Source organism: Salmo salar, chromosome ssa25 (genome assembly GCF_905237065.1).
Source record: "Salmo salar chromosome ssa25, Ssal_v3.1, whole genome shotgun sequence".
Lineage (NCBI taxonomy): Eukaryota > Metazoa > Chordata > Actinopteri > Salmoniformes > Salmonidae > Salmo > Salmo salar.
Window position 1 is genome coordinate 13,567,002 of NC_059466.1, and position 288,358 is coordinate 13,855,359.

At 41.3% G+C, this 288,358-nt stretch overlaps 6 protein-coding genes and 1 pseudogene across 24 annotated transcripts; 3 read left to right on the top strand and 4 right to left on the bottom strand.

The window, feature by feature from the left end:
* Window positions 1-2,691: 2,691 nt before the first annotated feature.
* On the bottom strand, window positions 2,692-54,673 carry LOC106586192 (growth factor receptor-bound protein 14). Of its 10 annotated transcripts, XM_014173170.2 has the most exons (16): window positions 54,575-54,660; window positions 54,370-54,423; window positions 46,141-46,355; window positions 44,614-44,746; window positions 26,807-26,963; window positions 16,662-16,783; window positions 16,436-16,510; window positions 16,145-16,282; window positions 14,601-14,711; window positions 14,333-14,428; window positions 13,963-14,025; window positions 9,847-9,963; window positions 9,548-9,617; window positions 8,212-8,299; window positions 4,909-5,002; window positions 2,692-4,815 (listed from the first exon to the last, which is right to left on the bottom strand). In XM_014173170.2, exons 3-16 carry the CDS (start codon window positions 46,326-46,328, stop codon window positions 4,669-4,671), a joined length of 1,599 nt encoding a protein of 532 aa, XP_014028645.2. In that variant the 5' UTR covers window positions 46,329-46,355; window positions 54,370-54,423; window positions 54,575-54,660; the 3' UTR covers window positions 2,692-4,668. The 10 variants fall into 10 exon arrangements, with proteins under 10 accessions (XP_014028645.2, XP_014028647.2, XP_014028646.2 ...); XM_014173172.2 differs by lacking the exon at window positions 54,370-54,423 and having other exon boundaries at window positions 54,575-54,673; XM_014173171.2 differs by having other exon boundaries at window positions 54,370-54,620.
* Window positions 54,674-55,063: 390 nt separating this feature from the next.
* Window positions 55,064-81,052, bottom strand: LOC106586194 (cordon-bleu protein-like 1). Of its 3 annotated transcripts, none has more exons than XM_014173183.2 (13): window positions 80,902-81,052; window positions 72,137-72,334; window positions 69,488-69,695; window positions 64,690-64,915; window positions 64,396-64,461; window positions 64,154-64,248; window positions 63,698-63,940; window positions 63,435-63,549; window positions 59,271-59,544; window positions 58,879-58,961; window positions 56,780-58,230; window positions 55,770-55,954; window positions 55,064-55,633 (listed from the first exon to the last, which is right to left on the bottom strand). In XM_014173183.2, exons 1-12 carry the CDS (start codon window positions 80,970-80,972, stop codon window positions 55,799-55,801), a joined length of 3,186 nt encoding a protein of 1,061 aa, XP_014028658.1. In that variant the 5' UTR covers window positions 80,973-81,052; the 3' UTR covers window positions 55,064-55,633; window positions 55,770-55,798. The 3 variants fall into 3 exon arrangements, with proteins under 3 accessions (XP_014028658.1, XP_014028661.1, XP_014028660.1); XM_014173186.2 differs by lacking the exon at window positions 80,902-81,052 and adding an exon at window positions 80,657-80,783; XM_014173185.2 differs by lacking the exon at window positions 80,902-81,052 and adding an exon at window positions 80,516-80,733.
* Window positions 81,053-96,942: 15,890 nt separating this feature from the next.
* Window positions 96,943-112,924, bottom strand: slc38a11 (solute carrier family 38 member 11). The gene is made up of 15 exons (XM_014173187.2): window positions 112,759-112,924; window positions 112,520-112,643; window positions 110,842-110,916; window positions 110,604-110,738; window positions 110,391-110,456; window positions 110,099-110,205; window positions 109,926-110,005; window positions 109,662-109,732; window positions 109,289-109,450; window positions 109,064-109,176; window positions 108,803-108,934; window positions 107,437-108,709; window positions 107,121-107,207; window positions 106,014-106,086; window positions 96,943-97,002 (listed from the first exon to the last, which is right to left on the bottom strand). Exons 1-12 carry the CDS (start codon window positions 112,801-112,803, stop codon window positions 108,431-108,433), a joined length of 1,389 nt encoding a protein of 462 aa, XP_014028662.1. The 5' UTR covers window positions 112,804-112,924; the 3' UTR covers window positions 96,943-97,002; window positions 106,014-106,086; window positions 107,121-107,207; window positions 107,437-108,430.
* A 2,153-nt stretch (window positions 112,925-115,077) lies between these two features.
* On the top strand, window positions 115,078-169,417 carry LOC106586196 (sodium channel protein type 2 subunit alpha). 4 transcript variants are annotated; one of them, XM_014173189.2, is made up of 27 exons: window positions 115,078-115,336; window positions 126,836-127,149; window positions 127,710-127,828; window positions 130,940-131,029; window positions 131,124-131,252; window positions 132,281-132,372; window positions 136,135-136,383; window positions 136,895-136,958; window positions 137,174-137,315; window positions 137,971-138,165; window positions 138,615-138,893; window positions 139,462-139,833; window positions 140,346-140,478; window positions 140,603-140,841; window positions 140,952-141,125; window positions 141,257-141,613; window positions 141,717-142,196; window positions 145,997-146,129; window positions 146,329-146,483; window positions 146,782-146,955; window positions 150,063-150,185; window positions 164,391-164,660; window positions 164,846-164,899; window positions 165,038-165,175; window positions 165,328-165,432; window positions 165,544-165,814; window positions 165,909-169,417. In XM_014173189.2, exons 2-27 carry the CDS (start codon window positions 126,889-126,891, stop codon window positions 167,108-167,110), a joined length of 6,000 nt encoding a protein of 1,999 aa, XP_014028664.1. In that variant the 5' UTR covers window positions 115,078-115,336; window positions 126,836-126,888; the 3' UTR covers window positions 167,111-169,417. The 4 variants fall into 4 exon arrangements, 3 of the variants coding, with proteins under 3 accessions (XP_014028664.1, XP_014028663.1, XP_045563418.1); XM_014173188.2 differs by lacking the exon at window positions 132,281-132,372 and adding an exon at window positions 132,487-132,578; XR_006761942.1 differs by lacking the exon at window positions 165,909-169,417 and having other exon boundaries at window positions 165,038-165,091; window positions 165,335-165,432; window positions 165,544-165,802.
* Window positions 169,418-183,062: 13,645 nt separating this feature from the next.
* Window positions 183,063-222,760, top strand: LOC106586078 (tetratricopeptide repeat protein 21B-like; annotated as a pseudogene).
* A 2,190-nt stretch (window positions 222,761-224,950) lies between these two features.
* LOC106586200 (polypeptide N-acetylgalactosaminyltransferase 3) lies at window positions 224,951-244,655 on the top strand. 2 transcript variants are annotated; one of them, XM_014173206.2, is made up of 12 exons: window positions 224,951-225,325; window positions 226,080-226,352; window positions 226,707-227,282; window positions 228,086-228,258; window positions 230,399-230,548; window positions 230,999-231,233; window positions 231,379-231,496; window positions 231,693-231,893; window positions 242,943-243,074; window positions 243,302-243,403; window positions 243,516-243,668; window positions 243,882-244,655. In XM_014173206.2, exons 3-12 carry the CDS (start codon window positions 226,783-226,785, stop codon window positions 243,993-243,995), a joined length of 1,878 nt encoding a protein of 625 aa, XP_014028681.1. In that variant the 5' UTR covers window positions 224,951-225,325; window positions 226,080-226,352; window positions 226,707-226,782; the 3' UTR covers window positions 243,996-244,655. The 2 variants fall into 2 exon arrangements, with proteins under 2 accessions (XP_014028681.1, XP_014028680.1); XM_014173205.2 differs by lacking the exon at window positions 224,951-225,325 and having other exon boundaries at window positions 225,369-226,352.
* Window positions 244,656-246,326: 1,671 nt separating this feature from the next.
* Window positions 246,327-277,817, bottom strand: LOC106586199 (cysteine/serine-rich nuclear protein 3). 4 transcript variants are annotated; one of them, XM_014173201.2, is made up of 7 exons: window positions 277,746-277,775; window positions 277,571-277,648; window positions 276,739-276,782; window positions 253,441-253,620; window positions 250,669-250,928; window positions 249,776-250,072; window positions 246,327-249,470 (listed from the first exon to the last, which is right to left on the bottom strand). In XM_014173201.2, exons 4-7 carry the CDS (start codon window positions 253,589-253,591, stop codon window positions 248,364-248,366), a joined length of 1,815 nt encoding a protein of 604 aa, XP_014028676.2. In that variant the 5' UTR covers window positions 253,592-253,620; window positions 276,739-276,782; window positions 277,571-277,648; window positions 277,746-277,775; the 3' UTR covers window positions 246,327-248,363. The 4 variants fall into 4 exon arrangements, with proteins under 4 accessions (XP_014028676.2, XP_014028679.2, XP_014028675.2 ...); XM_014173204.2 differs by lacking the exon at window positions 277,571-277,648 and having other exon boundaries at window positions 277,746-277,817; XM_014173200.2 differs by having other exon boundaries at window positions 277,571-277,809.
* Between the last annotated feature and the right edge of the window lie 10,541 nt (window positions 277,818-288,358).

Here is a 288,358-nt window from a genome sequence, read left to right on the forward strand (position 1 = left end):
TTGTCCTGTTGAAAAACAAATGATAGTCCCACTAAGCGCAAACCAGATGAGATGGCGTATCGCTGCAGAATGCTGTGGTAGCCATGCTGGTTAAATGTGCCTTGAATACTAAATGAATCACAGACAGTGTCACCAGCAAAGCACCCCCACACCATCACATCACCTCCTCCGTGCTTCATGGTGGGAACCACACACGTGGAGATCATCTGTTCACCTACTCTGCGTCTCACAAAGACACGGCGGTTGGTACCAAAAATCTCAAATTTGGACTCATCAGACCAAGGATAGATTTCCACTGTTTTAATTTCCATTGCTCGTGATCCTTTGCTCAAGCAAGTCTCTTATTATTATTGGTGTCCTTTAGTAGTGGTTTCTTTGCAGCAATTTGACCATGAAGGTCTGGTTCACGCAGTCTCCTCTGAACAGTTGCTGTTGAGAAGTGTCTGTTACTTGAACTCTGTGAAGCATTTATTTGCGCTGCAATTTCTGAGGTGCAGTTAACTAGAATGAACTTATCCTCTGCAGAGGTAACTCTGGATCTTCCTTTCCTGTGGCGTTCCTCATGAGAGCCAGTTTCATCATAGTGCTTGATGGTTTTTGCGACTGCACTTGAAGAAACTTTCAAAGTTCTTGCCATTTTCGAGATTGACTGACTTTCGTGTCGCAAAGTAATGATGGACTGTTGTTTCTCTTTGCTTATTTGAGCTGTTCTTGCCATAGTATGGACTTGGTCTTTTACCAAATAGGGCTATCTTCTGTATACCACCCCTACCTTGTCACAACACAACTGATTGGCTCAAACGCACTACTTTTAACAAGGTACACCTGTTAAATGAAATACATTCCAGGTGACTACGTCATGAAGCTGGTTGAGAGAATGCTAAGAGTGTGCAAAGCTATCAAGGCAAAGGGTGGCTACTTTGAAGAACCTCAAATATAAAATATAACACATTTTTGGTTGCTACGTGATTCCATATATGTTATTTCATAGTTTTGATTTCTTCACTATTATTCTACAATGTAGAAAATAGTAAAAGTATAGAAAAACCCTGAAATGAGTAGGTGTGTACAAACTTTTGACTGATACTGTGTCAGTCACTCAGTCAAAACAGAAAAAACGGAAGGGTGGTGACGAAGAAGTTAGAGGCCAAAAAAGGGCACTTGAGGTCGACGCTGCTAAATATTTGAAATTAACCGATTTATTTGCTAAAACTTTGGTTCTGCTGGTCTGAGTGCTCTGTCTGTGTCTGTAGGAAATGACAGATCATCATCTACATTGGTGCAGTCTAGGTAGGAATAAAACAGAGAAAGACACTCAGGCACACTGACACAGATCATGTAGCCAGTAAGGCCTAATATGTTCCTGTCTATTTCATACCCTACCACAGTAGGCTAATTAGGGAAGGGGGATTCGGGGGACCATTTAAACACTAGGCTAGTAACAATATAGCCTAACAAGTCAGATTGGCTTTTATAACACATAGGTAAGGCAATAGTCATCTACTAGACCTTTATACAATGCTTTTTACTAAACACAAGTCACCATGTATATCAATAAAGGTCCATTTGGGTCTGTCTGTGTATTTTAATTGTTTTAACAATGTTTATTAACTTCTGAATCACAGTCTCTTCAGCTCAGCAAGTGAGTTTATAAGGTGCTGTTAAGTCCTGCCTATCTCTCGTTCATTTCATTCGATGGATGGGTGATAACTTGTTGGCAGAAAGATACGCATACGCGCTGTCAAATGCGTATCACAAAGCACAAGCACAACACTGGAAATCTATCCTCATCCACATAAACTAATCCCGGCATCGTTCTTTGACTTACACAGAAGGTTGTATATTGAATTCAACAGAAGAAAACAAAGGGAGAGAGAAACTGCCAGTTCCTTAATGTAGCCATTGGCTACAGCCAAAACATTAAGGAACTTGCAGTCTTTCTCTCTCTCCTTCTCTTCTCTCTCTCTCCGTTTTCTTCTTGTGAATTATACACCCATATGCTCTTTTGCCTCCAGAACAGCCCGAATTCTTCGGGGCGTGGAAACGTTGCTCAATTGGTATCACGGGACCTAACGTGTACCAGGAAAACATTCCCCACACCATCACACCACCAGCCTGTACTGTTGACAGCAGGCAGGATTGGGCCATTAACTAATGTTGCTTACGACAAATCCTGACTCTGCCATCAGCATGACGCACCAGGAATCGGGATTCGTCGGACCAGGCGATGTTTTTCCACTCCTCAATTGTCCAGTGCTGGTGATCACGTGCCCACTGGACGAGATGCCGTTCTGCACACCACTGTTGCACTGCGCAGTTATTTGCCTGTTTGAGGCCAGTCTGATAGCTTGAACGATCTCTCATCAACAAGCGGATTTCGCCCATAGGACTGCCGCTGACTGGATGTTTTTTGTTTGTTGCACCATTCTCGGTAAATGAGTGAAAAGCCCAGGAGGCCGGCCATTTCTGAGATACTGGAACTGGCGGGCTTGGCACCGACGATAATACCACTCTCAAAGTCTCTTTAGGTCACTACTATCAAAAATGTGTGTTACCAGTGTTTCAACTACAGTGCAACTAGCATGTCATCTACAACAATATAAATGCAATATTTTCATGAATGTATATATATTTGTGTTTATCTTGTGGCTAATTCTCAATACGTAACAATTATACAACTGAAATCAGACACTTGTTTGCTTCCTTTATTTAGCTTCCTTTATAAAACATGACAGTTCATGACATGCATTACTATTTAAATGCACTGTTCTCCCTCTATGTTAAAAGAAACATTGTATGAAATGCATTGTTAACATATCTTGGTTATTTAACTTGTTTCAAAGCACAGTACATCTTGTTTCATTATATCGTACTGGTGAAACCTGTCTGTACAAATTGCTGCATGATTACAGTACCATTTCCAAAACGAAGCAACAAACAGTACATGATGTATATCATAGTTTTGTTGTTTACATCAATATTCAACCATTCCAGGTGCTGCACATGGTTTACCTGAATCTTAAAAAAAAACTATAAAACATTAAAATGTCAATGTACAACAATTCAGATTTTGATCAATAAAAATCACAATATTATACTGTATTTCTATCTTACACTTTGTGGTTTCAATCTAAAATTAGGTCTGGATTCAATCCGTAGTGCTGAAGTTCAGCGCTGCAGTGTGCTTGAAATGTAAAGGTCATTTCCGATTGAGCTGGCATATGCAGCGTTTGCCGTGAATGAAGTCTCCACTAAAACGGGAACATTCCCTTTAAATGTCAATCGGGCAACAAAGTGGAACTTCGGCAATAAGATTTGAATCCGGCCCTTAGTCAAATATATCTTCTGTGGCTCTTGCTATAACAGAGAGCAGTTTTACATGTATTGATTCAAATGCAATCAATACAATTCAAAGTAATGTACAGTGCAGGCTAGTGAAGCGCGTTGTTGTGCATGCTCTCTCCTTACAGAGGTCACAGTACAGCTTAAACAACACGCAACCTTTTTGCATTCTCCTCTGTTACTCATACCTCTAAGATATATTTTTTTATCATAATTTGTTTTAGAAAAATACCTGAATTCCTTGAGATGTGAAAAAAAAACAACGAGCAACAGCTTAGTTTACCCAGGAGATGACCAAGGCCAGAGGACCACTTTAGCCTACATACTACATTTCCCATCATGCCTTGACTACAACCTGATAGTAGTGATCCCCTTCTACTGACAAATGACCAGGTTCAGCTTAACTGTGCCAATAATGCACAAATATTATGGCTATACCACACTGGTCATTCTATTCACATGGTGTGAACTGAGTCAAATATCCACTCTTGCTCTACGGATCCAAGTTGGCTACGGTAGAAGAAGATGTTCATTCCCATAGAAAGTTGTAATGAGCAAGTAAGCCGATACACAATGCAAACATGATCAGCTCCACATTATATACAGTACATTAACTGAAGTTTGGACTCAACACGTGTCACAGTGGTGTTTGTGATTCGTCTCCACATCCGGGCTAACATACAGGGTCAACCAATGGGCTCGCAGTAGAGCCCTCTCGGTCACATCAAGTCTACAGTAGATGCACTTTATCCAACACCAGATTTCTCAACACCTGTGGTCACTTCCCACTAAAGTCATTTTAACATCTTGATTTACATTTGGTTGAATTGTCAACTAATGTGAATTCAACAAAAAAAAACACCAATGGATTTAGGTAAAAAGTTGGGTGAAAAAAACTATGAAATTCCTTTACGTTGATGACTTTTTGCAAATCCAATCAGTATTCCACAATGATTCAACGTCGTCACACAGATATTTTTGCTGTTGAAATGACATGGAAACAATGTTGATTCAAACTAGTTTTGCCCAGTGGGTTGTGACACAGAATCTTCATCCATTTCACATCCTAACACCTCTAATTCATATTTTATTGAAAAACAAAGTCATTACAATGACCGATTACCACATTTGTCTCCAAGAGGATGGGTTCTAGTGGGTGATTATAACAGTGGTTTCAGCTGGCTTGTGTCTGGCCGTGTTCTCTGTGTCTCCTGTCCAAGGCACGGTAGGGAGGGAGGGATGTGCGGGTGGTTGGTTCTCCGGAGAGGCCCTGGCTCTGATTAAGGTGCCTCTGTATGTATTGGGCCCTGGGAGACCCCTGGCCCCTCAAAGGGTGATCCTGGCACAGTGGTGTTTGAGTTTGCAGGGCAGCACTCCCCGGTTGAGCTGGTAGAACTCCACTAGCTGGATCAGATCAGTGAAGCGGGTGTGACCGTCGTCCAGACTGTAGAACAGATCGCCCTCGTCATCCACCTAACACACACACACACACACACACACACCGCTTGAGCATGTCATCTAAAAGATAAGAGAAGTGCATATACCAAAACAAGGGGTTATACTCACCGGTAAGATCTGAAAGTGTTTGATTCTCTGTGTGTGGCACAGTGACAGTACAAATGTCTTGGGGTTGCTTTGGCTGTCCCTTAGAAGAAATACTCTGAAAACAAAAGAAAAATCTCAGTTTCTTCAGGAACACCCTGGGACATTTTTTTTAACGGCATTTCTGTCCGTTTGAAAAATAAAAAAGTGTAGGGAGGAAAATACAAAAGCTATACTGAACAAAAATATAAAACGAAACATGTAAAGTGTTGGTCCCATGTCTCATGAGCTGAAATATAAAGATCCCCGAAATGTTCCATACGCACAAAAATGTTATGCACACATTTTTTACATTCCAGTTAGTGAGCATTTCTCCTTTGCCAAGACAATCCATCTGCCTGACAGGTGTGGCATATCGAGAAGCTGATTAAACAGCATGATCATTACACAGGTGCACCTTGTGCTGGGGGCAACAAAAGGCCACTCTAAAATGCGCAGTTTTATCACACAACACAATGCCACAGATGCATCATGTTTTGAGGGAGCGTGCAATTGGCATGCTGACTGCAGGACATTTCTCTACCATAAGCCGTCCTCAACGTCATTTTAGAGAATTTGGCAGTACGTCCAACTGGACTCCTAACCGCAGACCACGTGTATGGTGTTGTGTGGGCAAATGGTTTGCTGATGTCAACGTTGTGAACAGAGAGGCGGTGCGGTTGGGTTAAGGTATGGGCAAGCATAAGTTACGGACAATGAACACAATTACATTTTATCGATGGCAATTTGAATGCACAGAGATACCGTGACGAGATCATGAGGCCCATTGTCGTGCCATTCATCCGCCGCCATCATCTCATGTTTCAGCATGATAATGCACAGCCCCATGTCACAAGGATCTGTACACAATTCCTGGAAGCTGAAAATGTCTCAGATCATCTATGACCTGCATACTCAACAGACATGTCACCCAGTGAGCATGTTTGGGATGCTCTGGATTGACGCGTACGACAGCGTGTTCCAGTTCCCGCCAATACCCAGCCACTGAAGAGGACTGGGACAACATTCCACAGGCCACAATCAACAGCCTGCTCAATACTATGCAAAGGAGATGAGTCGCATGTAAATTTCGGTGTTCCTCAAGGTTCCGTTTTAGGACCACTATTGCTTTCACTATATATTTTACCTCTTGGGGATGTCATTCGAAAACATAATGTTAACTTTCACTGCTATGCGGATGACACGCAGCTGTACATTTCAATGAAAAATGGTGAAGCCCCAAAATTGCCCTCGCTGGAAGCCTGTGTTTCAGACATAAGGAAGTGGATGGCTGCAAACGTTCTACTTTTAAACTCGGACAAAACAGAGATGCTTGTTCTAGGTCCCAAGAAACAAAGAGATCTTCTGTTGAATCTGACAATTAACCTTGATGGTTGTACAGTCGTCTCAAATAAAACTGAAGGACCTCGGCGTTACTCTGGACCCTGATCTCTCTTTTGACGGACATATCAATACTGTTTCAAGGACAGCTTTTTTCCATTTACATAACATAGCAAAAATCAGAAACTTTCTGTCCAAAAATGATGCAGAAAAATGAATCCATGCTTTTGTTACTTCTAGGTTAGACAACTGCAATGCTCTACTTCCCGGCTACCCGGATAAAGCACTAAATAAACTTCAGTTAGTGCTAAATACGGCTGCTAGAATCCTGACTAGAACCCAGAAATGTGATATTACTCCAGTGCTAGCCTCCCTACACTGGCTTCCTGTTAAGGCAAGGGCTGATTTCAAGGTTTTACTGCTAACCTACAAAGCATTACATGGGCTTGGTCCTGCCGTACATACACGTCCTGCCGTACATACACGTACGCTACGGTCACAAGACGCAGGCCTCCTAATTGTCCCTAGAATTTCTAAGCAAACAGCTGGAGGCAGGGCTTTCTCTTATAGAGCTCAATTTTTATGGAATGGTCTGCCTACCCATGTGAGAGACGCAGACTCGGTCTCAACCTTTAAGTCTTTATTGAAGACTCATCTCTTCAGTAGGTCCTATGATTGAGTGTACTGGCCCAGGAGTGTGAAGGTGAACGGAAAGGCACTGGAGCAACAAACCGCCCTTGCTGTCTCTGCCTGGCCGGTTCCCCACTCTCCACTGGGATTCTCTGCCTCTAACCCTATTACAGAGGCTGAGTCACTGGCTTACTGGTGCTCTTCCATTCCGTCCCTAGGAGGGATGCGTCACTTGAGTGGGTTGAGTCACTTACATGGTCTTCCAGTCTGGGTTGGTGCCCCCCCTTGGGTTGTGCAGTGGTGGAGATCTTTGTGGGCTATACTCAGCCTTGTCTCAGGATGGTAAGTTGGTGGTTGAAGATATCCCTCTAGTGGTGTGGGGGCTGTGCTTTGGCAAAGTGGGTGGGGTTATATCCTGCCTGTTTGGCCCTGTCCGGGGGTATCATCAGATGGGGCCACAGTGTCTCCTGACCCCTCCCGTCTCAGCCTCCAGTATTTATGCTGCAGTAGTTTGTGTCGGGGGGCTAGGGTCAGTCTGTTATATCTGGAGTATTTCTCCTGTCTTATCCGGTGTCCTGTGTGAATTTAAGTATGCTCTCTCGAATTCTCTCTTTCTCTCTCTCGGAGGACCTGAGCCCTAGGACTATGCCACAGGACTACCTGGCATGATGACTCCTTGTTGTCCCCAGTCCACCTGGCCGTGCTGCTGCTCCAGTTTCAATTGTTCTGCCTGCGGCTATGGAACCCTGACCTGTTCACTGTGATTACTATTATTTGACCATGCTGGTCATTTATGAACATTTGAACATCTTGACCATGTTCTGTTATAATCTCCACCCGGCACAGCCCTCATAGCCTGGTTCCTCTCTAGGTTTCTTCCTAGGTTTTGGCCTTTCTAGGAGTTTTTCCTAGCCAGCGTACTTCTACACCAGCATTGCTTGCTGTTTGGGGTTTTAGGCTGGGTTTCTGTACAGCACTTTGATATATCAGCTGATGTAAGGAGGGCTATATAAATACATCTGATTTAATTTAGTCGCGCTGCATGAGGCAAATGGTGGTCACACCAGATACTGGCTGGTTTTCTGATCAACGCTGCTACATTTGTTTAAGTATCTGTGACCAACAGATACATATCTGTATTCCCTCATGTGAAATCCATAGATTAGGGCCTTCATTTATTTAAATTGACTGATTTCCTTATATGAACTGTAACTCAGTAAAATCTTGAAATTGTTGCATGTTGCATTTATATATTTGTTCAGTATATTTAGAGTTCTTTGTGACAAAACGCACAGAAAAGTGTCTGATGCTGCTTACCCATCAATCAGACCTTGTTGCGTGATTAAGCGGTGTGCCTCATCTCTGGACAGTTTGCTGTGGAACCAGGGCTGGGCCATATGGAGGGCTGCAAAACACAGTGCGACCATGGTGAATTTCATTATGCACCAAAAGGAGGAAAACATAGCACCTTTTTTTTTTTTCTAAGAGTGTGTATCTAAAAGCTAAAAGGGTTCTTCAGTTGTCCCCATAGGCGAAACCTTTGAAGACCCCTTTTTAGTTCCAGGTAGAACCCTTTACACAAACGATTCTACATGGAACCAAAAAGGCTTCTCCAATGGAGCCAGCCGAAGAACCCTTTTGGAACCCTTTTTTCTAAGTGTGCAGAAACTGGGTCATTGTGTGTGCAGACGTGTGCAGAAACTGGCTGTCCTGAAATTGTCCAATAAGAAATTATTGTTTTTGTTTTCTGTTGTAAAATGGATGAATACCACCCACGAATATGACCCCACCCCAAAATTCTGCACTGTTGGTTAAGTAAGCATTTCACGGTATGTTGTTTTCGGTGCATGTGGCAGATAGAATTTGATTTGATGCCGGAAGGGAGTAGAAACTGGTGGCTGAGTCATTAAATTAGCTATTTGTAGAATCTTTGCATTGTAATTTCAGAAAATCTCCATAATATATCTCCAGTTATAGTGGAATGATAGTGTTTCACAATAATTTTTCACCCCAAAGTTATTTTTGGCCAATATAAAATCGTATTCTAAAATACAGACTTTCTATTTGACAACAAAAGCCAGACTGGCTTCTGGGAAAACTGCACCCTCCCTCTCATCGGCATCACTAAGAGACATGGTCATCTCCTCCTCGATCACATTGAACAAAAGCAGACTGGGGAAAGCGGGCAATGTGGAAGTCGCGCTGTTATTTTGTGGTTGCTAAAATTCTACACTCTTCGCTGATTTTCAGTTTGTGAGAAAACAATCCCTGAATGGTGTAGGGAATCATTGTACCATCTAAATGGCTGTGAAATATCTTCTCAATAACAAAAAATATTGTTTTTACAGCTGTTTGGTCCATGCTATCCGTTACCCCATTGAAATTTTAATTAGGGTTAGGGTTTGGGATAGGGACATCCCAAGGATTCTGGACTGCACTAACCTCTTCACCATGTTACAGGAAAATGGGATGCGGGGGAGGGGGGGGTTGTTTGGAATACAGCATAGGAGTTGTTACAATTCCCCTAGCTTCCACATGGTTGATACATTTTACATGTAGCACCTTTAAGTCCAGTGTATCTGGTCAGGAGGGATGTGACTGCATTCCTGGGAGTTGCTGCATGCATGGTAAAAAAAAAGGACCTTCTACTAACCTATGTTTGACATGGGACTCTGGGAGGTGGATGGGCTTCCATGGGAGCTCAGACGGTGGCAGCTTTTCCTCTGAAGGGAAGGAGAGGAGGAGTTCAAGTATCACACGCTTGGACTATTTTCACATGGATACATCATTTCACACCTTATACACATTTTGGGCATTGACAAAGCATCTGTTGTCAGGTATTCAGTCATGGTAAAAAATTATCCTTTAAGCATTATTGCAGGACCAGTGTGTCACTGGTGTGTCATGCTGAGTAGAGAGAAATGATGTCAGAGAGAGAACCAAATGGCCTACCCTCCATGAGAGCCCCTCCTCCACGGCTACGGACAGCGCCTCCGATGGGTTCTCAATCACCCGGCTCTTGTGTCCTGAGAAGTCCATGGCCACCAAGGAGTTCTCGGAGATACTTCTCTGGAAATATTCATCATGTTTGAGGTAGTATATATTATTACGAGTATACAGTGTAGCAGTGTTTGAAATGTTGAAAATAAGTGTACAGATGGTGAGTGAAAGGTTATAGGAGAAGCACATTCATGCTTTCTGTGTGTGGTATTGTGCTGCCATCTAGTGTCTGAGAAGTGTGACTTGAGTATAATTTCTAGATGATTCCGAGCAGAATGTGCTCAAGTGACTGGAGATTAGAGCGGATGTGAATAGAATGACACATGGGCACATAGCATTGATTGTAGTCCCTTAAACTCTCAGTCACTGGTTCTAAATAAATCACACACAAAATAAAATACTTATCAGGATTGCTATGTTGTTGCTTTGATGTGTTGTTGTCTTAGGTCTCTCTTTATGTAGTATTGTGTTGTCTCTCTTGTGATGTGTGTTTTGTCCTATATTTATTTATTTATTTATTTAATCCCAGGCCCCCATCCCCACAGGAGGCCTTTTGCCTTTTGGTAGGCCGTCATTGTAAATAAGAATTTGTTCTTAACTGACTTACCTAGTTAAATAAAAGGTTAAATATAAATAAATAAAACAATTAGTGAGTGAGAAGCATTTAAAAAATAAATAAAAATTAAATAAAAAAAATAATAAAATACAAAAATAAAAAAATCGCCATGATTTGCCCCTGTATCACTTCAGTTGTACAACTGAATGCATTAAACCGAAATGTGTCTGAATCAGCGAGGTGGGGGGGGGGGGGGGGGGCTGCCATAATCGACATCCACATTTTCGGCACCCGGGGAACAGTGGGTTAGTTGTAACAAAGTGACTAGTGTTTACTTTAAGGTAGAAACATTTTAATCCTTCTTAGACTCTTCTCCGGTCCATTCAGACGATGTAAACATAATTCTGGAGCTCCCGGACATCACTGTGCAAACAAACTGATTGCTCCTTTCCTTGACATGTCTCAATTTTCTGTTTGGTTTCGTTAAGATCTAATTCTTTGTCCAGTGGTCTAGTCTAGCGGCGTGCTGTGCTCTAGGCCAGGGGTACTCAACTACTATTTGAGAAGGTGCCCACTGCAAAATGTGCACTGTGAACCATTGTACATGGGCCTTGAATAAAAATAAATAAAGTGCATGTTGTTTTCTGGAGAATAAAGGAGAGTTTAACAAAAATAAAAATCTGAAAGCACATAATGTCTCTGTGGGCCGTGCAATAGTCATGTAGAAGTCCCTCTGGGCCTTGCATCAACGAGAGAAATTACACTTTCTGTCTCCTGACAATGTTTTGAACTTTGGCACAAAATGGTGTGAGAGCAACTCTTGAGACACTGGTGCCGTTGTTCATTGGTGAGCCTGGAGCAGTATTTGTTTTTAATAAAGTTCATTGTGGAGAAAGCTGATTCACAGCTGTATGCGGAGCCAAACATTGTCAGGATGTATGGTGCCAGCTTCTTGAGAACAGGGACATCAGCTGCAGGCACCATCTTTCCCCAGAAAGTAACAGGGTCACAGTCACCAGTCTGCTCCTTCAAAGACACATTTTCTTGCAGCTCAATTTGCAGTGAGGCAACATCTACCCATCTGAAGATCGGTTTTGCTTCTTTGGACAACTTTGTCACACTTATGACCAAGAAGGGGTTCTGAATGAGCAGCAGCAGTTCTCTTCCAACAGTGATGTCATCAAAGCGAGCCTTGAAGTTTTCCATCAGCTTCTGGATGAAATCAACATGGTTTGGGAACATCTTTGTCTCCCTGCGTTTGCACCAGAAGATTGGGGAAGTGGACAAGTTCTCCCTAGAGATCATTCTTGAAAAGCTCCAATTTCTTCTGGAAAGCCCAGACTGCTGTTATCATATCACACACTGTGTTGTGCCATCCCTGCAGCTTAACATTCAGTTGATTAAGGTGTGATGTAATGTCTGTCAAAAATGCAACTGTTTCCATCTTCTCCTCATCTTCCAAAAACTGAGTTGCCTTGTCACTCTTTTGCTCTGATAACAAAGCTTTGATTTATTCCCAAATGGCCCAAAAGCGTTCTAAAACCCTGCCTTTGCTGAGTCATCTGATATCGTTGTGCAGTAGTAAGTCATCAAAACTGGCATTGGCCTCTGTCAGAAAGCCTCATAGCAAGTGGTGTTGCAGGGATGATGTTGCTCTCAACAAAAAAAATCAGTTTCATCATCATTGTCATGACCTCAGAATGCTCTTTCCCCAGACTGGCACACAGAACAGATTGATGGATGATGTCAGGTCAGGGTGGTTCTCTTTCAAACGTCCAACCGGTCCCCTCCCTCTTCGTATCATGGCTGGAGCTCCATCTGTGATGATGGAGACCTCCGACTTCAGATCTATCCTGCTTTTTGTCAGCATCCCTTTGATGGCCTCATGGGATATCCTCTCCCTGTGTGTGTGCGCTTCTAGATGTGTTATGCCCTAACTGCTCCCCACAGAATTATAAAACCTGACAAACACCAGAAGCTGGGCATTATCAGTGTTATCTGTTGATTCTTCCACAGCTAATGGAAAGCATGGTGCATTCTGAATGGGCTCATCAAGTTGTGAAGTCAAATCTTCAGCTAATATTTCAGTTGTCCTCATTGCTGTGGAATCTGACAGTAGAATCCGTTTGATCTTTTCTCTGAGCTCATCTTCTTGTTTACCTTCGAGCAAGGTGTCAGCAACTTCACACATGCATTATTTTACCAACTCAGTGACTGAAAAAGTTTGTTGTGTTTTCCCAAAACCCAAGCTTTCCTCAATGAACACTCCATTGCATGTTGTTGGGCTGTCTGGGAATTGGCAAGGGCTTTGGCGGACCTCTCAAATTGGGATTTTAGTTGGTTCATCTTGTTTGTTCTCACCTCTGTGTTCAGAGGATACGTTTGATCTAAATTACAATGCCTGGTGTCATAATGGCGCTTAACATTGGCACTTTTCACGAGGGCTACGGACTCACTGCATATCAAGCACATTGGTTTTGTGCTAGTTGCGGGGAGAATAAATACATACTGTTCCGTCCACTTGTCTTTGATTATATGGTTTTCAGCGCCAGCTTTTCTTTTTTTAACAAGCCATATTAACAAAGATACTGGTAACTAAGCTCCTATCTGTGATATTAACAGTTGAACCGCGGTCAAATCTTTCAAATCTTTCTGCCTGCTCGTCCCAAGGTTCCGTAGAGGATATTTGGATTGATGTTATTGGGTAAGACGCGGCCTCTTGTATTTGCATATAACCACGCCATTGGATTAGACAGGGCACTAGTTGAGGTGGGCGTTGTTTTTGAGAGAAAGAGAGGTTGCTGAGTTAGAGGCCGCTGCGCCCGGTAGATTTTTAAAAAAGCTGTCAAAAAGAATTGATTTACTTTTATATAACAAAATGCGACGTTGTCCGGTCCGTATTGACCCTTCTCTGGGTCCGGACCCAGACTGCGATCCGCCAGTTGAGTTTGGCTGCTCTAGGCTGTAGCGGCTGTATGGCAGGGTAAAGGAGATTAAGCAGCGCCATGACCCCTCTCTACAGTATATCCTGTACCCTAACCTAATGTACTCCCCAAGCATGTTCCCAGAAGCTGGGTTAGTCCAGGTGTGCATCCCAAATGGCACCCTTTTCCCAATTATAGTACGCTACTTTTGACCAGTACTGTACATAGAGAATCGGGTGCCATTTGAGACGCATCCTAGCCCTTCCCTTTGCAGCGCTGAGCTCAGGGTCCCAGACCCATGCCTGGACACTCTGTGCATTCCTCTGACAGCAAAGTAGAAGTGACGAGGTGTTAAGTCTGAGAGCAGCTGATCTCGGGTTATTTTTAGAGGAGCCAGGCTCCTCGAACATGTTCCAGTGCCCAAAATAGAACACGTGTTTACTCATACAGAATACTGGAATTTGAGGGGGAAACGCTCTCATTTTAGACTATTCTAGAAGATCACTCCGGTATGAACACTAAACTGTGTGTCCTGGGTCATGTGCTTTGAACAGTGTACCGGCACATTGGTATTTACACACCACTTACCATAGGTGAAGCTTTCTGTTTCTGGTGTGGTTGAATGAAGTTTTGGTACAGCTGTAACCCATACTGCAACACAAAACAGTAGGTGATAATGTTGTTCAGTAGGCACCGATCAGACATGATGAGGCATGGATGGATGGCATACAGTAAGTAGTCAGTTGGGGGTCAGGAAAGACCACACTACTAGAGTTGTGCTGACTTTGGAGATCTGTAGACACTTGACAGAGGTTGCATTCCCAATGGCACCCTGTTCCCTACATAGTGCACCACTATGACCCCTGGTCAAAGGTGGTGCACTATATAGGGAATAGGGTGTACATTTGGGATGCACCCAGACAGAGGATGTGATAAGGGGGTAGCATGGTGACTGTACCTTAAAGAGGCGCATGGCAGTGACCCAACAGGTTCTGGTCTGCTCATCATCTGCACACAACAGCTTGAGGTCTCGGGGAGAACCACGCTTAGTAGACTGGGGTGGAGGATCATCATGAAGAGAAAGCATGAGTTTATCAAACAGAACGCGGAAATTACTTGCCTTAATTGCGCCTGACGGGATAGACCCAGTTCCATTGAATAACTTAACATTGTAAAACCCCAAAGTATAGGTTTATAGATAGAAAAAGCAAAAACGCAAAACGTACCTTGACACAGAAGCCGTAGTCCGTTGGCGCTCCGTGTATCTTTTTCGCCGATAGTAACGTGTAGACGTCGCCGTCACTGAACTCGGCAATAAACTGGAGATGCCTTGGTTCCTGTGAATAGAGAACAAGAAACGTCTCAAATCTCCACATGCTTTTCAGTGTTCATTATTGTGTTTATATTACATCACCCCCCAACACACAATGCTCCATTGCAACCAGGGGTTCTTCCTGCATTCCACTGTAGAGTAGCCTCAAGTTCTATTACAAATCCAACTATGTGAGGGATCGGGGTAGAAATGTGAACAATGCAGGGGTGCGCAGTGTGAGGAGAGATGCTAAGCAAGTGCCCTGGTCCATTGTGATCACAGACTAAAAGTGATCGTTGTTTTAGCTGCAGACTCCTTCGAGCTGAGAGGTGGGACAAGGTTGGCACACTTTAACATAGTTAAGCAAATAGTATTGCCCTATCCATTACACTGTAGGTGTGGCTAGTATGTATATTTAGTGTTAAAGATAGGACCAAATATGTGACAAAAGTGATAGGAGCTTTATTAATACTATAAACATACCTGTCAGGGTGCCAAAGCAAAGGAGCACAAAGCAAACCATTGTTGAAACTTCATGTGTTTACGACACAACATTCTCACTTCCCTGTTGCACAGTGTCAAGCACAGGTACAGTCAGGTCCATAATTATTGGCACCCTTGATAAAGATTAGCAAAAAAATACTGTAACAAATAAATACAAATCTATTTCTCGAGCAATTGTATTATAAAAATATATAATTTTAACCCAAAATGTTTTTGCATACAATTTAGCTCAGTATTTGTATAATTTATTTTATAGAGTATTTTTTTGCCCATCTTTATCAAGGTTAGAATAATGATGGACTTGACTGTAGGTATAGTTGTCTGTGTATGTGTTGACTGACTGGCAATGTGTGTGACTCCAACCAAAATTGTAGCCAAAACCACATCATATCAAACTAAAGGAATTAAATCAAATCTAACTTCTGTTACTAATTGGATTGCCTATATTGGAGACGGCAAACCCGGGTCATTTTGTGCTCTAGTCTAAAGAACAGCTCTTCTGTAGTTGGGAGAGGGGGTAGTGGTTGGCTTGGCACAGCGCTGTGCAGGCCTAAGATTCACCTGTCATCCGTGGGTGTTGAGGGCTCAGTCCTTGGCAGTGGCATGCCATCTGACCTGAGGGAAAGCTAGCTCAACCAGTTCCACAGAGCAGCCAGGGAACAATAGAGCTAGCTACTCCCCTACTGTACACCACACCACGCTGGCAAATTGACACAGGCTTCTCACATGAACCCATAAAGCAGCAGGTAAAACAAGTTCAGTTCTCTCCTTAAACCTACTTGCTTTTTGCAAAAACACTACTTTAACACTTTTTTGAAGGAAATCTTTGTAATTCATATTGTAATTCATTAAAGGCCATGTTTCATTGAAATCTGGAAAAACGTGACGACAGTTACTTTAATATTGAAATATTTATAGACTACACACTTATATAACAAAATGTTATTGACTGACCTTTGATGTCCCCTTGTTTGAGAAGTAGAGACCTGACCTCCTCAAGACAAAGTAGAACTTCTTCCAAGACTTCCTGCCTTGTTCTTTGGCATGGAGGTACCCATGGATCTCTGGACAAGTGCTTGAGTTGAGAAATGTCTGTCGGACAGAAAATAGTCCTTAAATACTGTAGCAGCAACACTGAGGGGCGGTTTCACGGACACAGATTAAGCCTGGTCTTGGAGAACAGAGAATCTGGATCGAGTCTCTTCGAAAAGTGCTTTTTCTTTTTACCCGTTGCTTAATAGATACCTGTATTAGCTGAGAATGGTTCATAATCCCGTTGGTCTCACTTGATAAGGACACCATGTGATCTGGGAAGAAATCCTATCAATATGAAAACAACATCAGTCATAACACACAGGATCTTTACAACAGCTATCCATTACTGGTCCAGCTGAGTGCATTTAGAAAACAGGCGGTATAAATATACTAATTAGTTCACAATTGTTTTTGCTAAATCACACCCTGGTCTTACCAGCGGTTTATTGAAGAATTCATATTTGGCATAGTTCTTCCGGAAATATAGGCGACTGTCTGTGTCCACGCCCCAACCGGACAGCACCTCCATCACAGATTCATGGTCTTCTATGGTTCTTTCTGGTCAAAACAAGAGAAAGAAAATGTCAACATAGAGACCACAAAAGGCAAAAGAAAGAGAGAGAGATGAAAGTGAGAAAGATAAATTTTAGTAAAATCTACAGTATCCAACCATGTTCCTCATCACACTACCATGTAGTCAAACATTAAGGTTTAGAATAAAGTTATCAGAAGATCAAACATATAATCGTGATCATACAGTACACATTACAGTGGTTAGATCTGTTCAGATTCATAACAGTAATATAAACTGGTGCCCAGGGCCCACATACAGTACAATAAGGCCTGTGTCAGAGCAGGGCATGTGCTTTGCTACCTCTAAAACCGTACAGATTGATTATTAACCCTTTAATTAGAGATGGATTAATACATAGCTTAAGGTGGGAGTTACAGTACGTGCCCTGGTTCTGTGGGTATTATTATTTAGATATAATATAAAGATTGAACATTACTGAAATTAATATTAACTGTTACAATGGAAAGCAGTCATTTCGAGGCAGCGGACTCTGGAACACTGCACAGCCGTTTGAGGCCAAGTCATTCCCATAGTATGACCACAGTCAAGGCAAGGTGGTGGGGTGCTGGTTATGCTGGTCAGGATGGTTTGTGCTGTTTGTACCGTTTCCAAACTTTGCATCTGCACTGTTCAAGTAAATGTGATTTTGTAAAAAAATTGGAGGAAATAGTTAAAAGTCGTCCTTGTGCATAGAGTTGTATGGTTTAACTTTGTGATCATTGGTTTTTGTTTTGGCATAATATACATCTCAGCAGCATTCTGTTACCGTGGAATTGCCCAGCAATGTCTATCTTTAGTGGCCTACTTTTACAAATGTATTCATTAGGAATCCCATTTCATGTCTGAAAAGCAGCATTTCATCTCAACACAAGCACCGAATTAAGCGCTGAGAGGCTTTACAAAAAATATTACATCTACAGTACCAGTCAAAAGTTTGGACACACCTTTATTTTGACTATTTTCTACATTGTAGAATAATAGTGAAGACATCAAAACTATGAAATAACATATGGAATCATGTAGAGAATTTAAAAAGGGTGTTAAACGAATCAAAATATATTTTACATTTGTGATTCATCAAAGTAGGTGTCCAAACTTTTGACTGGTACTGTAATTTGAGCAGCACTTCATTACAAACTTAGTGAAAGCAGATGCACTTCAACTAAATTGTACAAGAGGAGCACAAGCTTTATTTGGCTTGACCAAGATTATGAGTGAATCAGGCCACGTATTGTTATAGGAGGTTCTAAGGGCTCTAAAATGGTTAAGAGGAACTGATGTGTGGGTGTCCCAAATGGCAACCTATTCCCTATATAGTACACTACCTTTAACCAGAGCCCTATGGGCCTTAGTCAAAAGCAGTGCACTATAAAGAGAATATGGTGCCATTTGGGACACATCCTGTATACGTCCCGTGTAGCTCAGCTGGTTGAGCATGGCGCTTGCAACGCCGGGATTGTGGGTTCAATTCCACGGGGGACCAGTACGGAGAAGAAGAAAAAAAAGTATGAAAATGTATTCAGTCACTGCTTACTGTAAATTGCTCTGGAATAGAGCATCTAATAAAGGACTAAAATGTCAAATGTATCTGCACAGAAGCACTGGAAAAACAGTATTTTGTGTCAGTATGATAACATTGCAAAACAGATGCTGAGGGTTGTACAATACTGGTTCCCAGGTTTTCCAGAAATCCCAGTTACGAGAATATTTCCGGAATTAGGAGTGAAAAAGCAGGACATCCAGGAATCACCCAACCTGGGAATTTTGGAACCCTAGTTCTTTATAGTTTAACTTTCTTGGTCTCTTTATAATGCCAACAGATACAGTGCATTTGGAAAGTATTCAGACCCCTTGACCTTTTCCACATTTTGTTACGTTACAGCCTTCAATCTACACATAATACCCCATAATGATAAAGCAAAAACAGGTTTAGACATTTTTCATTCAGACCCGTTACTCAACTACGCCAGGTCACAGTTGCAAATGAGAACTTGTTCTCAACTATCCTACCTGGTTAAATAAAAAGGTGGAAAAAAAATAATAAAATAACATTGTTGAAGCACCTTTGGCAGCAATTACAGCCTCGAGTCTTCTTGGGTATGACGCTACAAGCTTGGCACACCTGTATTTTGGGAATTTCCCTGAATTCTTCTCAGCAAATCCTCTCAAGCTCTGTCAGGTTGGACGCACAGCTATTTTTAGGTCTCTCCAGAGATGTTCGACCGGGATCAAGTCCGGGCTCTGGCTGGGCCACTCAAGGATATTCAGAGATGACCCGAAGCCAGCCCTGCATTGTCTTGGCTGTGTGCTTAGGGTGGTTGTCCTGTTGGAAGGTGAACCTTCACCCTATTCTGAGGTCCTGAGCGCTCTGGAGCAGGTTTTCATCAAGGAGCTCTATACTTTGCTCCGTTAATCATTCCCTCGATCCTGACTAGTCTCCCAGTCCCTGCTGCTGAAAAACATCCCCACAGCATGATGCTGCCACCACCATGCTTCACCCTAGGGATGGTGCCAGTTTTCATCGGACCAGATAATCTTGTTTATCATGGGCTGAGAGTCCTTTAGGTGCCTTTTTGGCAAACTCCAAGCGGGCTGTCATGTGCCTTTTACTGAGGAGTGACTACTGTCTGGCCACTCTACCATTAAGGCCTGATTGGTAGAGTGCTGCAGAAATGGTTGTCCTTCTGGAAGGTTCTTCCATCTCCACAGAGGAACTCTGGAGCACGGACAGAGTGACCATTGAATTCTTGGTCACCTCCCTGACCAAGGCCCTTCTCCCATGATTGCTCAGTTTGGCTGGGCGGCCAGCTCTAGGAAGAGTCTTGATGGTTCCAAACTTCTTTCATTTAAGAATTATGGAGGACACTGTGTTCTTGGGGACCTTCAAATGCTGCAGAATTTTTTTGGTACCCTTCCCCAGATCTGTGCCTCAACAGAATCCTGTCTCTGAGTTCTATGGAAAATTCCTTTGACGTTATGGCTTAGTTGTTGCTCTGACATGCAGTGTCAACTGTGGGACCTTATATAAACAGGTGTGTGCCTTTTCAATTGAATTTACGACAGGTGGACTCCAGTTGTAGAAACATCTCAAGAATGATCAATGGAAACAGGTTGCACCTGAGCTCAGTTGAGTCTCATAGCAAAGGGTCTTAATACTTATGTAAATAAGATATATATATATATTTTTAATACATTTGCAAAAAAAATTCTAAAAACCTGTTTTCGCTTTGTTATTATGGGGTATTGTGTGTAGATTGATGAGGATTTAAATGTAATCCATTTTAGAATAAGGCTGTATGTAACAAAATGTAGAAAAAGGGAACGGGTCTAAATACTTTCCGAATGCAATGATTCATCATCAGGAAACAATTGACTCTACAAGAACAGAAGAGAAGTCACGTTTAGCTGACATTTTGACACATTTAATTTCCAAAGTACTACAATAACTTTGACTGGTTAACTTAAGTTTTCATTCATCTAAAGCAAAAGAGAAGAGACTCAGATGAACACAGCAAACTTTAAGACACACTTTACTAAACTGGTTGAATGTGAACAGCACATTTCCAGCTAAATCAATGCTTAAAGACTCCGTTAAATAATGAAAAGAACAGATGGGTAAGTTATGCAATCTAAGTGTGAAGAATGCTGCTGAGAAATGGTTAGAAGATAAGAGTCACTTTTGCTGCACAATTCAGTGTTTGCTGACCAACTTGTGGTATCAAAAGAGCAGAATCACACTGGTGTGCCACAGAAAGAGTAACTTCTTTTTTTGTCAACAATCTACACACAATACTCTGCAATATCGAAGTGTTAATGTTTTTTTAATTAGAAATGAAATAACTTAAATATATTCGTGGCATAAGTCCTCAGCTCCATGAGTCAACACATGTTAGAAACACATTCGACATCAATTACAGCTGTAAGTCTTCTTGGTTAAATCTATAAGAGCTTTGCACACCTGGACTGTGCAATATTTGCCCATTATTCTTTTCTGAATTCTTCAAGCTCTGTCAAGATGTTGGGGATTATGGCTAGACAGCCTTAGATTTTCCAGCACATTCAAAACTGGGTATCACTTTATTGTAAGGTATACATATTGGTCACTAATTAGTAGTTTATAAGTGTGTATATGAGCAGCTAAGACGGTATTTATTCCGTGTTATTAGTCATGTATTAGGCCTTAAGTATTTTCTTATTAAAACATTACAAGTCATAATACTGGTCAATCATTGACAACTTCATTGTTAGCCATAATAAATACACATTTGTCGTTAATTAAGAGCAAGACACAAGAAACAGGCTTTTAGTAAGCCGTCTCAATATGGGACTAATTACTGTACCTTAAAATGTGTTCCCTGCTCTGAATTGTGGCCACATTTTTACTTGAAAAATCTTCTTTACAGAAATGACCTCATTGGACAGAAAGGGGCACACATACCAACATAATGTATATGCCATACAGAAAACATTCCAGTCAACATTTGATGTAAACACAACAAAACTTGCATATATTTGAGTGTTGGCTGTATGGCGTATATTATGTATTACGAAACGCAAAGGAGCACACCTCCCCACACCCATGAGCAACACCATATATTGTTGGCCTGAAACTGAGAATTTCTGTAGTTTCATTAGATAAGAAATTGATTCATTAATGCCACACATTCAAGGTCGGGATTCAATCTGATCGCACAATGTTGACAATGCGCCTTTTAAAGGGATAGTTAGAGATTTTGGCAAGGAAGCCCTTTATCTACTCCCCCAGAGTCAGATGAACACAGGGGTTGGAACCAAAATTGTTTTCCAATCATTTCGTTCTGAACAGAACAACTATTTTTTTAGTTCCATTCCACTGTTTCGACCAGCAAAACAAAGTTCTGAACCGGTTCGAACTCAAAAGTTAAAGGTTTATATTGTTCCTTTCTGTTCCTTTTTTAACCTGTGAAATCAAATATTTGAATTTTTTTTACATTGAGCTCATTAAATTCACCAGTCAGTGCCGACAGAGCAGGCAAGCTAGTTGTTTAAATGCATAATGGACCAACAAGTGTAGCCTATGGCGCAAGATGCGACTGACATTTTGCTGGTGGGGAGAGAGCGAGAGAGGGTTGAGGAGAAGGCTTGAAGCGCTGGGCATCTTGTTATGACATGCATTATTTGAATTAGGTCCACATAATTATACCTAGGTGTGGCTTCTATGGAGGAACTTTGAATGTCCTTGAAGCTAGCTAGCTAACAAACTTGAGCTAGCTAGATAACAAGCTTGTGTGTGCAGAGCTGCACCAGATATCGAAGACACCTCTTACCTTTTTGTAGTTAATAAATCCAACGTGAAACTTGATAACTAGGACTATATTATCCTAAACTAGCATTGAAAAAGTGAATCCATTCTTCTCTAGCTAATAGACCGAGTGGGTCTTGCGACGGGTATACAGAGATGACCAGTAGTATAGAGTGCAGTGATGTGTCTATAAGGAACAGTGGTGGCAAATCTGATGGCTGAATGGTAAAGACCATCAAGCCGCTCGAGAGCACCCTTACCTGCCAATCTATAAATTACATCTCCGTAGTCTTTATGTAGGCCATAATTGTAAATAACAATTTGTTCTTAACTGACTTGCCTAGTTAAATAAAGGTTAAATCAAATAAATAAAAGTCTAGCATGGGTAGGATGGTCATCTGAATCAGGGTTAGTTTAGCAGCCGGGGGTGAAAGAGGAGCGATTATGATAGAGGAAACCAAGTCCAGATTTAACTTTAGCCTGCAGCTTTGGTAAGTGCTGAGAGAAGGACAGCGTACCATCTAGCCATACTCCCAAGTACTTGTATGAGGTGACTACCTCAAGCTCTAAACCCTCAGATGTAGAAATCACACTGGTGGGGAGAGGGGCATTCTTTTTACCAAACCACATGACCTTTGTTTTGGAGGTGTTCAGAACAAGGTTAAGGGCAGAGAAAGGTTTATTGTAGAGCGTTTAACAAAATCCGGGGAGGGGCCAGCTAAGTATAAGACTATCATCTGCATATAAATGGATGAGAGCGCTTCCTACTGATTGAGCTATGTTGTTGATGTAAATTTAGAAGAGCATGGGGCCTAGGATCAAGCCTTGGGGTACTCCCTCGGTGACAGGCAATGGCTAAGACAGCAGATGTTCTGACTTTATACACTGCACTCTTTGAGAGAGGTAGTCAGCAAACCAGGCCAAAGACCCCTCAGAGACACCAATACTCCTTAGCCGGCCCACAAGAAAGGAATGGTCTACCGTATCAAAGGCATTGGCCAAGTCAATAAAAATAGCAGCACAACATTGCTTAGAATCAAGGGCAATGGTGACATAATTTAGGACTTTTAAGGTTGCAGTGACACATCCATAACCTGGGCGGAAACCAGATTGCATACCCAAGCGAATACTATAGACGTCAATAATCAACTGACTGGCTTTCTTGACAAGTTATTCCAACACATTTGATAAACAGGGCAAAATAGAAATTGGCCTATAACAGTTAGGATCAGCTTGTTTTCCCCCTTTAAATAAAGGACGCACCATGGCTGCCTTCCAAGCAATGGGAACCTCCCCAGAGAGGAGAGAAAGGTTAAAAAGGTCAGAGATAGGGGCAGCAACCTTAAAGAAGGGTCTAAACCATCTGACCCCTCAGCAGCCTCCACTGCCCTGAACCAGTTCCAACCCCTGGTGTCCAGTATGAAGGAAGTTAGCTTTAGTAACTAGCATTAGCACAATGACTGGAAGTCTACAGGAACAGCTAGCATTAAATTACCTGTAAAAGTCAAGCATGCTGTAACGCACGATCAGATTGAATCCCAGCACAAGTCAACATTTTACGTAAATAATTAGCCACCAAACATCCATACATATACATGCCACGAGTGCAATATTATGGTAATTCTGATTTAAAAGACACACTATGGAAGTTTAGATGCTAATTGTTTATGTAAATGTTTCACTTGATTTGTTGGCTAAATTACATAATTTATGTGGGGAGGTGTGCCTCCTGTCCAAGGAGGTAATTTCTGTTTAAAAAATTATGCAACTAAAAATGTGGCCACACTTCAGAATAGGGAACACATTGTAAGGTACGATGTCCTTATTAGTCCCATATTGAGACAGCTTACTAAGAATATGTTTCTGGTGTAACTTTCTATTAATTAACAACTAATATGTCTTTATTATGGTTAACAATTAAGTTATTAATGATTGACCAGTAATTTATGACTTGTGTTAGAATAAGAAAATACTTAAGGTATAATACATGAGTAATAACAAGGAAATACCTTATTAGTTGCTTATATACACAATTATAAACTACTAGTGTAACATATGTGTAACTTAAAATAAAGTGTTACACAAAATGGTAACTTGGCCTCTTAGGAACAGTCACGGTCTTCTTTGTAAGCAACTTCAGTGTTGATTTGGCCTTGTGTTGTAGATTATTGTCCTGCTGAAAGGGGAACTCCTCTTCCAGTCTCTGGTGTAAAGCAGACAAGCAGGTTTTTCTCAAAGATTTTGCCTGTGCTTAGCTCTATCCTGTTTCTTTTTATCCTGAAAAGCTCCACAGTATTTGCCAATGTCAAGCATACCCATACCATGATGCAGCCACCACCATGCTTGAAAATCAGGAGGCAGTTACTCAGTGATGTGTTGTGTTGGATTTGCCCCAAACATTCAGCTCTGCATTTAGGCAAAAAGTGTATTTCTTTGCTGTACTTTTCTTCTTCAGTATTACTTAACCTGTTATGGCTAGGGGGCAGTATTTTCACAGCCGGATAAAAAACGTACCCGATTTAATCTGATTATTACTCCTACCCAGAAACTAGAATATGCATATAATTATTAGCTTTGGATAGAAAACACTCCAAAGTTTCTAAAACTGTTTGAATGGTGTCTGTGAGTATAACAGAACTCATTTGGCAGGCCAAAACCTGAGAAGATTCCATGCAGGAAGTGCCCTGTCTGACAATTTCTTGCCCTTCTTGATTATCTCTATCCATTACAGAGGATCTCTGCTGTTACGTGACACTTCCTACGGCTCCCATAGGCTCTCAGAAGGCGGCAAAAAGCTGAATCGTGGCTTTGCAGGCTGAAAAAAAGTAGCGCGTTTGGATAGTGGCTGGTTACAGTACTGTGAGACTCAGGCGCGTTCCCGCGTCGACCCCATGCTTTGTTTTCTTTCGTCTGTTTACCTAAACGCAGATTCCCGGTCGGAATATTATCGCTTTTTTATGAGAAAAATTGCATAAAAATTGATTTTAAACAGCGGTTGACATGCTTCGAAGTACGGTAATGGAATATTTAGAAATCTTTTGTCACGAAATGCGCCATGCTCGTGACCCTTATTTACACTTCGGATAGTGTCTTGAACGCACGAACAAAACGCCGCTGTTTGGATATAACTATGGATTATTTTGAACCAAACCAACATTTGTTATTGAAGTAGCAGTCCTGGGAGTGCATTCTGACGAAGAACACCAAAGGTAATCAAACTTTTCTAATAGTAAATCTGACTTAGGTCAGGGCTAAACTTGGTGGGTGTCTAAATAGCTAGCCGTGATGGCTTGGCTACCTACTCAGAATATTGCAAAATGTGCTTTCACCGAAAAGCTATTTTAAAATCGGACACCTCGATTGCACAAAGGAGTTCTGTATCTATAATTCTTAAAATAATTGTTATGTTTTTTGTGAACGTTTATCATGAGTAATTTAGTAAATTCACCGGAGGTTTGCGGGGGGTATGCTAGTTCTGAACGTCACATGCTAATGTAAAAAGCTGGTTTTTGATATAAATATGAACTTGATTGAACAAAACATGCATGTATTGTATAACATAATGTCCTAGGTGTGTCATCTGATGAAGATCATCAAAGTAACCTTTGTGCTGCATTTAGCTGTGGTTTTGTTTTTTGTGACATTATATGCTAGCTTGAAAAATGGGTGTCTGATTATTTCTGGCTGGGTACTCTGCTGACATAATCTAATGTTTTGCTTTCGCTGTAAAGCCTTTTTGAAATCGGACAGTGTGGTTAGATAAAGGAGAGTCTTGTCTTTAAAATGCTGTGAAATAGTCATACGTTTGAAAAATTGAAGTTTTCGGATTTTAGAGGAGTTTGTATTTCGCGCCACGCCTATCATTGGATATTGGAGCAGGTGTTCCGCTAGCGGAACGTCTAGATGTAAGAGGTTTTAAGTGCCTTTTTGAATACAAGATGCATGTTCTGCATATTTGTATTCTTCTTTTCACTCTGTCATTTAGGTCACTACAATGTTGTTAATCCATCCTCAGTTTTCTAGCATCACAGACATTGAACTCTGTAGCTCTTTTAAAATCACCAATGGCCTCATGGTAACATCCCTGAGCAGTTTCATTCCTGTCCTGCAGCTCAGTTCAGAAAGGCGACTGTATCTGTGATGTGTCTGGGTGGTTTCATTTATAAAATCGACAGCATAATTGTTAACTTGACCATGCATAAAGAGATATTCAATGTCTGATTTGTTCTTGTTAGCCATGTACCCATCACTGCCCTCCTTTATGAGGATTTCAAAAAGCTCCCTGGTCTTTGTAGTTGAATCGGTGCTCGAAATTCAATACTTGACTGAGGGATCTTACAGATTTTAAATTTAAATTTAAAATCATGTCAACCCCTATTATTTCACACAGAGTCCATGTAATTTATGTGATTTTTTAAGGCCACATTTTCCTCCTGAACTAATTTAGGTTTGCCTAAATACTTATGCAAACGTACACTTTAACATTAGAGTATTGTGTGTAGATTGTTGACGAATCATCCATTTTAATCCCACTTTGTAACACAATAAAGCGTCAAGAAATCCAAGGAGTCTGAATACTTTTGCAAGGCACTGCAAATCACTGTAATCAGGTATACTGTATTTTTATATGTGGAGGATTGTGTCGATTAAATACTTGGAAAACCGACTTGACTTTCTCAATTGCCTCTGATAGGATAAATAAAGATGTATGCAATAGAATTTTTACCTATGCCTAGATGAGATAGATGCTCAAACAGAGTCCAGCTGTGGTCGTCAATGCAATGATTCTTCATGACAAACAACTGGCAAATGTCCCGGGCTGTGATGTCAGTGGGAACCTCTACTGCGCGACTGGTATTGTCCTCATTATACACTTTGATTACCTGCAGTGAAGAAGAAAAAAAAAACACATTGACACGAACTACATCTGTATGATATAAAATATATACATACCTAACATTTACATATATCAAAATGTACATCAAAACATTAAAAATAACCAACAAGGCAGGAAATAGGGGTAGGGAGGCGTAATTTCTAATGCATAGGATTTTCAAATGTTCTCCAAGCCTAAGATATTAGGTAGGTGAAATCACATCAGTAACAAAGCCCATGATAATTCTACACCACAATCATTCAACCCACACACACACAACAGCACCAAATTCACCCAAAAGTTGGTGAATGTGTCCATAACAAAGTACTGTACTATTGCTCCAATTATCTTTCTCCATTCACAACAGTTATGTTACAGTTCTGCATTAAAAATTATCACAGAGAAACTCAACAGTCATGAAATATTAACACAAAACACCAAATAAGTTACTAACAAATCCATCTAACATCACAACTTACCCCTCTGTTGGGAGACAAGCAAACGTGTGAATTTGAGCCAACTCTGCAGCCTATGTAGGGCTGAGTGCACAGCATTGTAAACCAGGCTTTTAGTGAGGAACATGGAAACATGCACCAGACAGGCAGACAGCGCAGAGCTGAGCAGAACAAAAAAAGCAGAGCAGCGAGTCAGTGTCAGCTGGGAAGCGAAAAGCAGAGCCCTCTCTCTCTCTCTATTTACTGCAGTGGAGCTGAAATGAGCTAATTAGAAAGAGCTGCCTCTGATCACAGTGTTTTCCTGACTCCACAGATATATGTCACCGAGGCTCTGGCCCAATCACCTGCCACCTTTTCCTCAAGTAAAAAGAGACCAGGATCAGCCTGCTCTGCTCCACACACCCCAGGAGGAGGAGGAGGAGGAGAAAAGAGTCACAAGGCTCGCTCCCCCCTCCCTATTCACACAGCCATGGCAAGTCGAGTTCTTAGCATAAAGCCCTGCATGAGCTCAAAAGCAATTACAAAAGGTGCTAGTTAAATGTAATGCTAGTTGGGTCAACCTTGTCTAAAGTTGACAGGGGTGGGCGGGGAGAGGGGGAGGGAGAGAGGCACAGTAAAGATCAGCTGGCTGCCTCTGTGTGCTTGGGTCTTGGTTTAAGGCGGATCGGTTGGGCAGGACGCTCCAGCCCTCTTTTGTGGAGAGAAAGGAGGTCACAGTGCTCCAGCAGGGCTGGGGTTAGTGCCCTTAAGGAGCCCGCAGCGAATCAAACTTCAGCTATGACATCACCCCACAATGAAGTAGACGATCTAGTGATTCAAAATCAGTCAGTGCCGAGATTTCCAAGACAAAAAAATAAAAATAAATAAAAATAAGATTTCCCTTTGTAGGTACCTAACAAAAACAAAAAGGGACTGCATTACTGGGATTACTTTAACAGCCAATGTCCCCTTGGTGGGTTGCCTGTACAGTACAGACAGACAAGCTAATGATAATGAGACACTGTAATCATCTTGTACATTGCAGCAATGACTTATCCGCACAAATTCTTTTTTTTTTTAAGGTAATGAAGGTTATTTTATTTTCATGACAATCTTCACCCATAACCGTCGGTTACACGGTAATTGTGCCAGCCTTATCCTCAACACAAATACACTGGAATGAACGCTCTAGCACACTAGGTTTAACATTTTTGTGCCAAGAGGATATTTTAATACATTGAAGCCCTTTATAGATGAACTGTGCTGAAAGAACATTGTGTTCATTTAAAGTGAATTGCTTTACTTGAATGCTACATATGCATTGTAAATGACTGTAGTGTTACGCATACGGCATGCAGCACCCGGCCTCTGTATTCTTAACAAGAGAAACAATATGGCCTGTATGTCCTTATACCTGGGGTGATCTGCAGAGCTTCATATAGACTGCATATCTCTTTATGAATATCAATGTCTGCCATCCTTCAGAGAGCGTTGGACAAATATTTGATGAGGTACTTAAAAAAAAAAAAATGACATTCAACACTCCGCAACAAAATCCTCTGGTTCTGTCCTCATTTGGTGAACTACTCTCTTAATTGGAGATACAAGATCACAGACAGCAAAAGTTCACAACTCACTAACAGCAAAAATAAAGTGCTTAGTTCAATCTAATGAATCCTTCCAACAGTCTGAACCCACACTAGTCTAAGACTGCTCCTATATGGGTTTGATCATAGCATGTTTCAACTAGGGTTGAAGTGACTGGCTACAGTATCCATGATAAATCACTTGTTCCAGGGAGTAAAATGAACGGCGAGGCCAGATAAAATGCTGCTGTGAACGGCTGCTTTCTGTGTCAACGAGGACAAAGAGATGCATTCATCAGGTAGCCATGCTGCTCCATGTGCAGACCTACACTTGTTTTTATTTCGACAGACCACAACTCCAACTCCCAAACTCACTCCTCTAAAGTGTCATACTACTAATATACAGGTAGTTATTGCGGTTCCTTTACAAAACCTTCCCTAGAAAGATTGATAAAGTCCGCTATTTTCTACCCGACTTTATGACGACTTAAGTCCTTTATATTGTCTTCAAGCTACAACAAAGAGGATTGAATATATAACGACTGCTTAATGCTGCAGTTTAAGTGAAAAGTAGTGCCGAGTGCAATCACAGTGATTCTGGAACTGTGAAACTAAATACCAAAGTGCATTTCGGTCCAAAGTAAATGTGAAGTGTGCCCATGGTTAACTTCAGATAATTACAGTCGTTCTGGAACTGAGGAAACTTAAAACAATGACATAGCCCTTTTCCCTGTCAGCCCCTGCACAGGGTGAGGGAAATAAGATAGGAGTTGGGCAACAGTGATAACGATAATGGTGATGACAAAGCTAAGCAGTGCTACGAGCTATGAAGCAGTACTAACTGCAACCCAAATTCTACTCCCGTCCTTCCCCGTCGACGGCCGCATTGTTGGACATCCAAAATGTACAGAACTCCGGGAAGAAAGGAACACGATGTGCTGAGTCTCAATGAACTTCTATTGAGAAAGGAAAGACATTTGCGCCGGCCTAAATATAGCGTTGTTAAGCAAAGCATAGACAGTTCTATAAGTCCTCTTTATCTCAAGGACAAGATTGCAGACACCGGTTTACCAATTAGTGTGTACTGGTTTTACCTTGAACTCCACGCCCACAGCTCGATTCAGTGTGTTTCCACTGTACATCCACAGTGCCCTTCACTACGGCAAAGCACTGGATAAGCTCAGTTAACCAGGCTACTCCTCCACAAGCTTCAACTCCCTGTCTGTCTGGGCACAGCAGGTCTAGCTGCTACTCATGGCCCTCTTTGCCCTTCTGCTCTTATTTTGAGGTATTTTAGTTCAACATTGTGCAGCTGTATATTCTGTTTCTGCCATGTAAAATGTCAAACCTTTCATTTCATGGGTCTGATTAATGCTTAACTTATTTTAACCATACATGTTCAGGTACTCAGGACACCAAACCAAGAATATGTTGAAAGACCATAAATAATGCTAGGGCAAACCTTTTACACATTTAACAGTGGTGCTTCTCAAGAGTGGTTCAACAGGCTCACATAGAACCTTGAAATGGCTCACTCTAGTGTCATTTTTGTCACACAGGTTTATAGACAATTATAGACACATATCTCAAGCTGTCAGATGTTTTGCATTCCAAATCACTTCTTGGTTCATTCATCGTTCGAGTGATGTCATCACAATTTGTTAGTCTGAGTTCATTGTGTCTTCTGAAATACGTGGACACAACTGTGTTTTAACGTCAACCATTGTTTTGGAATAAGTGCTCTGACTGCAACAGCTCGTCACATTATTTTGCCGCTACTATAAACCCGCTAGATCTACGGAAGCTTCTGGTGCAAAATGTAGGCCAGCTAGTAACACACACACACACACACACAACAGAGGAGACAACTGTAGCTAACCTCAGAAGACACATGGGCCCTGTAATGACTGCCATATACTGTACTTCAGAAATAAAAGGGGAATATGTACTGAAGACAAATACATGAATTGAATGTAAAGAAAATGTGATGACTGATAGAAAAGACTGAAGCACATCCCAAAGGATCAAGCGAAACTACCCGGATATCTGGATTTGAGGTCCGTTTTTTTTTTTTTTTTTTTTTCCACCAAGTCAAACTGGTTCAGAAATGTCGATGAATAAACATATTTCACACACACAGTTTTTCACTTCTATGTTTAGTTGAATCCAAATGTTACTATTTAACACTGACACAATTAGGATAGTTCAAGAATGCAGAAGTCATGCACAAGGTGGCAAAGAGAGGAAGGTACAGGCTCAATTCCTACCCGCTTCTGAAGACAAAGTGGAGTAATGGCAGGCAAGGTGACTCTTCTCGTATTGAAATTCATGTTTCGTTCTTCAGTACACAACAACTAAGGTGAAATGTATCCATATATCTCTTAATTGTAAATACTGGTATTCTATTAATTATTTTAGAAAAACCAAACAATATCACAATGTTAATATCTAAAATATTCAGAAGCCTCTCTACTGAAAGTGATTCTACTGTATGCTACAGAATGCACTTTGCACAGTATATCTCTACAGTGAGATCGTGCACACTGAATGTGTGAGACAGAGAAGTAGTCTCTGAACAATAAACTCCTCCTTTGTCCTTGGAAAACTAAAACTTTTTTTTTTCTCTCTTAAAGAAAGCCACTTTATCAAGCCACAAACAACTCTTGATAAAAATAGTTCCAAGGAGGACTATAGTTACAATGCAGAAGGTCAGAGAAAGCCAGAAAGCAAAAATTACTTTATATCAAGATTACAAATGGTACACAAAAGTTAATAGGTGTACTGTATTATTTATAGTAATGTAGTTGCTCATTTCTAGCAGCTCAGGGACTGTATTTCCATTGGTACAAATGCAACATGAGGTTTATTTTTTTGTTGTTGCTGAAAATGAAAACTTTGAGGGTAATCAATGCCTAGTTCTTTAGTAGCACTGACACCCCTTTCTTCTTTACCATAACAATATATATATATATATATATATGATAACAATATATATATGATCATGTTGGTATATTCAATGATATCATTGTACTATAAAATGGTGTAGAAATGTTGCCAACTTTAGAATAATGTAATTTGCAAATACGTCCACAATATTACCCATCAAATCACATTTGAAACGCATTTCCATATTTCATTTCTCCTAATTTCGTATCGTAAAAAAATAGTAAGTTAAGTGCAAATATAGGGAATGGATAATAGTGCATGGCTGATTTAATATCTACACAACACTACAGCAAGGAAAAGATGTGCATGAAAGAAATCTCAGCAGGCAAATAGAGAGGATTGGGGGAGAGGTGGTTGGCAGGCTGTGAATTGGGGGGGGGGGGGGGGGGGGGTTCGCAATAGATCTGCACCAAGTTGTTCCCACAGCCACAATCGCCACAATTCATTATCCACATCTGTTTTACTGTAAGGATGAACAAAGAAGTCTTTATGAAGTTGGAGCAGGCTGCTACAGTATGCATTAGAGTTAATGATGTAATAATTAAAGTCACTCTCAATGGTCTGATAAAGGAGTTACACAGTGTTAGTAATGCTGACAAAGTTTTATAAATGTTTCCACTTAATATTACATGACGTAATCCCAAATGTGATCAGCTGTATTTAAGAATGTAACTGTAATCCAAATTACACATTTTTAAAAGAAAAAGTAATCCGGATTGATTACAGTTACTTCATATTTGTAATCGGATTACGTATTCCCCACTACATGTAATCCGTTACTAACCAACCCTGGTTACACATTAAATAAATATGTCTTCAATGAAATCTTCGAAGGGGAAAAGGGGATTTGGCCCTGACAAACATCCATTTTAATTCCTACATTGCAAAACAATTATACCTAGCTCCCTTAACTATTCTGCCAAACGCTAACTGCTGATAAACCTTTAAAAAGTTTGAGGTAAAAGGGGAATTTGATAATGATGATAAGTTATGCTTTTGTTGGAAAAGTTCAAGCGTTTAAGTCTTATTAAAAAGGGCAGGAGAAACATGTCCTTGAACACAGGACACTAGAAACATCCAAGAGTGCTAGATCTCTTTTCATAAAACCCAGTAATGCATTGAGCTAGGACCTATAATGGGTCACAGCCGAAAAGTGCCCAGAAATGCATTGTTAGATACGGACCACACATGCACAGGCCAGTTCGGCTCTGCTACATATTTCTTTCTGCAGGGCAAAGCTCAGCGTTCGAGCCAAAACTCTCCTATCAATCTTAAAATGTCAAGCAGAGAAGGCAACTTCAGTGAGAAGATAATACACTGACTATATTATGAGAAATAAAAAGAGACTAGAAAAAAACATTTTTATTATTTTAAAAGGGCTTATTATTTAAATCAACCACATTCTATACGGAAACGGATATAATTTGACATTTTAGTCATTTAGCAGACGCCCTTACAGTAGTTAGTGCACTTGTCCCACGTAGGAATCAAACCCACAACCCTGTCGTTGCAAGCGCCATGCTCTACCAACTGAGCCACACAGGGCCCCATTGGGATACATTTGAATAAATTCAACAAGAAATGTTTTTATAAAAACTTGTGTTTAATTTTCAATACATTATCCGGCTTCATGTACTAATTGAAAGAGCATGAAATGTACAACGCAGTAAACAGGTCAGAATCAGACCATGCACCATAGTTTAGACTAAATCTGGACACATTGTAGAAGTGGGAGGATTCCTTGCACACTCCTTCCTTCCTGGGGGGGGTGACAGGCAGCAGTGAATTTCATACATTTCCCCTCATGAGAACGGACGAGGAGTCCTTCCCAAGCTCACTGTTTATCTGGAACCGCAGCACATGGTCTTGAGGACACAGACAAGCAGACGCTGCTAGTTATCCTAGAGTGCAAAAATGAATCTGAATTAATGGAGCCAAATTGATAACGGCGTCTCCGCAGCTCTCACAACAAAGTCGGCTCCAGACACTCTGTTCTTGACCAGGGCTTGATTCAAACAAGAACCCTCCACAGGCCCTCCCAGAGAGCTGAGCAGCAGGCCTGAGTCTCGCCAGTCTGCAGCCATCACACACACACACACACACACAAGGGCTGGATGTGGAGGAGGAACTGTATCTGACCCCACATGACTGCCTGCAAATAAAACTAACTCCCTAGAAAATGCAGGTCAATAATTACGCACAAATACCTTTGTTGCGAGGTATCGCAACAGAAACACTGCTATCCTACTTCTTTCTTTTCAACTGTACATTCCGTAAACTGAACATTCAAATTGATATTTTCATCCATATTACAGCATTATTTCTTATGTGCTCTTAATATTATTTTATAACACAAAAACAAATGGTCATTCTTACATCGTGCTATCCGGTTTGACTTGACTGTGCCGGACCTGAAATCATAAGAGCATAAATCGTCCACCTAGACATGTGTACACAAGGTATAGGTTCCTTGTGATATGACACAGTGATAGCTCCAGACTGGTAGCAGACATTCTCATTGAGTCAGAAGGCAGAACTGAACACCAACACTGTCTGGAAGCAGGGGGGGGTATGTCTGCCTTTCTGTCTGCCTGGTGAGGGGCCAAGCAGAGTGTCATTCCACTCTACCAGTTCTGTAAACCTAAAAGTCTCTCACCAGAATACATGTGGACATATGCCCTTGTTATATGACATTTATGTCGCCTCTGAGAAGTACTGACATCAATATTATGCACTTTCTACTATGGATGTCTATAAAATGATATGGATGTTATTAAAATCGTTATGCAATTATTAATAATGAACAATTGGATTGCAACGTAACCATCAATAACTTACAAATAAAGGTGTTACAAATGACAAAAATACGACCGGTACGCAAGAAGCTGTGTCATGGAACAATTTGCTTTCCGTAAAGAGTTTTATTTACCAATAGGAGTCTCTTCACAACCACGTTCCTTACCACACAAACATAGGGTCTACCTTGCACACCTTGCCAAGCATGGTATGGATTGAAGGTCTTTGTGCTAGCCTTTTGAGGGCTTTTGGTGCTGCAAAGACATGGTAGGAGCCATGTCCCCCGGCATTGCCAATGGGATCTGACTTGAGGTCATGCTCCAAAGTGCATACGTATTCTATTTCACAAGGTAGTCACAGAAGTGGCTGTGATATGGCTGAGGGAGCAGGAGTACTATAGGACCGATACTGATAAAACTTACTCTCCTTATCACCACATCTGCCCTCTTAATCCACTGGCTGCCGTTAGCCCACGTAGCACCCTCTTTCTTTATAAGTGACATTCCATGCGATCCAACATGAAATATTCTATTCCGTGTCAGTCACTACACGGTATGCAACGTACCCAAACATCAGAAAGGGTTGAAGAAGGTAATGATCAGTGACCAAAGTGTCTACACCCCAATAACAACTGGATGTAAAATTGCATTTTTTTTAAAACAACTTCACATCCCCAAAGACATTCGGTATTTGAATAATATTCTATACGACATTAATGAATTGGCTTGAATACCATTTGAATAGTTTAACGAATGATAAACACAATAGAAACGGATAACAAATGAACTCAACCGTGTGTTAGAGATGCACAACAGAGCATGGGGCTTTTCTTGGATGAGTGCTGGTTGAAGTTGATGTGAGAGTCGACTCGCCCATAGCAGTCACGACTTGCCGCTTGGTTATGCAAATGCACCATGACATTGCAAATGCACGGCTGACAGTAGCTCAGGCAAACTGCTTTCTCACGACTGGAATAGCGTTTAAAACCCATGTTAAAACAATGGCATATCAAGCAAGGGGCCTTCGTACAATTCCGAATGGGCATTCAGTCCAATCACAGTAAACTAAAACCTGGTCAATCACGTATAAGCACACTGGCTACTCTGATTGTCACGGCAACTAGCACCACTGCACACACCACCGATACTAGTTCGATCCCTATATCTTTAATAATTTAACACACTACTCTCTCCTTTTTGTGGGACAATGTGTTTAAAAAAAATTCAAAAAGAAATAGGGAAGTAAAGCAATTCTATTTGTTATTCATGACTTTATCATTAATCTGATGATATTTAGAAACTATAATTCACGACAAAGAGTAAATAGGATAATAAAAACAGAGATTTGAGAGATAAAATTCTATGTCACAGAATGAAGGGTAGCTAGCGTAACAGTTTTCATTGGGTTGGGTTTATTTCAATCCTGCCCATATGCCCTCAGCAGGCAGCACCCAAGTAATCATTCATTCTGAGAGCAGCTACACGCTCCCCGATCGTAATTCCCATTCCATGGTCAATTTGGTTTGACATTCGATGTCCCCATCTAGCCCCATAGGGATAATCAGTTAATTACACAATGTACACGAGACATGTCAAGTAGTAGAGCCCGACCGATATATCGGTGGACCTTTTACGGATGTATTTGTATCAGCGTTTAATCCACCAAAAACGACCGATATACACTGCATTCGGAAAGTATTCAGACCCCGTGACTTTTTCCACATTTTGTTACATTACAGCCTTATTTTCCTCAATCTACACACAATACCCCATAATGACAAAGCAAAAACAGATTTTCATAAATGTTAGCAAATGTATAAAAAAAAAAAAATGATATTCACATAAGTATTCAGACCCTTTACTCAGTACTTTATTGAAACACCATCGGCAGCGATTACAGCCTTGAGACTACTTGGGTATGACACTAAAAGCTAGGCACAAGTACAAGTATGACACCTGCATTGGAGCGTTTCTCCCATTCTTCTCTGTAGATCCTCTCAAGCTCTGTCAGGTTGGATGGGGAGCATCGTTGCACAGGTATTTTCAAGTCTCTCCAGAGATGTTCGATTGGGTTCAAGTCCGGGCTCTGGCTTGGCTACTCAAGGACATTCAGAGACTTGTCCCGAAGCCACTCCTGCATTGTCTTGGCTGTGTGCTTAGGGTCGTTGTCCTGTTGGAAGGTGAACATTCACCCCAGTCTGAGGTCCTGAGCACACTGGAGAAGGTTTTCATAAAAGGACCTCTGTACTTTGCTCCGTTCATCTTCCCCTAGATCTTGATTAGTCTCCTAGTCCCTGCCGCTGAAAAACGTCCCCACAGCCTGATGCTGCCACCACCATGCTTCACCGTAGGGATGGTGTCTGGTTTCCTTCATTTTTTTACATTTAAGTCATTTAGCAGACGCTCTTATCCAGAGCGACTTACAGTAGTGAATGCATACATTTCATAAAAAAATGTTTTCTCCGTACTGGTCCCCCATGGGAATCGAACCCACAACCCTGGCGTTGCAAACACCATGCTCTAACAACTGAGCCACACTAACCCTAACCCTAACCCTTGTACTGAGGAGAGGCTTCTGTCTGGCCACTACCATAAAGGCCTGATTGGTGGAGTGCTGCAGAGATGGTTGTCCTTCTGGAAGGTTCTCCCATCTCCACAGAGGAACTCTGGAGCTCTGTCAGAGTGACCATCGAGTTCTTGGTCACCTCCCTGATGAAGGCCCTTCTCCCCCGATTGCCCTTCTCCCCCAATTGCTCAAGGATGATCAATAGAAACAGGATGCACTGGAGGTCAATTTCAAGTCTCATATTTAACGGTCTGAAAACTTATGTAAATAACTTATTTCTGTTTTTTTTTTTACGTGTTTTTCGCTTTGTCATTATGGGGTATTGTGTGTAGATGGATAAAAAAAAATGTTTGTCCTCATCAATTTTATCCAAAGTCAAACCAACTTTGCCACGGTCGCACACTGGCCAACTGAAGATAATTAGTGAAAGAAGTTGGCTAGCTTGCTAGCTAGTCTAGGCTACTTCCAGACAAGATCAGAGCCCTATACTACAGTGTTAGAAAAGTATTCATACTCCTTGACTTACACATTTTGTTGGTTACAGCCTGAATTCAAAATAGATATATAAAAAAAAAATCTCACCCATTTACATACAATACCCCATAATGACAAAGTGAAAACATGTTTTTAGAAATTGTAACAAATGTACTGAAAATTACATACAGAAGTATGTAATTTACATAGGTATTCACACCCCTAAGTTAACACGTTAGAATGTGAGTCTTTCTTGGTAAATCTCTTAAGAACTTTGTACAATATTTGCACATTATTATTTTTTTAATTCTTCAAGCTCTGACAAGATGGTTTTCAAGTCTTGCCATAGATTTTCAAGCCAATCTAAGTCAAAACTAACTTGGCCACTCAGGAACATTCAAGGTTGTCTTGGTATGCAACTCCTATGTATATTTAGCCTTGTGTTTTAGGTTATTGACCTGCTGAATGTTGAATTCATCTCCCAGTGTCTGGTGGAAAGCAGACAACCGGGTTTTCCTTTAGGATTTTGCCTGTGCTTAGCTCCATTCCGTTTCTTTTTTTTTAATCCTGAAAAACTCCCCAGTCCTTAACGATTACAAGCATACCCATAACATGATGCAGCCACATATATGCTTGCAAATATGGAGAGTGGACTCAGTAATGTGTTGTATTGCCACATTTTCTGCAGTATTACTTTAGTGCCTTGTTGCAAACAGGATTCAATGTTTTGGAATAGTTTGATTATCTACAGACCTCCTTTTCACACTGTCATTTAGGTTAGTATTGTGGACCAAGTACAATGTTGTGGATCCATCCTCCGTTTTCTCCTACCATAACTCTAACAGTTGTAGTTACAATTGGCCTTATGGTGAAATCCCTGAGTGGTTTCCACCCTCTCCAGCAACTGAGTTAGGAAGGACGCCTGTAACTTTGTAGTGACTAGGTGTATTAATACGCCATCCAAAGTGTAATTAATAACTCATCATGCTCAAAGGAATATTCAATGTCAGATTCTTTTTTTTACCCATCTACCAATAGGTGCCCTTCTTTGTAAGGCATTGGAAAACCTCCTTTGTCTTTGTGGATGAATCTGTGTTTGAAATGCACTGCTCGACTGAAGGACCTTACAGATAATTGTATGTGTGGGGTACAGAGATGAGGTAGTCATTCAAAAATAAATGTTAAACACTATTATTGCACACAGAGTGAATCCATGCAATTTATTATGTGATTTGTTAAGCAAGTGTTTACTCCTGAACTTATTTAGGCTTGCCATAACAAAGGGGTTGAATACTTATTGACTCAAACTATTTCAGCTTTCATTTTTTATTAATTTCAATAAAATTCTAAAAAGACAATTCCACTTTCACATTATGGAATATTGTGTGTATGCCAGTGACAAAAAAAATCTCATTTTAAATTCAGGCTGTAAGAACATAATTTGGAAAAAGTCAAAGGGGGTGTGAATACTTTCTGATGGTCAACTCAGTACAACTCGGGATAACCGGTACTACGATAGCGGCTCAGCTTTTAGCTAGATAAATCTATATGGCAAAGAACCCTTTAGTACTAATCTGTCCCCGGGCAGGCTAACTCAGGGCAGGCTAACTCAGGGCAGGCTAACTCAGGGCAGGCTAACTCAGGGCAGGCTAACTCAGGGCAGGCTAACTCAGGGCAGGCTAACTCAGGGCAGGCTAACTCAGGGCAGGCTAACTCATGGGTGAGGACCAATGAAATCAGACACCTTCCCTCTCGCAAAGATTGAGTCATCATCCCTTTCATTTGAGTTAGAAGACTGATTACATATTTTATGAACCTTTTACTGCAGTGTGCTAAATCAAGGTGACACAGAGTGTTTCTTGGTAGTCAAACAAATCTACTTTGAAACAAAAGTATACACCTCACACACAGTTATTGTTTTTTGTGTGTTAATTCTAATGTTAAAATACATATCACATTACACATTTAGTAATGACAGAATGCATTTGAAACTTCACGCACAGTAAAACTTGTGTATGACTAAATACAACTTTTATCGATAGGAGTGAGAAAAAAGTTGCTTGTGCATTGATAAGCACACCAAAGACGGCATTAACGATAACTAATAAATTAAAAACGACACTTCAAAACACCTATTTTACACCATGGCCTGCTGAATTTGCAAGATAACTTTTCTTTCATTTTGATTTCGGCACAAATGAAAATGTGGCACCGACTTGGCCCTTGGGTCATTCCACCTCATAGAGCACAAAAAACACCCACCATCTCAGATTGTTCTGAAATAGTTTCTGTTAGAAACCGATAGGGTTAGCATTGATGCAACATTATTTTGTTGAAATATAATTTGATCTCTGAGAAATTAATCTAGCTCATTGTACCCTAATTGGACATTTGAATTCATAGGATTAATATAATATTCAATAAATATAAACTCAGCAAAAAAAAGAAACGTCCCTTTTTCAGGACCCTGCCTTTCAAAGATAATTCGTAAAAATCCAAAAAACTTCACAGATCTTCATTGTAAAGGGTTTAAACACTGTTTCCCATGCTTGTTCAATGAACCATAAACAATTAATGAACATGCACCTGTGGAACGGTCATTAAGACACTAACAGCTTATAGACAGTAGGCAATTAAGGTCACAGTTATGAAAACTTAGGACACTAAAGAGGCCTTTCTACTGACTCTGAAAAACACCAAAAGAAAGATGCCCAGGTTCCCTGCTCATCTGCGTGAACGTGCCTTAGGCATGCTGCAAGGAGGCATGAGGACTGCAGATGTGGCCAGGGCATTAAATTGCAATGTCCATACTGTGAGACGCCTAAGTCAGCGCTACAGGGAGACAGGATGGACAGCTGATCGTCCTCGCAGTGGCAGACCATGTGTAACAACACCTGCACAGGATCGGTACATCCGAACATCACACCTGCGGGACAGGTACAGGATGGCAACAACTGCCCAAGTTACACCAGGAACGCACAATCCTTCCATCAGTGCTCAGGCTGTCCGCAATAGGCTGAGAGAGACTGGAATAAGGATTTGTAGGCCTATTGTAAGCCAGGTCCTCACCAGACATCACCGGCAACAACGTCACCTATGGGTACAAACCCACCATCGCTGGACCATACAGGACTGGCAAAAAGTACTCTTCACTGACGAGTCGCGGTTTTGTCGGATTGGGATTCGCGTTTATTGTCGAAGGAATGAACGTTACACTGAGGCCTGTACACTAGGGCGCGATCAATTTGGAGGTGGAAGGTCCATCATGGTCTGGGGCAGTGTGTCACAGCATCATCGGACTGAGCTTGTCATTGCAGGCAATCTCAACGCTGTGCGTTACAAGGAAGACATCCTCCTCCCTCATGTGCTACCCTTCCTGCAGGCTCATCCTTACATGTCCCTCCAGCATGACAATGCCACCAGCCATACTGCTCGTTCTGTGCGTGATTTCCTGCAAGACAGGAATGTCAGTGTTCTGCCATGGCCAGTGAAGAGCCCGGATATCAATCCCATTGAGCACGTCTGGGACCTGTTGGATCGGAGGGTGAGGGCTAGGGCCATTCCCCCCAGAAATGTCCGGGAATTTGCAGGTGCCTTGGTGGAAGAGTGGGGTAACATCTCACAGCAAGAACTGGCAAATCTGCTGCAGTCCATGAGGAGGAGATGCACTGCAGTACTTAATGCAGCTGGTGGCCACACCAGATACTGACTGTTACTTTTGATTTTGACCCCCCCTTTGTTCAGGGACACATTATTCAATTTCTGTTAGTTACATGTCTGTGGAACTTGTTCAGTTTATGTCTCAATTGTTGAATCTTGTTGTGTTCATACAAATAAACGCAGTTGACAGCGAGAGGACTTTTCTTTTTTGCTGAGTTTAGTACCTAACATCCGATTTGGACCAAATTTGTTTCTAACAATGAGTTAGCGATGAAGAATGCAAATACATTTTCAAAATCCACCCACGGACCCCCCACGTCAATCACACCCCAATAACTAATATAAGTTCTCTATGTCAGATGGTGGGTGGCATGGTTTGCTGAAATGACATCGAACGACCCCCATGGATTGATGTTTTAGTACTGTCTCAATGAAGAATTCGGCATTCGACTAGCAACGTGCGACATGCACGCACAGTTACAAGCCCGTTGGAGTTAGCAGCAAGCGGATGAGCAATATCCACCATCGTAGTACGGATGAAGCCTGACTGGAATGTGAAGCTAACTGAAGCTGGCTAGCTTTAGAAAACCCTGAATAGATCTAGCTTCAAATCCAATTTTATTTGCCACATACACATGTTAGCAGATGTTAATGCGAGTGTAGCGAAATGCTTGTGTATTCCTGGTCGTAATGTTGGTGAGTTGACGTTGCTCTCATATCCAATAGTATACCCCTCTGATTTGACTTTCAAGTTATCTAGAAGGTTGACTCTAGCTATGTACTGTTTTGGCAGAGTGAAAGTGCAAACGCTTCCCCCATTCAAACACACCAAAGCACGCCTCCAAGACCCAAATCTCATTCTCAGTCACATTACCTAATGAGGAGAATTGAAACCGAGGCAAAATCAGGAAGTTCAGCCCCACTTTAAAATGTTGAGAGTAAATAATTTTGCCTAGAGACAGACTACCCTCAAAAGACAGCCTGGGGGATTCAATAGACAGACTTGTCACACCCATTTATGGGGCTAGGGCAGTGATTTCACTGGTTTCTCAAGTGCTGCTGAGGATGGGTTATGACCCTGCGACTGGGGGATTGTGACACATAAACAGCTGGTCAGTCTGACATATTCCCTTTGTCTCGACAATGGAACAGCTCAAAAGGCTGAGTGAAAGCCTGTCAGCCTAATCAGGTGAGAATGCAGCTCTCATCATTGTGTTACATAAGGAGCACATTGAGACAGGCTAACAAGGAGCCACACTGTTCCAGCCCGGAGGTCACCAAGGTGTCATTCTGCATACTTCTTCAATGCTGAGAAATCCAAGTATTTCACACTTGACAATCAAAAGAGAAAGCCAAATCCATGCTAATCCCTTGGACTTTTTTTTTAAACAATAGAGCGAGGGGATCATTAGAGAAATGCAACCACTAATTTTTCTGTGTGAATCCTGGGTCAAGTGGAAAGGGGATCGGGCATAACGAGCTCATTTGAGACTGCTGTATCAAGTGAAGACTGACACTTTAGTTTCTTTGGGAAGATAATCGAGCTCTGCAATCATCTTATCAGACTACATACAGAAGAACAAACAACAATCTGATTACCTCCCTTTAGCAAATCACTAAGTATTCTAAATCGCATGGGCGCCGGAGACAACTGGAGAACGACAAATACATTCTGAAAGCAACTCATTATTAAAAGCTGAGGAGCGAGGTCTAACGCTGCTGATATTCTTTGGTTAGCACTGAGCTCTGTAATTTCAGGCTTTACCATGACTCAGAGGTCTGAGTTGGACTAACCCCCCTTGCCTCATCCCCTCCCCTCCCTCAGCCAGAGATACCCAGTGAGTGTAATTAACACCTGCAGGGAACCAATCGCCTCCAGGGAATGGGTGGTGTGGTCATCGAACGAGCCACAGCCAGCCTGACTTGACAGTTTTGGGGATAATGTATAGCAGGCTTTCCGTTTTGACGTTCAGTCATTTCTGAAAGCATAACCATAATTGTTAGCTTGGAACATAATGAATGTGCTCCCAGTTTAGTAAATGGCACCGAGCATGGGTTCTGTAAAAGCTCATATATCATACAGTACAGATACAACATTGGCACAAATCGAATCAAATCCGTGCAGAATAAAAAAAAACATTGCTCCTGACAATGATAAAATGCTAATGTTTTCACTCAAATTAAAATGAGATAGTGAAGTGAAAACAAAACCTGGTTACATCATTAAAAATGAATTTCTGTAGATCAGGAACAGCAAGAGCAGTTGTGTGACCATGTTGTATGGTTTTCTGCAGTGCAGGCTGAATCGAATCCCCTCCCAAAAAAGTATATATATTTTTTCACTTACTTTAAGTTAAAGTAATATAGTGTACAATAACTTGTGTATACCATGCATCTGCTATAAGAGGAATTAATAAACCTAACCCCCAAAAACAAAACGTTAATTCTCTCTTCTATGCTCTAGGTGGGAGACAGCCGCATGTACACAAATAACCTATACCGATAAACTCTTACCACGTAATTGCATCGCAGTTTCTATATACGCAACTACAATGTTGTTACTACAGTTATTACAAAGGTATAGGGACAAGTTAAGGTACTTAAGAGTTATTCATTTAAGCACAGGGAATTCCATGTGATGAGATCAAGTAGAACCAAAACAGAGCCAGGGATCTATTAAGGAGTGAACGCTGATCCAGTGCCAGGTCTCCTCTCCCTCACATTTACAGTCACCACTCTCTCCAACTTTCTATGGCGTCGTCCCAAATGTCACCCTATTCCGGATGTACTGCCTTCATTTTGACATTAGCCATCAGACCAGGTGTGCCGTTCATTGTAACACTAGTGCTGATACAGAATCTAGGTAAAGACCGGATCTCACAATCACACGTAGTGTGGATCCCTGTAGAGTGTGCTGACAAGGCATTCTCAACCCCTCATTTTCATACTTGCACAACTGGTTCTGCGTCCTCACGCCCTGCAGTATCAGATGCTTAGCGCAAGCCAAACATGAACGAGCTATGGGTGAATTTAAATTAAAACACGTGTCTTGCGGCTAGTTTTTTCCCCCTGTCAGTACCATGCTATTTAGAATGACATGTAATGCCTGAGGTTTTCAACGTTAAAACATAACAGGGGGAATTGGTGTTTTCTATAATATACAGAGAACGCAGACTGGAATAAAATATCCGCTCACTTGAGTTGCGCCGCTTTTGGTCCAGGGTAATAAACAATCAGAGACGAGGGATGAGACGGTTGAGGGAATAAGTTCTGGGAAAGGGTTTGGAAATGGGTCAGTCAGCAGAGACTCCTCTCCCTCTTCACTCTTCCTGGAGAAAAGGGAAAGAAGAAGTATATAAAACAGAGGCAGCCATGGTAATGTCATTGGGATTGTATATTAGATTGCTGGAGGGCTGACGGTCTGGAGCCTACAGAGAGAGAGTCATAGGGATCTCCTTAGCGTCTATCTGAGACATCAGATTTTACAGTCTATACCCAAACTAAAGCTTGAGTATGGCCAGCTAGTGTTCTATACCTCCTCTCTATTGTTGGGGCCTTTGAGGAGGACAATGTGTCTTCTGTACATTCGAGGGGATCAGTATAACTGAACAGGTGATCCTCCCAGACAGACATGGATGACGGCCAGTGTCACTGTGTCTATGTCTGTGACTGTGCTGCGCCCCCCCCCCCCACACACTCTCAGCCAGTCAGACGACACACCCAGCAGAGGGACAAACCGATATTTGATAAAACAGATAACAATGCACCCTCCACCTCAGAGGCCGCTTAGAAATAGCACTTTGGAGCCTAGTTCTCTCCAAGTCAGCATTAATCCCATTAAATGCGACATTAATCAAGAGGTTTGGTGATACACCCTCTATACATTCTGTATAGGCTACAATCTGTATACCCATGTTGACCCCATTCATGCATAGTGAATCCACAACTGAAATACAGTGTATAATGCTTCTGTTTATCTGATATGGATTTCTGATAGTGTCATGTACGAGGGAGCGGCCTTGATGGCCGTTCTGTTGTTTACTTCTCAAAGCGTGTCCGTTTAATCCGTTCACATCGAGAAAAAAACGGGGAAAAAACAACCCTGTCCGTGTGGGAATGACCAGGCTGACAAAAGCGTCACCACATTCTCCGGTAGTAGCATGAGAAGATATGAAACTGAGAGTTTATAAGTGAAGGCCTTGAATGGTAAAAAAGGTGGCTCACGTTGACATTTCCTTACTGCTCTGTAAACACACAGCAGTTACTAAGTTACTAATTACAAGCAGAAAAGTAACAGGTGCTTGATTCGAGTCCAGTTCTTTCGGTGTACTATCCAAATTGGCTAAAACTATCCTCTCGTTGACAGCTGTGTGTTCACCACAAGTGTTTACAGGTACAAAGTCTACAGCTATTTTTCAACTGGGACTTCTTTGCCCTACCGCTGCGAACACAAAGGGTGTACTATTCCTCTGTAGGAGAGCACATTGTATGAGCTCATTAATCACATATGTTAAAGATTAACTTCAAGTAGTGAGTTACAGTATAAAGTAAGATAGATATGCTGAGGCTCTTGGAGGAAATGCTGGGATTTATATTACTAACACATTTATGAGGTTTGTGTTTTAGACAGTTCATTGAAAACAGACTAAAAATAAGTTTTTAAAAAAATACAGTAAATCACACTCATTCACACCAGCCATTCCAAAGGAGAAATAAACCATACCTATTTCCTTTGCAGACAGCAGTCTTGGAGAGCTGGGCAGTTGGTGGTTGTAAAGAAGCATGCAAAGGGATGAGGGACAGGCTGGAAGAGCCACTCACATTAGCCTTCCCACTCCCAAAAAGCTCTGCTTTCTCTCCGAGGCAGCCAGGGGTGTGTACGTCTTCCAGTGTGTTATTCATATCACTCATGGGGGCCGGCTATTTCCAAGGCATCATCTGGAGCAGAGAAAAGAGCTGAGCTGTTGGATTGGAGTGTAGAGTGTTCAGGGCAGTAGCAGAGCAGAGCAAAGTGAGAGCTGGGAGCGAGAGCTGGCTGGGCTCCTCTGTCTGATCACAGCACACAGCAGACACAAGCTTCTCCGCAAGGCTCATCTGCTGCCCATGAGGCTGGCCCAGTGGGGCAAAATGAACCCTCCTACCAAAACATGATCCACCACAATAAAGTTATTTTTAAACGCAATGACTCCCAAATGAGCCCTCTTCGCTTTGACACAGTGACATATTAAAATCCAGAAATGTGTCTCTCTCCCTGTCTGGCTTTTCCCCCCTGGTTTTAGTTGTTAATGTACCCTCTTTTTTCCCCTTCTTGTATTTTTTATATGAAATTATTTATTTTTACTACCTGGAAAGCAGACCTGCACACAAAGCACACTTACAAAGGGTTGTTCGTTGTTGGTATGCAAGTTTCTCTGTAATGAGTCCTGGAGGTCTGCCAGACTGTAAGACCAACTGTTCCTTTGTCACAGACTTCACACTGAGGTCCCGACTACTTTAAACTGAGCCCCGTGCTGGATTGGATGCATGTGGAGAGTATCCCAGACAGAGTGACTCAGCTTTGGTGTGGTGGGCTGTGGCGTGGTAGTCTATGTCATTCTGTGATAGCCAGCCAGGCATTATGTGGGGGGGATGGTTGATGCGATAACATCTATCTGAAAGGTAATGTGTAACAGAGACTGGGCTGGGGTTGAGAGGCTACTGTAGATAATGACTGCCTACATGTGATTAAGGTAACATCTGGTCGCAGTACCAGTTTACTTAGCTTGCTGAAATCTAGATGACAGAACTTCGGTCAATACAAAAAGTAGCAAATGTTCTTTACTGGGTATTTCCAAAAAAGCCCCAAGCGCCAAAGTCATGTTCATAGGAGCACAACAAATTGGGTGTCAAATGAAAGCTAAGAGTTTATATTTTGGGGAAATTAAAGCATATGTCAATTTTTCTACCATTTTCCATCCTAAAAATTTGGAATGAGCAAAGGCTTTGATTGCTGGTCAAACAAAAAATGTATTAAAAAGGGTATTGAACTATACATTCAGAAAGAATTCAGACCCATTGACTTTGTCCAAATTTTGTTACATTACAACCTTATTGATGAAATTGTTTCCCCCCCTCAATCTACACACAATAGCCAATAATGACAAAGCAAAAACTGCTTTGGTATGTGCAAATGTATAAAAATAAAAACTCAGTACATTTTTGAAGAACCTTTGGCAGCCCCTTCTTGGGTATGACACTACAAGATTGGCACACCTGTATTTGGAGAGTTTCTCCAATTCTTCTCTGTAGATCCTCTCTCCACTCAAGGACATTGAGACTTGTCCCGAAGACACTCCTGCATTGTATTGGCCTTTGTGCTTAGGGTCGTTTTCCTGTTGGAAGGTGAACCTTCGCCCCAATCTGAGGTCCTGAGCGCTCTGGAGCAGGTTTTCATGAAGGATCTCTGCACTTTGCTCCGTTCAGCTTTCCCTCGATCCTGACTAGTCTCCCAGTCCCTGCTGCTGAAAAACATCACCACAGCACGATGCTGTCAACACTATGCTTCACCGCAGGGATGGTGCCAGGTTTCCTCCAGACGTGACACTTGGCATTCAGGCCAAAGAGTTCAATCTTGGTTTCATCAGACCAGAGAATCTTGTTTTCAAGCCTGATTGGTGGAGTGCTGCAGAGATGGTTGTCCATCTGTAAGGTTCTCTCATCTCCACAGAGGAACTCTGGAGCTCTGTCAGAGTGACCATCGGGTTCTTGGTCACGTCCCTGAACAAGGCCCTTCTCCCCCGATTGCTCAGTTTGGCCGGGTGGCCAGCTCTAGGAAGAGTCTTGGTGGTTACAAACCTCTTCCATTGAAGAATGATGGAGGCCACTGTGTTCTTGGAGACCTTCAATGCTGCAGACATTTTTTTGTACCCTTTCCCAAATCTGTGCCTTGACACAATCCTGTCTCGGAGCTCTATGGACAATTCCTTTGATCTTATGGTGTGGTTTTTGCTCTGACATGCACTGTCAACTGCGGGACCTTGTATAGACAGGTGTGTGCCTTTCCAAATCATATCCAATCAATTGAATTTATCACAGGTGGACTCCATTCAAGTTGTAGAAACATCTCAAGGATGATCAATGGAAACAGGATGCACCTGAGCTCAATTTCTTGTCTCATAGCAAAGGGTCTGAATACTTATGTAAATAAGGTATCCTTTTTTTATTTTTAATATATTTGCACAAATTTCGAAAAACCTTGTTTCGCTTTGTCATTATGCGGTATTGTATGTAGATTGATGAGGGGGGAAAAAATTATTGAATCAATTTTAGAATAAGGTTGTAACGCAATAAAATGTGGAAAGGTCAAGGGGTCCGAATACCTTCCGAATGCACTGTAAATACTTCAAAACACCATCATGTTTAAGTAAAGACCCCTGCCAACATTTAGTTTCGCAGAAATTATTTTCCTTCTGTAAGTTTAAGAAATATTGCCTAGTGTCTTGTCATTCTGTTACCAAAAACTCACATATCTTCAACATATTTTCACATCTCTCCCTCATGAGGGAGGATAATGAAAGATAACGAAGTAACAATGAAAGTTAGACCTACCAATTAGTTTGTGTTTTTACTAATATCAATTGTGTATGATTTATTAAAACGCATCATTATGTTACCAAATCGATAACTGAATGTTTGCAACAGAATTGGCTACAATGAGAATTCATAGAAGTCACAAACCACAGTTGGCAGCCCCCCCCCCACACATTCAATGTGTAAAATCATAGCTTGATACTCTATTCTTTCTCCAGACATCCTTGAATCTTAATTCTGAGTAGATATTTAACTTAGGAAAAAGTGGTCACATAAAAAACTGAGGGAGTTTTACTGTCATTCTGTTACCAAACTTTACATCTGCTCTGTTCTTCAAGTAAATGCGTTTCTGTAAAAATGTATGTGGACATTGTTCAAAGTAGTCCTTGTGCATAGATTTGTATGGTTTAACTTTCCAATCAATGGTTTTTGTTTTGCATACTTCTAAAGAGTATCAGCATCATTCTGCTTCCGTGGAATTGCCCTACTCCAATGATGACTATTTCCACTTTATTAGTAAGTAGACATTGAACATTAATTTGTTCATGGCTGTTGTGTGTGATAATTATTGTTATGTGCTTCAAATCTGAAAAGTGGCCAATATCTGTACAGGAGCAACTTTTCAAAGTGCTACTTAAAATGCAAAAAAAATAAAAACTCTATGGCGAATGCCATTAAAACTCCCACTCTACCTGAATATCACTTGTTCTGAGTAAAGTTCTTATTACTCAATTATTGGATTCTTAAGTCAACGTGAGAGCCATCAGATAAAACTCTGAAAAGAGTGAAAATGGCACAATCTATGTTTAGTCACATGTCCATCATCATTGTGTCTTTTCACGGTTTACAACAAAACAGGCTCTAAAGGGTTTACTCGAGGACACTGAGCATCTATTCCCAGAACATGGCTTCAGTCTCACACTGAAGAGGCTTCTGTGTGTCTCGGGGTCCGTCCCAAACGGCACCCTATTCCCTACATAGTGCACTACTTTTGACCAGAGCCCTATGGCCCTGGTAAAAAGTAGTGCGCTATAAAAGAACCTGGGTGCCATTTGGGACGCATCCTCAGTTGTTTAAGCAGCCGCTAGCAATTAAATGGAAATCAGACAGATCTGTATGACCGGGAGCTGTGAGCCTCCAGTAATGCACTCCCAGTGTAAAGGAGCCTGAGCTAACAGCACTGTCACAATAACACAGCTCCACCTGGCTTAGGTTACCTTTTCACTTAGACACACCATCATATGAAAAGGCCCCCCTCTCTGGAGAGCACCACTGACAAAGCATGACACCAACAAAACAGGAAACCATCAAATAAAAAGGACAGAAGTGACATGCTACTGCTCAAGTCTTTGTAAAGGTGAATGTGAATAGTCCCATGCTTATTCAACAGATGCATTAAGCAGCGCAATAGTGATTTAGTGTAGTGCATGTGTTTGCCTGTGTGCGAGAGAGAGAGAGAGAGAATGACACGTACAGAGAGAAAAAGAAAAGACAGAACGACAGCGTAAGAGAGACACTACTCAAACAATTGAACTGGGGGTCCTCCAGTGGCAAAGTCCGAGACAAGGACGCTTAGGCCGAGCAGCATGAGCTGTCCAAAAATAACCCTGGACTGATACACATTCTTCTGCTATCAGTCAATGCAAATGCTTTCTAATTACATTAGTAGAAGATGAGAGCCAAAGCTATTTTAGTCGTCAGTGCCACCTCTCCCAGTCTTGCCACCATGACAGTCCCAAAATAAGACAATATCTGGTGAAATCCGAGGTAAATTCTCTCTGTGTGCATTACGGATGAGGAGTATTGGTTGAGTAAGAGATGCTGAGCACTTATGAGTTCATGTAAAGCGAACGGGCCAATCATACAGTAGCTTCGGCACCCATTTCGTTCCTTAACCGTGACCTAGGTCGTTCCTCTCATTGCACATACATGCACTGAAACAAAGCCATATTAGTGCCCTTTCTCCCAGAGGTCATATTGCATTCTCATGCCTTCAGCAGCCCCACCGAAAGTGATCCCCTCTCAGTTCTCGATCCGACACGAAGACAGTCCACAGCACTAGACTGACCTTGTCGGAAAAAGCCTGCATCCAGGGTAAGACAGCCTACATCCAGGGTAAGACAGCCTACATCCAGGGTAAGAATTACAGTACTGTGTCATCACTATGTATTTGGAGCTAAGGAGTTTCGAGTAGCTAGATCAACACTGCCATGTACGTTCGTCACAAACCTGCCGTACACGCTTCTCGTTCCCCAGTTCATTGTCCTTACTGAATACCCTAGTCCCACTCACCTCACGTTCATGAGTGGCGTGGGGAGTACAGGTGAGCTTCAACCCATGTTCCAGTGGGTTAGCTGCTCCTACAGAGAGGAGTTGGCCAGGTACACTAACATAGTGTTTATGGTGTCACAGCTGATTTCGTAAGGAAGAGATAATTTACGACAGAAGCTCGCAAAGACAAAACAAAGCTTTAGGTGTCTTTCCGCAAGGTTGTGTGGTTATCGTTGTAGCTGAAAAACCAGGAACAGGTGTGGGCTCGTACAGTGTGACTGACATCAATATATGATCTAGCCCCCTAGACTATGTCCTAGCTAGAATAGGAAGTAATTGAGCAAACACTATCCTCATCATCATCATAAAATGATTTGTCTTCGGAGCAGCATACTCCCCACATCTATTTCCAGCCACACATGCAAGGGGCACTGCGCTTATGGAAAGTGCAGAAACAGTTATTCTTAGATGGTCACGTAGAAACATAATTGCGCATTACAAACAAGGCACACATCACACACACACCAACTCACTCATTTGACCTTTACAGCACAACTTACAACATCAGCTGCTCTAATGGGGGACATCACAGAATGGAAATAGCAAACTGGCTTTCTTTCCTAATCCTTCATCCTCTGTTGACGAAAAAAACAAAAAAAGAGGACAGCTATAATACCGCAATCTATCATTCCTTGGAGTCCCGGTTTGAACAAAATGCTCTGATTCACAAAAACCAAGACAATTTAGTTGATTGGAGAGAAATGTTGTATGAGCCATTACGTGCATGACTGAGCAGCCAAAACACCTCATGCTGCTGGATTAACAATAGACAAAACCCTGTGACAAAACAGTTTTATGTAACTTGGTTGTTTTGCCCCAACTCAAGAAGTGCCGAAGCTAAAAGCAGAAGAATCCAATGCTAGGTGCAACAGGCAGATTACAGTTAGGTCTAATTTAATGTGAAATATAATATTATGTGATATGTTACCTACCTCCAAATCAGTCATGTCTAGGTAGGCTGCATTAAAGTAAAGTAACTACGGGGGTGGAAGGGTAGGATGGGGGACACAAAGAGAGGGGGGGGGTAGCAAGAGAGTGAGATCATTAGAATCTCTACACATTGTCTGTAATTTACATATCACATTCCACCACTCACTGTAGTGCTTTGAGACTGTTTTTTAAAACGAAAGGCGCTTCACAAATCCAAATGTATTATTATTTATGACCAAGACTTTTCCACCGCTTGTTGAATTCTGTCCCGAGTCATGTCAGATGAAGAATGAAAATAATATATATACATCTGGCACCAGCCATTCAGTACCAATGATGTCATGAGTATTGTCATGCCTCCTGGGTATAATCTAAATCCAGGACCACTGTGATCTGTTAGACCTCACTAATGATTTGGCAATGTTTGGCATTTCCATTTAGTCATTTAGCAGACGCTCTTTTCCAGAGCGACTTACAGTAAGTGAATGCATACATTTCAATTCATTTCAAACATTTTTTTTTTTCTTCCCCGTACTGGCCCCCTGTGGGAATCGAACCCACAACCCTGGCGTTGCAAACACCATGCTCTACCAACTGAGCCACAGGGAGGCCACTACTGAAGAAGTCAGTTATATGTTATAGTTTTGCGGGAAGTTCTGAAAATACATCCCAATTAGTAGATGAAAGGCCTGAAAGTATTTTCTTAGTATGTGATTATTATTACCTGAAAAAGTGAAACTTAAAAGTGAAGAATACACAATGGTAAATTCCTAAGTCTAGCAGCTAATAGGCCTAATGTGTATAAGCAACTTAATTGCTTTACAAATCACTTCTAAAAGCAAGGAAACGGCTGCTAGCTTCAGTGATGCCAGATTTACTGACCTGCATGGATAACAGATTTGCCAAACGAGGCAACAAAAAATTCTAACCAATGTAGACTATTCTTTCTTTAAATACTGTAGTAATCTTACTTTTCTAATCCATGTAGAATTTACTTGAATAGCAAAAAAGTATATTTAGCGATATTTAACAGTCGCTGTTAAATTAGCATTTTTTTATTTGACAAAATCCATCAGTTAGGAAAACTAGCATCTGTAAAGTTCTCAGTTAATACCAGGTTGATGCCCTTGTATTAAACTGCATGAACTCGGGCGTACAAAAGATAGAGATATCGCATAATGTAACATGCGCCCGTCGAGCAAACACACTTCACAACTCTAGGAGAAAAATACTTGAAACGTGTAGACAAAAGGAGCTATATCTGTACAGCATAGCCTGCTCCCAGAGTATGTACTAAAGCTCTAGGAATGAAGAGGTTTTAGCCTCTGAGTGTAGTGCAGGAGGAGATAAGGAGACCTCTAAAATATCCACTTATCAACTACTAAAAATACACACCCTTTCTTGCTGAATATTACATGAGGCAATAACCAGCAATGAATTTCTAACCTACCCTGGGTTTGGAAGCAGGAGTTTTTTTTTTTTCCTCTCCAAATGATTTCATTCCTACTGGCTATGCACCAAGTGTATCATGCCTCTTTCAATCATTCAAAATTGGCTATATTGTAAAAATGTATGAAAACAAATTGTAGATTTTGGGTTTAGGCATTTGGGTTAGTAATGTGGTTATGGATAAGGTTTAAAATATATTTTCTTATGACTTTGTCAGCTAGACCACTTTGCATAGCTGCCTCCAGAACAAGATGCATGACGAAAAACGCTGACCTGTTGTAGCCAATATGGATTTCAATGTCAAGCCACGACTCAGTCACTTCCTTCGACTGACGCCAGATGGCAGTAGCGTAAGTGTTGAAGCGACGTTTTTTTTCTATGCATTTTACGGAACAGTAGACCTAAAGACATTTCACAGAAGTGTGAAATAAAGCGCTATAGCAGCCTGTGTGTAATGTCCATAATTACGCAAAGTAAACAAAACAAAATTAGATGAAAAGGATAACAATGGGAAATAGTTTGAATTATGAATGTATAATGGGGGGGTTACAGCCCTACAGGCTTGTTATGATTTTGCATAACTTTCCAATTCCCATTTGAAGATGCAACAGGGTAGGATGCATAATTTCACGTCAATGACACAGAGAAGACAGGTAGGCTGCACGTCTCTTACCTTTGCTGGCATATTGCACAGGAACATGCGCCACTGACCTCAGATATTGACTGTCTGAAAATAAGATCCAGTCAACATAAGGACTAAAAACGCAATGTCGAGGACAAAAATAAACCATCTAGACAGTAGGCTAGCTATCTGTCCAAATCCTACAATTAGCCTACATAAGTGTTCCCTAAAAACGGATTACTGTAACATAATCTACCTGCTACTCGCTGAAATAACGTTACTGCATATTGATTCCTCGCTCGTCTTCATCGTTGTCCTGGAGGTGTGTGTGTGGCGTGCTCGTCTAGTCCACGCGCTCTCCCTAGACAGGTGTTTATATTTACTCCCGTGTTACGTTACGTCATGCACAACCCTCACGTTCTACCTGAAAGAGGACTCACAGATCCTGCATGAAAAAGTTTCAAGTTTGCAGAGAAGTATCAAGTTACCTTTTTTTTTTTGTGCAACCTGGCCTGCAAGGCAATTCGTATTATCCGGGACGTTTCTTTGTGTCACTCTATTTAATATATGTTAAATTATGTGTTGTTTTGTCCTGTTTAATTGTGATGGGATTGTGAGTTGTATGCTATAAACTGCACTTCAATTACTGGACATTTTTACTGCTAATAACATTGTCTTCTGTGTCGGATTTCTTTGCAATTCAGTTCAACTTACATAAAAAAATGTTCAGTGGGAAACACTCATGGATTGTCAATATAATACTTTAATATACACGACAGTAACCTTTATTCATAACAGCATTATATGTTCAGAGAAATACTCTACACACCAGTGTATGTCTGGGCACAGCTTTATCAAAATCAAATGAGTAACACAAAATGGACTGAGGGATTTATAAGGACCACTTTCAGGTCCACCAAATTGACCTCTTCAAAATGAAAGACGGTATTAAAATAGGCTACTGTATTTTATCGATGACAATTACAACTGAATATGGAAACTAATAATATACTTTTTTGGGACAAAATAACACACGTGAAAAGTAGAATATGCATCAAATTTGAAATAGAAATCGTGAATAATAATAATAATAATAATACATACTATTATTTCATAATAACATCCAAATGATATGTGGAGAACATCTACTTACAGTTACTTTTGTCATAACAAAACAGAAAAGTAGTCTCTTCTACAGTTTTGTAGGTTGTTGTTAAGACTAGCAACAGAGGTCGTAAAAAACTATCAAACAAAGTTTCTACTCCTCTTTCCTCGGCTCATGCTCGAATAGACTCCAGGTCAGGACATCGGGCTCCTAAAAAGACAAAAGAGGGAACTTCAAACCTAACTCAACACAATGATACATAGATTATATAGGCACTCACACTGTCGCAGCCCCACTTATTAACATTGTGCTGTAACACCATGTTATTGTACAGTCTAGTGCTTACTGTAGATGTCTCCGTTGATCCATTACTTCTCAGCTCCTGTCCACACACACACTGAGCCACTGCTCAGGGTCACTCTGGCCTGCCATCTGAACAGTCATGTTGTCACTGGCTGGGCCACCGCTCAGGTCCGCCCTTCCCTGGAGCTCCAAGCCTTTGTTCTCCTCCGCCTCTCCATTGCCACTTCCCTGTGCTCAGCAGAGAAGACACAATGCACGCCATCATTCAAGACTCAGGACTGAGAGTGCCAGTCAACACTGAGGAAACTGGAAAGACACTGCTGTACCTGCTTTATATACGCCAACTACCTGTACAACACGAGTATAGGCCTAGAACAGAGTCCTTCAGGAATAAATATGGTAAAATACATGTGCGCAGGCTATTAACAAGGAGATAAAAAGTGTTCCCCACTGGATCACAGGGACCAGCACATCAATGACACGCAGGCACATTGATGTCTCTTAGGGAGGGGACCGTGTCACAGGTCAATGTACAGTACTAAGAGGTAGGATATGCAGCAAGGATTGTTTACCAGGCCACAAACTCGGCACAAACGCTTATTGTAAGACTGTTCCAATTTCATTGCGAGAAAATTGTATATACATTCTCAGAGAGGAGTACATCTCCCATTTCCTGTGTTATTCAACAGTCTCAAAGCTGACCCCAAAGGACATGGGAAAACAGCAGACCTCATCTGCGGGTAGTCTAATGGTTAAAGAGATAGCACTGACAGTGAAACATCGATCACTTTTAATCAGCTAGAAACTATGAGATTCTACTGCAAATTATTTGTTAAAGTAGGCATATGCTATGAACTTTAAAACAAGTATCAAAGAAATTAAAATTGAAGCCTAACATTTTATGGGAAAAGCAACTCTTTGGGTTTTATGTCATTTCAGAGTGTAGAGAACTGTGAATATAAATATCCAGATTCCTACTGTATGTTCTAATATTGAAAATACAGAGTCTCATATAGAGAAAGCACATAACACAAAACATCTGCAACAACTCACCATAGCCCTACATGGTCCTTTAGGATCATTGACTAAAAAGCGGCTTGTGATCGGGTAGAATGGTGGCAAGCGAGGAGAGGGTGAGGTGGAGTCAGTGGATAAGGACTGGGACCTCTTGACCGCCGAGGAGACAGCCTGGGCAAAACGGGACGGGGTCGTAGGAGAGTAGGGTTTGGGAGCAGCAAAACTCCTCAGTTTCTCCAGGCTCAGCCCTGGGGATGGGGGCGCCCTGGCAGGACTAGGCCGTGGAGATGGCACACTCGGCTCCACGTCAACTACATCAGCGCCCTCTGATGTCTCCTCGTCCCACTGCACCGGAGGAGGGAAGCTGTCCTCCTCCACTAGCTGCAGGGCCTGCGCTGCTGCTGCCACTAGACTGCCTGGAGCCTCCCTCTGGCCAGCGCCAGGACTGGCATTCAAACTTTTCACTGCCGCCGAGGTTACATAATACCCAGGTGTTCTTTTGTGCTGTGGCAAGCGGAAAGAGCCAGGCTTGGGTTTAGTTGCGGGCGGAATTTTCATCTCCGTGACCTCTGCTATTAAGCCTGCTTGGTCTCCCCCACTAGAGGGGGATGGAATCTTGTCATCTCCTGCAGGAAGTATTCTTGTTAGTGTTGAGGGGGAGTGAATAGGCTCAACCACATTGCTATTTATAGTGCTCTTACTACTAGTAGTAGTAGTAGTAGTAGTAGTAGTAGTAGTGGTGGTGCTGTTGACTTGCTGAGATTGGGAGTCTTCCCTAGGTACAATAGACTGCAGCTCGGTCTGTTCTGCTGTGACCTGTAACTGCTCAGCCTGTGTAGTACGGTCTTTGAGTTCAAGTGAACCTACTTCCTTCTCGAGAGCCACGTTGGGGGATTCCAACATCAGCTCCAGCTCAAAGTTTCTCAGTTTCTCCAAAGTCTTGTGAGGCATGATAGTGTACGTAGTCATCCCCACCTTGGGGATGTAGTCCCTGGTCAGCTCATTGGATGGCTTCGGAGGGGCCGGGCCCCTTTGAGTGGACGTTTGGTACTGAGGGGCTGCTGAGGCAGGAGATAAGGCCGGTGTGATGGGGTCAGCAGGGATCAGCAGCTCCTCTGTAGATGTGGCCATGTCCTTCTTCAGCGCCACCGTCGCAGAGGTAGAGGCTTTAGAAGGGGGAGGCACTTCCTGTTGTCGGGGTGGTGACACAGGACAGGGCGGTGTGAGATCGGTCTGGACTTGGGCATCCTCAGCAGGGGGACAGGGGGTGCTTGTGGCCACTGGCCGTTCACGATAGGAGGGGTCAGTGTCCAGCTGATCTGAGGCCTGTGTTCCTGTACTCTGTGTCATAGGCTGGGCTGCTGGTGGGCTGATAGTAAGAGAGCTCTCAGTACTACATTCACCTTTGACCCCATCTTGTGTTGTGTAATCTTTACATGGCAAGTCTGTCTGACCACCTATTTCCTCAGCTTGGCAAGGAGGGCTTTCTGGAGAACATAAAAAACATGATTTAGTACAAATAGACAATGATCTTGCCAACATTGCTACTAAAGCTATAGCATTTCATCCATAGTTAACACATTAATGTACATTGAACAAAAATATAAACGCAACATGTAAGGTGTTGGTCCCATGTTTCATGAGCTGAAATGAAAAAATCCCAGACATGTTCCATAATGCACAAAAAGCTTCTCTCAAATGTTGTGCACAAATTTGTTTACATCCCTATTGGCAAGCATTTCTCCTTTGCCAAGATAATCCATCCACCTGACCGGTGTAGCATATCTAGAAGCTGATTAAACAGCATGATAATTACACAGGTGCACCTTGTGCTGGGGACAACAAAAGGCCACTCTAAAAATGTGCAGTTTGTCACACAACACAATGCCACAGATGCTTCAGGTTTTGAGGTAGCATGCAATTGGCATGCTGACTGCAGGAATGTCCACCAGAGCTGTTGCCAGAGAATTGAATGTTAATTTCTACACCATAAGCTGCCTCCATTGTGGTTTTAGAGAATTTGGCAGTACGTCCAACTTGCCTCAAAACCGCAGGCCATGTGTAACTACGCCAGCCCAGGACCTCTTTATATTTTTGTTCAGTATATTTGAATTCATCGCTACTTGCAAACATACCATTTGCAGCTTCAGATGTGTCCATCTCAGCAATCAGCATGGGATCCGTGCGCTTAGTGTTGTTCACCATGCTGTGCACTAGTCTGTCAAAAACAGAAGTTATGAAAAGCAATGCAAAAACCCAAGTCAAAGAGAAACTACTTAATTCATACTGCACACTCTTAGAAAAAAAGGTGCTATCTAGAACCTAAAAGGGTTCTTTGGCTGTCTCCATAGGATAACCCTTTGAAGAACCCTTTTTGGTTCCAGGTAGAATTCTACCTGGAACCCAAAAAGGTTCTACAGTACCTGGAACCCAAAAAGGGTTCTACCTGGAACCAAAAAGGGTTATCCTATGAGGACAGCAGAAGAGCCCTTTTGGAAAGCGTAGGACTCTCTGCTAGAGTTCGTACTTGCCATCTGAGGACAGATCACAAGCCTGATCTTCCCCTGCTGGGCCCTCGCTCTCAGGTGGTGAAGAGGTCTCCATCTCAGCATACGGTGTGCCTGGTGCCTCCAGTGGTGGAGAGAGGGCCTCTGTTCTCTCAGAGTCCACGGAGATGTCTGCTGTTGACAGGTTGAGGCTGCTGTCGTCCTCCTGGACATCACTCATAGAGTCTAAGACCACGGAGGCAGTTGTCTCCTCCTGCTCCACGATCTCTTCCAGTGTATCAGGAAGTTGGCCATCTGCAGCACAACAGGATGGAGAAGATTGCAGAGGACATTTTCAATTATCAAGAATCGTAAAATTGAGATAACAAAATCTGCAATGTCTCATCTAAGTTGGGATGAAGAACTGCAGTGTGATGACGAGTAATGGTGTTGTGATGGGGATGAGAATGTCAGATGTTCAATTTAAACCAGACTCACTTAGAGAATAAGTTAATTTGGCTAATAAGAAAATAAGTACTCCTTTACTTCAGAATGAAGCAGCATATTATAAAAACTGATAGAAAGATGATTTAGTATTACTAACATCACTTTCACAATCACACAGCTGCAGACGTAACATTTGTGTCTCAGGGAAATTTCAGACAAGTTAACTGGGCTTAATGAAGACATGTAGCGTCTTATTATTCCCCTCTAGTTATTCACTCTGCATTTCAAGGCCGTCACAGAGGAATAGAGAGCAGAAGGAATATTCAGCAGGCTGGTTATACAAAACGGGGACTCCTCACTGTGCAGTCTGTGATGTCTAACTGAAGTGAACAGCCGTGGGACGTCGGGGAGGGATACCGAGAGAGACATCCAGGCCTGATCCTTCTCTGTGAAGTTGATTATGTGAAGCCAGCGAGGGAGGGAGGGCAGATAAAAAATGGAGCAATACAAACATGGAGAAGTCAAATCTTTACGAGGACACTTTTATTTCATACAATCTGAGATAAATGGCTAGTGTGGTATTCAAATACTTAACTTACAAATGAAGTTTCTATGAAATACACTCACTTAGGCCGTCATTGTAAATACAAATGTGTTCTTAACTGACTTGCCAGGTTGAAACATTTTTTAAATTAAAAACAACTTAAGTCTGACAACATGAAAGATGTTACAAAAGACAGGAACAGAACACAAACAAGTACAAAAAGAGGCAGAAAAAAGATGACGCCTAGACGGATAGAGCCTACACAAAGTCTCTCTGGGCTGTGTGTATAGAACCTACACTACCATTCAAAAGTTTGGGGTCACATAGAAATGTCCTTGTTTTTGAAAGAAAAGCAAATTTTTTGTCCATTAAAATAACATCAAATTGATCAGAAGTACAGTGTAGACATTGTTAATGTTGTAAATGGCTATTGTAGCTGGAAACAGCTGATGTTTTATGGAATATCTACATAGGCATAGAGATGCCCATTTTCAGCAACCATCACTCCTGTGTTCCAATGGCACATTGTGTTAGCTAATCCAAGTTTATCATTTTATAAAGGCTAATTATTCATTGGAAAACCCTTTTGCAATTATGTTAGCACAGTTGAAAACTGCTGTTCTGATTCAAGAAGCAATAAAACTGTCGTTCTCTAGACTAGTTGAGTATCTGGAGCATCAGTATTTGTGGGTTCGATTACAGGCTCAAAATGGCCAGAAACAAAACCCTTTCTTCTGAAACTCAGTCTATTCTTGTTCTGAGAAATTAAGGCTATTCCATGTGAGAAATTGCCAAGAAACTGAAGATCTCGTGGAGTGGGAGGCCCCGGTGCACAACTGAGCAAGAGGACAAGTACATTAGAGTGTCTAGTTTGAGAAACAGACGCCTCACAACTCCTCAACTGGCAGCTTCATTAAATAGTACCCGCAAAACACCAGTCTCAACGCCATCAGTGAAGAGGCGACTCCAGGATGCTGGCCTTCTAGGCAGAGTTGTAAAGAAAAAGACATTCTCAGACTGGCCAATAAAAATAAAAGATTAAGATGGGAAAAAGAACAGACACTGGACAGAGGAACTCTGCCTAGAAGGTTTTTGTTGTCTCTGACTAATGCCCTCCTTGCCTGGTCTGTGAGTTTTGGTGGGCGGCCTGCTCTTGGCAGGTTTGTTGTGGTGCAATATTCTTTCCATTTTTTAAATAATGGATTTAAATGGTGCTCCCTGGATGTTCAAAGTTTCGGATATTTTTTATTACCCAACCCTGATCTGTACTTCTCCACAACTTTGTCCCTGACCTGTTTGGAGAGCTCCTTGGTCTTCGTAGTGCACCTTGCTTTGTGGTGTTGCAGACTCTGGGGCCTTTCAGAAAAGGTGTGTATATATACTGAGATCATGTGACATATCATGTGACACTTAAATAAAGTCCACCTGTGTGCAATCTAACTAATTATGTGACTTCTGAAGGTAATTGGTTGCACCAGATCTTATTCAGGGACTTCATAGCAAAGGGAGTGAATACATATGCACACACCGCTTTTCCATTTAGTATAATTTTTTGAAACTAGTAATTTTTTACATTTCACTTCAACAATTTGGACTATTTTGTGTATGTCCATTACATGAAATCCAAATAAAAATACATTTAAATTACAGGTTGTAATGCAACAAAATAGGAAAAATGTCAAGGGGGATGAATACTTTTGCAAGGCACTGTACTACTGTAGTGAACGACTGGGAGTGTATGTCTGTAGATTTAATTATCAGGTTAGATTAGAATGTACTTACTGTCATGACAGCTCATTAAAGATCACTCCTCTCCCACAGAAAACATTCAATCCAAGCTAAGCTAGTCAGTAACAAATAGGAGATAACCAAAGTAAGCTAGTCAGTAACAAATAACAGATATAACCAAATGCCTGTATTCAATCAATAGCAGATAGTCTTTATTTGATCCATTTGATTATATTGAAGTACACTGAAAGATAAGCCTATGAAAACTCATGCAGGAAGGTGTAAACATGCAGCAAGAAAAACAGAATAGAGCATGTTAATCTAACAGACAGAAAACATGAGGAAAAGCAGCAGGTCAGTGCAGATAGAAGTGGACATGCTTGAGGAGGAGGAGCTGAAAGAGGCAGAGCGGGCAGAGACAGGAGGAAGATGCAGCAGCACAGACTGTCAGACACCGTCCTCTGGTGACCTGCAGGCTGCAAGTTTAGAGAGAGGAAGTACTTATAGAACATGGTCTTTACTCTTAATATGAAGAAACATAAGAATGCAATGACTATATCACAGGACATGTCCCATTGGATCACAACAGTGTTGACCTTATCCCTCAGACTTGTAGATACCAAGCATTTTAAATGAAATGAAACTTCAGAATAAGCAAACAAAGATATGGCACTAAAAACACAACTATGTTAACGTCATATTTATGATTAAGATCTAATAAAATTGTAAAGAAGAACTGTAGTCACAACAACTGTAGCTAGGTGTTCATTGTGAATGAAATTCAATCACGAGAACAGAAGCAGTAACTGACTCAATGTGTCTCGACCACTAGGAGGCATCAGAGCCAAATAAAATGAGTGCAACTCCCACTGACCAATCATTGGTCTTATTTACTGTTATCGATGGTTGACTTTAGAGACCAAAGTACAATTGTCCAAATCTCTGCCAAATCGTCCAGAAATGCAATAATAGCAATGTCTCACAAACCAGGAGAAAAATGTGTACTAAATTACATGTTGAAAGAGCCTATAGACCAGGGTTCCCCAAATGGCCCCCCATGTTTTCTGAGCCCCCCCAAAATAAAGAAATAAATGGATTGTTGGATATAAAAGACCACCAGCAAATGAGTTCCAAGTGATTTTAATTTCCAAAGTATTCCCATGCATAATAGATAGATGTATGTGATTGTATACAAATGCAAGCAAGTTTTGAAATTACTATGTTTTAGTGAAATATTATATCGGTTTGGGCTTCTTGCAGTCAATTTGCATTCCACAAATTATTTTAATTATGTTCCGGGCCCCTGACCATCCGCTCAAGATTGTTTCTTGAGAGGATGAATCTAGTTGATGATCCCTGCTATAGACTCAAGTGACCCCCTCATGTAAATTTTTTTTATCTGAAAACATTGAAAACCTATATACAGGAGGTTGAGCAGAAGCCAATTCAATACAGCAGCATTAAATCCATTTAAAAACGTTCATACCTCCATCTAGCGAAGCTGCATCTTGGACAACCACACTGGGAGATGCGGGGGGTAGAGGAGCCTTGCGCTTCGTCCTCTTCAGGGAAGACTCCGTGCTGCGACTCAGACCAGCCATCTCCACAACAGAAGGGACAAAATAATCATTCAAATTCATCAAGAGCTCTGGACATAAAGTCTTAATTTTGGGGAAATTCAGGCAGTATTTTACAGACAGACCTGGCATTGACAAAGAACACAGATCGAGTTAGGTTAGACCCACTCACATGGTCACTGTCCTTTTGGGCTTCGGGCTCTGAGTCGGAGATGGACCTCTGGTGATGGCTGAGGTTAGAGGGGCATCTCTGGGACACCAGTATGGGGGGCAGGGGAGCCCGTCTCTTCTTTGGCAAGTCAGAATTCATGGAGTAGCAGTTGAATGTGGAGGAGTGGGCACTGAGCGAACTCATGCTAAGAGGTCGAGGCTTGCTGGGAAAGACTGGGGACGCCGGGGCACTGGCAGTCATTCCCTTTAAAAAGCAAACAAACATCCAATCAGATCCTGATCAGGGGCCTGTTCTCTGCAGTAAGCAAAGAGAAAACTAGCCAATCACATGACTGTGACAATATTCCCCCCTCCCCAACACATACCCATTCAAATCCTCCTAATCAGCCAAAATTGACTTGCAAATGACAGAGCTGAGAAATGTTGGTGATTGCATGTGAATAGATAAAGAACACACCTGCTCAGGTTTCTTCCTACTCCTCCTGAATAAACTGAACAATCCCTTGTTTTCTTTCTCCTTCTGTGTTTTATCTTTACCGGGTAGAACGGTATCTGTTAGGAATATATAGATCTTATTGAAGACATTTCGGAAATTCCTGACAAAGATTTAATGAACTTGACTTCAAATGCATAATGTCAGTAGTAAATCAAAATAAGGTAATAAAAGCATGTAAAAACAATACAATTGAGTTACATTACCTAGACGACCTAGATGAGTTGGGGTAGTAGGTGTAGGAGAGGCAGGTATGTCTTCTGAGTACATAGCTGTGAAAGAGAAGATGGAAATGATATGTGGTAGTAAATGCAGCATTTACATGAGTACACCTGTGTAGTTGTAAAATGAATGAATGGTGAATAGTGTTTATACAGAATAAGTATCTTGTTGGCAGACAAGATTTGGTTCTGGGTGCCGAGATTAGTTCAGAATGATTGGTAATTATTCAGATTAATGAATGTTGAAGGCTGTTGTTTTTAAATCAGAGAAGCCCTTACCTTTTGTGTCCGTTGCATACACCTCCCTTATTGCAAAATCATTGAGAGAACAGGTCAAATCCAAAGGATCCTTAGATTGGGCATCTCTCAATAAAAATGTGCTCTGCCGGTCAAATTCACATTTGTCACAAATAGATGGTAAGAGGTCTTCAAGGGGGACTCGAGGGCTTACTCTTAGTATAGTCTTCTGGGTATTTTTATAGTTTATTACCAGGCGAACAGTTGCCTGGAAATCAAATAAATGTGATTATTAGACTGTTTGAAAAAGTTATAATATATATATATATAGTACCAGTCAAAAATACACCTAAATATTTTCTACATTGTAGAATAATAGTGAAGACATCCAAACTATGTAATAACACATATGGAATCATGTAGTAACCAAAAAAGTGTTAAATCAAAATATATTTTACAGTTGAGATTTTTCAGAGTAGCCACCATTTGCCTTGATGACAGCTTTGCACACGCTTGGCATTCTCTCAACCACCTTCATGGAGGTAGTCACCTGGAATGCATTTCAATTAACAGGTATGCCTTGTTAAATAGTGTAATTTCTTTCCTTCTTAACCTCTATGGGCACCTACTCAACAGCCAGTGTAATCCCGTGGCGCGTTATTCAAATACCTTAGAAATGCAAAAACTTCAATTTTTCAAAAATATGACTATTTTACACAATTTTTAAGATAAGACACTCGTTAATCTAAACACACTGTCCGATTTCAAAAAGGCTTTACAACGAAAACAAAACATTAGATTATGTCAGCAGAGTACCCAGCCAGAAATAATCAGACACCCATTTTTCAAGCTAGCATATAATGTCACATAAACCCAAAACACAGCTAAATGTAGCACTAACCTTTGATGATCTTCATCAGATGACAACCCTAGGACATTATGTTATACAATACATGCATGTTTTGTTCAATCAAGTTCATATTTATATCAAAAACCAGCTTTTTACATTAGCATGTGACTAGCATGTGACTAGCATTCCCACCGAACACTGCCGGTGAATTTACTAAATTACTCACGATAAACGTTCACAAAAAGCATAACAATTATTTTAAGAATTATAGATACAGAACTCCTCTATGCACTCGATATGTACGATTTTAAAATAGCTTTTCGGTGAAAGCACATTTTGCAATATTCTCAGTAGATAGCCCGGCATCACAGGGCTAGCTATTTAGACACCCAGCAAGTTTAGCACTCATCAAAGTCAGATTTACTATAAGAAAAATGTTATTACCTTTGCTGTCTTCGTCAGAATGCACTCCCAGGACTTCTACTTCAATAACAAATGTTGGTTTGGTCCAAAATAATCCATCGTTATATCCAAACAGCGGCGTTTTGTTCGTGCGTTCAAGACACTATCCGAAATTGTAAATAAGGGTGGCGAGCATAGCGCAATTCGTGACAAAAAAATTCTAAATATTTCATTACCGTACTTCGAAGCATGTCAACCGCTGTTTAAAATAAATTTTTTTGCCATTTTTCTCATAAAAAAGCGATAATATTCCGACCGGGAATCTGCGTTTAGGTAAACAGACAAAAGAAAAGAAAGCATTCGGTCGACTCGGGCACGCGCCTAAGCCCATAGTACTCTGAGCGGCCACTTGCCAAAAGCGATAAAGTGTTTCAGCCAGAGCCTGCCTCGATATCGTTCAGCTTTTTCCCGGGCTCTGAGAGCCTATGGGAGCCGTAGGAAGTGTCACGTTATTGCACAGATCCTCAGTCTTCAATAAAGAGCCAAGATGAAACACTACTTCTCAGACAGGCCACTTCCTGCATGAAATCTTCTCAGGTTTTGGCCTGCCATATGAGTTCTGTTATACTCACAGACACCATTCAAACAGTTTTAGAAACTTTAGGGTGTTTGCTATCCAAAGCCAATAATTATATGCATATTCTAGTTACTGGGCAGGAGTAGTAACCAGATTAAATCGGGTACGTTTTTTTTCCGGCTGTGTCAATACTGCCCCCTAGCCCTAACAGGTTAATTCGTTTGAGCCAATCAGTTGTGTTGTGACAAGGTAGGGGTGGTATATAGAAGATAGCTCTATTTGGTAAAAGACCAAGTCCATATTATGGAAAGAAGATATGACAGTCCATCATTATTTTAAGACATGAAGGTCAGTCAATGCGGAAAATTTCATGAACTTTGAAAGTTTCTTCAATTGCAGTCGCAAAAACCATCAAGCACTATGATGAAACTGGCTCTCATGAGGACCGCCACATGAAAGGAAGACGCAAGTTCATTAGAGTTAACTGCACCTCTGAAATTGCAGCCCAAATAAATGCTTCACAGAGTTCACGTAACAGACATCTCAACATCAACTGTTCAGAGGAGACTGCGTGAATCAGGCCTTCATGGTCGAATTGCTGCAAAGAAACCACTACTAAAGGACACCAATAAGAAGAAGAGACTTGCTTGGGCCAAGAAACATGAGTAATGGACACTAGACCAGTGGAAATTTGTCTTTTGGTCTGAGTCCTCCAAATTTGAGATTTTTGGTTACAACCGCCGTGTCGTTGCGAGACACAGAGTAGGTGAACGGATGATCTCTGCATGTGTGGATCCCACTGTGAAGAATGGAGGAGAAGGTGTGGAGGTGATTTACCTGCATGGCTACCAAAGCATTCTGCAGCAATTCGCCATCCCATCTGGTTTGCGCTAAGTGGACTATAATTTATTTTTCAACAGGACAATGACCCAAAACACAACTCCAGGCTGTGTAAGGGCAATTTCACCAAAAATGAGACTGATGGAGTGCTGCATCAGATCACCTGACCTCAACCCAACTGAGACGGTTTGTGATAAGTTAGACCCCAGACTGAAGGAAAAGCAGCCAACAAGTGTTCAGCATATTTGGGAACTCCTTCCAGACCTTTGGAAAAGCATTCCAGGTGAAGCTGGTTGAGAGAATACCAAGTGTGTGCAAAGCTGTCATCAAGGCAGAGTGGCTACTTTGAAGAATCTAAAATGTTAAATATATTTTTATATGTTTAACACTTTTTTGGATACTACATGATTCCATGTGTTATTTCATAGTTTTGATGTCTTCACTATTATTACTATTAGAAAATAGTAAAAATAAATGTAAAAACTCTTGAATGAGTAGGTGTCCAAACTTTTGACTGGTACTGTGTGTGTGTGTGTGTGTGTGTGTGTGTGTATAAACTCAGCAAAAAAAGAAACATCCCTTTTTCAGGACCCTGTCTTTCAAAGATAATTCGTAAAAATACAAATAACTTCACAGATCTTCATTGTAAAGGGTTTAAACAATGTTTCCCATGCTTGTTCAATGAACCATAAACAATTAATGAACATGCACCTGTGGAACGGTCATTAGGACACTAACAGCTTACAGACGGTAGGCAATTAAGGTCACAGTTATGAAAACTTAGGACACTAAAAAGGCCTTTCTACTGATTGAAAATCACCAATAGAAAGACGCCCAAGGACCCTGCTCATCTGCGTGAACGTGCCTTAGGCATGCTGCAAGGAGGCATGAGACTGCAGATGTGGCCAGGGCAATAAATTGCAATGTCCATACTGTGAGACGCCTAAGACAGTGCTACAGGGAGACAGGACGGACAGCTGATCGCCCTCGCAGTGACAGACCACGTGTAACACCTGCACAGGATCGGTACATCTGAACATCACACCTGCGGGACAGGTACAGGATGGCAACAACAACTGCCCGAGTTACACCAGGAACGCACATTCCCTCTATCAGTGCTGACTGTCTGCAATAGGCTGAGAGAGGCTGGACTGACGGCTTGTAGTAAAGCAGGTCCTCACCAGACATCACCGGCAACAACGTCGCCTATGGGCACAAACCCACCGTCGCTGGACCTGACAGGACTGGCAAAAAGTGCTCTTCTCTGACGAGTCGCGGTTTTGTCTCACCAGGGGTGATGGTCGGATTTGCGTTTATCGTCGAAAGAATGAGCGTTACACCGAGGCCTGTACTCTGGAGCAGGATCGATTTGGAGGTGGAGGGTCCGTCATGGTCTGGGGCGGTGTGTCACAGCAAAATCGGACTAAGCTTGTTGTCATTGCAGGCAATCTCAACCCTGTGCGTGACAGGGAAGACCTCCTCCTCCCTCATGTGCTACCCTTCCTGCAGGCTTATCCTGACATGACCCTCCAGCATGACAATGCCACCAGCCATACTGCTCGTTCTGTGCGTGATTTCCTGCAAGACAGGAATGTCAGTGTTCTGCCATGGCCAGCGAAGAGCCCGGATATCAATCCCATTGTGCACGTCTGGGACCTGTTGGATCGGAGGGTGTGGGCTAGGGCCATTCCACCCAGAAATGTCCGGGAACTTGCAGGTGCCTTGGTGGAAGAGTGGGGTATCATCTCACAGCAAAAACTGTCAAATCTGCTGCAGTCCATGAGGAGGAGATGCACTGCAGTACTTAATGCAGCTGGTGGCCACACCAGATACTGACTGTTACTTTTGATTTTGACCACCCCTTTGTTCAGGGACACATTATTCTATTTCTGTTAGTCACATGTCTGTGGAACTTGTTCAGCTTATGTCTGTTGTTGAATCTTGTTATGTTCATACAAATATTTACACAAGTTAAGTTTGCTGAAAATAAACGCAGTTGACAGTGAGAGGACGTTTCTTTTTTTGCTGAGCAGATGATCTATACTCACAGAAAAAAAATTACAAGATACAGCCATTATTAATTACAGTAAATACCCAAGTTTCGGAAAACAACTCTCAGATAAAACTTTTATAACTAGTACATTTCTACCACTGAGATTTCTCACGTGTACCTCTGGCATCTGAGGAATTGGCTTCTTAATCTTGTCCTCCATTCCTTTGGGCTTGAGCAGGACCTTCTCTGCTTCCAGGGCCCCGATCAGAGTGTTGGGTTTGAACTTGATTGGGTTTCTGTTGGTGGTGACGAGCTCTATAATATAGCCTGATGGGTTCAGGTGGTACTTGGCACAAAGCATCACTAACAAATCCATCATGGGCTTGCTGAAAAACAGAGACACAGGTTAGAAGTAATAAATCAACCTAGCTAAGGATAAAAGGTTGTGTGTTTTATATCCACAGAGAAGACACAGCACTGTTGGTGTGTGGAAATTGCAAATGCCAAGGAGAAACTACTATCACGAAAGTAGATGCCATGAAAGAATACGTTTTACGTTATAGTAATGCATTATCACACAACTTTTTTACAGTGATAACATGTAGCATAAGGAGCCATCCGTTTTTGCTTCATACACTACTGTTGGTGGTCTGGAAAACTCTTTAGCAACAATATCTACGCAAAGCTTTCCAGCAGTTTCCAAATTCTAGGCCTTGGGAGGGTTTTCTGCAAATATATGCCAAAAGTTAAATTATTATCATAATTAGTTCACTGTACTCTGTAAATGAAAAGAGGTTGAAGAATTGGATGCTTAATCCTTTTATATTAAAGTTGGTCTCGATTATAGCTTGAGAGGGCAAAGGGCAAAATATACCAACGGAGTGCGTTTGCGTCTTGCAAAACTAGAATAATAATATCTTGAGTAAACTTGATGGAGAGTGAACAGTGTGGGTCTGTAGTTTCATATCAGGACACAAAGTCCTTGTTCTGAAAAACAACTAAGCCCTTTTGACCGTAAGATATTCATCTCATGTTTGTCTGATTAGGCGTTTTGGTCTCAGCTGAATTGGTGTGGATGAAAGCTCCACAGACCAGACTTCGTAAGACTAACTTTCATGAGATGTATGTGCAGTGGGCTTGCATCAAAACTTAATCTAAGTTCTACCATAATAACTGTGCCTAAAACACAAATAACATTATTCTACCTTAGCAAGTGAAAAGGAACCAGCCACATTATACATTATACCACCTACAATATCTGACTCAAAGAAATGCTACATTCAGTTATAGCCTTGGAAAGATCACGTTATGGTAGAAGGATTCACGTAATCATATACCAAAAATAAATATGAATCAAATATTTGTTTTGGAATATGACACTCGCATAAGAATTGGTCAAAATGCTTTTAGATCATGCTTCATCTTGGAATCATGGGATGTCTTGGAGGTCTTACCAAGGAGGGAAAGCTGGGAGCAGTTTGTTGGTGTTTAGTCACAGTGAGACACTTCCTTTATTTATTTACTGCACTTCTTTTGACCAGGGCCCATAGGCAAGTCATTCCACAAAATTAGTGACTTTTGATATTTTAAGTAGAAATTGTGCACAAATATAGAAATATAAAAGTCTTATACTAAATGAAGTGACCTTTAATATAGACCACATGGAAAACTCAATAAATCCAATTTTTGATATGAATAAAGACTTGCTAAAGTGCCAAAATTCAGCAATTTTGACATGTCCCTCTAAGCATCCTCTGTGACTTCAATTAAAATGTTAACCCACTTAACACCAACATGTCTCCAAGTTTTCCCCATCATTGTAAAGCTGTAGTTATTTTTGTTTCTTTGACAAAGTAATTTCTGAAGCTTGTTTTAATATGGTGGAACTATTCCTTGTAAAATATTTTAATAGTCAAATCATAGTGTAAAAGCAGGTGAGCTGTTTTTTTGGCTATTTTCTGGGGTTTTGTGTTGGAAAACAGAGAAAACCGGGTGGGTCGAGCATAACATGTCAACCCTGTTACCCATAGATAGACAGGCTAGACATTGTTTAACAAAAATAATGTTGTGAAGCTTGCATTCAATTGCCCCTCCCTGTTTCACACAACGAGCTTCAATTCCCCCTGTCACGAGGGGATTTCTAAAAGATTTAAGATGTTGTCAACCCTGTTACTTTATTTGGCACTTAATAGGCAATTGAGATGGGAAAACTTGTTTTTATGAAGTTGAACATGTGACAGAATGTAAACATTAGGTGAAATCAAAACTTTTTTTGTTGTTGCCAAGTTACACTACTCAAAAGGCAACTAATTAGTCTGTCTAAACTACTGGCACACAGCTTGGACACCCATGCATACCCCACAAGACATGCCACAAGAGGTCTCTTCACGATCCCCAAGTCCAGGCGCACAGTACTATATAGAGCCATGACTACATGAAACTCAATTCCACATCAAGTAACTGATGCAAGCCATAAAATTAGATTAAAAACAAAACAGATTTTAAAAAAAGACCTTATGGAACAGCGGGGATTGTGAATCAACACAAACATAGGCACAGACACATGCATACACACACACGATAACATACGCACTATACACACACATGGATGTAGTACTGTAGATATGTGGTAGTGTTGGAGTAGGGGCCTGAGGGCACAGTGTGTTGTGAAATCTGAATGTATTGTAATGTTTTTTAAATTTTATAAACTGCCTTAAATTTTGCTGGACCACAGGAAGAGGATCCATAATAAATACAACATTGGTGGAATGACTCAGACACTAAGTAGGGAATAGGGTGCCATTTGGGAATTAAGACCTAGTCTCACCTGCCATGGACAGTGGCTGTCTTCTCCACTCCGCCTGGCAGAACCACAACCAGAGTCAGGTCCTGTTCAAGTAGGTTCTCCTTCTGGTCCATGGTCATCTGAGGAAATGCTGATACAGAGTGTCTCTGGGAGAGGCCTGCACCATCCAGTCCCTTCACTGATTCTGGGGGAGACGGGGCCTTGCTTTTGGTCGACACTCTGCCGGTAGGAAAAGCAAAGGGACAAGATGAGCCTCACACAATCATTTAAAAACTCTTAATAATATATTATCAGCCTATTGCAGTCAGAAACAATACGACGTAGAAAACCCATTTCCCTGATGGCACCCATATGTAGGTAACATTAAGCTGGTAGAAAAAGATGACGCAGGGGCTCTGGGTAATATTTGTCAGGAAAAAAATTATAACCATCCACAATAGATGAAAAAACGAAATTTCATTAGACATGATTATGTCATGGCACTGCATGAAAGGAATCATTTCTTCCCGACGTAAAGTAAGCAGCTATTAGATGAAAGAGCTTGGGTTCCCTTTGCAAACAAGTCACAAGACACTCAAGTGTGATTGATTGATTATCCCTTCGGCTTGAGGACAGTGCAGCGTAGGCAAGGATAACACATGTGAAACAGAAAATTAAGTTGGAGCATTATGTGCTAAGGCGGTCTTTACACAAAGAGCTGATCGGATTGGTCAAACAACCAATTAGTGGGAAAATAATCAGAATTGAGCTGCCTGTGTAAACACTGCCCATGTCTCTGTTTGCTTTACTGTTGTCTTTTAAAACCAACATAATCGCCCCTCTAATCATTGAATGAGCTATTATTATTATTATTAGGATATGTGGCAGTGTAGTCAAAAACTAGATTTTCCTGAGTTTTATATAAACTCAGCAAAAAAAGAAAACGTCCCTTTTTCAGGACCCTGTCTTTCAAAGATAATTCGTAAAAATACAAATAACTTCACAGATCTTCATTGTAAAGGGTTCAAACACTGTTTCCCATGCTTGTTCAATGAACCATAAACAATTAATGAACATGCACACATGGAACAGTCGTTAATACACTAACAGCTTAAAGACGGTAGGCAATTAAGGTCACGGTTATGAAAACTTAGGACACTAAAGAGGCCTTTCTACTGACTCTGAAAAACACAAAAAGAAAGATGCCCAGGGTCCCTACTCATCTGTGTGAACGTGCCTTAGGCATGCTGCAAGGAGGCATTAGGACTGCAGATGTGGCCAGGGGAGTAAATTGCAATGTCTGTACTGTGAGACGCCTAAGACAGCGCAACAGGGAGACAGGACGGACAACTGATTGCCCTCGCAGTGTCAGACCATGTGTAACAACACCTGCACAGGATCGGTACATCTGAACATCACACCTGCGGGACAGGCACAGGATGGCAACAATATCTGCCCGAGTTACACCAAGAACGCACAATCCCTCCATTAGTGCTCAGACTGTCCGCAATAGGCTGAGAGAGGCTGGACTGAGGGCTTGTAGGCCTGTTGTAAGGCAGGTCCTCACCAGACATCACCGGCAACAACGTCGCCTATGGGCACAAACCCACCGTCGCTGGACCAGACAGGACTGGCAAAAAGTGCTCTTCACTGACGAGTCACGGTTTTGTCTCACCAGGAGTGATGGTCGGATTCGCGTTTATCGTCGAAGGAATGAGCGTTACACCGAGGCCTGTACTCTGGAGCGGGATCGATTTGGAGGTGGAGGGTGAGTCATGGTCTGGGGCGGTGTGTCACAGCATCATCGGACTGAGCTTGTTGTCATTGCAGGCAATCCCAACGCTGTGCGTTACAGGGAAGACATCCTCCTCCCTCATGTGCTACCCTTCCTGCAGGCTCATCCTGACATGACCCTCCAGCATGACAATGCCACCAGCCATACTGCTCATTCTGTGCGTGATTTCCTCCAAGACAGGAATGTCAGTGTTCTGCCATGGCAATCCCATTGAGCACGTCTGGGACCTGTTGGATCGGAGGGTGAGGCCTGGGGCCATTCCCCCCAGAAATGTCCGGGAACTTGCATGTGCCTTGGCGGAAGAGTGGGGTATCATCTCACAGCAAAAACGGTCAAATCTTCTGCAGTCCATGAGGAGGAGATGCACTGCAGTACTTAATGCAGCTGGTGGCCACACCAGATACTGAGTGTTACTTTTGATTTTGACCTCCCCCCCTTTGTTCAGGGACACATTATTCAATTTCTGTTAGTCACATGTCTGTGGAACTTGTTCAGTTTATGTCTCAGTTGTTGAATCTTATGTTCATACAAATATTTCCAAATGTTAAGGTTGCTGAAAATAGTGAGAAGACATTTTTATTTTGCTGAGTATATTATATATATATATATATATATATATATATATATATATATATATATATATATATATACACACACACACACACACACACACACACACACACAATGAGGTTGGAATAATACTGTAAAATTGTGTAAGAGCTGTTTGAAGACAGCTTTTTTGGTGGGATGAAGTTTTGGCCTTCCATGGTGACATCACCTTGTAGTAAATTAGTTAAATCGACCAATAAGAAAGATAGTTCCAAACCTCTCTGCCAATAACAGCTAATTTTCCGTTTTCCCCTCCCCACTCAGACCACTCTAGCAAAACTCAGACCAGTCCTAGCAAAATTCTTGCTTGAGAAATTGCCAAGACCATTTTAATGAAAACAAATCACAGTAAGGTACTTAATTGTTACCCAGAAATGATTTGATACTAAGACCTTTAAGATTTTGTGGCGAGAAAAGTCTGACCATCTGTCACCAGAAATGTGTGGCCAGGCCCAATCAGTATAATGATGATGTAATTTGGATACATTATTTATCCAAATTACATCATCATCATTAAACTGACTGGGTTCCCTGGGGAGAGTGTAAACCATTTTTGTCTAAACCATTTTTTCTTTAGGTTGGATTGGAAATGTGTATCACTGTACAGCCAGATTAATTCCAACCTGACCACAACTGCTAACACAGTCAGCCAAAGAAAACATGCATGTATTTTAAAAGGAAGATATTTCTTGATAAAAGGTCACACACTTTGTCCTTCAAAGAGGGATACTTTACAATACAGTATGAGAAATGCAAATAATGCTTAACTAAAATAATCTATACATTTATCACATTTAGAGACATTAGGTTATGGCATCCTATTTGTGCATTGCCTCAGACAATAATGTAAGGAACATGCACGGGCAACAAATGCCTTTTTTGATGGCATTTCCCTTGATGCTAGTCTAGCGGCAGGATAATTAAAATATAATATTCCTTCTTGTGTGTTGTCTGGTTATGTTTAGTTCTTACCTTCTTTGGGTAGACCGTATGCGCACCCTCCTGCAGCTGTATAGTACCAGGTGTTAGCAGAGGGAAATTCCACTCAACATCTGTTTTCATATTTCGCACTGTAGATGTATCTAAATAAATATCACTAGAAACCAGCTTAAGCAAACGCAAATGCAGCTACCTTGCTGTTTTTCTGGCTGTAAGTTAGCCGTAGTTGGCTAGCTAGCAAGCAAGCAAGGGATAAGAACCTTGGGGGTTCTATTTAAGTGATAATGCCCAATGCCCAGACAGTATTGCAATGGAACATTTTGAACAAACGACAGAACAAAGAGACTTAACGACTGGGTCGCGTCTCTGGCAACTGAACCGATAGAACGACCAGCTGGCTTGGGTAGCAACCTTAGATGTGAGTCGGGACTATATCTTGTGGAAGGACGAAACGGTATGAATAAATACATCAAAATAATGTTTATGAAAATATGTCAACCATTATTTGAATATGTTGGTAACCCGTTGTATCTAGGGATAATGCCCTGGAAGGTGGTGTTTGGAGGATATGGTTTGACCGCCCGGGACAGACACCCGTGCTAATATATCCTCCAAACACCGGCTTCTTGGGCATTATCACTTAAATAGAACCCCCATAGAAACTAATCAAGTCAAGGTTTAGTGGGCCTGGGCCCATCAAGTTAAGAAATTGCAAAAAATCCTATTTTCAGAGTAAGTGGTGCCCTCTGAAGAAATTCCATAGGCTACAGGTTAGGCAGCTTAGTCGACTGTGTTACTCCCCACTGAACAACCCCTTGAATGATTAAAGAGAAATAACTTAGATCAACCGTCCCGCGGGGGAGGAGTTTGTAAGTAAAGAGAAATTTTTCCAGGACATAGACATATCTGACATTGGTAGAAAGCTTACATTCTTGTTAATCTAACTGCACTGTCAAATTTACAGTAGCTATTACAGTGAAATAATACCATGCTATTGTTTGAGGAGAGTGCACAATTTTGAACATGAAAAGTTATTAATAAACCAATTAGGCACATTTGGGCAGTCTTGATACAACATTTTAAACATCAATGCAATGGTTCATTGGATCAGTATAAAACTTTGCACATACAATGCTTCCATCTAGTGACCAACATCTAAATTGCAGCTGGGCTGGAATAATACATGGCCTTTCTCTTGCATTTCAAAGATGATGGTACAAAAAAAATACAAAAGAACGGACGTTTTTGTAAATTTTATTATCTTTTACCAGATCTATTGTGTTATATTTTCCTACATTCCTTTCACATTTCCACAAACTTCAAAGTGTTTCCTTTCAAATGGTACTAAGAATATGCATATCCTTGCTTCAGAGCCTGAGTTACAGGCAGTTAGATTTGGGTATGTCATTTTAGGCGAACGTTTTGTAAAAGGGTCCGATCCTGTTGACAGATGCTCCCAGCTAAAACAGAGACACAGACACTACAGTGGTCCACATCAGGCTAGGCTACAAAGTCCAGATTTCATGTCTCAAAGTTTTACGGCAACGTGATTATGGGAATGAGACACGTTCTCCTCACCAAAATGAGGTCAAGATTTTGTTTCTTTCCACACATTTTACATTTACATTTACGTCATTTAGCAGACGCTCTTATCCAGAGCGACTTACAAATTGGTGCATTCACCTTATGATATCCAGTGGAACAACCACTTTACAATAGTACATCTATATATTTTTTGGGGGGGGAGGGTGGGGGGGGAGGGTTAGAAGGATTACTTAGTCCTATCCCAGGTATTCCTTAAAGAGGTGGGGTTTCAAGTAGGAAACAACATTTAAGAGACATTTTAACTACAACTTAAAACAGTGTTACTGTCATAGGCTCTGAAAACAAAAAGCAGGTGCCAATATAGCATTAATTAATAGTCAAAAGTGCTTAAAGACAAACATAATATTGTTCAGTTTATGAAACAGTCCTGCTTTTCTCAGTAGACATATTCAGACACTTCTGAGAACATGTGTATGTACAGTTGAAGTCGGAAGTTTACATACACTTAGGTTGGAGACATTAAAACTTGTTCTTCGACCACTCCACTAATTTCTTGTTAACAAACTATAGTTTTGGCACGTCGGTTAGGACATCTAATTAGGACAAGTCATTTTTCCAACAAATGTTTACAGACAGATTATTTCACTTATAATTCACTGCATCACAATTCCAGTGGCTCAGAAGTTTACATACACTAAGTTGACTGTGCCTTTAAACAGCTCGGAAAATTCCAGAAAATTATGTCATGGCTTTAGAAGCTTCTGATAGGCTAATTGACATAATTTGAGTCAATTGGAGGTGTACCTGTGGATGTATTTCAAGGCCTACCTTCAAACTCCGTGCCTCTTTGCTTGACATCATGGGAAAATCAAAAGAAATCAGCCAAGACCTCAGAAAGAAAATTGTAGACCTCCACAAGTCTGGTTCATCCTTGGGAGCAATTCCCAAACACCTGAAGGTACCACGTTCATCTGTACAAACAATAGTACGCAAGTGTAAACACCATGGGACCACGCAGCCGTCATACTGCTCAGGAAGGAGATGAACGTACTTTGGTGCGAAAAGTGCAAATCAATCCCAGAACAACAGCAAAGGACCTTGTGAAGATTCTGGAGGAAACAGGTACAAAAGTATCTATATCCACAGTAAAACGAGTCCTATATCGACAACCTGAAAGGCCGCTCAGCAAGGAAGAAGCCACTGCTCCAAAATCGGCATAAAAAGGCCAGACTACGGTTTGAACTGCACATGGGGACAAAGAGCGTACTTTTTGTAGAAATGTCCTCTGGTCTCAATCCCATAGAAAATTTGTGGGCAGAACTGAAAAAGTGTGTGCGAGCAAGGATGCCTACAAACCTGACTCAGTTACACCAGCTCTGTCAGGAGGAATGGGCCAAAATTCCCCGAACTTATTCTGGGAAGCTTGTTGAAGGCTACCCAAAACGGTGGACCCAAGTTAAACAATTTAAAGGCAATGCTACCAATTACTAATTGAGTGTATGTAAACTTCTGACCCACTGGGAATGTGATGAAAGACATAAAAGCTGAAATAAATCATTCTCTCTACTATTATTCTGACATTTCACATTCTTAATATAAAGTGGTGATCCTAATTGACCTAAGACAGGGAATTTTTACTAGGATTAAATGTCAGGAATTGTAAAAAACTGAGTTTAAATGTATTTGGCTAAGGTGTATGTAAACTTCCGACTTCAACTGTATATAAAGTTACATACAGCCAATAAATTGATCCATTACCATTAAGTTACCTTGGTAGACAAGTACTTTTACTATACTTAAGTACTTGCCAGTTGCCAGACAGTGTATCAGATAACACACAGTAGTATGAACTCTGAACTCACAGGGTACCGTTGCCAACCATCAGTTACTGTCTGTCTGGGGCCAACAATTGATTTGCAGTGTGAAATATGAAAACAGATGTTGAGTGGAATCTCGCTCTGCTAACACCTGGTACTGTACAGCTGCAGGAGGGTCTGCATATGGTCTACCCAAAGAAGGTAAGAACTAAACATAACCAGACAACACACAAGGCGGCATATTGTATTTTCATTATCCTGCTGCTAGACTAGCATCAAGGGAAATGCCATCAAAAAGGCATTTGTTGCCAGTGCATGTTCCTTACATTATTGTCTGAGACAATGCACAAATAAGACGGCAGTTCAAAAGGCATAATATCCAGGTACTGCTACCGATTTTCAAATACCTGAGATGCCTTTGTGTGTGTGCGCGCATGTGAGAGTTAGCGAGAGAGACCACAGTCCATGGAAATTCAACAGTATGTGACTCCAAATCATTCCACAGAAGTTGATGTTCTAGTGTTGTACCGTTGATGATTAGGCTACTTCCTGGTCTTTGATTGGGAATCATTTCCAAAACAGAGGAACCACTACTAACTGGCTGCTACTCACTCCTCTAAATGGATCGACTGAAGGGGCTGGGCAGCAGGCAACCAACTCATGACTACTCACACAGTGAAGTACAGTATGACTACTGGCCTGCATTAAATACATTCTCCAGGGATTGTTATCATTTTTAAAACAAGTTATATCCTGATATGCCATTCTTGTATTTGTTTTGAAGCAATAAAAAGGCGGCACAATAACATCACCATAAGAGCTGTCTAAATTCTTTACATTCCGACATGCATTATTGTAGCTGGAACATAGGAATGTTCCCGTGAAATAACTTTGCAGCTTCTTTCATGAAATGTTTTCATAATCAATGGGAAACCCTGAGGAGGGGGAAAAAAGGTCATACTTGATGGGGAAAACAACAGTTTGTTTATGCTTGTGACCGACAAGAGTCAGTCTTGCCCAGCTGAAGTTAAAGTCAGTAAATACATGGGATTCGTTAACTCAGGTTTGATGCATAAAGATTAGCAAGCAATCCCGCTGTTGTAGTCAGTTAACGGTTGGTGTGTAGCCTAAAGGTCCCTTGGGAAAGGTGGGTTGAAGTACAAAGCGCAAAACAAAGTGGCTATGCAAAACAGGCTTTCCTGCCCTCTTCCGGACAACACCCTGTGTATTTTAAGAAACCACCAACAACATTCATTGTTGACTCTACTGTACGGGCTCACACATGCCACTGCAGGGTTAACAGAAACTCTACTGTACGCTCCCCACTTCAGCAAAACTATTGAATCAAGGCAAACTACAACCATCCACTCAAACCAATGTATCTTACAACATTCTTGTATGACAGTACAAATAACATGGGCCACATTGGGTCTTAAAGAAAGTATTACCTAGGCAGATGTACTTTCAAGAATCGTAGTAGTAATACCCTAAGACTGAAGGCACGTATACCCATTACGTTCCTCTTCAACAGTGTATTCGTTAATAAACAATGCAACATAAGTAAGACAGGGTGCTATAAGAAGATGTAGACAGACCTAGAGTGCCTCAAGTGAACCCTGTACTCTCGTTTCCAATGCTGAATACATGTTTGAACATGACACATTCATCCTAAAACAGATCCTCTCCACCAATCATTATCGAGTAACGCCTTCTTACCTCTTGGCCTCAGTGTTGAGTTATCCCCTCTTAAATACCTGCAATCTCCCCTGGATTCAAAGACAGACTCTGCTACGATATGCCTGTTGGAGCCACTGAGGTATAATAAGAAACGGCTGGAGCAGAGTAGACCGGGCCTACCTTAAAGCCACGCCCAGGCCATGATATTAGAGAATCTGTAGTCTCCTTTATTTTAAAATCGCCTCACAGTGGGCCCCCTCCGTCTGTCACTCGCAGAAAGCTCTTAAGCATGGTGTGTCGGTGGAGATTCAGTTCCGTTCAAACACAGAGAGAGAGAGAGAGAGAGAGAGAGAGAGAGAGAGAGAGAAGAGAGAGAGCTCCCCCACGGCTAGTAATAAGCAGAGGGCTAATCAGCTTTACTTTACCTCCCTGCGCACTGCGTTGCAGCCGTGAACCTGTGGGCATGGCGGTGAAACAACACAGCCCTGCCATCCATCACATTCACAGCATGTTGATCAACTGCCTCGCATAGCCTCCAGTTCACACCACTGTGTCCGCTAGCTGTCTGTCCGGCTTACAGAGCCTGTCCAACAGCATGCCTGAGACGCTTTCCAAATGCTAAAATCAGGTGTTCATTTGTACGCATTTGCTTTTCATTATTATCTGAAAGACACAGACCACTTACCACCATGCCCTGCTTCTTTGAAGTGACTCATTCTGAAGTCACATCAGCAAGTGTGTGTGGATCTAACTCCCATAAACCAGCCTGCCAACGAATGAGATCACATGCACACCTGCTCAGATATGTTTCACCTAGGGTGCTGTAGTTGCTGAGACAAGAGTTTGGAATGGATTCCTTGTAGGCTAATCTTGTAATGATGTCTAGATGATTGCTTTCTGATGACGTCTGGTAAACATATCCTTAGATGACAAGACTTAAGCTTCAAGCCTCGGGACTTGTACTCATTTGCATAGGGTTGTTGAGATGAGGTCGATTTAATCATGTAACTACTGGCATTACCTTAGCATTATTGATCTGATGGATCCACAAGTCTCAATTCTAATAAACTTTATTTTGTTTTCGGCATTTGATCCACATTTGTATTTAATCAAACCTTTGTCTGGTTTTGGTTAAAATCGGTCAAATGTGAAATAGTAAACAGTATTAGAAAACTCAATGGAAAAACAAATGATTAAGTACATGCATTGTGCACGGGTAGGTTTTAATGATATGATCGAAGTGATGTTGTTAGTTACAGTAGTGGTTACTAGGTAGCTGAGCATTCCACCTGATTGGGTCTACTGTACAGCAGCATTCATTTCAACAACAGAAATGGTGACTAAAATATTCGTCAAACACCTATTTTTAAGTGGCAATTGACGAGACTATAACTGACTAAATAGACCCAGAATAAACTGTAACAAAAGGCAGATGTTTTATTTCAGTTCACTAAAACAAGAGGAGATTAAATTCTCTGTGACTAAAATCAGACTACCTATTGGACTGAACAATCGTTTTTGGCGAGATTGAGCGCTTTTCAGTTAGCAGCACAGATGCACAGTGCAGTCCTGTTCAGCAGTGGGAAGGACACGCCACACCCATCGTACTTCAGCTGGTGAGCTTTCCCCACTCACTTTCCCCACTACATTTCATAGCCAAGTTATGTTGCCACAGTATCCAAGTCTCCCTCTTTTCCTCAGAGAAAAGGACTTGAATCTAGCCCTTACTGTTCAAAAGATATGACCCATAATACCGCCACTACATTATTTTAAACATTTCTATCGCGCATTGGTCATTCTAAAACCATTTGTTTATGCTACACCTTGTTCAGTCATGTTACCTCATCAGCTACAGTGCATTCGGAAGTTATTCAGACCCCTTCCCTTTTTCCTCATTTTGTTACGGTACAGCCTTATTATAAAATGTATTAAATAAATGTTTTCCTCATCAATCTACACACAATACCCCATAATGACGAAGGAATTGTCCGTAGAGCTCCGAGACAGGATTGTATCAGGGCACAGATCTGGGGAAGGGTACCAAAGAATTTCTGCAGCATTGAACAAGAATATAGTGGCCTCCATCATTCTTAAATGGAAGACGTTTGGAACCACCAAGACTCTTCTTAGAGCTGGCTGCCCGGCCAAACTAAGCAATCGGGTAAGAAGAGCCTTGGTCAGGGAGGTGACCAAGAACCTGATGGTCACTCTGACAGAGCTCTAGAGTTCGTCTGTGGAGATGGGAAAAACTTCCAGAAGGACACCATCTCTGCAGCACTCCACCAATCAGGCCTTTATGGAAGAGTGGCCAGATGGAGGCCAGTCCTCAGTAAAAGGCACATGAAATCCCGCTTGGAGTTTGCCAAATGGCACCTAAAAACTCTGATTATGATAAAAAGATTCTCTGGTCTGATGAAACCAAGATTGAACTCTTTGGCCTGAATGCCCAACTTCACACCTGGAGGAAACCTGGCACCATACCTACGGTGAAGCATGGTGGTGGCAGCGTCATGCTGTGGGGATGTTTTTCAGTGTCAGGGACTGGGAGACTAGTCAGGATCAAGGGAAAGATGAACGGAGCCAAGTACAGAGAGATCCTTGATGAAAACCTGCTCCAGAGAACTCAGGACCTCAATAGGGTAAAGGTTCACCTTCCAACAGGACCACGACCCTAAGCACACAGCCAAGACAACGCAGGAGGGGCTTCAGGACAAGTCTCTGAATGTCCTTGAGTGTCCCAGCCAGAGCCCGGACTTGGACCTGATCGAACATCTCTGGAGAGATCTGAATATAGTTGTGCAGCGACGCTCCCCATCCAACCTGAGAGCTTGAAAGGATCTGCAGAGAACAATGGGAGAAACTCCCCAAATACAGATGTGTCAAGCTTGTAGCGTCATACCCAAGAAGACTCAAGGCTTTAAATCACTGCCTAAGGTGATTCAACAAAGTACTGAGTAAAGGGTCTGAATACTTAAGTAAATGTGATTTCAGTTTTGTATTTTTTATACATTTGCAAAAATTTCTAAATATCTGTTTTTGCTTTGTCATTGAGGTATTGTGTTTAGATTGATGAGGGGAAAAAATTATTTAATTCATTTTAGAATAAGGCTGTAACGTAACAAAATGTGGTAAAAGTCAAGGGGTCTGAATATTTTCCAAATGCACTGTAGTTATAGCTAACAACCTGGGGCACATTCAGCAGGATGCACCGTTTTGGAATGTTCAGATAGAATATTCTATGTAGAACAAACATGCCTCTCTGACATGTTGAATAAGGAATAATGTTGGCTCCAGTTGGTGACCAACTACATTACTGTCTGGGAGAAACAGTCATTAGCTCCTGTTCAAAGTCATGAATCCCCGTTCTATTTTTGGACATCAATGTGGCTGCGGTGTCTGTGGAGCTTTGATAACAATGGCAATACCGCGACCGAGTGATGGAGGTGCAACCCGTACTATTTTGCCAATACTTTGCAGCAGCATCTGGTGATATTGTGCTAGTCTCTCCCTCTCTCTGTGCTTGTGTGAGTCTTTGTTTTGTATGTAATGTGCAATATCTATGTAGGCTGAATTAGGAATTTACATGGCCAGATAATTCTTAGATATTCTTATACATGTTTGTCATATTTCTGCTGTTGGGAAGAGAATAAGATGTTATGCAGAAAAATATGTTTGTAGGACAAGGGTATGTATGTTCGCGCACATGGAATTCAGTGATTTATGTTTACTTTAGGATAATGATGCAATACAAGTGTGATGTGACAAAAAAAAGCTTGCATATGAGAAAAGGTAATAATAGGCAAGCTAAACTCAGAACGATATATTCATATTTAAAGCACCAATATCTACAGTATGTTGGAGTCAGATTTCACAAAACAGAATGACATATCAACTTTTTTCAGTTCCCATAATAATTAATAATGCCAGGAATGGCATACATGTTGAAACATGACATGAAACTCTGATTGAAAAGCAGGATACAGATGCTGCTTTTTACAGTCTATTACAGAGTACTTGAAGTGTCCAGTGCTGTATTTTGTTGTCTAAATTATAAAAATATATGCAAGAGGTCACCATCTGCCTATTAAATATATTTGTGACCAAAAGCAGGAAGCTACAGTTTGACCTTGGGTAGTAAGCGTACAATGGCTCCTGTAAATTTCCTACATCTTACAATGAGAGCGCCAGATCAATAGAGGTTTAACAACATCAGGTCTTTTCCTGCACCCTCTGCCCTACTATGTACTGTACATGTCACTTTCACAGGTTTTCTTTCACTTAAAATAACAGAACTAAGTGCTTGATACAGTGCAATGATCAAGTGCCACTCAGTTCATGCTCCAAATGTAAGGGCAACAAATAGGTTGTCTACTCAAATAGATTGTTTGGTATACTTCCTCTGTAAATAGTATGTCTTTTGAGTTTGTCCTTCATTTAACAGAAAAGCCATATCAGATGATAAGGGGACAACTTGTGGTTGGAGGTAGTAGTGGGTGGGAATTCGCGTGACAGGATGGGGGTGGGGTTGCAGAGAAGGGGGTAAATCCCTGTGGAAAGACAAAAAACACAGGGCCAGGGACACAGCTGGTAATTTGGTAAGAGGTCACTCACAGTAAACACAAGCTGTTTAGAGAAGGACTGGAAAGGCCAATACTCCAGGAGCTGTGTGGGACGGATGGATAGAGATAAGAAAAAAAGAACAACTATGAAAATTCCCCACGTGTATCGTTTATTATTTTAGGCAAAACAAAACCATTTTCCCATAACATGTTCCACGCAGTCTTCAAACTTGCTTGGCAAATTTCACACCCTTATTTAGACAACTGATAAGTATCTCGGGGGTATTAATACCTTCAGGTTGGCTAAGCGTTAATATACAGTATGTACTGTAATAACCCTCTCTTATGAATCACCTTATTTCACTTCAGTAACATTGGACCATCCCAAATGGCAACTTATTCCCTTTAGTACACCTCTTTTGACCATAGCCCTGGTCAAAAGTAGTGCACTATAAAGGGAATAGCTAGATGCCATTTGAGACGCACACATTATTTTTTATAGTACTTTCTTTCACATTCTGGGTGATCCTTGAATTCTATGTACTGCACATGAAAATCACCCAGCGCAGGTCACAGAAGAGATCAACCTAGTCTGACTGGTTCTCTTCCCACTTTTCCCCCCACACCGAATTTCAGAGGTCAAATTTGCTTCTGCAGAACACTCTCATTACAGGCAAGATCCTCAAAAAGTTATACAGCTACACCATCGAGAACATTCTGACTGGTTGCATCACCGCCTGGTATGGCAACTGCTCAGCATCCGACCGTAAGGCGCTACAGAGGGTAGTGTATACGGCCCAGTGATTCACTGGGGCCAAGCTTCCTGCCATCCAGGACCTCTATACTAGGTGTCAGAAGAAGGCCTCAAAAATGGTCAAAGACTCCAGCCACCCAAGTCATAGACTGTTCTCTCTGCTACCGCACGGCAAGCGCTACCAGAGCGCCAAGTCTAGGTCCAAAGGGCTCCTGAACATCTTCGAACCCCAAGCCATAAGACTGCTAAACAATTAATCAAATGGCTACCTGGACTATTTGCACTTTTTACACTGCTGCTACTCGCTGTTTATCATCTATGCATAGTCATCTACTTTACCCCTACCTACACGTACATATTGCCTCAATTACCTCGACTAACCTGTACCCCAGCACATTGACTCGGTAACTGTACCCCCTGTATATAGCCTCGTTACAGTTATTTTATGTTGTTACTTTATTTAGTAAATATTTGTATTAAAACTGCATTGGTGGTTAAGGGCTTGTAAGTAACCGTTTCACTGTAGGATCAACACCTGTTGTATTCGGCATGTGACAAATACATTTCGAATTGACCTTGGTACAGTCAAGACAGGGTAAACATCTGCCAAGCATTAAAATATGAGAACAACAAGTAATGTGTTCCAGTCCAAGTGTGTTTAAATCCATTGCTTTTGGCTTGATAAGAGGTGAAACTAGGAGCTATTTAAGGGTATTTAAATCCATCAGATACACAACATAAGCATCAGCTGACTATGTAATAATACGTGTACGGCACTGAGCGAGAGGAACAAGTTGGTCCTTTCTGTGAGGACATAAAAATCGAACCAAACTGTACTTGTCACGAGCTTCATAAACAACAGGTGTAGAACAATAGTGCTTACTTAGAGAAATAATAGAAAAGTAATAACACAAGGAATAAATATAACATGAGTAATGATAACTTGGCTATAGACACAGAGTACCAGTACCGAGGCGATGTGCAGGGGTACCAGACAATTGAGGTAGAAATGTAAATATACAGTACATTTGGAAAGTATTCAGACCCCTTGACTTTTTCCACATTTTCTTTTGTTACAGCCTTATTCTAAAATTGCTTAGATACAAAAATGTTCCTCATCAATCTACACACAATGCCCAATAATGACAAAGAGAAAACAGGTTTTTAGAAATACCTTATTTACATAAGCATTCAGACCCTTTGAAATGAGACTCGAAATTGACCTCAGGTGCATCCTGTTTCCACTGATCATCCTTCAGAAGTTTCTACAACTTTATTGGAGTCCACATGTGGTGAATTTAATTGATTGTACATGCTTTGGAAAGGCACACACCTGTCTATATAATGTCTCACAGTTGACAGTGCATGTTAGAGCAAAAACCAAGCCATGAGGTCAAAGGAATTGTCCTTAGAGCTCCGAGACAGGATTGTGTCAAGGCCCAGATCTGGGAAGGGGAACCAAAACATTTCTGCAGCATTGAAGGTCCCCAAGAACACAGTGTCCTTCATCATTCTTAAATTAAAGAAGTTTGTAACCACCAAGACTCTTCCTACAGCTGGCCACCCGGCCAAACTGAGCAATAGGGGGGAGAAGAGCCTTGGTCAGTGAGGTGACCAAGAACCCGATGGTCACTCTGACAGAGCTCCAGAGTTCCTCTGTGGAGATGGGAGAAACTTCCAGAAGGACAACCATCTCTGCAGTACTCACCAAATCAGGCCTTTATGGTAGAGTGGCCAGATGGAGGCCAGTCCCCAGAAATAGGCACATGACAGACTCTCAGACCATGAGAAACAAGATTCTCTGGTCTGATGAAACCAAGATTGAACTCTTTGGCCTGAATGCCAAGCATCACTACTGGAGGAAAGCTGGCACTATCGCTACGGTGAAGCATGGTGGTGGTAGCATCACGCTGTGGGGATGTTTTTCAGCGGCAGGGACTAGGAGACTAGTCAGGATCGAGGGATAGATGAATGGAGCAAAGTACAGAGAGATCCTTGATGAAAACCTGCTCCAGAGCACTCAGGACCTCACATTGGGACGAAAGTTCACCCTCCAACGGAACAGTGACCCTAAGCACACAGCCAAGACAACACAGGAGTGGTTTTGGGACAAGTCTCTGAATGTCCTTGAGTGGCCCAGCCAAAGCTCGGACTTAAACCCGATCTAACATCTCTGGAAAGACCTGAAAATAGCTGTGCAGCAACGCTCCCCAGCTAACCTGACAGAGCTTGAGAGGATCTGCAGAGAAGAATGGGAGAAACTCCCCAAATACCGGTGTGCCAAGCTTGTAGCGTCAAGAAGACTCAAGGCAGTAATCGCTGCCAAACGTGCTTCAACAAAGTAAAGGATCTGAATACTTATGTAAATGTCATATTTCAGTTTTAAATTTCTAAAACTGTTTTTGCTTTGTCATTATGGGATATTGTTTGTAGATTGTTGAGGTGGGGAAAAACTATTTAATACATTTTAGAATAAGGCTGTAAGGTAACAAAATATGGAAAAAGTCAAGGAGCCTGAACACTTTCCAAATGCACTGTAGGTAGGGATAAAGTTTCTAGGCAACAGGATAGATAATAAACAGCAGCAGCTTATGTGATGATTCAAATGATTTAGTGCAGAACGGGTCAATGCAGTTAGTTAAAATAGTTAAGAAATAACTACCCAGACTAACTACACTACATTGCCAAAAGGGTGGCAGTTTGTAGTACACACAAACATACACACATGACCAAAAGTACATGAACACCTGCTCGTCGAACATCTCATTCCAAAATCATGGGCATTAATATGGAGTTGGTACCCCATTTGCTGCTATAACATCCTCCCACTCCTCTGGGGAGGCTTTCCACTAGATGTTGGAACATTGCTGCAGGGACTTGCTTCCATTCAGCCACAAGAGCATTAGGTGAGGTCGGGCGCTGATGTTGGATGATTAGGCCTGGCGCGTTCCAATTCGTTCGATGGGGTTGAGGTCAGGGCACTGTGCAGGCCAGTCAAGTTCTTCCACACCAATCTCAAACTTTCTGTATGGACCTCACTTTGTGCATGGGGGCATTATCATGCTGAAACAGGAAAGGGCCTTCCCCATGCTGTTGCAACAAAGTTGGAAGCACAGAATCATCTAGAATGTCATTATATGCTGTAACATTAAGATTTCCCTTCACTGGAACTAAGGGGCCTAGCCCAAACCATGAAAAACAGCCCCAGACCAATATTTCTCCTCCACCAAACTTTAGTTGGCACTATGCATTCGGGCAGGTAGCGTACACCTGAAACCTCACCTCTTTAAGGAATACCTAGGATAGGATAAAGTAATCCTTCTAACCCCCCCCCCTAAAAGATTTAGATGCACTATTGTAAAGTGGTTGTTCCACTGGATATCATAAGGTGAATGCACCAATTTGTAAGTCGCTCTGGATAAGAGCGTCTGCTAAATGACTTAAATGTAAATGCAAATGTTCTCCTGTCTTCCCAGATTTGTCTGTCAGACTGCCAGATGTTAAAGCGTGATTTATCACTCAAAAGAACGTGTTTCTACTGCTCCAGGGTCCAATGGCGGCGAGCTTTACACCACTCCAGCCAACTCTTGGCATTGCGCATGGGTGATCTTAGGCTTGTGTGGGTTGCTCGGCCAAGGCAACCCATTTCAAGAAACTCCCGCTACGAACAGTTCTTGTGCTGATGTTGCTTCCAAAGGCGGTTTGGAACTCGGTAGTGAGTGTTGCAACCGAGGACAGATGATTTTTACGCACTATGCGCTTCAGCACTCGGCGGTCCCCTTCTGTGCGCTTGTGTGGCCTACCACTTCGCAGCTGAGCCGTTGTTGCTCCTAGACATTTCCACTTCACAATAACAGCACTTACGGTTGACCGGGGCAGTTCTAGCAGGGCAGAAATTTGACGAACTGACTTGTTGGAAAGGTGGCATTCTATGACGGTGCCACATTGAAAGTCACTGAGGTCTTCAGTACGGGCCATTCTACTGCCAATGTTTGTCTATGGAGATTGCATAGCTGTGTGCTCGATTTTATACGTCCGTCAGCAATGGGTGTGGCTGATATAGCCAAATCCACTAATTCAGAGGGTGTCCACATACTTTTGTATATAGTGTATATGATGTTAGCTACTGCACATTATGCACAACAGAAAATTATAAAAGCCAATAGATGTAGCTAGCTATAAGCTCTCTTGGGTAAATAAATTCATCTAGCTCCAGGAGGCTAATCTTTTTGAGTCTGAACTGTATTACTGTACTGTATTATATTGACTGGAATTACTCACATCGTTCAATTAAAAAGCAGGGAGAGAACATGTGATTCTGGTACAGCACATGCGTATAGGCTAGTGAATTTGATTTTAAAATAGGGCCTATTTGTATAATTAGTAGGCTGACGCATATATTCACACCTTTTGTATTTCCCCTAATATTAGCCTACCTCTTCTTTCTCTCTATTGTTGCATCATTCTTTCCTCGCTTTCAACAGTTACATAAAATAAGTTTCATTGTCCTTATCTTCATCATTCTAATGACATCCTTGAATAATATAGGACTATAATGAGTTGCAGAAGGCTTTCACGTCTCTTCACTAAGATTGAATGGTTATGAGTCTAAATAAATAACTGCTATAGCCTACCGCCATCGCGGGTTCGCTCTTCTTTCAAACTACGCCTGAGTTCTATTGGCTGCTGCATTTAACATTCAGCAAACAAGAGCTTGTGTCCCTCTTCAAAGTCTATCACTATAAGAAATGCAAAAATGCAACCTATTCGAGCTTTTCCTGCATGGGACTCCAAGAGCTAAGGAGTGTTTAAGGAGAGAGGCCAGCGGAGCACAGGTGTGTGCATTTTGCGCAAGAGACAAAGTTAGAAGCTTAATATACATAACCCATCATTAAATTAGCAAAATTTAAAGATAATACTGCATTGAATGTATTACCTAAAAGAGGTAGGCTAGGACATCTATATATAGGCCTATATACAGTTGAAGTCGGAAGTTTACATACACCTTAGCCAAACACATTTAAACTCAGCTTTTCACAATTCCTGACATTTAATACTAGTAAAAATTCCCTGTCTTAGGTCAATTAGGATCACCACTTTATATTAAGAATGTGAAATGTCAGAATAATAGTAGAGAGAATGATTTATTTCAGATTTTATTTTTTTCATCACATTCCCAGTGGGTCAGAAGTTTACATACACTCAATTAGTATTTGGTAGCATTGCCTTTAAATTGTTTAACTTGGGTCCACCGTTTTGGGTAGCCTTCCACAAGCTTCCCAGAATAAGTTCGGGGAATTTTGGCCCATTCCTCCTGACAGAGCTGGTGTAACTGAGTCAGGTTTGTAGGCATCCTTGCTCGCACACACTTTTTCAGTTCTGCCCACAAATTTTCTATGGGATTGAGACCAGAGGACATTTCTACAAAAAGTACGCTCTTTGTCCCCATGTGCAGTTGCAAACCGTAGTCTAGCTGTTTATGGCGGTTTTGGAGCAGTGGCTTCTTCCTTGCTGAGCGGTCTTTAAGGTTATGTCGATATAGGACTCGTTTTACTGTGGATATAGATACTTTTGAACCTGTTTCCTCCAGCATCTTCACAAGGTCCTTTGCTGTTGTTCTGGGATTGATTTGCACTTTTCGCACCAAAGTACGTTAATCTCCAGGAGACAGAATGCGTCTCCTTCCTGAGCAGTATGACGGCTGCGTGGTCCCATGGTGTTTATACTCGTACTATCGTTTGTACAGATGAACGTGGTACCTTCAGGCATTTGAAAATTGCTCCCAAGGATGAACCAGACTTGTGGAGGGCTACAATTTCTCTCTGGGGTCTTGGCTGATTTCTTTTGATTTTCCCATAATGTCAAGCAAAGAGGCACTGAGTTTGAAGGTAGGCCTTGATACACCTTGATAGGGCCTTGATACACCAGATACACCTCCAATTGACTCAAATGATGTCAATTAGCCTATCAGAAGCTTCTAAAGCCATGACATCATTTTCTGGAATTTTCCATGCTGGTTAAAGGCACAGTCAACATAGTGTATGTAAACTTCTGACAGAAATAATCTGTCTGTAAACAATTGTTGGAAAAATGATTTGTGTCATGCACAAAGTAGATGTCCTAACTGACTTGCCAACCTAAGTGTATGTAAACTTCCGACTTCAACTATATCAATCAAGAACAGGATTATCTATTTTGGATGTTGAAACAGTTGAGACAGAGAGAAAGACAGAGAGAGAGTGCTCACGCCTGCACTGATTTAAAGCAACCATATTCAAGTGATAAGATGTTTTTATTTATTGCAGCAAACAGTCTTACAATTTAAAAAAATAAGGTGACCCCCGATAGCCAGATGGGTAAATTAGACGCGCATTCGGTCTTTATATTACTGTAGCATAGACTATGCTGCAGCAAATGTATGCTTACCTGTCACAAGAAAAAAAGTTACCATGATGAGATGATAGGTCTACATGCATTGTGAACTGCACACAATACTGAGAGGGGCTGTCTGTTCCCACCCTGAGCATTGATGATTCATCATGCGGAGGACATAGGCAAGCCAGATCGCATATAATTTAACAGTTCCATTTCATGATATGCTGTTCATATAAATAATTGATTATAATTGCCAGTTTCACGCAGTTATTTATCTCGGGAGAAAAGGGAGTGGTAAATCCCGGTAAGTCTCGGTAATTGGGTTCCCGCCATTCAACCCTAGTCAGGGATGAGCAGTGCTGGAGAAGAGAGTATTTCCCCTTGAGTCATACTTATATCTATCACTCTGCATTCATTCTTTTGAGACAATGCTGCATTGTCTACACTGGAGTGTTTTTCAAAGAAGCAACAGACTGTTGCTCTGCGGTCTCCCCTGATGCTCATCACATGCACTGGTGCTTCCAAAAAGTCATCAAGGGACCAAGAGCTTCATACTTTATATGGAAACATAACTATGATCTTGTTTTGTGATTACAGTTTTCCAAGTAAAAGACAGAATGAAATATGAAGAAAAAAATATGAAATTTGCCACAGTGCGATAAGATAACGTATGAATATGCTATTCCTTATGAAGGATACATATTCTTACAATTTTTTTTTTTTTAACTATTAGGCTATCTGGCTGCTAAATGCATGCTGCGGTGTCCTATTCAATATATGGCATGGAAAACAAGGAAATGATCTAGAGATTTGCTTCACACACTCTTTTTCAAACCTTTTTTAACAGAAAACGCTCTGTTATGGGGGTGGAAGGTAGGTGGCTTCCAACTGTTGTGTGTCAGAAGAGTGCACAACAGAAAACAAAGCGCGGGCCAAGACTTCATACACAGTCTTGACTATTTGCATTCTAGCAGTGTACATACATTCTACAGACACTATAATAACCCCATTTGCACAGAGCTATTGTGAGGAATCTGTGTCGATTTAGTGCGCTATCTGACATTAAAACGGAGCACATAAAATCCTATAATAGCCTACCAATTAATTTGGGGCAATTTGAGCATAATGTTGCCTGGTTGTGTGTACAACCCAGTACAACTCCAGTAATAAGAATTCAGTGGTATTTACAGTCAGTGCGTTGGTTTCAACTGCACAAAACAAAGACAAACCATTATTCCCCGTTCTCTGGATGATGGCCACTGTCTGTTTTAGGCCTCTGAGGCATAAAGCATGCCGTCCAACCAGACATAAAAACCTTTGTATTCCCAAGAAATTACGAGGTTAGTAAATACAAGCTTAAGGTCTCAATTACATTTTTTCCCCTAAGTTTTCATACTGACCAAATTCAGTGATTCCACCTCTCCATTACGTTTAATATGGTAGTTGCTAAGAGTGGTGTGGGTCCCCGTTGGAATGCCACTTCACAGAAACTACAACAAGGCCTGAGATATCGGTGACAAGTCACTCAACACTGTGCGATATCTTTATCTGCAGTACTGAATCTATCAAACAGCATTGTCGGTAATGCGACATTGCACAAGCGTATAATCATCATCATTGCACAAACGTATAATCATTGCACAAATGTATCATTAAATATTGAAAATTTGTGCATTGAAAATGTATTAAGAAATGTGTACATTTTCATATTAGTTCGTCACATTTGTGAGTTAATGATACAAATGTCCTCCTCTATTGGCTTTCAGAGTTTAGTGAAGCGTTTGGTGGTAAAGGTGTAAGCTAGTTCCTGGTCCAATTGGGAAGTCTATTCCTGGCTGAACAGAGAGCCTTTTATCCCTTAGGAATGTTTCAAGGGGAAAGAATACTAGAACTCTGCGGGTTTTCTCTCTGCTGAATCATCATCTTACCTTACATAAGTAGCTTTATTCCCCTTTAACTGCACCCAGTGAGGAAATCACAAGCCTAGACCCTGACAAATGAGAACACTCTGTCACACATTGTAGAGGCCCAACTATTTCCATAATAGTTCTTCTGTTTGGAGATGAAACTTTGCAGGAGTATAAAAGGATTAGGTCTCCGATAATATTTTTACAACTAATTAACATCACAGTAGTTGAAATGGCAAACTCGGATTTTAAATTGTGGTATTAGTTTCACAAGGTCCTCTCCACAAGGAACAAGTTTGCCTCAAAGAACTATAACTTTTACCATGGACAAACATGGGTGTTCAGTAGCTCATATTAGAGGTGTACGGCTGCCAGTATGCTACATTTTGGCACTATAACACATAAAATAAGGTTATAGGGCAGTGTTTTGACTTGGACCCCAATGATTTCAGCTTGCAGCAATATTTTCCTCAAATCTATCGGTTGTAGAATTTGGCCCATCCCTCTCACCATAGCTTTCATCATTAAATTCAAAAGTGCAGCTGTGCACTTGGACTGCCAAAATGTCTGGAAACAGCTGTGGGGAGTCACAATACCTTAACCAATTCCATACTCGGCTCCACCCCAAGAGAAGCCTGCCATGTGAGATCATGGTTAAAAGGTGTGTCCCATTATCAGCGCAGGCTTTACATAGCTGTGAGCATAGATCAACTCGGTCCTCAGGACCCCAAGGGGTGTACATTTTGGTTTTTGCCCTAACACTACATAGCGGATTCAGATAAACATCACGATTAGATCATTTGAATCAGCTGTGTAGTGTTAAGGCAGAAGGCAGAAACCAAAACATGCACCCCTTGGGGTCTTGAGGACCAAGTTTGAGAAATGCTGGTATGGAGCGAGGAATGTCACCTATAAAATACAAAACTGTCAGAAAATCTAGGACATCCTCCTCCTACATTCCTTTACTGCATACTGTAGGCCTGTCTGTGCAGCGCTATTCATATAAATGCTAAGTTGCCAAGTCAAGAATTTCAAAATGAGACCAGATGTCATTTCAAACAGATGCTGCGGTGACCAAATGATACTCTTTTACTAGATATTAAAGGGAAACTTCACTGCTAGACACTATTTAGACCAGCTGGACTTGGAGGGCAAATGGCAAACAAGTAAGTTGTTTGCTGTCAGTAGCTAGCTAGTAATATCAGCTCTCTTTTTACACGAGGCAGTGTTGTTCAGTACAGAACAATTTTGATCAATTCGGCAATAACGGGGATTGCTAGTAGCACTACAAGACAACCTAGCCATGTTGAGCTAGCTAGCTTTGTTTGCTATACCCAAAACTTACTGTAGCCTAACGTTATAGCTAGCTAGACACAGTGTTTTTCACTAAGAGCAAAACCGGAGAAATGTTTTGATGATGATGAAGTGTAAAGGAATGACTTTGGCTTTATGACTCATATTAGTCTTTGAGTAACTACACCTGTGTGTTGTAGCTAGCTAGTTTGTGAAGGTGAAATATTGAATATTCTGCATTGTGCTGTTACATTAGAAAGACAGTACACAACAATTACCCATGAAAGTCAAATAGTGTTTTTGTCATTTTCTTACAGACAAAACTGCTTGATGGTCGACAGATTACTTTTGGAGTTTGTTCTACGTGGGGAGAAGCTAGGCAGAGGACATCAAATCCCCTTGCCTGCTTGTGCTGTTGGGGCCATTCAAGCAATTTATGCCTCACACAATGAACAGTATGTTGGATACAAAGAAGTTGATGACTCAAGAAGAGATATGAAAGGTCCCATAACAACAATCTCCCCTTGTGTCAAAGTGAACCAAACTGCTATCCCCAAAAACACCATATGCAAGTATTCCCTTTGTAGAACTGTAGTATTTATTATAGCAATAGATAGTTATATATATATATATATATATATCTAACTAAGTCATACATTGCCATAACTGTTCCTGCATACAGCTGTGTAAACTCACCTAGGTCTCCAGCGCAAATAAACATTGTCGTGAATTCAAGCAATGTCTACTTATTTGCTACATTGACAGACTAATCTGTTTTATTGAAACATATTTACGTACCAACAAATGAAAGTTGAAATGATACACCAACTCCCTGCATCATTTATTTTAGTAGTAAGCGTGTACCAAGTTACTTCCAAATACGTTTCATGAATACCACAACGAATTGATCCATGGTTTCTGATGCAGCTGGAATGTTCCAGGCAAGATCCCGAATGTTCTTCAGCTGGTGAACCTTGTCTTGTGTTGGGCAATGGCAGTTGGCCTGGCAGAACTTCATGAGCTCCGTGAAATTAGACTCACAGACTACACAATTTGGCTCTTGCCAGTCACATGCAGTCTTTTCCTCTTTCAAGTCAGACGACGTTGAGCTTGAGGTTGTTCTCGGCTGAAAGCTTTCATCCAATAGGTCTACAGGATCTGTACTACTGAAGCTGGTGTCAAAGTAATCAGCAGCAGCAGCTGGACTAGTTTGTACGACACACACTAGTCAGTGACTTGCCAACATTTTACTACTTTGTCCCCATCAATACACACTCAAACAAGGTACAGTACTATATCCACCCATCCCCCTCGTGTCAATAGATAATGTATACTAACCTTCACACACACACGCGTCAGTCACCCACACCATCCCCTCTTTACTAATAACTCAGCTTTTCTTAAATTTAGACTTCAAGTTTTACATAAACAAATCAACTAACCCTCCATAATACAGAGAAAAGTACAGTAGAAGTTGAAACCTACTTATAAAACACACCAACTATGACAACAAGACACAAACCATGTTTATGCCTAGCTCCAGTATATTTATTTGCTCATGGAGTCAAGGTGACTTACACTATTTCCTGGTGCTGAGCTTGATGTTGATGCCGGTGCAGATGTTGATGATATTGAACTCTGTAAATAGAACACATAGGCCAGTCACGTTAGCCTCTGCGGTAGTTAGTTAGCTAGCTAACGTTTAGATACGGTCCGGTAGGCTGTAGCTAACGTAACCTAACGTAGCTTGCAAAGTTACAAATTACATTGCCAGATAGCAGTTGGCTATTTACATAGATTTTCTTTGGAATGCGTATTATGAAAGCTAGCTAACTAGATTTTAGTTTCAATAAACAAATGTAGTTCCCTAGCTAGTTACGTTAGCTAGATAAGTTAACTCTGCTCGACTTCTTAGTAAGGTAACCGATGAAATTAGGGATGCACGATATATCAGTGAACATATCGGAATCGGACGATATTAGCTAAAAATGCCAACATCGGTATCGGCCCGATGTCTAGTTTAACGCCGATGTGAAATACCGATGTCAAAGCTGACGCGCAGACCTATATAACGTAGGTACATGACGTAATGACGCTAGAGGTCGACCGATTAATAGGAATGGCCGATTAATTAGGGCCGATTTCAAGTTTTCATAACAATCAGTAATCGGTATTTTTGGCCACTGATTTGCCGATTTCTTTACACCTTTATTTAACTAGGCAAGTCAGATTAAGAACACATTCTTATTTTCAATGACGGCCTAGGAACGGGGGTTAACTGCCTTGTTCAGGGGGGATTCGGGGATTCGTTTTTGCAACCTTCCGGTTACTAGTGCTAAGAGCCTCGGCGTGACCCTGGACAACACCCTGTCGTTCTCCACTAACATCAAGGCGGTGACCCGATGCTGTAGGTTCATGCTCTACAACATTCGCAGAGTACGACCCTGCCTCACACAGGAAGCGGCGCAGGTCCTAATCCAGGCACTTGTCATCTCCCGTCTGGATTACTGCAACTCGTTGTTGGCTGGGCTCCCTGCCTGTGCCATTAAACCCCTACAACTCATCCAGAACGCCGCAGCCCGTCTGGTGTTCAACCTTCCCAAGTTCTCTCACGTCACCCCGCTCCTCCGCTCTCTCCACTGGCTTCCAGTCGAAGCTCGCATCCGCTACAAGACCATGGTGCTTGCCTACGGAGCTGTGAGGGGAACGGCACCTCCGTACCTTCAGGCTCTGATCAGGCCCTACACCCAAACAAGGGCACTGCGTTCATCCACCTCTGGCCTGCTCGCCTCCCTCCCACTGAGGAAGCACAGTTCCCGCTCAGCCCAGTCTAAACTGTTCGCTGCTCTGGCATCCCAATGGTGGAACAAGCTCCCTCACGACGCCAGGACAGCGGAGTCAATCACCACCTTCCGGAGACACCTGAAACCCCACCTCTTTAAGGAATACCTGGGATAGGATAAAGTAATCCTTCTAACCGTAAAAGATTTAGATGCACTATTGTAAAGTGGTTGTTCCACTGGATATTATAAGGTGAATGCACCAATTTGTAAGTCGCTCTGGATAAGAGCGTCTGCTAAATGACTTAAATGTAAATGTTACTAGTCCAACGCTCTAACCACCTGCCTTACATTGCACTCCACAAGGAGCCTGCATGGCAGGCTGACTACCTGTTACGCGAGGGCAGCAAGAAGCCAAGGTAAGTTGCTGGCTAGCATTATACTTATCTTATAAAAAACTATCAATCTTAACATAATCACTAGTTAACTACACATGGTTGATGATATTACTAGTTTATCTAACGTGTCCTGCGTTGCATATAATCGATGCGGTGCCTGTTAATTTCTCATCGAATCACAGCCTACTTCGACAAACGGGTGATGATTTAACAAGCGCATTTGCGAAAAAAGCACTGTCATTGCACCAATGTACCTAACCATAAACATCAATGCCTTTCTTTAAAATCAATACACAAGTATATATTTTTAAACCTGCATATTTAGTTAATATTGCCTGCTAACATGAAATTGTGTCACTGCTCTTGCGTTCATTGCCTGGCTCGTTGCGAACTAATTTGCCAGAATTTTACGTAATTATGACATAGCATTGAAGGTTGTGCAAAGTAACAGGAATATTAAGACTTAGGGATGCCACCCGTTAGATAAAATACGGACAGGTTCCGTATTTCACTGAAAGAAAAAAAACGTTTTGTTTGAGATGATAGTTTCCGGATTCGACCATATTAATGACTTAAGGCTCGTATTTCTGTGTGTTTATTATATTATAATTAAGTCTATGATTTGATAGAGCAGTCTGACTGAGCGGTGGTAGGCACCAGCAGGCTCGTAAGCATTCATTCAAACAGCACTTTCGTGCGTTTTGCCAGCAGCTCTTCGCAATGCATTGCGCTGTTTATGACTTCAAGCATGTCAACTCCCAAGATTAGGCTGGTGTAACCGATGTGAAATGGCTAGCTAGTTAGCGGGTGCGCGCTAATAGCGTTTCAAACGTCACTCGCTCTGAGACTTGGAGTAGTTGTTCCCCTTGCTCTACATGGGTAACGCTGCTTCGAGGGTGGCTGTTGTCGACGTGTTCCTGGTTCGAGCCCAGGTAGGAGCGAGGAGAGGGACGGAAGCTATACTGTTACACTGGCAATACTAAAGTGCCTATAAGAACATACAATAGTCAAAGGTATATGAAATACAAATCGGAAAGAGAGAAATAGTCCTATAATTCCTATAATAACTACAACCTAAAACTTCTTACCTGGGAATATTGAAGACTCATGTTAAAAAGGAACCACCAGCTTTCATATGTTCCCTTGTTCTGAGCAAGGCACTTAAACGTTAGCTTTCTTACATGGCACATATTGCACTTTTACTTTCTTCTCCAACACTTTGTTTTTGCATTATTTAAACCAAATTGAACATTTCCTTATTTATTTGAGGCTAAATTGATTTTATTGATGTATTATATTAAGTTAAAATAAGTGTTCATTCAGTATTGTTGTAATTGTCATTATTACAAATAAATAAAATCGGCAGATTAATTGATATCGGCCTTTTTTGGTCCTCCAATAATCGGTATCGGCGTTGAAAAATCATAATCGGTCGACCTCTAAATGACGCCATGTAAAATTTTGCGCTACACCTGCAACACAGCATTCCTAACCTAGCCCAGCCCACAATGTCTGCTGTGTGGATCGAGCAGTCAACAAGTCGAGCAGTCATTTGAAAGAGACAACTCAAACACCAAGATAATGGAATTCATTGCCCTTGACAATCAACTGTTCTCTGTCATGGGTGATGTTGGCTTTCGCGACTGTTCGAGCACCGGTACACACTAACGTTACCAAGTGCGCCGTTGTTCAGATGTTGCCCTACCAGAGTTACACAGTAATAGTGTCACTGCTATTAGCTTCAGGACATGCTATGGAATGCCGTTTGGGTCTTTGCGTGTCAAAAAAGATACACGTCAAGATACACGTCAAATAACACCATTTGACAATAACACTATTTGACGCGTTAAATCAGATTTTAATTTGACTCGTCAAATAACACAGTTCTATTATAGAATGTTATGTGTTCTGAATTTGCACATGCAAGCCAAGCGCTACCACTACATTCAGTGCAGTCAAAGCTGTACAAAAAAGTCTGCAAACAAGCAAACACCGGCCACAAAAGATGTGTTTACAATACCGCGTTGGTATTAAAGCATTATTTGTTCGACCGCAACTTCTGGGGTAGCTAGCTAGCTTTCGCTTGTTACCTAGCTAGCACCAATACAACCAGCCTGAAAACAATGACCAGAAGAAACTGCAGTCATTTTCACTATTCTTAGCAATGATTTAGGAATACTTGTGAGTAAGTATTAGCTAGGTTCATGAAAATAAATAGCTAGCCAGCTACTTAACCCTGTTGTCCAAAGCTAACGTTATAAGCAGCCAGCTAGTTTCATATGTCTAGAGAGGCTCGACCTGACCGGGTAATGTGTTGTGAAGCTAGCCACAAGAAGGATTAGGCACAATTGTGGAATTGCAGTTTGCCTTCAAAATAAAAAGTCCCTCTTTGAAAGTGATTTAGACTAGATAATGTTAAACAAGGTTGGTATGTGAAGCAATGAAATGGGGTATCAGTCTACTCGGTGACACCCACAGAATACAACTGTGAAGCGTTTACGCAAATATTAGCGTTGTAGTTCTTTTCGCAGGACTGCGACTGTGTGAAATCACCTCCCCAGTCAGCCTATTGTGTGTATTGACATTCATATTGCATTGCACAGCTTTACCTAAGGATTGGGGATCAATGAAATGTGGTATCAGTCTACTCAATACGCAAGATATTTTTTCCCAAATGTTTTCCCTCCTCAGAGTTATCAGACTCCAAAACATCCATGTGTTATTGTTTTTCCTCTGGAATAGTGTTCAATGCACATAGGTTGACAATAAATGTGGCTCAATTCACAGTTGTTTCAGAATCCCATAATAAGAGCTACGATGCTAATGTTCTCTGGATGTCACTGAGTAGACTGATACCCCATGTCATTGATCCACAATTCATAGGTAAGGATGTACAGTGAAATAAGTATGCCCCCAATTTTCAAGTGTAATACATCCAGTGTGATTTCAGATTGTCAAATTAATAATTGATTGTCTTTTGTTGATTTTAAATAACATTCAAACCTCATGATCTATTCAATTATGGCATAATTCTATTACTTGTATGCATTTGCATCACTGTCAATGTCATACTTTTATTTTGAAGGCTAACCGCAAAGTCCTAGGTCCGACCACCATTAATCAAATAAGAACCGTCTTATAAATGAAGGTTATTTTAGATGATGACACCTAGCTATATAGTTAGCTAGCTAACTATAGCTACTGAAACAAATGTCGTTTTGCTATGTGTTTGGGGAAGAACATTGTTTGCATCCATGAGCTAGCTAGCTTTTTATGACAAGCACTGTACCTATCGATGAATCGTTGTGACATATGAAATACGAGTGATAGTGTAATCAATATGTAATAATGTAATAAAAATGTATGAACGTTCAGTCATATTCAGGTGCTGATTGGTCAACAAGCTTATTTGACACGTCAAATAGTGTTATTTGACGTGCATCTTCTTTAACATGCAAAGACCTGTTTACGGGAAAAAAAATGTATGAAATATATGCATTCACTACTGTAAGTCACTCTGGATAAGAGCGTCTGCTAAATGACTAAAAATGTAAAAAATGTAAGACCCAAACGGCGTTCCATAGAAATCCTGGTTGAGAATGAAACGACTGAACAAATGAACAACAAAACAGCACAGCAAGTAAGTGAAATAAATAGGTTTTGATTATGTTTTACTGGTACATACGTAAATGCCAACAAAATAACTTTTTGGTGCATGTCAGAGCAAAAACCAAGCCATGAGGTCGAAAGAATTGTCCGTAGAGCTCCGAGACAGGATTGTGTTGAGAAACAGATATGGGGAAGGGTACCAAAACATTTCTACAGCATTGAAGGTCCCCAAGACAACAGTGGCCTCCATCATTCTTAAATGGAAGAGATTTGGAACCACCAAGACTCTTCCTAGAGCTTGCCACCCTGCCAAACTGAGCAATCGGGGGAGAAGGGCCTCCAGAGTTCAAGAACCCGATGTTCACTGACAGAGCTCCTGAGTTCCTCTGTGGAGATGGGAGAACCTTCCAGAAGGACAACCATCTCTGCAGCACTCCACCAATCAGGCCTTTAAGGTAGAGTGGCCAGACGGAAGCTATTCCTCAGTAAAAGGCACATGACAGCCCGCTTGGAGTTTGCCAAAAGGCACCTAAAAACTCAGACAATGAGAAACAAGATTGTCTGGTCTGATGAAATCAAGTTTGAACTCTTTGTCCTGAATCCCAAGCGTCATGTCTGGAGAAAACCTGGCACCATCCCTATGGTGAAGCATGGTGGTGGCAGCATCATGCTGTTGGGATGTTTTTCAGTGGCAGGGACTGGGAGAGTAGTCAGGATCGAGGGAAAGATGAACCGAGCAAAGTACATAGAGATCCTTGATGAAAACCTGCTCCAGAGCGCACATGACCTCAGACAAGGGTGAAGGTTCACCTTCCAACAGGACCACGACCCTAAGCACACAGCCAAGACAATGCAGGAGTGGCTTCAAGACAAGTCTCTGAATGTCCTTGAGTGGCCCAGCCAGAGCACGGACTTGAACATCTCTGGAGAGACCTGAAAATAGCTGTGCAGTGACACTCCCCATCCAACCTGACAGAGCTTGAGAGGATATGCAGAGAAGAATGGGAGAAACTCCCCAAATACAGATATGCCAAGCTTGTAGAGTCATGCCCAAGAAGACTCGAAGCTGTAATCTCTCCCAAATTTGCTTCAACAGAGTACTGTGTAAATGGTCTGAATACTTATGTAAATGTGACATTTCCGGGGTTTTTTTGTATAAAAAAAAAATCTAAAAACCTGTTTTTGCGTCGTCATTATGGGGTATTGTGTGTAGATTGATGAGGGGAAAAAACGATTTAATCCATTTTAGAATGAGGCTGTAACGTAACAAAATGTGGAAAAAGTCAAGGGGTCTGAATATTTTCCGAATGCACTGTATATTAATAACATATTAAAGAAGAAAAAGTGAAAGAGCAGCGGTTTAATTTCCCTTTAAGTTACTTTTCCAATGGCCAAGCAGAACTAGATTTAGTCTAGGCCTAGGCTAATTTGGCAAATCCTCAAGTAAATTTCATTGTGTTCATAGAGCTATGTACACTATTTATACAAAAATATGTGGACACCCCTTTAAATTTGTGGATTTGGCTATATCAGCCACACACGTTACTAACAGGTGTATAAAATCGAGCACATGGCCATGCAATCTCCATAGACAAACATTGGCAGTAGAATGACATTACATTACATTTACATTTAAGTCATTTAGCAGACGCTCTTATCCAGAGCGACTTACAAAATGGTGCATTCACCTTATGATATCCAGTGGAACAACCACTTTACAATAGTGCATCTAAATATTTTAAGGGGGGGGGGGGTTAGAAGGATTACTTTATCCTATCCTAGGTATTCCTTAAAGAGGTGGGGTTTGAGGTGTCTCCGGAAGGTGGTGATTGAGGTGGATGAACGCAGTGCCCTTGTTTGGGTGTAGGGCCTGATCAGAGCCTGAAGGTATGGAGGTGCCGTTCCCTTCACAGCTCCGTAGGCAATCACCATGGTCTTGTAGCGGATGCGAGCTTCAACTGGAAGCCAGTGGAGAGAGCGGAGGAGCGGGGTGACGTGAGAGAACTTGGGAAGGTTGAACACCAGACGGGCTGCGGCGTTCTGGATGAGTTGTAGGGGTTTAATGGCACAGGCAGGGAGCCCAGCCAACAGCGAGTTGCAGTAATCCAGATGGGAGATGACAAGTGCCTGGATTAGGACCTGCGCCGCTTCCTGTGTGAGGCAGGGTCGTACTCTGCGAATGTTGTAGAGCATGAACCTACAGGATCGGGTCACCGCCTTGATGTTAGTGGAGAACGACAGGGTGTTGTCCAGGATCACGCCAAGGTTCTTAGCACTCTGGGAGGAGGACACAAGGGAGTTGTCAACCGTGATGGCGAGATCATGGAACGGGCAGTCCTTCCCCGGGAGGAAGAGCAGCTCCGTCTTGCCGAGGTTCAGCTTGAGCTGGTGATCCGTCATCCACACTGACCTTACTGAAGAGCTCAGTGACTTTCAATGTGGCACCGTCATAGGATGCCACCTTTCCAACAAGTCAGTCCGTCAAATTTCTGCCCCGGGCAGCTAAATGTTATTGTGAAGTGGAAACGTCTCGGAGCAACAACAGCTTAGCCACGAAGTGGTAGGCCAGACAAGCTTACGGGACCACCGAGTGCTGAAGCTTGTAGCACGTAAAAATCATCTGTCCTCTGTTGCAACACTCACTACCAAGTTCCAAACTGCCTCTGGAAGCAATGTCAACACAAGAACTGTTTGTTGGGAGCTTCATGAAATTCGTTACCAAGGCAGAGCAGCCGCACACAAGCCTAAGATTACCATGGGCAATGCTAAGGGTCGGTGGGAATGGTGTGAAGCTCGTCGCCATTGGACTCTGGAGCAATGGAAACGCGTTCTCTGGAGTGATGAACCACACTTCACCATCTGGCAGTCCGACAGACTAATCTGGGTTTGCCGGATGCCAGGAGAACGCTACCTGCCTGAATGTATAGTGCCAACTGTAAAGTTTAGTGGAGGAGGAATAATGGTATTGGACTGTTTTTCATTGTCCGGGCCCCTTAGTTCCAGTGAAGGGAAATCTTAACGCTACAGCATACAATGACATTAGAGACGATTCTATGCTTCCAACTTTGTGGCAGAAATTGTTTTGTCGAGATCGGTGTGGAAGAACTTGACTGGCCTGCACAGAGCCCTGACCTCAACTCCATCGAACACCTTTGGGATGAATTGGAACGCCGACTGCGAGCCAGGCCTAATCGCCCAACATTAGTGCCCGCCCTCACTAATGCTCTTGTGGCTAAATGGAAGCAAGTCCCCGCAGCAATGTTCCAACATCGAGTGGAAAGCCTTCCCAGAAGAGTGGAGGCTGTTATGGCAGTAAGGGGGTGGGGGGGGACGATGATGACCAACTCCATATTAATGCCCATGGTTTTGGTATAAGATGTTCGACAAGCAGGTGTCCACATACACTACATGTGTGTACTACAAACTGTCACCCTTGGACGAGGGCCTGTGTTTTGGCAGTGTCAGTTGTAGGATAACAAATGTAGCATGGCGTGGAGGGCCAAGTGATATCTCCACAGGTCATTGCACTTGAAAAGTGGGATGAATTTTCAGAAGCATTTGTCTAATGGCTCCAAGTATAAGAAGCACCAAATAACATAACAGCTCATGGAGAGAGTGGTTTTAATTTACAAATTGTTTATATTAGAAATTGAATTTATGACATGGATGGATGAATGTATTTCAGTCTCAATATGGGAAAGTCAGCAACTGGAGAAACGGAAACTTTATATTTATTGTTATCAAGCCTTCAAATTCTCCATATCGCTTCTAATTAAAATCACATTAAGTCTGTAGCCCTCCCTTGCATGCCAAAGGAGTGAGCAGTGACTCTAAAAGATTGCAAAGAACTTTGGAAACTCACTCCCCAGTTTCAGAGCCAACGCCTCCAACCAACTGGAATACTGTCAGCTGACATCATCTCCAAGCAACCGTTCCTGAACCAAATAAATGGGACATTAAAAGTGTTATGACTGTGGCATATTGTAAAGAGATGATCTTTGACTCTTATTTGATATTCAATATTAGGAAAGACGCAAACATCTTCTCATGGATCATTTTGTTTTACCACCAGTGGAATTTTTGGGATAGGTGATTATTACAAACTACACATAACACATAGTTGTCTTTCTGACCATCTACACTATGTGATACATCTATGAAATCATCCATACAAACAATTATTTTGAACTGTATTGACAAAAATTAAATAGCCAGTCGTTGATTATAATGCACATAAGATGCACACTGGTTTGCCTCCAAAATGCTTCCCATCACCTCAACATGTGGTCAAGGAAATTTCTCAGAACAACTCTTACGGCAGGAAATTAGCGGAGTTCAAAAATTACTGAAACGTCTGCAACAACTGTTACTTTAGTTACTACACGTACTCAGTATGAGGTGGAAGAATTTAGGTTAGAGTTGATTGAAAGATGCACATCTCAAGCCCCTCTGGGTGTGGGCTACTAGATTAGTCAAACCCTTTGCCTTAGACATGCAATTATGTCACTAAATTGCAATTTGCTTGCAACATGTGTCCAAAAATGTGTTGCAACACGATCTTTTTGGGGGTATAGAGTGGTATAGAATAGATGAATGAAATTAAGGGATCCCAGTTAAGTCTGGGAAAAGGTTTGAACTGAAAAGGGTTTGGAATGACATAAGACTCCATGGGTTACAAAAGTCTCATATTTTCCAACTGATGTCATCTCAAGATGATCTCACATGTTTAAAAATTCCACAATAATGATCTAATATACACGTTTTTTGTCATTTCCTCATCAATCTTTAGAAGCATTTCAGCACCCCTCCAAATAATAGTGACTAATGTTACTTCTAAACATGAAGTGAACAATAATGTAATGTAGACTAGAGTTGAGAAGAAAAGCTGTCGGCTGATAAAATGAATCCAAATACGTTCTCACACAGAAGCCTCTTAATTACTAAATACACCCAGAATGAATCCACTTACCTCGAGCCAGAGAGTCGTCGTCGTGGAGTTCGTTGGGACACATTATCATCCATGTCTAGCTGCACAGGTTTAACAAAGTCCCTCGGACTACCGAAAGTGAAGCAAAGCACACAATTATTCATATTTCATAACAAAAATTGCACAGGTTTACATCTAGAGCTGTCCCATCCGAATGCTTACAGTGGTTGGTCGAAACCCTATTGACAATCAGGACAGAGTTTCGGATGGTAACTTGCCTTTGGTGCCCGGCATGCAAAGTGGGACACAGGACAATTATGATTTAATTAAGCTCATTATGTTACTCGTCATCTCTTACCATGAACGCCCCTGGCCCTCCGCGCTGCTGTCAACTTTCATCAGTATTTATTAGGGAGAAGAAAATAAATTATACCGTACAAAATATAGCGTGGCGTTGATTCGTTCAGTGATACATTAGGCTACTGTGCGTTCAAAATGAATTCTAGAACTCCCACTTCCATCTTGATCCACACAACAGTCGCTCCTCTGTTCCAATACGCCGCCAGCACAACCCAGTCTTTCCATCGTTTAGCCAGCAGTCCACATTTCAAAGTTGTGACACGATGCCTGCTACAAGCACTGCTAAGTTTTCTCTGCCAAAAGCATACCAACTCCAAAAATCGACGTCAAAACGTATGAGTAGAGATTCAAATAACCATTCGTGGGGCGTCGAATAGCTCCACTCTTCTCCCGTTTTTACTCCCAGCGGTAATTTCACCTATCCATCCCAGAGGGAATACACGTACTTGCCTGATTTTTAAATGAATTCAACAGTGAAAATGTATGTAAAAAATTGTACTGCAGGAGACAATTCATATTACTTTTATTTTTAGTGAAGTTAACAATTCGGGTTTACATTTATAATATTGAAATATACTAAATATTATAATCATGAAATTGCCCAAATCGTAAATGTATAACATATTCCCTCTAACCAGCAGTGGAAAATGCACTACCATTGGACAAACTTCTTTAACTACATTGATCTTCGAAGGGCGTGACATCAAGGCAAGAGAGCAAAAGGTTACCTCCGAGAAACCTTTTTATAAAAGTTTCATTTAGTCTGATTATGTTACAGCGACGTCGTGTGGTAGGCTTCTCGAAGGTAACTTCTCGCGAAATTCACAGTGGAACTTTGTCTCAGTCTGACATACAAACTGATGAATGTATTGCATTATGGCACTTTCACAAATAGTAGCATAAATTATAACACACACATTCATTGTAGAGGTAATAAATACAATGAGCATACAAAGTCATATTACAAAACCCCAGTGTGTAATAACAACATTTCACCTAGAATTCTGAGTTGAATTCTGAAAGAGTAGCTCAGTGAGTGGTGTGGGGGATATGGAAAGGTTGGAAGTTGCGCAGTAAAACATCTCGGCACCATGGGAGCAGTCTTGGGGGAACATAACCGCCATGATCAAACCAGTTGTCATGACAAAGACACCAGCTATGAGGATGAGACAGGGGATGCGGTTTTCACCTTGGAACCAGCGCTCTGTGGAAAGCTTGAGGTAGCAAGCTGATGGAATGATGAAAATTAAAGGTGTGGCACTTACAACACCCTGGAAGACAAAAAAAACATTTGTTAAAAAGATAACCATTGCAATTTTAGTAGAGAAATAAGTTACAACAATTCAAAAGGTCATCCGGCTTACATTTAACACCAGAACCATACCCAGACAGTCGTAGGCCAAGGATAATGCTGTGCACGCTGCAACTATGAGCAAGGTGACCGCCACATGGGCATGGTTGTTGAGAGACCCTTTAAAAAAAACATTGGATACTACCTGCAAACATCAAAGAGAGAATAAGGACTTGATTTTTACAGGGTGATGTGCACTAAACCCAATGAACACTGCACCACAACATACTGTCCTGTGCCATATGAAGTGGCATGTGCATAAATAACGTCATACCTCTCGAGTCACAAAACACTCCAGAGGAAAAGTTGTTATTATACTGATGCCAAAACAGAAGCGACCAAAAGTAGCCAGGTCATCGTTCCCACAGTAGTTTTCAAAGATATCACCTGAAAATATAGAGACGATCAGAAAAAATGTACTCTTTAGGCAGTGTGTATATGGATGCACTTGGGTCTAACGCCACGAGATGGTTCTATGATTCTATGTGTTGTGTTTTACCTTGTGTGTACCCAGTGAAGGTAGCATAGCCAGTCACAGCAAACAGAATACTGACAATCATAGCCGAACCAACAGACATGTGGGTGACACGAGACCAGTTACTTAGGCTCTGTTCCTTCAGAGAGCCGTAGATCATAAAGCTGTTGTGATGGCAGATAAAGGCTATGGAACAAAGGGATATGGCAAAGTATTACAATCTATGAACAGTCGAAATGACATTTTTGTGTGGTCGTTTTGTGTGGAGTTCCTCTATTATGAAACTTGATATCCATTACCATACAATATGAAGATGTACACGTGTATAGGTCATTTTGTCTCGAGCAAGTATTACTTGTACTTTACAAATATACAGTTGATGTAGACGAGAACTGACCAAAAGACATAACACCAACGGCCTGAATCGCATTCCACCTTGCAAACACCCACGCATTCTCTGTAGGGGGACTAAGGACACAAAGTAATTAGATAAACATGTTGTTAGCCATTTTAAGTTTTTCTAATTCCAGAGTAAGTGGTTTCAATAGTCGTTTAGTTGACTGGAATATAAAATAAAAACAGAATGTGTTTCAGATTGGATTAGAATATGATATAGCATGTGAGTGAATAGGTTATGACAGTGTTAAGTAATATAATGTACATATGTGGTCCCAGGGTAGCTGCTCTGATGATAACAGTGATGAGGATGAAAACCGTCAACACCATGGACAGTAAGGACACCTGGAATCACATAGATAGATGCTTTAGCTCACAAATGATAAAATGAGTCAATGACTCCTTAAATAAATGTGACAATATGTGATGAAGTCTTACCTTTCCCAGATTTGATATATTCCGGAAAAGAGACAGGGGTAAAGTGAATAGAATAGTGGATACTGCGATGACAAAATGTCTCTCTGCAAGTATGTGGCCCGGTCCAACTGCAAATAGCATATATGAAAAATATAAATTAGCAACGTGCAATTAACAAATTGTTGTTTGCGCTTAATTCAGAAAAACTGTGACCTATTTTTTACTGTCACTGTATTAGCATATCAATGCACACAATTTGTGGCTTGAATTTGTTCAGATATATTACATGAAAGTACAATGTGCCATACTGTACCTCCAGGTAGTCTCTGAAACACTTTGGTCAATGTGTCACCAGTTATGATGTTGTAGCTGATCATAGCTGGGGAAGACACACATTGTGGTTATGTTCCAATCCAAGTCCCAATCTGTACCTGTATATCTGTATATCAGACTGCTCAATCTCATAAAATCTTGGTTGTAAGTAGTTCTGATTTACTTTAAAATGGCACCTCCATTCAAGACTTACCAATGAAAGGGTATAGGAACTGCAATAAAGACAGAACCAGAAATCCAGTGATACCGAAAGTGCTACGTACAAGTGACTGGTAACTATTTGTCCCTGAAAGATTCCCTCCTCTTATCAACAAGATGATAGAGTAGTCTGCAAGGAAGAAACAGGACAACGCCACAATGTTAGCTGTTGAGTTAAATACATGTTATCGTAAAAGGGAGTTCATCACAGTTGTCACCGTTCCAGAACCTACCTGTAATAAATGCTACCAAAACCAAGAGAAAAAGGCCAAGGGGAAGGCCAGACTGGTTTAAGGAGTATGGCAAACCTGAAAAACAAATTAAATGACAGATCATGTTATCACAACATATTCCAAAATATCTATATGTTTTTAAGAGTTTATATTTTCATTGTACTGACAGAAAAAGTTGAGTCATACAATTTAGAAGGAATTTTGGAAGCACAAAAGAAGTATTATGATGTCAGTGGTCATATGATGCAGAGGCCAACCACCCAGGGGCTGATCAATGTGGCTGAGCTACACTACCGTTCAAAAGTTTGGGGTCATTTAGAAAGATCCTTGTTTTTGAAAGAAAAACATTTTTTTGTCCATTAAAATAACATCAAATTGATCAGAAACACAGTGTAGACATTGCTAATGTTGTAAATGACTATTGTGGCTGGAAATGGCATATTTTTTTATAGAATATCTACATAGCCGTACAGAGGCACATTATCAGCAACCATCACTCCTGTGTTTCAATGGCACGTTGTGTTAGCTAATCCAAGTTTATCATTTTAAAAGGCTAATTGATCATTAGAAAACCCTTTTGAAATTATGTTGAAGACTTCTCTGTCCAGTGTCTGTGTTCTTTTGCCCATCTTAATATTTTATTTTTATTGGCCAGTCTGAGATATGGCTTTTTCTTTGCAACTCTGCCTAGAAGGCCAGCATCCCGGAGTCGCCTCTTCACTGTTGACATTGAGACTGGTGTTTTGCGGGTACTATTTAATGAAGCTGCCAGTTGAGGACTTGTGAGGCGTCTGTTTCTCAAACTAGACACTCTAATGTACTTGTCCTCTTGCTCAGTTGTGCACCGGGGCCTTCCACTCCTCTTTCTATTCTGGTTAGAGACAGTTTGCGCTGTTCTGTGAAGGGAGTAGTACACAGGATTGTACGAGATCTTCAGTTTCTTGGCAATTTCTCACATGGAATAGCCTTAATTTCTCAGAACAAGAATAGACTGATGAGTTTCAGAAGAATGTTTTGTTTCTGGCCATTTTGTGCCTGTAATCGAACCCACAAATGCTGATGCTCCAGATACACAACTAGTCTAAAGAAGGCCAGTTTTATTGCTTCTTTAGTCAGACCAACAGTTTTCAGCTGTGCTAACATAATTACAAAAAAGTTTTCTAATGATCAATTAGCCTTCTAAAATGATAAACTTGGATTAGCAAACACAACATGCCATTGGAACACAGGAGTGATGGTAGCTGATAATGGGCCTCTGTACGCCTATGTAGATATTCCATTAGAAATCAGCCGTTTCCATCTACAATAGTCATTTACAACATTAACACTGTCTACACTGTATTTCTGATAAATTTGATGTTATTTTAATGGACAAAAAAAGGCTTTCCTTTCAAAAACAAGGACATTTCTAAGTGACCCCAAACTTTTGAACGGTAGTGTAGGTCCTATGATGTTTTCTATTCCCAGGAAATCATGTGATCCTGCATGTTCAACGTATATAACTTGCTTATCTTATTGGGTAACATGATTGACAACTTATTAGACAGTAACTTGCAACAGGTGCTCCCCTCTCAAGAAGGGTGTCATTGCAGCTATTGCCACCCTTAGGTATATTCTGCTGTGCTACTGAAATACAAACATGATGATCCCACAATTGAATGTATAAACAGTCATTTACCTATTATTCCAGATCCTATTATCGAATTGATGAAATTAAAAGAGGCTGATATCATCGAACTTGTGACTTTTCCTCCAACCACCTTTTGTGAAGCAAGCAACGGTTTCCCTTCGCCATTCTCAATCTAGGGTCAAATTAACACATTTTAACACACTTAACACATCATGTTGTAGAATGGTGGTAATCGTGAGTATCAATAAAAGTAAACCTATTCGTATCATAGTAAGTCGGCAGCCTACCTGTTGAGCTTCCCGGTCTCCACTTTCCTGTATTGATGTACTCATTTTTATTCCACCTGGTGTTCTAAGTGTTTCCGTCAATTTATAAACGTTCTATCCGCATCTCTGCCATGAAATTGATTAACCGGGCAGAATGTTCAAAACTTTCCTGATCGGAGTCGTTTAAGTTCGCCCATGAAAAACGATGGCAACAGCGCCCCTAAATGGCTTAGTACAACACTGGGTGCGTTCCTAATAGGTCTAGACAATTTCTGCATTGGGTTGCGCTGATTACAACATCATTATAATACTGATGTGGTTCCTGAGATGTGAAATATAGACCTGTGCAGAATTGTATATCTGGAACGCGTTCAACCTGTAAGCTGCATTCGACACAATTACCCAGTCGAGTGAAATGAGTTTTAAAAGATTAGTATCCAAAGTATTTCTTTGTTCAACTGAAGGAGTGAATATGCAAAACCGAACAAATCCTTCACCAAATGGATAATAAAAATAGGCATATACGTCCTTTGCAATTAGGGACAATGGAATAAATAACATGTTGGGTTCTATTCAACATTTGTGAGGGTTTCAAAGAGTTCATAGAGTTTTGGTCATGTGTTAATATCAATTGTTCCATTATGAAAGAATTGTAGCCTACTGTACATACCCCAGTGTGATCAAGTCAGCTGACATGAGAAGGCCTAAAAGGCTAGAGTCAATTTAGGTCAGACATGTTTTTATTTTTCTCAGAAAGATAGTCACATGTAGAAAAACAAAGCAGAAACACAAAATTAAACTCAACAAAAACGATTTGACTTCGGAAATAAAATGGTGTATGTCTGTGGTATCAACAATACACATGTGTTATGAATGAAGACTTTAAATAATATCAAAAGTAGTACCATGTGTTGTTAGGCTTCACTACTGTATGTGAGATGAGCTGTTCTTCGATTTATAAGAGTGTATAACATGACACCACCATCCAATGTTGGTACAGAAAAACAAAGTCTCAATCAGTTATTAAAGTATTTGGAACATTTAAAGCAGTTGAGATCACACGCATCACTGCACATTTCAAAGTTTCTCATCACACTCTTGCTTTCCCATAATGCATGCTGTCCTACCCAGGATTGCGTAAGCTCAGTCCGGGCCACATTGTCTGGCTGGCACTCAGACAAACGCTTGCTCTTTAGAGCACCACCCATCAGGGTCCCTGTCTCTGAGCATTGCTGTCCTAGAAACGACTGAACGTGTCAGAGTAGTTTCTGATGATTCAGTGAAGTGGGTCATGGTGGAAACTCACACACTGGCCAACCGTGCTATAGCAACATGAACCCAGCAATGTCCCCTGAATGGAAGAAAAAAAAAAGTATCCTAGGAAAAACATTTGACAGGGAAGTCTGTAAATGTCACAGAGCGGTTTGTTAGTCATACATCAGCGTGGGCCCCTTTGGCAACGAAAGGAAGTTACCCAGAAAACAAAAACCTTTAGAGATTCATGATGTAATTAATATAATTGAATATAATTAAAAAGTAGTGTTAGTGTAATTTACCCAAATTAGAGTTTAACCAACACATTTTACCCAATTGGAGACACCAATCTATATGTGCTTCCTTCATTAACTATTTCACTCACACATCTCCAGTCGGGATCAGACTTAACCGATCCTCTGGTGTTGAATGGAAAACTATCAAGACGTTCAATAACACTGTTTTCTCTGAAAATACAGAGTTGATGGTTGCTGCACTTCAGTAATTGGACGAATGACACAAAGCAGCATTTCATTCCGTTTGATCCCTGAACAATGCTGCCTGCAGCCCCTAGGTGCCCTCAGAAAACTTGAAGATCTGTTTGTATTTTAGAGGTAGAATGACAGAGGGCAATATTCACACTTTTTTTTATACGTGCCTTCTTATTTATCAGTCTCTTAACAAACATCTAATAAAATAGTAATAGATGCATCAAAGTTGGTATTTTATGTTTTCTTAGATTAGCCTATTCAAAATGATGACAACAAGAGTAGGCTACTAAAGGGTAGAAAGACGAAATGGATTCACACACGGTAGTGACAATGCACACATGGTAGTGACAGTGTGTAGCGAAGCCTTTAGTTGTATCATAATGAGGAAAAACACCCCCTACTTCACTCACCACTAGATGATGATCTGACACTTTTGTTATGTTTTTTTTTAAGGTGTTACAGATACATGTAATCTCCAGTTCAGTGATGCCAAACTGTAGGCTGGCTCTCTATTATCGCTTCCCGACATCCACGACCACAGCAGACATTATTTATGATCACGCACACAACCCTGCATCTCTGCAGTCATTTGTACCCGGTAACAACCGGAAGCGCAACAGAATGCTCTGAACAAGGCGACTGTGGTGGCAGCAATTTCATAACGCTCTCCTGTGTGATTTTTTTGGGGGGGGTCCATCTCTGGGAAATACTACATTATAGAGAGGAGAACCTTTTGACTTAATCAAGTATCCACATGTGTCCTCGAATCACCTTTTTACTCGGGAGAAAGCAACATCAAGGCGTGCCTGGCGATTATTGGCGGATTCTTCCCCTTCTTGGATGACAAACTAATGGTGGGTGCAGGGGATGGGAATGGATGCCATGGGGCTGCCCAAAGGTGGGAAATGTTGTCTGTGTAATTTAGATAATTCTCCAAAAAAGTATTTATTTCTACAATAATTTAATTTCTCAGTAGAAAACGGAGAGGGAGCTGTCCCTTTTTTTTTCCAAAAGTGATGCGTCAAAGCTGATGGAAAAATAGGGGGAAAGAAGATGCCTGGAAGGCCCTTAAACAATAAAGATCAATTATTGGTAACTGAATGTTCCATGATGCGTAGGCCTAACCTCTATATGTCCTATTCAAATAATTATGACAGACCTTCGTATATCTACTCAAATAATTGAGTTTAGGGTAATCTTTATTATGGGCATCTTGTCATTTTGACATTTTGACCAGAGTTTACAGATCTTATTCATTTAAAAAGAACAACTGTGGCGTAAGTTTTAAAGGGAATTTGTCTTGTTAGGTAAAATAAGCTCTTTAGAAGATAATACAATGATCCTGCTAGTTATGACAGCTTTGTGATCAAACCTCATTCTTATGTCAATGGATCAAACACTGCATCAGGCGTGAAGTAAATATCCTCTGACAACATTGTTCTTTCGGCATTTTTGATCTCCCAGAGAAAATGTAGTTCACCACAAATTATACGTGTTCCCTACTGTAGCCTAATTTAACCTTGTCAGAGCGGATATCAATCGAATGTGGTCGATCACTGTGATCATAATATTGTCCCCTCTACTGCTGTTCCTGTATCAGGTTTATAAAACAGATTATTCCAGTTGACCCACCTAGAGAGGGTGTCACTTCCTGGTATTCCAACCTGTTAGATTCATATCAACAGTGGCAAAAAGGCTACAGACGATGGAACAGCCAGACAACGATAAAACCTACTGTAGCCGACACTTCGGCCCCTGGGACTAGATAGGACGTAATATGATTATTGCCGAAGAAAGACTATGACAACTGAACATATATCAGTCAATAAATGATTTCGACATTATCCCACTGGGAAAATGTTTTTATTTATTAATCTGCGACATAGGCCGGTCATAACACATCAATATACATATATTTGTAGGCTATAAATCATAATCAGTCTGTTCGAACTCATCATAATGTATAGGCCTGCATTATTTGGTGGTGTCGCCGACGACCTAAATGTATCATAAGTCTCCAATCACTCGACAAAGTAGCCAAATCTTTCTTCAAAATTGAGGAGGGATGCAAGCAGTGTTTGTGGGCGCTTGGCTATAGTACTGTCGTGTATGTGAATGGGAAGGGTGGATTGAGGGTGTTGGCTCTACCAGACTAGCTGGGTAGGGCTGAGATTTTGCTATGAGAAAGGCGTTGGAGCCTTCTCTAGGGAAATAACTAAAGCCGCAAGTATAGCGATAGCAGCTGCCCGCCATTGATAAAATAACCTGTTTGATTCCCTCATGTAACATCTCATGCGGTCATATAAACAAATCTGAGATTAGCCGAAATCTAGGCATTCATTTTCGTATGTGTACACGCGCCCTTTTTCATTTTCTGTTGTTGTGACCACTTATTTAGCCAATATTTACCTTCCCTCCGCAGCCTACCAGGGAGCACCTTCTGGATGAGACATAGGCTATAGCCTACCATACAGAAGCAGTGTCAGGCTGCATGTCAACTTTGATTTAACAGGTTATGGTAACAGTCAATCAGATGTCATGAATGTGTTGCCCATAGGCTGCTGATAATGGTTTGAATATGATAATGGCCCTTCATACATTCTCATCTGTTGTTTGACTGGTAGGCCAGATAGCATATCTTTAGGCTATGTATTTCACCTCAGCAACTTGCTTTTGCTCGCTGTTGACAGCTTAGAACGTTGATTTTGTACTATTTTGTTGAAGCATATGCCAAGCGCAATTCCTAGCGCTATTATTAATTGAAATTCTCATAATAATATAATGTGTAACATGATATAATAACATAATCGTATCATGTGTTTGCATGCATGAGTAAACTAAATCAACAAGCATATTTAGTCATGAAATGTAACATCATATACAAAAAGTGATATGCGCCCTAAAACGAGTATGATTTTAATCGTTACATCATTCTCGACTTTTATGTGGGTAAGGCCATAACTTTTTAATCTCTCCTTCTTGGGTATATCTCTTGTGAAATAATGGAGAATAAATCGTTGACATTCACACAACCAGCAGCCACTCTGTAAAGGGGATATCAGGCATTTCTGCACTTAGCCTAGTGCGGTTAAACTTGCAGCACCGTAGACAGCAGCACACGCGCGAAAATAACCCGCTCAAATCCCTCAATCAACAGCTCCCATCCACGAGAGAAAGTAGCCTAGTAGTTGCTTTGTTGACAAAGTGATTTGTCTTTATTTTAATAACAGACTAAACAACTCACGTCCCAATGGGCACACACTGGTTGAATCAACGTTTTTTCCGCATCATTTCAATAAAACTACGTTGTACCAACGTGGAATAGACGTTGCATTGACGTCTGTGCCCAGTAGGGTTGGACTTTCAATGTGGTTTATGGTCGGCTATAGTAGGCAATATGGCACATAAATGCCAAAATGCTTTCGCACAAATAAGAAGCTGATAAAACGTCTGCTGATGCATGGCAATTACAGTTCATTTGGGAAAGTATTCAGACCTTGACTTTTTCCACATTTTGTTACTTTACAGCCATATTCTAAAATTGATTACAAATTTTTCCCTCATCAATCTACACACAATACCCCATAATGACAAAGCAAAAACTGTTTTTTAGAAATGTTTGCAAATGTATTACAAATAAAAACAGAAATGCCTTATTTACATAAGTATTCAGACCCTTTGCTACAAGACTCTAAAATTGAGCTCAGGTGCATCCTGTTTCCATTGATCATCCTTGAGATGTTTCTACAACTTGATTGGAGTCCACCTGTGGTAAATTCAATTGATTTTACATGATATGGAAAGGCACACATCTGTCTATATAAGGTCCCACAGTGCATGTCAGAGCAAAAACCAAGCCATGAGGTCGAAGGAATTGTCCATAGAGCTCCAAGACAGGATTGTGTCGAGGTACAGATCTGCAGCATTGAAGGTCCCCAAGAACACAGTGGCCTCCATCCTTAAATGGAAGAAGTTTGGAACTCCCGAGTTCCTTCGTGGAGAGGGGAGAACCTTCCAGAAGGACCACAATCTCTGCAGCACTCCACCAATCAGGCCTTTATGGTAGTGTGGCCAGACGGAAGCCACCCCTCAGTAAAAGGCACATGACAGCCCACTTGGAGTTTGCCAAAAGGCACCTAAAGGACTCTCAGACCATGAGAAACAACAATCTCTGGTCTGATGAAACCAAGATTGAACTCTTTGGCCTGAATTCCAAGCATCACGTCTGGAAGAAACCTGGCACCATCCCTACAGTGAAGCATGGTGGTGGCAGCATCATGCTGTGGGGATGTTTTTCATCAGCAGGGACTAGGAGAATAGTCAGGATCGAGGGAAAGATGAATGGAGCTAAGTACATCACTCTGTACTTAGCTCCGTTCATCTTTCCCTCAATCCTGACTAGTTTTTAGCTACTTTGCAACTACTTAGCATATTAGCTAACCCTTCCCCTTGATGAAATCCTGCTCTAGAGTGCTCAGAATCTCAGACTGTGGCGAAGGTTCACCTTCCAACAGGACAATGACCCTAAGCACACAGCCAAGACAATGCAGGCGTGGCTGAATGTCCTTGAGTGGCCCAGCCAGAGCCCGGACTTGAACCCGATCGAACATCTCTGGAGAGACCTGAAAATAGCTGTGCAGCGACGCTCCCTATCCAACCTGACAGAGCTGGAGAGGATCTGAAGAGAAGAATGGGATAAACTCCACAAATACAGGTGTGCCAAGCTTGTAGCGTCAAACCCAAGAAGAATCGAGGCTGTAATTGCTACCAGAGGTGCTTCAGCAAAGTACTGAGTAAAGGGTCTGAATACTTATGTAAATGTAATATTTAAGTTTTTTATTTTTATACATTTGTTAAAATTCCTACAAATAGTTTTTTGCTGTGTCATTATGGGGTATTGTGTGTTGATGATTGATGAGGGAAAAAAAACAATTGAATCTATTTTTGAATAAGGCTGTAACATAAGAAAATGTGGAAAAAGTCAAGGGGTCTGAATTCTTTCCGAATGCATTGTATATCAAGTCAATAGACTTTTCGCACAGACTTTTTCATTTTGCCTGAGAAGATTAAAAATCTTCACTACATTGAGACTAATTTCTATTTGAGACCACTCGACCAAACTTAATGTGGGTCCATGTGAAAGAGGGGAGCCCGTTAGAATTAGTGAAACATGGAAGAGGAAGGCTGGGGTTGTCGGCCACTGAGGTCAAGGCCCCTGGTCACGTTTTGTTATGAACAGGACAGTGCTATGCATGGTGAAAGACAGAGAAAACAAATATGCTGTCATTTGGGGTCAGTAATGATAGAGGAGACAAATGACTCGGCCTGGTCTCATATACTAGACATAATATAGTAAATGTAAATCCGGGACACTGAAATTAGTATGATATGTTATGTTTGGTGTAGTTACATAAGAAAGAAGGTTACTTAAGGCAGAAACTAAAGTATACCGCATACGTCTTGTAACCCAAAGGTTTTGTGTTTGATTCTCATCATTGACAACTTTAGCATTTTAGGTAATTAGCAACTACTTAGCATGCATGTTAGCTAACCCTTCCATTAACACCAACCTTAAACCTTTAATACAAACCCCTAGCCTAGCTGTCACGTCCTGGCCAGTAAAAGGGTTAACTGGTATTGTAGTTTGGTCAGGACGTGGCAGAGGGTATTTGTTTTATGTGGTTAGGGGTGGTGTGTTTTCTAAAGGGTATTTGATTTATGTATTCCGGGGTTTTTGGGCACTGTTCCTTGTTTATGTAGTTCTATGTTTAGTCTAGATATGTTGAGTTAATTGGGGTTGGACTTCCAATTGAAGGCAGCTGTGTGGTGTTGCCTTTGATTGGAAGTCCTATATTAGTTGGGTGTGTTTTGTCTGTGTATTTGTGGGAGATTGTTCTGCGTTTAGCCTTATGCTTTGCCAGACTGTTTTTGTCGATCGTATTCCTGTTTGTTATTTTGGTGTTCATTTGGTACTTATTAAAACGTCGAGTTGAGCATTCACATACCTGCTGCGTTTTGGTCCTCTTTAACCGACGACAAGCGTGACACTAGCTAATGTTATCCACCTTGTTAATGTTATCATTAGCCACCTAGCCACCTAGATTACGTCTAGCAACCCGAAGGTTGAATGTTCGTATCTCACGATGGACAACTTTAGTATTTTAGCAACTTTGCAACTTCTTAACCCTTTTTAGCTACTTTGCAACTACTTAGCATGTTAGCTAACCCTTCCCCTAACCTTAACCCTTTAACCTAACTCCTAACCTTAACCTTTACCACCTTTTACCCTAACCCCAGCCTAGCTAACATTAGCCACTTATCTAACATTAGCATTTGCCACCAAGCCACTTAGCTAACATCTAGCAACCCAAAGGTTGCATGTTCGATTCTCATCACAGGCAACTTTAGCATTTTAGATAATTAGCAACTTTGCAGCTACTTACTAGTTTTTAGCTACTTTGCAACTACTTAGCATATTAGCTAACCCTTCCCCTAACCCTAACCTTAACCCTTTAGCCTAACCTTAACTTAAACCCTAACATTAACCCCTAACTCTAACGTTAGTGTTTGCCACCTAGCTAACATTATCCACAACAAATATACATTCGTAACATTTCATACGTTTTGCAAATTTGTAACAATTTACAAGTTACATATCATACTAATTGGAGTGTCCCTGATTTAAATGTACTATGTTTCGTCTACCCCAGAGTCCAGGTTGAACGACTTGCCAGTTTTGTGCAGCTGGCTACCTCAAAGTCATGATGTCATGTCACCAGCTTCCAGATGAAAAAAAAATATTTTAATAATCTCAACAGCAGCTAATATCTCCAGTTGTCATTAGTGAGTAGTACACGTGTGCTATAGATAAATCAAATCGAATCATATTTGTCACATGCTCAAAATAAAGACAAAAAAGCTTGTAATAGGTCCAACGGAGAGACTTGGTACAAGGATTCCAACCTGGTGTCTCATCGATAACATTGGAAACTGGGAATTGCCTTGATTACATTTTGATAAAGCTTAAAGGAAGTATTTTCTTCATCATTACGCATGCTCACTATACCTGTTGAAATGTGGTACAGCAATAAAAGATAGAATATCATTATTATATTTATTTTATATATATATATATTATACAGATATTTACATTTACTGTACCATTATATCTATGTTTTTGATTCTAGAGCAAGGTATACCCACTGGGCACAAACTGGTTGAATCAAAATTGTTTCCATGTCATTTCAACAAAACAATTCAATATGATGATTTTGAATCAACATGGAAAACTGATTGGATTTGCAAAAAGTCAAAAAGTAAAGGCATTTTTGGAATGTTTGTATTTTTTCAACTTTTCACCTTTAACCTGAATACAATGGCATGGTTTACATTTTTGATGATCTGAAATCAAATCAAATTGTATTTGTCAAACGCTTCGTAAACAACAGATGTAGACTAAGTGAAATGCTTACTTATGGGCCCTTCCCAACAATGCAGAGAAATAAAGAGAAATAAAAGAAAAATAATAACACTAGGAATAAATACACAATGAGTAACGATAACGTGGCTACTGTATATACAAGGGGTACCAGTACCGAGTTGAAGTGCAGTTGTACAAGGTAATTGAGATAGATATGTACATATAGGTAGGGAGGAATTTACTAGGCAACAGGATAGATAATAAACAGTAGGAGATGTGTATGTGATGTCAAAAGAGTTAATGCAAAAAGGGTCAATGCAGATAGTTAAAGAGTTAACCAAGAGTAGCTACCCGGACTAACTATTTAGCAGTCTTATGGCTTGGGGGTAGACACTTTTCAGGGTCCTGTTGGTTCCAGACTTGGTGCATCCGTACCGCTTACTGTGCGGTAGCAGAGAGAACAGTCTATGACTTGGGTGGCTGGAGTCTTTGACAATTTTTAGGGGTTTCCTCTGACATCCCCTGCTATAGAGGGAGCTCAGCCCCAGTGTTGTACTGGGCCTTATGCACTACCCCCTGTAGTGCCTTGTTGAAACGGGGTCTGGTACTCTCTAATGTGTGGATAGGCCACTGGGAGTAAACAGATACCGGACAACACTCTGGCCAAAAAGTGATGACAGACACAGAAGCCCAGTCTAGGAGTAATGATGAAACAGAGTATACATGTGGTCTGTGTACAGAGGGAAACAGGATAAAAGAAAGAGAAAATTACTACAATGTAAATCCAATTAACATTAATGTCAGCAATCTCCATACGCAATTTACAATAAGAGAAAAATAACGCACCATAATTCCTCTCATGAGAATTAACATAAAAATGTATCACATAATTGTACAAAATGGTAAAGCAACTGGTGAAGAAAGTTACCCATCTACATACACATTTCTTGTATTTACATTGAACAATAGCAACAGGAATATTATAAAAGTGAAATAATTATTTGTTCTGACTTACATTTGGTCAAAAACTGATAAATATCCCTGCAAAAATTAAAATGGTCTGATCTCCAGGAAAGCCAACTCTCAGTTCCATTTGTAAACTAACAATTGGTTGCCATGGTGAATAATCCAATAATAATTGGTAGGACACATGAAAGGAAACATCAAATACTGGTAGAGCAATAAAATGTCCTTGTAGATCTAATTAAATTCAGAGGATTCTAAATTCAAATCTAACTGGCTTTAATACACTTCTGGTCAGATGCCAAGCAGTTGCCATACCAAGCGATGATGCAGCCAGTGAAGATGCTCTCAATAGTGCATCTGTAGAACTGTTTGAGGATCCATTCCAAATCTTTTCAGCCTCCTGAGGGGAAAGAGGCATTGTTGTGCCCTCTTCACGACTGCGTTTGTGTGTGTGGACCATGATCCTTCCTTAGTGATGTGGACACCAAGGAACTTGAAGCACTCGACCCGCTCCACCACAGCCCCAGCAATGTGAATGGGGCCATGCTCGGCCTTCCGTTTCCTGTAGTCCATGATCAGCTCCTTTGTCTTGCTGAGGTTAAGGGAGAGGTTATTGTGCTGGCACCACACAGCCAGGTCACTGACCTCCTCCCTATATGGAACTAAGCACGCACCTCTGAGGGGCCCCTGTGCTGAGGGTCAGCATGGTGGATGTGTTGTCACCTACCGTCACCACCTGGGGGTGGCTCATCAGGAAGTCCAGGATCCAGTTTCAGAGGGAGGTGTTCAGTCATAGGGTCCTGAGCTTAGTGATGAGCTTGGAGGGCACTATGCTGTTGAACACTGAGCTATTATCAATGAACAGCATTCTCATGCAAATGTTCCTATTGTCCATGTGAGAGAGGGCAGTGTGGAGTGCAATAGAGATTGCGTCATCTGTGGATGTGTTGGGGTGCTGTGCGAATTGGAGTGGGTCCAGGGTGTCTGAGAAGATGGTGTTGATGTGAGCCATGACCAGCCCTTCAAAGTATTTCATGGCAACAGGGCGATAGTCATTTAGAAAGGTGATCTTGGCGTTCTTGGGCACAGGAACTATGGTGGTCTGATTGAACATTTTACGTATTACAGACTGGGTCAGGTGGAGGTTGAAAATATCAGTAAAGACACTTGCCAGCTGGTCAGCGAATGCTCTGAGTACACCTCCTGGTAATCCGTCTGTCCTGCGGCCTTGTGAATATTAACCTGATGAGCGAGATCACACAGTCATTCGGAAAAGCTGGTGCTCTCATGCATGGTTCAGTGTTGCTTTTCTCGGAAGAGAGCATAGAAGGAATTTGGCTCATCAAATAGGCTCAGGTCACTGTGCAGCTCATGGCTGGTTTCCTTTTGTTATCAGTAAGAGAGCAGCCACATCTGACGAGTGTCTGAGCTGACTTAGTAGGATTTGATCTTAGTACAGTAATTTATGTTTTCACTGTTTGATGGCTGGTCGGAGGTCATAGCGGAATTTCTGATAAGCGTTGGGATTAGTTTCCCTCTCCTTGAAAGCGGCAGCTCTAGCCTTTAGCTCAGTGCGGATGTTGCCTATAATCCATGGCTTCTGGTTGGGATATATATGTACGGTCACTGTGGGGACGTCGCTTTGATGCACTTATTAATGAAGCTGTTTACTGATGTGGTAAACTCCTCAATGTTATCGGATGAATCCCGGAACATATTCCAGTGAAACGGTCCTGTAGCTTAGCATCCGCTTCATCAGACCACTTCCGTATTGAGTGCGCCACTGGTACTTCCTGTTTGAGTTTTTGCTTGTAAGCAGGAATCAGGAGGATAGATTTATGGTCAGATTTGCCAAAGATGACCTAGAGTTTTTTTGACACTAGTTGCAAATTGTGACATTTTGTTTCATTGCCCTGCATTAAAATCACCGGCCACTAGGAGTGCCGCCTTTGGATGTGCATTTTCTTGTTTGCTTATGGCCCTATACAGCTCGTTGAGTGCAGTCTTAGTGCCAGCACAGGATTGTTGTGGTAAATAGATAGCTTCGATATAGATGAAAACTCTCTTGGTAAATAGTATGGTCTGCAGTTTATCATGAGGTATTCTAACTCAGGCAAGCAAAACCTTGAGACTTCTTTAACATTAGAGATCACGCACCAGCTATTGTTAGCAAAGAGACACACACCTCCCCCATAACCCCACCTGAAGCTGCCGTTCACTCTTGACAAAGCACTCTTGACAAAGTCCTTGTTCTTCAGGACCCGTTGATAGGATAGTGATTGTACATTCACCAATAGAACAGAGGGTAGAGGCATTTCATTTACTCACCAACGTAGTCTCATCAGGGAGCCCACTCTTTTGCCTCCCTTGCGCCGTCTCTTTCTCTTTTGAGTCCCGGGGTTTTGGGCCTGGTCCGGAATGAGCAGGTACATCCACAGCAGCTGACTTGCTGAAGTAGAAATCTTCATCCAAATCTTATGCTGAATGTTTTCAAAATGTATTTTTGTCCTTTTGGTAACTATAGTATAAAGGTTGGCTTTGGCTTTGAGGTCAATATGCCATATGCAGTAAGGCCAACAATAGGAGGAATTTTAAATAAGCCACTGTGGCTGAATTTCGTACACAGTTACAACTGGCAAATTCTGTACAGAAAAACTTTTAGTGGAAAGCCATTTCTTGATGACTTCTTCCGTTTAATGAAGGAAAATGATATGCGGCTACTAGCCATTAAATTGATTAGAAGATGTGTGAGTAGTATACAGTACTAATGCCGATCATAGGCACTTATGAGTTCATTCCAAATTCAGGGTCAATTTGTGCACAGCTGGCTAAAGAGTCAAACTAGTCCATCACAGCTGTGATAATAAAGGTATTTCTAGTATAACGTATTTAATGTATTTATTTGCTTTTCTGTTTTAACAAATCATTAATATTCACAACCCACAACAACACCACTCACATGAAGAATATGGGGAGATATGATCATCTGCCATAACAGAACACAAAGACACCTCACACAGAGGTTACAACAACTACTTTCGTTTCACTAAATCCCTTGATGGGTTTTACTATGTTGACATATTGATGTGATTTATGTTAAATCCAATCCAGCATTGACCAGTGTGTTAGTGATTGATTTCTTGGATCCGACAAGACAAGCAATGTATTTTATTGCACTGTAAAGCCAATGACGTAGAGATAAAGCAGATGTGACAGATGCAGAAGAAGCAGTAGTAAAGGGATGCTTGAAATTGCCATTGTAGTGTCTCTGTGCATCATGTTACTACTCTCTGAGTCTATTTGGAAAATCAGCCTCTCCCTCTGTCTCATCCCTACTCTTTACTCTGAGACATTTTAAAGTGGAAACTTTGGGCTTTGAACGAGACCATGCCTCCTAGCTGTTGTCTGTGTGATTGGCTCTGGAACAGAGAGTAATGGGTTAAACTAGAAGTCGCATGTGATGCGAAATCCCTCAGTTTAATCCCGTGTATTATAATGTCAAATCTGACAGAATTTTTCCCAGGTAGTTGCTGTGGATTTAAGAGCATGGCCAGGTCTCTCTAGACTCTTTAGGACCAGCTACTTGTCCTCTGTGGGATCTGTCCACAGCCAGATCTCCCCTCCACTCATTGGGTTGTTTTCTTTAGAAAAAGTGAAGTGATAGGTGTGAAGAATAGACTGTGAAGTACCTCATATTGATGGTTTGGCCGCCAAAGAGTGGCATGGAAAGCATTTTTGTTTTCCTTCTCACTGGTACCTGTGTGATATTGGATGATTGTAAGTGTAAGATTATAATGGAATAATATTGTTCAAGTCAGTGTGTTAGGCACTTATCAAGGTTGTACATTTCCTTCAACAGAAATATTTTGCAGGTTGAATGTTGTTTTTAGGATATCATTGCCTCAGTAGTCGACGCTCAGTCACTACACTTGCCTCTTACTGGAGTTTCTCCCTCTTGTTTCTTCAGCCCTTTCTAATGCAGGAGGCTAGCCGTTCACTCTGAAAGTGCAGGATGAAAAGATGGCACAGCTGCTTGTACCGCCAGGACCAGACAGCTTCCGCCCGTTTTGTCGTGAGTCCCTCGATGCCATCGAGAGGCGGATCGCTGACGAGAACGCCAAAAAGTCCAAGGCGAAGCCCAACAACAATGATGACGACGGGCCTAAGCCCAGCAGTGACCTGGAGGCGGGCAAATCACTGCCACTCATATATGGGGACATTCCCAAAGGATTGGTGTCCACACCACTGGAGGACTTAGACACCTTCTACAGCAACCAGAAAGTGAGTGGGATTGGTCATCCCAAAGAGCTGGGCTTTGAAACCAAGGAGAGGATGTTTGGTTGAGTTGTGAAGGGTTAAGGCAGTATTGGAAAGCATTGGAAAGCATTTGGATCCATGTCATATTTTGAGCAGAGAGTTTATGTTTATGCAAACTAGTACTGTCTATCCTGTCATGTGTACGCTGTGCAGTGAGAGATCTCTATGTGTCAGGCACTGTGATTACCCAGAGTTGCAGTAGCACAGGCTTTCTCTGTTGTCAGATCCAAGTTCAGTTGTTATCGTGTAGGACAAAGTGATGAAGCACACTGTCATCCATCCAGAGCCTTTGTATCCAAGGTGACAGAAAAGCTATGATTGATAGGGCTCCCGTCTGACAATTTCAGGGGAGACATATCACGACACCACAGAGTACCACTGTGCTCTACAATGTGCGCTATAGCAATAACAGAAGCTGGTGTTGTGTTGTCCTTCTTTTTGTGAATAATTTCCATCAATCCTAAGTGACCAGGAATATGTGTTGACAGTCTCTCTCTCTCTCTCTCTCTCTCTCTCTCTCACAGACCTTTATAGTGTTGAACCGAGGGAAGGCCATCTTCCGCTTCAACGCCACTCCTGCCTTGTATGTCTTAAACCCCTTCAACCCTCTTAGAAGAATATCAATTAAGGTTTTGGTACACTCATATCCTTTGATTAAAAAAATATTAACCACATTTAATGTTTTTGAGGTCAAATAAATATGTGTCCTATATCCTATGTTTGTATCTTGTTTGTACAGATAATGATTTAAGCATTAAGGCCCGAGGGGGTGTGGTATATGGCCAATATACCATGGCTAACGGTTGTTCTTATACACGACGCAAAGCGGAGTGCCTGGACACAGCCCTTAGCCGTGGTATATTGGCCATATACCAAAAACCCCCGAGCTGCCTTATTGCTATGATAAACTGGTTACCAACATAATTAGAGCAGTAAAAATATACCTGTGTTATATGGTCTTATACAGTGAAGGAAAAAAGTATTTGATCCCCTGCTGATTTTGTACGTTTGCCCACCAACAAAGAAATGATCAGTCTATAATTTTAATGGTAGGTTTATTTGAACAGTGAAAGACAGAATAACAACAAAAAAATCCAGAAAAACGCATGTCAAAAATGTTATGAAATGATTTGCATTTTAATGAGGGAAATAAGTATTTGACCCCTCTGCAAAACATGACTTAGTACTTGGTGGCAAAACCCTTGTTGGCAATCACAGAGGTCAGACGTTTCTTGTAGTTGGCCACCAGGTTTGCACACATCTCAGGAGGGATTTTGTCCCACTCCACTTTGCAGATCTTCTCCAAGTCATTAAGGTTTTGAGGCTGACTTTTGGCAACTCGAACCTTCAGCTCCCTCCACAGATTTTCTATGGGATTAAGGTCTGGAGACTGGCTATGCCACTCTAGGACCTTAATGTGCTTCTTCCTGAGCCACTCCTTTGTTGCCTTGGCCGTGTGTTTTGGGTCATTGTCATGCTGGTATACCCATCCACGACCCATTTTCAATGCCCTGGCTGAGGGAAGGAGGTTCTCACCCAAGATTTGATGGTACATGGCCCCGTCCATCATCCCTTTGATGCGGTGAAGTTGTCCTGTCCCCTTAGAAGATAAACACCCCCATGTTTGACGGTGGGGATGGTGTTCTTGGGGTCATAGGCAGCATTCCTCCTCCTCCAAACATGACGCGAGTTGAGTTGATGCCAAAGAGCTCCATTTTGGTCTCATCTGACCACAACACTTTCACCCAGTTGTCCTCTGAATCATTCAGATGTTCATTGGCAAACTTCAGACGGGCATGTATATGTGCTTTCTTGAGCAGGGAGACCTTGCGGGCGCTGCAGGATTTCAGTCCTTCACGGCGTAGTGTGTTACCAATTGTTTTCTTGGTGACTATGGTCCCAGCTGCCTTGAGATCATTGACAAGATCCTCCCGTGTAGTTCTGGGCTGATTCCTCACCGTTCTCATGATCTTTGCAACTCCACGAGGTGAGATCTTGCATGGAGCCCCAGGCCGAGGGAGATTGACAGTTCTTTTGTGTTTCTTCCATTTGCGAATAATCGCACCAACTGTTGTCACCTTCTCACCAAGCTGCTTGGCGATGGTCTTGTAGCCCATTCCAGCCTTGTGTAGGTCTACAATCTTGTCCCTGACATCCTTGGAGAGCTCTTTGGTCTTGGCGATGGTGGAGAGTTTGGAATCTGATTGATTGATTGCTTCTGTGGACAGGTGTCTTTTATACAGGTAACAAACTGAGATTAGGAGCACTCCCTTTAAGAGTGTGCTCCTAATCTCAGCTCCTTACCTGTATAAAAGACACCTGGGAACCAGAAATCTTTCTGATTGAGAAGGGGTCAAATACTTATTTCCCTCATTAAAATGCAAATCAATTTATAACATTTTTGACATGCGTTTTTCTGGATTTTTTTGTTGTTATTCTGTCTCTCACAGTTCAAATAAATCTACCATTAAAATTATAGACCGATCATTTCTTTGTCAGTGGGCAAACGTACAAAATCAGCAGGGGATCAAATACTTTTTTCCCTCGCTGTATACCATGGCTGTCAGCCAACCAGCATTCAGGGCTCGAACCACCCAGTTGATAATGCACTTTATACAACGCGTGGGTCTAATCCTGAATGCTGATTGGTTGAAACCGCATTCCAGCCAGTGTCTATTCCACAACTTACCACCGGCTAAATCTAGCCAAGCAATTTATAAACTTGATCTCCACTATAAAAAGCATCTAGACATTATCTCACATTTTAGACTAACATTTCATTTTCAACACCAGAGATTTGTATAAACCTTGCTGTCTGTCTCTCCAATATTTGTAACATTGGTCAATATGCAAATTCGATCTCTAGCTGTCCCATAGTAATGACCATGTCAAAGAAATGTCAGTAGAAAACAGGTAAAACAAAAAGAAGTGCAGCTAATTTGCTGTCTTTCCAGCTTCAGTTTGAAGTGATTGTGTTAGCTGTGATGTTGGCTAGCTCCTCTGAACAACAGTGTCCTGACGAGTGAGCACATTTTCTATGCCAGGCAAAATAACACCTCATTAGCTCGTTGTTATGGATGTATCCAAATAAACGTATCCAGACAGCTTAAACAAACGCAAATGCAGCTACTTTGCTGTTATTCTGGCTGCACTTTTTGACCTGACTGTAAGTTAGCCGTAGTTTGCTAGCTAGCAAGCAAGGGATAAGAACGTTGCCAGCCAGTATGGTAATAGCACATTTAGAATGAACGACTGAACAACTGGGTTGCATCTCTAGATACAGAACAAAAAGACTGACCAACTGGGTCGCGTCCATAGATACAGAACAAAAACACTGACCAACTGGGTCGCGTCCATAGTTACAGAACAAAAAGACTGAACGACTGTGTCGCGTCTCTTGCAACCGAACCGATAGAAAGAACGACCAGCCGGCTTGGGTAGCAGCCTTAGATTTGTGTCGGGACTATATCTTGTGGAAGGATGACAGTATGAATAAATGCATCAAAATAACATTTTTAACAAAAATATGTCAATCATTATTTGAATATGTTGGTAACCCGTTGTATAAAAGTGATAAGGCCCTCGAAGGCGGTGGCACAATATATCCTCCAAACACAGGCTTCTCGGGCATTACCACCTAGTTGTGAGAGGTGTACGTTCTATGCCAGAGTCAAGTGTTGTATTTTATGATATGTGTAATGAATATTGAATCAATAGGTCTGGACAGTTCAGTTTCCTTGACAACTGCCTCCACATTGTTCAGCATGGTAATTATGTTGACTATCCTTACCAACTGTGCGTTTATGACCCTGAGTCAGCCCCCGGACTGGGCAAAGAATGTAGAGTAAGTCATCGTCTTACCCCTAAATCGACATGCTTCCACAATACACACACACAGTAATCTATGTAGACTAACCAGTCCCCTTTGTTTCCAACAGGTACACATTCACTGGAATCTACACATTTGAATCTCTTATAAAAATTCTGGCAAGGGGCTTCTGTGTAGGGAAGTTTACCTTTCTCCGAGACCCATGGAACTGGTTGGATTTCTGTGTTATTGTCATGGCGTAAGTATTCTCTCATTTTCCTGTTATGATCAGTAACAGTCTGTAGCTTTAATAAGGACTATTATTAGCTTCTGATGTTATTACTTACCTACAGTGTGTAACTATTGGCAACATGTACACCGGGGTCCCCCAAAATTCAGCACGCGGGTTATTTTATTTGGCCCCCAAAGTATAGATTTTTTGTTTATAATTTTTGTTGTTGGACATTAAAGACTGTAAAATCACCAGAAAATCAACCCAAAAGTGATTTAAATTGAGGAAATCTGTTCCCAAGTATTCCCAAGCATAAATAGAGAGGCATATGTGATTGTATCCCAATGTAATCAAGGTTTGAAATTATTCTGTTTTTGTCAAATACTAAATATGTTTGGAATTCTTGAGGTCAATTTGCAGTATACAAATTATTTATAACTTTGTCCTGGCCCCCCGACCATCCGCTCAAGGAAAAATTGGCCCAGGCTGAATGTAATTGGGAACCCCTGCTGCACAGTCACTAATGTTCACTATAAAAAAATTCTCACAACAAACCCACTTCTACACTGCTAGAAATTTTGCCTACATGTATTTCTACTAACACCTACCAGACTTCACTACTGTTTGTTTTTGCTGCTTGAGGCAGATGAGTTACAACAAGGACAGGATAAATGTCGATTTAGATTACAACATCGATTCTGTTTGTTGTTCAGGGGCAACATGCCACTTTGGTTTATTCTTTGTGTTGTTAGTGCATTCATTGTTTGTGGCTTACACAAGAGAACAGTCGTATTGCAATACTGGGTTAGGATGGTTGCAAGTCTCTGTAATTACAATACCATGTAGACATGATGAATATTGAGGCACTCATACTGTTCAGACTAACCTGAACTTTGATAGTGTTAATCCTTGTTTAATGTCCTCAGACTCCTCACACCTATTGTCTATCCCACCATGTAATAGTGTTTGAGGGGTTTAAGGCCCTTGCCATGTAACATGAATGTCTTTTCTCCTGAACTACACAAGCTCTATTGTAATTGTGAATTTTCCTGCAGGTATGTAACAGAGTTTGTAAACCTAGGCAATGTTTCAGCTCTTCGCACTTTCAGAGTACTAAGAGCTTTGAAAACTATTTCAGTTATCCCAGGTAAGGAGTGCCTGCTGCCAGTTGTCAGCCAGCCCCTTCCTTGTGTCATGTTTCCTCCGACTGCTCTTTGTTGTCCTGTCATGGCGTCTGTTTGTGACCTACCCCTTATTTCAGATATGTCACAGAGTTTGTGGACCTGGGCAATGTCTCAGCACTGAGAACGTTCAGGGTTCTCCGAGCTTTGAAAACTATATCGGTCATCCCAGGTGAGAGAAGGTTAAGGGTTAAGGTTTAGGGGCCAAAGGGTGGTAATGTACTACTCACTCCATCAAAGTTTAAGGGTCACTTCACCTTTACATTTTTATTTAGATCTGATGGTTTGCCTCTCATGCTGTAATATGGCCAGTAAAAGCAGTAATCTGAAGCAGTTCCTTGAAATGGAAAGGATTCTCTGCTTTTAGACATACTATTTTATTTCTTGATTTGTTTATATCTCCAGAACAGACTTGGGGGTCTAGTCGATTTTGTTTGCATGAGACTGTTTAAATCCAGCTTGTGTAATTGCGTTTGTGGTGCTGTCCAGCTCTCCTCTCCTTCCTTTGCTGTTTGGGATGGTTGCTTGTCATTGCCCTCCCTGACTGGGGTGTCTGCCTTCATTCAACTGCTCCTGACTGTGCTGTTGGTCTAATAATAGTGTGTCATATGTCAGAGCTGATCATGATGCATGTCCACCCTCACAGACATGCATGCTTTTGTTATTGTACTCTGAGACATATTTTCTGATCCAAGCTCTTAGTAAGGTTTATAACACACTGCTATATCTACAGTACAACCTACATAAAGTGCATTTGGAAAGTATTCAAACCCCTTGACTTTTTCTTCATTTTGTTATGTTACAGCCTTATTCTAAAAATGATTCAATTGTTGTTTTTTTTCAATCAGATTCAAGTCCAGGCTCTGGCTGGGCCACTCAAGGACCTTCAGAGACTTGTCTTGGCTGTGTGCTTAGGGTCGTTGTCCTGTTGCACCCCAGTCTGAGTGCTCTGGAGCAGGTTTTCATCAAGGACCTGTCTGTACTTTGCTCCGTTCATCTTTCCCTCGATCCTGACTAGTCGCCCAGTCCCTGCCATTGAAAAACATCCCCACAGCATAATGCTGCCACCACCATGCTTCACCGTAGGGATGGTGCCAGGTTTCCTCCAGACATGATGCTTGGCATTCAGGGCCAAAGAGTTGAATCTTGGTTTCATCAGACTAAAAAATATTGTTTCTCATAGTCTGAGAGACCTTTAGGTGCCTTTTGGCGAACTCCAAGTGGGGTGTCATGTGCCTTTTACTGAAGAGTGGCTTCTGGCCACTCTACCATAAAGGCCTGATTGGTGGAGTGCTACGGAGATTGTTGTCCTTCTGGAAGGTTCTCCCATCTCCACAGAGGAACTCTGGAGCTCTGTCAGAGTGGCCATCAGGTACTTGGTCACCTCCATGATCAAGGTCCTTCTCCCCCGATTGTTTGGCCAGCTTTAAGAAGTCTTGGTGGTTACAAACTTCTTCCATTTAAGAATGTTGGATGCCGCTGTGTTCTTGGAGACTTTCAATGATGCAGAAATGTTTAGGTACCCTTCCCCAGATCTTTGCCTCGACATAATCTTGTTCTCAGAGCTCTACTGAAAACTCTTTCGACCTCATGGCTTGGTTTTTGCTCTGACCTGCTCTGTCAACTGTGAGACCTTATATAGACAGGTGTGTGCCTTTTCAAATCATGTCCAATCAATTGAATTTACCTCAGGTGGACTCCAGTCAAGTTGTAGAAACATCTCAAGGATGATCAATGAAAGCAGGATGCACCTGAGCGCAATTTTGAGTCTTATAGCAAAGCATCTGAATACTTATGTAAATGTTATGTTTCAGTTTTAAATTTAATACATTTGCTAAAACAAAAGTAAAACTGTTTTTGCTTTGTCATTATGGGGTATTGTGTGTAGATTGATGAGTTTTTTATTTGTATTTAATCCATTTTAGAATAAGGCTGCAACGTAACAACATGTGGAAAAAGGAAAGGGGTCTGAATACTCTCCAAATGCACAGTATGTCAATTGTGGCGAGAACTGCCTGTACATTATAACAACTATGAGTAGGCATATTGGTTTTTATAATCACCCGTAGAGCAATAAAGGACTTTATTTTAAGCTACATTGTCATTTATGGACGTGTGCTATAAACATAGTACTGGGATTTGGATCTTAGACAGAAAAGATGATGTGCTTATCATGGCTCATATAACTAGTGGAGAAAGAACATGGGATAGCTAGGGTTGCAAAGATACTGGTAATTTACCAAAGTTGCCAAAATCTTCAGTAATTTGGGTAATTAACAGAAAATCCACTGCAATATATCGTCAATTTGGTAATTCATAATTGAATAACTTTAAAAAAAATGTATTCACATATAGTATTCCTTTTGTATGTATATGTCCGTATTGTCTGAGTTTCTAGTAAATAGACCATATGGTTCAAGAGAAAGTAGCCTAATTAATGAAAAAAAAACATTCATCAACAATGGCATTATTTTCAATTAACTCTGCAATTATTCCAACTATTGTCTTTTCTTCACAACTGCCACCAGTTTGACGCCAAACATTGATAGCAAATACATATTGACATAGTCAAATAAATATAAAGTTTGCAAAAAATATATAAAGGATATTATGCTGAAATGCTAATATTAAACACCAATATGTTTAATGTTCACTTAGTTGATGGTTTATATTTAAGATAATGTTTTACAGCTTTGTTGTTTTTTTATTTTTAAATCATCTTATTTAATGATGTCATATATTTTACATGTGATAAGGCCACACAGAGGGTCAGAGATAATTACAGACATCTGTAATAATCTGAAGTACCCCCAAAGGGCCACAAGATGTCTTGAAATAAATTACCTTAAATTCTTGAAAGATACCAAAATTCTGGTAGTTTACTGGTAAACTTCGAACGTTTCCAGTAATATACCCTCCCTTTGCAACCCTAGGGGTAACAGATGAAACCTCATCCTCATGATGGACGACCCATTGAGACAGTAGAGCGTGTCACCGCACTGCCAGCAAACCAATCTTTAACAGTTATATGAGCAGCTTCTTTTGGACACATCCACACTGTTTCCTTTTAAACATATGAAGCAACAGACATATAAGGGTGTGTCATAGGTCAGAGCTGATTGTGACACAGGCCCACCCTCACAGACATGCATGTTTTTCCTGTTGTACTCAAAGTCATCTTTTCTGATACAAGCTCTTAGTAGGGTTTATAACACACAGGTATAAAAACTACTGTGACATATGTCAATTTGTGGCCAGAACTGCCTGGACATTATAACAACTATGAGTAGGACTTCCTTAGCTTATTGATGTTTATAATCACCCATAGAGCAATCAGAGACTAAATTGTAAGCTACATTGTCATGTATGGACGTGTGCTATAGACATACCGGTATTACTGGGATTTGGATCTTAGTCAGAAAAGATGATGTGCTTATCATGGCTCATATAATTCTAGTGGAGAAAAGAACATGGGAATAACAGATGAAACATTCTCATGGTGTACGACCCATTGAGACAGTAGAATGTGACCGCACTGCCAGCGTTCCAATCTCTGACAATTATATGAGCAGCTTCTTTTGGACACATCCGCACAGTTTTTTAAAAGCAACAGACGTGCTGTTTCATGCTGTGATGTTTACATTGTGTACAAACAAAGGCGTCTTTCTTTGCATACACTGTATAAGACTCCTATGCGAATAACAGTGAGGTTCTGTCGTGTCCTGCAGGCCTCAAGACCATTGTGGGAGCGCTGATCCAGTCAGTGAAGAAACTGTCCGACGTGATGATCCTCACTGTATTCTGCCTAAGTGTCTTTGCCCTGGTAGGGCTGCAGTTGTTCATGGGGAATTTAAGAAACAAATGTTTAAGGATCCCTCTTAACTCAACCGACCTCTTCGATGATTCATTCGACTTTAATGGGACGGACCTCAACAAGACCAAGTCGTTCAACTGGACCTATTACATGAACGATCCCAGTAAGCATGTTTCTTTGGCTTCAGACAGTCAATGGAGGGTTAGTGAAGGTCATGCTAGTAGCCTCAGACTACAGTGTGTGAGTCACAGCTCATTGCTAGTAGCCAAACGAGCAGACCCTGGCTAAAGAGCGTAATTTAAAATGACAGGAATGGCTGAGAGGGGTTTGTAAGAGCTTCTGGTGGGAAGTATTGTGGCGGTTAATCATAACACTGCCTGTTGGTGGATGATACTAGTGGAACGTTTAGCTTGTCAACACGGAGGGTATTGAGTCACCACCCAAGTGGGGAAAATGGCAGTGGCACCCTGATGGCCATAACACTAGGACCTGGGCAACCATGGGGTAAGAGGGGAGAAAATAGATTGAGCATTTTTAACGACCAGAGAAAGTGCTTTTTGTGAATAAAGCTTTGAACTGTTCTCTAGTTACAATGCTGTGAAGGTATTGAGGACGGAAATCATTTATCCTTTTTGCAGTTGGCAAAAGATTGACTTTGTCTCTTTTTCCTGTAGAAAATTATTACTACCTCCCAGGTAAAAAAGATGCTTTGCTTTGTGGAAATGGCAGTGGTGCTGGGTAAGATCGAGCCCACATTACTGTCTTTGTATCTGATCGTCAGGATGAACTATTAATTGTGCTTGTGTGCGTGTTTGTGTATGCATGCGGGTGTGTGCGTGTGTGCTTGTCCTCGTGCATGTCTTTGTGCTTTAACATCAAAATAGACTTATTGTGAAAACCAGATATTGTGAATGCAGAGATAGGGATTATGATTGGCTTGTTGTTTGTTGTAGGCTGTGCCCAGAGGGATTCTGGTGCATCAAAGCGGGCCGGAACCCAGATTACGGCTACACCAGCTTTGACACGTTCAGCTGGGCCTTCCTGTCTCTGTTCAGACTGATGACTCAGGACTACTGGGAGAACCTCTACCAGCAGGTCTGTCTCATAGAGATGTACTAGAGAGCTCAACTCCTGTCTTTGCAATGGCCACTTTTGTGACAGCATGGGCAGCACCATTGAGGAATATCTACATTTTAAAGTAGTACATTTCTGTCTCTTCTACTTCTTTGAGTGTACTGGCAGTTTTTAAATAGACTGATAAGGTGCATACCACCCCCTACTTTGCTGGAGTGTATAATCTAATCAGGAACAGTATAAAACCAAGGTTGGTGATTAACTTCCACCTGCAGTTATGGAATGTTTGCCACCAAATTGACTACTTCAAAATGTTGAAAGCCCTCAATGGTAGCCTGGTGGAACCAGCCTGATTGCCATTCTATTTACAGAATGGTGAACACAGCGATCAGGCTGGTTCCACAAGGCTACCTCAACGGCGCTGCCCTGGCTAAAACAGGCTTTGTGCCCAGGCTTTGGGCCCTCTATGAAACTCTATGGTTTGTCTGCTTCATACCATGTGATACTGGAGGCTTTTTATTTTGAACATGTGGAAGGAACTCCTTGTGTTGTCATTGGACAGACCTATTTGTGCCAGCTTCTGTGCTCTGACAGCATATGTAGCGAATCTCTTGGGTATCACTGAGAGATAGAGATGTGTTATAAGCGCTGTTGTTCCACGCTGTCTCTCTTCCAGACCCTGAGGGCTGCTGGTAAGCCATACATGATCTTCTTTGTGTTGGTCATCTTCCTGGGCTCCTTCTACCTTATCAACCTAATCCTGGCTGTGGTTGCCATGGCCTACGACGAGCAGAACCAGGCCACCATTGAGGAGGCTCAGCAGAAGGAGGAGGAGTTTCAGAAGCTGAAGAAACAGCAGGAGGACGCACAGGTACAAGATGTCACCGATATAAATCCCATCATAAATTGGGTGGTTCGAGCCCTGAATGCTGATTGGCTGAAAGCCGTGGTATATCAGATTGTATACCACAGGTGTGACAAACATTTTATTTTTACTCTTCTAATTACGTTGGTAACCAGTTTATAATAGCAGTAAGGCACCTTGGGTTTGTCATTTATGGCCAATATACCACGGCTAAGGGCACACCCCCTCTGGCCTTATTGCTTAATTATGGCACACCCATTTCAACATCCTTGGAATGTCTTTAACAGTAAAATGTTTTAAATCATTGATACTGTTAGTGTTATCTTATTTTTACCATGACCTGAAAATGCCCTGCGTAAGCTTCCAATATTTTTTTATGTCATTTCTGATGTGCTGCCGCTGAGTCTTGTATTGCCCTTGACGACAGTGGTTTCTGTGTGTTGATTGGCTTACAGGCGGCGGCAGCGGTGACAGCGGCTGAGAGCGGGGAGTTCAGTGAGAGAGGGGAGCTCACTGACACCTCCTCAGAGGCCTCCAAACTCAGTTCCAAGAGCGCCAAAGAGAGACGCAACAGGCGCAAGAAGAAAAAGCAGAGAGAGGAGGAGGAGAGAGGGGACAATGACAAGTTTCACAGGTCTGAGTCTGAGGGCAGTGTGCAAAAGAGTCGTTTCCGCTTCTCCATAGATGCCTCCAACCTGCTCAACTACGACATGAGATGTTCCACACCACACCAGGTCAGGCTCCTCTTCTTTTTTTAACCTGCTCCTTTCCCCTATCTTTACCTTTCGCAATCAAAACTTTGTGTGTTCGCTGTATTGCTGTAATGTTGTGCATGCTGCACACTCCTTAGTGAGTCTACCCCTGATTGTTGTACGGATTACTTGCATCATCATCAACATTAATTTCAATTTGTTTTCTTTTTGATACATTTTATCCTCATCATAATCATCATCATTATTTTCATCATCATTATCTATATCATCGTACGCTATCCTCTCCATTTTCAGCAGCACCATCATCTTTCAATTCCACATTTTCCTTATCATCGTAATCCCTATCATCATCAGCAGAAGCAGCAGCATTGTGCTTATCATCATAATCATCATTATCCTCTTCATCATGCTCTTGCACATTTCCTTTGATATTATCCCTGAGGTCATCCTCAAGGTAATCAACATCATTGCGTCATCTTCATCACAATCATCATCATCTGCAGGACCCGCTCTTCCATCTTTAATTACTGCACTTCTCAACCCATGCGTATACCAGTGATAGGCACTGAGGAATGTCTTTCTCTCCCAGTCCTTCCTGAGTATCCGTGGACCCCTGTTCTCATCCAGACGAAACAGCCAGGCAAGCCTCTTCAGCTTCCGGGACCGAGCGCAAGATATGGGCTCGGAGAACGACTTTGCCGACGACGAGAACAGTACTTTCGAGGACAACGAAAGTCGCCGGGGATCTCTGTTTGTTCCCCGGCGGAGCGACCGGCGCTCCAGCAACCTCAGCCAGAACAGCATGTCGTCACATGTCCTGTTGCCGGCCAATGGGAAGAAGCACAGCTCCGTGGACTGCAATGGGGTGGTGTCCCTGGTGGGCGGGGCTTCACTTCCCACATCACCTGAGGGACTCCTTCTGCCAGAGGTGACAGTAGATAAAGCCTCTACCGATGACAACGTAAGGAAGTTTGGTTTAGCCTGGATGACCTAGACCAGCTCTGTGCGGTCTCTACCTGCCGAGCCTCTACTGTAGTTCTGCTGTGGTGTTCTAGTGTGTCTATTGTTGCATTCCCTTCTCTCTTTCCCTTCTCTCCCTTTCTGACTGCACGTGTTTTCCTTGGTCTTATACAGTATACACGACATGTACACACTGAAAGATAACGTGTTTAAACAAATGAAATAGAAGGCAGTATAAACAGATCTAGTTTTCATATAGATTGTCATATATTCCATATATGTACGAACCTATTTCAATATTTCTATTGATGTGATTGCAAATACAGTATTTTGGGGGTTTAACAGATAATAACATCCTGGTTAAGCGATTATTAAGCCTCTTGAACATGGCCATCTTTGGTGGTTAGTTTGTGCTAACTGCTGATGCAATTGGTTTGTGTTGACTTATCAATCCATGGAAGATGCTTCCAAATGATGTAACTTCATGTAACAGATGAATCTATGTACGTCCAGGGCAACACTACGGAGACAGAGTACAGAAAGGCCCGATGTGAATCGTACCAGGCCTCTATGAACTTCCTGGAGGACCCAGGGGCCAGGCAGAGGGCCTTCAGTGTAGCTAGTGTTATAACTAATACTATGGAAGGTGTGTACGACTATACCATACCCTAGACACCCCCTAAAACAAATAGCAAATAGCAAATAGACTAAAATGAGGACACATTCATAAAACAAATATTTCTCTGTTATTTCTCCTCTATATGTATCAGAACTTGAAGAGTCGAGACAGGAGTGCCCTCCTTGCTGGTACAAGTTCTCCAACACCTTCCTCATCTGGGACTGTTGTCCGGCATGGCTGAGGATCAAGAAGACAGTCAAGATGATCGTGATGGACCCTTTTGTAGACCTGACTATTACCATATGTATTGTTCTGAACACAGTGTTCATGGCTATGGAGCACCACCCAATGTCTGGGGATTTCAAAAAAATGCTTTCTGTGGGAAACCTGGTACGCAGTCACGTCAATTGTTTTTGCCATATCACTTTGAATCGGCCATTTTGGAATCGCCATGACATGTTAATTACTGTTATCACTGTTTTGTGTGTTGTTTTACTCAGGTGTTTACAGGTATCTTCACAGCTGAGATGTGTTTCAAGATTATTGCTTTGGATCCGTACTGTTATTTTAAGGAAGGCTGGAATATATTTGATGGTATCATTGTCAGTTTGAGCTTGATGGAGATTGGCTTGGCCAACGTGTCTGGAATGTCTGTCCTCAGATCATTCCGATTGGTAAGAGCATCGACACTACAGCACAGCATCCAGTATGCTGCAGGTTCAGTCAATAATCACTGGTAAAAAGTAAACTGTCAACGTATTGGAATAGCAATGAATATTAATCCTATTCTTGTCTTTGTAAGCAGCTGAGAGTATTCAAACTGGCAAAGTCTTGGCCCACACTGAACATGCTGATCAAGATCATTGGTAACTCAGTGGGGGCTCTGGGTAACCTCACCCTGGTCCTGGCCATCATCGTCTTCATCTTCGCGGTGGTGGGCATGCAGCTGTTTGGGAAGAACTACAGAGACTGTGTGTGTAAGATCTCTACAGACTGCACACTGCCCCGCTGGCACATGCATGACTTCTTCCACTCCTTCCTGATTGTGTTCCGGGTGCTGTGTGGGGAGTGGATCGAGACCATGTGGGACTGTATGGAGGTGGCTGGCCAGAGCATGTGTCTCATCGTCTTCATGATGGTCATGGTCATCGGGAACCTGGTGGTAGGTTTACAGCTCTATACTCTATCTGTATTACTGTTAATCCATTGTATGTTTTTATCAATTACAGTAACTTTGAAACATTATGTGTGTGTGTGTGTGGCAGGTCCTGAATCTGTTCCTGGCCCTGCTGCTGAGCTCGTTCAGTGCTGATAACCTGGCGGCCACGGATGATGACAGCGAGATGAACAATCTGACGGTGGCCATAGGCCGCATCCACCAGGGCATCGCCTTTGTCAAGGCCTTGGTGTGCCGCTCCTTCCACAGCATCTGTCTGAGGAAAAAGAAGGGGAGCCTGGATGACCTCCACAGAACCAACTACAACTCCAACCACACCACTGTGGAGATCATGAAAGACCCTGAATACGTGAAGGATGACAATGGCACCACCGGTGGGGTAGGCATGGGAGTGGGTAGCAATGCAGCAGGGAAATACATAGTCAACGACAACACTGACTACATGCAGTTCATCCACAACCCCAGTCTGACCGTCACGGTGCCCATCGCTGTGGGGGAGTCGGACTTTGAAAACCTCAACACTGAGGACTTCAGCAGCTATTCCTCAGACATAGAGGGAAGCAAAGAGGTGAGCATGTTCACTTCATTTGGACTGGCATGATTCTATGTGGGAGTAGTACACAGTCTGAGATTCATGTACCTAGTTTGAAATCAACTGTTGATCTAGGTTTACGATTTGAAAAAAAAGACAGTGACTTTATGAGCTTAAAAAAAGACAGTGATATTATACAAATATCTGCTTGTTTGCTCTTGTTTGTCCACATTGTCTAACATAATTACGTTACAATGACTCATTAGAGATGATTGCACTTTTTCCAAGTGATGCAGTGTCTAAAAATGGTGACAGCCAGAGCCAGGTGGTGCTCAAATATTATCATGTAATATTGTGTATTTGGCACATTAGAGCTTAGAAAGAGGGAATTGCTGGCCTTTCACTCGCTGTTCACTGGGGGTATTAATCAGTTGCAAGTTATGGACGTAGAACAGCTGCATATGTCAGAGAGTTCCCCAAAATGATGCACAATGATGAAAATACTGTCATTATATTTTATCCAGGGAACAACAACATTTAGTCCCTCCAGTTCCCTTATCACAGTTTTAGATCGTGTTGACGTCAATAAGAGATATGCAAGTCGGGGGTCATTTCGCAGATCTCATGTTAAGCTTGGGCCATTAGTGATTACTACGTTTCAGTAAGACTCCCGATGTCTCGTCGATCTATGGCTTCTGATTTTATGGGCCGACAAAATAGAGCGAGAGGCAAATAGAATAGGAGCGACGGATGAAGACCGATTCCAGATATTGGCTGTGGTGTGGTCCACTGCGGATGCATTTGTTGCTTAAGATAAGTAGGATCTTCCATTGCAGTGGTCATGCTGGTGCACTTAACCCACGGTGCATGGCAAGCAAAGTATGAGCATGTGACATTATGGATCCTCTGGAGTCCCTGTGTACCGTGACCCTTTAACGGGGATAAGCTAGAGAGACAGGAAAATACTAGTCTTCAAATTACATTATGTGCCATTTAAGTCTAAGTGCTCTGCAGCTACTTCCTCCTCTTTAGGGCGCTTTAATGCCTTGTATTGTAGTAGATAGGCCCATTCATCTCTCTCTCTCTCTCTCTCTCTCTCTCTCTCTCTCTCTCTCTCTCTCTCTCTTTCTCTCTCAGAATATGGTATAAACTGAGGGCCTACTGTGAATTAGTATCTATGGTAACATTGTAGTCAGACAATCATAAAATATCACTGTTACGGTTGTATTTCGCTGATGTTGTTGTACTCTGCTGTTCATGTTGTTATGGCGCTGTAATTACTATTTATCGTTTAACAATAATGACTTTTGTAAATTTGGTGAGACTGTATTTTCTTCACTAAGTGTATTTTCTGAGAGGTTAATATGTGACTAACATGCTTTGCTCCCAGACAAGGTAGCATGTGGTACAGTAACTTACCACACTTAACCCCATTTGTTATTGCAGCTGTTTCACAGACGCTCTCAAGGTTTTCAATGAGAGGAGACTTGTAAGACCACTTTATTGTACATAACACTAACCATGGAGGTTGCCTATTCCATTTACCAAAAAAAGAACAACCTTTGTATTGGATTGCTCATCTATGTTTGTTTCTGCTTGATCATACTTTCCTCCCTACTTCATTTCTATTCGTTCAGTAGCCGTTCTGATGCTGCCAGCCCTGATAATTTTTTATTTCATTTTTGATATAAGGCTTCTTTGCAATACTTTTTTAAATGAATGATCAACACCACCGTTTCCATCAATAGTTCAGCCCATGGTTATTATTTTGTTTTGTTCCTTTGGTTTGGTTTTTCGGGGCTGGATTGCTCAGCAGCCAGAGAGAACCTGGAGCTTTACAAATCTGGCTGATATGCTGTAGAGTAATGGATTTTGAACATCAAAATTCATTGGAGGAATGGTTCACAGCCCAAACATGTATTATGGCATTTTCATTTGACGAATATGATCCATAATGGAATGATGAAAGCAGATGATTACAAATGCTTGTTTTTAAGAGGACCATCATTATTTCAATCAGCTGAGTTTCCAAAATGAATATTGTTGTTAGTAGGCATACCGTTATTAATGATGTGCAAGTAAGAATACAGAGTATAAATACTACTTATATGGTAATGACTAATTATATTTTACTTAGGTAGCTGAATAAGCTCAAGTCCAAAAGAGGTGCAACTTCTTGAGTTACTACTAAAAACAGATAGTAGAGTATACAGTATGTGGTAATGACAAGATATCGTAGTGCCTACAACAGTACCTAAATTGAAGGTCAAACATCTCTATGATTCCGGTAGCTTAGTCAAATGGAGTATTCAGCGCATATATCATCGTAGCATGCACATCATTCCCCATTCTGCATTAGCTGGGTCCCATGACAGCTCAGTGCTGTTGCACTCTCCAGAAAGGCATTAAGGCTGCTCTCAGTTCAAGGCTGTTGGAAGACACACCCAGTAGAAAGACACCAAGTGCTTGAGGAAAGACGGTGAATAAGCTTTATTGACATACCTCATACAATTGGCCCATGTTTGAATATTGTCAAGAGTATTAGATGGTGCATGGTGAAGTTGATATATTTTGTAATCCAGTACACCTCTTTCGAAAAGCAGCCTTCCTCTAGTTATTACACTGTATTTAGGACATTTTCTAAGGACTATTTTCTATTGTCAAATATTGGAGGCATTTTTTTTACCCTTATTTTACCAGGTAAGTTGACTGAGACCACATACATTTACAACAATGACCTGGAGAATAGTTACAGGGGAGAGGAGAGGGGATAATTCAGCCAATTGGAAGCTGGGGATGATTAGGTGGCCATGATGGTTTGAGGTCCAGATTGGACATTTAGCCAGGACAACGGGGTTAACACCCCTACACTTCCGATAAGTGCCATGGGATCTTTTAGTGAATGCAGAGTCAGGACACCCGTGTAACGTCCCATCCCGAAAGACAGCACCCTACACCGGGCAATGTCCCCAATCACTGCCCTGGAGCATTGGGATCTTTTTTTTGGGGGGGGGGAATACAGGGTGGTATGCTGCTGGTTTATTGTGTGATCCACATGGGTCCAAAAACCACAAAGGCCTTTGTAAAACCATATAGGATCTATAAACTACATTATTTCCACAGTAAGATCACACTACTCTGTCAACTTATCTCGTCCTGGGTGTTTAATGCCCTGTCTCCAGGGAAGGTTTGAGTGATTAGGCTGTCCTAATCTGACACTAGCCTGGAATGCAGACTCCTTAGTGCCTGTCTTGGTTAAAGTGCACAACACTGTTATATCTGCTGTTAAGCTAATGCAGGCGACCCTCTTTTTAAAATGAATGAGGCTTGTCTACTGATTAGCAACTGGACATATGTGTTTTCATGTCAATGAGGGAAATGTAAATGGGGGAATAAAACTGGTTTGTTTGGGTCAAAAAGTCCTGGACATGAAAATACCGGAGCACACATGTTCTATCATTAAGATCACAAGCTTGGTTCAAACACGCACTTTTAGAGAATGCATGCCATATGACTAAAGTGAAATCATTTTTACCTTCAGCCTTTATCGAGATACAAATATATTTTCTTACAGTGCTCATATACCAGCATCTCTTAACCTACAATTGGACTTTCCAAACTATACGTGTCTCATCTCCTAAGTCTGTAGGTACTTTTGATTGATTCTGCATGAAATGATACAACTCTAAAGAAAGACCCTGTGAGCTTACATATGGCAAGCACCCTTGCATCACTGGGTGATCCATTGTAATGAGGCTCCCGGGCAAATGCTAGCGTCCCAGGCCCTGTCACAGGTGTGCTATGCTAATGTTGCTGTGGCTTCGCTCCCCTTGCAGCAGCTAGCTAAAGACCGTCCACTGAGCTCATCAGAGGGCAGTACAGTGGACATCAGGGCCCCAGGAGAGAGAGAGGGCTCGGTGGACATGGAGCCTGAGGAGTCTATGGAAGCTGAAGGATGCTTCACTGATGGTGAGAGATACAGTAGGCTACGTCTCAGCATGTGGGTACTGTTTTTTTGCGAATGGCTTCAGGCATAACAAGCTGGAACCCAGAAACAGAATGGGTCTGATCAGAACATAGTTAGACATTCGTCATGGGCATTTCTCTGGGAATGAGCTGATCTTTATAACAGAAGTATAATCTGTATAGCTATGCTGTCTGCTTTCAGGCTGTGTCCGTAGATTCCAATGCTGCCAAGTGAACGTTGAGGAGGGCAAGTGGAAGATGTGGTGGACATTGAGGAAGACCTGCTTCAGGATAGTGGAGCACAACTGGTTTGAGAGCTTTATCATCTTCATGATCCTGCTCAGCAGTGGAGCACTGGTGAGTGGGGAATTAATGATTTGGGGAAGGATCTGAGGCTATGAGAGAGAGGGCAGGCAGATTCTCTTCCATTGTCTGACTTACAGTAGTACCCTTATGAGAAACAATGGAGTAGAAATGCTGCGAGGATTGTTCTACTTTTCAAAGCGCTTAGTACTATGTAATTGACCATTCTGTGATCCCTTGACACAGAATTAACTGGTAACAGATCTGATGAGGCAGCCGCAGCTGCTCTGGTGTATGAGATTAGTGTGGGTTATAGGAAGTGATAATCGGATTGGCTTGTGTTTACACCAAGGCATTTGAGGACATCTACATCGAACAGAGGAAGACCATTAAGACATTGTTGGAGTTTGCGGACAAAATCTTCACCTACATCTTCATCCTGGAGATGTTGCTGAAATGGGTGGCCTATGGATTCGCCAAATACTTCACCAACGCCTGGTGCTGGTTGGACTTTCTTATTGTTGACGTAGGTATTTTTTTAACTACCTCTTCACTTGCGCAAAAAAAAGATATATACAGTGCATTCGGAAAGTATTAGTACCGCTTGACTTTTTCCAAATTTTTTTACGTTATAGCCTTATTCTAAAATGTACAAAAAAAAATCCTCATCAATCTACTCACAGTACCCCTTAATGACAAAGCGGAAATAGGATTTTAGAAATGTTTGCAAATATATGAAAAATGTAAAACAGAAATACCTTATTTACGTAAGTATTCAGACCCTTTGCTATGAGACTCGAAATTGAGCTCAGGTGCATCCTGTTTCCATTGATCATCCTTGAGATGTTTCTACAACTTGATTGGACTCCACCTGTGGTAAATTCAATTGATTGGACATGATTTCGAAAGGCACACATCTGTCTATATAAGGTCTCACAGTTGACAGTACATGTCAGAGCAAAATCCAAGCCATGAGGTCGAAGGAATTGTCCATAGAGCTCCGAGACAGGATTGTGTCGAGGCACAGATCTCGGGAAGGGTAACAAAAATGTATTTCGCATTAAAGGTCCCCAAGAACACAGTGGCCTCCATCATTCTTAAATGGAAGAAGTTTGGAACCTCAAAGACTCTTCCTAGCGCTGGCCGCCCGGCCAAACTGAGCAATCGGGGGAGAAGGGCCTTGGTCAGGCTGGTGACCAACAACCCGATAGTCACTCTGACAGAGCTCCAGAGTTCCTCTGTGGAGATGGGAGAAACTTCCAGAAGGACAACCATCTCTGCAGCACTCCACCAATCAGGCTTTTATGGTAGAGTGGCCAGACGGAAGCCACTCTTCAGTAAAAGGCACATGACAGCCCGCTAGGAGTTTGCCAAAAGGCACCTAAAGACTTTCAGATGATGAGAAACAAGATTCTCTGGTCTGATGAAACCAAGATTGAACTCTTCGGCCTGAATGCCAACGTCACATCTGAAGGAAACCTGGCAGCATCCCTACGATGAAGCATGGTGGTGACAGCATCATGCTGTGGCAATGTTTTTCAGCGGCAGGGACTGGGAGACTAATCAGGATCGAGGGAATGAACGGGGTAAAGTACAGAGAGATCCTTTATGAAAACCTGTTCACCTTTTATTCTTAATACATTTCCAAACATGTCTAAAAACCTGTTTTTGCTTTGTCATTATGGGGTATTGTGTGTAGATTGATGAGGAAAAATAATATTGAATGCATTTTCGAATAAGGCTGTAACGTAACAAAATGTGGAAAAAGTCAAGGGGTCTGAATACCTTCCGAATGCATTGCATATATACAGTACCAGTCAAAAGTCCTGACACACCTACTCATTCAAGGTTTTTTCTTTATTTTTACTATTTTCTACTTTGTAGAAGACATCAAAACTATGAAATAACACATGGAATCATGTAGTACCCCAAAAAGTGTAAAACAAATGCTGGGAACCACACATGCGGAGATCATCCGTTCACCTACTCTGCGTCACACAAAGACATGGCGGTTGGAACCAAAAATCAAAAATTTGGACTGAGACCAAAGGACAGATTTCCACCGGTCTAATGTCCATTGCTCATGTTTCTTGGCCCAAGCAAGTCTCTTCTTATTATTGGTGACCTTTAGTAGTGTTTTTTTTGCAGCAATTCGACCATGAAGGCCTGATTCACGCAGTCTCCTCTGAACAGCTGATGTTGAGATATGTCTGTTACTTGAACTCTGTGAAGCGTTTATTTGGGCTGCAATTTGAGGTGCAGTTAACTCTAATGAAGTTATCCTCTGCAGAGGTAATGCTGGATCTTCCTTTCCTGTGGCGGTCCTCGTGAGAGCCAGTTTCATCCTAGCGCTTGATGGTTTTTGTGACTGCACTTGAAGGAACTTTCAATGTTCTTGAAATTTTCCGGATTGACTGACCTACATGTCTTCAAGTTGTGACAACCCTCCCAATCTCTTGCCAAATTCGTTCTCTTTACTCTTGTTTTCCTTAATAGGATGTCAATGGGTGGAGAAGGGAGGGTCGTCAGCGAAATGGGACACTTGGGCCCCAGTGTATCCCGGGGATAAATACACCTTTCCCCCATACATTGAGGAGACTCTCTCCACACAGACACACTGTTATTTTTGGTTGTGGCATTTTGTGGCTTGTTTTGGCACCTCTCAACACCCCTCATTATCACCATTTATGCACGCAACCACTCACTTACACTACTGATTACTGACTGCACACACCGTTGTTAATTGAATATAGTTTACTTTAGTTAATAAATATATTTTTGTTATTCCTCGATCTCTGCGTTGTCTCCCTTTTTGTTAAGGGCTACGAGCCGGTTCGTGACAAAGTTATGATGGACTGTCATTTCTCTTTGCTTATTTGAGCTGTTCATGACATAATATGGACTTTTACCAAATAGGGCTATCTTCTGTATACCATCCCTACCTTGTCACAACACCACTGATTGGCTCAAATGCATTAAGAAGGAAAAATATTGCACAAACTTTTAACAAGGCACAACTGTTAATTGAAATGCATTCCAGGTGACTACTTCATGAAGCTGGTTGAGAGAATGCCAAGAGTGTGGAAAGCTGTCATCAAGGCAAACGGTGGCTACTTTGAAGAATCTCAAATATAAAATATATTTTGATTTGTTTAACACTTTTTTTGGTTACTACATGATTCTATATGTGTTATTTCATAGTTTTGATGTCTTCACTATTATTCAAAAATGTAGAAAATAGTAAAAATAAAGAAACCCTTGAATGAGTGTCCAAACTTTTGACTGGTACTGTATGGGAAAAGATTATAGTGTCTTTTTCACCTCAACCGAAGTCGACTCTGGCTTTAGGACCACTTCAAAATCTTTTATGAACTGAGAAATAGACCGTTTATTTGAGTGCTCCAAGGGGTTTTTCCGCTTAAGCAAAGTTCTTAGTGTCCAATACAATATCAAAATATGCTTTTAAATGCAAGGACATTGTATTATCGTTTCATTGTTGAAATGATACTGTAATGTAGTCAAGGCGAGACAGTGACCCATTTCCTGGTTTATATCTTTGAGACAGAGGCTCTGCCTCCCCTGAGTGTCAATCAGTTAGTCACGTGTCTCATGATGACATCATTGTGTTTACAGGTCTCTTTGGTCAGCCTTGTGGCCAACGCCCTGGGCTACGCTGAGCTGAGTGCCATCAAGTCCCTGAGGACACTGCGAGCACTGAGGCCCCTGAGAGCGCTGTCCCGCTTCGAGGGCATGAGGGTAAGAGTCGCCAGACCTGGGGCCTCATTTATAACCGTTGCGTAAATTTAACACTAAATATCTGCGTGCGCCATTTCTGAAAAGACTGCACTCACACAAAAATATTGAGATTTAGAAACATACATACGCAAGTTTCCTGTTATAAATCAGACCTGTCGTGAAACTGTGAACGTGTGAACAAGTATAACTCCGCCTGAAAAAATGCCCATAATTCATCTTTTATGGTTGACTTTTTTTTTAAATATATTTGATGTATACATTGGAAGTATTGGAATTTGGCCAAGACAGTATCTAACAAGATAGCAATGCATGGCAATCTTGATCAAATGTTTTTGGAGGGGTTTCCAGAATATTTTGCTGTATCTCAAATCAAATCTAATTTTATTTGTCACGTGCGGCGAATTCAACCGGTGTAGACCATACAGTGAAATGCTTACATTCTAGACCTTAACCAACAATGCAGTTTTAAGAAAAATGTGTGTTAAAAATACATAAATAACAAATACATAATTAAAGAGCAGCAGTAAAATAACAGTAGCGAGGTTATATACAGGGGGCACCGGTACAGAGTCAATGTGCGGGAGCACAGGTTAGTCGAGGTAATATGTACATTTAGGTAGAGTTAAAGTGACTATGCATAGATAATAAACAGAGAGTAGCAGCAGTGTAAAAGAGGGGAGACGACGACAATTGAAATAGTCTGGGTAGCCATTTGATTAGCTGTTCAGGAGTCTTATGGCTTGGGGGTAGAAGCTGTTGAGAAGCCTTTTGGACTGTCACGGGTATCGTCGGTGAAGGAGGACCAAAACGCAGCAGGCATGCGGTTGTTCATTTTGAACATTTATTAACTCCAAAATGAACACAAAAATAACAAAAGAGAACGAACGATAAACTGACAGTCCTGTAATGTTGACACACACTAAACACGGAACAATCTCCCACAAATGACAAACACAAACACACCCTAATATATGGGACTCTCAATCAAAGGCAAATAGACAACACCTGCCTTCAACTGAGAGTCCCAACCCCAATTAACCAAACATAGAAACAGACACACTAGACTAACCATAGAATACATGAAAACCAAACAGTGCCCAAAAACCCCGGAATACTTAAATCAAATGCCCCTTCAACAAACACACCACCCCGAACCACATAAAACGAATACCCTCTGCCACATCCTGACCAAACTACAATACCAATTAACCCTTATACTGGCCAGGACGTGACATGGACCTAGACTTGGCACTCTGGTACTGCTTTCCATGCGGAAGCAGAGAGAACAGTCTATGACTAGGGTGGCTGGAGTCTTTCTCAATTTTTAGGGCCTTCCTCCGACACCGCCTATAGAGGTCCTGGATTTCAGGAAGCTTGGCCCCAGTGATGTACTGGGCCGTACGCTCTACCCTCTGTAGTGCCTTGAGGTCGGAGGCCGAGCAGTTGCCATACCAGGCAGTGATGCAACCAGTCAGGATGCTCTCGATGGTGCAGCTGTAGAACTTATTCAGGATCTGAGGACCCATGCCAAATCTTTTCAGCCTCCTGAGGGGGAATTGGCTTTGTCGTGCTCTCTTCGCGACTGTCTTGGTGTGTTTGGACCATGATAGTTCTTTGGTGATGTGGACACCAAAGAACTTGAAACTCTCAACCGGCTCCACTACAGCCCAGACGATGAGAATGGGGGCGTGCTCGGTCCTCCTTTTCCTGTAGTCCACAATCATCTCCTTTGTCTTGATCACGTTGAGGGAGAGGTTGTTGTCCTGGCATCGCACGACCAAGTCTCTGACCTCCTCCCTATAGGCTGTTTCATCATTGTCGGTGATCAGGCCTACCACTGTTGTGTCATCGGCAAACTTAATGATGGTGTTGAGTCGTGCCTTTCCATGCAGTCATGAGTGAACAGGGAGTACAGGAGGGGACTGAGCACGCACCCCTGAGGGGCCCCCGTGTTGAGGATCAGCATAGCGGATGCGTTGTTATCTACCCTTACCACCTGGGGGTGGCCCTTCAGGAAGTCCAGGATGCAGTTGCAGAGGGAGGTGTTTAGTCCCAGGGTCCTTAGCTTAGTGATGAGCTTTGAGGGCACTATGGTGTTGAACGCTTAGCTGTAGTCAATGACAAGCATTCTCACATAGGTGTTCCTTTTGTCCAGGTGGGAAAGGGCAGTGTGGAGTGCAATAGAGATTGGGTCATCTGTGGATCTGTTGGGGCAGTATGCAAATTGGAGTGGGTTTAGGGTTTCTGGGATAATGGTGTTGATGTGAGACATGACCATTCTTTCAAAGCACTTCATGGCTACAGACGTGAGTGCTACGGGTCGGTAGTCATTTAGGCGGGTTACCTTAGTGTTCTTGGGCACAGGGTCTGCTTGAAACATGTTGGTATTACAGACTCAGTCAGGGACAGGTTGAAAATGTCTGTGAAGACACTTGCCAGTTGGTCAGCGCATGCTCGGACTACACGTCCTGTTAATCCATCTGGCCCTGTGGCCTTGTAAATGTTGACCTGTTTAAAGGTCTTACTCACATCGGCTATGGAGACCGTGATCACACAGTCGTCCGAAACAGCTGATGCTCTCATGCATGCTTCAGTGTTGCTTGCCTCGAAGCAAGCATAGAAGTAATTTTGCTTGTCTGGTAGGCTCGTGTCACTGGGCAGCTCGTCGGCTGTGCTTACCTTTGTAGTCTGTAATAGTTTTCAAGCCCTTCCACATCCGACGAGGGTCGGAGCCAGTGTAGTACGATTCAATCTTTGTCCTGTATTGATGCTTTACCTTTTTGATGGTTCGTCGAAGGGCATAGTGGGATTTCTTATACGCTTCTGGGTTAGAGTCCCACTCTTTGAAAGCAGCAGCTCTACCCTTTAGCTCTGTACGGATGTTGCCTGAAATCCATGGCTTCTGGTTGGGGTATGCACGTACAGTCACTGTGGGGACGACGTCATCGATGCACTTATTGATGAAGCCAGTGACTGATGTGGTGTACTCCTCAATGCCATCGGAAGAATCCCGGAACATATTCTAGTCTGTGCTAGCAAAACAGTCCTGTAGCTTAGCATCTGCGTCATCTGACCACTTCTTTATTGACCGAGTCACTGGTGCTTCCTTCTTTAGTTTTTGCTTGTAAGCAGAAATCAGGAGGATATAATTATGGTCAGATTTGCCAAATGGAGGGCGAGGGAGAGCTTTGTACGCATCTCTGTGTGTGGAGTAAAGGTGGTCTAGAGTTTTTTCCCTTTAAGTTTCCCTGCATTAATGTCCCCGGCCACTAGGAGTGCTGCCTCTGGATGAGCATTTTCCTGTTTGCTTATCGCCGTATACAGCTCATTGAGTGCGGTCTTAGTGCAAGCATCGGTTTGTGGTGGTAAATAGACAGCTACGAAGAATATAGATTAAAACTCCCTTGCTAAATAGTGTGGTCTACAGCTTATCATGAGATACTCTACCTCAGGTGAGTAACACCTCGATACTTCCTTACTATTAGATTTCGTGCACCAGCTGTTGTTTACAAATATACACAGACCGTCACCCCTTGTCTTACCTGAGGCAGCTGTTCTATCTTGCTGATGCAGCGTAAAACCCATCAGCTGTATGTTATTCACGTCGTCGTTCAACCACGCCTCGGTAAAACATAAGACATTACAGTTTTTAATGTCCCAGTGGCAGGATATACATGTTCATAGATCATCTATTTTGTTATCCAATGATGGTATGTTGGCTAATTGGACTGATGGTAAAGGCAGATTACACACTCGCTGTCGGATCCTTACAAGGCACCCCGACCTATGTCCCCAATATCTCTGTCTCTTTCTCCTGTGAATGACGGGGATGAGGGCCTTGTCTGGTGTCTGAAGTAAATTCTTCGCGTCCGACTTGTTAAAGAAAATGTTTCCTTCCAGTACGAGGTGAGTAATCGCTGTCCTGATATCTAGATGCTCTTTTCGGTCATAAGAGACAGTGGCAGAAACATTATGTACAAAATAAGTTACAAATAACTCAGAAAAAACACACACAATAGCACAATTGGTTAGGAGACCGTAAAACGGCAGCTATCTCCTCAGGCGCCTTTGTATCTAAACTTGTTATCAAGGCACAAGATGAGACCCAAATGCAGACCCAGGAGGCAGATGGTTGGAGTCTTACAATGTTTATTAATCCAAAGGGGTAGGCAAGAGAATGGTCGTGGACAGGCAAAACGGTCAAAACCAGATCAGAGTCCAGGAGGTACAGAGTGGCAGACAGGCTCGTGGTCAAGGTAGGCAGAATGGTCAGGCAGGTGGGTACAAAGTCCAGAAACAGGCAAGGGTCAAAGCCGGGAGGACTAGAAAAAGGAGAATGCAAAAAGCAGGAGAACGGGAAAACTGCTGGTTGACTTGGAAACATACAAGACGAACTGGCACAGAGAGACAGGAAACACAGGGATAAATACACTGGGGAAAATAAGCGACACCTGGAGGGGGTGGAGACAATCACAAGGACAGGTGAAACAGATCAGGGCGTGATACTTGTCTGAAAAACAAAAACATTGCACTTTGTTGTGGACTTGCAAACAGATAGTTTGAATTCAATTATGTTTGGCATTTACTTTTTCCCAAACCTAAATAGGCTATGCTGCACTGCCGGCGAATTCTGAAACATTGTTTACTCTGAAAAAAATGAAAACTACAGTAGGCCTACTTACATTGGTAGCTACACACTTCAATGCAAAAGATCAACTGTCTTTTCACCTGTTAAATTCTACTCTATGTAATAAACCGCTGTCCCTTTCAGATGCAAAAACTTGAAATTATAGTAGTCTATCTAATAGGCACAATAATAATTTGTTGAGTGGCTACTTTGGGAATATGAAGTCATCATGGCTGGAAAGGTGAGGAATTTATTCTGCAATGGATATAATACATGTATTATGTATTATGTTTATAAATAAAATATTGTCTATTCGAGAATTTTGACATTACAGTATTCAGATGTAGTTGTCTACAAATGTCAATGGAAAAGGTGAACCATCTGTTCTACCGTTAAACTGTGTTTCAGATCGGCTCAAATAGTGCAAAATACTTGAAATAGCTTATTTATTTACTATTGTGAAGTGGGTCCAATTAAATGAGAGATGGGACGAACGGTAGCCTATCCTAACTTGTTGTAGGCCTATCGGCCATTTTGCGAATATGAAACCATCGCAGTCAGAAAAGGTGAGGAATTTATTCTGCAATGATCATTGAAACAAAATAAATAATAGGAAATAGATGCCTATTTCAAATTATTTTAGAAAGATAAAATAAATAGATTTTTGCTCTTCTTAATAACAGCAGATGATTGCCTCTTGTTATTATATTTAGCTACCATTTGTTTTTGTTATGAATAAGAGTATCATCATATATTCCTGCACAAGGCTACTACTAGGCTACTTTTGCCTTCTTGCAATGCGTACACATGGTTTAAAGTTAGCGGGAGGATAAGCACATTCTCATCTCAAGTTCAGTTTAAATAAATTCCAACTTTTGAGTGAAAACTGGTGCACACATGTTTTGGGGCATATTTTGTGCGTACTCAATGTTTATAAAATGAGGCCCCAGAGCCCTCACTGTAAAAAAATCACCCACAAATCTAGTTTTTTTCAACTAAATATTATCAAGTAACTAGTTCCAAATAAATAAAAAATGGTTTAGTTAACTTTTCAGTCAAAGTGTTACCTGAACTTAACAGTTTTAGTTGGCCCAAACGTAGCTCCAGCGTGATAAAAACATAGTCAAACATTCAACTTTCATTGCACATGTTCATTTACACAATGATTATTACTTAACACCAGGGATTTGAACTCCCAACGTCTTGGTTGATGACCTTGCAATTATCCTGCTACGCCACCACGACGTTGTCAATTAGCAGTTCATCTGACTATTCTCATCATCATTGATTTGATTTACTTATTTAAGCAATTTGAGTTTTTTCCATATGTTTGTCCAATGTTGGTGGAGCATATTACTCTGTTTTATTGTTACTCCTTAATCACTATTATAAATATAATAGTTTTTCTTGAGTGTACTTTTAACAGAGCTGAGATTTACTTTGAAGTGCAAAGAGTAACAATACAGAATTGCAGGAAGATTGGCATGCTGTGACTCAAAAGGTTGTGTGTTAAAATCCAAGGTGAGGACATGTTGAATACTAATTACTGTATAAATGCGCAATGTAATAATGCATGTCAAGTATGTAATTTGGAAACATTGTTTGTAATAATAAGAAACATTTTGAAGCGCTTTTCATTATAAACTCAGCGAAAAAAGAAACGTCCCTTTTTAAGGACCCTGTCTATCAAAGATAATTTGTAAAAATCCAAATAACTTCACAGATCTTCATTGTAAAGGGTTTAAACACTGTTTCCCATGCTTGTTCAATGAACCATAAACAATTAATGAACATGCACCTGTGGAACGGTCATTAAGACACTAACAGTTTACAGACGGTAGGTAATTAAGATCACAGTTATGAAAACTTAGGACACTAAAGAGGCCTTTCTACTGACTATGAAAAACACCAAAAGAAAGATGCCCAGGGTCCCTGCTCATCTGCGTGAACGTGCCTTAGGCATGCTGCCAGGAGGCATTAGGACTGCAGGGAAATGTGGCCAGGGAAATAAATAGCAATTTCCGTACTGAGAGACGCCTAAGACAGTGCTACAGGGAGACAGGACGGACAGCTGATTGTCCTCGCAGTGGCAGACCACGTGTAACAACACCTGTACAGGATCGGTACATCCGAACATCACACCTGCGGGATAGGTGCAGGATTGCAACAACAACTGCCCGAGTTACACCAGGAACGCACAATCCCACCATCAGTGCTCAGGCTGTCCGCAATAGGCTGAGAGAGTCTGGACTGAGGGCTTGTAGGCCTGTTGTAAGGCAGGTCCTCACCAGACATCACCGGCAACAACATCGCCTATGGGCACAAACCCACCATCGCTGGACCAGACAGGACTGGCAAAAAGTGCTCTTCACAATGAGCGTTACACCAAGGCCTGTACTCTGGAGCGCGATCGATTTGGAGGTGGAAGGTCCATCATGGCCTGTGGCAGTGTGTCACAGCATCATAGGACTGAGCTTGTCATTGCAGGCAATCTCAACGCTGTGCGTTACAGGGAAGACATCCTCCTCCCTCATGTGGTACCCTTCCTGCAGGCTCATCCAGACATGACCCTCCAGCATGACAATGCCACCAGCCTTACTGCTCGTGCTGTGCGGGATTTCCTACAAGACAGGAATGTCAGTGTTCTGCCATGGCCAGTGAAGAGCCCGGATATCAATCCCATTGAGCACATCTGGGACCTGTTGGATCGGAGGGTGAGGGCTAGGGCCATTCCCCCAGAAATGTCTTGCAGGTGCCTTGGTGGAAGAGTGGGGTAACATCTCACAGCAATACCTGGCAAATCTGGTGCAGTCCATGAGGAGGAGATGCACTGCAGTACTTAATGCAGCTGGTGGTCACACCAGATACTGACTTTTGATTTTGACCCCCCCTTTGTTCAGAGACACATTATTCAATTTCTGTTAGTCACATGTCTGTGGAACTTGTTCAGTTTATGTCTCAGTTGTTGAATCTTGTTATATTCATATAAATATTTACATATGTTAAGTTTTCTGAAAATAAATGCAGGTGACAGCATACCACCCTGCATCCCACTGCTGGTTTGGTTCTGAAGCTAAGCAGGGTTGTTCCTGGTCAGTCCCTGGAAGGGAGACCAGATGCTGCTGGAAGTGGTGTTGCAGGGCCAGTAGGAGGCAATACTTCTTCTGGTCTAAAGAATATCCCAATACCCTGGAGCAGTGATTTGGTACACAGCCCTGTGTAGGGAGTTGTCTTTTGGATGGGATGTTAAACGGGTGTCCTGACTCTCTGAGGTCACTAAAGATCCCATGGCACTTATTGTAAGAGTAGGGGTGTTAACCCCGGTGTCCTGGCTAAATTCCCAATCTGTCCCTCATACCATCATGGTCACCTAATCATCCCCAGCTTGCAATTGGCTCATTCATCCCCCTCCTCTCCCCTGTAACTATTCCTCAGGTCGTTGCTGTAAATGAGAACGTGTTCTCAGTCAACTTACCTGGTAAAATATATAAAATATAAAAAAGAAGACATTTATTTTTTCTGAGTTTACAAGAATTATCTCAAAGTCCCTAAAATAAAAATTAAAAAATAAAATAGTAAAAAATAAACAAGCAATTATACAGTACCAGTCAAAAGTTTGGACACACCTGCTAATTCTAGGGTTTATCTTTATTTTGACTATTTTCTACATTGTAGAATAATAGCAGACATCAAAACTATGAAATAACACATATGGAAACAGGTAGTAACCAAAAAAGTGTTAAACAAATATATTTGAGTTTCTTCAAAGTAGCCTCCCTTTGCCTTGATGACAGCTTTGCATTCCCTATAGTCACCTGGAATGCATTTCAATTAACAGGTGTGCCTTGTTAAAAGTTAATATAGAAGATAGCTCTATTTGGTAAAAGACCAAGTCCATATTATGGCAAGAACAGCTCAAATAAGCAAAGCGAAATGATAGTCCATCATTGCTTGAAGACATGAAGGTCAGTCAATCTGGAAAATTTCAAGAACTTTGAAAGTTTCTTCAAATCAAATCAAAATCAAATCAAATTTATTTTTATATAGCCCTTCGTACATCAGCTGATATCTCAAAGTGCTGTACAGAAACCCAGCCTAAAACCCCAAACAGCAAGCGAAGCATGTGAAAGAAGCACGGTGGCTAGGAAAAACTCCCTAGGAAAAACTCCCTAGAAAGGCCAAAAACCTAGGAAGAAACCTAGAGAGGAACCAGGCTATGAGGGGTGGCCAGTCCTCTTCTGGCTGTGCAGGGTGGATATTATAACAGAACATGGTAAAGATGTTAAAATGTTAAAATGTTCATAAATGACCAGCATGGTCAAATAATAATAATCATAGTAGTTGTCGAGGGTGCAACAAGCACGTCCGGTGAACAGGTCAGGGTTCCATAGCCGCAGGCAGAACAGTTGAAACTGGAGCAGCAGCACGGCCAGGTGGACTGGGGACAGCAAGGAGTCATCATACCAGGTAGTCCTGAGGCATGGTCCTAGGGCTCAGGTCCTCCGAGAGAAAGACAGAAAGAGAGAAAGAGAGAATTGGAGAGAGCATATTTAAATTCACACAGGACACCGGATAAGACAAGAGAAATACTCCAGATGTAACAGACTGACCCTAGCCCCCCGACACATAAACTACTGCAGCATAAATACTGGAGGCTGTGCAGTCGCAAAGTGCAGTCGCAAAAAGCATCAAGCGCTATGATGAAACTGGCTCTCATGAGGACCGCCAGAGTTACCTATGATGATGAGGATTAGTTTGTTAGAATTAACTGCACCTCAGATTGCAGCCCAAATAAATGCTTCACAGAGTTCAAGTAACAGACACATTTCAACATCAACTGTTCAGAGGAGGCTGCATGAATCAGGCCTTCATGGTCAAATTGCTGCAAAGAAACCACTACTACAGTAAAGGACACCAATAAGAAGAAGAGACTTGTTTGAGCCAATAAACACAAGCAATGAACATTAGACTGAGTCCAAATTTGAGATTTTTGGTTCCAACCGCTGTGTCTTTGTGAGATGCAGAGTAGGTGAATGGATGATCTCCACATGTGTGGTACCCACCGTGAAGCATGGAGGAGAAGGTGTGATGGTGTGGTGGTGCTTTGCAGGTGACACTGTCAGTGATTTATTTAGAATCTAAGGCACACTTAACCAGCATGGCTACCACAGCATTCTGCAGCGATACGCCATCCCATCTGGTTTGTGCTTAGATCGGACTGTCATTTGTTTTTCAACATGACACCTCCAGGCTGTGTAAGGGCTATTTGACCAAGGAGAGTGATTGATTGCTGCATCAGATGACCTGGCCTCCACAATCACCTGACCTCAACCCAATTAAGATGGTTTGGGATGAGTTGGATCTCAGAATGAAGGAAAAGCAGCCAACAAGTGCTCAGCATATGTGGGAACTCCTTCAAGACTGTTGGAAAAGCATTCCTCATGAAGCTGGTTGAGAGAATGCCAAGAGTGTGCAAAGCTGTCATCAAGGCCAAGGGTGGCTACTTTGAAGACTATAAAATATATTTTGATTTGTTTAAGACTTTTTTGGTTACTACATGATTCCATATGGGTTATTTCATAGTGTTGATGTGTTCACTATTATTCTACAATGTAAAGAATAGTAAAAGTAAAGAAAAACTCTTGAAAGAGTAGGTGTGTCCAAACTTTTGACTGGTACTGTATATAACCATATCATAAAAGCAACAATCAAAGTCTAGGAGGAAGGGTAGGCCAGATTAGCCTTGAGGCCAACTTTAAAAGCCTCAACAGTCTGAACAGCCCTGAGATTTTCAGAAAGGGAGTTCCAAAGGCATGGTGTGTGGGAGAAAAAGGCATGGTTCTCCATTGTTCCTATCCGGGTCCTGGGTGCATGAAGCAGTTTAGCGTGGCTTGAACGTAGGGTGCATGGAGGTTCATAGGGGGAGAGTAGATCTGACAGGTAGGCAGGTCCGATGCCATTTAGGGCTTTGTAGACCAGGAGGAGAATTTTAAAGTCAATTATTTGAGGGACAGGTAGCCAATGGAGGTCAGCAAGTATGGAGTGTCATAATTTCTCCAGCACTGTTTTGAATGAGTTGTAATTTATTCATCGAGTTTGCAGGCAGGCCCCCAAGTACTGCATTCCCATAATCAATTCTGGAGAAAACTAATGCATGGATAAGCTTTTCTGCTTCAGAAGTGGTGAGAGAGGTTCTTAGGTGGGAGATGTTCGAAAGAATTATGTTTTACAGACGTGGCTAATGTTTGCATTGAAGGAGAGCGCAGGGTCAAATTTCACTCCCAGGTTGGTGATGACAGACACTGTGCTGTCTGAAGATCTGGCCAAGTTTGTGTGTGTGTGTGTGTGTGTGTGTGTGTGTGTGTGTGTGTGTGTGTGTGTGTGTGTGTGTGTGTGTGTGTGTGTGTGTGTGTGTGTGTGTGTGTGTGTGTGTGTGTGTGTGTGTGTGTGTGTGTGTGTGTGACTAGTTCCACAGCCTTTTTTTGTGGTAAAATAATGATTTCTGGTTGAATGAACATATGAGACAAATTGATCAAACACGTTTTCTCATGTTGGAGCTAAGTTTGGGCCAACTTAACATTTTACCAAAAAGTTTAGTGAACAAAAGAAAGACTAAAACCAGCTACTTTTGAAACAGTTGAAACAACTAGATTATTTTTACAGTGCTGTTGCCTCATAGTGCATATCATCACAGCCAGAGCCACATATTTAGAGAGTTGCGCCAACTTTTAGAATTTAGATTTGTTTTCTAATTATAGACATTCAGTTACATAGCATTGTTTAAATATTCCCCACGACACATTAATGGGTAACTAACAAGTTTTGGCTACATGGGATACAGCTTTTGTCAGAATTGACTTTTTGTAGCATTGGCCCGCATTGGCACAATTCTCTAAGTACTCTACATGGCTCTAATGACAGCCTCTTATCAACGTGACATCAGCTCCCTGCAAGGATACAGAGCTCTGTAGACAAACTAAGGCCCAGAGCAACCCAACAGCTGTCACGGATTTCATATGAACGAGACCAAGGCGCAGCATGTGTATCGTTCCACATATTTATTTATCTGTGAAACTATGCAAGACATACAATAAACTATAAACAAAGAAACAACAAACCGTGACAGAGGTGCAACATACACTAACTCAAAATAATCTCCCACAAACACTAGTGGGAAAAACAACAACTTAATTATGATCCCCAATTAGAGACAATGATGACCGGTTGCCTCTAATTGGGAATCATACAAAAACCCCAACCTAGAAAAAAAGTACCTAGAACACAACGCAGAAAATATATAAACTAGACAAAACCCCCCAGTCACGCCCTGACCTATTCTACCATAGAAAAATACAAGCTCTCTATGGTCAGGACGTGACAATAGCTGAACAAAAATATAAACACAACATGGAAAAATGTCAAAGATTTTACCGAGTTACAGTTTATATAAGGAAATCAGTCTATTGAAATACATTTATGCGGCTCTAATCTATGGATTTCACATGACTGGAAATACAGATATGCATCTGTTGGTCACAGATAACTTTTTTTTAAAGGTAGGGACTTGGATCGGGAAAACCAGTCAGTATCTGGCTCTCGCAGCGCGACACATCTCCTTCGCATACTATTGATCAGGCTGTTGATTGTGGTGTGTGGAATGTTCTCCCACTCCTCTTTAATGGCTGTGCAAAGTTGCTGGATATTGGCGGGAACTGAAACACACCATTGTACACGTCGATCCAGAGCATCCCAAACATGCTCAATGGGTGGCATGTCTGGTGAATATGCAGGCCATGGAAGAACTGGGACAATTTTAGCTTCCAGGAATTGTGTATAGATCCTTGCGACATGGGGCTGTGCATTATCATACTGAAACATGAGGTGATGGAGGCAAATAAATGGCATGACAATGGGCCTCAGGACCTTGTCAAGGTATCTTTGTGCATTCAAATTGCCATCCATCAAATGCAACTGTGTTTATTGTCTGTTGCTTATGCCATACCATAACCCCACCGCCACCAAGAGGGACTCTGTTCACCATATCAGCAAATTGCTTGCCCGCATAACACCCTAAACGCTGTCTGCCATTTGTGAAGAGTACACTTCTCCAATGTGCCAGTGGCCATCGAAGGTGAGCATCTGCCCACTGAAGTCGGTTACGATGTCGAATTGCAGTCAGGTCAAGACCCTGGTGAGGACGACGAACAAGCAGATGAGCTTCCCTGAGACGGTTTCTGACAGTTTGTGCAGAAATTCTTCAGTTGTGCAAACCCACAAGTTTATCAGCTGTCCGGGTGGCTGTTCTCAGACAATCCAGCAGGTGAAGAAGCATTTCTGGGATCTTTTATTTCAGCTCATGAAACATGGGACCAACACTTTACATGTTGCATTTATATTTTTGTTCAGTGTATATTTAGAGATACCTTTCCTCTTCTATTCCTCCTTTTCCACCTACATGTGTTTTCAGGATGTTATAACACAAGAGTTTCCATCAGTCCCACCGGCAGGTCACATGCACTCATCAGAGGATGTCAGCGTTACTGGAAACGAATCAATAAGACATGTGGAAATGGCATTAACTGGACTTCAGTTAATTAATACATGAAAACAATCTTAAGTCTTGGAGGCTACTGCACTTAACCATCATAAACTTGTACAGTACTCTCACAGCAACATACTTTAGCCAGGGTTTTTGGATGTCATATGTGGGCTGGTATAATCAATGTAGTTCTTATCGATCAAATGCCAGTGCTATGACGACAGTCTCTCCTCACATGGTTGTCACTGAATTATCCCATCTGCATGACTGACTTCTCATTGCTACACTGGCTCTCTATTTATGCACTTTGAAACTGTACTGTGTTTGAATGTTGCTTGCTGCTGGGTACTGCCTTTAACATGAACAATTTCTTTATTTTTGTGTTTGTGCTTTTCATTTACAGTTAACAAATTATGTGACTTCATCCTGCCTCTAAAAGGTTTTTTCTGTTTCGTTTTTTCACACTGTAGCCTAATTGTAATTCACTATAACAAGTAAACATAGCATCACAGTCTCTCCTTTACAAATACATTTCCCCCCTTGTCCTTTCCTTTCCTTTTTTCCTTGTTGTTGTCATGGTCGTTAATAAGCTGTGCGAAGTTAGTGATACTTGTGTTGAGCTTTACACTGGCATTTAAACACTTTACTCTTGTGTTTTCCTATTTTCACCATCACCAATCAAAGTCAACATGTAGCCTACAGTACAGATGTAGGATCTTAATTTGAACCAGTTTTCTACGGCAGTAAAATAAGCATGCATCAACATGAAATGGGAATTATTATTCTGACTATAATGAATGGACATTTTTGTAGGGATGGATACATTTTTTCGTAAGGGAAAATCAGGTCTGAAATTTCAAAGTGGAAATACAAACTTCAGAAGCCATTTTAACCCTTAAATACTCAATGCAAAGTTATCCTGCAACAGAGTGATTAAGATCCCACATTTGTATATATTGTCAGTGCTGAAAATGATCATTATCCAATGTAATATTGTCTATGGTTCTATATCTGAGACTGTCTGTGTGAATCCTTGCAGGTGGTCATAAACGCTCTGCTTGGAGCCATCCCCTCCATCTTCAATGTGCTGCTGGTCTGCCTCATCTTCTGGCTCATCTTCAGCATCATGGGTGTCAACCTGTTTGCAGGGAAATACTACCATTGTATCAACATGACCACGAGTGATCGCTTCGAAGTCAGAGACGTGGCTAACAAGACAGAATGTTTGGCTTTGACAGGTACCCACTGGAAGAATGTCAAGATCAACTTTGATAACGTGGGAGCAGGCTATCTGGCACTGTTACAAGTGGTGAGCGGCTCTCTCCAGTCACCTTTCACCAGAAATATTTTATTGGCATTTTCTAAAGAGAATGGACCCATGTCAAAAGTTTTGTATCAATTTAGTGTGGGCAGACGAATTGTGCGTGGGCAATGTCCTTCTGAACTAGTGTCTTAACTATTAGGTAGTAAAATGTTCCTTACTTTCTCTCTAAGGCTACATTCAAAGGCTGGATGGACATCATGTATGCAGCTGTGGACTCTCGCAATGTAAGTCTTTTCAGTAATACCTTTCACAAGGTATTTTAGACTAATGGTTGATTGTGTTTGCACATTGTCTATTTATATATGATCATATTTTGGTTTTATGATGTTCATGTATGGTAATACTAGGCTATTCTATTACAGTTGGATGATCAACCCGACTACGAAGTGAATCTGTACATGTATCTGTACTTTGTGGTATTCATCATATTTGGATCCTTCTTCACACTCAATCTCTTCATTGGTGTCATTATAGACAACTTCAATCAGCAAAAGAAAAAGATTAGTATTTTTTAATGTTGTAGTAATCATGCAATGATATATGCATCAATTTTCTCTGATTTAACGTAATGAGGAGTTTTCTCTCCAAATATGGGCAACTAAATGTGTGTAAGAGCTGCAGGAATTTAACTAGGCTTGTCTTGCCTCTTTACTTTGGAGGTCAAGACATCTTCATGACAGAGGAACAGAAGAAATACTACAATGCTATGAAGAAGCTTGGCTCAAAGAAACCCCAAAAGCCTATCCCTAGGCCAGTGGTAAGGTCATACTGTACCACTCTCTTTCTCAACAAAGACATTCCTCAATTCATGAATCTCTATTTCTACATCCTGGTGTCTCAAAATGCTTCTTTCTTATGTTTCCTCCAGAACAAGTTTCAAGGGTTTGTCTTTGATTTCATTACAAAGCAAGCCTTCGACATTGTCATCATGATTCTTATATGCCTTAATATGGTCACCATGATGGTGGAGACGGAAGACCAGACAGACGACATTCGTAAAATTCTCTACAAGATCAACCTGGTGTTTATTGTCATGTTCACCGGAGAGTGTATTCTGAAGATGATCTCACTCCGACAATACTATTTTACCATTGGTTGGAATGTATTTGACTTTATCGTTGTCATCCTGTCGATAATTGGTAAGATTTTTCACCTATTGTTCATAATTGTAATACTGCAAAGTGATATTATGCTTTGGAGATTATTATGTGTAATTCGTTTCTGTCCTTTCAGGTATGTTTCTCTCGGAACTGATAGAGAAGTACTTGGTTTCACCAACCTTATTCCGAGTCATTCGACTGGCCCGAATTGGTCGTATCCTTCGCCTCATCAAGAGTGCTAAGGGAATCCGTACACTCTTGTTTGCGTTGATGATGTCACTTCCTGCATTGTTCAACATTGGTCTTCTGCTCTTCTTAGTGATGTTTATCTATGCAATCTTTGGCATGTCAAACTTTGCATACGTCAAGAAGGAGTCTGGGATTGACGACATGTTCAACTTTGAGACGTTCGGCAACAGCATGATCTGCCTGTTCCAGATCACCACGTCAGGGGGCTGGGATCTCCTGCTGGCCCCCATCCTCAACAAGGGAGAGCCAGACTGCGACAGCCGGAAAGAGCACCCAGGAAGCACGTACAAGGGGGGAGACTGTGGAAACCCCCCTGTGGCCATTATCTTCTTTGTGAGCTACATAATAATCTGTTTCCTTGTTGTGGTCAACATGTACATTGCTGTCATCCTAGAGAACTTCAGTGTGGCCACTGAGGAAAGCGCTGAGCCCCTGAGCGAGGATGACTTTGAGATGTTCTATGAGGTCTGGGAGAAGTTTGATGCGCGGGCCACCCAGTTCATGGAGTATGACAAGCTGTCAGACTTTGCTGATGCCCTAGACCCCCCGCTACGCATCTCTAAGCCCAACAAGATCCAGTTGATCTCAATGGATTTACCCATGGTGAGTGGGGAGCGCATCCACTGCCTGGACATCCTGTTTGCCTTCACCAAACGTGTCCTGGGCGAGGGGGAAGGCTTGGACATCCTCAGGGGTCAAATGGAGGAGCGATTTATGGCCTCCAACCCCTCCAAGGTGTCCTACGAACCAATCACCACCACACTGCGCCGCAAGCTAGAGGACATGTCTGCCCTGGTCATCCAGAGAGCTTTCAGACGATATCTTCTCAAGCGTATTGTTAAGCGGGCCTCTGCCATGTACAAGGAGAAAATGCAAAGTGGAGGCACGCTCCTTGATAAAGAGGTTCTCGTCATAGACAAATTTAACGAGATCTCTACTTCAGACAGAACTGACATGACACCCTCCACAGCTTCTCCCCCATCATATGACAGTGTCACAAAACCTGAAAAAAACAAATATAAAAAAGACAAGAGAAAGAAGGAGGTGAAGGAGAAAAAAAAGTACATGGATGTTGGGAAGATTTAGCATAGATTTCATTCTGCTACAAATTGTTTACAGCCTTTGAAGGTGACCAATGCGTCAAGTGAAGTGTCTTTGGTGTGAATATCTATGCCAAACTGACAATGCTTACTTGAGTCTAAATGTAAGGTTGGTGCCTAACATGAGGTAGTGACTCACATTCTTAGGCTGTAAGAATTGTTTGGATGTTAATTTCTGTGGGGACTAAAACAAATGTTTGCCAGATTTATAGGGACAGGTAAAACATTTTGTTGTGTGTTGTTACAATCAGAAACGTTTAGTTATACTGTAACTTCTCTTGCAGCTAGTACTTCCAGGGTTGCATTCCGTGTCTTGCATTATAACTGCCATATGATTTACTAACTTATTTTTCTTACAGAATCTTGTTTTTAAAACTCATAGGTTGATTGTGTGACTATTTTTGTAAACATATGTTTTACTGTAAAAAGAGGGGTTTCATGTATTGCTTTAAAGGTAGTCTTGTTCACTTTAAATGTTCATACAACTTGACTTGTCAAGTGTGATCAAACACACATCCTTGTGGGGTGCAGGGCCCCAAAAAAAGTTGGTATAAAATAAATTGTGCCCGCACACTCATAAACCGTTTTTAAATGAAGGTACATGGTGGAGCTTATGCATGTGCGGGCTCTGTTTCGAGCATAAGACATGACTACTCATGACAACCATTATTGCTGCAGTGCAGTTAGGGGGATTGCTGCAGTTCAATCGACGTGTAGACTTGCATGAATGCTTACCCATGATTACAGTGTCGCATTACGCACCATCACCAAAATGAGCTTGGTTTCTCCGTGATGTCTGAGGGACTCATACTTTGATGAATCTGTAACATTATGTTACTCTCACTATTACAAATCAACAGAAAAGATTTCTCCTGAGCATACAGTCCAAATACCATTACCAACAACTGTTGTCTATAATCAGTTTCCGAACAATAACACGCTCTAGAAAAACATAGTTTTCCTCCTTTCATTCATCAGAAACTACAGTACAATGCAGAATACATTCATCTTTAGTGCTGGTTGACAGAGTTGATACACATAGTATTCGTAGTCCAGCTCATCTCTCCAGCTTGAACCTCAATTTCCTCAAAGACATGTCTATACTGTCTTTTCTCTTCATAGTGGTGAATGATAAAATGAGCCAATTTCCTCTGCACAGTATAGTTGTGACCATCAGGTGTAAATCGCCTGAAATAATCTCCAAGCCTAGTCTGACAGGTGAAACACTGTATTCTGTGTCATATATGCTCACTTAAGAGGCATTCCAACAGCATGTATCTTGTGTACTCTGTGGTTTTGGTACTGCAACATCATTAGTAAGTGCTATAAAACTTGTCATTTACCAAATCTAAATTGCTTTGAGTTTACCTTTCCTACCCACTTCCCAAATATTTTTCCATTGTTATTGATGTATCTGTATGTACATATTCTATAATATATGAAATATACAAATATATTTGATATATTATGTGATGTTTCATGTATAATGGAATATATGAAGTTGTTAATGTTATTTAATACATATATCTATTATATTCTGCATTCTCTGCTCTATATGGCAGACAGACCAGAGTATGAAGCATCCAGTTGAGGCTGTGGGAAGATTTTGTAGTTAGATTACACTCAATGTCTATATAAATATTGTAATATAATCATTTTTCTTTGTACTGTACAACTGTTTTGTAAATAGTTTGCTATACAATATAGCCACACTGTCTGCGCTATAGCCACTTTAGTTATTTTAAGTTTCACTGCACCCTTTCATTTGGAAATGCCTCATGTGATCTAGTGAAGGGGAAGTGGACATCTCATTTTGATTCTTGCATCTTTTATTTTGTGTCATTTGTAAACTGTGGTCACATTTTACCTCACATGCTTTATCATAATAAATATCTAAGATGGAACATCAGGTTCAGAGAATTCTGAATATGATTGTCTCAAGGCTAGTGTGACAGCACAAGTCTTTGATTGTTTCCTACATTTGTTTACATAGTAATCCAATTCCTCAGGATGTTACTTTTGTCAGCTGTTCCCTTTGTATAAAGTGTCACAAGTATCTGTAATTAAAATGTTATAAAGTATGTTATAAAGAGCATATGTTGCATGTAATAAAAACGTTCCGAATATGTATATACCATACATGTATACACAATGAATGTTTTGATTACATAACATTTAATAGATCACATCTTTATATGCATTATGCTTGTAGTGTATGAGTAAACTGCATGCAAGATATTTCTATAACCCATCTCATTGAAAAGCCAAAAGAATAAAGAATACATGTACCTCAGGTATGTCTGTAAAATATTAATTTATTCCATCGCACGTGTTTGACTATTAATTTACGACTTCGCAATCCATACAGTACATCAACATACTCTATAAATACATTGTTATCCAAGTTTTGCATGCTTAACAAATGTTTGCAAAGCAGTGGCCAGTGAGTTAAATGGATTCATCTAAGTTCCTGGAGTTTTTTTCCCATGTCAGATAACATGCTCAGCAAACACTTTTTACTTGATCATGTGACCTGACCAGTAAAAATGTGTGGCCCCAATTATAAGATGTTTTAATGGACTAAATGTGGATTATTAATTTAATATATAAACCACTATAAATCAATCATGTTACAATGTAGTTGCCCATGGAGTTCCAGAATTATAGCCTCATGTCGTTGAACGGAAGGAAGTCTTACATGATTTTTAAGCATTTATTTGGAGATATGTACTATATACAGTAAATCCTGACTATTACACTGCATTTCACACCACTAAATACTTCAGAATACATTTACATTAATACGTTACTCTCTCGCGGGAATTCGACTAACGGTCCGTAGCCAAACGTAGCTGCTGCTCATGTTGGTATCTGTACTGATGGCGCAAAAGTCATGACAGGGAGACATAATGGAGTGGTAACGCACGTGCAACCTGTTGCTCCCAACACCACTTGGGTACACTGCAGCATCCACCGAGAGGCTCTTGCTGCCAAGGGAATGTCTGACAGCTTGAAAGACGTTTGAAAATGGTTTACTTTGTTAAAGCAAGGCCGCTGAACTCTTTTGTATTTTCAGGGCTATGCAATGATATTGTCAGCGACCGTGTAATGCTTTTACAACACACAGAAGTGCGCTGGTTATCAAGGGGTAAAGTATTGACACTTTTTTAAAATTGAGAGACGAGCTTAAAGTTTTCTTTACTGACCATAATTTTCACTTGTCTTACCACTTGCATGATGATGACTTTCTCACACGACTGGCCTATCTGGGTGATGTTTTTTCTCGCCTGAATGATCTGAATCTAGGATTACAGGGACTATCCGCAACTATATTCAATGTGTGGGACCAAGTTGAGGCTATGATTAAGAAGTTGGAGCTCTTCTCTGTCCACATTAACAAGGACAACACACAGGTCTTTCCATCATTGTATGATTTTTTTGTGTGCAAATGAACTCAAGCTTACGGACAATGTCAAATGTGATGTAGCGAAGCACCTGAGTGAGTTGGGTGCACAATTACGCAGGTGCTTTCCCGAAATGGATGACACAAACATCTGGATTCGTTATCCCTTTCCATGCCCTGCCTCCAGTCCACTTACTTATCTGAACAAGAGATCCTCATCGAAATTGTAACAAGCGGTTCTGTGAAAATTGAATTTAATCAGAAGCCACAGCCAGATTTCCTGATTGGGCTGCACTCAGAGTATCCTGCCTTGGCAAATCCTACTGTTAAGACACTGATGCCCTTTGCAACCACGTACCTATGTGAGAGTGGGTTCTCAGCCCTCACTAGCATGAAAACTAAATACAGGCACACCCTTCTCATTAACCTGTGACCTGAGTTATTCACCATTTTCGATGAACAAATAAGGTTTTATATGTAAGACGGTTAAATAAAGAGCAAAATTATTGATTAAATTATATTACAATTTGTGCCCTGCTCCTATGAGAGCTCTTTGTCACTTCCCACAAACCAGGTTGTGACAAAAACTCACACTCATTCTTATGTTTAATAAATGTATTGTGTGTGTGTGTTGCAGGCTTACAATGACGGCAAAAAACAACATTTGAGAGTGCACTGACCCTGGTGCTAGAGGGGGTACGCAGCTGGAGGTTGAATGTTTGAAGGGGTACAGGACTATAAAAAGTTTGGGAACCACTGCTTTACAGCATACTGTTTCATTTCAAATCTATTCCAAACAAAATATGAACACAACAGTATTCAGCTGCAATACATTTTCATGTTTAATGGTTTGCTGACCTGTGAGTACCTTATACATGTCTTTGTGCAATGCAGTCTCAGATTTCAGTAAACAAAATGCTGGATATGAATTGTTATTAGTCTATTCTAAGTTGCATTATGGTCTTTTACTGTTATGGGTATCAAGTAGTATGATTCACTTTCCCTTGCATATCGTAACTCTTCCTGAACTCTATGATGTACTATTCATGAAAGGAACATTATAAAGTTATTTCATACAAGATTCCATTTCTTTTATACTTTGTCTGTCTTTTTGCTCTGAGTGGTATACACGTCTTGAATGCACTCGTGTTTCAAGATACAAGAGGGATAATTGCTTTAGGCCCATAGCAACTCTGCTACTTAAATCAGAGCTATATTTCAACGCCTGTGTGTTTGACACAGTTCATCAGAGATGCAGTAGCAGCTGACGTCTATGCTGAGAGGTCAGGGCTGCCAGTCCCTGTTTATTAACTTGAGGCTTTTGTGTGAATGAATGAATGAATGAATGAATGAATGAAAGGTGGAGGCAGGTACAATGCTAGGAGTGGCAGCTGAGCTTCTGTCTCTTGAGCCAGTCAATGCCAGCTCATGTTTTCTACTCAGCTCAGCCTTAGTCACTGCTTTGCATGGCCTACTGGGTGTATACAGTAGCTACTAGCTAATGACAGGGCAGAGTGAAACCTGCATCATCTACATTCTAGCATGGTTGGAAATGTGGACAAATTAACATTAATTTGTATGATGCAATAGATTCACTCAATTCCATAGATGTGACTCAGATAGTGTTTTCAATTAACATCTCCATTGAAAAATACCTAACTGGCCTCTATTTTACAAAACAGGTGGTATTGTCTGGTGACTAACATTACAACAGACTTCTATCTACAAGGGAACGATCTGTTGCTGTCAAATCAAGTCTGAAAAGCATCTGTTGTTACAACAAGTCTTCCTCTCTGTGCTTTTTAAAGGTTTAATCTGTGTCTGAATCCTGATCAAGTCACGGGGGATTTGTCAGTGTGCCCAAATCCTTGTCAGTGAAGCAAATATTTTCCAAATATGTCTCATAAAGACAGACTGCCATTAGCATACTATCATTTGTAAGAAGTTCCTGCATTGTGTGTTTTATTGTATTACTGTTTCAAACAGGAAACGGAGCAGGATATTGTATACACACATTTAAGCATTGTGTTCATCATCCTAAATAATATAATTTTTTCTTGGAAAGAGAGGACCACTAATTGGACTGGACCTGTCTCAAGTAACTAACCACATAATTACAAAAGCATTAGACATAAAGCTTTTCCAGTCACCCAATTTAAGACTTTGACCACCATTATTGCACCAACACCGCAATCAGCATTAGTTCCACTTAAGATCCAGACAGGATCTTAAAGGGTTAATTTATCATGTGCCAAATTGTAATGAGCACTTTACAGTGAATTATCTGTTTGATAGGAGAAAACTCACTGTTTCTCTCTTCTGGTTGCAGTGAGGAAATGTCACAGACAAATGTCTCTTCTCTCCACAACATGTGCCTTAACTACAAAGACCTAATGGTACAGTATGTGATCAAAGACATTGCATATTGGATTGTTTGAGAGACGTTTGGTCATCATGAATTAACTAAAAAATCATGAGGTGACGCACACCCACATTTATTGTAGAGGACCGTGCTGACTAACAGAAGGTTAACTGTATAAAAATAAAGAAAGACACTACATATGCTCCCAATCATTGTATGTACAACCAACGTTTTGGCACTCAGTGCCGTCCACAGGCTTACATAGTAAAATCATCATGAATTGACACAGAATTATAACGTCTGCGTCTGAGAGGGTTTTCGATAGGGTATATGGGAACAAAAGAAACAAATAAATATAACTGATATTGTAGTCTTGTGTAAATTAACAATGGATGTTTGTCACAATTAAATAATGTTGTTTCTGAGTGGTTCAGCAGTGGCTGCTGTTGGAGTCCATTAACATCTTGAGTGGGTCAAATATTTGATAAATAATTCATCATAGCGCAAACACTGAATGGCTTTTACCTGGGGCAACTCTTGTGCTACTCTGCCTGGAGCACAATGAACAGGAGGAGGACAAATGGTACTGGCCGGAGTAATACGATGAATCCTTTACACATTGAAATGATTATAAGCATGCACCACACCCAATCCTAGTGATTGTGCTGTGTTGTATTTCTCTGACCGGCTTTGTCATAAAAGCAAAAATGATGCTTGTATTTCTATCCAGTGGCATTCTGTAGTTTAATGTTAGGCGCGCAACTTTGCTTTTAGAAGTTTGGGGGACATAACCTGGTGAGGGGTCTGTGGGTCCTCCCCCCTAAATTTTTGGGGCATCTAAATCTAATTTTCTGCATTTCCACATAATTGAATATGACCCATGGCCCTTCTAGCGGTCTCTATTTATAACAACAGAAAGTAAGCAAAAATTCCCATGAACAGTCATCAAGCTAGAAAAGAGACCATTATCAAATATGTTTAAATGATTGCTAAGACAGAACTAGAGCAAAGGTAATTCAACAATCAATATTGTGTTGCACCTTAAACCAATAGCCTAACAAATGAACAACTCTTGAACATTTTTTGTATGCAGACAACTTTTGTTTGTGTTAATGGAATTTTAATGTGTCAAAACAGTCTTGAAAATGTTAGTCTTGTCTTTGGTGTCATAAACAATCCTTGGTTCCTACATGTGCCTGGTTAAGATATGGGGGAGCATCATGATCTCCTCTTTAAGACCATCTGGCAGAATGCCCAGAATATGTTATTTAAGTTAAGATAGGAGTCAGTGCCAGACACATGCCGGAACCAACCCTATGAACTATGCCTATGTAACGTGTTCGTAACCAGTATATAAGGGAACTAACGGACGGTTGGAACCTCTCCAACGCACTGACAATATAGAATTATTAATTTAAGATTGACTTTGAGTGTCCCTGTGTAAGAATTTCCACAACAATTTGGTGTCAATGAAGAGGATGATTGATTCTGCCTGCGGAGCTTTCCAGTGGGGTTCTGCGAGGAAAACCGATGGCGCATTTTATGAAGCGTGAGGGAAATTCCCGCCTGACCAAAAGACAGCGAGACTCGCGCAGACCAGACCCTTACTGTGGGCTGCCCAGGAGGAGACACATAATCTGTGAACAGTTAAGGGACAACAACTGATTTCAGTAAGTCAATTTAAATTAATCTGTATAAAAATACAAATAAATGATACAAAATGTAATTAATGCGAGTAATGTATAAAAAAGGTACCCGTAGTTTTATAAGAGAGAAGGCTATTCACTAGTATTATGAGAAGACTAAAGCGAGGGCATAGCAGTACCATGGAAAGCCCCGCTGACAGCTGTCTGTAGGTATTTATAAGAGAAGTGTCTACGTGGTCTGCAGCCACTACAAATAGCACAAGGTGTTTTTGAATACAGGGTGTTATTTATATGTATAGGAAGTAGCGGCAAGAGAACTGTTGAAGATACATATGGTGCATAGCAAGTAACGACAAGAGAATCGTTGAAGATACACATGGGGTAATAAGGGAGACTACCGAGTGTGTTTGGGAATAGTACTAAGTGAATGTGGATGTGAAAGTTGTGTATGGTTGTGTGAGTGTGGAAGGAAGTGTTAAAAGGGAATGGAAACCCCTTAGGAAATAAATCTAAGCGAAGAGATGTATTCAATCCACTAATACTAAACATGTACATTTAACATTTAACATTAAAACATCTCTATATTTAGTATTTTGATCATCGACAAGGTTTATTTGAGCTACTGTATGGTCAGCGACATTTTAAATTGCCATAGTAATGACTGACGCCAGTGCGTCACTGGCAGGAATCATCAAATTGTCTGTGGTATTGAGTTTTCGTGCGGAGGGTGACTCGAAGAGAGAGGTTAGGTGCGGACAACGAAGATGGAAACAACAAGTAGTAATTCAAACATGAACTGTATAGCATCAGGCAGTATGAATTGGCTTAAAAAAAATCCCTTGGTAAGCTACCATCGGATGCCCAAGGACCCACAACTTTTGAAGAAGTGGCTCCATGTCCTGAAGAGGAAGGATGTGCCAGCTCGAGCTAGTAGGATCTGCAGACAGCACTTCGCGGTGGCAGACTTCGCGATGAAGGGCACTTTCGACCAACCAAGAGTTTTCAAATGGAAAGGAGTCATAGACCTACGTTAAAGCCCTCTGCTTGTGCCTCTATGTAAAATGTTGAGGGTTATGGTGTATGGGTTACCGACCGACCATTATCAAACATCGCTGACTTCGGAGTCAACCAAAAGCGACTGAACGGAGGAGTCTACACGAGTCAATGCAATGGAGCCTGAGGTAATGTTAACCGGTCATGACTGTTGTTGACTGGACAACTTTGTTGAAACTCTAGTTGAAGGTAACTAGCTAATTGTGTCTGAATTGTTTTGTGTAACACCCCCCAGCAAGTAACTCAACAGCAACTAAAATTGCAACACAGTTTCTCCATGTGCCACAGTTATTAGGTAGTTACTGTACCTAGCTTCCACCTCAGATAGTCAAGTACTGTAATAAATTTGGTTGACAGATTTGTATTTGTAATTTTGTATTAGCTCCACCTCATTTAGCTAGACTGAAGTTGACATAGCTAATGTTTTCTGAAAAATAAATGTTCTTGTATGCTTTGTCAACACACACACACACACAGCAAATATGCTGTGTGTGTGTGTGTGTGTTGACAAAGCATACAAGACAGATATATTTGGGTTGAGTTGTCTTAACAAAATGTTTTTTTTTTCACAATGACATCTTCCCTGAAAAGGTTTTCATCCTGGAGGAGACTGTGCAGGAGGCAGAGGAGGTACATGCAAATCCATGTTATTTCTAAGGATAATGTTTATTTCAAGACACAATCTGTCACACCTGAGGCCATTTTGGATATAAAATGGACAATATACAGTATATTCAGTGATTCTTGAATATAACTATAGCCTATAGATGCTTTAATTGTTTTCTACCAACAGGAAAGAACGGTTAGTACAGCATGCCAAACTGACCCCTTGGTGCCAGAGTGTTCCTGTGCTGCGGTGGAGAAGCGGTCCACTGGGACCATCACTAAAGAGCTCAGGGCCCAGCTAGATTGCACTCACAACCATCAGTATACAACCAAGTCCTGCCCCTATACGCCACAGATGAAGCTGACGGAGAGTGAGATCAGTGAAAACCATAACTCGCTGTATGAACCTGAGAGCTCAGAATCACAATCATCACCTCATCCTGAGATGTTGAACTGTTGCACCCTCTATAACCACTGTGGTTATTATTTTGATGTAAAAAGGGCTTTTGTAAAATGCATTTGATTGATTGATTGTTTGCTGTGCTGGATGCTGTGTATTCACTAACTCTCTGAGTGATGGGACATTTTTATAGTATCTGAAACATATTTAGGTGTGTATTTAATCTGCATCTTAACTTCTTAAAGTGGCAATCAGCAGTAGAAACAATAACAAAGTGTCTCCCTGCTCCTCTTTCGGTAAAAAGCTGAGGGATGGAGCTGGAGAAATGTAACCACTCTCAAATTCATTGACAGAGCTATAGATGCAAGGACTGACCGTCCATGATATCAAAATTGTAATCCTGTTTCTATGATCTGTTTCCACTACCATGTACCCAGTTCGCTTTGGATAAAGGGGTCTACTAAATGGCATCTATTATTAAAGTCTACTTTGACTCTGCCAACTAGCTGCCCAGTGTAGTTACCATTCATTTCCAATAAATGGCAGCCAAAGCTAGTTGAAGTCATTACTCTAGCGACAGGGACACAGGATTAGTGCGTGTTGAAAGCAGTTGTATCTTTAAAGCAAGTTTATCTGGTTACTCTTAAACCTGTTGTTATAGTGGACAAGCTAACTAATACTATTTTAACATAAGGTGCAGGCATTGGCTCTATGTCTTGAAAATAAATACAGCAGGCTAGATTTACTAAATTAACTGGTTTTATTCAAACTCAAACCCTATTTGAAAAATGCCTTTGCTTCTGGTATGCACACCTTATGGAAGATCTAAGTCCTAGTGTTTCCATTCCCCTTTAAGCTGATTGAAATTTGGATAATAAATTGATTTAAATGATTACTATTAACATTGGAATTTGGATAATATGATTGACACTTGGATATTAAGTTGATTGAAATTTGGATAACAAGAGATTGAAATTTAGCTATAACGTACTGAGTGAATGAGAGCTGTCAGGGGACTAGCTCCAGTGTGAATGTGGAGTGACTGTGAGCTGAGTTTTCCAGTTCTGTGTGAGTCTTTCGACCTCAAATGTTATTTGATGTAAATACCTAAGTCGACTACCGCCCGTCGGATCTACAGGCAGAGGATAACATGTCTCAGAAATCACATTTGAAATCTCATTTGAGGGTAACATGTCTCAGAGGACAACATGTCTCGATTTGTAACGAGGATAACATGTCTCTGAGGGGAACATGACACATTTTTAGATTACACGACTCATCAGTGGAGTTTGATGGTATAACGTTGTTATGTATGTGGAGATATGAGAGGAGAAAGTACTATTCCCGAATATGCTGTTAAATAGAACACAAGTGAATATTTAAACCCCTGTATGAATAGAACACTGGTGTAGAGGAGGACTTTGTGATGTAACACAAATGTATAATGGGTTACTAGAGATAAAGATGAAGTAACAACATAAAAAATAATAATAATACACAACTTGCACACCCACAAATAGATGTATGTAAGTGGTGTAAAAAGTATTCAGAGAAATGCTCAGAGTGGTCCCTTTATGGATAATTTGATAAAGATAAGGTTAAACCATTGTACAGGACATGAATTACGCCTAACCAATAAAACTATAAACGCTTATGAGATTTCCTCCACCCTGGAAATTCATTTTGAAATAAAACTCATACCCTGTTAAATAGAACCAATGATTTTCTGTTAACTAAAGTTAAGGCTCCCGATGTACTCCCGATGGCTTTTTTGTTGATATCCCAAATGATGACGATTTAAACCAATTTGTGAATAGGCCAAATGGAAACTGCATCTGTTTCTCTGACTATGCTGTCTCAGTTGTCAGACTTATTATGGACCGAGCCCGCCATCTACAGGGGACTGACAGACAGTACCAACCCAGTTAATACATATTGATCCCTCCAAAGCATTACATGTTAATCTTAAAATAATAGACATTTAATAAGGGGAAGCAGAAAGTGAATATCAAACAGAAATTTCAAATAAATATATAGAGTAACATTGTTATGGTAGACTAAAAAGAAAACAATGCCTTCCAAAATGAAGAAAGGTATGTTTGTTTTGTTTTAAACCTTGCAATACAGGGAAAAGCAGAACTTTGTGTGAGAGTGATCCATGTGTATTAGTAGTAATAGATTGAGAAGGTCTTCCTGTTGGGAAGAAGAGAGTTCTAGTTGAAGGAAACATATATTGAGGCTAGTGAAAGTAACAAAGTGAATGGTAATTGGCTTTCAGATAGCACTCCATTAATGCAACATTTTAGTAATTTCAAGTAAGACAGAGTGATTGAGCATCGAGACTGATTAAATTAGAGGCCGCTCACTCTTCAAGGCCTGGTCCACTGCTCTCGTGTTTAACTCATGTTCTCTGGAATGCTCTTTAGGTTTTATCACCCAAAGACATCGTAAATCTCCTCTGTCAGTGTTATCTCATAGAGGCCCATCCTCAGTAGAACACACACACAATAGTTAACAGAATACTCTATTCTGTCGAATAAAACAACCATTATAATGCAATACAAGCATTATAACATAATGTTGCAATTACCCTGACATTCCCCCATTTTGAGAGTCCTCTCAACTTAAAAGAAAATCACAAGATTTAAGAACATTCATTCACATGTAGAAAATGCATATATTCTACATAAACCAAAAATCACAAACACAATAACTCATTGCATGGGGTTCCTGCACATGACCAGCTTCCACAGCACTCACTCAGCCTCATCCCAAGAAACTCAGCACTGTCTCTTATTTCAACCGCCAACACATTTTCTAAGCACTCTAGCAATTTGTCTGGGAAGGTTATGATCTACAGTCACCTGCACAAACCCATACAGAAAACCAAAAATGCATACAGTTTATGAGATTCAAAGCTATATTTTCCATAGACAGTGAAAAGCACATAATTAATGCATAATGCAGTGCATGCAACAATGGAGTTTAATAAAATAAGCTTTAGTTATCTATCACACTCCAATGGATCAGCATAGTATGTTGGAAATGACTATTTCCATCCCAGAAACTAAAATTAGCATATCTTGTTGGACAAATCCAGGTAGTGACTCCTGGTTAAAGTAAAATGTATTCCCTTGGTGCCTGATGAACATGACCCAAGACAAGCATCATGATTCCACTATTTATAAGGCGACGCCTATAGATCAAATAGATTAGGATCAGTTTCACTCTCCAGAGCAGAGTTCACCGTCTCCATCCACCAGGGCATGCTGAGAATAGTGTCAACATCTTTAGTTCATAACAACAATCAAAACAATCAATCCCTAATACATGAATTGCTTCACTCATATAGATATTAACATACTCAACTCAAATCAATCCTTCAGTTTTAAAAATCATTACATTTCCAAATCAAATCATAATTAGAACCCGATTAATTATCCAACCAAAATGTATAATGACATTGCTCAGTGATTCAAATTGGTCCTATCACTCAAAGTAAAAAAACTCAATTTAACACACATCAACATTGGCAGAATGTACATTTATATTAACATCCAGTATAATTATCCCATAATTCTACAATTAACTTTTTTATCACAATTATAATACAGATCAGTATCTCAATGCATTCTTAATCTAAATTACTATAATTTTACGTGGTGTAGACCTCTACAATCAACCTGATACCCCAGAAGTCTACAACACAGTTGACCAACCCCCTCCTTCAGGCAATGATTCTTCTGGCGTCCTTTTCATCTTCTTCAGATAGCTTTACAGGTCAAAGTGGATGGCCCATTATGTCTTGTCCATTCGTCAACCAGTATACCAGCAACATAAGAGAAGTTTAGAACAGACTCCTCTCATACTGGGAAGAAAAAATAAAACATTTTCAGACCTTAAGGGCCGTTTTTATTTCAAATGTAGTACCCAGACGGAGAAAATCCAATAAGCGTTTTATAGTTACATCGTTAGGGTAAGATAACCAAAAGTGGACACACTCCAATCAGTATCTAGACCACACTTGCCCAGATTTTGTAGACAGTTTAACTTCTTTGGGATAGGGGGCAGTATTTTCACGGCCTGATAAAAAAACATACCTGAATTAATCTGGTTACTACTCCTGCCCAGAAACTAGAATATGCATATAGAAAGCACTCTAAAGTTTCTAAAACTGTTTGAATGGTGTCTGTGAGTATAACAGAACTCATATGGCTGGCCAAAACCTGAGAAGATTCCATACAGGAAGTGCCCTGTCTGACAATTTGTTGTCCTTCTGTTGCATCTCTATCGAAAATACAGCATCTGTGCTGTAACGTGACATTTTCTAAGGCTTCCATTGGCTCTCTAAAGCTACCAGAAAGTGGAATGGGGTGTCTGCTGTCTCTGGGCAAAGAACAGCAGCAGAATTTGTAAGTGGTCAGCCTGGGGACAGTGAGACTGGAGATGCGCGGTCACAAGACTACTCCATTTTTTTCTTTCAGCCTTTGAATGAATACAACGTTGCCCGGTTGGAATATGATTGCTATTTTACGAGAAAAATAGCATAAAATTGATTTTAAACAGCGTTTGACATGCTTCTAAGTACGGTAATGGAATATTTTGAATTTTTTTGTCACGAAATGCGCTCGTGCATCACCCTTCGGATAGTGACCTGAACGCACGAACAAAACGGAGCTATTTCAAAATAACTATGGATTATTTGGAACCAAAACAACATTTGTTGTTGAAGTAGAAGTCCTGGGAGTGCATTCTGATGAAGAACAGCAAAGGTAATCCAATTTTTCTAATAGTAATTCTGAGTTTAGTGAGCCCCAAACTTGGTGGGTGTCAAAATAGCTAGCCGTGATGGCCGAGCTATGTACTCAGAATATTGCAAAATGTGCTTTCGCCGAAAAGCTATTTTAAAATCTGACACCGCGATTGCATAAAGGAGTTCTGTATCTATAATTCTTAAAATAACTGTTATGTATTTTGTGAACGTTTATCATGACTAATTTAGTAAATTCACCGGACGTTTTCGGTGGGTATGCTAGTTCTGAACATCACATGCTAATGTAAAAAGCTGGTTTTTGATATAAATATGAACTTGATTGAACAAAACATGCATGTATTGTATAACATAATGTCCTAGGAGTGTCATCTGATGAAGATCATCAAAGGTTAGTGCTGCATTTAGCTGTGGTTTGGGTTTATGTGACATATATGCTTGCTTGGAAAATGGCTGTGTGATTATTTGTGTCTGTGTACTCTCCTAACATAATCTAATGTTTTGCTTTCACTGTAAAGCCTTTTTGAAATCGGACAATGTGGTTAGATTAACGAGAGTCTTATCTTTAAAATGGTGTAAAATAGTTGATTGTTTTACATTTAAATTACAGGTTGAAATGCAACAAAACCGTACAAAGCAAAGGGGGATGAATACTTTTTTGCAGCTCTTTGTTAAGGGTTTCTGTGACTTCATTAGCTGTGACGCGTATATGGTTGAATCATCAGCATACATGGACACACAGGCTTTGTTTAATGCCAGTGGCAGGTCATTAGTAAAAATAGAAAAGAGTAGAAGGCGTAGAGAGTTGCCCTGAGGTACACCATACTTTACATGTTACATGTTTGACATTAGAGAAGCTTCAATTAAAGTTATATTAGATAGATAGCTCTGAATCCATGATATGGCAGAAGTTGAAAAGCCATTGCACATACGTTTTTTCAACAACAGGTTATGGTCAATAACATCAAAGGCTGCACTGAAATCTAACAGTACAGCTCCCACAATCTTCTTATTATCAATTTCTTTCAACCGATCATCAGTCCTTTGTGTCTGTGCAGTACAGGTTGAGTGCCCTTCTCTATAAGCATGCTGAAAGTCTGTTGTTAATTTGTTTACAGAGAAATAGCATTGTATTTGGTGAAACATTATTTTTTATTTTTTATTATTTGTATTAGGTCTCCCCTGGTTGAGTTGGCATAACCCTGTTATTTTCTGGTCTGAGAGGTGACTGCTGGGTTGGTCACAGGAGTGTCAGGGGAGGTGTCTCGGGGTGTCTGGAAAGTCTGGACCAAGACCCTCAAGTGGATTTATCGGAGGAGTACACGCCTGCCTCCTCATCGACTCTGGGACTGTGCCATTGACCTGCTGTCTGACACAGCCCTCCCAAGAGGACACGTCTATCCCCTCTCCTATGCGGAGACCGAGGCCATGGAGACCTACATACAGGAGAGCCCCCAGCAGGGTTTTACCCGCCCCTCTACATTACCAGCCTCCTCAAGCTTATTTTCTGTGAAAAAGAAAGATGGGGGACTGTGCCCCTGAATTGATTATCAAACTCTGAATAAAGCCACCATTAAGTTCAGCTATCCTTTACCCCTCATCCCAACTATTACGGAACAAATGCACTGGGCGCAGTACTTCACGAAACTGGACATGAGGAGTGCCTACAATCTGGTGCACATTCGTGCAGGCGACGAATGGACAATGGCTTTTTCCCCCGACCATGGGTCGTTACGAGTATCTCGACATTCCCTTTGGCCTGTCTAATGCTCCTTCGTCCGGGGCTTCAGCACGGTGGTCGCACCTCTTATCTCCCTGCTGAGAGGAGGTCCCCAGCGGCTTCATTGGACGATGGAGGAGGAGAGGGCGTTCGAGACGCTAAAGGCATGCTAACACCACTGCTCCCGTGCTGGCACATCCGACTCCTCACTCCCCTTCATCGTCGAGGTGGATGCCTCCGAAGTAAGAGGCGGGACAGTGCTGTCCCAGCACACCGGAACCCTCCAAAGGTGCGGCCCTGCGCCTTCTACTCCAAGCAGCTTAGCCCCGCCCAGAGGAACTACAACGTAGGGGGCTGGGAAATCTTGGCGGTCAAGAAGGCTCTGAAGGCGTGGAGGCACTGGCTGGACAGGTCCAAACACCCTTTCCTGGTGTGGACGGACCACTGTCAGAGCAGCGAAGAGGCTAAACTCGAGACAAGCCAGGTGGACTCTATTCTTCGCCAGGTTCCAATTCACGCTTTCCTATGGGCCAGGCTCGAAGAACGTGAAGGTGGATGCCCTGTCTCACCTCTATGATGCAGAGGAGAGGCAGGGAGAGGAGACCCCATCATCCCTCTGTTCCGTATCATCACGCCAGTGGTGTGGGACGTGGACACCGACATACGGCAGGCCCTGCATACGGCACCTGTACCTGCACAGTGCCCAGAGAACCGCGCCTACGTGCCCATGGGACCACTTCCTTACCTGGGCGCACATGGCGTCTGTGTCAGGCCATCCTGGGATAGGCCGTACCATCGCCTGACTGACTGAGAAGTACTGGTGGCCCATCTTGGCTAGGGACGTCCAGGTTTATGTCTCTTCCTACTCCAGTTGTGCCCAGTCTAAGACACCCAGACACCTCCCTCATGGAAAGCTCTTTCCCCTGCCGGTTCCACAATGACCCTGGTCTCACCTCTCAGTGGACTTTGCCACTGACCTTCCCCCTCGCAGGGGAACACCACCATTCTTGTTGTTGTGGACCAGTTTTCCAAAGCTTGTCACCTCTTTCCTCTGCCTGGGCTCCCGTTGGCCTTGCAAACCGCAGAGGCTCTTTTTACGCACGTCTTCCGGCACTACGAGATCCCGGAGGACATTGTGTCAGACCATGGCCCTCAGTTCACCTCACATGTATGGAAAGCGTTCAGGGAACGTCTGGGGGTCACTGTCAGTGTCACCTCCGGGTACCGCCCTCAAGCTAATGGGCAGGTAGAGAGGGTCAATCAGAAGGTGGGCAGGTTCCTGAGGTGTTACTGTCAGGACCGGCCGTGGGAGTGGGCGGAGTTTCTTCCTTGGGCTGAGTACGCACAGAATTCCCTCCACCACTCCTCCACTAACCTCACTCCTTTCCAGTGCATGTTGGGGTATTAACCGGTCCTGGCACCTTGGCATCCGAGCCAGACCAAGGCCCCTGCGGTGGACGAGTGATTTCGGTGCGCTGAGGAGACCTGGAACGCTGTGCACACTTGTCTCCATCGGACTGTGCATTGGCACAAGGAACAGCACCTGTTTTCTCTCCAGGTGACCGGGTCTGGCTCTCCACCCGGAACCTGCCCCTCCGCCTGCTCTGCCGGAAGCTGAGCCCATGGTTTGAAGGGCCGTTGAAAGTCCTGAAGAGGGTTAATGAGGTAACGTACCGTTTACAACTCTCTGCTGATTAACGCACTAACCCGACTATTCATGTGTCTCCCTTCAGGTACAGGGCGTCTCCAGTACCTCATCGACTGGTAGGGGTACAGCCCAGAGGAGCTGTACCCCAAGGCCGGTGTCGCCACATTGCTGGTGCAGCGGGGGGTGCTGCTTATACAACTGTAGAAGATAATGTTCTGCAGTTATAATATGCTTGCCCTGCCTATTCCTTAATTATTAATTGTATGTATTTGACCACTAGCCATTGAGGACCAACATGTCTACCACACCCTCTCTCCTTGGCACATATGTACAGACCCCTGTAACCATCTGATCCTGCTAAGATGAGGCAGGCATGACAAAGAATTACCTTGGTGTACACATGAATAGGGCTGTTGCGGTGACCGTATTCCCACCACACCGGCGGTCACGAGTCATGAAGGCAGGCAAATTCCATGTGACCGTTTCGTCATGGTAATTAGGCTTCTCCAAGCTCTGACACTGCTACTGGTCATTAGTAGCCTACCAAACTTGCTAACTGCCTGGTACTCAGCACTTTATTGTCCCTCTAATCACTCTGACATCAATGCAAATGTGATCAAAAATCTAATCAAACACTTCATGAGAGCCCATGAGCTCATGTTGCGCAACATTTCTATAGGCTATGCAATTGCGCAAGAAAACAGAGTGATGGCCTCTACCAAAAAGAGGAGAATCCCATCAGCATTCTATAGGCTAGGCCTACTATATTTATTTCTCAACTTTCCTAATATCAAGTACATTGCTTATATTTACAACAGGAGTATAGCCTACCTGTTTGGCATGAAAATTAACCACTGGAAAAGCGTCCTCCTTTCCCTATTTAAGTACATAGACAACATGTATTTTTTCCCGCTGCCCCTGTTTTGATACAGGTGCATGATAATGGTCCATTCTAAATCAAAACAAATTTCACACATATATTACTTAGTATATGTAAAGACACAATTAAATGAAGGATAGTCTGATCGATGATAATATTAGCCTATCACCTGTAAATTATACATTATCACTTGTGAATGATGCCCAGCATAAGAAACAATGCCTTTTTTTGCAACTTTTTCGGATCATAGTCACCCGCCTTATGTACCTAGCCCATAGACTTATATGTGCCCAAATAATTTTGTAAAATTAAGCACATTAATCCACTTTACAAGGGGTGTAGAGCCTAACTGGTATACATAAGCAGCATGAGTTTCAAGTTTGGGGAAGTTCATTTTCACCATAAAAATTCACCATTGCTGCGCTTATAATGTAAAGAGATAGGCAAAATATTATTCAGCATTTTCAGCTAAACGTTCTGATCTGTTGCATCAGCCACATTGCTTAAAAAAAAAAAATGTAGATGCTAGTGGTTATATTAAATTGGAATGTATCGCATCCCACAGAATAGGGTGACTTTTGTACAGTGGTTCTTCCTTTAAAAGTTTTGAGTTTATGCCACAACCGTTTGTGGTAGATGGTAGCATTTTGTGGTAAATTGCGTCATTCTGGCAACAATGGCTGACACTTAAATAACTTGCCATAGAATTCTGCGGCACCACGCAAGCTGTGCAGCAGTATGCCGCAACTTTTAAAGGAAGAACCACTGTACTATGGGGGATAGTAGATTGACATGGGCAGTGCTTTTGCTGTTCGTTAGGACTACTCATCTTGTTGGCTGACGAAAAGTAAATGTGGACAGTTCTTCCAATGTCTTCAATATGCACCTTGGAATTGGATAAGGACGCATGCAGTTGCGTCCCTGATGTGGTTTCCACACATCTCCTGGCTTCCACACATAGCCTACAAGCCACTGATGCAGACCTTTGGGACATATGCATTTTAAAAAGTCTAATAAATCCATGTAATATAGCCTATATCTTCACAATAAATCCACTATTCATTTTAGACAGGTCTAAAGAAGCATGATATAAAAATATTTTTAAAAAGCTATTTCAGAACGTGTGTGGGACATGACCCCCCTGTACTCAGTGAAAGTTATGCCCCTGTTTAATGTAATTGACGTTATCCAAATAACTGCTGGGTCAACCCAACACCTACTGTAGTTATGTCATCACTGTAGTGGATAGGATGAACAATTTAGGAATTGTTCAAATTCAAATGCATTGCTGTGACCCATGTCCTTAGTTAAAACTGCATTATCCAAAGTTAATGAGAGAGCAACATGGGGTTACTGTGTTACTAAATATGTTATGTGACTAAAAAGAGCAGATAACTCCCTTGATGGAAACAGTGGCAGGTCTGGGGGAGCTCTTATTGGAGTCAATTAAATGAGGAGTTATGCTGCAGATTCTCCTCGCCTGTTGCCTGGCAACCTGACATCCCAGCTACTCTGTGTGACTGATCAGCTGGTTCCTCATTTCTCAGACCTTTACTGCCTGCCTCCCAGAATGCTCTGTACAAACGGGAAATCTGCCCTGGCTGTCCTCCCCTCCCCCACTCTCCCCCTTCATTTACATGTGCGAAAATGTCCATCTATCTGGAGGGCAAATGCAACTATGGAGTTTGCTGTGATCCTGGCCATATGATGGGTGTACAAAAAAATGCAACTGTGGAAAAGAGAAACATAAGAACAGATTTTTGCTTCATATAGATGGACTGGTCTTCTTGACAGGAAAGGGATTCCCATTAGCTATAAATAGTGAGGACCCCACCTCCCGCAGCACACGTACACTCACACAGCACAAACAGGCATGGACACCTGAGCTAATAGCAAATATTTCCGCCGGTGGTTAGCTGGGATACCCAAGGTAATGAGCCAGAAAGGTTGATGCCTAACCTATTTACTCTCAATAAACATGGTTAGTAATCTGATATTATGCTTTTATGCAAAGAACAGTCCTGTTTATGCTGCTATAGATTACCATCATGGAGATTTATGCATTTCTCTCGCCCTTAACACAATCACTAACCATCCAAATTGACCCACTGTAAAGTTATATTAATTAATAGGATCATACAGTATGCTACTGTATACTGTATATGTATTTGAAGTATCACATTTTTATTAAATGGTCTTATAACAACATGGAAAAAATGTAAGTGTATAACAGCCAAAAGAGAAGTGTGTGTTATGGAGTGGGACACTTGGATCAACAAGTAGCCTATTACAGAGAGAAGCCACAATGGAAGAGGCCAGTAATATATAGCAGGATACAGCCCAGGGACACATTTATCAGTCTCTCCTAACATGTTTTTGTAATGTGTTCTTGTTACCAGCTACTGTACAATATCCTACTCTTCCTCACAGTGCTATTCCCTCAAACGACAACACTACAGTTCCACAATAACATGTACACACATTTTGTTCATGTGTGTTTATGGGGTTGTTTCTACAACTATAAAAAAGAAATAACATTCAAACCGCACTTGACATGTACTGGTTTGTTAATTTATCCTTTATAATCAATGACTGTTTAGCAGCAACTCTGTGAGATCACAACAAGGTGTGTACTACAGTATGTGTTAAAGGGGATGATGTATGGCCCACAGTTGCCCATGTTCAGAGCTCGACAGCAACCTGATTTACTCATCCATTAATGTGTGCTGCAGAAAGTAATGATTATGTGCCAGTGTTTGTGTTAAATAGAGTCTGACAAGGCATGGAAAGGTCTCCCATGGGAAAGCTGTTCTGTGCCCATGCACACTTTACATTGGATGCTCCAACCATAAAGTCCCATATTTCCATTGCACATGAGAGGAAGTGGGAGTTCGGACAACATGCTATGACTAACAGCAATAGTCATAATTATTTCTGATAAGTATACTGTGCCTGGACGTTCATTTAACCTATCTATGGTTGTATATTTTCCCGGTAGTTTACAAATGTTCCATCCCAAGAATAAGTCACTATTCTTCCACGTAACCGCCAAAACCGGAAGTGTCTTTCAAAAGCATTATAAAATATATACTGTAAATGTCTGGATTTGATTAGAGCTTTGAATTGATTAGAGCATGAAATGCTACCTGAGCCTGATGAGCCATGTATTAAAGACATTTTATGAGCCCTACATTAATGGCATTTAGTCCAAGCCCATAAAGGCCCAAATGATTGTGTTGTTATCTAACTGGCTACATACTGTAGGTACATTAAGCACTACAGAAAAACAGAAGAACCCATAGATGTAATTAGCTATATGCTCACGTTGGGTAAATAAATTGATCTAGCTCCAGTAGGCTAATCTTTTTGAGTGTGAACTATATTACTGTACTGTGTTATACTGTATTATATGGACTGGAATTACACACATCGTTCAAACCATGATAAAGCAGAAGAGAACATGCGATTATGGTGCAGCACATGCGGCCTACAAAATTACAAGTATAGGCTAGAAAATTTGATTTTGAAGTATAATAGGGCCTATTTGTATAATTAGCAGGCTGACGCATACAGTACAGTGCATTCGGGAAGGTATTCCATCCTCATCAATCTACACACAATAACCCATAATGACAAAGCGAAAACAGGTTTTAGAAATGTTTGCAAGTGTATTAAAAATAAAAAAACTGAAATATCTTATTTACATACGTGTTCAGACCTGGAGTAATGAATCACGTTTCACCATCTGGCAGTCCGATGAACGAATCTGGGTTTGGCGGCTGCCAAGAAAACACTACCTGCCCAAATGCATAGTGCCAACTGTAAAGTTTGGTGGAGGAGGAATAGTGGTCTAGGGCTGTTTTTCACGGTTCGGGCTAGGCCGCTTAGTTCCAGTGAAGATAAATCTTATCGCTACAGCATACAATGACGTTCTCAACAATTCTTTTCTGTTTCAGCATGACAATGCCCCCATGCACAGAGCGAGGTCCATACAGAAATGGTTTGTCGAGATCGTCGTGAAGAAGTTGACTGGCCTGCACAGAGCCCTGACCTCAACACCATCGAACACCTTTGGGATGAATTGAAACACTGACTGCGAGCCAGGCCTAAACGCACAACATCAGCACCCGACCTCACTAATGCTCTTATGTCTGAATGGAAGCAAGTTCCCGCAGCAATGTTCCAACATCTGGTGGAAAGCCTTTCCAGAAGAGTGGAGGCTGTTATAGCAGCAAAGGGGGGACCATCTCCGTATAAATGCCTATGATTTTGGAATGAGATGTTCGACCAGCAGGGGTCCACATACCTTTGGTCATGTTGTGTATCTTTCATAATTTTTACCCTAATGTTATTAGACTGCCTCCTCTTTCTCTCTCTATTGTTACATCATTCCTTCCTCGCTTTCAACAGTTCAATTTAATATGTTTCTTGTCCTTATCTTTATCATTCTAATGACATCCTTGATGTTATGCCTCTGAATAAATAACATCCTTGATGTTATGCGTCTGAATAAATAACTGCTATAGCCTACTGCCATCGCACGGTCGCTCTTCTTTCAAACTACACGTAAGTTCTATTGGCTGCTGTATTTAGCATTCAGCAAAAAAGAGCTTGTGTCCCTCTTCGAATAGTCCATTGCGATAAGAATTGCAACAACAAAAAATGTGTGTAGCTTTTCCTGCATGGGACTCCAAGAGCTAAGGAGTTTTTTTAAGGAGAGGCCAGTGGAGGACAGGTGCTTGTGTATTGTGCAAGAGCCAGAGGCTATAAGTTCAAAGCTTATTATGCATTACCCATCTTTAATTAGCTAGACATAAGGCCAATACTGCATTGAATGTATTACCTGAAATTAGGTAGGCTAAGACATCTATATATAGGGCTATATATAGAACAGGATTATCGATTTTGGATGCAATTTGAATGGCGTTGATGGAGAGAGAGAAAGACTGTGAGAGAGTGCTCGCACGTGCACTGATTTAAAGCTAAGATATTTGAATAAAAGTCTGGTTTAAAATTCTGTAGCTGCAATAAAAAAAGATCAGTGCAATTAATAAACGAGGTGACCATCGAAAGCCAGATGGAGATGTGTAAATTAGATGCACATTCAGTCTTTATATTAGTGTAGCATAGGCTATGCTGCAGCAAATGTAGGCTTACCTGTCACAAGAAAAAAAGTTAACATGATGAGATGATAGGTCTGCATGCATTGTGAAGTGTGCTCCATACTAAGATGGGCTGTCTGTCCCCACCCTGAGCATTGATGATTCATCATGCAGAGGCCATAGAGAAGTCAGATTTAGACATAGCACATATTTTAAGAGTTCCATTTAACGCCATGTTGTTCATATAAATAATTTATTATAATTTACCGGTTTCTCGCAGTTATTTATCCCGAGAAAAGGGAGTGGTTTTGGGCAGTAAATCTCGGTAACCGGGTTCCCGCCATTCAACCTTAAATGTATACTACTTTATGCCTAATATTTGGTGTCTGACCTGCAATTCCCAAGCCAGAAACCTCATAGCTCTGCGCTTTGCCATATGTTCTGGTTGTCTTTCCATGTGTCTGCATATTTGACTGGAAAACCCCTAGCAACGCTTTGCTGCTTGAAGTGTGCATATCTGAAAAACAGATGGCCCATACACACACACACTACAATCTTGTGACCACACAGATTCGACCTCTGTGGATGGGAGCAATTGGCAAATCAGAGCTATCTCGAATCATTGACATATACTCAAAGAGACAACCTTATTTTTACATGCAGAGTGTCTGTGTGCTCTGTTTGAAATGAGCCATTGTTTGTTTTTGACTTCATAGAGACCTACCCTCTCAGGTTGTCTGTGAATGCATACAGTATGTAAAGCATGTGCATTTACATTTTGTAACTAAATATCAATTCCAATCACATCAGATCTTTTCACATAAATTTTTTCCAGAGCTGATTTGATTGGTCAAAAGACCTGTTAGTGAAACAAATATTAGAATTGGGCTGCCTGTCTAAAATGCAGCCTTGGTAGGTTAGGCTCATAGCCTAACAGTTGTGGGGTGAAACTACTAGTTTGCTTGTGTCATGGTGCGTTAGTCCGACAGTGTCCAAAAAGACAGCATTTTCCTGAAAACATTCATGCCTTTCAAGGAAGAAATAAAATATTTCTTACCTGATGCGCAATCGTTCCCGTCCATGACCTTGATCTTGATTTAGGTCAGTGAATCGGTCAGGGTGGAGGTGCTGGCCGAGCTCAACCTCTTCCTCCATCTCCTTCAGGACCTTTTCGATCCCATAGAAATGGAACGGCCTACTAGCCCTACCTGTAAAATATCATGGATTTTTTGGTCTGTTCCCTACATACTGTGTACAATAGGCTTAAGCAGAGCCATATTATATTGGTCTAAATATGACCAACTGGCTCAATTTGGTCTTATGTAGCAACATTTTTAATTCAGTTTTTTTACGTTGGATAAACGTAGAGACTCAGAGCTAGAACATTGTGTATCATACCCTACAGTTGAGGAACATTGGGAAAGTAATTCTGCTTTGAAAGTTAATAAATGTGTAACCCCATGTTTGAGAAAATGAATGTTTTGGTACACCTACTGGAGAGCTCTTCTTTGCCCACACCCATTCAGCATCATTCACACCCTCTTAATTAAGCAGCCCCACCCATCTCTTTAAGGATTCATGTGAGGCCATGTGCTAAACAGAGTGAGTACAGTAGAGTACTAAACAACCAAAGATTTCAAGACTAAAGGCTGGTAGACATTTGTCGCAGTGACATCATGAACATTTTATTGTCACCCGACAACAAACTTGTCGTTGTCGTTATGAAAAAATATAAACGCAAAAACAACAACAGGCAGCATTACATCAACAGCCTGGTGGTCCAAAATAGCATAACTGGTGTATTTTAACACAAATAAACCCATCAGTTTAAAAATGTATTTAGTATATGTCAGTTTAGCAAACCAGGCAACTAAACACAACTTTTTAAACGTTGTAGTTCGTTTCTAGCTTGTTAGCTAGCTAGCTCATGTGTCACGACACCTACAGAAGGTGGCGCCCCTCCTCGCCCGGGCGGCGATCGGCGGTCGTCGTCGCCGGCCTACTAGCTGCCATCGATTTATGTTTCACGTTCTGTTAGTTAGGCCTAGGTTAGTTGCGCACCTGTTTTGTGTTAGTTGTTAGTGGGGAGGGGTATTTAGGCTAGTTAGTTAGGTTTGTTGTTTGTGCGGGATTGTTCGTTTGTCAGGGTGTGTTTCATGTGGTTCTGTATATTGTGGAGTTACGCTATTCCTTTTGGGCTGCGTCCCTGGTTACGTTCTTTTAAGGGTGGTGCGTTACTTTTGCACACCTTGCACTCCATACCTTGCATATTTTCCGTGTGGATATTTTTATTAAATTCATTAACGGAATCTTTCTGTCTCCTCAGGGGCGGAAATCCCGGGGGGGACGGGGGGACACGACCCCCCCATCCTGGGAAAAATATGATTTGTCCCCCCCAATATATCACTGAAACATAACTATGTAATTTAAATAATATTAATAATACGCAATGAAAGCAATTGTGCTGATTATAGACACTTAATAGCTCGTTTTTAAGTTTCAAAAGATTGCGACCCCCCCACCCTTTGCCTCACAATGGTTTGATCCACTGCCAGTTCCTTAGCTTGTGAGGTAACGTAGAGGTCTTATCTACTGTCTGAAAGGCACTCAATGCACGTAACTGACGTGAGGTTAATCCAGTCAATCGCGCACACACACTAGCTGAATATGCAGAGCTAGCGCGCAAATATTAACTATTAAGCTAGCTAGTACCTATTCCATTTATGTGGCGTCGTCAAAGATGGAATCTTTTGCTATCGTCAATTTATTCCAAGATCAGCATGCATGTAAGTTAGTGCTTCAAAGTCCCTGTGATAAGGTTAGCGATAAACTGAACAGAACTACACTCTCTTCTACCATTGTTTTAAATATATTTAATGGTCTCGTTGCAAAAGCTAAATTGTCGCAAGGGAACTTTTATTTATACATTTTATTTCACCTTTATTTAACCCGGTAGCAAAGATTATAGCAAACACCACTGAATTGGTGCTCGCTAGCTTTGCAAATTCAGCTATTGTTAGAAGCCAGCCAATATGAAACAAACGATTAAAATTACAAAAGGTTGCAGCATATGTTGTGTAAATGGTGAACTCATACAGCTGTCAACTCTTGTCACTGCAATCCGTTTCACATTTGCTAGCTACCTTTTAGATCGAAGCCCATATACAATGATAGAAGATAAGATGATAGAAGCCCATCTCCTACTGTAAATAACCTACATATACTGTGTGTGTGTAGCCAACCAGGTAGAAAAATGGCAGAAAAAAGACAGACATCAGAGTATTTTTCAGTACACCAAAACGCAAAGTAAGAACCCTAGTAGCCTAATATCTCAAAGACTAGTTGATAAAATGTTCATAAGAAAGAAATGAAATTCTAATGGAAATGTTTCACAATGATGTCATTAGGCAGAGCAGGCAACAGATGGCACACAGACAGCAGAGTTGGGGACAGATATGCAGGGACAGACTGGCAGAGACAGGGAGTCTCAGGTAAGTTTGTTGAGTCTTTGTTTGGCAACATTATGAAAGGTTCTCCATTTTTTTGACTTGTAAAATAGGAACATAATTGGAAAATGCCATGGATACCCCCACTCTCAACTTAAACTGGTGACTGAACTAAGATTTGTTAAAGGCAATGGTATTGCTGTTATGATTAGTTGTGTAGTTTTGGGTACCGGTAGTTAGGAGTACGGCAAACACCTTATTTCTTTGGTTCCTCAATATACATTTACCATATTAAACGTAGGCTATGTGTTACAGCACTACTTTTGGTGTCCCCCTCAGGAATTGCTCTTGAGAAAATGTAATGTAATTGTCCCCTCCAAAGTTGATATCAGATTTTCGCCCCTGTGTCTCCTGCGCCTGACTCTTCGGAATCCACAAGCCACCCATTGTGACATAATGTTAAGTTAGCTGACTAGCCTGTTCAAATAATGACCATATCATATAGCTGACAACATCTTCACTTTAGCTCATTTGTATTAATTATTACAGGAAAATAAACTCACAACAAGATCCTGATTTACAAGTTAATGGCGAGCTAATTACAGAAAATGACTTATGGTTGTGAGTGTGAAGAAATAAAGAAGGGCATTCTACCAGAGAATTTTAGAACTTAGACACTGTTTTGTTGGCCTAACGTTATATCCTAATTTGACTTTTGTGCAGGTCCTGTTGTTCTTCATATTTCAGTCTCTGGTAAACACACACTATATCAAATTAAATATATGTTTATTTCTCACATGCACAGGATCCAGAAGGTGTAAACGGTACAGTAAAATGGTTACTTGCATAGTGGAGTCTTTTGTTTAGACATGTTGCTAGCTAAACAATAAACCATAATCCCAACACATAATGTTACTACCCTGCATGAATCTGAAGCTAAAGCTAGCCAACTAGGTTCAGTGTTAGCTAGCGAGCTAACATTGGGCTATACATAGTAATGCAAATGTCTCTGAGATACGAATACCATTACTGCACAGATCATTCTCGTAACATTAGCTAGAGAGCCAGCCAGCTAAAGTTAGCTAGCTAGCTAACAGTACACTTTAACTTGCAATGAAAACAACTTTCTGTTTGAAGATGTAATCTGGAGACAGATGTTTTAAACATGTTCTCTTTTCGACTGCCTCCGCATATTTGCAATCAAACACTTTTGCATATCTTCGCGATATCTTTCAAAAAAGCTGTCTCAGAAAGGACTACCTACACATACTGGGAAGCTAATGTTATAGACAGAAGCATGCTACATTTCAGACCAATCAGAACTCATTTCTAGGCATGCCCAGCCCATCCAATATCTCAGCCAATCATGGCTAGCGGGAAGATCCCTGTCTTTTACCATAGCTAAACCAACTATGCTCGTAATTTAACAATTGTATTCTTATTTGCAGATGGCATATACGTTTGTTATTAAGGCACATGTTCCAGAAGGCATTTCTGCCATTTCTTTATATAAAAAAAAATGTTTACATTCAAATGCCTCTCCTGTGAAGTAGTGACACACCACATACGGCTAGTTTCCTGAAATGAGTCAGAAATAGGCCTCATTCTGAGAACTTTGCAAAGGGAAGGGAACTCTGCCAAGACCTCGCTTTTCAACTAAGCACCATGAATTAAGAGCGATCTGAAGTGATAAGGAAATTTGTCAACCCTTGGTGGACAGTGGGAGTTTTAAAGCCAGTGCTAGTGCTGCTGCTGCTTCTGCTTCTGCTTCTACTTCTTCTTCTTCTTCTTCTTCTTTATTGTTAAGTCCCATCTGCCCAATAGGGTTTCACAGATTGATTGACAAATGAGGCTTTATATAGTTCAAAATGGCCTCGTGGGTTCAGGGACCTATCACAACGGGAATAAAAAACAAAACATGATGTGACTGGTAAATTAGTTGTACAAAATATTACCAATAGAAGCCCCAGGGGGCCATTTTGAAATATATTAAAGCCTCATTTGTTTCTTAATCTGTAAAACCTCCTAGGGTTTTAGATGGAGATTGATGGAGCTTGAGATTGTATGCGCTTTCATCAACTTCCAATGTCTTCTAAGAGCTGCTAATCTCTCTAGACCAGGGTTCCCCAATAGGCAATAATTGAATAGGGTTCTCAAATAGGGGATTTTATTTGGTCCCCCAAGTCTTCTTAGTTTATTGTTATTTTTTACTTTTTTTTAATCAGTTTTGTTGTTGGACATAAAAGACAGAAAAATCACCAGGAAATCAGCTCAAGTGATTTTAATTTAGGGAAAATGTTCCCAAGTATTCCCAAGCATAAAAATAGAGGCATATGTGAATGTTTCCCAAATCAAGGTTTGAAATAATTCCGTTTTTGTGAAATACTATATCTGTATGGGATTCTTGCAGTCAATTTGCAGTGTTCCCCGACCATCCGCTGAATACATTCTTTCCCCCACGGTTGAATGTAATTGAGGACCCTGCTCTAAATTGATAAGAGTTACATATCTCAATATTATTTTGGATGATATTATATCGATACTTTGACTTCAAGTTTTGACTGCATTATCTAGTACTAGTCGGCTGTACATTCGGCAAAACTAAGGTATTTTTCATCCTATAGGCCTAGCTTATTCTACATCTTCTTTTAAAATAGTGAGGTGACGTGTTTTCAGCACTTTTATTTTCATGACTGATCAAAACAAATGTTCTCATGCTCTCTCTTGTCGCTCTGCAGCAGACATAGTGAGCAATATGCAGTTGTGTAAAGTACTTAAGTAAAAATACTTTCAAGTACTACTTATTTTTGACAACTTTTACTTTTACTTCACTACATTCCTAAAGAAAATAATGTACGTTTTACTCCATACATTTTCCCTGACCCCCAAAAGTACTTCTTACATTTTGAATGTTTAGCAGGGGAAAAAATGGTCCAATTCAATCACTTATCAAGAGATCATCCCTGGTCTTCCCTACTGCCTCTGATCTGTCAGACTCACGAAACACAAATGCTATGTTTGTAAATTATGTCTGAGTGTTGGAGTGTGCCCCTGGCTATCCGTAAATAAATAAACACAAGAAAAGTGAGTCTGGTTTGCTTAATTTAAGCAATTTCAAATTATGTATACTTTTACTTTTGATACTTAAGTATATTTCTGCAATAACATTTACTTTTGATACTTAAGTATATTTTAAACCAAATACTTTTAGACTTTTACTTAAGTAGTATTTTACTGGGTGACTTTTACTTTTACTTGAGTCATTTTCTATTAAGGTATCTTTACTTTTACTCAAATATGACATTAGGTACTTTTTCCACCACTGGCAATATGTTTGGAACATCAAATCAGAATAAAATCACAGTTTGAATCGCAATACATATAGAATCGTGAGAATTGTGAGAGTCGCAAAAATATCATGTTTTCACCTAAGTATCAAGATAATATCAAATATTGAGGTCCCTGGCAATTCCCAGCCCTACCAGACAGACGAGTTGCCTGGGATTTACGAGACTCAGGAGTTGCAGAATTTCCTTTTCACTTAAGAAGCCTTTGGCCATACATTTCTTGTAGAGAAACATCCCAAATAAACGTTTTTCTTATTATTTCATCGATAGTATTTACAATAATGCAATTTTAGGTCACGAGACAAAGGCTTTCAGTGACTTAGAGAGACTAAAGAATGTTTTCAAAGAAACTATGACATTTGGAAACATTAAACATTAAAGGGAGTTATGTTCAGCACTGATACAAAGTAGCCCTCCTGATACAAAGTAGCAACAAGCGTCCTCTTCTCACAGCTACGGTGCTAAACCACCACAAGCGCAAGCATGCGGGTGGTTCAATATTTTACATTTAGCTTGCTTGGTGCACCACCTTGTGAAACATTAGTCTCATTTTCAACTTCCTTTACCATTTGAAAATGGCGGCGGTGGTTGTCAAGTAAACGAAAGACGCTAACTAGTTTTTGTAAGATGGCGAAAATGTAGCTAGAATTGGTTTGTATCTAGCTTTTTGATTGTTAAGGTGGCTGCGGTATTCAGTGAAGACTTCGCTTTCAAACCACTTGAACCACAGACTCTAAATAAGATGTTGAAAAATGCGCAGGTATTATTTTCACGATTTGGACATTAATTCGCTTTCCAAAACTAATAAACGTGGAAATGTGAGCAGCATTTTGTATTCCGAGTTGAATTAGTTAGGGAGCATAAACAAAGTACAAACTTTTTTACATTCGAATTTCAGTAGCTTCTTGGTCATGTGACCTACTTGACTCAAACAAGGTTCAGAATGTCCACTGGCTTCCCTTCTATATTGCACACACTTTGGTTTGTTCATTTTCAGCTCACACATTTTTACATGAATTTTCAAACTTTCTAATTTCAATAGCTCCTTGGTCATGTGACCTACTGACTTCAAACAAGGTTTAGAATGTACACTCAGTGGGCCTACACACTGTACAACCTTTAGCTTGTCCATTTTCATCTCACACGTTTTTACAGGAATTTTTTAAAATGTCAATAGCTCCTTGGTCATGTCAGTTACACACCTTAGAAGCATGCAGTGGATATACAGCCATATTGCATAACCTCTAGTCATGTATCTTCTATATTGTTGTACATTAATATTAGTTTGACAATTAGGGGGTTCAGTCCAGTATTGTGTTAACCCTTTTCTTGAATATTTATCTATAAAAATTGGTAGTTCTAAGTACTTATTTTCCCTGTTTTTTATTTTGCCACTGTATTTATCAGCAGTACACAATAGGAGAGAGAGATAATATCTCATTTCGTCGTTAATATCAACCTTTTTTTAATTTATTTAACAAGGCAAGTCAGTTAAGAACAAATTCTTATTTTCAATGACGGCCTAGGAACAGTGGGTTAACTGCCTTGTTCAGGGGAAGAACAATAGATTTGTACCTTGTCAGCTTGGGGATTCAAACTTGCAACTATTCGGTTCCTAGTCCAACGCTCTAACCACCGGGCTATGCTGCCACCGTTAATATCAACCATAAAGGAAAAGGGCAAAGTATGAGAGTCATGTTCTTAATTGTCCAAAGCAGGGATGGAGAGTGAGCTAGGCTGCAGTGGGTTAGCTGGTCAATACACATACTGAACATGTAAACACAGTAATGGTGGCCAGAGAATCAATGAATAAAAATAGAAATTTGACAAATGAAACAGAAATTGTAGACCTTTAATCTTTTCCAACATGTCAACAGACACTTACCTTCAAATAAGTACAAAACATTTCAGTGTTAACTTTCTCTTTATCCCTGGTTGATGTACATTTCAGAGCCTCTTAGGTGTGGATGGGCTATAGCATACATTTTCAACAACAAAGACTGCACTTCCAGTTTGTGTTCTTCACTCTGAACTCTTTTGTCTTCATTCCTGGTTAGAGCACATGGAACCACCGTTGGCATGCAAAACATTCAATCAAAACAAAACAAAGCATAACACGTTATAAATATTATCAAATATCAATGCAGTATGACGAATTAGCCATCCATTGTGTTATATCATAAATTGTCATACATGCCGTCACTGTTGTCAAAAGATAATAAACATGTTAAATAAAGTTACTAACCCAGTCAGTCTTTGGGCCACATCCAGGTTCTTTATCAGCACACATGAAGCAGTTGTTGGCTTTGTTGAACTCTGAAATCATAGGCATGAACTGAACTTATGGCTGTCCCACACAACTACATAAAAATAAAGAATTTACATTTACTTTGAATTAAATGTCATTACATTTCAGACATTTTTTGTATATCCTTCAGCCATTTCTTTTCACAGTTGCTCCATGTGTTTTTGTGAAGGTTCTATATGAATTTGGGATGTTGGGGAAGTTCTGTGCAACTTCCTTGGCCATCTACACCACATTTTTTTTACCTAATTGTCACGTAACAGCTAACCATTCATTATTGAACATATAGCTATCAAACCTGCTGTCACGACTTCTGCCGAAGTCGCCTCCTCTCATTGTTCGGGCGGCGTTCGGCGGTCGACGTCACCGGCGTTCTAGCCATCGCCGCTCCATTTTTCATGTATCCATTTGTTTTGTTTTGTTCCCTGCACACCTGGTTTTCATTCCCCAATCAATCTACATGTATTTATTCCTCTGTTCCCCATCATGTCTTTGTGAAAGATTGTTTGTGTTACGTGTTATTTGTTTGAAGCGCCAGACTGGTTTGTTTTTTTCCATGGTATTTCACGAAGATGTTTATTGTTAAACATAATTCTTGTGACTGTTTTGCGCGTTTTGCACTTTTGCCTCATTAAAGTGTGCGCCTGTTCACAAATCTCTGCTCTCCTGCACCTGACTTCGCTACCGGTAGCACACACATGACACCTGCATTACAAAGACCCCGCTGCTGAAGGTGTCCTGCTGCATGGTGTGAGTTATTTCCTCTCCTTTCCACTTTATGTCCACCCAGTCACCTTTTCCATGGCAGGATCTTCTCATTTTGAAGTATTCTATTTTTTATGTAAACATAATGGAATTCTGATTAGTTATAGGCAAATTAATTCACAGGCCAAAACTGTATGCTGATTTCCTTATCACTATAATCTAGTAGAGGTAACTTCCTTTATGCCGCATTCTACACACAGCCTAAATTATAGGCACTGAACCATTTACAGGAGAATAATAAAAGTAAAAGTAGCATATAGGATCCAACCCTATCAGAGTGAATAAATGTAGAGCGTTTGTAGACTTTAAGAAAAAAATATTAAGTGACAGTTTCATCAGTACGTGCTTAAAGAAAGTCATATCATAAAGATCACAGATGACAGTGTCCACCAAATCTATGACAATAGAGCATGAATTGTAAGAACCAAAGTGTGTTTGTCAAAATAATATCTGAAAATGTCAGTTGTTGAACATAATACTTCTATTTGCAATAGCAATTTATGATATATGCAGTTGAGGAATGTTCCATGTATCAACACATGTAGGACGGACATAAAACATTCCCACATACAGTACACGCATAAATAGAGGCATTTTTCAGCTATGATTATACCACTCAGAATCAGAATGGATATGACAATGGGGCCAGCACAGGATGTAATACACCCTTACAACAATCTACTTTTTGATCTTCTTCACTTCTTATCTGGTAAACTGTTACTGTGTGTCAAGAAAAGAGCCCCAATTTGGGGTTAGTGTACTCCAGTAAAAAAGGGCTGGTTTAGATTAAAAACTATTGCCCTGTGTCCCCGTTCATAGGGGCATGAGAGACTAGTCAGTGGTAGAATTGAGTTGGCACTTTATTGGCCCAAACACCCACAGACCCACAAGGTTGAGGTTACTCATGGACAGTAATTAGTATATATATATATATATATATATTTGCATTAACGCATTGTCTTCTAACTGTCCAAGAATAGGGTCCAAAGTGTTAGGAAATATTTGTTCCCATAAATACAAAGGAGGATGTCTCTCCTCATACCTCTGGCATTTTAGTCAGACTGCCAGACTGTGTAAAAACTTTATGATGGGGCCGGCAATGGAGTTCCCATTGACTAAGCACCACAGAGACCAATAAGGAGAGAATACATTCAGGTCAAGGGTGCCAATTGAAAGTCAAGGGGTGTGTCTGTGCCTTTTGGATTACTCTCTCTTTACAGAGAACCCCTGTGGTTCAAGTCAAGAGCTACCCTTCCCCTTTCAGTCTGCTCTGTACATGTCTGAAAGTGGGTGTAGGCCAGCAGCCAAGAGAGTTTTTCACAGTATGTCATAAAACATTATTACAGTTATAAATGTATGTAAAATGCTAATATGTATTAGATCCAGTACAATGGAATAATTACAGTCCACTGACTCTATAAGGGTAGTCAGTGGACATTCTGAACCTTGTTTGAAGTCAGTAGGTCACATGACCAAGTAGCTATTGGCATTTTAAAGTTCGAAAAATTCATGTAAAAACGTGTGAGATGAAAATTGACAAACTAAAGGGTGTGCAATACATAAGGGTAGTTGGTGGACATTCTGAACCTTCTTTGAGTCCAGTAGGTGACATGACCAAGGAGCTATTGAAATTTGAATGTTTGAAAAATTCATGTAAAATCATGTGAGATGAAAATGGACAAACTAAAGAGTGTGCAATGTGTATGCCCACTGAGTGTACATTCTGAACCTTGTTTGAAGTCAGTAGGTCATATGACCAAAGAGCTATTGAAATTCAAAAAGGTAAATGAATCATTTAAAATAGTGTGAGATGTAAATCTACAAAAACAAGTGTGTGCAATGTGTGTCTATGCCATCGGGTTAGCTACAACCAGTCTTGAATGTTTTATGAGTAATGGTTAAAGAGCTATTGAAATTTGAAAAATTAGATTTGTCACTATGTTGACGGTCCCTAACTGCTGTTGGTGTACTAAGGAAAACTACAGGCGAAAATCAGTGGAATATTCAACCTGAAACTGTCTTTACCTCGGTCACAAAGTATTGTTATCCAATTAAGCAACATCACTGTACCGTGTAGCCTGTTTAGCTTATTTGGAATGTAGAAGCTGCAGTGTAGCCTACTTGGTTAAGTTATTTATTTCAAAGGTTCTGAAAGAAAGAACGCACAGGATATCTGCCAGAACGTTTTCGATAACATGCATGTTCAAATTCTCGTAAAACCATGTAGGATACGGTGTGTATGTAGGCAATTGATCATCTTAGAATAAGGGGCAAAACATTCAGGATGAAACTCCTATAATGTATACATGTTCTGAATGGTTAGCTTATTGGTTAGCATATTGGTTACATTGTTGAATTTGTAAACATCCGTAACACAGGCCAAATTGCAATGGAACTTTCCAGGAAGCATTGAGGATATTAGACACAAGTACCTTCATGCTGACCACTTACATTCCATAAGAGTTATTTATTTATCAGCACAATGTTGTGTTACACAGCCTACTTTGATTTATTCAGATATTTTCTTAAGTGTTTTCTTAGATTTTTTTCTCTGCCATAAGTTAAGCTATTTCCTATCACAGCTCTACATTTCATGTTTTTTGTTTTTGTTCCCAGGCCTTGATCAACTACTATTGCCATGAGAAGTATTTCAACAGTGGTGGAAAAAGTACCCCGTTTTCATATTTGAGTAAATGTAAAGATACATTAAAAGATAATGACTCAAGTAAAAGTGAAAGTCACCCAGTAAAATATTACTTGAGTAAAAGTATTTGGTTTGAAATTAAAAGTAGAAATCATTTAACATTTCTGATATTAAGCAAAACAGACGACACGATTTTCTTGTTTTTTTTATTTACGGATAGCCAGAGGCACAGTTCATCACTCAGAAATAATTTACAAACAAAATATTTGTGTTTAGTGAGTCAGCCAGATCAGAGGCAGTAGGGATGACCAGGGATGTTCTCTTGATACGTGCGTGAATTAGACATTTCTCCTGTCCTGCTAAGCATTCAAAATGTAACGAGTACTTTTGTGTGTCAGGGAAAATGTAAGTAGTAAAAAGTACATTGTTTTCTTTCGGAATGTAGTGGAGTAAAAGTAAAAGTTGTCAAAAATATAAATAGTAAAGTACAGATACCCCAAAAAACTACTTAAGTAGTACTTTAAAGTATTTTTACTTAAGTACTTTACACCACTGTATTTCAATCATGTATTAAATGCTGCAGCTGTGGCCCAGAGGAAATTTAGCAATTATTAAATCTTCCGCTTTTTCCATGCCTACAGTAACCTGATACAAGATAAAGTAGGACTCCATTGCTTTGCTTGAAACAAACAAATAAAACAGCTACAGTGAGGTCAAAAGTATTGGCACAGTGACACATTTTTGTTGTTGTTTTGGCTTTGTACTCCAGCACTTTTGATTTTAAATGATACAATCATCATTAAAGTGCATCCAACAAGTTTATAGATTCAGAAGATTGATTTAGTCATTGCGTGCTAGGAATATGGGACCAAATATATTAAAGTATACCAAATACTTTTGGTTCCCTAAAATGGGAAGACTATGTACGAAAAGTGCTGTATTTCTAAACAGTTCACCCGATATGGATGAAAATACTCTCAAATTAAAGCTGACAGTCTGTACCTTAACCTCCTCGTCATTGTATTATCCTTGTTTATGTATTTTTCTGTAGCTGAATCTATACACTTATCTGTTTGTGTTGACTACAGATCGAGATGTCATTCAGGAACTGGATTTCACGGTGAAAGAGGATCGTAAAAGTGCAACTCCTAATGTGCTCTACTATGCTGGGATGTTCCTCTGGCTTCTGGGACGCAATGACAAAGGAAGGGAATACATCGAGAGGATGATAAAAATCTCTAATGGTTACAGAGAAGTTAGTTTTGTCATATGTGTTTCTCTCAAATTGTTGTAACAATTAATTTTGTATTTTGAAGATGCATTTATTTACAGCATGTAAAAATGTACAAAGTATTCAGGTGTCACCGTACACAGAACTCAAACAGTTAAATGGATCAAATTATGCTCACGCTATGGCAGTACAGGCTTGCCAATAACTTTTTGAATGGAATGACTAGAAATCACAATACACTTCTTTCTACCTGGTTTCCTTTTTGTCTACCCTTTTATAATGTTTTGAATTGATGTCTGTTGTTCAGGGGCTTATCCTAAAAGGCTGGACAGATCTGACCACTGGTAAGGATGAATATGCCAAGAAAGCTGGGAAATACTTTGACAAAGGCTTGAAAGAGAAAGCAGACATTTTCGCTCTGATGGGAAAGGTACGAAGGGCACCTGTGTTGAGAAGAAATGTTTCACCGCAAAATGCATAATAAAGAGGATTTTGAAACCCACAATCTCAGATTGTTCTGAAATCGTTTCTGTAGTTAGTTACAGATACGATTAGCTTTCCTGAAACATTATTTTGTTGCAATACAATTTGATTTCTGAGTAATGAAGCTAATTGATCGGGCCCAAATTGGCCATTTAAATGTTCAGGATTCAGATAATATTCAATAAATATAGTATCCAACATCCATTTTGAAGCAAACTTCTTCTTGCCAATGGGTAATACTTTTTTGTTTGTTAAAAGCCACCCACGGAACCCCCCACACATCATGCGGCTTAGAGTATTGTTTCTCCGTACTATGTAATGTATTCCCTGTGTATCTGGTGTTTTTTCCCCCCCTGTTCAGAGAAATTAGTCATTGAAGTTGCTTGCATTATTTACCGTAAAGTAGTGTGAAAGTACCAGGTTCTGACCACTAGATACAGTTGTTGCTGCTATAACAACACACTCTTCTATCAATTTTTCTGGTCTCTTGTGTTTATTATACAGTTGAAGTTGGAAGTTTACATACACTTAGGTGGGAGTCATTAAAACTTGTTTTTCAACCACTCCACAAATTTCTTGTTAACAAACTATAGTTTTGACAAGTCAGTTAGCTAATCTACTTTGTGCATGACACAAGTAATTTTTCCAACAATTGTTTACAGACAGATTATTTCACTTATAATTCACTGTGTCACAATTCCAGTGGATCAGAAGTTTACATACACTAACTTGACTGTGCCTTTAAACAGCTTGGAAAATTCCAGAAAATGATGTCATGGCTTTAGAAGATTCTGATGTCCTGTGGTCTGATGAAACAAAAATAGAACTGTTTGGCCATAATGACCATCGTTGTGTTTGGAGGAAAATGAGGGAGGCTTGCAAGCTGAAGAACACCATCCCAATCGTGAAGCACGGGGTGGCAGCATCATTTTGTGGGGGTGCTTTGCTGCAGGAGGGACTGGTGCACTTTACAAAATAGATGGCATCATGAGGGGAGGAAAATGATGTGGATTTATTGAAGCAACATCTCAAGACATCTGTCAGGAAGTTAAAGCTTGGTCGCAAATGGTTCTTCCAAATGGACAATGACCCCAAGCATACTTTCAAATTTGTTGCAAAATGGCTTAATGATAACGAAGTCAAGTTATTGGAGTGGCCATCACAAAGCCCTGACCTCAATCCCATAGAAAATTTGTGAGCAGAACTGAAAATGCGTGTGCGAGCAAGGAGGCCTACAAACCTGACTCAGTTACACCAGCTCTGTCAGGAGGAATGGGCCAAAATTCACCCAACTTATTGTGGGAAGCTTGTGGAAGGCTACCTGAAACGTTTGACCCAGGTTTTACAATTTAAAGGCAATGCTACCAAGTACTAATTGAGTGTATGTAAACTTCTGACCCACTGGGAATGTGATGAAAGAAATAAAAGCTGAAATAAATAATTCTCTCTGCTATTATTTTGACATTTCACATTCTTAAAATTAAGTGGTGATCCTAACTGACCTAAAACAAGGAATCTTTACTAGGATTAAATGTCAGGAATTGTGAAAAACTGAGTTTAAATGTATTTGGCTAAGGTGTATGTTAACTTCCGACTTCAACTGTAAATATCACAACATATCCTTTGCAACTTTGGGTAGAAAACCAATATTATGAAATGTAATTGTGTGGTTGTCCTCCATGAAAGCAATTCAGTTTGTCCTTCTCTTAGCTATCTAATGCTTCAACTCAACTCTCCTTGAATAGTCCAACAAGTGGCCGCTCTCTGAGAGGGCTTTCCCTATGCAATTGTCATTTGAAACTTTTCCCATGTCCTAAACTTTGATGGAGAAATAGGCTAGTTACTAAAATAATTAATTGCATGGCAGTCAGATATTTTTGAAAACAGCGCTTTATGTATTGTGATTAGTGACATTCACCATTAAACCCAACACAAACCAATACCATTACAATTGCAAAATATTGCACAGTGTGTGTTTGGGACTTTTACCATTGAAGACCACTAGAGACCTTAACATTTAAACCATTAGAACTGCTGTAGCCTAATGGTTTGCTTGTTCACCAGGAATGGTCTAACAGTAACTAATCCCTTTTTTGAAGCAAATAAACCACACGCAAAGGGGCCATTTCCTGGAGACAGATTAAGCATATAAGAAGGACAAACTCATTTGCTTTTATGGAGGACTGGCTTGACTTGTGAGGATGACCACACAAATGATTGTCATCATGAGCAAATCTATTGGTTTGTTTACCCAAAGTTGCAAAGGAAATGTTGTGATCTGTTTAATAATTAGGGATAGCCCCCTTTTTTTAAATGTTTGCCTAAAATGACATACCCAAATCTAACTGCCTGTAGCTCAGGCCCTGAAGCAAGGATATGCATGTTCTTGGTACCATTTGAAAGGAAACACTTTGAAGTTTGTGGAATGTAGGAGAATATAACGCAATAGATCTGGTAGAAGAAAATACAAAGAGTAAACCAACCGTTTTGTTTTTTTCTACCACCATCTTTGAAATGCAACAAAAAGGTCCCACATCTAGCCATTACTCTGGTTGTTTCACACTACTTCACTCTCTCCGAAGGTGTCCACAAGATGACAGCGGTGTATGTTCAAAGTTTCAGATGGATAACTTGAAGTATGAGCAAACTACATGACTTTTAGTGTGAAGTCCCCAGGTACATTTGGGCAAATTGTGAAGGAGACATTCGCATTCATATTCCATTTTTCTGCAGGAATATCATCAAATCTGTATACTTGGACATTGATTTAGCTTTCCAAGTATTAGTAGCCATATTATAAGTTCAACATTTGCAAAACACACAGTTTTCATAACTTCATAACTCTCCATATTCTTAGAATTTTTGTCCAAAAGGAAAAGGCTTGCTGTCGCACAAGGTTAGCAGCTACATTTTGTGACCGATACGGCTTTTCCCGATACTCCCGCAAAGCCCAGCTCATTGGCTATCTAGCTAGCTTTGTTTGACCCCGATTGGTGCTTATTTAACAAAGTTACTGTCGATCAAGTGAAGACCGCCCGCGTCATCATGTTTTGTTGTTAGGAGCTCTCCTCAAACAATAGCATGGCATTTTTTCGCAGTAATAGCTACTGTAAATTGGAAAGTGGAGTTATATTAAAAAGAATTTAAGCTTTCAGCCGATATAAGACACTTATATACCAACATTTGTTGTTTCTCTAAAATCCCGTTGACGGGACGCCTATCCCTAAGAGTAAACACAAGAGACCAGCAAAATGGATAGTGTGGCGGTATGGCAGAAACAGTGACATTTAGTGGTCAAATTATGGTACTGTCTCACTACTTTATGATAAATAATGCAAGCAAATTGATTTACTAATTTCTCTGAACAGGGGGAAAACTATCACCAAATTCACAGGGAATACATTACATAGTAGGGAGATGCAATACTCCAAGTCACAGCTTCATACTACTTGTCAAACATAGAAATTATACTGTATACTGGTTGTTGGGGTGGAATGGGTGTGGGGGATCTGTGGGTGGGGTTTGACCATTTTTGGGGATTCCTTATGTGTTACTCATTGGTAGGAAAAAGTTTGGTCCAAATCTGATGTTGGGTACTATATTTATTCAATGTTATCTGAATCCTATGAATTTAAATTGCCAATTTGGGTGTAATCAATGAATTTCTCAGAGATAAATTGACATTTCAACTAAATCATGTTTCAGGAATGCCAATCTTACCTGTTTCTAACTACAGAAACTATTTCAGAACAATCTGAGATGGTGGGTGTCATGGCTTGCTGAAATGACATGGAACGACTCATTGGAGACATTGTTGAGTTCTCTGTCTCTTCTCATAATTTCATGTGGCACTTAGTTACTGTACCTCAACGTGCTAGATTTTCTGTGTCCCACATCTTTACTAGGATGACTGAGTTTATTATTCACTAACACAATCTGTATCTCAATTTGTATCATATCTAACCATAAATTGAATCAATCATTTTGCCTTATCTGTGGTAATACAGTGAGACCTAATGCTAGCTTGCTACCTTTTGCTCTTTTTGTAGAGTCATTTTCTGTTGAAACAGATGTACAACAATGCGTTTGACTTCCCCTCGACATGTCCATAAATTATGTGATATTTTGTCTGTTTCAGGCACATTACTATGAGTATCAACAGAATTATTCCGGAGCTTTGGAGACAGTCAACCAAGTGATTGTTAGTTTCCCTGGGTTTCTCCCTGCCTTTATTAAGAATATGAAGCTTCTATTGACCCTGCAGAACTGGCAGCAAACTGTAGACGCAGCACTGAGGTAAAGTATCCCATCTTACAGGTGTTTTTGCTCTAGAAATTGTGTTTTCTTGTTAACTTAAATTAATGATACTGGAAATAATAGCTGGCTTAAATTTTAGTTTATAAAGATTTGTTTGGATCAAATAAACACTTTCATTGCTGGATTTGGTCAATCAATAGCAGCCATATAAAGAACGAGCCAGTCAGCCTTTGCAAGTGGGTCTGTATTCAAGTGCAAATGAAAATGGAGCGTGATGCCTGGAACCAGTGGCATAATGACTGAGCCATTGTTCCTGACTGCCCGCCCGCTGGACCCTGGCCAGAGCCAGAGAATATAAAAAGGCCTTTGAGTTGAAGCGCTAGAGCTACACGTTTCCCAGGATGCACTCCTCCAGGTTCTATGAACTGCAGGAAGGAGGATCACTCAGGTGGAGCCTGTTTCTAAGGGGATTAAGCCCAAGACCAGAGCCACTGGTTTAGCCCTGCTGAGCCGTAGCTCTGTGAACAGGGATGGACACATGCAGTGCACAGTCCTGCTCTTTTTTTCTCATTGTCTAAGTCGGTGTTCTTCCTTAGATTGTATTCTCTACTTTTCCTCCAGCCTTGTCTGTCACATAAGCCATCATGGGAAAAACAAATATAAAAACCTGACAGCACCACATTTTCATTAGGATCAAACAAACAGTGTTGGTCATTAATGTGATGTTTCCTACCCCATTCCAGACTCTTGCAGAAGGATAAAAACAACCTGGAAGCCCTGAGAATGCTCACTTTTCACTCCTTATGCAGAGAGGGAGACATCACAGAGGTCATGTTCAAACAGTACGTGCTAACATGAGAAACAGATTACTCTATAACCCATTGCCACACAACTAATTGTGAAGGGTGAATGTTTTCATGATGTGTACATGGTCAAACGGGATAACCTTTTTCCTTTTTGGCAGTCAGTAAACCAGCTCTCAAATCTCATCAGCAGCTTGGACACCCAAGAGCCTCACAGCCCAGAGCTTTTCTACAGGATGTCCTTCGCTTTCACACGGGTGGTAAGACGTGTGTAATGGTTTGCAATAAACATATTTTAAATAGAAGATACTGGTTTTACCTCTGAAGAGATGATGAACCCCTTCACTTCACCCTTGTAACATTGCAACAGTCTCTGAACCAGTACATGCCATGTGTGACATGAGGTATACACAAAGAAATGCTCTAATATTATCATTTACTAGTGTGGAAGAAATTAGACAGTGATTCAGCAGAACCACACCATGGTGGACAAAGCCTTCTCCCAAGCCCAAGGGGATGCATATCTGGCCACAGAGCTGCGCTACCAGTTGGTTCTGCAGGGAAGAATCAAATAGGCTATGAAGTGATAGAAGACTGCCATGACTCTGGATGAAACAAGTGCCTCAGCTTTGACAGGTTACGCTGATTGTTCTAGCATGTGCTTTTTAGCTTTAATGTATATGTCATCATATACCTATTCAAAATGTAGTAATATTTACTGCTTAGTTGAGAATTGTAAGCAATCTATTAACTAATATTTAACCGTTTTTAAATGACTTACACATGATCTGTATTTCCAGGTATTATCAGGTGACAGCTGATCGAGGGACACTTAGAGGATGCAGAGCAACAGCTGGAGTTTCTCATAGAGATCCAGCAGTCTATCGGGAAATCAGGGTTAAGGCTGATCGAGGAGATATCACTCTGTTTAACTCTGTTTATCACTCTGTTTAATCCAGTTCAAAGGCCTAGCCAAAGTAACCCTATTACAATTTGACATTCATATCCACTATTTGGAAATAAAGTAAAGCCCAGTAGCCTTTTGCACAACTTCTTGTTGAGTAATTCTTGGTATTTTATGTGTTTGTTAAGCCCTTTACAGTGACGTCAGCCTGGATGAGTAACCTCTGAGTAACAGCTGGTTCTGTGAGTCTTTAGTTTTATGGCCTCTACTGGCCCAGAGGATACTCTCTGCTTGTGTCCCACATTTCACTCGATTCCCTTTGCTTTTGTAGTACACGATGAAGGGAATAGGGTGCCATTTGGGATGCACATTCTGCTGTACAATTGTGGTATAAACAATGCTGTCTTAGAGCTAACCTAGTCCTACTGAGCTGAATACTGTGGAGACCCTGTGACACCCTTGGCTTGCTCTCTCCTCTCTTTCAGGAGCTGCTGTACCTGCGCGCTGTGCTGGCTGTGAAGAAACACAGGCTACAGGATGATGTCACCAACCCGCTGAACGATGCAGTGGACACCCACGCTGCAGGGCCTGCAGCTGGTGGTGGACTATTTTGAGAAGCTCAACCCTGACTTCCTGCTGGAGATTGTCAAGGAGTACACAGAACTCTGTCCTGCTAAGGTCAGTCTGGAGGGGGATGTGTATGGAAACATTTGTTCAATACATAATTTCACGCTTTATTCAGACAGAGTAGAAATTGTAAGGGGATATACAGTAGATGAGGGGAGAAAGTTGGAGAAGGGGCTCTGCACATCTATGGATCCATTTATAGAGATTACTGTCCGTAATTATTGACACCACATTTACTGGGATTCATAAACAAATCAAAGAAGTCGTCACAGGTCTTAAATGGACGTTTAGCCCCTGTCATGGCATTCATCATAGTCTTGGTCTAAGCCCATAGAGATTAACATTGGCATCATCTACATTCTCGAGCCAGCCTCCTGCCCCTCAGCTCCAGCATTAAACCTCCGTTTTGGACACTGTGGTCAAGATAGTACCTGGACTCCTTCAGGGTGGCTTGCTATTGGCCAAAGTCAGGTTTCAGTCAGGTGAGTTCCAACTGTATTGCATGTGACAGAATTCTGCTCTGTTTTCATGCCAAGTGGTTCTCAACATGGATCATAACAATAGGTTTGATGGCAATGCTGATGTCCTTTAGGTGACATTGACACTGCACAGAGCAGCTTCCACATTGCCTGGACCAGTGTCCCTCCCATGCTGAGGCCTACCTGCTCATGGAACAGATCCACCTCTAACAAGGCAATTACAAGCTCTCCTCCTAGTCTAGAGTTCTGCCTCAGCCACAACTTTGAGGTAAGAACAGTATTCCAGATGAATGTGATATTAGATCAAACAGAACTGTTATGGGAACACCCATCCTCGAATAACTCTGTGTGCCGCTCCCTACCAGGTCCGTGATCATCCTGTGTATCACCTAATAAAGGCCCAGGCACAGAAGAAGATGGGGGGACTCCAGGAGGTCATCCAGATGGTCATGATCCTGCCAGGGGTCCGCAGGGCTGGGGCCTCAGCCAAGTCCAAGAACAAGAAGGTGGAGCTTAGCTCTACTGACTGTGTGTCTGTGTTCCTGGAACTCGCCCGAGGCCCTCTGGCTCAACAGAGAACAGGTAAGGGAACATGGAGAGAACTAGCGCAGAAACAGACTTCTCGGGCACTCATAAAATGCAGATAGGGGCCTTTGCACTGAGAACATACATACTCCATATTTTATTGTACTTACATTCCTGGTATTGTTTGTTCAAGTTTTCATTCTCTTTTGTCTGTCATATCATTGCCTAGTGTTGAACAGTGAAGTCTAATCCATGCCATATCATTGCATTTTGTATCAGAAAGTAGGCTGGCCCTCCTTGAAGTCTCGTAGATCGATGCATTGCACTCTTTTTGTCTACCCTCTTGCATAATCTTCCCCCATATCTTACCTCAATGTTAACCTTCAGACGTATAAGTTACCAGACCCAAACTCAGGGATGGCTAACCCTGGAAATCCCTTCAATCTCCACTGACTTAGGTAAATCTGTTTTTCGGGTTTTTTTGCGCCTCATGTGGAATGATATCCAAAAGTCCTTAAAGCTGCAATATGTAACTTTTTTAGCGATCCGACCAAAATCACATAGAAATTTGAGTTATAGATATGTCATTCTCATTGAACGCAAGTCTAAGAAACGGTAGATCTATTCTATGTGTGCTGTTTCTATGCCTCCCATTCTTAAGTTTAATTTTTGCAGCGGTTTAGATGGTACATTGATTCTCTACACTATGCATGCTTGTTTTGCAACATAAACTGAATTTAGGGATATTAATAGAATTTTAACAACCAGGAAATGCAGCTTTAAAATTGGTGCCTCTAGGGCAATTCAGGTGGAGGTTAGAGGGCCTTTTTACTGAAGAATTTGTTTGTTTGTTTCATATGATTGTGTTTAGCTTTTTGTGTTTCGTGTTCGCTTTTCATATATCGTGTAATTGATGTGTATACAGATATGTATAGTGTAATTGTTGTTTATTGATGTGTTCATACAGGGTTCATCTGTGAAAGAGACCATGGTCTCATCATGACTCAATGCTTAAATAAAGGCTAAATATAAAATGAATGTGGGTTTGACGTTTCAGCACGAAGTGATGTAGGACACCATCAACGAGTTCTCGGGCACTCCTGAGGAGCTGCGTGTCACTATCGCCAATGCTGACCTGGCTCTGCTGCACGGCGACACCAAGCTGGCACTGAGCATGCTCAGAAACACTCCTTTGCAACACTACTACATCCAGGCCAAGGAGAAGATGGCCGACATATATCTGAATCACAGGAAATAGAAGTGCCTCTATGCCAGTTGTTACAGGTGAGGAAGAAGAATAACTCAGCATTATAGAAAAGGCCATAGTCTGACCTTAGGTACACAACCTGTTTACTAATGGTGTTTCACATATAGTTTGTTACTACTTCAAACCATGTCTCTTATCCAGTGCATTAACCACATCAACCATTGTCAGCCCACCCTTCTATGCCATAGCATCAGTCAGTCCTAACAGTATCCAGGCCACAAGTTCCCAGCAAATCAAGTAGAAATGTTCAACTTTATCCACAGCAAGGCTGTAATGTGTAAAGCTTCCTGCAGTGTGCCGAAGATCCTTCCCCTCATCTCTGATACTGTACTTGTGTTGACAGGATGGGTTTTCCACACAGAGACACCGCTGGGAAGTCATTAAGCATGAGTGAACCTCAGAGCAGACACATGTCTGTATAATGTGATTCTGTAATGTCTAGAATAAGATTCAACGTGATCTTTTTCCCCTCTTTCCTCAGAGAATTAGTGGAGAAGCTGCCCAGTCCTTATACATGTCTTATACTTGGGGGATGCTTTTGTGAATATCCAAGAGGTAGGCATGAAATGTAATATGCATTTGTTTTGTTGTTACCCAAAATAAGGCAATGATTGCAGGGTGGTTTGGGTATTTTATAGTAATGTGTTCACAGGAAGTAGTATTATGCAATGCTTTCTTCAATCACGCAACTATTTATAAAGATAACTTATCTTTGCGTGGTATCTCCCTTCGTGAATCCCTCACTCAGAAATGTTGAATCATCACAGTTAAGGTTCTGTACAGCTGAACGTCACAAAGTCAAGTGTGTTTATTCGCAGCCAGAGAAGGCCATCGACATCTACGAACAGCCTCGGAAGAAAAAACCCAAAGATTAAGCTCTGGCCTGCAAGATTGGCAGGCTCCCGAGTGGTGCAGCAGTCTAAGGCACTGCACCTCAGTGCTAGAGGCATCACTACAGACCCTGGTTCAATTCCAGGGCTGTATCACAACCAGCTGTGATTGGGAATCCCATAGGGCGGTACACAATTGGCCCAGCATCATCCAGGTTAGGGTTTGGCCGGGGTAGGCCATCATTGGAAAAAATAATTTGTTCTTAACTGACTTGCCTAGTTTAATAAAGGTTAAATAAAAATACAAATAAAAAAGCTATTGTCAAAACTAACAATTGCGTCAAGGTTAGTATACTAACTGGGGAGCTACACAGCAGCGTCAGGAAAACAGTAGCTGCTACACTGCGTAATGTTTTGCCATACAATTTTTTGCCCCAAATTATAAAAAATGAAACCAGAGGGTAATGTTGCACTAAACAGTGCGAGCCTCTCAAAGCAGTGCTCATTATGCCCAGGTTTCATTTCAATAAATTGGAGTGTCTTAGGCTCGTGTCCAGTGTAGCAGGCCTGTAAGTAAAAAACATTCAAAGATCAACTAAAGGAATCTATAGTAGTCAATAGTTGCATGATTCATCACTGTTATTTACAGGCAATCAACTACAACCAAGACTGAGCATCACAACTTCATGTGCTTTGACCTTGCTAAACTGATAATGAAGATGAAACAGTACGAGAGGTGCGAGAACATTTTACAAGAGGCTCTTGCCCAAATCCTAGGTAAACTGGACGTCATTGCTACAATTTTGAACATTTTATATGTTCAATTATATAATTCTTTGTGGGTCATAAATGACAATGATAACACATAGTACTAATATAGCACTTTTCCGACTTCTCACTCTTGTCGCCTTGTGTTGTTTTGTCTAGTGAATGAGCTGCCATCGCTAACCGATGATTGTCGTTATCTGGTCCTGTTGGCAAAGCTCCAAGGCAAGGTTAACAAAAACGAGAATGCTTACTTTCCTTGCAACAAGTAAGTATTCAGATCAGTCTGATATTGTAAAAGCCCTTCTGTTACGCAATGAGAGAAACTGAAATAACTGAAATATATTATTATGATTATCCGTCTAGGTCTCCCCCAAGATACGCGCATAATTCACAACATTGCTATTGCTTAGCTATACGTGAACCCAGCCTTGTGCTGACCTTTAGGCCTGGGAAGTGGAGGCCAAGGTGTTGGAGCAGCCAGACGCTGTCCCCATGCAGAAGCAGCTCGCTGCACAGATCTGTACCGAGATCGCTAAACACTACACGAGTCTTAGAGGCTATGAGAGCGCAGTGAAATTCTACAAGGAAGCTCTTGTCTATTGTGAGAGGTATAGCAAGTTCGGTGCAGCTGAATCAAGCCTTCAAGTGTGTGCTCTCTGCAGCTGTAATTGTGAATCCCTAGCATCTCTTTCTGTCGCCTTTCTGTGCTGTTTTTGTATAGTTTTCTAATTTGCTTATTACGATAGTTTATCTTATCCGCTAAATTATAATATAAATAAGTGACATTTTTGGGGGTGAATGTATGTTTCACACCCAGCCAGTTAAATTACTACATGTGCTCATAGGAAAGGATATTATTATTACGATGTTAGAAGATAATCGGTTAAGAAAGCTTAATTTTGAATGCTTTTATTGCTAGTAGGTGATGTTGGAGCTGGCTCGGTTGTACCTTACTCTAGATTATGTGAATGGCTGCCAACAGCAATGCAGTGTCATTCTGAAGAGTGACCAGGTCAATGAAGATGCAACACTGGTTAGTTCTATTTATATGCCATCTCGGTCGAGTCCCATTTGAAAATCGTGTTGTAAAACTTGATTAATCAAATCAAATTGTATTTGTCACATGCGCCAAATACAACAGATGTAGACCTTACCGTGAAATGCTTACTTACAAGTCCTTAACCAACAATGCAGTTCAAGAAATAGAGTTGAGAAAATATTTTCTAAATGAACTAAAGTAAAAAAATAAATAAGAACACAAGAAAATTACATAACAATAACAAAGCTACAGTATCTGTAGGGGCTACCGGTACCGTTTCAATGTGCGGAGGTACAGGTTAGTCGAGGTAATTTGTAAAGTGACAATGCATAAATAATAAACAGCGAGTAGTAGCAGTGTAAAAAAAACATTTGATTAATTGTTCAGCAGTCTTATGGCTTGGTGGTAGAAGCTGTTACGGAGCCTTTTGGTCTTAGACTTGGCGCTCAGGTACCGCTTGCCATGCGGTAGCAGAGAGAACAGTCTATGACTTGGATGACTGGAGTTTTTTGGGCCTCCCTCTGACACGCCTAGTATATAGGTCCTGGATATCAGCAAGCTTGGCCCCAGTGATGTACTGGGCTGTACGAACTGCCCTCTGTAGCACCTTACTGTCAGATGCCGAGCAGTTGCCAAACCAGGTGGGGATGCAACCAGTCAGGATACACTCGATGGTGCAACTGGAGAACTTTTTGAGGATCTGGGGACCCATGCCAAATCTTTTCAGTCTCCTGATGGGGAAAAGGTGTCATCATGCCCTCTTCACAACTGTCTTGGTGTGTTTGGATCATGATAGTTTGTTGGTGATGTGGACACCAAGGAATCTCATCCCGCTCCACTTCAGCCCTGTCAATATTAATGGGGGCCTGTTCGGCCCTCCTTTTCCATGAGCAGTTCCTTTGTCTTGCTCACATTGAGGGAGAGGTTGTTGTTCTATCTTTGACCTCCTCCCCACAGGCTGTCTCATCGTTGTCGTTGATCAGGCCTACCACTTTTGTGTCATCAGCAAACTTAATGATGGTGTTGGAGTCATACTTGGCCACGCAGTTGTGGGTGAACAGGGAGTACAGGAGGGGACTAAGCATGCACCCCTGAGGGGCCCCACTGTTGATGATCAGTGTGGCATATGTGTTGTTGCCTACCCTTACCACCTGGGGGCGGCCCGTCAGGAGGTCCAGGATCCAGTTGCAGAGGGAGGTGTTTAGTCCCAGGGTCCTTAACTTAGTGATGAGCATTGTGGGCACTGTGGTGTTAAATGCTGAGCTGTAGTCAATGAACAGCATTCTCACATAATGTCGGTGTTCCTCTTGTCCAGGTGGGAAAGGGCAGTGTGGAGTGCGATTGAGATTGCGTCATCTATGGATCTGTTGGGGTGGTTTGCGAATTGGAGTGGGTCTAGTGTTTCCGGCATTATGGTGTTGATGTGAGCCTTGACCAGCCTTTCAAAGCACTTCATGGCTACCAATGTGAGTGCTATGGGGCGGTAATCATTTAGGCAGGTTACCTTCGCTTTCTTGGTCATGGGTTCTATGGTGGTCTGTTTGAAACATGTAGGTATTACAGAGTCGGTCAGGGAGAGGTTGAAAATGTCAGTGAAGACACTTGCCAGTTGGTCTGTGCATGCCCTAAGTACACGTCCTGGTAATCCATCTGGCCCTGTGGCTTTGTGAATGTTGACCTGTTTAAAGGTCTTGCTCACATCGGCTATGGAGAGCGTAATCATACAGTCGTCCGGAACTGCTGGTGCTTTAATGCTTGCTTCAGTGTTGCTTGCCTCGAAGTGAGCATAAAAGGCATTTAGATCGTCTGGTAGGCTCGCGTCACTGGACAGCTCGCTGCTGGGTTTCCCTTTGTAGTCCGTAATATTTTTCAAGGCCTGCCACATCCGACAAGCGTCAGAGCCGGTGTAGTAGCCGGTGTAGTAGCATTCAATCTTAGTCCTGCATTGACACTTTGCCTGTTTGAGGGTTTCGTCTGAGGGTGGGATTTCTTATAAGCGTCCGGATTAGTGTTCCGCCTCTTGAAAGCAGCAGCTCTAGCCTTTAGCTCAGTGCGGATGTTGCGGGTAATCCATTGCCTCAGGTTGGTAAATGTTTGTACGGTCACTGTGGGGACGACATCGTCAATGCCGGTGACTGAGGTGGTATACTCCTCAATGCCATTGGATGAATCCCGGAACATATTCCAGTCTGTGCTAGCAAAACAGTCCTGAAGTGTAGCATCCGCGTCAGCTGACCACTTCCGTATTTAGCGAGTCACTGGTACTTCCTGCTTTAGTTTTTGCTTGTAAGCAGGAATCAGGAGAATATGGAGGGCGAGGGAGAGCTTTGTATGCGTCTCTGTGTGTGACGTAAAGGTGGTCAAGAGTTGTTTATCCTCTGGTTGCACATGTGACATGCTGGTAGAAATTAGGTAAAACGGATTTAAGTTTGCCTGCATTATAGTCCCCACCCACTAGGAGCATTGCTTCCGAATGAGAATTTTCTTGTTTGCTTATGGCCTTATACAGCTCGTTGAGTGCGGTCTTTGTCCCAGCATTGGTTTGTGGTGGTAAATACACGGCAATGAGTTATATTGATGAGAACTCTCAGCGTAGATAGTAGATAGTGTGGTCTACAGCTTATCATGAAGTATTCTACCTCAGGGGAGCAATACCTCGAGACTTGTTTAATATATTAGACATCAGCAGTTATTGACAAATAGACACACACCCCCGCCCCTCGTCTTACTAGACGTAGCTGCTCTGTCCTGCCGATGCACAGAGAAGCCAGCAAGCTCTATATTATCCCTGTCGTCATTCAGCCACGTCTCGGTGAAACATAAGATATTACCGTTTTTAATGTCCCGTTTGTAGGATAGTCTTAATCGGAGATCGTCAAGTTTGTTTTCCAATGATTGCACGCTGGCCAATAATACGGAGGGAAGTGGTGGTTTACCTACTCGTCGGCAAATTCTTACAAGGCACCCCGCCCTCCTCCCCCTTTTCCTCTGTCTTTTCTACTCGCTGATGACGGGATTTGGGCCTTGTCTTGACAGAGCAGTATATCCTTCGCATCGGACTCATTAAAGAAAAAATCTTTGTCCAGTTCGAGGTGAGTCATCGCTGTTCTGATGTCCATAAGCTCTTTTTGGTCATAAGAGGCGGTAGCAGCAACATTATGTACAACGAGTTACAAACAATGCGAAAAAACAAACAAAATTGCAGAGTTGGTTAGGAGCCTGTAAAACGGCAGCCATCCCCTCCGGCGCCATAGAATCCCCTCCGGCGCCATAGAACTTCTCTTTCCTCGTAGATGACGGCTGACCTGACGTTCAGGAAGCAGCACTATGAGCAAGTTGTTTTCCACTTTCAGCAGCTACTGGAGCGCAAACCAGGTGTGACAGGGCTCTGTTTCTCCTGGATCTGAATACACAACTTCCCCACTGAAATATAATTTAAATGGAGATTTGCAAATCTTTAAAAGGAAACTTAAGAACCTCAATGTAAATATACACTGCTGAGTTGACCTCCCCTGGACGGGAAGTAATGTCTTTCCCATATGTTCTTGTTAAACAACTACCCAACACTGGCACGTCTAATCGACCTGCTGAGGAGATCTGGGAAGTTAGAGGAAGTTCCCAGGTTTCTGGAGATGGCTGAAAAACATTCCTCCAGGGCCAAAGTTTGACCCTGGGTTTAACTATAGCAAAGGACTTTATCTGTGGTAAGTCTATGAATAACATTTATTGAATCCATGTATATTTATTTAGAATGGTATGTTTTTAATAATGAGGTTGTATTTGGTGCCCAGGTACACAGGTGAACCCAATGATGGGTTGTGACACTTCAGCAAGGTCCGGAAAGACAACGATTGGAGTCTGTCTTAACCCAGACAATGATACTATGGGAGAAGTCTTTGATATCTGACATGGTGAGTGTCATTTTGGAGTCACTTTTGTTGTAAATAAGAATAGAATATGTTTCTAAACACTTCTACATTAATGTGAATGTTATCATGATTATGGATAATCCTGAATGAATTGGTAATAATGATGAGTGAGAAAGTTACAGAGGAATAAATATCATACACCCCAAAAAATGCTAACCTCACCTGTTACTGTAATGGTGAGAGGTTAGCATGTCTTGGGGTTATGATATAAAATGCTAACCTCACCTGTTATTGTAATGGTGAGAGGTTAGCATGTCTTGGTGTTATGATATAAAATGCTAATCTCCCCTGTTATTGTAATGGTGAGAGGTTAGCATGTCTTGGGGTTATGATATAAAATGCTAACCTCCCCTGTTATTGTAATGTGAGAGGTTAGCATGTCTTAGGGGTATGATATAAAATGCTAACCTCACCTGTTACTGTAATGGTGAGAGGTTAGCATGTCTTGGGCGTATGATATTTGTGTGTCTGTAACTTTCTCACTCATCATTATTCATGATTCATTCAGGATTACCCGTAATCATGGTAGCATCCACATTAATATAGAAGTGTTTAGAAACATATTTGATTCTTATTTACAATAAAAGTGACTCCAAAATGACACAATGTCGTATGTACAAAAAGTGCTGTATTTCTAAACAGTTCACCCGATATGGATGAAAATACCCTAAAATTTTGCCTCATAGTCATTGTATCATCTCACACCCAAAGTGCTGGAGTACAGAGCCAAAACAACAAAAAATGTGTCACTGTCCCAATACTTTTGGAGCTCAATGTAAAAATGTAAAAAAAACATTAGCTAAAACACATCTGTAAATTAATGTTATCCTTGCTCATTTATCTGGCTGTCAAGTTGTCATTGATGTAATTGCTCTTCATTTTCCATTTTCATCTATACTCAGGAACTCCACTGAAAAGCAGGAGTCGGAGCAGCTTGCTGTGAGGACAGCAGAGAATCTCCTGAAGGAGTTAAAGCCCCACACAGCCAGTGGACATGTCCAACTACGGATCCTAGAGAACTACTGCTTTCTGGCCACCAAGCAGAAAACCAATGTTGAGAAAGGCCTGAATGGTTTCACAGAGATTGCAAACAATGAGGTAAGTCAACTCCAGATGGTGTACATGAGTGGGCATACACACCCTTAGAGCAACTCTAACCTCACTGGATGCATTATCTCAGGCTTTCTCTTTGCTTAACACTTTATTGAGGTTGACTTTGGAGGTTTTCTTAACAGCTTATCTATTGAGCAACTTTCCTTTTTTATGGTAAGTAGTTTTTACCATAGTAAGAGAAGTTGTGTAAGAATGCAGGAGAAATTGATGTTGCACAAATGTTATTCTCCTTATTGCTGACAAGGAAACATTCCAATTGACATTTTTGCATACCCTTGTCTACTTAATAGAAATCAAAAGGCATGTTAGATGTGATTCACTGTAAAACAACACTCAACTAACCAGAGCTCCCTGTTTTAACTTAGAAGGATCATGTGCCTGCACTGCTAGCCATGGCGACGGCCTACATGATTCTCAAACAAACCCCTCGAGCCAGGAACCAGCTCAAACGCATAGCTAAGATGAACTGGAGCATTGTTGACACTGACGAGCTTGAGAAGAGCTGGCTGCTTCTGGCCAACATTTACATCCAGTCAGGGAAATATGACATCTTGAAAAGATGTCTTCGCCCTAATAAGGTCAATGTTGGGGGGGTAAAATGGTATTTATTACATTATCTGGCTGCATAGCAAAGAGCCATACTGTAAAACCCTTGATCAAAACGAATTAGAATGAATTTTTGTCAATCACAGTAACAGTCATTGTTCATTTTCATGCTGTAAAGCTGTATGAATACGTGGGCTACATTATGGAGAAGGAGCAGGTATTCCAGGATGCAACGCTGAACTCTGAACCCCACTATAGGTATGTTTAAGGAAATGTTTTATATGCTCATGTTTTCTTTAGGTTTTGGAGGCTCATCCCAATTATCCAAGGATGAGGAAGGACATCTTGGACAAAGCTCAGGCAGCTTTGCGGTCTTGGCACACACACACACAGAGAGAGCGAGAGAGAGACAGTGTTTGATTGTTTGATCTCATTTGATGTTTTTTGTTGACATGTATTATTATTCTTAAGTATTTGGATGTAATTATGAAGGATATTATTCTCATGTATCAAGGGAATTTTGGAGAGATGAGAAACAGTGCTTTTTATAATCATGTGACTACAATACAAAACACATATTGTTATAGACTTATTTTTACCATGTGTTTTTCTTGCAATACAATGAAGACAGTGACTCTGTTGCAACACTCAATAAAGAAAGATATATTGTTGTGCAATAAATGTCACTGAGGCCAGGCACCACTGGCTGAAAGGACATTTTAGCATCTACCGATCAATTTGAGATTTGTTGGTATTTTGGTCCATTAATATGAGTATTTTCAAAAAAGTTAACATAAAAATGTCAGTATTGATGGAAATGTATATTTTCTTTAGTTTATCATACTGCCATCATAAAAATGTCAGGAATTTTAACCACTTTAAAATGGACATACAGTACGTCCATAATTTCAAAGCTCACTACATTGAATTGCACCTAATTTAAAAGTAAATATTATTGAGAATTTAACAAACTGGACTATATGTAGTAACTTACTTTGAAGAGATGGTGATTGGGTCTAAGTAGGTGTTTGGCATTTGATAGTCTATATTCAGTGTATTTGTCTTTACTGACATTTCCCGAAAGTAAGACTTTTCCCACACACCAACTCACTTTCCTCAGCTTCAGAAGCATCTACATTCACCAAATATTGTGTGGTTAGATATAGGTTGCGTTCGTAAATTCACACTGGAGTGCCAGAGTGCACTCAGTGTGTGCTCTGGGCATTCCGCACACTGGATGCCTCTGGCCGAGGAGTAGGGTTGATCAGACACAATTGCAGTCAAGCACTCAAGCTAGATGGCTAAAGGTCCAGTGTTGGACCCTGAACATAACTGGTGTTGAGCGTTTGTAATATTCATCAATTATTCTGCGCGTGTTGAGCTTTCGTAAAATTCATCAGTTATTTTGTGCTCTGGCACATGCAGACGTGAGTGCTCTGAAATCGGAGTAAATAGCCAGAGTGAATATATGAACGCACCCATATTCTCGAGACTTGCCCAGAGGGAATTGTTGATATATTGTCAATTATTTATTCTAGATAACGTTTTCTTCAGAAACATTTGCCAAAAATGCTTTTTACATACATGTCTTTAGTATTTTACAGACAGAAAAATTGTAAAAGAATTGGATATGCAAATACGTGTATATTTAATACAATATTTCCGATTTTTTTTAATAAAAAAGGATTATATTGTTATCTACATTCAACTGGTAAAAGTGTATTGTGATTTGATTAAGGGGGGTGGTCCTCTATTAGGGTGTGGTACCTGGTCTTAAATGTATTAACTTTAAATGCATCTTAAATTGTTTTTAAATCCTTGAACTCCTTATTAAGGCATAGTCATTACACAGCAAATCAGACATGGGTTACGTCCCAAATGGCCCTGGTCAAAAGTAGTGCACTTCATTGAGAGGGTGCCATTTGGGATGGAGACATGCAGTTACTTCCAAGTTAGGAATGAATATGTGCATCCAACTCAGTGCCAGTCAGTTACATTAGACTTGATCTAGATTTGATGGTGTCATCCACTCTGTTGATAATGTGTTTTCTTGTTTGTTATACATATAAGGTTGTTATTTTTAATTAAGGGAAATACCACTCTGGGAGTGGACAGAACCCTCCCATAGGGAGGTTAAGGGTACTATATTGAATGTTGACTCCCACTGCCAAGACACACACCCAAACTCTAAGTATTGTACCAGTAGCCTAATGACCATTGAGCTTAATGACCCATAACATGTCTTTCAAATGTTTTTCTTTACAACAGTATTTGAAAAGTCACCTATGAAGTTTAAGTTATAAGAACAGCACGTACATTATGCCAATTACCAGTGTATTGAGAAATAATATTGAAAAGTTCACACGCACATACACACCGTAATGGGGAGTAGTGAACTACATGTAGTTCAATTAGTAATTGAATTAGCTTGGTGGTAGTTGAACTAAATTCAAATCGTGGTAGTGTTTTCAGTAGTTAATTCCTTTTTGCCATGTAACTAGTGGAACTACACACTACTATTTTTTGCAAAAATAGTTGAAAAAATATGGGTAGGCAAGATTTCCTTTATTTTTCGCAATCAGACCTGCCTAATTTTCACAATGTTTGTGTTAACCGGCTAAATTACGCATTATGTAAACATTTGACTCCAGAGTGACGTGTTCTTGCAATTTGTAGTCTATGACATTTCACATTTGATCATTTTTCATGAAGTAGTTTGGATGGAGTGAACTACTTTTTCAAAGTAACTTTAGTTCAGTAAACTATATATTTCTTAAGGGTAGCTTTAGTGTAGCTTAGCTTCTTCCAGTGTGAAATAATTGGTAGCTTGGTAAACTATATCTTCAGAGTAGCTTCCCCAACACTGCATACACACACACACACTAATGGAAATTATATGCAGTGACTTTATGTTTTGTAAAGAGTTGATATTAAGAATATAGAATGAGTATTCCAACGGTAACGGTTTGGTTATTACTTTTTCATATATGCCTATTTCAACTAGAAGATGTAATAGAGGCCATTCCTGTAATGGAAAAAGTCACTTCCACAACACTGAGCTTGTGCTGTAGGCTAAGTACCAAGAAGGAGAGGAGAACAGACATGGTGAATTGTGTCACTTGTTGATCCTGCTTGACAAGACTCCTAACTGGGCACCGGAGTATTCCTTCTTCGAATGGCTACCGCGTCCACGTCTTTTCTTTACCCCCTCAAGCATCGAACACTTTATGAATACCATCTGCCAGGGTGACTTGGCAAGCAGGAATATGTTGGGATATGTCTCAGAGGGTCCAAAATGTTCGGTGAGTGGCACATTTTCAGTCATTACTTTTCTTCAGGCTAGAGGATAAAAACTCAAGCTTGGACTTTGATTCTAGTGTAAACGGTAACGTTAAACGTATGAGCCTGTCGTGTAATGCTCTTTACTGAGCCATCTGATAACTTATTCTGTAGCTTACAGTATGATACTTTGTAACAGATGCGCTATACCGGCTTTGTTTGAATATTTGACAATTCTGATCAACAGTTCGCTCTCTTATTGTATTATACATAACATTCACACGCTACATAATCTAGCATAGCTCACATTAGTATACATTTATGCTCACTTATTTCTGTAGGGTAGACCTATACCGCGTCTTATGTAGGCGACCTGTTATTCTTCTAAGTAGCCTGATTGGATGCGGTGCCTATGAGAGAGGTATAGGATACGTTCCTCCGCTATTTGTAACCCAGCAACAGTCTCAATGAATGGCTGGCTGAACAAATCCTATTATTTTAAGAATTGACACCATTATTAGATCAGACCTATCCCGCAGAGTCGACTATTTCCAATATTGCCTGAGACAAAGTGACTGCAAGATAACACTTTTTAATTTGGGGCACACGGAGAGGTCTAGCTTTGTAGCTGGAGTAAATCAAAGTGGTTTTTGCAACTGACACAAATAGACGCATACTTTATGTGCCAAATGACAAATTCATAATTTGTTCTCAGAATGCCTGCTGCTTTGCAATGTTTCACTCATTTAATAATTGCATGGCTTTGGGGTTTAACAGAAAGATCCGCTCTACTTACGCGTGCCAACTGAAAAGGGTTCCACCCTCTACCTGAAAGGAGCGCACCTGGATCCAACGAGACGGAAGTACTTTGTAGAGATTGAGAAACGCTCCACAACTGTATTGACTGTATTTTTTTGGGCAACAATTTATCTGGAAATCCGCATATTTTGAAGAGGATTTTCTTTTAGCGATAAGCTTGACATAAATGAATTGACTTTTTTTCATCAAGGGTTTGGATTGCAGATCCCATCCTTATTATGTAATGTCCAGGTAAGTCTCACATTATTTTCCCGAAAAGAATGTTAAACTGCAGCGCTATGACAAGTACATTTTATAGTAGCCTGATCTATCCTGTCATTTAGGAGACTACTGTACAGTAAAACGTTTCTCCGACTCTTTTAATGGACAAAGTATTGGAGCCAAACAATCACATATCTTGTTACTTTCCTGCTTTCATGTGTGGAAGTTCATAATTCAAATAGCATGTAACAGTTCATTCTGTTCTCAGCTTGGAAGAAAAACGTATTTTTTTTTCCATGCATGTGAAACTGAGTTATATGATCTTGCTTATTGCCTCTGTTTATTTGACACGTTTGTCACATTCTTTCTAACTTACTTTTTAAGGTTACCTCCTTGCAACTGACTGTGTGTTCGGTGAAGTGCTGTCTCAAAGAAATCTACTCCACCCATCTCCAGAAGAATGAGTGGTCTCCGCAGAGTTCTCAGAAGGCGATTACACCCCTTGAAGCTGGTGATAGTGGCCTTTATTTTTGTCACATTTTTGTTCCTTATACAACGTGAGGTAGTAAGCCAAAGTCCCACACAAGAAGAGCCCTGGCTGAAGGAGATAGCTGTCAAGCGGGATGCCGTGCTGGGCATGGTGATGGGGGCCGTCAATAACTTCCGGGACGCCATGCCAAAGATGCAGATCAAAGCCCCAGTGCGTCAGCAGGAGACTGCAGGGGACTTCTCCTGTTTGTCAGGGACCTACACGGCTGCTGAGCTGAGGCCAGTCCTAGAGCGTCCACCTCAGGACCCCAATGACCCCGGAGCCTCTGGGAAGCCCTTTCACACAGACAAACTGAGCCCTGCTGAACAGAAGGAGAAGGATCGGGGAGAGGAGAAACACTGCTTTAACCTCTACGCCAGCGACCGCATCTCTCTCAGCCGTGACTTGGGCCCAGACACCAGACCACCAGAGTATGTTATTTCTCAATAATTAGCTAGCCATATTTGTGCTGTTATGGTAGCTTTCACAGTTGTTTCCATATACATGCTCTAAAATGTATTGCCGCAGTGCCGTATGCTTCAGTTCAAACCAACATGGCCATGTAAAAATGTCTAGTAAATCTTGGGGTCAGTGGCCCTGTTTATGATGGAAATTCTATCATTATAGGTTCTGTTGTAAACCATTCTAATATGAAGCGAACATCTCGAAGGAAGTTTCTCCTCATCACATAGCAGCTCCACCGTGTGGTGTTCAATAGAACCATTCCTCTGTAGAGGGATTCAGTTTCCATATATTTTTATGTCTTGTCTCAGTGGCTCAGTATGAAACCGAAGTCACATACTGAATGACCACAGAAGGAAGGAGAAAATAACATTATATAATGTGTCTCCAACGGACATGATGGTTTTAACCCAAACAAGTCTTTGATATTTTCTTTTAGTTATTGAGGAAAATTTCACTCCAACCACAGGCTGAGTTTTTCTGTCTGAAACATTGTTTCAGCATGTGTGCCCAGTAAATGTGACTGGGAGTTTTGTTTGGCTAAGTTAACAAGTCTGTCCATGTTTCTATTTTTAATGGGGTAATTTAGACAGATTCAGACTGTGTCTGATTTTGTTGGCATTTTCAAGGGAGTACCATATCCCAATGACACAACTGAAACATACATCCCTTAAGGAAGGACTTCAGATGTTTCAGCCACAGTCCTGCACTGAAAGCCCTCTCAGGGACCATAAAAGACACCACCTAATTTTTTTATGGTTTTCTTTTGCAGATGTATCGAGCAAACATTCAAGCGTTGTCCCCCCTTGCTGACCACCAGCGTGATCATTGTGTTTCACAACGAAGGCTGGAGCACTCTGCTGAGGACGGTGTACAGCGTCCTTCACACCTCCCCTGCCATCTTCCTCAAGGAGATCATCCTGGTGGACGATGCCAGCGTGGACGGTAAGGAACTAACCAGCCGGCCAGGCAGATGGCAGGACCACCGTGTTCTCACTTTAATTTTAGTCAGGCAGCCTGTTAGGCGGCCCGCTGGTGTGCCATGAAATGTGCAGGCTGGCACCCTGGCTTCTTGTGAAGGGGGTTATAGCAGGAAGCAGCACTGCTAGTGAAGGCCTTCCTAAGAGGGGCTAGCTAGTCTGTGGAGAATTGAGTCAGAGTTTGCTCTTGTAAACAGGCGTCAGGCTGAGGGAAACAAGGCCGAGGGAAAATAGGATGGTCATTCCACCTCCAAAAAGCATAAGAAAGATGATTTTGACACCACCATCTTAGATTGTTCTGAAATCGTTTCTGTAATTATAAACCGATAGGATTAGCATATATGCAACATTATTTTGTTGAAATATAATTTGATCTCTGAGAAATGAAGCTAATTGATAACACCCAAATTTGCCATTTTAATTTAATTTATAGGATCCATATATAGTACCCAACATCCGATTTGGACCAAACTTTTTTCTTACAATGAGTTAGAAATGAAGCAGGCCTCCCGAATGACACAGCGTTTAAGGCACTGCTTGCAGTGCTTGAGGCATCACTACAGCCCCGGGTTCGATCCCAGGCCGTGTCACAGCCAGCCGTGCCCGGGAGACCCATGTGGCGGCACACATTTGGCCCAGAATCGTCCGGGTTAGGGGAGGGTTTGGCTGGCCGGGATTTCCTTGTCCTATCGCGCTCTAGCGACTCCTTGTGGCGGGCCCGGCACCTGCAAGCTGACTGTGGTTGCCAGCTGGACTGTGTTTCCTCCTACACATTGGTGCGGCTGGCTTCTGGGTTAAGCGAGCAGTGTGTCAAGAAGCAGTGCAGCTTGGCAGGGTTGTGTTTCGGAGGACACATGGCTCTTGACCTTCGCCTCTACCGAGTCCGTAGGGGAGTTGCAGCGATGGGACAAAACTGTAACTACGAGTTGGATACCATGAAATTGGGGAGAAAAATGGGTAAAAGTATGCTTTATTACAATTTTTATGAAGAAACTAAAGACATTTTCAAAAGCCACCCACACCCCCACCCCCACCCCCACACCCCATGCCAATCCCAATCCCAATCATTGAAGTTGTTTGGTTTATGTCCCATCCTATATCCTGATATTGCCAGGTTCTGACCAGTAGATGGTGCTGTTCCTGCTATTAGGTCATTCTTTTTAAAGAATTATAGTACCTAACGTCAGATTTGGACCAAACCATTTTCTAAAAATGAGAAAGACATGACATGAGAAATCCAAAGAAATGCTCTATAATTATTGAACTTTAAGTGAATCCTGTACATTTAAAATGGCAAATTTGTGTGCAATCAATTAGCTAACTTCTCAGATATCAAATTCTAGTTTAATAAAATGATGTTTCCAAAATGCTTATCTTGTCTGTTTCTGACTACAGAAACGATTTCCGAACAATCTGAGATGGTGGGTGTCATGGCTTGCTGATATGACATGGAACGACCCAGGATGTTTTGCTAAAGGAAGTAGTAAAATGTTAGTGAACCGGGAGAGATGGGTTAGTATGGGGACAACTGAGGGTTGTAAATAAGATTAGAGAGTACTGTACATGTGAGTGACGATAGCTGTGAATAGCAGTAGAAGGTGTATTCTTGGCAGTTATGGGTGGTAGGTTTGAAATAAAATAAAAATGGAGGGATTAGAAATTCTGCAAACCATTATTTTGATATAACCCCAAATCTATCTGCAATATTATACCTGTGATTCCCCGCAGGCAATGCAACCTCACTGAGTGACACTCAAAACCCTCTGTCATTTGTTGGGAATAGCCTGCTATTAGATGAAAGCCAGGCATCTCACTCACTCTTTCATTCACTCCGTTGAAGTGTAAGCTTCCTCACTGGGGGGCCAAGTTGAGGTAGAGGCCTACTCCCCCGGAAACAGTCACTGCACTGAGGTAGGAATTTTAGCAGAAGATGAAATGACCTGATCATTTCATTGTATTTTGCTTATTGGGTTTATTCTTACATTTTAAAGCTTTTTTTCTGTAGGTTGCTCTAGTAAGTCCTCTCGTATTGAACCTGATTGGCACTGTCCATTTATAGATTGGCAGTTCCACAGCTAATGCAGTTGGTTCATTTCCTTTCACAGATGCATTGAAGGAGGAGCTGGATGAGTATTTGAAGCGGCTGCACATTGTGCGCGTGGTACGTCAGCGGGAGAGAAAGGGCCTGATCACTGCTCGGCTGCTGGGAGCCTCTGTGGCCACTGGAGACATCCTCACCTTCCTTGACGCTCACTGTTAGTCCACACACGCACGGACACACCACAGCACGGACACAGCACTGACGTCAAACAGCTGAGTCATCAGGCTGGAACAACCAGAACAGCTCAGCCTTTTAGACATTTGTTAATCCACCTACACACTAAGACTCAGAATACTAGCAAAATTCACATGCTGTTTAGGGCATGGCAGTAATGCCACAACATATTATGGTTATTGGAATGTAACATATCTTCTATTTTTGTGGTGGCTGCTTCCAGGTGGCCTGGTAAAATATCAAATGAGTGTTACATTTATTTGTTCAGCTCACAGGTGATTTAATTTGTGGTATTTTAGGTATATTCTCAAAGTGATTGCTTTTATAGCACAGGCTTCTATGTTCTTTGTCGATAAAGTGTTTCACATTTAAAATGCAATGCTATTTAGTGGTTGTATTGTTCGGCTGATGGTGAATGCGTATCCAACAGGTGAATGCTTCAATGGCTGGCTGGAGCCTCTACTGGCCAGGATAGCAGAGAATTACACTGCGGTAGTGAGTCCTGACATTACAACCATTGACCTCAACACCTTTGAGTTTATGAAGCCCTCGCCATACGGACAGAACCACAACCGTGGTAACTTTGACTGGGGCCTGTCCTTTGGCTGGGAGAGTCTACCGGACCACGAAAAACAACGGAGAAAGGATGAGACTTATCCTATCAAGTGAGAAGAACTATGTGAATGCCTACTTTCAGGCATGCCAAACACGTGTATTCCTTGATAGGTGGTTGTGAATTGTCTATTCCTCAGCTGAGTGTAAAAAAAAAGATCTGGACCCTCTATTCAGTGGATTTCTTTTACTTCACAGGACACCAACTTTTGCTGGGGGACTCTTCTCTATCTCCAAGGACTACTTCTATCTTATCGGAAGCTATGATGAACAAATGGAAATCTGGGGAGGGGAGAATATCGAAATGTCTTTCAGAGTAAGAGAAGGATCACTTGCCTTTCTACATAGATAGATAGACAACAGCATGTATTAGGGTGTCATCAGTGCTATTGTAAGTGGTTCATCCTGTCTTTATATTATGCAGCAGTACCGGTTACAGTATAGTCATCATGCCAAGTATTTCTAACAGTGCTGGGTGTGTTACCTCTGTCTGTCTGCCTGCCTGTCTGTAGGTGTGGCAGTGTGGGGGTCAGCTAGAAATAATCCCTTGCTCCATCGTGGGTCATGTGTTCCGCACCAAGAGTCCGCACACCTTCCCCAAGGGCACCCAGGTGATCGCACGCAACCAGGTGCGGCTGGCCGAGGTCTGGATGGACGACTACAAGGAAATCTTCTACCGACGCAACCAACAAGCTGCACAGCTGGCCAAAGACGTATGTGGTATTTCTGAGTGACATTGTTATATTTTTGTACATTTAAACCCAGATAGGCAGGCTGATAACCCCAGAAACAGGACAGGTGTTCTAAAACCGTGAATCCATCCCCTACAGCAGGGATGGGTAACTCGCGTCCGGTCCCCCTTTTGAAGGCCCTCGTGTGTGTGTGTGTGTGTGTGTGTGTGTGTGTGTGTGTGTGTGTGTGTGTGTGTGTGTGTGTGTGTGTGTGTGTGTGTGTGTGTGTGTGTGTGTGTGTGTGTGTGTGTGTGTGTGTGTGTGTGTGTGTGTGTGTGTGTGTAAATATATTTATTTACAGTATATCAAACATTAAGAATTAATATTGAGTTGCACCACCCCTGCTGTAGGGGTTGAGGTCAGGGCTCTGTGCAGGCCAGTCAACTTCTTCCACACTGATCTCGACAAACCATTTCTGTATGGACCTCGCTTGGTGCACAGGGGCATTGTCATGCTGAAACAGGAAAGGGCCTTCCCCAAACTGTTGCCACAAAGTTGGAAGCACAGAATTGTCTAGAATGTCATTGTAGGCTGTACTGTTAAGGGGCCTAGCCCGAACCATGAAAAACAGCCCCAGACTATTATTCCTCCGCCACCAAACTTTACAGTTGGCGCTAAGCATTCGGGCAGATAGCTTTCTCCTGGCATCCGCCAAATCCAGATTAGTCCGTCTGACTGCCAGATGGTGAAGCGTGATTCATCACTCCAGAGAACGAGAGCTTTACACCACTCAAGCCGATGTTTGACATTACGCATGGTGATCTTAGGCTTCGGCTGCTCGGCCATGGAAACCCATTTCATGAAGCTACCGATGAACAGTTGCTGATGTTGCTTCCAGAGGCAGTTTGGAACTCGGTAGTGAGTGTTGCAACTGAGGACAAAAGATTTATATGCGCTTCGCACTTGGCGGTCCCATTCTGTGAACTTGTGTGGCTTACCACTTCGCCGCTGAGCCGTTGTTGCTCCTAGACGTTTCCACTTCACAATAACAGCACTTACAGTTGAACGGGGCAACTCTAGCAGGGCAGAATTTGACAAACTGATATCTTGATATGGTGGCATCCTATGATTGTGACACGTTGAAAGTCACTGCCAGTGTTTGTCTATGGAGATTGCATGGCTTGGTGCTTGATTTTATACACCTGTCAGCAACGGGTGTGGCTGAAATAGTCAAATCCACTCATTTGAAGGGGTGTCCACATACTTTTATACATATAGTGTGTGATATATATATATGTATGTATGTATGTATGTATGTATGTATGTATGTATGTATGTATGTATGTATGTATGTATGTATGTGTATGTATAAATATATAAATGACTGAACAACTTACGAGAGTTAGAATAGTTAGAATAGTAGAATACACAAGATGCAATTTTGAAATTTGGTTGTGCAACAGCAGTTTTTATCTTGTTATATCAGTCTCTGATAGTCTGTCAATTAGTCCATGTCAGCAAACATTTTGTAGATTGGAAGGTTAGTTTAGCGGACAGCTATCTAAACTTGTTACTTGTTTTCATGGTCGAATTACCGGCCAGGTGGCCCCCATTGATTTTGTTAGTCAGTCTCACTCAGATATCATGTTAAACACTGCTAACATTTCTCTCCACCCTATGGGAAAATGTATAGAATTGCAGCAAACTTGCTTTAAAACGGCAACATTTTCTCTACACTCCATGGCAAAATACGTAGAATTGCACGAAATCATTTACATTTTTATCTCAGTTTAGATTTTTGTTGTGGGCCCCACCGCCATCAAAGTTGCCCACACCTGCCCAACACCCAACAGTAATGTTTTAACAGTAGCCGTTTGTTCTGCACATACTAATGTTCTCATTCTGACTGCAGACTAGTTATTAACATTATTATAAGCCTTCCTCCCCTCGGCAGCCTCCTGTGCCACACTCTGGGCCTAGGCCGTCTGTTGGTTATGTATAGTCTGGACAAAGTCTGAACAAGGTCACATATGCAAACACATTCTCCAGAGGGGAACATCAGTTTTGATGTCCATGGTACAGTATGTACAATACTAAAATTAGCCCAGTATGAGATGTGAAATAAGAAGAATTGACTAGTATCCTTTGTGACTAAGAGAAATCCATTTGAGGAAAACCTTCTGTGCTCAAGGCTATTAGTAGTTTATAGTTGTTCAAATCAAATCAAATGTATTTATATAGCCCTTCTTACATCAGCTGATATCTCAAAGTGCTGTACAGAAACCCAGCCTAAAACCCCAAACAGCAAGCAATGCAGGTGTAGAAGCACGGTGGCTAGGAAAAACTCCCTAGAAAGGCCAAAACCTAGGAAGAAACCTAGAGAGGAACCAGGCTATGAGGGGTGGCCAGTCCTCTTCTGGCTGTGCCGGGTGGAGATTATAACAGAACATGGCCAAGATGTTCAAATGTTCATAAATGACCAGCATGGTCAAATAATAATAATCACAGTAGTTGTCGAGGGTGCAACAAGCCAGCACCTCAAGAGTAAATGTCAGTTGGCTTTTCATAGCCGATCATTGAGAGTATCTCTACCGCTCCTGCTGTCTCTAGAGAGTTGAAAACAGCAGGTCTGGGACAGGTAGCACGTCCGGTGAACAGGTCAGGGTTCCATAGCCCGCAGGCAGAACAGTTGAAACTGGAGCAGCAGCATGGCCAGGTGGACTGGGGACAGCAAGGAGTCATCATGCCAGGTAGTCCTGAGGCATGGTCCTAGGGCTCAGGTCCTCCGAGAGAGAGAAAGAAAGAAGGAGAGAAAGAGAGAATTAGAGAGAGCATACTTAAATTCACACAGGACACCGGATAAGACAGGAGAAATACTCCAGATATAACCGACTGACCCTAGCCCCCTGACACATAAACTACTGCAGCATAAATACTGGAGGCTGAGACAGGAGGGGTCAGGAGACACTGTGGATATAACCCCACCCACTTTGCCAAAGCACAGCCCACACACCACTAGAGGGATATCTTCAAACACCAACTTACCATCCTGATACAAGGCCGAGTATAGCCCACAAAGATCTCCGCCACAGCACAACCCAAGGGGGGGCGCCAACCAAGACAGGAAGACCACGTCAATGACTCAACCCACACAAGCGACACACCCCTCCTAGGGACGGCATGGAAGAACACCAATAAGCCAGTGACTCAGCCCCTGTAATAGGGTTAGAGGCAGAGAATCCCAGTGGAGAGAGGGGAACTGGCCAAGCAGAGACAGCAAGGGCGGTTTGTTGCTCCAGAGCCTTTCCGTTCACCTTCACACTCCTGGGCCAGACTACACTCAATCATAGGACCTACTGAAGAGATGAGTCTTCAGTAAAGACTTAAAGGCATCTCTCACATGGGTAGGCAGACCATTCCATAAAAATTTAGCTTTATAGGAAAAAGCCCTGCCTCCAGCTGTTTGCTTAGAAATTCTAGGGACAATTAGGAGGCCTGCGTCTTGTGACCGTAGCGTACGTGTAGGTATGTAGCCCATGTAATGCTCTGTAGTTTAGCAGTAAAACCTTGAAATCAGCCCTTGCCTTAACAGGAAGCCAGTGTAGGGAGGCTAGCACTGGAGTATTATGATCAAATTTTTGGGTTCTAGTCAGGATTCTAGCAGCCGCATTTAGCACTAACTGAAGTTTATTTAGTGCTTTATCCGGGTAGCCGGAAAGTAGAGCTTTGCAGTAGTCCAAACTAGAAGTAACAAAAGCATGGATTAATTTTTCTGCATCATTTTTGGACAGAAAGTTTCTGATTTTTGCAATGTTATGTAAATGAAAAAAAGCTGTCCTTGAAACAGTCTTGATATGTTCTTCAAAAGAGAGATCAGGGTCCAGAGTAACGCCGAGGTCCTTCACAGTTTTATTTGAGACGACTGTACAATGGAGCAGTCTTTGGCTATGCCGGATTAAGTGATATGACATGCTATTCTATAAAATCCTTTCTCTGTAATTAATATTACCTGATTGAGCTAATCATGTAAATGTAATTAACTAGAAAGTCGGGGGACCACGAAAGAGTGTTTATAGAGCTGTTATCATCCGAATAAACTCTGAAAGACCTAGTAATATTTTACATCAATAGCAGTCAATATTTATCGTTACCTTATTTCAGTCTCATCTGAAAGTTGTAAATTCTTGGTTATCTTCACGAACCCTGGCTAACAAGTTGAATCATCAATACAAAATTGGGTTTCATTATTTATTTACTAAATACCTAACTAATCACACAGAATTACATATACACAGAATGCAAATTATGTCATACAGAAAACATCCCTTGTGGACGGAACCTGTATGATGGCTTGTTACACAAAGAGAGGGGGTTGGGCTTGAATGAAAGAGCGGGAGACTGAGGAACAAAGGGAGAAGCTAAGCTTTCATAAATACAGTATCTTATGCATTCTAAATTACCGCCCATTTGGAAAAGGAAAATGCAATAAATATTTACTCTGAGCTGCGCTTCGGTACGTTGGTCATAGATGCTGGCCGTGTTGGCCAACAGAGATCTTCCTGTCCTCGGAAGAATGTCTCTGGTGGAAAATTGGATACGTTGTAGTATCTTCGTTGTGTGTTAGACTGGATATGTCGTCCGTCCTTTCCTAGCCCACGTTTACAGCTGCTGTTGCTAACTCAACGGCTAGGAGGTCTCACTTCTTTAGTGAATAAGAGTTCAAAGTTCATACCATTCACAACCAAAGCTCACGCTGAGGTTGGCTTAGTTCTGTAGTTGACGTGTTAGTCCTTTAACGTATGGACCGTCGTCCTATCGTCCTCGGAACAGGAGGTTACATTTTTGTCAAGGGCTTATATAGTGGAGGGAGAGAAGGGTGTGTTTCATAGTTTATAACCCATGTCTCTTCACAGGGGCGGGCCACTGATTGAGCAGGGCTCTAAACTTATGAAAACCCAATTCTCTCATTTGGAAGCTAAAATTACATTTAATCTTATCACAAATAGTTTCATATTCAAACATTTAATTTGCACAACAATTCCATGTGAATCTGATAACTAGAATGTGTAGACTTTCCCAGATACAGTTTGTGTCGTCCTGTCATCAGTCATAATGTCTCAGATGACCACCGAACAGACATCATATACATTAAGGACCAATGCATATTTTCAACTGGTTCTATTACCGAAATATGGTTCCTTTCCCCCCACTTGTTTGATGTTCCCAGACTCTCTATGTTTAACAAAGGCTATTCAGGAGTCCTTCAGTAGAGTCAGAGAGAGAGGGAAGGGAGAAAGGTATATATGGGGGGGTCATAAACCTTACCCACAGGCCAACGTCATGACAACAACCATCAAAATGAATTGTCAGATTCAACAGAAGATCTCTTTGTTTCTTGGGACCTAGAACAAGCAAGTTGTTAACAGGCAGGAAGTCTCTAATAGCTTCATGGAGCACAGCTACAGCAGTTATCAGCACACACTGCTGTTTACATCATCTGCGTCATTGTCTCTCTCAAGTGCTCTCGTTACTGAAGGCCTGTCTGGAGAAGCTTTCTCAGTTCCTTGAAATACTCTGCGTTTGTACTGTGGGTGAATCAATAACTGAGTAATGTCTGCTCTGCACTCTTTTGAAACGTTGAACGCTGGGTTGATTCCATTAATGAATTTAAATGAAGCAAAGAGAAGGAAAAAGGCAGACATTTCTGGACTAGAGGGTTCATCATTTGCAGTGGTATTTCAGCTAAGTTGTCTTATGTACAGATTTAGGATCTTAATTTGAACCAGTTTGCTACATCAGGAAAATAATTCTACAGCAACAGGAAATGTGAATGATGTGGATTATACTTCATAGACATTTTTGAAGGGGTTGATACATTTTTCGGGAGGGAAAATCAAGTCTGAAATTTCAAAGTGGAAATTACGAAGTTCAGAAGCCTTTTTAATCTTCAAATACAACGGGATGATCAAATTAAGATTCTACATCTGTATGTGTACAAAATATTTTTGGTGCGTGCCAATTACTTGAAACGGGATTGGGTAGACTGAAACTCTGCCATACATGGTGCTGTCTTTCGAGCCGTCACCCATCAAATCAATCAATCTATCAATCAAACTTTATTTGTCACATGCGCCGAATACAAGTGTAGACCTTAACGTGAAATGCTTACATACAAGCACTTAACCAACAGTGCAGTTCAAGAAGAGTTAAGAAAATATTTACCAAATAAACTAAAGTAAAGATTTTTTAAATAATAATAATAATAATAATAAATAAAAACATAAAAATTAAATATAGAAAAAATACATTAAAAAAGTAACACAATTACAATAATGATGCTATTTACAGGAGGTACCGGTACCGAGTCAGTGTGCAGGGGTACAGGTTATTTGAGGTAATTTTTACATGTACAGTTGAAGTCGGAAGTTTACATACATTTAGGTTGGAGTCATTAAAACTCGTTTTTCAACCACTCCACAAATTTCTTGTTAACAAACTATAGTTTTGGCAAGTCAGTTAGGACATCTACTGTGTGCATGACACAAGTAATTTTTCCAGCAGTTGTTTACAGACAGATTATTTGACTTATAATTCATTGTATCACAATTACAGTGGGTCAGTAAGTTTATATACACTAAGTTGACTGTGCCTTTAAACAGCTTGGAAAATTCCAGAAAATGATGTCATGGCTTTAGAAGCTTCTGATAGGCTAATTGACATCATTTGAGTCAATTGGAGGTGCACCTGTGGATGTATTTCAAGGCCTACCTTCAAATTCAGTGCCTCTTTGCTTGACATCATGGGAAAATCAAAATAAATCAGCCAAGACCACAGAAATAAAATTGTAGACCTCCACAAGTCTGGTTCATCCTTGGGAGTCATTTCTAAATGCCTGAAGGTGCCACGTTCATCTGTACAAACAATAGTATGCAAGTTTAAACTCCATGGGACCACGCAGCCATCATACCGCTCAGGAAGGAGACGTGTTCTGTCTCCTAGAGATGAACGTACTTTGGTGCAAAAAGTGCAAATCAATCCCAAAACAACAGCAAAGGACCTTGTGAAGATGCTGGAGTAAACAGGTACAAAAGTATCTATATCCACAGTATATCGTCATAACCTGAAAGGCCGCTCAGCGAGGAAGAAGCCACTGCTCCAAAACCGCCATAAAAAAGCCAGACTACGGTTTGCAACTGCACATGGGGACAAAGATTGTACTTTTTGGAGAAATGTCCTCTGGTCCGATGAAACAAAAATAGAACTGTTTGGCCATAATGACCATTGTTATGTTTGGAGGAAAGAGGGGGAGGCTTGCATGCCGAAGAACACCATCCCAACCGTGAAGTACGGGAGTGGCAGCATCATGTTGTGGGGGTGCTTTGCTGCAGGAGGGACTGGTGCACTTCACAAAATAGATGGCATCATGAGGAGAGGAAAATGATGTTGATATTTTGAAGCAACATCTCAAGACATCAGTCAGGAAGTTAAAGCTTGGTCGCAAATGGGTCTTCCAAATTGACAATGACCCACTTCCAAAGTTGTGGCTTAAGGACAGCAATGTCAAGTTATTGGAGTGGCCATCACGAAGCCCTGACCTCAATCCTATTGAAAATCTGTTGGCAGAACTGAATAGGCGTGTGCGAGCAAGGAGGCCTACAAAGCTGACTCAGTTACACCAGCTCTGTCAGGAGGAATGGGCCAAAATTCACCCAACGTATAGTGGGAAGCTTGTGGAAAGCTACCTGAAACGTTTGACCCAAGTTAAACAATTTAAATAGGCAACGCTATGAAATACTAATTGAGTGTTTGTAAACTTCTGACCCACTGGGAATGTGATGAAAGAAATAAAATCTCAAATAAATCATTCTCTCAACTATTATTCTGACATTCCATATTCTTAAAATAAAGTGCTGATCCTAACTGACCTAAGACAGGGAATTCTTACTAGGATTAAATGTCAGGAATTGTGAAAAACTGAGTTTAAATGTATTTGGCTAAGGTGTATGTAAACCTCTGACTTCAACTGTAGGTAGGGGTGAAGTGACTATGCATAGATAATAAAAAGCGAGCAGCAGTGTACAAACAAATGGATGGGGGGGGTCAATGTAATAGTCAGGGTGGACATTTGATTAATTATTCAGCAGTCTTATGGCTTGGGGGTAGAAGCTGTTAAGGAGCCTTTTGGTCCTTGACTTGGCGCTCCGGTACCGGTGAGTGGAGTCTGACAATTTTGTGGCTTTCCTCTGACACCGCCTATTATATAGGTCCTGGATGGCAGGAAGCTTGGCCCCAGTGATGTATTGGGCCATACGCACTACCCTCTGTAGTGCCTTGCGGTCTAATGCCGAGCAGTTGCCATACCAGGCGGTGATGCAACCGGTCAGGATGCTCTTGATTGTGCAGCTGTAGAACCTTTTGAGGATCTGGGGACCCATGACAAATATTTTCAGTCTCCTGACGGGGGGAAAGGTTTTGTCGTGCCTTCTTCACGACTGTCTTGGTGTGTTTGGACCATGATAGTTCTTTGGTGATGTGGACACTAAGGAACTTGAAACTCTTGACCTGCTCCCCTACAGCCCCATTGATGTTAATGGGGGCCTGTTCAGACCGCCTTTTCCTGTAGTCCACGATCAGCTCCTTTGTCTTGCTCACATTGAGGGAGAGGTTGTTGTCCTGGCACCAATCTGCCAGGTCTCTGACCTCCTCCCTATAGGCTGTCCCATCGTTGTCGGTGATCAGGCCTACCACTGTTGTGTCGTCAGCAAACTTAATGATGGTGTTGGAGTCGTGTTTGGCCACACAGTCGTGGGTGAACAGGGAGTACATGAGGGGACTAAGTACACACCCCTGAGGGACCCCATTGTTGAGGATCAATGTGGCAGACGTGTTGTTACCTACCCTTACCACCTTGGGGTGGTCCATCAGGAAGTCCAGGATCCAGTTGCAGAGGGAGGTGTTTATTCCCAGGGTCCTTAGCTTAGTGAAGAACTTCGTGGGCACTATGGTGTTGAAAGCTGAGCTGTAGTCAATGAACAGCATTCTCACATGGGTGTTCCTTTTGTCCAGGTGGGAAAGGGCAGTGTGTAGTGTGATTGAGATTGCGTCATCTGTGGATCTGTTGGGGTGGTATGCGAATTGGTATGCGAATGGTGTCCGGGAGGATGCTGTTGTGAGCCATGACCAGCCTTTCAAAGCACTTCATGGCTACCGACGTGAGTGCTACAGGGAGGTAATCATTTAGGCAGGTTACCTTCCCTACCTTGGGCACAGGGACTATGGTGGTCTGCTTGAAACATGTTGGTATTGCAGACTCAGTCAGGGAGAGGTTGAAACTGTCAGTGAAGACACTTGCCAGTTGGTCTGCGCATGCTTTGAGTACACGTCCTGGTAATCCATCTGGCCCTGCGGCTTTGTGAATGTTCGCCTGTTTAAAGGTCTTGCTCACATTGGCTACTGAGAGCGTTATCACACAGTCATCCAGAACAGCTGGTGCTTTCGTGCATGCTTCAGTGTTGCTTGCCTCGAAGTGAGCATAAAAGGCATTTAGCTCGTCTGGTAGGCTCATGTCACTGGGGAGCTCGTGGCTGGGTTTTCCTTTGTAGTCCGTAATAGTTTTCAAGCCCTGCCACACCCGATGAGCGTCAGAGCCGGTGTAGTTGGATTCAATCTTAATCCTGTATTGACACTTGCTTGTTTGATTGTTCGTCTGAGGGCATAGCGGGATTTCTTATAAGCGTCCGGATTAGTGTCCCGCTCCTTGAAAGCGGCAGCTCTAGCCTTTAGCGTCGTTGATGCACTTATTGATGAAGCCGATGACTGAGGTTGTATAATCCTCAATGCCATTGGATGAATCCCGGAACATATTCCAGTCTGTGCTAGCAAAACAGTCCTGTAGTGTAGGATCCGTGTCATCTGACCAATTTCGTAATTGGCGAGTCACTGGTTCTTCCTGCTTTAGTTTTTGCTTGTAAGCAGGAATCAGGAGGATAGCATTATGGTCAGATTTTCCAAATGGAGGGCGGGGGAGAGCTTTGTTTGCATCTCTTTGTGTGGAGTGAAGGTGGTCTAGAGTTTTTTTATTTTCCTCTGGTTGCACATGTGACATGCTGATAAAAATGTAGTAAAACTGATTTAAGTTTGCCTGCATTACAGTTCCCGGCCACAAGGAGCGCCGCTTCTGGATGAGCATTTCTTGTTTGCTTATGGCCTTATAGAGTTGGTTGAGTTCGGTCCTAGTGCCAGCATCTGTCTGTGGTGGAAAGTAGAGGGCTACAAATAGTATACATAGTGTGGTCTACAGCTTATCATAAGGTACTCTAACTCAGGCGAGCAATACCCAGAGACTTCTTTAATTAATATTAGACATCGCGCACCAACTGTTATTGACAAAAAGACACATACCCCCACCACTCGTCTTACCAGACGTAGCTTCTCTGTTCTGCCAGTGCATTGAAAATCCTGCCAGCTATATATTATCTGTGTCGTTGTTCAGCCACGCCCTGGTGAAACATAAGATATTACAGTTCCTAATGTCCTGTTGGTAGGATAATCGTAATCATAGGTCATCAATTTTATTTTCCAATGATTGCATGTTAGCGAAGTAGGATGGATGGCAGTGGGAGTTTACTCTCTCACCTACGGATTCTCAGAAGGCAGCCCGATCTTCCCCCGTCTTTTCTTCATGCAAATGGTGGGGATCTGGGCCTGTTCCCGGGAGAGCAGTATATCCTTCTCGTCGGACTCGTTAAAGGAAAACGTTTCTTCCAGTTTGTGGTGAGTAATCGCAGTTCTGATGTCCAGAAGTTATTTTCGGTCATAAGAGACGGTAGCAGCAACAAATTTATACAGAATAAGTAAAAAAATAAGTTCCTAACAACACAAAAATACGAACAAATTAGCACAACTGGTTAGGAGCATGTAAGACGTCTGCCATCCTCTTCGACGCCATCTTCAACCACGGAGCTCCACCGCTAGACGGGCTGTGGGGAAGTGGTAATGGAGGCTTCCCTCCCAGTTCAAAGCCTGGGCAGTGTGAGTAATTAAGAAAGTTCCCCCCTCTTTAATGGCTGCTGCCTGGAATTATTTCCACAGAGGGCCTTCGGAGACGTCGCGCAGCGCATGGACCTCCGGGAGCGGCTGCAGTGCAAGAGCTTCTCCTGGTATTTGAAGAACGTGTATCCAGAGGTCTTCATGCCCGATCTCAACCCACTCCACTTTGGCTCGGTAAGCCCCCACGTCATTATCCCCTCTCCTTGGCTCTTTCCTGACCACAGAGAGCTACAGTATGTCTGGCCACAGTGGGTTTCCATTTAGCAGCTCCAGAGGGCTCAGAGGAGGGCTCCAGCCCAGGCCAGGGGAGTGAGCAGCTTCGCACCACTTAAGGTAGACGCAGCTGGGCTTGTTTGAACAGCTTGTGTGTTTCACTGAAATCCCTTTCCTTGTGCCTCCAGGTGAAGAATGTAGGAAAAGACTCGTGTCTGGATGCAGGGGAGAACAACGAGGGAGGGAAGCGGCTGATCTTGTATCCATGCCACGGACTCGGAGGAAACCAGGTCAGAGGGAAGGGAATAAAGTGACTGGGTTCAGTCATGAAGGAAATAAGTACTTTGTCTGTCACTTTCGAAATCAAGAGGATGACTTATCGTGCTCTTTGTGATCCCCCAGTATTTTGAGTACTCGACCCATCACGAGATCCGGCACAATATTCAGAAGGAGCTGTGTTTGCATGGGACGGAGGCAGCCGTGAAGCTGGAAGACTGCCAGTATAAAGGCCGCATCACATTTGTAGGAGCAGAACAGAAGTGGGAGTTAAGGGAGGTGAGACCAAAGACCCACATCTCTATTCTAATGGGCTCAGTCAAGATTTCTACTTGAAATCCTGGGGTTCATCCTTTTGACTGTGAAATAATACCAAATTGTTGGGGATGTTGATGCCTGGTTCTCTTTCATTATCTTCACCATAAAAGTGGATGTTAGTTATTTCCTACTGAGGATGTTGGTGACTAATCTGTGTGTCTTCTCTTTGCGTAGAACCAGTTATTCTTCATCCCAGGATGGAATCAGTGTCTGAGTGCCCGACATGAGCACCCCTCCTTGGTTGCATGTAACCCCTCAGACAGATACCAACTGTGGCTCTTTGTCTGAGGACATGACCTCATGACCACACATGGACCTCGGCACTAGTGATGACGTGTGCCTGGGCATTCTAGGACCATTAGAACAAGTAGCAATTGGCGTGCATTTTTAAATGTATTATCAAATTGAATGTGTATTTATTTTTATACGTAGAAGAACTGCTGCTGGAAAGTTGGGGATTTTGAGGAGAATATGCAACCTCGGGAAGGAAGCATTCAAACTGATACTGAAGACTGTAAAAGGAACACACTTTTTTTTATCATGATTTGGGTTAAGGGATTATTTTTCTAATGCTATTCAAGCAAAACACTGTTTGTGGATTGATGGCACTACCTGGGACTGAAATGAGTGACTTTGGATGGGTACTTAATGAAGAGAGATTTCCACTATTATCTTTTCTTTTTCCCTTTTGTTTCTGTCTTACTCCAGAGGGAAATCAAAGTTCCATTTTATTTTATTTAATTACAAAGGCTTGTTCTTTATTGCCTACACTGAATAATTTATTAATACAGTAGATATGTGAAAACCAACAACAAAATGGAATCTCAAACAATGCAATAGTGCACGTGCCTCTTGCATAAACAGAATAACTAAGATTGTATGCACCAAAGACTCGTCAAGGGTTACTTTTCTATTAAAATAAATGTTTGCATTATAGGTTTTTCAATATCTACCACTACTGCCTCTTTTTGTTATGCAAAGTAATTATATCAGGAAGGTACTAGACATGCATTCTCCCTTACCACCGCTAGAGGGTCTGATTCCCCTCTCACCCAGCTGGTTTTCCTCACAAGCCGATTGAGAACGATATCAACGCGCTGCCCATACAGTGCCTCTGGTTATCTTATGTATATACTTTATGAACAGCTCATTTTGATTAAATGTAAATTCTCCGAAGCTGCATTTCAACCAAGGCCTTGAGTTGTGTGGTACTGTTATATTTGGCATCCCAAATGCATAATAATCTGGTAATCTGGTATCTTGCATCCCAAATGCATAATAATCTGGTAATCTGGTATCTTGCATCGCAAATGCATAATAATCTGGTAATCTGGTATCTTGCATCCCAAATGCATAATAATCTGGTAATCTGGTATCTTGCATCCCAAATGCATAATAATCTGGTAATCTGGTATCTTGCATCCCAAATGCATAATAATCTGGTAATCTGGTATCTTGCATCCCAAATGCATAATAATCTGGTAATCTGGTATCTTGCATCCCAAATGCATAATAATCTGGTAATCTGGTATCTTGCATCCCAAATGCATAATAATCTGGTAATCTGGTATCTTGCATCCCAAATGCATAATAATCTGGCAATCTGGTATCTTGCATCCCAAATGCATAATAATCTGGTAATCTGGTATCTTGCATCCCAAATGCAAGATAAGTAATCTTTTCTTTTGCTTTTCCGTATTGCCTGGACGGTGCGTTCAGAGGTGTTTTAATCATAGGTATAATGTTTACCTTTCTGGGACAGGCTTAAGTAACGTAACATTTTCAAACACAATTCCACAGTCACAGAGTTGGTATTTGAAACAATCTGTTGTGTACAGTTTGACTGCATACATTTTTGGGAGGTAATTTTTCTTTATCTCTCTACAAGAATAGCTGGATTTTTCTTGGGCCCCAGCCCCCAGGTACTTTTAGCAATGTTTAAGATGTCAGGGTTTTAGGGAATAATGTAAGGTTGACACATCTTAACAAAAGGTACTATGAGATGAACAATGGATAGTTTAGTTCTTTGTAATGTCTTTTTTCTATGCTTGACAACACATTTAGAAAAATATTTTTCTTTAGAATAAAATGCATTTACATGTTTTTGTATAATGTTCATGGGGATTGCAAATGTTTTTTAATATGTAGGCTAAAATGGGATCTGTAGGAAGGGAAACATTTTAAGCTTTGTTTACAACATGGAATATATGATTGTAGTTTTGATTCAAGTCTCAGAGTTCCCAGTATTGCACAGACATCAGTGTTTTGATCCAAGGATGTGGGCTAGTTTATACAAATCTATGTTTGTGTCAGAGTGTTAACTGACAATGGAATGTTAGAATTTTGTTGAATTTAGGGATATGCCTGGTTCTGGAACCGAATGCCCTCGTGAGTGAGTCTTCTATTTGGATACTTGAGGTTTTTCATTTCTTATGTTCAACAAGAGAGGGCGCTGTGCACAAAATAATTCCTCCTTGACGCATCCCTGTCCATCATTTTTACTGGGCCTTCAGTTATTGCCGGTGTACCCTTTCTCTAAACACACGTACAGCAGATATATATATATTTTTTTACAGAAAGAGTTGTTCAAGCTAAAATCATTAAACATATGAAGAAAAGTAACACATGGTTTCATTTTATTTCTAAGTGATGTATTGTTAAAAAGCAGAAACACAACAAAAACAAAACATTTTGTCTTTATCTAACGTTAAGAAACCAAAACACATATTGAAACACTTATACCATTTTGGGCAAAAAAGATTCTGTTTCACAGAAGCAAACATGATAGTAACCAACATAATGAAATCAGGCACATGGACTGTACAATTCACAACCATCATAAAACAAGTGAAATTTAAGACCAAAACATGTTTTTATTCAATACAGACTGTTCAGTAAACCACAAATATACATTTAAATATCATTCATAATAAGGACTGAAAATCATACACACAGCAGAATGACTCAACTGGATACAATGTCACTGTATGTTGCCTTCTCTTAAATGCTTTGGCACAGATACTAAGTCATACTAATACAGTGGCACTGATTCCCTGACAGCTGGATACACTTTACTTTGCCATTGAGGTGAGGTAACATTATTACTCACCTCAGTGAGGAGTCAGGAGCAGAAACTCAAATCAAGTAGTAATCATTTACAGGATTGTATGAGCATGTTGGATGACTATTCACACTTTAGGCTTTGAATAGGACAGGGATACATGCAGGGGTTCCCACTCTTTTTATGGTGAGGGAATATTGGTATTTCATTGTAAAGGCGGTTTGGAATCACTGCTGTCCCTAACATTTCAAAACATTTAAAGCGATACATATCTGGAGCATTTAGTTCAATGGCCTTGCTTGTAAGTTATTTCAAGGTGGTCAAAGTTATTTACAGATTTTTGGCTAATTATACTTTCCTACCAATCACCCGTGCTGATCAGTCATTTTTTTACTTGGTGCTGATATGAATCATTGGTGTGATTTAACCTTTGATTGTCCAACCTCAAATGTTTTTTTTTTTATAATTGTTTTTTACAATAACTGATATCTGCATTTCATGCGCGATACTGATGTGGCTCTCAAGAGTATGACATGTAGTGATAGTTTGAACTGTCATTAAAACACTTCCATGTGTAAATTTCATTTTGCATTTCCTGTTTATATTGCACAGTTCAATAATTGCATCACACAATAATGTTTGCATCTGTACAAACAATCTCTTAGTGTATTTAGTGTCAGTTGTCATACGAGAATGGAATGTGGAGCTAAATATATCCTTGAAATAAGTTCCCTGTCCAACACAGCAATATAGTGTCCTCAGTTAAGAGTTACATATTTTTTATTGACATTTATTTGAAATGAAGCCCCATAAAATATTATTTATTGATCATATTATTATCCTGTTTCCATAGATTGGATAGTTGTATATGATCTTTGAGAAATGAATGTCAAAGTGCTGCATTAGTATATCACCTTCACAAAAGTGCAAACAGCTGTGAATCATTTTGACTTCAATGTCACCGATGAAATAATGCTCTTAGCATTATAATTCAAAATAATAAATAACTAAAAGTTGTAGTCTGTTTCAAGCTTTTCCAAACAATATAAAAGCATGGATTACAAGCGATACAACACAATAAGGTTTGTACAGTACATTAATACAGATTTTATAAACCCAAATTGAACATGGTCAATTCCTCATAAATGCCATTGAAAGACCCAAAATAACATGCATTTATAAATATCAAACCATTTATAAGTACACATACTTCAGAACCAATAAATAAACTGGGACAATTCATTTTTTGCACATTTGACACATAGACATAGAAAAGTTCCATTCACAATATATCCTTAAAACTTTACCTTTAAAATTACAAGATACATTGCGCAGGCTTACAGCTTTCAGTTTTTGTTGACTGACTCCATCTCGCAGTTTAGAATACTAGAAATCAAGGCGGTTCATTAGAAATGTTTCTCATCGTGGAACCTGTAGCTAAATAATGTCCATCTAATGTATGGTCTTGTAAATGACTTGGAAAGTTGAGTTCCCATTAAAGGCCATTCATATATTCTCTGTAAATAACACTTGGTCAGCTTTGTTCATTAAGAAAAGACAACATGAAGCCTACACAGACAGGTGAGTTAGGCCCACTAAACTGGTGCGACCTGGGGGAGATTATCTGCTAATGCAGGGATCTTTGTACTGTCTGCTAAAGAAGGCCCTTCAGACAGACCATTAACGCTAGACGCTTCCTTTGGCTGCTCTGCCACAAAACAATTCTTATTGTTCAGGTAGTTGTTGTGGAACTCCATCTGGCTGAGGCGCTCAGGCTGCTCAGGGAACGTTCCTTTAGACGGGACCATGTTGTTCTCCAGGTCAGGTGTGCAGCAGCCCATGGCAGTGGTTGCTGCTGTGCCATTGGTCAGGGTGAAGTGCTGATTGGCGTACTGTTCCTCAGCCTGGCGGGGGTAATCTGTGTACTGCTCTCCAATGTCGACGGCCATGTTAAATGGTCCTTGTGGCATGGCACCGTTAGTAGTGCTTGCTGTGTGTGGGAATGATAAGACCTCTCCATAGGGTTCACTGGGTTGGCTGGCCGTCCCGTTGGCTGAGGCAACAGCACTGGGGTTCTCCAACTGATAATAATCTGCTGGGGAGCTGAATAAATAAGAGTTTCCATTCATGTGGTCGTCAATGTGGTTGTCGTGCGGCAGAGTGGCGTCAGAGTAACACAACACGGAGGACAGGGGAGCAACCTCAGTGTCGGCGACAGGCGGCTTGCTGACTCCATTCTCAAAGTCCTCCGACTTGTCCTCCTCATCGCCATCCTCTTCCTCAGAGTCACTGTTTGCCAAGCTCTGAGTGCTGGAGTCAGACAGTCCACTGCATAAACTGCTGCTGTCCTCTTCATCCTCGTCATCTTCCTCATTCTCCTCATCATCCTCATCTTCGTCTTCATCATCCAGAGGTTCGTCCATGTCGTCAGCTGTCTGGAGGTGCATGATGGCAGACTGTTGGACTGTTGGGTCTGACAGAGAGTATTGCGTCTGGACCAGCGGGTTGCCATAGCCGTTGCTTTCGCCATGGTAACCGTTCGCAGGGGATGCCTGCTGCTGCTCGCGGCTCTTCTCCAGCTCTAGCTTCATGATGGTGTGCAAGAAGTGGGTCCGCACGCGGATGGGGTTAAACTCCACCCGGCCGGCCGCGTTGCTACAGCCCTCCTTGGTACAGCCACAGGGAAAAGACATGCGGTCCACCTGTAGATTGGACCACCTTGGGTTATATGACCATAAATTCTGCAGTTTGCATGTAATAGATGAATGAATGTAATACTTTGGCAATATCAGATAAGCTACTGTAGATGATACAGTACTTTTTCAATGATACAGTACTTTCATCTACAACGTCTAAAATATTTGATCGCTTAATCACCCTTCTATTGAAATGCATTTGCCTGAAGACTAGGGGCCGCATAGAAGGCTTAATTCCAGAGCGGATAGAGTGGCACATCTGTATCAATATGAGAGCGTGTACAGTATGGTCAGACTACCCAGGGATTTACCTGGCACTTGATTCCTGCTACGCTGCATGCACAGGTCTCTGGGTCACAGAACACTCTGCAGTCGCAGCCACAGTCCTCCCTGGACACCCGGATGGCCCGCAGCTCGTGCTTCTCCTCCACGTCAATCTTCTTCACCCCCGAGGTCCGCAGCAGAGCCCGGCGCTTCTTAGTGGTGAGGGGCTGTAGGAAGAAGTACTCGTCCACCTCGGTGTTTTCCAGATCAATGTCATCGTCAGAGATGTCCTCCGCCATGAGCGTGTTAGCCTCCTCTGACTCCACTGTACCGTTCTTAGTCAGCTGAAAACAAACGAGAAGGGATCAAATTTAGTCCAGTTTGAACCAGCTGAAAGCAATGACATGCTGCTTCTCGGAAGAGTATACAAAGTGAGAATTTGGAAACATATAACATTATATATTTATAAAAGAATACAATATGTCATAACTGTATTTATAAACGGGATGTTACGAGCACTGAATGCTGAATGGCTGACAGCCGTGGGTTATCAGACTGTATGCCAAAACATTTTTTTTTTTACTCTTGTAATTATGTTGGTAACCAGTTTATAATAGAAATAAGGCACCACGGGGGGGTTGTGGTATACGGCCAATATACCACGGCTAAGGGCTGTATCCAGCCACTTGCGTCATGCTTAAGAACAGCACTTAGCCGTGGTATATTGGCCATATATCAAACCCCCTCAGGCCTTATTGCTTAAGTATTTCTTTATTTTATTTTTATTTAATTTAACTAGGCAAGTCAGTTAAGAACAAATTCTTATTTGCAATGACGGCCTACATTGGCCAAACCCGGACGACGTTAGGCCAATTGTGCGCCGCCTCATGAGACTCCCAATCACGGCCGGTTGTGATACAGCCTGGATTCGAACCAATACCTTGAGTTTCATGGAGTTGAGTTTCTCCTCCTTCAGATGGTCTCGGAGCATGTCTCTGTGGATTCTCTCTTGCTCCAGGGCAAACTCTCCCAGGGAGTACTGCCTGACACCGCTGTGTCTGTTGGACATGCCCAGAGTACTGCCCCCCTGACTGGGCACACTGGTGAAGCCCTGACGCCGGCTGAAGTAGTATACCGTCACATTGTCAAAATGTACCCTCCTTGTTCTCACACGCTTCTCCCTCTTCAGTATAGAATCAGCTACAGAGTCAAAAGACGAGGGGAGAAGATGGTGAAAGGAAGCTGGTGATAGCCCCCGCTTCTTCATACATATAAATAATAGGGAAAGCAGGGTTATTGGTTCATACATGGATGAAAGATTAACCAGTTCGATGTGGTGGAAAGAATAGCCCATTTTAAATCAACAAAGGGAATGTGAAATCACCAGTATGAGAAAAAGCTTGATTAACCCCCTTGACAGCATACAAGCACACTGTTTCAAGAGAAAGCACTTATTTAAAATCGGAATCATTTACATAGGAAAGAGTTGTATGTTGTTGCTCACCATGATGTGCTCTCAGTGGTGCACAGTATGCGTGTAGCCATACTATAACAAGATAAAACGCTAGTCTGCTTGCTTACGATTTGCATGATTTGAATGCCTGTTTTTATTTGACTTTTAATGAACCTCGGGAGTCCTCTTGCTAACACTCAGACAACAGGGACTTCCTCTAACTCAACCCAGCTTAGTAGAGCAGTGTTTCATCATCCCGACTCTGCCATTTGGCATGTCAGTACTACGTGTGGCTTTTTAAGGACCGTTCTATGAGAGGGAGGGAAGGAGGGAGGAAAAAGAAAGCAAAGACAGAGAGCATAAATAATCCCCCTCCTGGCTCAGATCTGGAGTGGTTGAGCACAGCTTTCCCAGCGCTCACTTGATGTCAGAAAAACAGGACAAATGGGAACCATCTGGTTCCAGCAGCACTCCACCCTGGGCCATAAGGACAATGCATTCATTACAGGCATGGCAGCGCCAGTCAGGCCTTGTTGATCGGAATTTCGCTTTATTTTCCCCCCCAGAAAGGTTTATCAGACTTTGATCAGGGTATCCATGTGGTTTTACTGCATGAGAAAGCAATTACATGCAGAGGTCATTTTCAAGCTTCCAATACGTAACAGAGTTCGATATCTCTGTATTTCTTCCTATTTCTTGTTCGGCCATCTTCTAGTGACTTGTGATATTAGGGTTGCTATGACCATGTAGTTCTAAAAATAAATCTGTGAGAATACATAGAAGCCCTTCGTCAAAGACCTCCCGATTCAGATTCGGAAATTCCAAGGCTTTGTTTTGCTCCACTAAAAGCAATCACACAAGGAGAGGGGCTAGATTATTTCTCCAACACTAACGCGACCCAAGACGGAGTTGTACTGTATTCTCCAGGCAACAATGCTACTGTACATCTCAGCACCACGCCTGACACAGTGTGACACCTCTTTAGTGAGGAGAAGCTCTGGGAGCCGTGTGCTCTGCTGCATGAACTGCTTTCTGATTCCCTCGGCTTAGAGCAACGTCCTCCTGGTTGCCTTTATCTGCAGCTGACCCAGAAGGCTCAGGAGCCTGGGGAAACAGCACCCTTGTCCCTGATCCCCACCCCCCCAAACATGCCTGCGCGGATGGACCCACACAAACACGTACACAAGCGCATACGCACACACCAGAGGAGGCTGGTGGGAGGAGCTATAGGAGGAGGGGCTCTTTGTAATGGCTGGAATGGAATAAATGGTTTCCATTTGTTTGATATCGTTATATTTATTCCCTTTTCAGCCATTACAATGAGCCCCTCCTCCTATAGCTCCTCCTACCAGCGTCCTCTAGCACACACACACACGTAAACACAACACAGGGAGGAGCCCTGTCACTCACACCCACAATAAACCAGGGTAGGGGGTACTGTATCCGTCGTTCCCCAAACACAACATAGATCAGTCACCTGAGGAACCAACCACTGACAATCCACACATTTTTCCCCCAGGCTGCCTACCAATAACATCATATCTGCTCATAGAAAAAAACAGGCCATCTAAAACACAGGTCTTTTTTTATCAAACTGACTGAAGCCTTTCTGATGACAGGTTTACTCAACTGATAGCTTCTCAGAGCCTGCCAGACACACCACTGGCTTTGCACAATGCTAGAGACTAGAGAGCATCAGCTCATTCATCAGGCTGTACTGTGCTGTACTGTGCTGTACTGTGCTGTGCCTGCTGACGCAACGCCTAATGAGAGACTGTTGTGCTGCTGCGGCGCCGCATTCATTCCCCTTTATTACAGCCCAGCTACACCAGCCCAGCACAGTCCATCCAGCCGTCCTTATGGCTACTCAGCTGTCCACACAGACACCAGCTCAGATCACACAATGCCATGGATTGCGTCTCTTCTCTTTTCAAGCACACCGACTGATGCAGCGTTTTCAATTTCCTCTTCAACTGAGTTCTGTGAATGACATTTCTAACCGAGGGTTGTATTGTGCTTCAGCAAGTCATCACAATGACAAAATGTTATTGTGATGCTGTTTGCTAATACACTCAACGTCCATTTTAGAAGCAACAATTACGAAACAGAAGTATAATCTGAATGACACATGCTTCATTCAAAAAGATGTCTCTTTCACTAAACTACAATATGAATAACACATGTAGCTTTTTGTTTGTTCGTGTCAGACTGTATCAGTGTTGAGAATATGTGTGTGTGTGTGTGTGTGTGTGCGCTCACGGGTGAAGGGGCCCGAGGCTGAAGGGTTGACACTGTCACTGCTGTCTCCGCTCTCGCTGCAGGAGACCTCGTCATCAGACTCCTGCAAGGAGGAGCACGGCGAGGAGGACGCCTCCACCTCGTCAAACTTCCTCTTAAGTATTCCGCTCATGGCCCTCCTCTCCGTCTCCGCCGCCGCACCTGCAACAGCCAGCACAAGGAAGGGTACACATTGTTTAATGCCCAGCTCAGGCCCCGCCGGCCTCCACAGTCCTCCTCAACACAGTCAATTAGCAGTGAGCCACAGAACACAACAACCCCTCCTGCTACCCGGAACCCCCCCCCCCCCACCCCCCACCCCACCCACCCACCACTGCCGTCACTACCTACCCGACGGTCCCCAGGCAATTGATCACCTTGACACAAAGGAGCTCGGATGCGAGGCGAAAGATGCTAATTGCATGATGCGTCGACCTTGTTCACTCTGCTGTCTTTTGATTGAGCGACGACAGAAAAGGGACACTGGGGTGAGATTTTGCTTACTTTGCCCTGTATTCATGATGGTATTTCTAAAAACACTGCCTGAATATTTTTATCACAAAAGAACAGCATGGGGCAAAAATTAAATGAGACGTTACCGCCCAAAGCAGGATTGTAATATCTGCCCACAGCAGCATATGCAAACTAAAAACATAATGTGACTGTACTTAATTGCTGTTGCACCTCAAAAACACAATGCACGCATCCAGCCGGCTACTGATTGAAAATATCCCTTGGCTTCAAAATTAATTAATTTCCATCTTATGGGAAATTTAAAAAGCCTGACTACAGCTTTACTTATCCTGGGATATGCAGTGAATTTAAATGTGCCTGAATGTGTGTGCATGCACACGTGAATGTGTGTGCATGCACACGTGAATGTGTGTGCGTGTGGCCGTGCGTGCACGTGTGTGTGCATAAGTAAAATACTGATTTGTAAAATGTGTAATGTTGCACATTCAGTGCTCCCTAGAGGGGTTCCAATCTGGGGCATGACTGAAGATAGTTTATAGTGGTTAGGAGGATATTATGACTGACATGGTTATACCCTCTATAGAAGAAATAAAGTGAAAATGTTCAAATGGACCGGGGGGAGCACCCAGAGGGATGTGAAGTGCTGTTGGAGTCAGAGTGTTTAATAGCTCCCAGGTTCATAGAAACTGAGGGCAGGCCCTGGCTGCATCCCAAATTGCACCCTATTCCCTATACAGCACACTACTTTTGACCAGGGCTCTGGTCAAAAGAAATGCACTACAGTCCCTTCAGAAAGTATTCATACCCCTTGACTTATTCCACATTTGGTTATGTTACAGTCTGAATTCAAAATGGATTAAATAATATAGTTTTTTCCCCTCATCCATCTACACACAATACCCCATAATGACAAAGTGAAAATATTTTTTGAGAAATGTTTGGAAATATATTGAAAATGAAAGACAGAAATATAAAAAAAAATTATATTGAGTATTGATACATCCTCAGTTTTCTCCTATCACACCATTAAACTCTGTAACATGTTAGAATCACCTTTGACAGCAATTACAGCAGTGAGTCTTTCTGGGTAAGTCTGTAAGAGCTTTGCACAACTGGATTGTACAATATATGCACATGATTATTTTAAAAACTCTGCAATCTCTGTCAAGTTGGTTGTTGATCATTGCTAGACAACCATTTTCAAGTATTGCCATAGATTTTCAAGCCAATTTAAATCAACACTGTAACTAGGCCACTCAGGAACATTCAATGCCATCTTGGTAAGCAACTCCAGTATTATATTTGTCCTTGTGTTTTGGGTTATTGTCCTTCTGAAAGGTGAATTTGTCTCCCTGTGTCTGTTGGAAAGCAGACTGAACCAGGTTTTCCTCTAGGATTTTGCATGTGCTTAGCTCTATTCCATTTATTTTCATCCCAAAAAATGTCCTAGTCCTTGCTGATGACAAGCATACCCATAACATGATGGAGCCACCACCATGCTTGAAAATATGAAGAGTGATACTCAGTGATGTGTTGTGTTGGATTTGCACCAAACATAACGCTTTGTATTCAGGATATTTCTTTGCAACAATTTTTGCAGTTTTACTTTAGTAAACAGGATGCATGTTTTGGAATATTTTTTCTGTAAAGGCTTCCTTCTTTTCACTTAGATTAGTATTGTCATGTAACTACAATGTTGTTGATACATCCTCAGTTTTCTCCTATCACACCATTAAACTCTGTAACTGTTTTAAAGTCACCATTGGCCTCATGGTGAAATCCCTGAGCGGTTTCCTTCCTCTCCGGCAACTGAGTTAGGAAAGACACCTGTATCTTTGCAGTGACTGAGTGTATTGATACACCATGCAAACTGTAATTAATAACTTCACCATGCTCAAAGGGATATTCAATGTCAACTTTTAAAGTGTTTACCCATCTACCAATAGGTGCCCTACTTTGCGAGGCATTGGAAAACCTCCCTGGTCTTTGTGGTTGAATCTGTTTTTGAAATTCACTACTAAGTTTTCTCCTGAACTTATTTAGGCCTGACATAACAAAGGAGTTGAATACTTATTGACTCAAGACATTTCAGCTTTTCATTTTTTATTAATTTGTTAAAAAAATAATCTAAAAACAGAATTCCACTTTGACATTATGGGGTATTGTTTGTAGGCCAGTGACACAGCATTTATATTAAATCCATTTTAAGTTCAGCCAGTAACACAACAAAATGTGGAAAAAATGTGAATACTTTCTGAAGGCACTGTATATAGGGAATAGGTTGCCATTAGGAATAGGGTGCCATTTGGGATGCACCCCTTGCCGAGTCACTCATCCTCCCCAATGCCACTACAGAGGCCAGTGGAGAACAGCCACCAGTGACAGCCATTAAACTCTGACTGATGGTGTAATTAAACAAATCAAAACAAGACCTGGTTCATCAGTCAACTGCACAAATACTACTGTAAGTGCCAAATTAGGCTACTGACTGTAATAAGTGTTGAATTGTAACTGTCAAACAATATGTTGTTGGAACTTGCTGCCTTTCCTCCACTTAGGCTTCTACTTCCAGCTTATACATACTATATTCGTTTTATGGACACAGTATATTTTACAATAGTTCTCTTTTGTTTGTTTTTAGTCCCATCCTTCAGCTACCATCAACCCCTCCCATCCATCTTTGAACACCATCCAGTTTTGATTTCTATTTGTCATATATTTTTCAACTGTGCTGTAATGTTTCACGAAAGTTCTGAACCTTTCTATTCTCATAGATTCTACAGATTGTAAATTAAAGATAACAATTTTGGCTAAGAGTATTATTATATTATTGATATATTGACTATGACTTTTCAGATCACCCAGCAGTTTGCAGAGTTAACTCCAGGTAAATGTTGCAATTCTTCAGCCATTCCTGAACCTGCGACCAAAAACAAGCTACATATGGACATTACCCAAACAAATGATCTAATGATTATGTCTCTTCACAGCAACATCTGCAGAGCTGGGATGGTTGTATCCCCAACATATATATAACATTCTATTGGTTGCAAGAATTTTGCATGATAAATGAAATGGAAAAACTCTACGTTTTGAATCCGCCTTCGTTTTGTGTATCAGTTCATAAAACCATGTGCCATGAAATACATTTTACATCTGAAATACATCTGAAATCTCTTCCCAACTAATCTGTATGGCACAGCTGTCAATGTTTTGGTCCTTGAATGTAATTGGTATACTTTTTTATTCATCACTCTCCGACTCCTCTTTGTTTTTGACACGGAAATAAAGAAACAGTGTTCAGCTTTAGTCTCAGTCCCAGTATCAGCCTGAGCAGCTTGTGGTGGAGTTCCATTCAGAGAGAGGTGCCCATTCATCTGGAGCCGCTCTCTGCTATCAACTCATTACACATGCAAATACTGCTGCTGCCTCAAGGACAGTGTACGCGCCCCTATGTAGTGCACTACCTTCACATACATCCCAAATGGCACTATGTTCCCTATATTGTGCACTACTTTTGCACGATATAGGGAATAAGGTGCCATTTGGGACGCATCCAGTGTGGTGGAACCTGGAGAGGAATCACGCCGCTGCCAAAGGACCATTGTTCCCAAGTGTCTGTGGTTGTACTGTGACATGGGTCTGCTTGCACCTGGAGGAGATCCAACGTAAACTACAGTACTTAGCGCTGTGGAATGTTCAATGTTTGGCATCAGGACACCCATTTGAATGATTGGTCTACTGTGCAGAGGGACAGACAATCATTCAAATACACTAAAGCTAACATATGGAATTGTTTTGTTTGGTTTTGAATTTTAGGACCCCTGTAGGTATTGAAAAAAAATATGAATCATTACTACTACAGACCATAGAAACACATTGAATAGCACATTCATAAATGGCAAAACAGACAGATAAAAAATAAATAATGAAGAATAAGGATTTAAAGTGTATTTCCCATATATAAGAAAGCTAATGATTTGTTTTTGGGGGGGAACACATATTTAACCCTTTTGATTATGGGGGACACTACCTCCGCACTTCCATAAAAATGTTTCAACCAGTAACGGTGTCCTGTGAGAATCTCATCTATCCATAGAGTGGTCATATTAGTTTGTAGCCCAAACGGTTCGGACGCCACAGACGTTTTCGTGAGAAGACCCATTTGTCGGGATGTCTTATGTTCTGACAAACACCGCTGTAGCTCGGCCAGCTTCCGCCGCAGATGCGGAGGATTAAAACAAACTCTACATATTTTGAACCTAAACACATCAGCGTTTCATGATGGTACCGTTGATGAAATATTGAATCAGTCTAAAATGGTTACTGGCCCTCATCATTTAGCATTAAAGGTTGCACAAATAATACAGCTATCAGAGACTGCCTGAATGCAAATACATGTTTATGTAGCCTATAACCAATGGAATTACATTTTTATGTAGCCTATAACCAATGGAATTACATTTTTATGTAGCCTATAACCAATGGAATTACATGTTTATGTAGCCTATAACCAATGGAATTACATTTTTATGTAGCCTATAACCAATGGAATTACATTTTTATGTAGCCTATAACCAATGGAATTACATGTTTATGTAGCCTATAACCAATGGAATTACATTTTTATGTAGCCTATAACCAATGGAATTACATTTTTAAATGCATTAGATACTTAGTACCTCCTTTTCTACAGTTGTCATAATGGGCAGTTGGACAATCCTCACTGTAATTCAGGAAGAATACAAAATAGTACAGACAATTTAGTTATATTTTCCACATGGAATGGCCCAAGTCTATTTTGTAATCATTTTAATTAGTTCCCCATTGTTGGAAATCCATTCGTATTGTTAGCCCTCAGCAGATGCTGCAATATGCTATGATAGCCAAAGTGGTTTCCATGGCGATGCCAACATATGAGCAGAAATAGTGATTTCATGTCTGAAAGTGATTCTGCTCCAGTCCTCATGTCTGTGAAACATAAATATCGCAGTATGACTACATCTGACAACACATTATCGCAGTATAGTTTAAAAGAGGAAGATTTGAGGCACACAATTAAGACAAATGGAATAAGATGGTTATAGCCACACTCAAAATCCAAATCAATGCATATCGTTTTCTGTACGAACAAGGATTACGATATACGTCTTATTTCATACTGTAGCTGTCCTAAAACAGACCGATCCAATCTGGATAGGGTAACATCTCCTTGACACAGTGACTAGGCGTGACATCAAATGCAACTCAGTCGTTAACGTAAGCAGACTTCACTTGTTCAGGGCTTAGCAGCACAAGCCAGAGAGCTTAGCTAGTTCGTCCTCTACATTTCTTTGTCTCTTCCGCAGTTGTGTTCCAACTAATCACGGCTAGGCTGGGCATACACCATGGTGCAAGAGAAAATGCTGGGTGGAAATAATGCAGCAAAAGTCTGCTTGCAAAGCCCCTCCCTGTGCTGGCTTCACTGAGCGCACACACACATGCACTGTACAAACCAACTGTATTCCTTTAGGAACTGCGTCCACAGCCCTATGTGGCGCACGTATATTCTGAGTCAAAACAGATCATGTTTCCCGTAAGGTTCACCTATCACTGTACACAGAGGTGACACACAAGCCTCACACTGCAGACCTGCCATACAGAGAGAGTCATAACAAAAGCACTCGTTCCCAAGCAGTGCTAACAAGCCCCAGCATCTGTAGCAAGTCGTCACACATCAGCCCTGCAAAATAAATACAGAAACGGGGCACTTTGTGCCAGCCCCGAAAGAAACCACTGACCTGTGTCCACTGGCGTGTTCCGACTCCTCTGGCCCCTTTTCTTAACGTGACACTTGGGAGCAAAATCTAAATGAAGCACTTAAAAAGAGGTGAAACATGATAAATGATAGGCTCCCATTTTGCTTTAGTCCACTGACTTGCTGCGACCCCAGTACTCTGAGGGCATGAGAACCGGGTGAGAGGGAGGGAGAGGGAGACACACAGAGACTTGTAAATTTCCCAGCCCTGACTGCCACTGCTGGTACCATATGCTTTATTGTTAAATGACAATATTTAACTCTCCCGCTCCCTTCCTTTATGCTTTATTGTTAAATGACAATAGGTGCCTCTCTTTAACTCTCCCTCTCCCTTCCCTCCTTCTCTCTCTTATTCACCCTAGCCACACAAAGACTCATTAGTTGCTGCCGGCTGAAAGGCTGGAGCCTGACTGGAGCAGAGGGAGGCAGCCTGTGAGATCACATGGGTGGTATGTCTGAGAGAGAGTCAGGCGTGCCTCTGCTCCTGCAGATCATTTTACCAGCATGAGCCAGGGAGGGAAGAGAGAGACAGAGAGAGAGAGAGAGAGAGAGAGAGAGAGAGAGAGAGAGAGAGAAAGAGAGAGAGAGAGAGAGAGAAAGAGAGAGAGAGAAAGAGAGAGAAAGAGAGAGAGAAAGAGAGACAAAGAGAGAGAGAGAGAGAGAGAAAGAGAGACAAAGAGAGAGAGAGAGAGAGAGAGAGAGAGAGAGAGAGAGAGAGAGAGAGAGATGCTGAAGGAGCAAGAATGGTGAAGGGGGAGGGGAGGGGGAAGAGAGTTAGAGCGAGTGAGTGAGTGAGTGAGTGAGAGAGAGAATAAAGAGGAGAGAGAGGGGCAGGGAGAGGAAGAGAAATATTTGATTTCAGGCACAGCACAATAACCCAGTCAGATTAATGGGCACAAGGCTTAAAACCACAGGAGAAACCATTGTGTGGTTCACAACATCGACATTAGAAGCAAAATCTCCAAGAAGTGACAAATCCAGCATGAGAACATTCTTTGTGCTTATTTTAAAAGTCTTCTATTCATGGGAAAATAATGTACGCCTCAGACAAAAGGGAATTACCACATACAAGCTAATTAAACTTAAGTTACCATCATAGGGATAACAGTGAATACTACAGTATTTGACCCACAGAGAGGAGCCTGTATATCTATGAAATAGTTATCCCCATTGAAGTGATTGTACAACCACTTCCTATCCCAGGAAGTCCTGGTGATTGTAAGTGAGGCCGCAGCCAGTGAAGCGAAAGAGGAATGATATCATTCTCACACTCAATTAAAGCACTGCACTTCCTCCAATAGCTTTGGCCTAATCTACTGCTTTACAGCCAGCAGGGAAATAGAATTGACGCCGGAGCAGTGCTGTATTAAGGAGCATGACACGATCACTAACGTGGCTGATTGCAGACAAAACACAAAACATTCAGAGCCAAAGTTACAACAAAGGTCAATAAATCTACTTCGTTGCACGCACAAAACACATTCTATTTACTCCTCTGCTGAGGAAATGTGTATTCCAAGATGAAGACATGTAACAAATTGTGCGAGTGCCTTATACACAGTGCATAATGTACATTAAATCCCCAGTGCATCTGGCAAATGCCGATGTTTAGTGAGCAGTTTCAGTGTGACAAGCATGTTTTTTGACAGTGTGACGGGATTAACATTGTTTTATTGATGAACCATTAAAACCCAACTGCCATTCCTCCCAGGTAGTTGCAGTCTGCTGCTTCACATGTGTCCTCGCTGAACCTACTGAACTTTCCCTTGACAGAGATTCTGTTGCCCTCCTCCTACCCTCTCCCCCCCTCCTCCCAGAGGACTTATCTTCCACTCTGCTGTGACAAGTAGCCTAAATCAAGTCCTGGCAACAGGATGAACTCACCAACCACAGCCAGACCATTACAGTATCTACAGTGAGGCGTGTCACCTTTACAATTTCAACTACGGCTCTTCTAGATGAACCACGATGCTTGAGTCATTCAGCTATTATACAGAGTCAGTCTCTCAAGCATCGTGGTTCATCTAGAAGAGCTGTAGTTGGAGGACCTCTGTTGACAGGAGGCTACAGGAGGCTACTATGTTGATTAGTCCTCTATGCCAAAACAGTTCATAATTGAAACCAGACCCTGGTCACTGTGTTGCCTTGGGTCGGGTTTTCGAGCCTATTTGTTGATCCCTTTGTGTTAACTAGCATATGTTTTCTGTAACACATCATTTATGAGACCGTATTAGTCTGAAGGAGGTTTTTATACATTGTGAACTCAGCGAGAAGTCATTCTGGCCTTTAAGAGACGTGGCTGCTTTGGTACAAGAGATTAACATACTAGCCACAGCGCACATTGTGAACAAGCCCCGCGGTTATGCATATTGATAGCGATCTGTGAGCTGCTGAGCTCTCCAACACAAGGTTAGAGTAAATCAACTCAAGCTGGACCAGATGTATCACAAGACATGCAAGTTTAATGTCATTCTTTCAGCATTGCTCTAATGCTTTAATAACAGTGGATACTTCAATGACAGTAGGTTAGGCATAGTTAGTTGGTGACTTGTCAAAATAAAAAAATACATTTATGAATGATAAATAGCACACAGCATAAAAATCTAGTGAGAATATACAGTGCATTCAGAAAGTATTCAGACCCCTTGACTTTTTCCACATTTTGTTACGTTACAGCCTTATTCTAAAATGGATTAAAACTAAATGTTTTCATCAATCTACACACAATACCCCATAATGAAAAAGTGAAAACAGGTTTTTAGAAATTTTTTGAAAAATGTATAAATAAAAAAATAAAAAATGTATTTACATAATTATTCAGACCCTTTGCTATGAGACTTGAAATTGAGCTCGGGTGCATCCTGTTTCCATTGATCATCCTTGAGATGTTTCTACAACTTGATTGGAGTCCACCTGTGGTAAATTCAATTGATTGGACATGATTTGGTAAGATCCCACAGTTGACAGTACATGTCAGAGCAAAAAACAAGCCACGAGGTCGAAAGGATTGTCCATAGAGCTCTGAGACAGGATTGTGTGGAGGCACAGATCGGGGGAAGGGTAACAAAACATTTCTGCAGCATTGAAGGTCCCCAAGAATAGAGTGGCTTCCTCATTCTTAAATGGAAGTAGTTTGGAACCACCAAGACTCTTCCTAGAGCTGGCTGCCTGACCGAACTGAGCAATCGGGGGAGAAGGGCCTTGGTCAGGGAGGTGACCAAGAACCCGATGGTCACTCTGACAGAGCTCTAGAGTTCCTCTGTGGAGATGGGAGAACCTTCCAGAAGGACAACCATCTCTGCAGCACTCCACCAATCAGGCTTTAATGGTAGAGTGGCCAGACATAAACCACTACTCAGTAAAAGGCACATGACAGCCCGTTTGGAGTTTGCCAAAAGGCACTTAAAGACTTTTAGACCATGAGAAACAAGATTCTTTGGTATGATAAAACCAAGATTGAACTCTTTGGCCTGAATGCCAAGCATCACGTCTGGAGGAAACCTGGCACCATCCCTACGGTGAAGCATGGAGGCGGCAGCATCATGCTGTGCGAATGTTTTTCAGCGGCAGGGACTAGTCAGGATCGAGGGAAAGATGAACGGCACAAGGTACAGAGAGATCGTTGATGAAAACCTAGTCCAGAGCACTCAGGACCTCAGACTGGGGCGAAGGTTCACCGTCCAACAGGACAATGACCTTAAGCACAAACCCAAGACAACGCTGAAGTGGCTTGGGGACAAGGTTCTGAATGTCCTTGAGTGACCCAGCAAGCGCCAGGACTTGAAACCGATTGAACATCTCTGGAGAGACATGAAAATAGCTGTGCAGTGACGCTCCCCATCCAACCTGAAAGTGCTTGAGAGGATCTGCAGAGAAGAATGAGAGAAACTCCCCAAATGCAGGTGTGCCAAGCTTGTAGCATCATACCCAAGAAGACTCAAGGCTGTAATCACTGCCAAAGATGCTTCAACAAAGTACTGAGTAAAGGGTCTGAATACTTTCTTTTTTTAAAACCTTTTTTTGCGTTGTCATTATGGGGTATTGTGTGTAGATTGATTAAATAGTTTTTTCCTCCTCATCAGTTTCAGAATAAGGTTGTAATGTAACAAAATGTGGAAAAAGTCAAGGGGTCTGAATACTTTCCGAATGCACTGTACACTGAACAAAAATATAAATGCAACATGTAAAGTGTTGGTCCCATGTTTCATGAGCTGAAATAAAAAATCTCTGAAATTTTCCATACACACAAAAAGCTTATTTCCCTCAAATTTGGTGCACATTTTGTTTTACATCCCTCTTAGTGAGCATTTCTCATTTACCAAGATGTCTGTAATAAAGCCCTTTTGTGGGGAAAAACGTTTTCTTATTGGCTGGGCCTGGATCCCCACTGGGTGGGCCTATGCCCTCCAAGGCCCACCTATGGCTACACCCCTGCACAGTCATGTCAAATCCATATATTAAGGCCTAATGAATTTATTTAAATTGACTGATTTCCTAATATGAAATGTAGAACAGTCAAAGCTTAGAAACTGTTGCATGTTGCGTTTATATTTTTATTCAGTATACTTTAGCTCCGTACTATTTTCCCCTTACTTCTTTAACTAAATATCCATAATTTTCTAAATGGAATGCAGTACCTTATCTGTATTCTGTTGTGTCCTTCTCTTATGGGTATCACATACTTTATGCAGCTATATTACATGGAAATGCTAAACATAAGCTAGAGAGATGGCATTTTGTTATAAACACTACCATTGCACCACGGCTATTGACCTATATTGTCTGATATGCAAGAGGCGTTTTGATTTTGATGAAGCAAGTTTGTGACAGCAGGCATGAAAATAAACATACAAAAACATATATTTTAATAATCTGTGCCCAAGCTGTGCTGTTGTATTGAGGTCATATGCTAATGACATGTCTGACCCAGAATGCTCAGTCAAGACATGATACCAGAAAATAGGAAATATAATTGAAGAAACATTTTGAAATAAATATCCCCTAACATATTTACTGTATCTCATGCATTGGTGAAAAACTAATTATACTGTCCTAGGGTCATATTTCCTCCATAAACACATACCTGTTGTTCATCATAAACACAGGGTCAAATAGGCATTCCTGTGTAATTATCTTAAATGTTAAAGCCGACATTGTGTGGATCGGCTGAGCTGTGACTGGGATTGTATCTGATTAATATGTTTTATCCTGCACATCGTTTTTAAAGCCTTCATGCACATCTCCACCTTGAGTTTCTGCGTCTTCTTGCTGATCGTTTTAAACTAATCAAGGGCTGAAGAAGCATTAGCAGGAGCCCATATTTCAGGTTTGACTCTATTGAAAATCATATGCACAGCCTCTCTAGATCCCTTGACAGTGTAGTAGTGGTGATGCTGTTGCATAGGTGATTTAAATATCGACTGGCTTTCATCAAGCTGCCCACTCAAGAAAAAGCTTCAAACTGGTTCAGGTTATCAGTCAACCTACCAGGGTAGTTACAAACAGCACAGGAATTAAATCATCAACATGTATCAATCAAATCTTTACTAATGCTGCAGCAATTTTCTTTAAAGCAGTATCCAAAATCCATCAGATGTAGTGATCACAATATAGTAGCCATATCTATGAAAACCAAAGTTCCAAAGGCTGGGCCTAATATAGTGTATAAGAGGTCATACAATAAGTTTTGTAGTGATTCCTATGTTGTTGATGTAAATAATATTTTTGGGTCTGTGGTGTGTAATGAGTAGCAACCAGACGCTGCACTTTTATGCAATTGCTTATTCCAGTTACACTTAAGCATGCACCCATTAAGAAAATGAGTGTAAAAATGGTTAAATCCCTGTGGATTGATGAGGAATTAAAAAATGGTATGATTGAGAAGGATGAGGAAAAAGGAATGGCAAATAAGTCTGGCTGCACAACTGATTTGCAAACGTACTGAAAATTGAGAAATCATGTGACTAAACTGAATAAAAAGAGAAGAAACTATACTATGAAACAAAGATAAATGATAGCAAATGATAGTAAAAACCTTTGGCATACCTTAAATGAATTTTTGGGCAAACTCACTTCATCATTCATTGAATCAGATGGCTCATTCATCACAAAATCCACTGATTTTGCCAATTACTTGAATGATTTTTTCATTAGCAAACTTAGTCATGACATACCAGCAACAAACGCTGACACTACACATCCAAGTATAAATTAAGAAATTATGAAAGACAAGCATTGCATTTTGAATTCCGTAAAGTGAGTGTGGAAGAGGTGAAAAAATTATTGCTGTCTAACAGCAATGACAAGTCACCAGGGTCTGACAACTGGGAATATTACTGAGGATATTAGCGGACGATATTGCCACTCCTATTTGTCATATCTTTAATCTAAGTCTACTAGAAAGTGTGTGCCCTCAGGCCTGGAGGGAAGCAAAAGTAATTCCGCTACCCAAGAATAGTAAAGCCCCTTTACCGGCTCAAATAGCCGACCAATCAGCCTGCTACGAACCCTTAGTAAACTTTTGGGAAAAATTGTGTTTGACCAGATACAATGCCATTTTACTGTAAAAGAAATTTACAACAGACTTTCAGCACGCTTGTAGGGAAGGACATTCAACAAGCACGGCACTTACACAAATGACCAATGATTGGCTGAGAGAAATTGATGATAAAAAGATTGTGGGAGCTGTTTTGTTAGACTTCAACGTGGCTTTTGACATTATCAATCACAATCTGCTGATGGAAAAACGCATGTGTTGTGGCTTTACACCCCCTGCTATATTGTGGATAAAGAGTTACCTGTCTAACAGAACACAGAGGGTGTTCTTTAATGGAAGCATCTCCAACATAATCCAGGTAGAATCAGGAATTCCCCAGGGCAGCTGTCTAGGCCTCTTACTTTTTTAAATCTTTACTAATGACATGCCAATGGCCTTGAGTAAAGCCAGTGTGTCTATGTATGCGGATGACTCAACACTATACATGTCAGCTGCTACAGCGAGTGAAATCCCTGCAAGACTTAACAAAGAGCTGCAGTTAGTTTCAGAATGGGTGGCAAGGAATAAGTTAGTCCTACATATTTCAAAAACTAAAAGCATTGTATTTGGGACAAATCATTCACTAAACCCTAAACCTCAACTAAAACTTGTAATAAATAATGTGGATATTGAGCAAATTGAGGTGACTAAACTGCTTGGAGTAGCCCTGGATTGTAAACTGTCATGGTCCAAACATGTTGATACAACAGTAGCTAACAATCGGTGCTCTGACTTTTTAACAACACTAGCAACAAGGCAAGTCCTACAGGCTCTAGTTTTGTCGCACCTGGACTACTGTTCAGTCGTGTGGTCAGGTGCCACAAAGAGGGACCTCGGAAAATTACAATTGGCTCAGAACAGGGCAGCACGGCTGGCCCTTAAATGTACACGGAGAGCTAACATTAATAATATGCATGTCAATCGCTCATGGCTCAAAGTGGAGGAGAGATTGACTTCATCACTACTTGTTTTTGTAAGAAGTGTTGACATGCTGAACGCACCGAAGTGTCTGTTTAAACTACTAGCACACAGCTCGGACACCCATGCATACCCCACAAGACTTGCAACCAAAGGTCTCTTCACAATCACGGACTGATTAATAACGGACTGTGAGGCGCACAGTACTACAAAGAGCCATGGCTACAAGGAACTCTATTCCACATCAGGTAACTGATGTAAGTAGTAGAATCAGATTTTAAAAACAGATAAAAATACACCTTATGGAACAGCAGGGACTGTGAAGAGAAACACACAGGCACAGACACAAACATACACGGATAAGACATACACTCTTCACACACCTACACATGGATTTCGTATAGTAGATATTGGATCGTAGAGTAGTGGCCTGAGGGAACGCACTTAATGTGTTGTGAAATGTAATATCATGTAATATTTTAAATTGTATATAACTGGCTTAATGTTGCTGGACCCCAGGAAGAGTAGCTGCTGACTTGGCAGCAGCTAATGGGGATCCCTAATAAATACAAATACAATAGGAGCAACCTGGTCTCAGAGTATGTTGTATTATTCTGTACATACAGTGGGGCAAAAAGTATTTAGTCAGCCACCAATTGTGCAAGTTCTCCCACTTAAAAAGATGAGAGAGGCCTGTAATTTTCATCATAGGTACACTTCAACTATGACAGACAAAATGAGAAAAACATTTTTTCCAGAAAATCACATTGTAGGATTTTTAATGAATTTATTTGCAAATTATGGTGGAAAAGAAGTATTTGGTCAATAACAAAAGTTTATCTCAATACTTTGTTATATACCCTTTGTTGGCAATGACACAGGTCAAACGTTTTCTGTAAGTCTTCACAAGGTTTTCACACACTGTTGCTGGTATTTTGGCCCATTCCTCCATGCAGATCTCCTCTAGAGCAGTGATGTTTTGGGGCTGTCGCTGGGCAACACGGACTTTCAACTCCCTCCAAAGATTTTCTATGGGGTTGAGATCTGGAGACTGGCTAGGCCACTCCAGGACCTTGAAATGCTTCTTACGAAGCCACTCCTTCGTTGCCCGGGTGGTGTGTTTGGGATCATTGTCATGCTGAAAGACCCAGCCATGTTTCATCTTCAATGCCCTTGCTGATGGAAGGAGATTTTCACTCAAAATCTCACGATACATGGCCCCATTCATTCTTTCCTTTACACGGATCTGTCGTCCTGGTCCCTTTGCAGAAAAACAGCCCCAAAGCATGATGTTTCCACCCCCATGCTTCACAGTAGGTATGGTGTTCTTTGGATGCAACTCAGCATTCCTTGTCCTCCAAACACGACGAGTTGAGTTTTTACCAAAAAGTTATATTTTGGTTTCATCTGACCATATGACATTCTCCCAATCCTCTTCTGGATCATCCAAATGCTCTCTAGCAAACTTCAGACAGGCCTGGACATGTACTGGCTTAAGCAGGGGGACACGTCTGGCACTGCAGGATTTGAGTCCCTGGCGGCGTAGTGTGTTACTGATGGTAGGCTTTGTTACTTTGGTCCCAGCTCTCTGCAGGTCATTCACTAGGACCCCCCGTGTGGTTCTGGGATTTTTGCTCACCGTTCTTGTGATCATTTTGACCCCACGGGGTGAGATCTTGCGTGGAGCCCCAGATTGAGGGAGATTATCAGTGGTCTTGTATGTCTTCCATTTCCTAATAATTGCTCCCACAGTTGATTTCTTCAAACCAAGCTGCTTACCTATTGCAGATTCAGTCTTCCCAGCCTGGTGCAGGTCTACAATTTTGTTTCTGGTGTCTTTTGACAGTTCTTTGGTCTTGGCCATTGTGGAGTTTAGAGTGTGACTGTTTGAGGTTGTGGACAGGTGTCTTTTATACTGATAACAAGTTCAAACAGGTGCCATTAATACAGGTAACGAGTGGAGGACAGAGGAGCCTCTTAAAGAAGAAGTTACAGGTCTGTGAGAGCCAGATATCTTGCTTGTTTGTAGGTGACCAAATACTTATTTTCCACCATAATTTGCAAATAAATTCATAAAAAATCCTCCAATGTGATTTTCTGGATTTTTTTTCTCATTTTGTCTGTCATAGTTGACGTGTACCTATGATGAAAATTACAGGCCTCTCTCATCTTTTTAAGTGGGAGAACTTGCACAATTGGTGGCTGACTAAATACTTTTTTGCCCCACTGTAAATATGTGACACTCAATTTAGTATGATATGTTACATTTGGTATGGTTACATAAGACAGATGGTTATGTAAGGCAAAAACGAAAGGAAGGTGGTTGGTTGGGGTGGATGGGTAGGCGTATAACGCAAATGTCTAGCAGTCCAAAGGTTGCAAGTTGAATCTCATCACAGACAACGTTTATCATTTTAGCTAATTAGCAACTTTTCAACTACTTGCTACTTTTTAGCTACTTTGCAACTACTTAGCATGTTAGCTAACCCTTCCCCTAACCCTAACCGTAACGCGTTTAGCTAACCCTTCCCCTAACCTTAACCATTTACCCTAACTACTAAACTTAACACTAACCCCTAGCCTCGCTAATGTTAGTGAGCTAGCTAACGTTAGCCACCTAGCTAGAATTCGTAACATATCATACGTTTAGCAAATTCAAAACATATTGTACGTTTAGCAAATTCGTAACATATAATACGAATTGTAATGCTAAACATATCATATGAAATGGGTGATGGACATCCACAAATGAATACATACCATACGAAACTCAACATGCCTCGGATTTACGTACAGAATAATATGAAATGCTCTGAGACCAGTTTGATAATGGACATTGGTGCAGGGAGTGGGCAGTGTATTTCTGATATTGTGAAGCTAGAGACAAGGAAATCGACTTTAGACACCACAGCCTACGTTCCAAATGACACCCTATTCCTTACATAGTGCACTACTTTTGACGAGGGCCCATAGGAAATAGGGCGTAATTTGGGACATATTCCTGTCTCTCTCTCTCTCTCTCTGAAGCCTGGGGAGAGGACCTCGCCAGTCTTAGCTAACACTCAATATGGCATCTCATTCCAAAGTGCTAGTGTTTTAATTGTCATCATACAGCACTGTGCAAACATCCACGCAACCCAGATGGCTAGGCTGATTTTTGTCTAGTGGGAGATTCAGCTATGTGCCAACAGCCAGACTGTCTGGGCGACTAGGGCTATTAAAGCCATACAATGAGATTCCACAGTGAAGAAGAGGAACCCTAAACCACTAAAGATCTTCTGCCATGTTAGCAGTCCGAGGTTGGGCTTAACCTCATAAATCACTGGTGTGAGACACGGCCATAAACAGCAACCTTTAGAGGCAGGCAGGGTCTCAGCTGGGCTCCCTGAGGAGAAGCTGTGGCCTGGATGATTATAGATCTACAGATGATGTCGACGGAGGATTCCTGCAACCGGGCATGTGGCGGAGGGAACATAAACACAACGCTGATGGATTTCACATTCAATGGCACTGTTTAAAAATACATTATACATGAAAAGGCCACAGAGGAATATATTTGGTGAGGGGGTCAGAGAGGACTCGCTCTCTCTCTCATAATCATGGGTTCAGGAATAACAGAATGCTCAAGGTAATTTTGTCAAAATTGAGTTATTGACATAGCCTTGTTCTGTTCAATTTTCTCCTCTATATAGTACTCTAAATACCCAAATTCATGTTGTTAAGTTCAAAAGAATACAAGATAAAAAATTGTTGACACCATTCAAATCAATGAGGGTTCGGAACTTTAAAGCCAATTATCTCAGAATCATCTTTTGCAGATAGAACCTTATAGTCCCACGCTTTCGGTATATCAGTCCGCACACAAAATCGAATTATATGCATTTCATACTAACTATGAAATAATTCAAATACGGCCTCTTAGGTGGAGAGGGCATATTTATATTCAAACACTCAACGTTTCTGAGGCACCAATAACACAATAATATAATCTACATCTTTACTTATCCATGATCAGATTATGGTCAAATGAAATTGAAAGGAGAACAACAAAGAGTCCCAGATAATTGGAAAGTCACATGCACAAGGAACCATGCACCAATTAAACACAAAGGAATCCATTTAAGGAAATGTAGCACATCTACAGATTTATGCAAATCAGACTTTCGAAATGCGCTCTGTACATTTGTTAACTTGCAGTTGCCCGAGGCTGTAGACTGCTCCACACACATGAAAGGAAAGGAGGGAGTCAGACCAGCCCACTGCTGTACATGGAGGGAGCTCGCCTGCCTGCTGCAGCTAGCACAGGGACCATTGATCTATCTCCTCCTCCCTCACAGAACAATAGAGGAAAAGCCAGTGCTGTCTTTTATCAATGCAGGTCCAGGGATAAGTGAGATAGAGGCTAATGCCAAGCATTAGGATGTTTAGGGTGATATTATATCAAACTGGGCTGCTCTGTTCCATTTCATAACATCGATAATGTATCGACATACAACTCCAAATAATATGAGTTCAGAGTTGCTAAGCGGGATGTTGTCATTACAATTCAATGATGGGTAAATAAAAGAACATTATGTTGTATGCACCCAATATGGTTGGTTATCGTTTGATTATTTTCAAAGGCAGTTTGTGTATAAAAAAAAGCAGGTCATTTTATTATTTACGTTTCCTCTTTTAAACATGTATTTATAAAATGTTACAGTATTACTAAAAGGCAAAAGCTGATACTTTTGTGTGGAGTTGATGCTTGCAAGAAGCAGCACATGAATTCATCTGACATTAGTCCGACAACATACACTGAGTATACAAAACAATAAGAACAGCTGCTCTTTCCATGACAGGTGAATCCAGGTGAAAGCTATGATCCCTCATTGATGTCACTTGTTAAATCCACTTCAATCAGTGTAGATGAAGGGTAGATGAAGGGTTACAGGTTAAAGAAGGATTTTTAAGCCTCGAGACAATTGAGACATGAATTGTGTATGTGTGCCATTCAGAGGGTGAATGGGAAAGACAAAATATTGAAGTGCTTTGAACAGGGTATGGTACAGTGGTAAGTGCCAGGCGCAACGGTTTGTGACAAGAACTGCAACGCTGCTGGGTTTTTCACACTCAAACAATTTCCTGCATGTATCAAGAATGGTCCAATGGTCAATATTAGGAAGGTGTTCACTGTATATCAATCCCTTTTGTCTGCCATAATTAGTCAACCAACCGAATGATGCACATACAGCTAAACTTGTTGGTGTAATTCCAGTCATGCACTGTGGAGGCATAATCAGGTACTTTCACCCTAGTTGTCAATCACAATCCTCAGCCAAATTATTCATAAAAGCATATTTTATTTATCGGTGCATTTTCCCATGCTACCTAAAAGTTTGCATAGGCTCTAGCTCTGGCAAAGACAGAACTGCCAAGGCACCTCACAGAGACATAGATGCTTTCATCTCTCATACAAGCGGAGGGAGCCAAGGTGGTGTTGGTCCATGTTAGGCAGACATCCTTATGATTTATATATAGGTGTATCTGTTGAGATCTTCAAGCATTTCCACATGTAAAACATTAGCTCTGTTATTTGGGAAAATTCATGAAGCAGGTTATACTGTAGTTGTAGGTAGACAGTGCAAATGTAATTATATTCATCTCAAATGAGAGTGCAAGAAATGAGATTTTAACTTGAAGATATGTTTTGTTTGTACTATAAATAATCTAAATAGACCAAATGAAAACATAGCCTTTGTAGGCTAAAAACGATATGCAGCTCTCACATTTTCAGAGGCTAAATTTAGCCTAATTAACTAACTTCATCCTAATGGATACGGACTCCTGCAAGCCGTCTCAGTGATAGAAATAGAGTCATCACCACCAGACAAACTCAGTTATCCATATACAAAACATCATCATTTTACTCACATGATTTTCTTTGTCACTAGAATATCTACTGTAAATGAAAATCTAATACAGTCCATGATGTTTAATGCAGGGGGATGCAAAATTATGATCATATGGTTATACTCACATAAATATAATGATTGTTTTAATTACGTGGTTATACTAAATCAACCCTCTGTGATTCACACATTTACTGTAAAAAAAATATATATATTAATTTGACAGCATGACAACATTTCTGACTAATGCTCTGACAAAATAAAAACATTTACCACAATGGTAGTCAATTTACCAAAGAGTTTTCCCCCCACATTAAAACTGGTTGCCATAGTGATGGGAGGCATAATGAGCAGCTTAACTGCATGCTGGAAATCATTTGTTGAGAATTTATTCAGAGAAATGTGACATCCCAAACTCATAGGAATAGGAAAAGAGGTGCTCTTTATTTTCCTTGGAATCAAAACAAATTGATAAAAATTCACTTCCAAATGAAAACATGTCTTGATAAGTATGCAGGCCCATTACCAATGAGAGTACATCAAATGAGATCGCATAATTATGGTTATAGGTTATAGTTAGCATAATTATGGTACTGTATCTATCACATTCAGAGTTATTAACAGTACTAAAATGCAGGATTCCAGGGCAATATGTTTATGTGGGCTGGGTTCCAGTAACTAACTGTTCAAGTCAGATCCAAGTCATTTATTTCCAGTGACACAAAATAAACTGCAAGACATAGGCTGGGCCAGTAACCGAAAGGTTGCTGGATCGAATCCCCGAGCTGACAAGGTAAAAATCTGTCGTTCTGCCCCTGAGCATGCCAGTTAACCCACTGTTCCCCGGGCGCCGAAGACGTGGATGTCGACGATTAAGGCAGCCCCCCCGCACCTCTCTGATTCAGAGGGGTTGGGTTAAATGCGGAAGACACATTTCAGTTGAATACATTCCGTTGTACAACTGACTAGGTATCCCCCTCTCCCTTACCTTAGAAATACAACCATCACTTTAAGCTCATCTAAATAAAATGGAGAAAAAAAACCCATTTCAAGTCAACCTATAGTAAGCAGGAGAGAGAAAGCACTTTCCACATTGATGTCATGGCAACATCTCATGGGAGCCAGCCAAACCCTGAACAACCTCGCTAGCCTGCACAGAGCCAGACCAAAGACTCTCAAGGACTAGTCACATCATAGACATTGAGATTAGAAACCAACATTCCTTCTGAGAGTGAAACAATTATTCTGTTTATATGAGTTGATATTTGTGCTGTTTGACTAAATTCAATACTGGAATACATATTCAGTCGATAGAATGGATTGACATGGTCTTCCATTTTCAAGAGGGGTGTTACATTTTGTTGAGACATTAAAGCCTTCAGGTGAGAAAAATCAAATCATTGTTTCTCCAAGATAGATTCAAAAAAAGTGTAATTGTTTCTTTGTGATTTTGTTCCCTGAACAATAAACAGACAATGTCCTGTTCAGCCTACAGACACGCTTCCTACAGGACAGAACATTCCAACTGATAAACAAGATGTGAACCGGTAATCTAAAGCACAAGCTACCCCCTACCCAAAACAATCTTCTAGCTTGACCTTTTTGCCTGTTTTACAAGTCACTATGAATGGAGTTGCAGGTCAACTTTAAAGCCAAGCATGAATCCCTGTCATTTCCACATAAAAGGATGCCAAATTGATTTGGCTCTGAATGTGAACCTCCGTGTGAAGACTACTCACCCGCGCTGGAGTCATGCAGGGAGATTCTACTCTGTACTGTTATCTTTAAAAGCCGTGCCACCTTCCCTGTGAATCTTTAATGGACCCCATTCAATGTGACAGAGCCCAAGCCATCTGTGCTACAATATGTAATCGCAACACATGGCAGATTCAATGTACCAGATTAATGATCCAGCCTAGCACCCAGTAAATACATTTAGTGAATGTTTCAATGTCCCTTAACTATGTCACATGTACTAATTCAATTATATTGCTGACCGATTGGATATAGAAACAGATGGATCAGGGAGGACAAAATTCACAGCCAAGGTAAGAGAAGGAGCTCCACTCTTGCCTCACAGATAGCAATCGCTTTGCTGGAATGTGTGTGTTTGTGTGTGTGTGTGTGTGTGTGTGTGCTGCACAGAGCTGTCTCAGTGGCTCCTTCCTGTTTGACAAAAGAGGATGGTTGAGGGACAACAAAGAGGGTAGTGCTGGATAATGAGGCACGTTGCCATATTCAAACCCAGTTCACTGCTTTACTGGCGCAGCGCGTCTTCCCAGCTGCTGCCAATGCTGACATCCAATTACATGACCTTTGCTATCTAACCCATTTTGATAAGGCATTGAATAATCAGCCTTGCAATTATTACCTAAAATCTAATGCTATTTTTCGCTTTTTTAAACAACTAATTGACCGACGTCGATTAAAATATTGAAATTCTATTTAGCTTTTTTTTTCTGAGCTCAATGCACAGTTTCTCTAGAGATAAATCAGCTCAAGCCGAACAGGGCGATGTATGAGTTATAGTTTCCAACAGGCCAATATTCTACATAGTTTAGAGTAGAAAATGTGGTAATTGACTACAATGCCCATAATCCATTGGATTCCTACTTGTCCGGTCTGTGTGGGCAAGGAGATGGAGAGAAGGGAGAAGAACGCGCAATTGAGAGGGATAGAGAGCAATTGCTTCGTGAGGTATCTCTACCTGAAAATACATGATCTAAGTGATTGATGGTTGGTATTCGGCAGTCATAAAAGTATACCTTATTTACTTTGAAGAACTACTAAAATAGTGATTTTGTCAGCATAGGCAGCAGCTCTATAGAGATGAGATGATGACCTGGAATGAAATAATAAAGTCACCAAATAAAACGAATGTAATATACACAACAACTGAAATATTTTAGTAAAGTAATGTAAATAAAGTATGGTTAATAAGCCAAACAAATAATCAAAACTGAAATTAAAAAGTAAAGAATATTTTTTAATAATCTAACTGAAACCGAACCGACCTCAAAAAGCACAAATTTTTTTGGTCTTCTAAAATGGCACTCATCATACTGATGTATACAACTGCTTGGTGAAGCCTGTATTGTGTCTGTTGAAGAAAATAAAAGGCACATCCACCATCAAGGACTACCTTTTCAGCCATTATCAACAAGGCCCTATAATGGAAGCCACTGTGTGTTTCCCGCGCATCAAAAGCCATTGGGAAACTATTTCATGCACTGTAGATTCTAACACATTGCAGCATGTATTGAGTACCTAATGTCTTATTATAATCTCATAATGATCATGACTGAATAACAGCCAATATGCACATATCATAGATGTTACAATGTGTTTGTATACATTTAATATACCAGAAGCTGTGCCTTGTCTAACAATTCCTGACTACTATAGAGTTGTTTCTATTTCATAACCAGCCTGTGTTGAGTAGACACTGTAACACAGTTGTCTCTCTGAATATCAAGATCAAATCTTAAGATAGCTTGTTGAGATATTTTGTAGCAAAACTGCAGCAGCTGTGCAAGCTTTTAATTGATTCTCAGAGCCAACAAATTCTACCAAAGGCAGGTGGCATCACATTTCTGCATTCCACAGAAACACATGACATGTTAGACAGTATAAAAGAGAGAGACAATATACTTAGCTAGTCTTACCTTAAATAAAAGATGTAGGTATGCTGTAGCAAATTGTCTCTATTCTGTGGAAGAAAATAAATGAATTTAGATGTAAATGAGCCTAGAGTCAACTATTATTTCCAGAGGCAGTGTAGCAACCAGGGTGCTACATAAAATCAGGTTGAACGTGACTATAAAATATAACCACCAATGAACTCGAAGTGATACAGGTAACAGAGAATATACTTTTTCACTGGGAAGGTCTGTAAAGATTGACCCGTTGGAAATTATGTTTTTCATTATTCCTTTGAATAGTCACAGCAACATTAAAAATAACTACTGTAAATGATAAATGGTTCAGTTAAACATGGAAAATGTCTCTTATCAAGCCAGCAAGCTCTGTTCTAGGAAAATATATATTGAAAATGTATGTTGATTAAAATCATGGTAATAGCCGATTGGCAGTGCTCTTTCTGCACTAACCCTCTCAGTAAGAGAGAGAGAGGGAGATCTCCCAGTGGAGGCAGGAGTAGAGTGTGCACTATGCCTGACACAGATGCATGTTCTTCAGGAGCCTCTCCCTCTCCCAAATCTCACTGCTCTGCATGGGAGCATTTTAGCTACTTGGGTTCACATGTGTATGTACAGATACTAATAACACACACAGGCATGCATTTAAATATACACACACACACACACACACACACACACACACACACACACACACACACACACACACACAAATATTAAATGATATGCCCCAATATATACACAGATCATACCGTCAATGAAAACTGTAACCAAACACATGACATGATTTAACTCTATGCCAGATTGATAAGGATAATGACGTTCAAGTTGCGGCACTTACCATTCATTTCATGTTTCAGCCTTTGCAACGCCTGCTTGTTCAATGACGTCCCTCTCTCTGAGTAGCCTAATTAAGCATCTAAATTATACGTTTTTTTGTTGTTGAGAGAATGTCATTCACGCCATTCATAAAAAAAAGCTTTTTTTTAGGTGCACACTAATTAAGATTTGCCTACCTGGCACAGTCGTGTCGCATCCACAGTGCACATTCATAGGCAGTTCTTCCGGTTTCTCTTGGAACAATGGTGCAGCATCGGTCTGACAGATACATCAGCAACGTGACTTCCCTTAACCAATCATTTCACATGGTTTAAGGAATCAGGAATCGTCCTCTCAAACCTTTGTACACGGTTTTGCCTACTGTAGGCAAAGCTGGGAAGACAATGTGCATCAATACTAGCAACTATAGCCAACCGCAATATGGCGTTTATACACTCAGCTTGGATACAATTGTATCTTTTAAAGTCAACGGTGTCGAACTTGGTGTATGCATAACCTCGTCCCACGGAAGTGTCTGGGAACGAGATTCGTGTATAAATGACAATTAAAAATAATCACATGGCGTTGTTCTCCTACTTCATTTAATTTCAATTGAAAGTATTCATAAATAACCTATGAATATAGTCACTACCATCTTATCTGTTTTAATGCTCAATGTATTATGTTATTGACAAAACATTTTAGGGGAGAGTGGGGTAAATTGAGCTATTTTTTACATTCAGAATCACTCTGTCAAGGGAAATATAGTATTTTTTCTAACAAAGATATCTGTATATTTCAGGATGTTGTGTATCCCTGGAATAATGTAAACATTACACGTTTGGAAACATCGCTTGTCCCCCAAAAAAGTGGTCTCTTGGCACAATTTACCCCGGTATGGGGTAAGTTTAGCCTCGGGACAGGGTAAGTTAAGCCACCTACAAATTTCTGTACTTAATGAAATATTACCACTACCTTGTCTATCTGTATTTCCCAAACACAATTCAACACAATCCCAATCGCGTTTGTCTTTTAAGATATGTTTTATGTGCACTATTTCTATGCTTCCTGTTCTTAACTTTAGTTTTTGCTTTTACTTTTGGGTTTTGTACACCATCTTAAAACAGCAGAAAATACAATATTTTTGGTTATTGAAAATACATTTCACAGAGGTTTAAATGGTACAATGATTCTCAACACTATATATTGATTGTTTTGTCAAACTGAAATTAGCTGAACTATTAGAATTTTAGGAAAATGGGGGAGAGATTTCTGCATATTAACACCTAACAAACACTGTTTTTTAATCACTTTTAGCATAGGCCAGCCCCTATTGTTACCTCATATCCCAGTGATAATGCCTTGCATTACCCCTGGGAAGAAAGCACTTCAATTAGCTAAACTCACCATTGGCTCAACTTACCCCAAGGCAAACATTTTGACTATATTAGCCCACACAGCTACAAGGATGCACTTTCATGCTAGGTTTAGGACCTCATATTGAAGCTTTTAGAGACCCCAACTGATGTATTGACCAATTATCTACTTTGGTTTAGATACAAGCGTCATGAAACCTCTAACACAAAACATTCATTTGAGTTGGTAAAAATCGTTTTTTGGACCTATCTTGTTTACCACTTTTTCTATATGGTTTCGTCCTTCACAGACTCCATAAAATGATGGCCTCTTCCTACATATTTGGTCAAATTAATTTTGTGTATGGTTTCCGAGAAACAAAGGGGCTACAACTTATCTGTTTGGCTCAACTTATCGGACTCTCCCCTATTAGTATAAATTACATAGACCTAGAAAGAAATGTTTCTATAGTCTACACCAAAATTGTGTGTGTACAATATGTTAAGTATTTGGGAAATTATCAAAACCATAGCCTCATGTTTACCACCAAGATCTGCCTTGACTTAAGTTTCTGACTGTTGCAGATTGCTGAAGTACACTGCCATCTAGTGGATACTATATAAAGATACATTACTTTCTCAAAACGTGTGAGAAATGTTTACCACAGTATTGCACACCCTCTATCGATCAGTTCCATCCAGGCCTATGGAAGGGACTCGGAAGACCGACTTCTTTGTGATCCTAAGTCAAAGACGGTACACGTGTGCAGTAGCCTATGTATTTCATTCTAAGTAGACACCCAAGTTCTATGTACACAATGCTCTCTCTAACACCATGGTACCTGGGTGGGGGATGTGCTTCTCTGAAAGAACAGTAGATGATGCTAGTAGTTCACTTACAGCAGGGATGTGTAGAAATACTCAATATGTTATGGTACTCATTCATTATGCGGTGATCATTATTTTTGAAATGTTTTCCTTATTTTACACATTCTCATTTACAGCAACGACCTGGGGAATAATTACATTTTCACTACTGTTTCCTGTACTATTGTATAAAAGAGCAATTCATCTACAAGAGGCCTGAATAGAGATTACACGTATCATTCACTGTAAATTACCAGTTAACATCCAATTGGTTTGGACTATTTGTGTATTATGAACTAAATTATTACATTATGTGAGTTCATTGTTTCAATTGGATGAATACTGTAGTCATAAATGGTTTAAATGAGGGGAAACCATAAGGGAACCAGTGTCATCACACTACTAAGATGTAATGTGTAATTCTCTGACACAGATGAAACAGTGTCTGGGTAGTAGATTATATTGTAGAAGAGGATTGGGTTATTACTGTAACTGCATTCTCCCAGCATTGTCATTGGGCTAAAAGAGCCCCCCCCCCACACACACACCAAATAAACAAACCAAATAAACAAACATCTAATCATTCAGCCTCCATAGCTCCCATAGCTCATTTACATTGGCACTCAAGCGAGTCTGCAACAATTGTTAAAAATACTTTTTGTGATACATTGCAGTGACTATAGCATGACTTGTGTGAAGATCTGCCATTATATAATATTGTGTTTTATTAGTACTACCAGAAAAAAAAAACGATTTACTCTACTACTTAGATTAATGAAGTGAACTAAATGTTTTAAATTCATGTTATGTTTTGTAATTCCCTCATCCTTGTTTTACTCAGGGTGGCTATTTGTTTTGGCATCTCCATTACAATTTATCTGAACTATTTCCTCTGTAGTGCTTATTAGCCCCTGGCACATTACAAAATCGTATAATTATAACCAACGTGTTTATATTCTATGAGAAACAATGTGCTCATTATTGACTTCATTCATTTCAAAGTTTGAGACAATAATGACAGCTGTGCTATTCTGACTAATGGTGAAAAGTCTGTATTTGCCTGTTAATGCCGTGTGTAGTAGTATCTTAATTGTCTTTGGTCTAGCTGCCTCCGTGGTGTGTATTCTGAATAGATTGAAGATCCAGCTCAATGTGACACCCTGCTCTGGCCTGTCCTGAATTATGCAATCATCTCAAGTGAACTGAGGATATCTGGTGTCCTTCCATCACCGTTGTATTTTGGAGACATATGTCATGGTCGTGCATTAGGATGAAACCTCTTTTCTGTCACAGCAAGCGATGTCTACGCTTAGGGAACATTTCAAAGTTTGGGTTTTAAAGTCATGCTGAGAGTTACAGTATGGTCAAGTTGAAACTTTAACATTGAAGTATGAAATGTGGTGTAAAAATGAGTGTTGAACACAGTAGAGTGTCAGTGTGTGTGTCTGTGTGTGTGTGCTCTTCAGAGGTCTTCTGTTCAAAGCCAGTCAGTTACCTCTGTCTGTTGAAAGAGACCTCTCAGACTTTCTAGAAAGTGGAACCCTGTGGAGTGTACTGACCTGTGTCTTCCCTCCCCATACATTTAGTCTGTGTACCTGGACCAGACCGATACAGTTTCCCAACAATGGAAATTCAATCAACCTGCGTATCAACCTGCATAAGTGAGAGGAGCCCCGACCACAAATGCTTTCGTCTCTCTCCAAACCACAAGTGGCCACTGCCTATTAGGGCTGGGAATTGCCAGGGACCTCATGATACGATATTATCATGATACTTCAGTGCCGATATGATATGTATTGCAATTCTCACGATTCTATATGTATTGCGATTCGATATTGTGATTTTATTGCGATTCGATGTTCCAAACATATTGCTCACCATATGTCTGCTGCAGAGGCACAGGATAGTTTGTTTTGGTGCAGGTACTGCCAACTAGTGCAAAAATACTATCACAACTATGCAATATATCGTCAAAAGTAATATCCCGAAATGTAACTGTATAGTTTTTTTCCCCCACATCACTACTACCTATAATAGACCGGTTAAGGGAGAACTCCAAGTCAACAACAAGATAAGGGAGGTTCAGCATTTCAGAGGTAAGACTGAAGAATCCCTCAGCACAGTAAACTGTGAGTATGTTGTTCTCTCATGTTATCAAAATACTTGTATTTTTATTTATTCAATTTATGTCGATGGAGATATGGCATTTGGATCATTTTGTAAAAAAGCTTTATGTAACTTGAGATATGCTGTATGGATTGTGTGTCTCTAGAGCAGGTCTAAATTGAAATGCACTCATAAAATAAATAGAGACAAAGTGGAGTTCTGAATGAATTTGTCTCAATACAAGTGCACCATTTCTTTCTGTGATACCATAAACATTTCTGGAAGTGTGTAATTTATATGCATAAAAGCAGCAGGCCTACTGTTGCCGAGTGATACAGTCCATCTCTTTTTTGTTCTATAAGCCATCATTATAGCTAACCTAATGTAGTAGGCATAAAAGCAATGCCTGAAACTAGATCCCCTGCAAACTGGTCTTGACTAGAAGAAAAAAAACTGTCAGGGGAGGTTCTCTTCTGCACTGTTCAACCAATCCAGTGGATGTGGAGGAGGAGTTAAGAAGGAGTGTATTCAAAATCAGAAGTTTTCTTTCCATTTCAGCTGAAAAACGGAACATCCGGATGTTGGGGACTCGGCAGAGGCTATACACCAGCAAACATGATATCCTCTTTCATGTTTCATCCATCCCACCTTTTACAATAATAAGTGCTCGACATAAAAGCACTAGGGATAGTGTCCAAACCTGAGCAAGTGATGACGTTACCTCAACAAAACATGGCCTGGGTGCCGTTTTAAGTACACGAGTAGTACATTACCGCACAAAATCTTCGTTCAACATTCAAGGACTGTTTCACCTTCGCATCACAAGTAGGTTTGGATAATGTTAAAAACTGAAAACAGTTTCAGTGAGTGAGGAGATAAACAGCCAAACGCACTCCGCGTCTCTGTGGGGTTTATGATGACAACTATGAGATGATCCAAGGTAACTGAGGACCCATCCGCCTAGATTTTTCTCACTCATTTATATGATTATGATTCCACTGTAGTCTATTTGTGATGATTAGGCAACATGCTCTTGGTGTCTAACCAGTGGCAGGCTGTGTCTTTGGTTCATTGATTTAGGGGATTTTCTTCCCTTCCCCGCATCCTGATATAATACCTTGTTAGAATCATGTGCTTTCTGTCATGTTAGAAGCAATTCAAGCAGTCTGAAATCCTTGGGTGCTACTCTTACGATATACGCTGAACAAAAATATAAATGCAACATGTAAAGTGTTGGTCCCATGTTTCATGGGCTGAAATAAAAGATCCCAGAAATGTTACGCACAAAAAGCTTATTTCTCTAAAATGTTGTGCACACATTTCTTTACATATCTGTTAGTGAGTATTTATCATTTGCCAAGATAATCCATCCACCTGACAGGTGTGGCATATCAAGACTGATTAAACAGAATGATCATTCCACAGGTGCATCTTGTGCTGGGGGACAATAAAAGGCCACTTTAAAATGTGGAGTTTTGTCACACAACACAATGCCACAGATGTCTCAAGTTTTGAGGGAGCGTTCAGTTGGCATGCTGACTACAGGAATGTCCACCACGGCTGTTGCCCAATCATTTATTTATTTTTCTACCATAAGCCGCCTCCAAATATTCCTGCAAGTCAAAGACATTTGATTCCGTTAAAATGTATAAGAATAGGGATCTATGGAGGACTCACCGTCTTGATAGTAATATGACCATTTAAAAACACTAAACATGACATCCACTTTCTTCCAGAATTGGGTGACCCTTAACTCTCATTACTATTATCTGATAGCACGGTGTGATATGGGGGCTACTGAGGGGAAGGGAATGTTTAGGTCAGGCTTTGACTAACTTTGTGGATTGTGAGCGTGTGGCTATGAGAGGACTAGACTTGTCTTGATTTGTCTTACTCTGGGATAGAAGAGCAGGATTAGGACAGACCTAACAGCAACCCTAATTGCTAGTCTAATGTTGCCCTGACCAAAACGTGCACCAAGTTTTGCTCCTCTGTAGGAAAAAGCCAATCCTCGTACTGTGTGAGATGGCAAGGCTCACGGTGACCACCGATAAGAATGCCCACTGCATTCACACACTCTCTCTATCCAGGAGTGACCTGGTTGATATGTCTGGGATGAATGTCTGTCACTTCTGTCTGTGTCTAATTTGCTTGAGTTTTGACCTTCCCTGTATTATAAATAATGAGTTTTAATGACACATGCCCTCTTGTCATTTTCTTTACTGCCACCATCTTGTCCCCCTCTGTCTGTGGGGATTGTTTAATTCACTTTCATCCTGAATCAGATTATTGCTGTGGTCTTGTTTGCAACAAGGTGACCTGATATAAATAATGAGCATGTATCACGCTGATGGTAATTATACTCGAGGAAGTTGTGGCATTGTGACTGAACTCATGACATTTAATTCTGTAGATTAGGGGATTCAAAAGCCAATCAAATTGTCAGTATGTTCTTCATCACTGTCATTTGTGTACCTCCCCCTGACAAAGTCACGGCTGGACTTTGTAACGTAATATAGGCTACGGCTGTTAACACAATGCAGGGCAATAGACCTCATTGTTTTTACATTAAATACAACAAAGCCTTAGCCAAGTCAATCGGTTAATGAATGTTTCTCTAATGTTTCAGATTTTTGTTTTATTGGATGGTTATACTGTGCAAGAGACAATAAGCAGGTGGACTTCTTACACTAATATGAATATATTTTAGTTGGAAAGGCAGTCCTATAGCAAGACATGCATGATTACTAGCTTCTTATTCTGCTAATGGAAGCCAATCTTGTTGCTTGTCAGCCCTGTGTATGGCTGATGGATCAGAGTGACAGGACATTAGTGAGTAAATGACAGCCGTGTGATCCACGGCAGGCTCTCCATTGTCTAGCTAGCAGCTGTATGGCAGTGCACGTAAAAGATTTGTGCTTGAACATGACTGAACGATCCCTACCCTAGCTGAACACTGTCAGGTGTTGTGTGATTATGTTATGTTATGTTCGGTTCATCGTTGAGAATTTTGTATAGGCTCTCTGCAATGCGTTGCAGGCGGGCTTCAGTATAGTGTAATGACTTGACTCTACCACAGAGTGGCAGCCAAGAGTCTAGACACCAGCAAATCCTGTGTTCTTCAACCTTTTCTATTATATATCATGGACTGGCTCTTTGAGGTTTGGGCCCCCTTCTTGAAAGACTGCTTAAATTGAGCTCTTGCAAATGATGTCACAATGTGACAGACAGGTTCTGTGGCAGTTGATGTACTGGTTGTTTGTCAATACGTTTGCCAATCTTTTGCCAATACCAAATATCTGTAAAAAAAATGTCGCCCTGTGCCAATATGTTTATCATAGCAGGATTTGACAGGCATTTTAATGTTACATATCAGTCTCATGTTATTTCTGTCTGAGATGGCCTCGTGAGTCTCTGGCTGCAGTGCACAGAGCCTTTTGGTTTTGTCAGATACAGTAAGTATCATACCCATGTCGTCATGGCCTCCTGAGAACATGTTGCTTCATGTACTGTACCTATACATACGCAGTCATTTCAGGCAACACTCCAACGAGACACACAGCTACAGTATCAGTCAGAAGTTTGGACACACCTACTAATTCCATTTTTATTTATTTTTTTATTTTTTACTATTTTCTACATTGTAGAATAATAGCGAAGACATCAAAACTATGAAACAATACATATGGAATCATGTAGTAACCAAAAAAGTGTTAAATAGAAAATATATTTTGATTTGTTTGAGATTCTTCAAAGTAGCCAAAGTAGCCTTGGTGACAGCTTTGCACACATTCCCATGGGTAAAATATGTTTAACGGATGAACAGATGATCTCTGCTTGTGTCATGGCTCTTTTTTCACTCGAGACAGTTATTTTTAGACAGTTTTTTTGAGTTTCCGTCGTGGCTTTGAGGGTCTGAGATTGGGTGTCAGGCTTGACTGTGTGTCATAGGACAAGCACAGGCTAAATATATGTTCTGTTACCATCAATGTGGACGTTGTGCTCATCCTAACATGTCCTGCTGTCTGTTTGACAGCCGCTGTGTTTGCTGTGTATTTCACACCTTAAGATATGTTCCGTCACAGGTCTTTGAAGCCGAGTTGGGTACATGGTTACATTGGGACATTTGTCATCTCTCAGCCCACACGTCACTTGTTTTCTCTGTGTGACTGCATCCTTTTTTAGGTGTCTCGTTTAGCTGGATTTAACACATTTGTCTGTTATGGTCTCGTTCCTAGCCTCACCATTATCTTTATACTGCTCCTCAGGGCAGCTAGGCATCATGTTGTGGTAAAGTTAAGAGATGGACAAACTTCTGGTAGATGAGGGTGAAGTCACGGGTGATTATTTTACAGAGACCTGAGGGTGTAAGTGTGGGTAGGCAGATTAGCCATATGTCTGTCCTGTTCCTGTTCCACATAATGACTTGCGGGGAAGGCCATACCTGACATTACATTTGAATGATGTGCCTGCTCAGGTAGAATATCCACCCAAATATTTTATCAACCTCTGTGCAATCTTCCTATTACAAGTCATGTCAGACATCGAGCAAAAGAAGTGATACTAATTCGCAAAATCTTTTTTTAATGGCTCTATATCTCCTGTGGTGTGACAGAGTAAAGTAAGAGGGTAAACCATTTGAATCACAATATGTGAGTCAGATTGGAATATTGGATTTGTCATTTTAATCATGCTAAGTAGTAATCCTCCTCCCAGAAATCTGTCAATATCATTTTTGAATTATATTTCAAAACTTGGCCACGGATCTAATTGAGGTGAGGAAAGCTCTCTGACTGGTCTAGAGCCTTTCTCTCACGTGTGCTGAATCCCTCCTATTTGTATTTGTGTTTATTACTCTTCCTGGGGTCCAGCAAAATGAAGGCAGTTCTACATTTTAAAACATTACAATACATTCGTAACAGATTTCACAACATATTAACTGTGTGTCCTCGGGCCCCTACTCTACTACCACATATATATAACACTAAATACATGGGTACGTGTGTGTATAGTGTTATCATGTGTTTGTATTCATGTGTCTATGTTTGTGTTGCTTCACAGTCCCCGCTGTTCCATAAGGTATATTTTTATCTGTTTTTTAAATCAAATTTTACTGCTTGCATGAGTTACTTATGAGGAATAGAGTTCCATGTAGTCATGGCTCTATGTAGTGCTGTGAGCCTCCCATAGTCTGTTCTGGACTTGGGGACTGTGAAGAAACCTCTGGTGGCATGTCTTGTGGGGTATGCATGGGTGTACCTCTCACAAATCCAAGTAGTGATGAAGTAGATCTCTTCCACTTTGAGCCAGGAAAGGCTTATTATTAATTTTAGCTCTCTGTATACATCCAAGGGCCAGCCATGTTGCCCTGTTCTGAGCCAATTGAAATTTTCCTAAGTCCCTCTTTGTGGCACCTGACCACAAGACTGAACAGTAGTCTGGGTGCGACAAAACTAGGGCCTGTTGTGTGGTGTGGTGACCATGAAGAACACAGGTAGACCAAGCTAATGCTATACTCTGTCCTTCAGCACTGACCCTCCAGCACCCAGCCTTACATTTCTATTCTGTCCTTCATCACTGACCCTCCAGCACCTAGCCTTACATCTCTACTCTGTCCTTCAGCACTGATTCTCCAGCACCCAGCCTTACGTCTCTGCTCTGTTTCAGCACTGACCCTCCAGCACCCAGCCTTGCATCTCTACTCTGTCCTTCAGCACTGAGCCTCCAGCACCCAGCCTTACATCTCTTCTCTGTCCCTCAGCACTGAGCCTCCAGCACCCAGCCTTACGTCTCTGCTCTGTGTTTCAGCACTGACCCTCCAGCACTTAGCCTTGCGTCTCTACTCTGTCCTTCAGCACTGACCCTCCAGCACCCAGCCTTACATCTCTACTCTGTCCTTCAGCACTGACCCTCCAGCACCCAGCCTTACGTCTCTGCTCTGTGTTTCAGCACTGACCCTCCAGCACCCAGTCTTACGTCTCTGTCCTTCAGCACTGACCCTCCAGCACCCAGCCTTACGTCTCTGCTCTGTGTTTCAGCACTGACCCTCCAGCACCCAGCCATATGTCTCTACTCTGTCCTTCAGCACTGACCCTCTACAACCCAGCCTTGCGTCTCTACTCTGAATTAAACATCCAGCCCATACATAATTCCAGCCTACCCCATTCTGCCTGCCTGCCTGCATGAATCCAAATTGGTCATTCCTCACATTGTCAAACTGCCATTTGGTTCTTTCCAGTGAGGAGTTTTCTGTGCTGCCACTAAGCTTCACACAAATTAGAATTTTTAATCCACCCACATCCTCGTGAGACCCAGGCATCCTTGGTGAGAGGAAGCAATATGCTCTCTAGCTCAGCATGAATTATTCCAACAAAAAGTGTTATCTTCAGGCACACCCTGTCGCAGACCACCACAATACAGCTTCTTAGCCAAATACAATCAGGGGTTTTATACAGTATATGGTGCATTGTTTTCTTTGTGGA

Bases quoted from the DNA above. Each gene is read 5' to 3' on its own strand.
- LOC106586192 (XM_014173172.2), bottom strand. From the start codon at position 46,328: ATGAGTGATATGAATAACACACTGGAAGACGTACACACCCCTGGCTGC. The intron at 16,283-16,435 runs GTATCTATTAAG...TCTGTCCGACAG, and splicing joins ACCATTCTCAGCTAATACAG to ACATTTCTCAACTCAAGCAC. The intron at 8,300-9,547 runs GTTAGTAGAAGG...TGTGTTTTGCAG, and splicing joins GAGTCCCATGTCAAACATAG to CCCTCCATATGGCCCAGCCC.
- LOC106586194 (XM_014173183.2), bottom strand. From the start codon at position 80,972: ATGGATGGCAGGGCTGTGTTGTTTCACCGCCATGCCCACAGGTTCACG. The intron at 69,696-72,136 runs GTGAGACTAGGT...TCTGTTTTTCAG, and splicing joins ACAGCCACTGTCCATGGCAG to CAAGCCCATGATGGATTTGT. The intron at 64,249-64,395 runs GTAATGTAACTC...TATTCCTAACAG, and splicing joins AACTCATCTAGGTCGTCTAG to ATACCGTTCTACCCGGTAAA.
- slc38a11 (XM_014173187.2), bottom strand. From the start codon at position 112,803: ATGAGTACATCAATACAGGAAAGTGGAGACCGGGAAGCTCAACAG. The intron at 112,644-112,758 runs GTAGGCTGCCGA...ATTTGACCCTAG, and splicing joins GAGACCGGGAAGCTCAACAG to ATTGAGAATGGCGAAGGGAA. The intron at 110,457-110,603 runs GTAAGTCTTGAA...TGTCTTCCCCAG, and splicing joins GTTCCTATACCCTTTCATTG to CTATGATCAGCTACAACATC.
- LOC106586196 (XM_014173189.2), top strand. From the start codon at position 126,889: ATGGCACAGCTGCTTGTACCGCCAGGACCAGACAGCTTCCGCCCGTTT. The intron at 137,316-137,970 runs GTCTGTCTCATA...TCTCTCTTCCAG, and splicing joins GGGAGAACCTCTACCAGCAG to ACCCTGAGGGCTGCTGGTAA. The intron at 146,130-146,328 runs GTGAGAGATACA...GTCTGCTTTCAG, and splicing joins TGAAGGATGCTTCACTGATG to GCTGTGTCCGTAGATTCCAA.
- LOC106586200 (XM_014173206.2), top strand. From the start codon at position 226,783: ATGAGTGGTCTCCGCAGAGTTCTCAGAAGGCGATTACACCCCTTGAAG. The intron at 243,075-243,301 runs GTAAGCCCCCAC...TTGTGCCTCCAG, and splicing joins ACCCACTCCACTTTGGCTCG to GTGAAGAATGTAGGAAAAGA. The intron at 243,669-243,881 runs GTGAGACCAAAG...CTCTTTGCGTAG, and splicing joins AGAAGTGGGAGTTAAGGGAG to AACCAGTTATTCTTCATCCC.
- LOC106586199 (XM_014173204.2), bottom strand. From the start codon at position 253,591: ATGAGCGGAATACTTAAGAGGAAGTTTGACGAGGTGGAGGCGTCCTCC. The intron at 250,073-250,668 runs GTATTGGTTCGA...GTTTGTTTTCAG, and splicing joins TCAACTCCATGAAACTCAAG to CTGACTAAGAACGGTACAGT. The intron at 249,471-249,775 runs GTAAATCCCTGG...TCCAATCTACAG, and splicing joins TAGCAGGAATCAAGTGCCAG to GTGGACCGCATGTCTTTTCC.